This window comes from Ascaphus truei, chromosome 2, assembly GCF_040206685.1.
Source record: "Ascaphus truei isolate aAscTru1 chromosome 2, aAscTru1.hap1, whole genome shotgun sequence".
NCBI lineage: Eukaryota > Metazoa > Chordata > Amphibia > Anura > Ascaphidae > Ascaphus > Ascaphus truei.
In genome coordinates, this window is record NC_134484.1 from 208,908,427 (window position 1) to 209,196,784 (window position 288,358).

The 288,358-nt window shown below is 44.0% G+C and overlaps 1 protein-coding gene across 4 annotated transcripts in view; it reads left to right on the forward strand.

Moving 5' to 3' along the window:
- DROSHA (drosha ribonuclease III) overlaps positions 1–6,546 on the forward strand; it is a 222,659-nt gene extending 216,113 nt beyond the window's left edge. For all 4 annotated transcript variants that reach the window (XM_075585898.1, XM_075585899.1, XM_075585900.1 and 1 more), the window contains 5 exons: positions 2,210–2,292; positions 3,190–3,293; positions 3,873–3,965; positions 5,649–5,695; positions 6,082–6,546. In XM_075585898.1, coding sequence (XP_075442013.1) covers positions 2,210–2,292; positions 3,190–3,293; positions 3,873–3,965; positions 5,649–5,695; positions 6,082–6,200 — 446 coding nt within the window. In that variant the 3' untranslated portion in view covers positions 6,201–6,546. The remainder of the gene's footprint in view (positions 1–2,209; positions 2,293–3,189; positions 3,294–3,872; positions 3,966–5,648; positions 5,696–6,081) is intronic.
- The last annotated feature ends 281,812 nt before the right edge of the window (positions 6,547–288,358 follow it).

Below are 288,358 nucleotides of genomic sequence, written 5' to 3' on the forward strand. Positions count from 1 at the left end.
GAGGGGGGGGGAGAAGAGACGTGAGGGGGGGGGAGAAGAGACGTGAGGGGGGGGAGAAGAGACGTGAGGGGGGGGAGAAGAGACGTGAGGGGGGGGAGAAGAGACGTGAGGGGGGGGGAGAAGAGACGTGAGGGGGAGGGGAGAAGAGACGTGAGGGGGGGAGAAGAGACGTGAGGGGGGGATAGAGATGAGGGGGGAGAAGAGTGGTGAGGGGGCAAGGGAGGAGGAGAGGCAAGGGTGGGGGAGAAGAGATAGGTGAGTGGGGATTGAGGGAGGTGGTGGAGGAGGGGAGAGGTGAGGGGCAGTGAGGTGAGGGGGGGAAGCGAGGTGATGGGGGAGCGAGCGCGAGGAGAGAGGAGGGGGGAGAAAAGCGAGAGGGGAGGGGCAGAGGTGATGGGTAGGGGGAGGTGTTGAGGGGGGAAAGGGATGAGAAGTGGGGGGGAGAAGAGGGGAGGTGTTGAGGGGGTTAAGGGATGAGAAGTGGGGGGGAGAAGAGGGGAGGGGGAGAGGTGGGTGAAGGGGAGAATGGGAAGAGAAGTGGGGGGGGGCAGTGATTTTAACTACAAATTAAAAAAAAATGACCTTAGCAAAAGCTATGCAAGTGGTGGAAGAAATATTACTTTGTTGCAAGTAACAAAGTTACTATTTGGGACCCGCCAGCTTCTGACAGCAATAGCAGAGGAGGGAGGTGGGGGAGAGTCAGAGAGCCTGCATGTGCTGTGTGGGAATGCCTGCATGTGCTGTGAGAGAGCCTGTGTTGCCGTGCTGTGAGAGGAGAGGAACAGAGATGCCGCGCTCCCCCTGCATCTCTGAAAGATGAGTTGGCAGGGTGCCAAAAATTCCGGCCATTACTGATTGAATAATGCCCGGAATTCCAACCAATCAGAGGGCAGGGATTTCAGTAATGCCCAGAATTTTACTGCTTTAGCCTATAATCATTAATATATAGAATTGAATTCGATAATTCAATTATAGAATTACTATAATTGTAAGCTTCATTTGGTAATCGTGTTTAGGTGGACCCAGAAAGCCTTCTATAAGAGCATGGTCATTTACTTACTCTTTGCAACAAGCTTTGGGGCATGCTAAAAAAAAACTATGAAACATATATTGAAATCTAAAACACATTTTAAAAATGATAGACAAGATATCATGATATGTACGCTACTTGATTGCTTCCACGTGATTGGAAATGCCATACAGTATATATGTTTGGTAATGGATCTGGACCTAAAGGAAATGTTACGGGTTTCCTTACAAAGTTTTGAAACGCGAAGTACTGTAGTGGACAAATAACGGACATGTTCTATTTTCAAGTCATCGCTTTTAATTTAACCAAAAAAAGCATGTTTCATCCATCAAACTGTGACAGAACCATGTTTGTGATATAATTAATGATGGAATGGTAAACACGTTGCTTCTTTAAGATAATTTTATACAATGAGCATACGTGTATTTCCTCAGTTCTGTGCACTCTGTCCAATTACAGACTGTGTCCCTGTTTTCTATATCGTATCTTGATAATGCATATGGTTGGTGACATTTTGCAGCCATCTGGTTCATGACACTAGGTACATCTGAGTCTTTGTAATGTTCCTAAATTATTTTGACCAATATGACATAGGATATTGGCTATTCCAGTTGCTGGTAACTGCATGTTAGGCGTTGCCGTGTTAGTGGTCATTGTAGCCAGTTGCACACTGAGGTGCCCGCAGTTAAGTAATCAGAGAGATTAAATTATACATTTACACTTGGCATCAAAAACTTTAGATTCTTCTTTGTCTATTATGTAACTAATTATTATCTATGTGATGAATGTTTGCTAGAGTCTTAATCGGTGCATCTACCCGTCTCCATGTGAAGTGAAAGCAGAGTGTTTAAAAATAAATAGACCGTGTTATGAAATGAGTAGTTGTGTATTTCAGGACAAGTAATGCATTGATGACTTGTATAAATACAATATATAATGTTACAGTGCATCCCAACTTTGGAAAATAAGTGTTCCCATCTCCAGTCGCCAATTTATTCCATACCCTTAACGACCTGGTTATTGCTTTCAGAGGTTATATCTATCTAACCACGCCATTCCTCAACAACTAAATTCCATATAGAAAAAGGTTACTTCTATGTTTTGCTAATTTCTTGTTTTAAGGTTTGTGAGCGAGCTGGAACACCATGTAAAATATTAACCAGTCTGTTTTATTTGTAGCCTTCATTGCTGCACTTTATATTGACAAGGACTTGGAATACGTTTACACATTTATGAATGTGTGCTTCTTTCCACGACTGAAGGTAAATGGTCTTTCTTTTTAGCTTCTACAGGCCTAGCTGTTTCCAATTCCCTCATCTGAAAATGTGGTGGAATTCTTTGTTAATCTTTTCAGTGCTCGTGTCTGCAGCATATTGTTTTTCCCTTTTCCCATCATACACTAAACGGTTATCCACCAGCTTCTGTGTGAACGTCACAGAAATACAATTACTGGTTTATTTTTAAGCCCCTTAGAAATCTTTTGAAATACCCCATAGGTATTAATACTGTAAGTTACTGGCTGGAATCACTATTCAGAGAAAGTAGACCGAGAAATGTTGCTTTAAGCAACCAGGGTGCCGCGGCCCCAAGGAATAAAACTCAGCTGGCTGCTCAGCGGGTGCATCCTGTGCTGTCTGGAAACAGAGGCTGCGTTCCGCCTCACGTCTCAACCGGGAAGATGAGAGAGGGGAGCCTCTTCATTTCCATGCAGCACAGCACTGCACCTGCTGAGCAGCTGACATGTGTGTGTACCAGAGTTTAAGCAAGGAGGGGATGTGTGGTCTGAAGAGCAGGACTGTCTTTTTAGAAAATTCCTTCAGGATGCCCTTGCTCGAGAACGGTTTAGAGCACTGGCTTAAAGGAAAACATGGTGAAGTACCGTTCTTGCGTAGTAGACAGATGGAACAGTCTCTCGACAGGTTGTGATGGGTAGTAAAGGAAATTACTCAAAAGATGCTTCAAAGAGTGTGAATGTCAGGACAAAAGGCAAGGATTAAATGGTATCTAATGTTTAACAGCATCCAGGAAAATGTGCAGACAAGTTTAACCAAGTGAAACATATATATTTTTTTTTTTATCCCATTTTTATATTTCTGTGTTACCTGATACTAAGTTGAAAGTTTCATCTGTATAACAAGCATTTGGTGCATTTAATGTAGGAGTTCATTCTAAATCAAGATTGGAATGATCCCAAATCCCAGCTTCAGCAGTGCTGCCTGACCCTACGAACGGAAGGGAAAGAACCAGATATTCCTCTGTACAAGTAAGACCTAGCCCCAAATGCCGCATATTCGTATTACTGTCTGATGGTTCTTGCCTATGCATTATTGTCTTTAAAGTTGTCGTTGTATGTGACACTTTTCCCCAGCAGTATGTGTCACAATATTGCAGGATAATGTATTTTTTATTTGTATACTGCCAGCAAGTGTACACCACATTTTACATAAATATTATACAAGACCTAGTACAGGGAAGAATAATACAAATAAGGGCGTAATATGAAAAGTATGTATGTATAGCTTTCTTTATATAGCACCATTTATGTACATAGCGCTTCACAGCAGTAATATACGTGTCACTCCTATAAATAAATGATACAAATAACACATGATGGGAAGAAGTGTTTTCAGACATAAAACTGACATTTAAAAAAAGGAGTCCCTGCCTCGAAGAGCTCACAATCTTAATTCATGAAACATTAAGGACAAATAGTCCCTTGCCCAAACAAGTTACAATCTAGCTGGTGTGTTGGGCCACATGCAGAGACAAAAGGCTCATAATATGGAGCGAGGGGAAAGAGTGTCTGATGTGGGAAATCCAAAGCAGCTTGTTTCTGTTTCAGGACTTTACAAACAGTGGGGCCTTCCCATGCAAGAACTTACACAGTCGCAGTCTATTTCAAAGGTGGAAGAATTGGCTGTGGTAAAGGACCAAGGTAACTGAAAGCTGTTTTTCTTTACACTAATTAAAGTTAAGAACGTTTATTTAAAAAAAAAAAAAAAAAAAAGGAGCAAAAACAGTCAATTGGAGTTTTAGCACTCAAAAATATTACCAGAAAAAAAATAAAACATTTTGAACATTTGTATGGACATTGCATTGGCTTTTTTTGCTTATTGCAAAATGGTTTTGCTGATTGCTAATGGGGGAGCTTCCTAGAATGAGTTCCCTAATGAGGCCCTAATATTACATGATGTAATACAATAAAAACAGATTACTCTGGATGAAACTTTGCATGCCGCCTGGTAATCTTTCAATTTGCTAATTTATATAATTTTTTTTAAAGTAGCCATCTCAAACATCAATGAGTTATTTGTGAAAAACACTGGGCTATGATCTTATGTTTAAATCCCCTCCACTTAAGATCCACTAAATGACACAATAGCATTGCTCTTGCTTGCAATCTCAGCAGTAATTTGCAAAATTGCGCACGGATCGTCCATGCCAGGGGGGCGCAAACTTTTTTCCCTGCCGCCGGCCCTCACCTCCGCACCCCCGCTTCGGCGTCATGACGTCACGTTGCTATGGGGACGCGTGTGAGAAGCCACCGGAGCCAAGGTAAGTTAGGTTTACAGAGGCCCTGCAGCTCCTCCGGCACTTGATTTAAGTGCCTTCGGGAAAGCGCCCTTGGTCTCTGTAAACCCCGCGCCCCCCGCATTACTCCATGCCATACATGCATACAAACAAAACCGTATGCATTCCTCAAATAATATACATGAAGGAAAGGTTAATAGACAATCAATGTTACATCCCCTAGGAACTGTCAGTCTGTGCCAGAATTTTTCTCACCATCCTGAAAGAATATTATTAGTAAGGATCCTGCATGTGCTCATTTTTGTGCAGATTAAAGGAGGAGGGGGCGGGGGAGGGGGGCTACCTGTCATGCCAGAATGATGAGCAGGTAATTATGTGGAGATCTCCATTCAGCGGTTTTGTGAACAAAGGTATCTGCAGAGCAGGTTTGTTTGTTTCAAAGATTTTATTCTGCAAGTATTTCATTTGAATGCTGAAACTTGCTTGTTCAATGGAATAAATGCATTTAATCAGACACAAGTAAAATTAGAAAATTATGTGTAGTTGTGCATTAATCTTGTACAAAATTTCAATGATCTATTTAAAAAAAATAAGAATCAGATTTTGAAAAGTTTTAACTGACCACAGTTGAAAGTAGTAAAGATGTCTTAGCAGCGATTGTGCAAGTCTGCACACGCTCTTCTCACAGGACTTTTTTTTCCCACTCATGGTTGTATTTTTGTACAAACTAGGAGTTAATACAGGCCCCCATGTCCTCATCCGTTTGTGTTCGCATTGGCAGGGCCTTCACGGCATAAATTTTGGCCACTTAGTTTTGATTTTTTTATTAGGTACATTCTTACTATTATTTATTTATTTTTTAATATTACTGCATGTTTTTAGGATAAAGAAACTCAGGGCTGCAAAATAAGTTTGGACGTCTGCAGCAATCACGAACCAACGTTTCAATGTGTTTTTTATAAAGACCCTGAAGAAATACTGCGTATCTCATTCTCATTTTCCTGTCTTATTGCCGCTTAAAAGGATTTAAGAGCTCTGTTAAAGCTAATGGTGGTAATTAGGTTAATTGGAGCTTTTTTTCTTGCAGTATTCAGCAAGCTGAAATGGGAGCTGCAATGGATGCTCTGGATAAGTGTAAGATATTTTTTTTGCCCTGTTCTGTATATTTCTTTTTATCTTTTCTCTCTTTTTTTCCTTTTAAACCCTCTCAGTGCTCATTTAAAATGTGCTTCAAGCAGTTTAATCTCTGAAGAGTTATTGACAGGATCTTAGTTTTATAAGATTGAATGCTAACTACTTCTGCAACTATGACATAAGAAAATCTATCCCAGACCTGTAGAGACTGCAAACAAATCATATTTTCTCTGACAAAATATACATACTCCATGATATCTGTATTTTTACGAGGTGAAGCCCGTGCAACAGCTTTTACATTTCTTCAAGTTTTAAACATTTTTCCCTACACAGAGCAGTGTGTAAGAAACAGAACACAAGTAATCTCATTCTTCTTCTTACACCAGATAACTTCCCCCAGATGGCTTATCAGAAGCGCTTTATCGAACGGAAGTACAAGCAAGAGTTGGAAGAAATGAGGTTGGAGAAGGAGCACCAGGATTGCACAGAAGATGTGAGAAAATAAAGCCTGTCATTCTTACACTATCCAACTCCCTAGGGACTGTTCTCATGCAACCTGATCCTGCCTGTACGCATTTACTTATAAACATCCTGCTGTGTCCAGTGATGGCTAATAGAAAATCATGGATCTTTTGTTTTGTTTCTTAAGTATATGCGTCACTTCTTTTCTTTTTTTTTTTTTTCTCTCTCTCTAGTATTTGTCTATTTTAGTGACTTTTATCTTTAGCTTATTTTACTTAAATTATGTTTAAGAACGCGTGTGCTTAAATTATTTTGTTTTTATTGCATTGGTTTTATCAACAACAAAAAACCCTTGTTTCAGTGTATCAATAAAGTGAATATTTCAGATTCTTTTTATAATGGGGAAGAAGCTGTTTTTCTTTGATTTAGATTTTCCTGGTTTTTTTCTCCCTGTGTCATTGTTGTAAATGTCACACAATATGCATTATTATGAACAAATGTCCTTGTTTTTAACCTCTCTCATATTATCTCTTATTTGTATGGCTCTAGCATACATTGTACATAAAGAATACATATAAGTTAAGACAAACTGCGAATAGGAAGGAGGTCTCTGCTTCGAAGAGTTTACAAACTAAAAAAGTTGGAAGACATGATGAGTAACGCATGTGTTGGGGGGGGGGGGTCAACCTGGGTTTAGCTATCGGCTTTGGGCCCCAGAGTATGTCCTACGATGTAAGTAAAAGAGAAGTCAGAGTGTTTGATAAACCTGCTTGAAAAAGTGTGTGTTTGGGGAACTTTTGTATGTATGATGGAGGAGACTCTGATCGTGCGTGGTAGAGAATCTCAAAGTTGGAGTGCAGCACACAAGAAGTCTGAGCCAGGAGGGAGGAAGGAAAGAGGAAGGTGGAGAGATGTAGATCACAAGCCCATTGCATGTGGGCGAGTACTAAGATATGCCGTTAGAAATATGGAGGAGCGGTGCTATGCATCGCTTTTGTAGAGATGGTTAGCCAATGTTATGATTTGCATAGTGGCACAGCATAGGAAGAGCAGGGTGAGTAAGGTAAAAAAAACTGTAGAGGGCAGAGGGGGTGGAGAGAAGCAGGTTGCACTAATCCAGTTATGAGTTAACCTGAATTTTGGTGGCTTGTTTAGTGAAGAAGGGGCATATTTTAGCAATATAGCGGAGGTGAACTTATCCAGATTTGGTGAAGTGCTAGGAAAACACTGTCATGGGAGACCAGGCATTTACACCTTTTATACCAGGATCATAATCACTGAGCAAAACCAAATAGTAAAACGAATTGTCATTTATTCCATTGAAACAGACGTACACACAGTGGATTACAAAATACAAGAGAAAGACATACTTACTGGGGTCTGGGGGAAAACTAGACTTTTCTAACTTCTACAGTCCATAAAACAAAGTTTGTAGTTGACTGGAACTTTGCCCCAAATGTCCTGGAATTCAAATCGGCATGAAGTTCCTGATGCCACCGCGGTATCTGTGCCGGAGACACCGAAATCCATTGACCAGGAGATATCACCAAACGTCCTGGTACTCTTTTTGGCTTGCTATCCCAGCCGCGACCGCTATGTTCTATTCTGAAAACTTGGCCCCGAAAAAAGTGGGACTTGGAACATTTCTCACCTTTAATTTTCGGAAGCCGGCTCGCGTCTATTTTTCCAAGAGCATCTTTTGGTGGTTTCAAATGTGCTGCTGCTGTCTTGGCGTTCGAAATCTTAGAGAATCTCAACATCGAATTGGCTGCTGGGTATCTTATAGTATTTTGGAGTTCATTCCACCATACTACAGCCAATCCCAGCGAGGGAACTTTCCAGCCAGCCAATCAGATGGCCGCCAGTCTTCTGCAGCCGGGTATGCAGAGCTTCTGAATTAAACAAGGGCATGCGCGAGTTTGCCATCTTAGCCACTTGTTTGCAGAAGCCACCCGCGGGGCTTGGTGCCTCCAGGTCTGGGAAGGCAAATGCTAGCTGTTCCGGCTTGCATTGATCCCAGGACGTGGGTACTTCACCTAGCCATCCTGCCCAAATGTTCTCCACACCTCTGGCAGCATCTGTGGCTTTCAAGTCCGGACCTCGAGTAGACACAGTGGCACCACATAATACATTTTAAACATACCTGTTTAATAAAATATACTTTACACTTTTATTCCGTCTGTCATTTGGCTATGAGGGGTAGAATGGTTCTCTTTACTTTTATTCCCACTAGCCATATCCCTCACCCACTGCAAACCTGACTTAGACTTTAAAACCCTCGTAGCCCTATGGGCTATTAAACATTTATGAAACAAAATATTTTTCCCCATAAGTCCCCAAGTAGAATGAAAAGACGCTTAGGTTAATATACAGGGCTCATTCCATTAAGAAAACCAAACTTAGTTAGAACTAAGAAACGCTTAGGTTCATTCCTTTACTGAAAACTGGACTTAGGTTTCATAAAAACCCTTGCAACCTCATATATGGTTTGAGTATCCCCCAGAACCTCTATACTGGTTCTTGGGATCTGGGCATATACTGGGGGACCCTCACTAACTTAGGGACTCCTGACTGTACCCAGGATACACATCCCTATGCCTTCATTTACCTTTATGGTCTGTGCTGAATCAGGGAAACCTGGCGGTGAGTCGCGTAACTGTTTTCAAGGGAAGATTTTGACCGGGGTGACGTGTCTATATGTCCCCGGGAATTTGACCTTTGACCTTATTCCCGGATACATTTGTGGGCGGCCAGCAACTCTGGACCTCGGCTACCTAGACACAATCTGACAACACTTTTACCGCAACCCCTCCCTTGAAACTCATAGCCTCTCTATTACCACTGGTTAGCACTCCTGGAAAGGTAAAACACAAATTCTTTGTCATACAGTCATATGCATTTTATGTACAACAACCAGGTTCAAGAGCTGACACTCTAAAACCCCAAATATGGCTCAGAGGTAACCAGCCGAGCAAAATACCTTTATTTATGGCCTGGTTACCCCCTCGCCGTCACAAACACCCAAGCCTCTGGTCTGGAATATAAAAAGGATAGTTGTCTATTATTGCAAGTGAGAAGTAAAGTAGAGGTGTGAAGTTAGGAGAGAAATTAGATGTTCTGGTATTGACATGTTACGCTTGAGTGACCAGACATCCATGAAAAATAGCAGAAAACGAGTTAGTGAAACATCTCCAGTTTTGTGTGTGCAGAGCCCCGAGTGTGAATGTGTGCAACAACAGAATGCTAACATTTTCATGCAATTTGGGGTTCAAAAATGCTTTTGTTTGATGGAGGTTTTTGTTTTGTGAAGTTTCATTAGTCTAACTCTCATGAGCTGTAAATGCCTTAATCATTACAATGTACTCTGCATAGCAAATACATTCATTTTAATGACTCAGCCACTTTTGTAAATTACTCTTGGGGCTTATAACTTGTGCACCTATGATAGGACAGATATGGAAAACTCAATGAAAACATATTGAGCCCAGCAAAGTGCATCTAATTTGGCAAATGCTGAAAATCGTTGTAATTATCCACACCACCTAATCACATACATGTCTTGTGGTTACAATTTTTGAGACTTAATTTTTTTTAAATATATTTTGTTTTTATAATATGGTCTATAATTACTATTAATTATTCCCCAACTGTAGCACTTCCTAGATATTTGGTTGTAAAGTATGTTCTACCTTCTTTGTGATAAGAAAGGGGGAAGGTAGATTTGGGTATTGGCATACAATGATATGTGAACATCGAATGACTATTAATTTTCCAAAGAAAGAGGTATAAATGGTGAAGATTAGAGGTCTTCGATTAAAGACCCGGAGTACACCAGCTAGAGTGGGAGTGACAAGGAGGATGTGCCAGCAAAGCAGATGCTGAGGGAGGGGTCCGATGTATAAGAAGTAAACCAGTAGAGAGAAGTCTCATGCAGGTTTATGGGATGGAGGCAGTGCAGAAGAAAGGGATGTTCAACACTATCAAAAGTGTCAGACTGGTCCAATATAAAGAGTAAGGAGAACTGCCCTTGTGATTTTCTCTTGATTATTGTGGACAATAGGATTGTGATCCCAAGCGGTGACGCGTCACTTGGTGTGGCAGGGAGCCAATGAGGAGGGGAGGAGCTGTGGGAGGGAGGCGGCTTGGGAGGGAGGTCTGAGTGCTGGGGCTCTGATGTGAAGTGCTCCTCCGTCTTGTATCTGGCGGGGAAGATTGCAAGGAGGACAGTTTGCCAAGTCCCACCCACAACAAAGTGCAATGTTTTTTCGAATAGCATTGATCTTTAAAGTGGTTGGTGAGGTCTTCAGCCACATGGTCTGTAGGGATGCTGATGTTGATCGGTGAAGGAGAGAGTTGAAAGTTAAAAAATTGATGCTGTAGAGTGACGCATGAAGTAAATATTAAAACAAGGATTCTGGAGCACAAAGGTTCACAGGATATAAATAAAATAGAAAATGCAATGTTTCAATAATCACTTGGTGGTAAAGTAAATGAAATTAGTCCCACTCACATGATGGTAGAAAAAATAAAGCGTTTTCTAAGGGGTTAAAACCTCCTTAAACAGGCAATGGGTCTTCGAATTTGCAGGAATAGATGTTACTCACAATTATAGAATGTAGGAGATACATAGTACAATATTGTTTTATAACGTGAATAAGGATAAAAGTAGTTAACTCACAAACTGAACAGTGAAACATTCATTCAGATCACCATGGTCTAAAAATGAAATCCTAGAGTTGTGCTGCAACAGATGCCGACACCCTCCACTCTCAAACCAATGCCATGTTACTTTTGGACAATGATGTCATTAATGGGGACTGGGATGAAACAATTACAGGCGTCCATTGAGGCCAGAGATTCTCAGCGTGATACACCATACAGTACATTTTTCCCTCAAAGCGCTTCCTTGGGAAGTTAGATTGGAAAAAATCTCTTCTTGTTTTGACGGAGCTACATTACATCTAAGGGTTGTATTTTACAGTATATATTTCTGAATGTTTTCATGTCTTCACTTATTTTATCACATTTAAAACATTTGACAAAGTAATTTTTGCACTTGAACGTTCTTTTTCTGGTTTTCATGAGAAATTAAAAGTAGTTGGTTTAGACCAGGGCTGCACAACATACGGCCCGCCGAGGCACCCCGTGCGGCCCGCGACGGACCCCCTTCAACCCCCCCCCTTTCTTCACCCCCCATCCCTGGTAGGGAAAGAAGGACGCGCTCCAGTAGTGTCTTTGTGCGCTCTCCCCTAACCTCCCTCCTCCAGCACGGGGACGCGCTCTAGCAGTGTAGCGCGACCCGGAACTTCCGGGTCTGCTGCTAGAGCGCGCATCCCTCGCGCTTCCCTGCCGCCATCACCAGGTAAGCATGGGGGGGGTAGTTCATTCATGCGGGGGGCTGCTGAAATGGAAAGGGCTGGGGGGCTGCTGAAATGAAGTGGGGGGCTGCTGAAATGGGCTGTGGGGCCCGACTGTTTTCCTTGTGAGGGGGGAGAGTGGTGTGAATTGCAGGGGGGGAGAGTGATGTGAGTTGCAGGGGGGGAGAGTGATGTGAGGTGCAGGGGGGGAGAGTGATGTGAGGTGCAGGAGGGGAGAGTGCTGTAAGTTGCAGGGGGGAGAGTGATGTGAGGTGCAGGGGGGGAGAGTGATGTGAGGTGCGGGGGGGGAGAGTGATGTGAGGTGCAGGGGGGAGAGTGATGTGAGGTGCATGGGGGGTGGGATGTGTGGTGTGCAGGGGGTTATTGTGTGTTTGATGTGGAGGGGCAGTATTATGTGTGTGGGTGAGGGGCAGAGATGGGGGTATGAGAGATAGATGGGGAGTATCGCAAAGGTTGATAGTGAGTGGTTCTGTGGGAGATATGAGGATGATAATGAAGGGTGCTGGTGGAGATATGAGGATGATGATGATGAGGGGTGCTGGGGGAGATATCTGAGGATGATGATGAGAGGTGCTGGAGGAGAGGTGATGATGATAGGTGCTGGAGGAGAGGTGATGATGATTTTACCCGTGTGGCCCAATGTTTTTTCCCTTGGAGCAGTTCGGCCCTTCTCACTTTACGAGTTGTGCAGGCCTGGTTTAGACAGTGATAGGGCAGTATTATAAGAGAATGTGTAGTGTCTATGTGTGTGAGAGGGTTTTTAAAAAGTGGAGTAAGGTATATTTTATGTAAATTCCAATATGTCTGATGTCTGAGAAGAGGTTAATGAGGGCAGGAGCAGTGGCGAACCTAGACATGTGTGGGGCCCCGGGCAATTATTTTTTTAGGGCCCCAATATGAGTGAACATATTCCGTAGATTCAGGAGCTTCCATGCACCCCCCCCCCCCCCGCCGTGTTGGGGGTACATCGAGCCCCCCCTACTTTTACACCTTGCTCTGCTCTATTCACCCTCTCCATGTATTTCTCTCCCCTCTCTTATACCCCCTCCCTCACTACCCCCTTTTTCCTCTCACACTCCCCCCCCCCACCTCGGCTATCACTCAGTAACACCCTCCCTTCCACACTCAATCCAGCTCCCTCAATCCTCCCCTCCACCTACTGGCCACACACATACAATTTCCCCCTCTACAATAACCTCGCCCCCCCCCCCCCCCCTTGCACGAGTGGTTAGAAAAACACTGGAATACCGTATACTGCACAATAACTTCTTTTAATACAGATAACTAGACAATTGTGTAAAGAATGACAAACTATTTTAAAAATGCTCTTAATATTTTTATCACGTTACCTGAATTGCTTGCCCTAAGGTACACACAGCACATTGAGAGACTGAATCACACACAGCACACCGAGACACTGAATCACACACAGCACACTGAGACACTGAATCACACAGCACACAGACAGAGCAAACTGTAACTGACACATTTACACACAAACACACAGCATACTGACACTGAAGCACACTGACAGACTGAAACACAGAAAATTGGCACACACACATCCATACCTTACCACAGCAGCACATAGTAACTTCTCCCCTTGATGTCATAGAGAGCAGGGGCGGGCAGAGCTCTGCAGCTCTCTGCCTCACTTCCGCCCCCAGCATCTGCAGCCTGCTCTCTCTGCAAACCCCCTCTCCTCGCCGCACAAAGCACCCGATCCAGCTTTGATGTTGTGCTCTGAGCACAGGAGTGGGTCTGCCGGCAAGCGGTTGTTAAGGGGACCAGAGGAGGAATGGGGCCCTGACTTCAGTTGTCATTCGCTAGACGGCATAGCCAAATGTCCCGGTTCTCCCCTCTGTCGGCGCCCTCCCCCCCAAGAGCACAGGCTCCTGAGCTATAGCTACGCCCTGTGGTGGGTTACCGAAGTCCCCTTTAGTTTACTTAAAGGTTCCAATTGTTTTGAGTCCCCATATTTGTAGTATGGCAAGCTTTAGACCAAAGTATTTATTAAGACTCGGGACAGCCTTGTATTATTATATTAAAACTGAAATGCTTTTTCCCCAACAGTACATTAATCTATTACCTCCTGATGTGAAAAAATACACCAATGTCACTCTGGCATACTGTAGCAAGGTGTTTTTATTATATTGAACCTTGCTTTTGAGAAAATGGTTATCTTGTCTATCTTATCGGGCTCCCGGGCTATAGTTACGCCCCTGGGCAGGAGGCAAGAAGTAGTGAGGTAGAAGTGAGGTGATTGGGAAAAGAATATGGGGTGTAAGAGAGGAAGCACAGACTAGTGTCCACAAGTTCATGTAAGTAACCATCATGATAGAGACCAAAGGAGGATGTTAGTTATGAGAGGCAGCTGGGGCATTAGGATTACCAATAGGAATATCAAAACCCCAATAGAATAAGAGTGAGGGACTCAGAAGAGAGAAAGTGTGGAAGATAGTCAGCAACTGTCACGGGAGGCCAGGTTTAATAACACCTTTTTATCCTGGGATCATTGATTGAGCAAAACAATGAGGTAAAATAAATTGTAATTTCACGAAAAGACATACACACAACGTAACACAATTCACAAGGTTAACACACTTACTGGGAACGGGGCTAACTAATAAATCCGTTTCTGGAACGAAATTCACCAAGATGACCTTTTTAGGAGCACTTTCCAATGACCGGTAGTTACTCACAAAAGTCCTGGAACTGTTTTTGGCATGTAATGCCAGACGCTACGTTCTCAAAAGCGGGACTTAGAAACTTTTTTGAGTTCAAAATCTTTGAAGCCGGCTCGCATCTATTCAGTCCAGAGCATCTTTGAATTTGTATCTGTTGGTTTGGCGCTTGGAATGTGAGCTCATGATTAGATGCAAGCCCTCTTAATGCTTTCAGGCTCACATTCACCAACAATTACAGCATATCAGAGCGTGGGAATTTCCCTGCCAGCAAATCACCGATTTGCCGCTATTGTAAAGCCGGGAAGGCACCTTTTCTCAGGTTGTAAAGGGGCATGCGCCAACCTGGCACCTCTGCCTCTTTGCGTACCGAGCACACCCGCTGTCCACGCTCCACAGAGTCTGGGGTCCGGCAAATGGTGGCCGGATAACCTTGTGTTGGCCCAGGATGTGGGTACTCAAGCAGAACTGCAGTACCCCTCCTGTCCTAACACCTTGACATCCCTGAGGCTTTGAAGTACGGACTCTTCACATAGGCACCAAGCTTGGTAGCCATCTGGGCTGTCCAGAATTCATGACTTTGAAATCCCCCAGTTCATGTACAGATTATCAATATATATACCTATTAAAAATATAACCATTTAATAACATAAGTATATTGTTTCCTGTCTTCTATGTGCTAAAAGATGTAAGTTCCTATTCTGGTGTCAGGGATGGAGTGAGAGTAAAATTCACCCACTCTCACAAGCCTCATTCTTGGCACACATTAGAAAAATAAGAATGTGTATTAGCTGGAAAACTCAAAAATAAGCGAATAAGTGTGTTAAATAATCACAATACATACAGTTCAGCTACAGGCGCTTCACAACAAGCAAATATGAATGTATATGTGTCCCTGAGTTGGCCCCTAAGAGGTTAAATACAACCTTAGAGTCCAATCTGTTGGCAGAAACAGTCCAAAAGACAAAGTTCCAAGAAGGTGCCGCTTCCTCAGTTGGAAGTGCTAACCCAGCACTTCAATAGAAACTAAATAGGATGAGAAGAACAGAAAGTGCACACTTCTTGGTGCAATAACGTTTTACTAGATAAATGAGACAAACAAACAAATAGTAGTATTACCACTATTTGTTTGTTTGTCTCATTAATTTAGTAAAAACTTTATTGCACCAAAAAGTGTGCGCTTTCTGTTCTTCTCACACATTAGAAAAACAACTTTTAAAACTTACAGTACACACTGCAAACATGCTCAGCTTTATTCCTTAGCTGGAGCATTCCCTGAACCCCTATACCAGATTTGGGGTACCTGGGCATGCATCGTGGTACCTGTGCTATATTGGGGAACCCCTTCTATACTTGGGACTCTTTGTATAGCTGCAGATATAGTTTAAACCCTTCATACCCATTTACCTTGTCTGGAAGATGCTGCAGCAGGAATCCTGGTGGTGAGTCGTAAGAACGTTTTCAGAGTCAGAGTTTGGTGGAGTAATGTGCATGGCTGTATCCGAGAATCTGACTCAATTCCCGGATAAAACTTTTGGGGTATCCCATAACTCTGGAAACCCGATACATATTCACATTCTGTAAAGACTTTCTCCTACAAATGCACCCTGAAACTTACAGCCTAGAAATCTTCCGATCCCAACACCCCAGTAAAGGCAAAAGACAAATAAATCTTTAATGTCTTAAAAGTGGCACACAGTCTCAGCAATGCATTTTCGACATCTGGGTCCCAGTGATGACAGTCTAGGGCCCCCACACACAGGTCAGGGGTAACCAGGTGGGCTTGACCTATATTCATGAGCCCGGTGTGATGGTGAGGCAGTAACAAGGCTTTATAATAAAGGTTAAGCCCACTTGCCCCTGAACTGTGTTTTGGGGGTGTCACGGTGGACCAGAACTTATCAACACTTTTTATATTTTTGGGATTCTCTATTGAACACGACAAGGAGGCAAAATAAATTGTCATTTATTTCCTTGATAGACAAACACACGACAGCTTCAGAATACAACACTTACTGGGATGGGGAAAGAAAACAAAATGTCCTTTGCAAGAAAGCGCAAGAAATGCAGTCTCTGATTTCAAGTCTGCTTGGCTAGATCGCAAGTTGCTGATCTAATATCTCAGTCAAATAAAGAAAGTTCGTATTAGTTCGTAGGAATTCGTTGGGGAGTCACCAGGGCTAACGAATTCTAGAGTTTGGGGTAAATTCTTGGTTGCGTTGTTATTAACCCCTTGTGTCCTGGAACCGCTACCGCTGTACTCTAACAGAATATTGTTTAAAGTTTCGTTACATCATGAATCACACGGGATAGCTCGGTGGGCAGTTTTGTAGGGTTCACCGACCTATCTATAACATGCCTGCCCAATTCCCTCTGTGGGAACACTTAACCCACCAATCTCCGATTTGCCCATAGTTTGCAAAATGGGCAAAAAAGGCTTTCCTGTTTGCACCGTGCTTGTGTTAGCTTGACACCCATGCGACTTAGCATACCTGGGGTACACCCCTTTACTGGCGACCCTTAGTCTGGGGTTTGGCTTCAAGGTGTGAAGGGCTCATGCTGAGTACCGGGATCTGGCACTCAGCAACATCCCGGCCACTTTCACATTTTGGATCTCTGAGGCTTTTCATTCCCGGCACTTCACTAGACTTGCAGTCTCCCACTGAACAGGGGGTCTTTGAAGTCCAGGAAGAAAAATACCCTCAGCTCATTTACCCCTGGCATATTTACATACAGTACCAAATGATTTTTCCCGGGCTCACAGAAAAAACTGTTCCTTCCTGTACATTTTAAACTTACAGTATTATACACTTTATTAAAACAATATGTTCTGAGTGTACCAAAACTGTAATTTTTATATGTGTGTGAGTGGTTTATTTACTTAGACTTGCACACCAAAAATCAGGGTGCTAGCTGTCCCTGTTCACGATTTAGCCCACTTAATAGAAAGGCTTGCTGGTGGGAAGCCAAGTTCACCTACATCTCACGTCAGTTGACCGACTTCCCACGGCAATACACTTTCTTCCTTTCAAGTTACGGGAGCTAACAAGGTACAGATACATTTTATCGGTAAACCACTTCAAGTCTAACCGCAAGCCGCTTATTCAATTGACTTGCGGTTACGGAGTTGAGTGCTTGGAAATGGATAACCATACTTCAAACAGACCTCCCATTCTCTGCCACGCTTCTTCAATCAGCGCTGGCTTCAGCGCTCACCACGCCATCTTGTGCCTGAAAATCTTATAACACAGCTTGCATGTATTTCTATTACAGCAGGCAGGGAATAGTCTGCAAATTGGGGGTAAGAAGGCTGGGGTAGGGGCACATACATCAGGGTCAAGCAGATACGTTTAACCCCTTCACTCCAAATGCGAGTTGGGGTTAATCAGCCGGGTATAATACCTTTATTAAGGCTTGATTAACCCCATGTTCGCCACAGGGGGTCCTACAGTGTCAGCTCTTGGACCTGTGTATTGTGCATGCATTACTGTACCATGTAATAAAAAATGCGACAATTGCAATTTTTCATGTTTTACCCTTTCCAGGAGTGCTAGCAAGTGGAGATGACCAGGCAGTCAGTTTCAGGGTAGGTTTGACGGAGAAACTTCTTTCAGACTGCGTCTATTTAGTGGGGTTCCAAAGTTACTGGAGACCCTAAAAAATGTACCCAGGATTCAGGTTAGATTCCCGGCTACATTGAAGCGCAGTGCTTCTGTCAAAACCCTACCATGAAAAGCATTCTTGTGACTCACCACTAGGAGGTCCTGCTTAAGCATAGACTAGAAAGGGTAAATGTGTTCCTGCAAACTACACTGGGGTGCCCAGTGTTTGCCTAGAGCCCCTAAAAGCTAGTATGAGTTTAGGGTTTACTCTAGCCCAAAAATAAGGGTGTGAGAGTTTTAAAAGTAAAATTAAAATGTTTAAATATCCAGTTTCCTGTGTGTAAGACATAAAGGCTAGTGTAAGGGGAACAGTTTAGGTTACACTCTATTTCATACACCAAAAAACTGTAACACATTTTAGCAGCAGAATGTATAAGAGTATATTTTATTAAGCAGCAGTGTTTTAAAATATGTTTAACTTTATACATTAAACCAGGCAGGGTCGTTCATCCTAGGTCCATAGATCAAAGTGACACTTGTCCTGGAGGTGTGAACCATTTGTTAGCAAGGAGGGCTAAGTGGAGCACCCACATCCTCAGTTCAAAGGGTCCATATGGCCTTGCCCAGACTGACTGGAGCCTCGCATCGTAAGGGGCAAAGAATAATATTTTACCTGCCCCTGGGAACACAGATGTTTAAGAAACCCAGTCTAGTGGTCTCAGATTGGTTGCTAGGGATTTGCTAAGGTTTTTTTGATTGGGGTGCAGGGAATGAATACCAGAGGTTTTAAAAACTCTGACATAGCTCAGATTTGTCAGATTTAATGTGTGTTCCAGATTTTCCAAGTTTTCCAAAGACTAAGTTAGTTCCAACCCCTTCAACATTGTCCAGAAACTGGGAAATCGAGGGGTACAGTAAATGACTGCAACATTGAGAGGAGCATGGGGTACACTTGAAAATAAGAGGTAACGCAATTTATTACTACCTGGTAAAACATGTTATAAATAAATAATATGAATTCTCTGGGATTCAAAGGAGGGAATAACAGAGAAGGGCATGGGGGTATCACTTCGAACGTGTAGAGAGAACAAAAGGCATACATACTCTACAATTTCTGTTTCTTGGTTGAGGTGTATGAGTAAAATAGAGGCCACCATGAAGCATTATCAGGGGGACTCTGTGTGGACTAGTACAGCGCTGCGCAAAGTGGGGAGCGCGGATTCTTTAGAGGTCCATTGACGGACAAGCCCTGCTCCAAACAACTAAAGACAAATATGAAACCAGATCTTCTCACAGTACTCGATCCTCCTCTAAGGATTGTATGTCTTTTTCCACAAGATTTAGCCAGTCGCATAAGTCTATTGTAAATAGACACTGGGGCATTTTGAAGTATGACCCTGTCTTGGGAACACATCTGGAAGAACGACATTATATACAGAAGGGTGGAGTGTCATAAAACCATGTTGGCCCCTACTAAATTACGTTCTCCATCCACCTCTATCCACCTCCGGTTTCATTTCTAATCCATCAGGAAATTTTAAATGCAATAGAGGGAGATGTCTTAGGCTAAGGCCCCACTCCCTCAGTCAGCACGCCCGCACTGCAGACAGGCTGGGCGCTGACAGACACAGACCGCGATATGCGGTCTGTAGGGAGCCGGGAGCCGGAGCGGGAGTGGGAGGGAGGGGGGCGGGATCTGATCGTGGTGCCGTACACACACACACACACACACTTTAACCCGCAGCTCCTTCCCTGCTCCCCGCCCAAGGTGCCTCCCATCTAACTTTTTCCCTCCCCTCCTCCCCATTGGCTGACTCGCGTACCACGTGACGCGTCAGCGCCGAAAATCACTAGGATCTTGCAGCATCGGCCGGCTGACACGTCACAGTAAGTAGTCAGCCCTGCTGGAAGGAGGCAGCGGGGGCAGGGACCATTCGGGCAAGGGTCTGGTGGTCCCTGGCCGCAGCGGGTTCGCAGCCTTACATGCACTTTTTTGGTGACACAAAGAAATTTTACATCTTTCTCTAATGGTGAGACTTTTGCGGTTAAAGGCTTCATTAATTGCCAAACCACTTTTGTTATATATCTCATTAGTTGTGCGTGCGGCCTGCAATATGTGGGCCGCACCACACGTCCCCTTTGCACTAGATTTTTAAAGCACAGGAGGAATGTTTTGAATGGGGTCACCAATCATCACTTGTCAAGGCGTCACCTCTTGTGTCATAATAAATCTACTGGTGGTTGAAGTTTATGGGTCTGGAACACTTTCCATCCTCTGTTATTAGCAGGGGACAGGGTTAAAGTGCTTTTATGTAGGGAGACCTGGATTTTCAAGCATAATTGCTTGATACACGGTGGTCTTAATGAAAATTTGGACACTAGTACCACTGTCTAGTGTCCATGTTTTCTATTTAGGTTTGACTTGTCCATATAACTCCCCTTTTCTTTGTTTCCCCTGCAATTGGATATTATATATTTAAATCATATATATTGTCTTTTTTATTTATACCTTTTTAATTGCGGGGTTTGTTTGTGTGCACATGCGCATATGGAGGTATAGACATGTATCTGTATGTGTGCATGTTCATACGGATTTACACTATGAGATTCATGAATAGTGTGGCTTTCTATTTGTCACACTATGCTTTTTATATTAGTTATTGATCTGGTAACATTTGGTTTAAATTTATAAATTCATTTTATTTTTCATTCGTTATATGTATTTTATTTAATTATTTATCAACCCTTATTCTGTATATACTTTTTATTTTATTAGGAGTGAGGAGTGAAGACTTTTGGAGTGTATGCTGGTTGAATTACCTGGAAGTGTGCAACTTAATTGCAGTTGTGGCCGAGACTGAGAATTTCTTATGTTGAATTGGAGACTTACGTACACATTGGAGTGTTGCATCTTTAAAGCTACTAATTTGCGGCTGGCTGGAGGAAAGCAGGAGACCGACTCTAGTGTTACCTGGATCAGCAATACTGTACATGGTCACCGAGCAGAGTTTTGGCGATGTGCAGCTGACAGAAAGACGCGTGGACCCTTTGGGGTTTGCTGTGTTTACACAATCTGGTAAGATCGTTCCTCTATCCCCAGTCCCTGCTAGTGCTTGTCTCCCATTCTCAACAGGAAAAAATAGGGTAACCCCAATTATCGAGGCCACTACCAGGCACTATGGAGTGTGTTTAGGAAAGAAGGTTTGACGCCGGTATATAGGTGATGCAGGTAATAAGGCAATATATGGGTATCTCCGATACTAACAAGGGGAGTGGGGTACTGGAAAACCGGTTAGAGGTACAAGGGGACACCTCCCAAGGGGGCGCCCCCAAGTAAATCACGGCCCGGCTACCAATATATCCTCACCTGTCTCCCCTGTGTATCGCGTGGAGGTCCCTTGAAAGCCGTTCCTGTTTGCGGCTGCAAGCTTGATCCTGGAGGTCCCTTGAAAGCCGTTCCTGTTTGCGGCTGCAAGCTTGATCCTGGAGGCTCTGTGTGCTGGGATTCTGCTTGCTGGCGTCTGCGTGCCCCAACCGGATATGACGTCACAGATGAAAAAAATAGAGATTGCTTCCGAGGTTCACAGCACCTTCACTCAGCCAGTTGTATGAATATAAAAAAGTTTATTAGTAACCAGCAATGTACAACAGCATGAACACTCTTACGCGTTTCGTCCAAACCAGGACTTTTTCAAAGAGTGCTGTTCATGCACAATGTCCCAGTTCATATAGGGAGAGAGCTAGATCAACAGCCAATCATTCCTAAGGTCAGATAAATTATCACTGCTGAAATCAATTAGGTGATTCGCTATACTATAGGACTGTTTATATCACATCGCTCACTACATGAAGGGACATACAGACATGCAAATATTGCATACATTGTTAACAATATTAAAATGACAGCCTAATGCTGTATAAAATTAAAATCAAAATCATACAAAGCATTATGTTCAAATACTGGTATAAATAAAACATTAATAAATTGTATAATAATTAATCAATTAATTCAATCTGAAAGAAAGTGGATAGGAATTATAGCTTACATAATCATAGAAATAAATGAATAATGTAACATAGAATTAATTCACAAAACTTAATAAATGTTATAATACACAGTGTGGATATTTTATATGAATGATTTTTCTATAATGGGTAATGATACCCAAATAGACATAATTTGGACAGTAAGCACACCCTGAACACCTATCATACTGGGCCATCACCCCACCAAGAAGTGCTTGAGCTCCCAGTCTTGGTTGATTCCGGCCGGATGAAGTGTGTTCAGGGTGTACACCCAGTACATTTCCTGTTTATTCAATACACTTTCCCTATGTCCTCCTCTAGCATGACAAGGTATATGCTCAATAGCAGTATAGGAGAAATTATTTATACCTCCTTTGGGGCATCTAGAGAAGTGTCTAGGGACAGGGTGGGTAGTATCATTCCTTTTAATAAGTCTTACATGCTCTGCTATGCAAGTTTTGACAGGTCTAATTGTGCGTCCTACATACATTTTATTACAGCCACATCTTAAAAGATATATAGTAAAGGACGTATTGCAATTTAGAAACTCCTTAATAAAATGTTTTTTTGTGTTAGATTCTGATTTTACATATTTGGTACTGTGGGCATACCTACACATGGATCAATTTCCACATGCAAAAAAGCCCTTAGGGATCCCTTTTATTTTATTAGAGTTTGACTGAAAATGGCTAGGTGCCAGGTGTGATGCTAAAGTTTTAGCCTTCCTAAATGTGAATCTTGGCCCATTTCTTATATATTCTACAATATCCCTGTCAAGTGACAGAGTATGCCAATGTTTATGTATGATATCACATATTTGTTTGGATTGTCGATTATATGTGGTAACAAAAAATGGACTCAATTCACTTAGCTCAGGAACAGGTTTTGTTTGATCCATAAAACGTTTCTTTTTCTTATATTTTTCCAGGAGTACGGAACGATCCAAAGATCTTGCATGTTCAAATGCCGTTTGGATATCCCTACTGTTATAGCCTCTGGCCTGAAAGCTTTGAAACAATGCTTCTGATTGTGAATAAAAATTCTCATCATTTGAACATATACGTCTTAACCGTATAAATTGAGCTTTAGGGATGCCTTTGAGTAATGATTGGGGGTGGCAACTTTTTGCTGACAGTAATGTATTCCTAGAATTAGGTTTACGGAATATATCAGTTTGGATTTTTTGATCATGGTCGATGTACAGAAGCAGGTCTAGATAATTTATACAATTAATATTATGCTCATAAGTAAATTTAATATTTCTGTCATTAGAATTAAGGAGATTGATAAATGTAAGAAGTGATGATTCATCGCCGTCTCATACTATGATGAGATCGTCGATGAATCTTTTGAAATAAATTATTTGTGAACGATAAATATTGTTGCTGTGATAAATATATTGTGCTTCCCATAAACCCATAAATAAGTTTGCATATGATGGTGCAAAACTCGTGCCCATTGCAGTGCCTAACAACTGTAAATAAAATTGTGAATCAAACATAAAATAATTGTGAGTTAATAAAAATTTAATAGATTCTAAAAGAAAAGTGCAAAGTGACGTGGATAATTGTGATAATTGTAAAAAATGTGCAATTGCTGTCAACCCGTGATCGTGATGTATAATTGAATAAAGAGAAATCACATCAAGTGTGACCCATCTGTATTCTTTCTTCCAGACCAGGTCCTGTACATCGACCATGAGATCCGAAGAATCCTTTATAAAAGATGGCAATGAGCAAACAAGGGGTTGTAAATATGAATCCACAAAGCGTGATAAACCCTCTCCCAAAGATCCAATTCCTGCCACTATAGGACGACCAGGCGGGTTGACCAGTGACTTATGGATCTTTGGGAGATGGTGGAACACCGGAATCACGGGATGTGGGTTACTTAGAAAATCAATTTCCTGTTTATTGAGTGTACATAGAATTTTACCAAATTCAATGAGTTCCTTATACTGCAAAATAAATTCAAAATAAATAAATAAATTCAGCTGTAGGATCTTTTTTCAATAATCTGTCATTTGAATTTGGTAAAATTCTATGTACACTCAATAAACAGGAAATTGATTTTCTAAGTAACCCACATCCCGTGATTCCGGTGTTCCACCATCTCCCAAAGATCCATAAGTCACTGGTCAACCCGCCTGGTCATCCTATAGTGGCAGGAATTGGATCTTTGGGAGATGGTTTATCACGCTTTGTGGATTCATATTTACAACCCCTTGTTTGCTCATTGCCATCTTTTATAAAGGATTCTTCGGATCTCATGGTCGATGTACAGGACCTGGTCTGGAAGAAAGAATACAGATGGGTCACACTTGATGTGATTTCTCTTTATTCAATTATACATCACGATCACGGGTTGACAGCAATTGCACATTTTTTACAATTATCACAATTATCCACGTCACTTTGCACTTTTCTTTTAGAATCTATTAAATTTTTATTAACTCACAATTATTTTATGTTTGATTCACAATTTTATTTACAGTTGTTAGGCACTGCAATGGGCACGAGTTTTGCACCATCATATGCAAACTTATTTATGGGTTTATGGGAAGCACAATATATTTATCACAGCAACAATATTTATCGTTCACAAATAATTTATTTCAAAAGATTCATCGACGATCTCATCATAGTATGGGACGGCGATGAATCATCACTTCTTACATTTATCAATCTCCTTAATTCTAATGACAGAAATATTAAATTTACTTATGAGCATAATATTAATTGTATAAATTATCTAGACCTGCTTCTGTACATCGACCATGATCAAAAAATCCAAACTGATATGTTCCGTAAACCCAATTCTAGGAATACATTACTGTCAGCAAAAAGTTGCCACCCCCAATCATTACTCAAAGGCATCCCTAAAGCTCAATTTATACGGTTAAGACGTATATTTTCAAATGATGAGAATTTTTATTCACAATCAGAAGCATTGTTTCAAAGCTTTCAGGCCAGAGGCTATAACAGTAGGGATATCCAAACGGCATTTGAACATGCAAGATCTTTGGATCGTTCCGTACTCCTGGAAAAATATAAGAAAAAGAAACGTTTTATGGATCAAACAAAACCTGTTCCTGAGCTAAGTGAATTGAGTCCATTTTTTGGTACCACATATAATCGACAATCCAAACAAATATGTGATATCATACATAAACATTGGCATACTCTGTCACTTGACAGGGATATTGTAGAATATATAAGAAATGGGCCAAGATTCACATTTAGGAAGGCTAAAACTTTAGCATCACACCTGGCACCTAGCCATTTTCAGTCAAACTCTAATAAAATAAAAGGGATCCCTAAGGGCTTTTTTGCATGTGGAAATTGTTCTATGTGTAGGTATGCCCACAGTACCAAATATGTAAAATCAGAATCTAACACAAAAAAATCATTTTATTAAGGAGTTTCTAAATTGCAATACGTCCTTTACTATATATCTTTTAAGATGTGGCTGTAATAAAATGTATGTAGGACGCACAATTAGACCTGTCAAAACTCGCATAGCAGAGCATGTAAGACTTATTAAAAGGAATGATACTACCCACCCTGTCCCTAGACACTTCTCTAGATGCCCCAAAGGAGGTATAAATAATTTCTCCTATACTGCTATTGAGCATATACCGTGTCATGCTAGAGGAGGACATAGGGAAGGTGTATTGAATAAACAGGAAATGTACTGGGTGTACACCCTGAACACACTTCATCCGGCCGGAATCAACCAAGACTGGGAGCTCAAGCACTTCTTGGTGGGGTGATGGCCCAGTATGATAGGTGTTCAGGGTGTGCTTACTGTCCAAATTATGTCTATTTGGGTATCATTAACCATTATAGAAAAATCATTCATATAAAATATCCACACTGTGTATTATAACATTTATTAAGTTTTGTGAATTAATTCTATGTTACATTATTCATTTATTTCTATGATTATGTAAGCTATAATTCCTATCCACTTTCTTTCAGATTGAATTAATTGATTAATTATTATACAATTTATTAATGTTTTATTTATACCAGTATTTGAACATAATGCTTTGTATGATTTTGATTTTAATTTTATACAGCATTAGGCTGTCATTTTAATATTGTTAACAATGTATGCAATATTTGCATGTCTGTATGTCCCTTCATGTAGTGAGCGATGTGATATAAACAGTCCTATAGTATAGCGAATCACCTAATTGATTTCAGCAGTGATAATTTATCTGACCTTAGGAATGATTGGCTGTTGATCTAGCTCTCTCCCTATATGAACTGGGACATTGTGCATGAACAGCACTCTTTGAAAAAGTCCTGGTTTGGACGAAACGCGTAAGAGTGTTCATGCTGTTGTACATTGCTGGTTACTAATAAACTTTTTTATATTCATACAACTGGCTGAGTGAAGGTGCTGTGAACCTCGGAAGCAATCTCTATTTTTTTCATCCCACTCTCAACATACTATACTATCATGGATGATATGTTTTGGCTACAATTGGATACACAATAGAAAATGTTATCACCTTCTATCAAGATTTATCTATTCTCACGGATGCACCACATCTTCACATACCAGCCTTTTATAAATCCCTTTTTTACATGGTTATAGGAGCACATTTCCTTCACTCCTTCACAGCAGATCTACTGGACTATTTTTTGATCATATATATTTTTTACTCTCTTTATCCTGTATGTGTGTTTTTTGAATAATACATTGTGTTTGTCACTATCTGTCTATGTCCAGGGACCTGGTTTTTCTTGGTTTTTAATAAATTGCCCAGCTACAGTATTTCTACTGAATTTTGCTACATTGGTTTGCACTTTTTCCCATTTTTTTTGGTTCATATATATACTGTATATATACATACACAAAGAAAACAGACAGAACCAGAGAAGCAAACAGAAATAACAGGAAGGATAGAATAAGTGCAAGTGTAAACAAAAATATACAAAAAGACATAGACAATGCAAAACATCTACTAAGGGTACATGTGATTTAGTCATTCTCTTTCTTTCTTTCATCTTAACCGATAATTATTTTTTATTTAACATCAAATACTACGTACAAATCAGTGGGACTGTGATGGGGGCCAAATGTGCCCCATAGTATGCAAACCTCTTTTTGGGATGGTGGGAAAGAGAGAAAGTCTTTATTGATGAATTGATTCAGTATACCTGTCATATCCCGCACTGGATCAGATACATAGATGATGTCTTCTTCCTTTGAGAGGGGCTCGTCATTGAATGTACCAAATTAATTGAATTATTAAATAGGAATTCATTTAACATACATTTAACCTATGAGATTTCTGATAGCAATGTTTCATTTTTGGATCTTTCCATCATTATTACTCATGCCCTAAGATTAGAGATGGATGTCTTTAGAAAAGAAACAGCGACTAACAGTCTTTTGCACTATACAAGCTGTCATTCAGCTTCGTTGAAGAGAGGGATACCTGTTGAGCAGTTATATCGCTTAAAGCGTAACTGTTCTAATTCGATAGTGTTTAACAATAGGGCACAAGAATTTGAAGTTTATTTCATGAGAGAGGATACAGTAAGAGATCCTTTAAGAGGGCCAAGTATAAAGTTAAACATCAGAATAGAGAGAGCATGTTGATCCCCAAAGTTAAACAATCTACTGTGGGTACACCAGTACCCGTTCGATTCATCTCCACATATAATTCACAGTGGGATGAAATGAGAACTATAATTCAGCGTCATTGGGGGATACTTCAGGGAGAACCCATCTGGCTAATGTAATAGGACCATGAGTCCAGATGACTGCACACAGAGCTACTAATTTGAGAGATCAATTAGTACGCAGCCACTTAGACAACAATATGAGTGGGAATAATCCAACAAGAGGGACATTTCCCTGTGGGAAATGTAAATGCTGTAATTACATCTCGAAAAAGAAAGCCTTTAGTAAAAGGACTGGTACTCAAGTCTTTAAAGTGAAGGACTTTTTAAATTGTATTTCCAAAGGACTCATTTATGCATTATCGTGCCCATGTCACCAACTTTATGTACTGTAGAAATGACTTCAAGGGAACTCAAGGTGAGGGTCCTAGAACACGTTGGTAATATACCTAATGCTGGAAGAGATCTTACTAAGGCCAAAAAACTTACCAATGTGGCAAGGCATTTCTATTTCTAACATGCAGGCTCCACGAGAGGTCTGCTTGACTGGGGGATATAGAAAGTTTGCCTAGGTAATACAGGAGGCAAGCTAGAAGCAGCCTTACTATGCTTAAATCCAGATGAATATTTAATTTGAATTCAGTCTTTCATAAAGGACTCAATGAGGACCTTAGCTTTACACACATATATATATATATAACACAGCGAACAGCAGGCACTTCACTAGAAAATAATGTAAGTGCTAATCCCATAAGGTAATAATAGGAAATACGATACCGTTGTTTAGACGAAATTACACGGGCAGCACTCAATTGTTAGGTCAAAAAAATATATATTGTGAAACAAAGACACAGAACCAATGTTCTGTTCACAATATATATATTGTGGTGCCATCGCTGTCCTCCAGGGTATGAATAGGGCAGCTATAGGACTTTTGCAGCACAGAGAGTTAATCACCCTTGGAATGGCTGTTCAGGTGCTAACTAATGAAGCTAATCAGTCTGCTCTGAATAGTCATGAAGTGCTTTAAAAGGCTGGAAGCTGCAAGGCACAGTGAGACTGTTTTTCCACAGAGAAGGGGTGGGGGTGGTGGGAGAGAGACAGAGGAGCTCCCCAGCTAACGGAAGCTGGTTAAAAGAAGCTGGTAAAGAGTGGGAGACACTGCCGAAAGAGAGCTGTGCTGAAGCAGGGACGTCTGCGCCAACACCTGGACTTACAGATAAGCCAAACCCTTATTTGTTGTTTACAGAGACTTTATATGCTCAGCAATAATACTATCTGTTTGGGGTGGAATGAGCTTAGCTATGCACCCGGGTTAGTAAGGGTTGGAGTTGAATGTGTAGTTAGCTTTCCTAATGGAAATAGGATTTGATTTTATTATTTGTTTTTTCTTAAAGGGACGGTGGGCCCGTTGTTTATTTAATCCCTGTAAATAAACCCCTGCTTAGAAGATACAGTGTTTCCTGCCTTCATTTGGGACAAAAGAGACTGCAACATGGTGTGGGCATCACAATATGGTGGAGTTTAATGCAGGCAGTCTCTAAGGCACCAAGCAGCGGAAATTGTGGGTTTGAAGATAAATTCAGGGATTTAAAATGGCCGCCAACTGGAGTGAAAAGCAAGCAAAGCCTGTCCCACTGTGAGTAACCAGTTGTGCTTAGAGCATGCACAGAGAATGTGTGAAGTGTGGATGCAATAGCACTCAGAGGTCAGAAGATATGTTAAGGTGCTGAACTAAAAAAAAAAAATTCTCTGAAGAAAGTGTAAAGTCTGCCCGTCGGGTATGAAAAGGATTGCTGTGCTGTGTAAAGATAATGCCATAAGCAAGTGCAGAGTGTGATGTCTGCCCCATCTGGTATGAAGAATTGAGGAAATAGCGCCTCCAATAGGTCAAGGTGAAGAATACAGCTGAAGGTAGAAAATGGAGGATACAATGTGTTTTATGTGTAATGTGCCTGGCCACACAAACAATATATTTTCAGGAATGACTATCCCGATGGCTATCCCGGCGTGATCCTGCAAAAGGAACCGCACCAGAAATTTTACGGTGTGAAAAGTTGAACCATACAAAAGACTGCCATTCAGGCTGGATGATGATGACTCTTGCTACGGGGCCCCGCAAAAAGGACATCCACCATTTTCAGCAGAAGCTCCAGAAAAATGTTACCCTGTGTATTCAGGAAGGCGTGGGTCAGAAAAGACCAGAGATGAGCTACAGCCCAGAGCGTTTGGCGCAATAGTCACGGGAACGACAACACGCCTAGAGATGACAGAGGCTGCCGCTACCATCGTGTGCAGAGAGCCGAGCGAATCAGAGAGAACAAGTCCTGACTGGAGACTATGCTATGAGATGTCCCAGAGAGATGTGCAAAACTTCATCACAGACTTAGAAGTTTCTCACCAACAGGCTCGCGTGCTCAAAACAGAGCTGGGACTCTCACGCCATGAGGTCTGTGAATTGAAGGATTCTGAGGAAGAAATCCTGATTCATTTAGAGATGGTAAAAAGAGCAAATACAAGTCTGAAACAGAAAAATTCAGACCTGACTGACCAGATCAGTGAAGGTGATAAGAAGGTTCACCAAGCAGAAAAGGTAAAGAAGCAATTGATCCAGGAAAAGTTAGAAATGCAGGAAGCACTTCAGAATGTAGAGAGGGTGCAACATGTCTCCCTGAAGCAGCACACAGAAGCAGCACACCAATCGCAGAGCCAGCTGCAAGAGCTATGTGCAAGTCTGCAAGTAGGCAAAGAGAAGCAGCAAGTGCTACAGGAACGTTTGAGTACCCAGTATGTCCCCACAGAGCAGCATGAGGAGCTGAAGGCCACACTGCGTGTCACCAGAGCATCGCTGGTGACGGAGCTTAGATGCCAGGTAACTCTGTATGAGAGGGAGAGGGAAAAGGTCCAGAAACTGGAGCAAGAGCTGGAAAGGCAGAGAGGCTGCTTAATCCCCTTGAGTCAGTACGTCAAGGAGAAAGAGGCCTGCAAACGGAAGCAGCGGCAACCTTGATGAGAAAAAACTGCAGAACTCCAGAATATGAAGGAGGCGCTGTTACACACCGAGAGCAAGCCCATGGAAGAGATGAAGGTCCTGAGAAGAGGTTTGCAGGATCAAACTGAAAAACTGCAGTCACAGACTGTTGAGCACAGGATACAGCTCGCCGAGAGGGAGGAGGTGTCCATCCGTCATGTGGCCGACCTGACACTGCGCTATGAAACCGAGATGGCCGATACCCGCAAGCTGCTGGACCACACGGCCAATGAGAGGGCACGACTGCAGCATGAGCTGGACAAGGTCTGGGAGGAGCACCGGCAGCTGCAGGTCAGAAATAGAGGAAAAGAAACAGATTTAAGCTTTGCGCTGAATCAGCTGACAGATGTGGAATCGTGACTGTGGCGGTGAAGGGGTTAACCCAGCTTATAATAAAGGTCAAGCCCACTTGGTTAACCCTGACCCATGTGTTAGGGTTTTAGAGTGTCAACTCTGGGACCCAGATGTCAAAAATGTATTACTGCAACTGTATACTGATTTTGCGACATTAAAGAATTATGTGATTTTTTTTTCCTTTCCGGGGATGCTGGGATCGGGAGATTTCAAGGCTGTAAGTTTCATTGTGGGTTTGGCGGAGAAAGTCTTTGCAGAATGCGTCTATGTAGCAGGGTTCCGGGTTATGGGATACCCCAAAAGTTGTATATGGAGATTGAGTGATATCCTCTGATACAGCTAAGCGCATTAATCCACCAACCTCGTACCCTGAAAACTCTCTTACGACTCACCGCCAGAGTCCCTGCTGCAGCATCTTCCAGACAAGGTAAATGGGTATGAAGGGGTTAAAAGATATCTGCAGTTATACACGTAGTCCTTAGTATAGCAAGGGGCTCCCCAGTATAGCAGAGGTACCCACATACTGTACATGCCCAGGTATCCTGAGCCTAGATTAGGGGTTCAGGAAGGTGTTCACGCTAAGGTTATGAAGCTGAGCAGATTTGCAGTGTTTTAAAAGTTTAAAAGTATTTTTCTAATGTGTACCAAGAAGGAGGCTCATGAATGTGGGGAATATTTACATTCACTCCATGCCTGACACCAGAATAAGAACTTAACTTTTTGCACGCAGCAGACAGGACACCACATCTTTTATTAAACGGGAATAGTTTAATATGTATAGATATTGCTGACCTGTATATGAGCTGAGAGTTCCATAAGAGTTTCATCAGTTCCATCTTGTGTGATTCACCTGAGATTCAGTCCCATTTGAGAAGTTCCAGCTATGAGTAAATCGTCTAAATTTCTCAGAGGATAAGTGACCCGAATTCAAAAGCAAGAGGCTAGAGGAAGGAGAAGTAGCCTGGAATATTGTGCTGTGTGTTTGCAATTAGGAAAGATTAGTTTTGTTATCCCAGTTTCCAAAGTAAGTGTGTCTTTTTACTGTATTTTTGTGTAACATAGTTGTGTACGTTCGTTAGGTGAATAAACGCAATTTATTTTTATCTCTCTGCTTGCTCAATCAATGATCCCGGTAATTAAAAGTCTTAATGAGCTGAGTCCACCGTGACAGGCTTATTTAGTGGTGGCAGCATGTGGGATACATTATGCCTATGTTATAAAATGCTGCAGGGTCTTATAACATAGGGGGAAACTCGAAGATTGCGAGCTCCCAAGGCAAGAGATAAGCGTACACACTTTACACAAATCAGAAAAAAGCGCAGGTTCTCCCTGCCACTTAGCTGAGTGCCGCGGGCGAACATGGACAAGCAATGCATCAGGATTGTTACCCAGTGTTAAAGCTGCAGTTTACCGATGGAATGTCAGTCAGAGACACAGCTGGAGGACTTGGAATCTCACAAAGCAGTTACAGCTTCACAAGAGGAGTGGACACTCACAACTGCAGTGGCAACAGTCTCTCAGCAAACCAGGGAACAGGAGGTTAAGCCAGCCCTGGTGGAGACGGAAAGACATGGGGAGGGAATGGGCACCCCAGGACTTGCCGCACGTTTTGCCTCATGGAGGAGCCCAGTGAAACGTATCCTTCCAAATACCTATTTTTTATCATATCCCTAAATTGCACAAAGACACAGTAAATCCACCAGGAAAGGCCTATAATATCTGGGAGTGGGGGGGTCGATGACGTCGAACGTGTCCCAATATGTTGATTATTTTTTACAATCATATGTCATCAGCCTACGTTCTCACATAAGGGACACATTGCACGTCATTGACTCCACCTCTGGTATTGTTTGGAAGGATACATTTCACTGGGCTACTTCTAATGTATCTTCACTGTACACGTGTATAGATCACACTAAAGGTATCCAGACTATAGATCACTTTCTCAAATTGGATCCCAAATTACACCACTCACAGAGGTTGTTTATTTTAGCATGCATTAAATTCATTTTAACTCACAATTATTTTTTATTTGATAGCACTTTTTATCTACAGATCTGTGGAACGGCCATGGGCACCAGATTTGCCCCCAGTTATGCTAACTTCTACATGGGACTGTGGGAGTGTCCATGTTTGGGGTGATGCTCGGCTGGGGGCGGGTCTGGTGTTCTATGGTCGTTTCATAGATGACATTATTATTATTTGGGATGGTGAGAGGGAACTCCTGGAGAATATTCTGCTATCTTTCAACGATAACCAGATGGGTTTAAAATTTACTCACACTATACACCGAAATACAATAGTATGTTTGGATTTGGAATTGTTTATAGGTGAGGATCAGAAGATTCAAACCAGAACATATTTTAAATCTGTATCTGCCAATAGCTACCTACAATATGGTAGTAATCACAATAAAAAATGGCTGAACAATGTGCCGAAAAGCCAATTCTACAGGATCAGGCGCAACAGCTCAAGGTATACTGACTTTTTGGTGCAGGGTCAAGATCTGTCAAATACATTTTTGGAGAAGGGCTACGACAAGTCCATTATTGACAAGGCATTTTTTGATGCCAGTCAAATGGAACAAAATGTGTTGTTGGAACAGTCCAAGGCAAAATCTGAATCATTGCTTACAAATAGTGATGAAGGAAATATTTTATAAAACAACAAAAAGGGTAGATTGACCCCTAAATTTATTACTCAGTTCAATCAATCTGCATATCAGATTAGGAAGATTTTGAATCGTCACTGGAATATTATACGCAATGATCCAGCAATAGGCCCTTTACTACCTGAACAAGCTCCTATAGTGTTTAGGAAAGCTAGGAGTATCAAAACTATAATAGCCCCAAGTAAACTTAAATCCAGAATTTCCAGAATCCAGGTAGAGAATTCCAATTTATTCAAAAAGTTAGGAATTTTGGCTGCGGGAGAGGCCGTTGTCTTACATGTAGGCATATAAATAAGACCAATAAATGTATATCTTTCTCTAATGGCACTTCATGTGAAGTAATGGACTACATTGACTGCCAAGTGAATATGTGGTATATCTTATATCCTGTGAGTGTGGCCTACAGTATGTAAGCCAAACCTCCAGAGCTCTACTGCTGCGGCACAGTTTATTCGAGCATTTGCCCGTTCTGTGCCGCAGCAGTTGCCTGGCGCGCGCCCGAGTGTGACGGGCGCGCGCCGAAGCAGCGGAAGAGCGCCCTCCGATCGGGGCGCTCTCCCTACCGCTGCCGGGTCCGCCGGGTCCCCCGGAACCCCCTGCCGCTGTCCCGCGATCGCGGGACACCAGGGCTCCCTCGGGGAGCCCCTGGACACGCGTGCAGGGGGCGCACGCTCCCGATGACGCGTGACCGCGCGTCTATGATGCGCGGCACGCCGAGGGGCGGCCACTAGCAAGCCGGGAGATTTCCAGGCTTGCGGTACCGACCACACTTCAATAAAGTGTGTCGGTAGTGTATGTACACGATTTCTAGAGCACCGCAGATATGTGATCCATGGTTGCCAAAATCACAGCCTCTCTCGCCATTTCTCTACTATTGATCAGAAAGATCCCAAATCCCTATCTATTATGGGATTCGAGTCTATCCCATCATCATATATGGGAGGAGACCGGTTCAACAAACTATGTACTAGGGAAACATATTGGATGTACGTTCTGGGAACCACGCACCCTAAGGGACACAATGACCACATTGACATTAGTACCATAGTATAGTCACCCAAGTCATGCTGTACTGCATTTGCTCTGGACTATGGTTCTACGGTTTGGTCATTTGTGTTCCATAATATATATGGCTATATATGCCATAATGTTGTCCACTGTGGGTGTTTTCGGTTGGGATCCACAAACAGAATCATTTAATAATGTTTGCAAGTGTTTGTAGATATTTAAGAGTAAAAATCAGTATATTTAATTAGTTATTAATTAGAATTATGGTGTGCAAAAAAACAGGCGCTTACCTCAGATTAGAAACAAAAGTGTGTTAACAGTAAAGCGGTCAATTCGACAATAGCTCTCTTACAAATACTTAGAGCAAACAGTAGGATCCCTTCAGCTTCAACCCCAGAAAAGGGTTAATCCAGAGCCCTTATAGAAACATGGGTACAAACAAACAATGGGGGAGCATGGGATTAGAAAGAAAGTATGTGGGCCGGACCTCAAGAAGTCTTAGAGTCCGCATACTGGAACACTTGGGCAATATATGAAGGGGCCTGACCACACATCGCGTGCCACTCCACTTTACACAACATCATGGGGGTGACCCCTCAGGACTACTCTACAGAGGATTAGAGGTGGTTCCTGAGAACTGGAGAGGGGGAGATAGATTGAAACATCTCCGACAGAGAGAGACGTTTTGGATATATCGTTTGAAATCTATGTCCCCAGCTGGTCTTAATGTCGACCTTGATATTGCAGCATTCAACTAAAAATATAAAAAGGCAACTGTGATTTTCTAGAGGTATAAGACATTTTCATAAGTGCCACATATATGTCTAACTATTTAAGAAGAGTGTTATACATTATAAAGTATCTAAACAAACTTTTTATTTGCGCTTGTTCTTTTCCTTTTTTTTCAGACTCTTTTTCCGATCATTATGCATTTTTAAATATTTTTATGTATTTATGTAATTATTTATGTTTTAATGTATTAATAAGTAATCATTGAGTGTGTCGAGATTATCAATATATTTTAGAGAGTAATTACCTTGAATTTTTAGATTACACATGAGGTGTATATTATATGAATTTTAATTATTTTTTAGATTTTGAATATGATGTTTATAATGAACATAGCCCTTTGCTAAAATCATTCTTTGCCCAAATTCAATGCCAAATGCTTAGGGGGTATACATGACATTAATGCAAGCTGGTAACCTAATAGGACCATTAATTAATGATGAAAGAGTTAATGGAGAATTTTGTGACAATGGCTATTTAATGATTTTACAGATATTTGTATAAAGATTGTATTGTATTATATATTTATATACTTAAGACATTATAAGTAAACACTGTCTTAAATCCTTACCCCTATCGGGTGATAGTTTATTCCATTGATCCCTACCTTAATGGAGGCTTGATTAATGATTTTAACATGGTTAATAAAACCAATATAGATTTTTAGACTCATATTAGTATGAAAGTGAGCAAGAGGCACATATGTGTGTTAGAATATGTACAGAAAGGATTTTCCATATATATGCAATGCCATGTCATTGAAAACAACACAACCAAGCTGAATTCAATTTGAAACAACAAATCAGCTTTAATCAATCCTTTAATCATCCAGAGGGTCTATAAAAAGCCACCAGACCCCTGCAACGTCATTATTTGAGCCTGAGGAAGTCGATGTGTCGACGAAACGCGTTGCTCTAAACCACCAGAAGATTTTGACCTAAGGAGGCTTCCGCAGTCAGACCGTGGAGCAGTGTTTGCAGCCCAGCAGGATAGTTTTTCTTCCTGCATCCCAGACGCGGGAAGGGCGCACAAAGCTGCTCAAACTCGATCCTGGACTGCGTGAGGAGGCCAGGGGTCCATTCTATATGTATGTGAGTCCCTTTGCTGTTTTAATTAATAAATGCGATTTCTTGTGAATATTTAACTGGAACCGTGCCTCACTCGTTTTTCTCATCACCCAACCCCTCCCCCCCCCCACGCATCATAACACCTGGGGGGAGAGCCTGGCTGACGCCTGGGAGTTAGCACTGATTTTCGTGCTGCCCTGGATACTGGAGAAAACCCCCATTATGTGACGAATAGATGTGGATGGGTTAAATATAACCCCAAAGTAACCAATTTCTACACCAGCTCACACAGGGCCGTGTGAGTATAGCCTTATAGATTATATATCATTTCCCCTAACCCTATCAACATACAGCTATATCTACCTGGGAGAGGCACAGCTCGCCCTCAATGAGGTGATCACTAATTGTGGTTGCTTACACATGGCCGTGTAAGTATTATTATATTTACAACCCGCCCCCCACCTTTGGAACTACTGTCAATATTCATCACTATTATTATTGTATATGTCTTGCTAATCCCATGCTCCCCCATTGTTTGTTTGTTCCCATTAATTAGAATTAATTAGAATTATATTTCACCATGTATCTAAATGTTCACATATAATATTATATATCACTAATTAGATATTCATTGGTTAATATTTACATATTATACACTCATAGTTACATAGAATCACATATTATTATATTATTCATTCACATATATATTTTTTTAATATAGCACATTATTTACGAATATCACATATAATTATTAGTATATAATATTTATTAATCTTAGTTCACATTCACAATTAGTATCTAAACACACATAGATAAATAATAAATAATACATTGGAAGCTGGATGCCCGCCTTTCTTCTGTCCTTGCTTTCATCCTGCAGTTAATTCTGTACTCCTCTGGCTCCCTTTGAAATCTGTTCTACCTATGCCATTCGCGTATACACCCACACCCACACACACACACCCACACCCACACCCACACCCACATTTATTTGTTAAACTGGTCGCCAAGTGAGTTATCAGAATTATACTGGTAACTTCTAGTTAAGCAGGTAGTATAGGATATTCAGCGCTCGTGCTGCAGATGTATGGTAAAGGAAAATCCCCTTGCTGCAAGTGTGTGGAGCATCTCCCTGAACAGCTCCCAAATCAAGGTGATCCCCCTTGAAAAGCAAGAAGAAAAAGTGCACACAATGCGCACCAGGGATTAAAAAAGTGTTGTGACCTCTACGCGTTCCGCACTCCTGACGAAGCACGTAGTGCGAAATGCGTAGAGGTCCCGACAGGTCATCCTGCGCGTGTTTGCTGATGGGCTGAGACGGCGCCTGCAAGAAGCCCATGCGGTGACTCCATCTCTGCGGTGCCGTGATCCGGATCTTCATACGGTCACCGTGGACCCGCACTTGGCTTCAGTGTGAGTTTCCGTCTCCCCCTGCCAGCTCTAGACAGTCCTCAATTTGTTTATTTCTGTCTAATTTTAATTGTTTTTTTATCGTGTGTTATGCCATTCATGGATTTAGATTAAATATATGTATCCTAGGGTTCATGTTTATTGAAACTGTACCAAGTTGTATAACCATTGCAACTGAGGTGGGGTTGGATCCCCTCAGTAATATTTTTATTAATAAATGACACTTTTTTAATCCCTGGTGCGCATTGTGTGCACTTTTTCTTCTAACTTCTAGTTAAGTCAGTGATTACACTGACACCTATCTACAAATAATATATTATATCAAATTGAAATACGTTAGAAACATCCTTATATGTACACATCATCTGGGTTTATGATATTCTATGGGTTTTTGATAATCTATGTTTTTCCAGTCTCCTGAATGCTCAATATCTCTCTGTGTGTATGGAGAATTGTTATATACAGTTCAAAGTCCATATATACATGGAGATTAGCTATGTGCGCTCATATGTGGAGTTGTGTGTATTAATTTACATGTTATTCATGTTGTCTCTAGAATTTTGACCATTTTTGCTATTTATGTATTTTTTGTTTATAATTTTGTTGTTTATTTATATCTACATGGAAATTTGTTATGAACTATAGGGATTGCACTGACTCATAGCTAGTCTCATACTGGGTTCTCATTAAATTAATGTTGATTGTTTTGACCATTTCATATGTGCATGACTAATTAAGGAGTAATTTTTTCCCCTATATATACTGTGGGGATGTACCTAATGGGATACCCCTGATGAAGTCAATTTGATGACGAAACGCGTATGGCGTGGTCTAATTGTGTTTCTGACACACACATAGCGGACGCTATAGAGGCTGTGTATGAGCTCCTGAGGCTCCCCCACGATTCAGATTGAATAGTTCCACATTTGTTTGCACGGACTTTTGAATCACTTGTATCCGGAGGAACATATCTGCCGGGTGCTCAGGAGAGCAGGTTACGCTTCCGTTTCATGTGGAGGAGCGACGCCGGAGAACGCTGGGATCTCGTGGTGTGCTGAGAGGATCGCGTTGTTGGCGATTGAGATCCAATCTCATACACGCTTATTGTAATACACTACCGACACACTTTATTGCAGCACGGCTAGCACCACAAGCCGGGGGATGCCCCGGCGTGCTAGCCGCACTCCCTCAGCGTGCCGCGCATCACCGATGCGCGGTCACGCATCATCGGGTGCCTGCGCCCCCTGCACGCGCGTCCAGGGCTCCCCAAGGGAGCCCTGGTGTCCCGCAATGTGGGGGACGGCGGCAGGTGGTTCCGGGGGACCCGGTGGACCCGGCAGCGGGAGGGAGAGCGCCCAAATCGGAGGGCGCTCTTCCGCTGCTTCGGCGCGCGCCCGGCACCCTCCGGCGCGCGCCAGGTTACTGCTGCGGCCGAGAACGGGCAAATGCTCGAATAAACTCGGCCGCAGCAGTACTACCTTTGTGAGTGGGCATTTGAATGAGATTATGTTCCTTAAAATACATATATTTTATACGTTAATACACTAGGTGTGGGCCTGGTTGTTTTCTCTCTCTCATTTTTTTTTTTTTAATATAATAATTATTATTAGTATGTTGTTTTGTGTGTTGCATTTTATTGCTTTCTGGTTGTAATGCCTCTTTCTTTTCCACATCTAATTATGTTTGGGTACATGCCCTTTGATGTCAGTGATGTTATCTGTTCACCATTTAAAGCCTGCTGACTGGGCACCGTCAGACATGCCCCTGATGAAGCCGTTCCCGGCGAAACACCGCGTTGGGTGTCATCGCTCACCGTCTCCACACCACCTTCATCTCCAAACCTCACCTCGGCTTCTAGATCTGCTTTGCTGTCAGAAGTTAATTGAGCAACTGAGCAAACTTCATGAGGCAGCCAGCATTTGTAACGCCATCCTCTCCATAGGATTCTATGTCTGCAACTTGCTACCTGATTACCCCGACACACAACAGCTTTTGTCACTGACATTACTGCCCTGATCTGCTCCACAAGTATATGCATGTTTACTTTCAACAGGAAGGAGCAGGCACTGTGTTATTACCCAGCTGTGTTATTACCCAGTGGGACTCCGTTGTCACGGTGGACACAAACTTATCAACACTTTTTATATTTTTGGGATTCTTGATTGAACACAACAAGGAGCAAAATAAATTGGGATTTATTTCCTTAGTAGAAAAACACGACAACTTCAGAATACACTTAATACAACACTGTGACGGTTCAGGGGATTCCTTCCCTCCATGTGTCCCTGACGCCCCGGTCTTGCCTACCTCTTCTGTTCCATCCCGGCCTTCCCCTGCTATCTTCCCTTCCCCTGCCCGCAGCTGTCCCTCTGTGGCAGCCTCTGACGTCATCTTGGCGTCAGCGCGCGCTCCCCGCAAGACACGTGCACCTGCTCGGTCTCCCGTTCCCCGCTGCGGTGTTCCCTGCTCACGGCCCCCCTCGGTCCCTGCTCCAGTCCCCTTACCTCCGGTGGCTTCTCCCTCTGCTTACCCCCCATCCTCAGCGGGTGCTCCCGCGGCGCAGCGCTCCGCGCACCTCGTGACGCAGTCTGTGCGCACGCACTCTAACCTTACAGAGGGCGTGCGCACACGCTCCTCTTGTAGGCTCTCTCAGACTCCTGGCTCCTCCTCTCATGCCCTGCAGGCTATCTCCCTCACTGGCTCACCTGTCTCCTCCTCTTCTTCTCCTCACCTATCCCTGCTGTCTCCCACTTCACTCTCTGCTCCTCTTCTCTCTCCTATTAGTGTTCCCTCCTTTATAACCCCTGTTTGTCCTTTCTCTCATTGCTCTGCATAGCTCTTTGTTACCTCTGTGTGTGCAGTCCTATGCTTGGCTCTCCTCTGTTTTCCAGCTTGTTCCTGCTCCTGCTTACCCCTGGATATCCCTGGCTTGACCTCTTCTCAAACTGGATTACTCTGCTCGCTATTGCCCTTGAACCCGGCTAACGGACACGATTTTGCTGACTTCTGTGAACCCTGGACCTTGGCTTATGAACATTACGATTCTGATCTCTATACCCCTGGACTCTGGTGCACGGACACCACTACTCTTACTCTGAACTCCAAAGGTGTTGCAAGTATACTAACTATCTCTCTACAGGCCCGGCAACGCCATACCACACTCCGGGCACGCCCTCACTGCTGTGGGTGCATGGTAATACCCTTCCCACCTCAGTACTGGGGACTGACCAGGTCTGCGGGCATACAGGCGTGACATTATGCAGAGCCCAACAAATGCAGACCCCCTTAGGTGGGTACAGGTGTTTCTCTTGAGCACTTACAATTTGTGAGCAATCAGCTGACCACAGTCTCCCAGCAACTTGCTAACCTCTCCCTTCAGGAGACGCCAATGGTTCCAGCACCCCCTGTTGATATGACTTATGCTAACGCTGGACCCCGTATTCCACCGCCTAATCGCTACAATGGGGACCCTCTCGCCTGCCGCGGATTCCTAAACAAATGCGAGGTGCAATTCGAAATGTCCCCCTCTCAGTTTCCCACCGGCTGTTCTAAGGTGGCTTACATCTACGCATTGCTCACCGGTGACGCCCTCGCTTGGGCTTCTCCCCTCTGGGAACATAAGAGCGAATTAACCAAAGATTATCCTAAATTTAGGCGAGAATTTCAGCAAGTATTTGATACTCCTGCATGGCGCGAGACAGCCGCATTCTCTCTCTTCCACATTTCACAGGCCCGAAGATCTGCTGCCAAGTACGCGATTGAGTTCCGTACCCTCGCCGCGGAGACTCAATGGAATGATGAGGCACTCGCCGCTGCATACTGGCACGGTCTCTCTGACACCTTGAAGGATGATCTTGCTACTCATGCCCGGCCTTCTTCCCTGGAGGACTTGATTACTCTCAGTGTACGTATGGACCAGCGTACCCAGGAACGACGGCACGAGAGACACTGTTCTTGCTCTCTTCCTTCCCTTGTTGTCTCTCACAGGTCGCCCTCTTCACCTCTCCTGGCATTGGACGCCCCGGAGCCGATGCAAATCGGTAGCCAACAACTTCGGTCCGTGGAGAGAATGCGACGCCGTCAGAAGGGACTCTGGTTCTTCGGAACATCGCCTCCAGAACTGTCCCCTGAAGCCAGGAAACGGGAAAACCCAGTAAAGGTAGAGGGGCTTCTACTGGGTACTGTCTCTTCTTGCCCCTCTCTCCCTGAGGATCTCCCAAAAAAAGTTCATGCTTCCTGCTACGCTGGAGGGCCCTGACCTCCTACTGGAGGTAAAAGCTTTCATTGACTCTGGATCTGGCGGTAACTTCCTGGATCAAACCTTCGCCTCTGAGAACCAAATTCCTATGGTTAAAGGAAAGGCACCTATTGGTCTCGAGGCATCGACGGTCGCCCGCTCCAGCCAGCATTTATCATCTGGGAGTCCATTCCTCTCACGCTGACCTTGGCAGACTGTCATAAAGAGGTAATAGTTTTCGATATCTTCCATTCTCCTACTGTTCAACTTATTTTAGGATTGCCTTGGCTCCAACTCCACAATCCGCGCATTGATTGGACCGGCACCATGCCTATCCAGTGGCCTTCTCCCACTGAGTCTGTTCCCATGGCTCCTCCTGTTGCAGTGCTTGCCGACCTGGATTCTGCTCCTTTCGATCTATCGGTTCTGCCATCCGTGTATCATGAGTTCCTGGATGTGTTCAACAAGGTACAAGCTGGGGTTCTGCCTCCCCATCGTCCGTATGATTGTCCTATCGATTTAATTCCAGAGACCATCCTCCCGAAGTCGAAATCTTACCCCTTGTCCGTTCCTGAAACTGAGGCCATGACGTCCTACATCCAAGAAAATTTGGAGAAGGGATTCATCCGCAATTCTACCTCCCCTGCTGGGGCAGGCTTCTTCTTCGTGAAGAAGAAGGATGGATCGCTAAGACCATGTATCGACTTTTGCGGACTCAACAAAATCACGGTAAAGAATCGGTACCCCCTTCCCTTAATCTCTGAACTGTTCGATCATCTTCAGGGGGCCACTATGTTCTCCAAGCTCGATTTAAGTGGGGCCTATAATCTCATTCGCATAAGGGAGGGGGACGAATGGCAAACCGCGTTTAATACGCGATCTGGACATTATGAGTATCTGGTTATGCCCTTTGTTTTATGCAATGTTCCTGCCGTCTTTCAAGAGTTCATGAACGACATCTTTCGGGATGTGTTGGGAACATTTGTCATTGTATACCTGGATGACATTCTCCTTTTTTCTAAAAACTTAGATGAACACATTCACCATACCAAACTAGTGCTGTCTAGGCTCCGTTCTAACCGCCTATACGTCGAGATGGGGAAATGTTTGTTCCACTAGACTTCTACTGCCTTCCTGGGCTACATTATCTCTAAACAAGGTTTCTCTATGGACCCAGAGAAATTAAAGTCTGTTCTCGACTGGCCGCTGCCTAATTCTCTCAAGGCCGTGCAGCGTTTTCTCGGCTTTGCCAATTATTACAGGAAATTCATCAAAAAAAATTCTTCTATTGCTCTTCCCATCACCGCCTTGACCAAAAAAGGCGCCGATCCCACGTCGTGGTCTCCTGAAGCCATTGATGCATTCGAGGTTCTCAAAAAAGCCTTCGTCTCCTCACCCATCCTACGTCACCCGGATACCTCTCTTCCCCCTTCACTTTGGAAGTTGACGCTTCGGATGTGGGAGCTGGTGCAGTTCTCTCTCAGAGATCCTCTCCCCAAGAAAGACTCCATCCCTGTGGTTTTTTTTCTCGGAAATTTACGTCTGCCGAAAGAAATTATGATGTTGGTAATCGTGAACTTTTGGCCATTAAATTGGCTTTTCAAGAGTGGAGGCATCTTCTAGAAGGCACCAAGGAACCTGTTGCCATCCTCACCGACCACAACAATTTGCTGTATATCGAGGGGGCTCAACGGTTGGGATCTCGTCAGGCTCGTTGGTCTCTTTTTTTCTCCCGTTTTAATTATACCATTTCGTACATTCCTGGTACCAAAAATGTCAAAGCGGATGCTCTCTCTCGCCAATTCACCACTGAAAACGAATCTAATGAAGCCACGGAACCAATTCTTCCTGCCAAGTGCATAATCTCTGCCAATAATTTTGATGTGTTGGATGAAATCAACAAGGCCCAGGTTCACATTCCCAGCAGGTTCAGGGTACCAGAGGGACGCTTGTACGCAGCTCCACGGTTTCACCACAAGATTTTACTTTGGGGACATTCTTTCAGATCTGACAGTCATCCAGGCTTCAAGAGGACAGCGGACCTTATTAAACGAACAAAGACATTTTTGATTTCACTAGTGCTTGTCCGGTGTGTGCCCAGAGTAAGACGCTCCATCACAAACCTTCTGGCCTTCTCATGCCTCTCCCCATCCCGGAGCAACCCTGGAAACACATCTCGATGGATTTCATTGTCGAACTTCCCAATTCCAAAGGAATGAATTACATTCTTGTTGTAGTATACAGATTTTCAAAACACTCACACTTTATTCCCCTCAAGGGTCTTCCTAAGTCTGCTACTTTGGCCGATATTTTTTCCAAGGAAATTTTAGATTACGTTCCCATTTCAATTGTCTCTGACAGAGGGTCTCAATTCATCTCTAATTTCTGGCGGGCGTTTTCCCAGAGACTCGGTATTTCCCTTCTTTTATCTTCCGGATACCATCCTCAGACCAAAGGTCAGACTGAAAGGATGAATCAAACCCTAGAGCAATATCTTAGATGTTTTGTATCGGAGTCACAAGACAAATGGGTGGACCTGTTACCATGGGCCAAATTTGCTATCAACTCTCTTAAGAATAAGTCTACTGTACTCAAGAGTCTCCTTTTTTCATTAATTTCGGTTTTCACCCCAGCAGTCTTCCCCTCTCCCCCCCCCCCCTTCTGGCATCCCCGCAGCAGACTCCCATGTTACGACCCTGCAGAATTCTTGGAAAAGGATCCTTATGTCCCTACAATCTGCCGTCTCTAGACAAAAAACTAAAGCAGATCGTCGTCGCCAACCAGGTCCTTCATTTAAGCCTGGTGACAGAGTGTGGTTGTCCTCGAAGAACATTAGACTAAAACTCCATCTCCCAAACTGTCGCCAAGATTCCTGGTCCATTCAAGATTACAGAAAAAATCAACCCAGTCGCCTACCGCCTAGCTCTACCCCCCACCATGAGGATTTCTTCCGTATTTCATGTGTCCCTACTCAAGCCTTTTGTCCAGAGCTCCCACTTTCCGGATCCTTCCCATAAACCCAACCCAGTGTCCACCCTAGGACAACAAGAGTACGAAGTTCAATCTCTTATCGACTCTCGCTGGTCAAAAAACAAGCTCCAGTTCCTCGTCCACTGGAAGGGGTATGGTCCAGAGGAGCGTTCATGGGTTCCGGCACGTCACATCCATGCTCCCAAACTTCTCCAGCAATTTCATCTAACATTTCCCCAGTGGCTGGATCGCTCGGAGATCGATCCTCAAGGGGGGGGGATACTGTGATGGTTCAGGGAATTCCTTCCCCTCCAGGTGTCTCTGATGCCCCGCTCTTGCCTACCTCTTCTGTTCCTTCCCGGCCTTCCCCTGATATCTCCCCTTCCCCTGCCCACAGCTGTCCCTCTGCGGAAGCCTCTGACATCATCCCAGCGTCAGCACGCGCTCCCCGCAAGACACGCGCACCCGCTCGGTCTCCCGTTCCCCGCTGTGGTGTCCCCTGCTCACGGCCCCCCTCGGTCCCTGCTCCAGTCCCCTTACCTCCGGTGGCTTCTCCCTCTGCTTATCCCCCATCCTCAGCGGGTGCTCCTGCGGCACTCCGCATGCCTCGTGATGCAGCCTGTGCGTGTGTACTCTAACCTTACAGAGGGCGCGCGCACACGCTCCGCTTGTAGGCTCTCTCAGACTCCTGGCTCCTCCTCTCATGCCCTGCAGGCTATCTCCCTCACTGGCTCACCTGTCTTCTCCTCTTCTTCTCCTCACCTATCCCTGCTGTCTCCCACTTCACTCTCTGCTCCTCCTCTCTCTCCTATTGGTGTTCTGTCCTTTATAACCCCTGTCTGTCCTTTCTCCCATTGCTCTGCATAGCCCTTTGTTACCTCTGTGTGTGCAGTCCTATGCTTGGCTCTCCTCTGTTTTCCAGCTTGTTCCTGCTCCTGCTTACCCCTGGATATCCCTGGCTTGACCTCTTCTCAAACTGGATTACTCTGCTCGCTATTGCCCTTGAACCCTGCTAACGGACACGACTTTGCTGACTTCTGTGAACCCTGGACCTTGGCTTATGAACATTACGATTCTGATCTCTATACCCCTGGACTCTGGCGCACGGACACCACTACTCTTACTCTGAACTCCAAAGGCGTTGCAAGTATACTAACTATCTCTCTACAGGCCCGGCAATGCCATACCACACTCCGAGCACACCCTCACTGCTGTGGGTGCGTGGTAATACCCTTCCCACCTCAGTACTGGGGATTGGCCAGGTCTGCGGGCATACAGGCGTGACAAACACTTACTTGGATGGGGAAACAAAATAAATTGTTCTTTGCGAGAAAGCACAAGAAATGCAGCATCTGTTAAAAGTCCCGTTGGCTAGATCGCAAGTTGCCGCTCTAATAACTTGGCCAAATCAAAGAATTTCGTTGAAGTTCGTAGGACTTCGTTCGGGAGTCACTAGGGCTAACGAATTCCGAAGTTTGGGATAAATTCTTGGTTTCGATGGTATTAACCCCTTGCGTACGGGAACTGCTACCGCTGTGCTTGAACAAAGTCCTGCGTAAAACGTAGTCACATCATGAATCATATCTGGATCACCCTGGGGATAGTCCGGCGGGCACAGTTATAGGGTGATCCAGTCTATCCTTAACATGTACACCCAATCCCCTCCGTGTGACTATGTAACCCACCAATCTTTGTTTTGCCCGCAGTTTGCAAAACCGGGCAAAAAAGGCTTTCCGGTGTGCAAAGCGCAAGTGTCGGCTTGACCTTTTTTGCAGCGCCCCTTAGTCTGGGGTTTGGTCCCAAGGTGTCAATGGCCCGGGATCTGGCACTTATCAAGATTCCGGCCATGTTGACACTTTGGTGCTCTGAAGTTTTCATCCCTGCCACTTCGCTAGACTGAAGGTCTCCGGCTTAGCGGGACCTCTTTGAAGTGCAGGAAGGAAAATACCATCAGCTCATTCACCCCTAGCATATTTACATGCCAAAGGATTTTTTCCCCGGCTCAAAAAATAAACTGTTCCTGCCTGTATATTTTAAATTCACAGTATTACACACTTTATTAAAATATTCTTGTTCTAGGTGTACCACAACTGTAGTTTTAATATGTATGTTTGTTTTTTTTAAAATTTATACGTGCACACCAAAAATCAGGGTGTTTGGTGCCTCCGTTCGTGAGTTAGCCCCCTTAATTGAAAGGCTAGCTTGTGGGGAGTCAAGTTCACCTACTTCTCATGTCAATTGACATGCTTCCCACGACAATAGATTTTCTGCCTTTCAAGTTACGGAACAGAATGTGAAACTGGGGCGCTCCCTATTGTATATGGCGTGTAGGAATGGAACGCCTAAGGACTCATATAAAACCAAGCAAAAGAAGAAATATATATATACTGGCCCTTGTTGTGTTTGCTGCAGCTGGACCTTGAAGAAGATAAATCCCAGGATCCTTTTGTAGCGGCAATGGAAGTGTGGTAGTGGTCAGCGCAAAGGGTTGAACTAAAAAAAATAGAAGATAATAAAATACACAGGATTAGTGCATGTATAAAATAAACAGGATTAGTGCATGTATAAAATAAACATTAATTGCTCTTGAGGTGAGATGATGATGGAAGGGAGGGGGAAAGGGAGGAGGGGGGAGGGGAATAGGAAACTATGTGAATAAACAGTGGGTGTCAATAAATAAACAATCTATGAAACATAAAGCATAAGTTTCAACGACTCACACGGGCTAATGTGAGACTTTACCCTCAGAGGAGAATGTAGTTGGTAAAATAATTCCTCTATAATGGAGGAATGGTGATGGAAAAGAAAAGAAAAATCTCACACGACCATGTGTGAGCCCCTTCCCTCAGTGGATGTTGTCATCAGTCTCAGATGGATCAGTAATGTCTTAACTTTATTTCCCAATGGGGGTAGTGTATGAGTAGCTCCTCTCCCAGGCGCTCATATGCCAAAAAATGGGCAAAGCCTGGATTAGTCGCAAATAAGAGTTTTATTACAATCATAAAAGAAAAAACTCACACACAGATGAACAAACTGCCCAGCGTCAGCCGTGAGTCTATCCGGCAGACCCTCTTCTTCCGGTTGTACTCCCGCTAGCGCGTCCGACAGCGGGACCGGGAGGGAGGATCTTTTCCGGAAGTCCGGCGGCTGCCTAGCTCCTTCAAACAATGAGCTCCAGCAGGGAACTACGCGTTTCGCAGTGATGCTTCGTCAGGTTCAAGTTACGGGGCTAACAATGTACAGATACATTTTATCGGTAAACCACTTCAAATCTAACCGCAAGCCACTAATTCAATTGACTTGTGGTTACGAGGTCGAATAGCTAGAAATGGATACCCATACTTCAAATAGACCGCTAAACCGCAGCCACACTTCTTCAATCAGCGCTGGATTCGGCGCTCACAACTCCATCTTGTGTTTCAAAAGAATATAGCAGGCATTGCATTTACTTCTATTACAGCAGGCAGAAAATAGCCTGCAAATGGGGGTTAAGAAGGCTGGGACAGGGCAAATACAGCAGTGCAATGCAAATACTTTTAACCCCTTCATTCCCAATGTGAGTTGGGGTTAATCAGCCGGGTAAAATACCTTTATTTAGGCCTGATTAACCCTCTCCTCGTCACATCCGTGCTGTTTCCTTACCTCCCCAGCAAAGATCAGCTAAAGCCGCCTTGCTGGGTGGTTTTAATGGATAATATTGTCACGCTGTGCTCACCACAAACGAGGCGGGACCACGGTGCTGAGGTGGGAAAGGATATAACGCCACCCACAGCCACGAGGGCTCGTCTTGAGTGTAGAATGGTCTGGATGTCCGGGCCAGGGCTGGAGAGGTACGGATAGTCGAAGGTACTGTTAGCCAAGTCCGGGGTTAGAGAGAGGGACGTAATCGTATTACCGTAAGCCAAGGTCGGATTCGGAGAGAGCGGAGTAGTCGTATTGCCATTATCCAAGGTCAAGAGCAGAGAGAGCGGATTAGTCATATTGCCGTAAGCCAAGGTCGGATACCAGAGGTTGGGAGTAGTCGAGGAGGAAGCCGGTTTGGTACACAAGGACAGGACTGCAAAACAAGACAGGACTAGGGAGGCAGAGAGTGATGAGAACAGCAACAGGTTCTATGCTCAGCCAAAGTGCCAGTGGCACAGCTGAGCATAAGTAGGAGATGGCATCCAATGGTAAAACTAAAGCGTGGAGGTGTGTGTGGCCAGTCGAGGTGTCATAGGTGAGTGCAGGAGCAAGGAGTACCAATGAGGGCTCAGGAGGCAGGGTTGGAAGCTGGATTGCGCTCCCGTGCGCGTGAGCACGGCTCTGTGCGTGTGGCCGGGTGCACGCTTGTGCATGCCGAGTGCTGGCTCTATTTAGGTGGTGCATGTGTGCGCACATGCCTTAGTGCGGCAGCGGTCGGGCGGCATGGAGAGAGGCAGATTGAGCGGAGCGGGAGGACCTGCGGCGGTGCCGGTGAGTGGGGAGCACGCCGATGGCAGCGTGACTCCCCAGGTGTTATAATACCCCCCCCTTCAGGGGCGACCTCCAGGCATCCATGAAACGGCTTGGAGAGATTCCTTTGATGGAAAATTTGAACGAGACGGGGGGCGTAGAGTTGCCGGTGGGAAACCCAGGAGCGTTCCTCTGGACCAAACCCCTTCCAGTGAACCAGGTACTGTACTCCTCCTCTGGTGAACCTTGAGTCCAGGATGGACTTTTCTTCATATTCCTGCTGTCCCTGTACAAAAATGGGAGGAGGTGGTGTGGTGAGTTCAGGAAAACGAGGACTCAGAAATGTAGGTTTAAGCAGAGAGACATGGAAGGGACTGAGGGAATTTTCATTGAGGGAGGAAGACGCAGACGGTAGGCCACCGGGGTTGATCTTTTGTACCACGAGATATGGACCAAGGAATCTGGGAGCCAATTTGGGTGTGGCAACTTTGAGGCGTATGTTTTTTGAGGATAGCCATACCCTGTCTCCTGGAGAGAATTCCTGGACCTGGCGTCGATGGCGGTGCTTTTCTCAGGTTCTCCTGGATCCTCTTCCAATAGTTTTGTATAAGAAATAAACTTACAGGTTTATTTTATCGCTGTCTTGCACCAATCAGTTCCCAGAGATTTTGTGTTGATAAGTTCTGTTCCACCGTGACAGATATGATCACAGGTGGATCTATATATCATCTGTAAATATTCTGAAAACTGTATTTTATTTTTAGTTCTAATTTATTTTTAACATACATTTTTTTCATTTTTAAATGCCATCACTTTTAACAATTTTTTTATGCATTGGTTTTCCTATTATTCATATTTGCAGTTTCCCTGTGTATACTGCACAGCACAAGAATTGTAATCTGCGGACATGCTGTGACCTGCAAGATTTAATTAGGAACTCAATGGGAAGAAATTATTGAATCCAATTAAAATTTTTGTGCTCACTAATGAACACAGTGGGCTTGTATATGTTGAATAACATACAGCACGAATATATGCATCTTTCATAGTTTTAATGGGACATAGTTAAAAAAAAAGTCAGGTGCTATCGCGTAGCTGTGTATAAAGTTCCATCACATTTTGTTTATGAGAATATCTAGAGATGTATGTATGTATGTATGTCTTTATTTTTATAGCATCATTAATGTACAAAGCACTTCACAGCAGTAATATATGTGACAATCATATAAATAATATAAATAACACATAAAGGGGAGAAGTGCTTCAGACATAAAAGTAAAATGTAGGAAAAGGAGTCCCTGCTCCGAAGAGCTTACAAATTACACACACAAAGAACATACAGAGACAGTAGGAGAGCGTTCTGGTAAGTGCATCTGCAAGGGACAAAGATTAATGTATGATGTGTTAATTATCAGCCAGGGAGCTACTTATATGCTTCCTTAAGCAAGTGTGTTTTGAGGTGGGTCTTAAATGTGGATAAAGAGGGTGCTAGTTGTGTGTGTGTATGTGTGTACAGAAACCCCATAAGCACTCAAAATGAATCACAATCAACAAAGTAAAAAAGCATGAAAAGTCTGTATCAAAGAACCAATGGATTTTAATAGTACAACACACAAAAAAGAAATACTAACTGTAGCCAGGTCCCCCTCTGCTCTGCGACCCCCCTCCTCATTACCTCCGCTGCCGGGAGTCAAGAGGCAGACCCGCCGGCACTTCTGGAGGGTGGGGGCCATGCAGGGAGCGCTTCAGTGCTCCGGAGGTTCCCGGCGGCTCCCGTGCAGGGCGCCGGCATCTAGCGCGAGTTCGCACATGTACAGTGAGATCCGGCGGCCCTGATGATATGCGCAATGGTAGCCCGCGAAACCCTAGCCTACCAGGGAAGGCTCTTGAACGGGACTACAAGTCCCATGAGCCTCAGGAGCGCCCCATATTACGCCAGGGAGCCAATAATGCTGGAGGAGCTCCCTGCTTGGAGGGTTTTGATACATTTGGTGCGCGCGGGACACAGGCAGTCAGGACCAGGCAGAGCTAGGGGAAGGAGGAGAGTGCAGGGGTCTGTGACCCACTGCATTAGGCCAGCAGCCCCCTAGGCCCCAGTTAGGTCCTGAGACCCTTAGAGCTTGTGGTGCTCCAGGGACAGGCCCTAGGTTAGGGACCTTGCCCCATTAGTACCAGTGTTAGTTAGGGAGACAGCGAACGCTGCACTCCCCGAGAAGAGGCTTGGGCTCAAGCCTACGCCCCAAAGAGACAAGGACTATCTCCAGGGTGGGATCGCCTCTGGCGGACCCTCGTGCAAGGAAGGGCAGGAAATCGCAGATGGGATCACCAAATGGCGGATCCTTTTTGAAGTTGCTTGCAGGCCCAAGTGCAGGTGCACTCGGCAGGTACCTACATAAGTGCACCAACAAATCACCTTATATATTTACACATAGTGGCAGCGCTGACCACGGGACAAAGGGGTTAGACTGTGGACACGGTGTGTGGGTACATGGTGGTGGGTGCAAGGTACACTCCCAGTGGAGTGAATGACATTTGGGACTATGGTATCTGGTGTGGAGTTACCCCCTAGGGGGAGTAGTATTACTGAGTATACGTGGTTGTTGCTGATACAGATGTAAAGTGTTATGATTATTCTGCATATATAGTAAACTGGTTATATACATCTCAGTGTATGCACTTATTGTGTATGTGGGTCCTGTGTAGGCAACCCTCTACATTCCTAGAACCCTACACAGGTGGAGGCGCTGCAAACCAGATCGATCCATAGGACTCACCCCAGGTTCCCAGCAAGCGGAGGCTCAGGCCTCTTGTGAACCTACAGGTATTCGCACCACACCTGGTAACACATAGGTTCCCCCTCACATACACTATATCTGTGATTGGGGTAGGGGAATACCCGTTACATAACAATTTAAAAAACATAAAACGAACCTCCAAGACACAAAATACAAATAAAGAGGACAAAAATTCCAAAACCTATTCTACCTACAGTAAACAAAATGAGCCCCTAACATATGTAAACACAAAGGGAGGAAAAAGAGGAAGAGACTCCTTTATCAACCCGTAGCAAATAAGTAGACTCAGTAAAGTGAACCAAAAAATCCCTAATGAATGCTTATGTTACATAGAATTACCTATAGTCAATTAATCCCTGGATGACTGACCCGCAAAGATACAGCCAAACAAATTTATAGGATAGATGAGTATTCTGCAGGAGGCAGTGTGTCAGGGCACAGCCATAAATGATCAGGATAACAGCTTGTGGTTAAAAGGTTTTCTTTATTCGAACATCATGGTGCAGACAGAAAAATGGAGGGTAGCTCTTACGCGTTTCACGCCTTGTTGGCGCTTCGTCAGAGAGTGAAAATGTCATGCTGGGCCCCCCTTGATATAGTGCTTCTAATTGTGTTTCAAATTAGTCACAGCCGTGGCTCCATTGGCCGGAAGTGACGAAACCGGAAATCAAGAACCGGAAGTGACGCGACGGACTCCATGCAGTGGATGATTGTTTACAAGCCATACTTGTGGTCATGGAGACCGCAGCGTCATCCCTCGATGTCAGTGAAGGAAAAAAAAATTTGTTCACAGGCGGGACCCAGCATTATCACCCCACCATACAGAAAAAATACATGAACAACGGTGGTGGTTTTTAAAAAAGCAATAATTAAGGCATATCAACTATGCATGAACTGAAGGACTCTATAATTGACAGATAAATGTTGCCCATAATGTATGATTGCAATGATGTTTATAAAGCTTTTAAGTGCTTAATGACAATTATTGCTGATGTATAAAGGAGTCATATATTCATGACAAACCTTGAATATTTAATTAAAGTTGTATGTATTATGTAGCAATCATATACAATGGGTTCATATATCAATGAAAAATATTAAGCCAATTTTTTTTTTGCATGGAAATATACATTTAAACCAGTTACACAGATCTACTTAATATTTTCTCAGTGATTTGAGAAACCTAATGGCAATAGTGATTATAGAAACCTAATAGCAATATTCAATCAATGGATTCTGCAAGATAATAAACATTATAATAATTGCTATCGATTGTATTTGAGAATATAAACACAATATATAAGAAGGCACATATGATGTTGAAATTGCAATTTTTTAGTACTGTAATAGTATGTTGCAATTACGTATATTGGTTTATATATACATAGCAAATAATGCAATGATATGGTTCTATTTTAGACATCAAAAGATTAATGACAGAGAGTATAAAGAACATACATTTCACAAAAAGTGCTTGAGCTCCCAGTCAGTATTGATACCCCGGGGTGCCAAAGACCCGAGGGTATAGATCCAGAACATTTCTCTCTGGTTCAGTATGTTCTCTCTATTACCTCCTCTTGTATGTCTCGGAATATGCTCTAGAGCACTGAATGAGAAAGTATCACTAGAGCCTTTTGGACAATTTAAAAAGTGTTTGGACACTGGTAGATTAGGGTCTTTCTTTTTTATAGATCTTAAGTGCTCTGAGAGTTTTAGGGGTCTGATTGTCCTCCCAATATAGGTGCTGCCACAGGCACAATTGAGTTTGTATATAACATAATTAGTTGAACATGTCATAAAGTGCTTTAGTTTGTATTTCTGACTAGTATGTTTATTAGTAACTGAAGACAATGGTGTTGCATATTTACAATATGTACATTTGCCGCATTTGTAAAAACCTTTTGGGAGACTGTCTCGAGATGTTGTTTGTTTTGTCGAAAATAAACTTGGAGATAGATGATATCCTATGGTCTTTGCCTTTTTGTATACAAATTTCGGTAGATTGTTTGTAACTGATTTCAGCCCTCTGTCTAACTGCAATACCCTCCAGTGTTTTTCAATGATGTTGTAAAAATCGATGAATTAAAGTCCCCCTATTTTAACTGTGCCAACATGTTAGGCATATTGTGATTCTCATCTAACATGCCAGAGACAACGGAAACCCTTAATTTGTAAGTACTGTTGTTTAGAAATGTATGGCAGGAAATTCCTGCAAAGGTAACGGCACATATTCAGTCATAGATTTCTAAAGCATCCTGCTGGCTCGATGCCACGATGTCTGTAAAAAGTCCGGAGTTGAAAGGCGCCAACATACTAAGGTGTCAAGTGGGGAGGTGTAACACAAGTATCCACATCTTAGTAAATGTCCGGGCAAATGGGCCAGATGTCCGGCCAGCTCAGACAAAATGTCGCCAGGTAAGGTGGCCAGGTCTGGTATGTTAAGCGGCAAATGTGCGAGGTTGCACATGCCTTTAGCAAACTAAGAAGCTCCTCTGCCAGGCTTTGCAAAGTATTGGCAACTACGGGATAGGTGGCGAATATTATTCTCACAGAGTAGATTGGCTGCACGGGTTAAGTATAGGACTGTTTAGTGTATAAGAAACCCTGCATCCCATCGGGAACCTGAGATTCACCAAGTACCAAGATTCATGCAACTTCGTAACATCGTAACAAGATTTAAGAGTTCGTAAGAACTACAGTAAGGTTTCCAGATCCGATACCACAGCAGCAGAACGAAGGAAGCAGGTCTGGTGGAGTAACAGCGGTTGCAAGAGGCGCCACTGTCCAGGTAAACAGGCTATACAGTATAATAAAGGTCAAGCCTGTTTTGGTTACTCCTGCTCCTTGTATAAGGGTCCAAGTGAGTTAGCTCTTGGGCCCAGTAACATTGTATTATTGCATTGTACTGTCTGTAATAAAACCATTTTTTATGTTTTTCCCTTTCCGGGCATGCGATCAAGCAGGGATTGCTAGTGTATGAGTTTCAAGGGGGGTTTTGCGGGGGAACCGTTGTCTGAATGTGCCTAGGAGGTTGAGCATCCCCAGGGTGACACCAATCCTGAGCCTCCCAATACGAATAACATTCTCCCATTTCCCCTACCTCAAAGGACCGTTCCTTTTTTAGGGGAAACGAGCCATTTAGGCGCGGCCCCAAGAGGAAAACAAGGAGGGGGAAGGGTCGATTACCTCAGAGACAGAGAGAAATGGGCCTATCAGGAACAGAACCAAACACGGGGGAGATCCAGAAAAAACAGGAGATACAGGTGATAAACCTTTCATCTAAAGCCCTGAATGATAACCATCTAAGTCTGCTATCTAAAGGTCTATCATACTGCCCTACTAATCAAATTGACATTTTCGACACGGTTAAAGATCTCAACCTATTTTGCCGTAAACTGAACCTTCATAAGTTCTTTAATAAACGCAGGATATGGCAAAATAGAAACACACCTTTGGAATACATGAGCACACAGGATTGTGTGAATATTGAGAACATGGAAGGTCTCTTAGAGGAAAGCGCTAGACCTCCAGGTGAAGGCCCCTTCACTAATCTCAAAAATAAGTCCCTATTCATACCACCACCTGATACATGTGCAAACGTAGACGTGTTTTGTCAACTAGTCACGAACGAACTTGAATCACTAAGAGTCAGTAAGGGGAAACAAAATCTTACCTTTAATGAAAGACAGGCTCTACAAGATCTAGAATCTGACAACACCATAGTTCTTAAACCCTCTGACAAGGGAGGCAATGTCGTAATATTAAACAAATGTGACTATGTGAGTGAATGCAAACGCATTCTGTCCGATCGCAATTGTTATAAAATATTACAAAATAACCCAACAACTACGTTCATGAAAGAACTCACAAATATACTGACAGACGCCCTGCAGAATAAACTAATCTCTAAACAAGAGCACGATTTCATGCTGGTCAAAAAACCTCAGGTAGCGACTTTCTATAGCCTACCCAAAATACACAAAGGGAAACTTCCCCCTCCAGGTAGACCTATAGTCTCAGGGATAGACAACATCACGTCCAATGTCAGTGTATATCTGGATAACTTTCTACGCCCTTACGTTACATGCCTCCCTTCACACTTGAAGGATACAAAAGATGTCCTACTCAAAATTGAAAACATTATACTAGAACCAGACACCTATCTAGTAGGACTAGATGTTGAGGCACTGTATTCGAGTATTCCCCTTGAGTGTGGTATCTCAGCTGTCGAGCATTTCTTGCGAGCAAGGTGGGAGGATAATGTTCCACATAATAACCTAGTACTCAGCCTTCTCAGATATACTCTGACCCATAACTTCTTTTTATTTGACCATCTCATATACCACCAGGTTCAGGGTACGGCAATGGGGACGACGTGCGCACCCACGTATGCCAACCTGTACCTGGGGTGGTGGGAAGAGACAACTGTCTTCCTTGAGGACTATGAGAGGTACACACAACACATCGAACTATGGGTCAGATATATCGATGATATTCTCCTCATTTGGAATGGAACAGAGGCACTGTTAATAGAGTTCATTGACCATCTGAACAACAATACACTGAACCTAAGACTCACTTATCAGATAAGTAAAACACAATTGGACTTCCTGGACATCACTATCCTAAAAACTGGCACAGGTAACTTAGATACTAATATATTTAGGAAACCCACATCCACAAACACATTGTTAATGGCTACAAGCCACCACCCAAAGCATATTGTAGATAACATACCCATTGGTCAATTCTGAAGACTAAGGCGCAATTGCTCTTCCCTAACGGAATTTAAATCCCAATCAAAAGATATGACATCAAGATTTAGGGAAAGGGGCTACTCCAACAAAGTGATCAAAAAACCTATTACAGAGCACTTACATCAGTGAGAACAGAATTACTTGTACAGAATAAGGCAACACAAGAAGATAACACCATACGCTTTATTGGTAAATACAGCAGCCAATGGCAGGAAGTGAGACGCATCTTGGGTGGGGGAGTTTGAGCTTGCTGGGTATCTGTGTTAACCTGTGTTAACCTATGTCTCTTTGGAGGCTGTGGCACCTCCCCCCAGAGCTCACTCCTCCTCCTTCACCCTTTTAACTTGGAAGGTCATTTCACTTGCTGCAGGAACAAGACCCATTATGGTTTTTTCCCCTCTCACAGAGGTAAAAGGAAAGGTTTCACAGTGTAGTGTAGGACCTGCATTATTTTGGTTATACCTTGACGTTGGTATGCAGGCTTATGACGCCTTTGGCCAAAGGGTTAACTAAATAACCAATTATTATTATTGAAGTATTTTACTTTATATGTTTTGTCAATTGGATGCAGCATTGGGCACCCCCTGTCTCTTGTTATATACAATTGCCACGCTCAGTAGCTCTCTGGTTGACATAAATATATATTCACTTTGTGGTGGGTGGGGGAGTTTGAGCTTGCTGGGTATCTGTGTTAACCTATGTCTCTTTGGAGGCTGTGGCACCTCCCCCCAGAGCTCACTCCTCCTCCTTCACCCTTTTAACTTGGAAGGTCATTTCACTTGCTGCAGGAACAAGACCCATTATGGTTTTTTCCCCTCTCACAGAGGTAAAAGGAAAGGTTTCACAGTGTAGTGTAGGACCTGCATTATTTTGGTTATACCTTGACGTTGGTATGCAGGCTTATGACGCCTTTGGCCAAAGGGTTAACTAAATAACCAATTATTATTATTGAAGTATTTTACTTTATATGTTTTGTCAATTGGATGCAGCATTGGGCACCCCCTGTCTCTTGTTATATACAATTGCCACGCTCAGTAGCTCTCTGGTTGACATAAATATATATTCACTTTGTGGTGGGTGGGGGAGTTTGAGCTTGCTGGGTATCTGTGTTAACCTATGTCTCTTTGGAGGCTGTGGCACCTCCCCCCAGAGCTCACTCCTCCTCCTTCACCCTTTTAACTTGGAAGGTCATTTCACTTGCTGCAGGAACAAGACCCATTATGGTTTTTTCCCCTCTCACAGAGGTAAAAGGAAAGGTTTCACAGTGTAGTGTAGGACCTGCATTATTTTGGTTATACCTTGACGTTGGTATGCAGGCTTATGACGCCTTTGGCCAAAGGGTTAACTAAATAACCAATTATTATTATTGAAGTATTTTACTTTATATGTTTTGTCAATTGGATGCAGCATTGGGCACCCCCTGTCTCTTGTTATATACAATTGCCACGCTCAGTAGCTCTCTGGTTGACATAAATATATATTCACTTTGTGGTGGGTGGGGGAGTTTGAGCTTGCTGGGTATCTGTGTTAACCTATATCTAAAGGTCTATCATACTGCCCTACTAATCAAATTGACATTTTCGACACGGTTAAAGATTTCAACCTATTTTGCCGTAAACTGAACCTTCATAAGTTCTTTAATAAACGCAGGATATGGCAAAATAGAAACACACCTTTGGAATACATGAGCACACAGGATTGTGTGAATATTGAGAACATGGAAGGTCTCTTAGAGGAAAGCGCTAGACCTCCAGGTGAAGGCCCCTTCACTAATCTCAAAAATAAGTCCCTATTCATACCACCACCTGATACATGTGCAAATGTAGACGTGTTTTGTCAACTAGTCACGAACGAACTTGAATCACTAAGAGTCAGTAAGGGGAAACAAAATCTTACCTTTAATGAAAGACAGGCTCTACAAGATCTAGAATCTGACAACACCATAGTTCTTAAACCCTCTGACAAGGGAGGCAATGTCGTAATATTAAACAAATGTGACTATGTGAGTGAATGCAAACGCATTCTGTCCGATCGCAATTGTTATAAAATATTACAAAATAACCCAACAACTACGTTCATGAAAGAACTCACAAATATACTGACAGACGCCCTGCAGAATAAACTAATCTCTAAACAAGAGCACGATTTCATGCTGGTCAAAAAACCTCAGGTAGCGACTTTCTATAGCCTACCCAAAATACACAAAGGGAAACTTCCCCCTCCAGGTAGACCTATAGTCTCAGGGATAGACAACATCACGTCCAATGTCAGTGTATATCTGGATAACTTTCTACGCCCTTACGTTACATGCCTCCCTTCACACTTGAAGGATACAAAAGATGTCCTACTCAAAATTGAAAACATTATACTAGAACCAGACACCTATCTAGTAGGACTAGATGTTGAGGCACTGTATTCGAGTATTCCTCATGAGTATGGTATCTCAGCTGTCGAGCATTTCTTGCGAGCAAGGTGGGAGGATAATGTTCCACATAATAACCTAGTACTCAGCCTTCTCAGATATACTCTGACCCATAACTTCTTTTTATTTGACCATCTCATATACCACCAGGTTCAGGGTACGGCAATGGGGACGACGTGCGCACCCACGTATGCCAACCTGTACCTGGGGTGGTGGGAAGAGACAACTGTCTTCCTTGAGGACTATGAGAGGTACACACAACACATCGAACTATGGGTCAGATATATCGATGATATTCTCCTCATTTGGAATGGAACAGAGGCACTGTTAATAGAGTTCATTGACCATCTGAACAACAATACACTGAACCTAAGACTCACTTATCAGATAAGTAAAACACAATTGGACTTCCTGGACATCACTATCCTAAAAACTGGCACAGGTAACTTAGATACTAATATATTTAGGAAACCCACATCTACAAACACATTGTTAATGGCTACAAGCCACCACCCAAAGCATATTGTAGATAACATACCCATTGGTCAATTTTTAAGACTAAGGCGCAATTGCTCTTCCCTAACGGAATTTAAATCCCAATCAAAAGATATGACATCAAGATTTAGGGAAAGGAGCTACTCCAACAAAGTGATCAAAAAAGCCTATTACAGAGCACTTACATCAGTGAGAACAGAATTACTTGTACAGAATAAGGCAACACAAGAAGATAACACCATACGCTTTATTGGTAAATACAGCAGCCAATGGCAGGAAGTGAGACGCATCTTGAACCAATTTTGGTATATTCTTCTGGAGGATAGCGATCTTGGAAAAATACTTCCTAAAACTCCAAGTATGTGCTGCAGACGCAGCAAAAATGTGAAAGATCGCCTTGTACGCAGTCACTTCCAGTCCGACCCCAAAAAAACCTGGTTAGGAGACAAGCCAAAGGGATTCTTTAAATGCACAAGATGCAAAGCCTGCCCCCATATGCAAAGTATCAAATCATTCACGAACAAAAATGGTACAATCAATTACAAAATAAACGACTTTATGAACTGTCAGACTTGCGGGATTATATACTTGATGACATGTACATGCGGAATGAGGTACGTGGGTAAAACCCACAGACCATTCAAAGTACGTGTCCTGGAACATCTAGGCAATGTGAGAAATCTTGTTGATACACCTATTGCAAGACACATTACTGAATACCATCAGGGCAACCAACAAGTCATGACCTTTTCAGCAATTGAACATGTACCCCCCAGTCCTCGAGTGGGTGACTGGGATAAAATCCTGCTGCAGCGGGAATGTCGGTGGATATATCTCCTCCAGACCCAGTCACCCTCAGGATTGAATGAGGGATTCATGTACTCTGCGTTTTTAAGATAATTTTATCACACGCCAGTACATGAATCTATAGGATATTATGTGTATTTAATTTTCTTAATTTCCTCAATTCTCTATATAGCAACAGCTTCAGATCTGGGGGTAATGGTATACAGTGTTAATAACAAGTCAAGATCCGTATTGACCTTAGGGACGGATCACCATAAGTGGGCAATACACTCCTACATATATACACTCTCTCTATTAATACCATGTGACCATCTTAAGAGTGCCACCTATCCTTAAATACACATAATATCAAGTTAATAATCATGTGATTTCTCGAGTAACCAATTGTGATACAGCTGGTATTGTCTATCAACCCTTAGCCTTATAGTATCAAGCATAATAAATGCATTAAGATACGTATTGACCCTAGGGGCGGATCTCTATACTAAGGTTATGCATTTCTAAACCAATACATATTCCTACGTTCTGGGGTTTGTTCAACGAATAAGAATAACATACATCTCGTCAGTTTTAAGTGCAGAGTTTTGGGAATTTATGTTTTAACATAAGAGGAATATACTATTTCATTAAAAGTTTATTGGTCCAGAAACTATCAGTTTAAAGATCCAAACCCGATCATACAGGGTTAAATCTGCTACTAACAGCATACAGGCAAATGTCATAAGGACTCACGGACCAATGGGAGTCCACATCTCACTATAAATACCAGCTACTGACTAGGAAGGGTAGACTCCTCCCCCTGAAGAAGCGCGTCACACGCGCGAATCACGTGTCGGAAGTTGCTGATGTCACGAGGGTGACGTCACCGGAGGAGCGACTGCGAGGACTGTACTAGACGCTAGAACGGGTCGTATGCTTATCTTTTACTGCTATAGGGCTCTCCGTAGCCCGCTCTCTCTATCTCCCTTTACCCCTCTCTTCCCAGAGTGTCGGAAGCCCTAGCCTTCTGTTTACACATAGCGCTGCTGGCAAATGACACCACGGCCGCCTGACAAGTGCACAGCTGTGCATATTGTGTGCATATGAAGTCAGGCATTACTCTGGGAAGCTGTGAATATCTAGCCACTATTAGAGACAGCCTTATCCATTTAGCCTACAAGCCAGATATCCACATGCATATGAGGGAAGGGTTATGAGTATATCAACTGTTATTATATAACGTTTTGGCAATCAGTTACTAGCATTGACCCTGGTATATAGCATATATACGGAGCAGAACTTACAAATACAACTAACATTGTCTCCTGCCTAGAGATTTGGTGTCCTTTCCTTGAATATGGCTGATTACATAAACGTGCATAAACTGTTTAAAGCCTAACTAATTAACACTCAGTTACAGGCTTATTAATGTGACACCAAGCACATAAGCTAACAGAGCGACTACAGGTATACAGACAGCATTGACCAACGAGTATACACTCCTATATGTGACACTATCACTACCCTGGTGTTTTGACTCTGGTTACCAACTTTGCATAAGAAATGTGTTTAGCTCATGAGCGTCATATGTCCGAATTTATCGCAGGAGTGGAAGGGGTTAATCTCAGACAATAGTCACTGTAGATATCAATAAGGTCTACACTATACCCAATCCTTACTCCAATTGCTCCTCCTAGGGGTTTAGTTCATACCTACATTTTATCCATTTGAGTGTAACTATTATTAGAAAATATGTAATAAAACTTTTTTGTTTTTTGCGCCGCTTTTCCTTTTTAGTTTCTGGTATAGGGGATTCTACCTTATAGCCTAAGGAACATATACGCTTGGTTTAGAGTACATCTTTAGGGGTATCTTTGAACTTCTTCGTTCATCCTTTCTAACAGATGTCCGGCCAGCTCAGACAAAATGTCGCCAGGTAAGGTGGCCAGGTCTGGTATGTTAAGCGGCAGATGTGCGAGGTTGCACATGCCTTTAGCAAACTAAGAAGCTCCTCTGCCAGGCTTTGCAAAGTATTGGCAACTACGGGATAGGTGGCGAATATTATTCTCACAGAGTAGATTGGCTGCACGGGTTAAGTATAGGACTGTTTAGTGTATAAGAAACCCTGCATCCCATCGGGAACCTGAGATTCACCAAGTACCAAGATTCATGCAACTTCGTAACATCGTAACAAGATTTAAGAGTTCGTAAGAACTACAGTAAGGTTTCCAGATCCGATACCACAGCAGCAGAACGAAGGAAGCAGGTCTGGTGGAGTAACAGCGGTTGCAAGAGGCGCCACTGTCCAGGTAAACAGGCTATACAGTATAATAAAGGTCAAGCCTGTTTTGGTTACTCCTGCTCCTTGTATAAGGGTCCAAGTGAGTTAGCTCTTGGGCCCAGTAACATTGTATTATTGCATTGTACTGTCTGTAATAAAACCATTTTTTATGTTTTTCCCTTTCCGGGCATGCGATCAAGCAGGGATTGCTAGTGTATGAGTTTCAAGGGGGGTTTTGCGGGGGAACCGTTGTCTGAATGTGCCTAGGAGGTTGAGCATCCCCAGGGTGACACCAATCCTGAGCCTCCCAATACGAATAACATTCTCCCATTTCCCCTACCTCAAAGGACCGTTCCTTTTTTAGGGGAAACGAGCCATTTAGGCGCGGCCCCAAGAGGAAAACAAGGAGGGGGAAGGGTCGATTACCTCAGAGACAGAGAGAAATGGGCCTATCAGGAACAGAACCAAACACGGGGGAGATCCAGAAAAAACAGGAGATACAGGTGATAAACCTTTCATCTAAAGCCCTGAATGATAACCATCTAAGTCTGCTATCTAAAGGTCTATCATACTGCCCTACTAATCAAATTGACATTTTCGACACGGTTAAAGATCTCAACCTATTTTGCCGTAAACTGAACCTTCATAAGTTCTTTAATAAACGCAGGATATGGCAAAATAGAAACACACCTTTGGAATACATGAGCACACAGGATTGTGTGAATATTGAGAACATGGAAGGTCTCTTAGAGGAAAGCGCTAGACCTCCAGGTGAAGGCCCCTTCACTAATCTCAAAAATAAGTCCCTATTCATACCACCACCTGATACATGTGCAAACGTAGACGTGTTTTGTCAACTAGTCACGAACGAACTTGAATCACTAAGAGTCAGTAAGGGGAAACAAAATCTTACCTTTAATGAAAGACAGGCTCTACAAGATCTAGAATCTGACAACACCATAGTTCTTAAACCCTCTGACAAGGGAGGCAATGTCGTAATATTAAACAAATGTGACTATGTGAGTGAATGCAAACGCATTCTGTCCGATCGCAATTGTTATAAAATATTACAAAATAACCCAACAACTACGTTCATGAAAGAACTCACAAATATACTGACAGACGCCCTGCAGAATAAACTAATCTCTAAACAAGAGCACGATTTCATGCTGGTCAAAAAACCTCAGGTAGCGACTTTCTATAGCCTACCCAAAATACACAAAGGGAAACTTCCCCCTCCAGGTAGACCTATAGTCTCAGGGATAGACAACATCACGTCCAATGTCAGTGTATATCTGGATAACTTTCTACGCCCTTACGTTACATGCCTCCCTTCACACTTGAAGGATACAAAAGATGTCCTACTCAAAATTGAAAACATTATACTAGAACCAGACACCTATCTAGTAGGACTAGATGTTGAGGCACTGTATTCGAGTATTCCCCTTGAGTATGGTATCTCAGCTGTCGAGCATTTCTTGCGAGCAAGGTGGGAGGATAATGTTCCACATAATAACCTAGTACTCAGCCTTCTCAGATATACTCTGACCCATAACTTCTTTTTATTTGACCATCTCATATACCACCAGGTTCAGGGTACGGCAATGGGGACGACGTGCGCACCCACGTATGCCAACCTGTACCTGGGGTGGTGGGAAGAGACAACTGTCTTCCTTGAGGACTATGAGAGGTACACACAACACATCGAACTATGGGTCAGATATATCGATGATATTCTCCTCATTTGGAATGGAACAGAGGCACTGTTAATAGAGTTCATTGACCATCTGAACAACAATACACTGAACCTAAGACTCACTTATCAGATAAGTAAAACACAATTGGACTTCCTGGACATCACTATCCTAAAAACTGGCACAGGTAACTTAGATACTAATATATTTAGGAAACCCACATCCACAAACACATTGTTAATGGCTACAAGCCACCACCCAAAGCATATTGTAGATAACATACCCATTGGTCAATTTTTAAGACTAAGGCGCAATTGCTCTTCCCTAACGGAATTTAAATCCCAATCAAAAGATATGACATCAAGATTTAGGGAAAGGAGCTACTCCAACAAAGTGATCAAAAAAGCCTATTACAGAGCACTTACATCAGTGAGAACAGAATTACTTGTACAGAATAAGGCAACACAAGAAGATAACACCATACGCTTTATTGGTAAATACAGCAGCCAATGGCAGGAAGTGAGACGCATCTTGAACCAATTTTGGTATATTCTTCTGGAGGATAGCGATCTTGGAAAAATACTTCCTAAAACTCCAAGTATGTGCTGCAGACGCAGCAAAAATGTGAAAGATCGCCTTGTACGCAGTCACTTCCAGTCCGACCCCAAAAAAACCTGGTTAGGAGACAAGCCAAAGGGATTCTTTAAATGCACAAGATGCAAAGCCTGCCCCCATATGCAAAGTATCAAATCATTCACGAACAAAAATGGTACAATCAATTACAAAATAAACGAGTTTATGAACTGTCAGACTTGCGGGATTATATACTTGATGACATGTACATGCGGAATGAGGTACGTGGGTAAAACCCACAGACCATTCAAAGTACGTGTCCTGGAACATCTAGGCAATGTGAGAAATCTTGTTGATACACCTATTGCAAGACACATTACTGAATACCATCAGGGCAACCAACAAGTCATGACCTTTTCAGCAATTGAACATGTACCCCCCAGTCCTCGAGTGGGTGACTGGGATAAAATCCTGCTGCAGCGGGAATGTCGGTGGATATATCTCCTCCAGACCCAGTCACCCTCAGGATTGAATGAGGGATTCATGTACTCTGCGTTTTTAAGATAATTTTATCACACGCCAGTACATGAATCTATAGGATATTATGTGTATTTAATTTTCTTAATTTCCTCAATTCTCTATATAGCAACAGCTTCAGATCTGGGGGTAATGGTATACAGTGTTAATAACAAGTCAAGATCCGTATTGACCTTAGGGACGGATCACCATAAGTGGGCAATACACTCCTACATATATACACTCTCTCTATTAATACCATGTGACCATCTTAAGAGTGCCACCTATCCTTAAATACACATAATATCAAGTTAATAATCATGTGATTTCTCGAGTAACCAATTGTGATACAGCTGGTATTGTCTATCAACCCTTAGCCTTATAGTATCAAGCATAATAAATGCATTAAGATACGTATTGACCCTAGGGGCGGATCTCTATACTAAGGTTATGCATTTCTAAACCAATACATATTCCTACGTTCTGGGGTTTGTTCAACGAATAAGAATAACATACATCTCGTCAGTTTTAAGTGCAGAGTTTTGGGAATTTATGTTTTAACATAAGAGGAATATACTATTTCATTAAAAGTTTATTGGTCCAGAAACTATCAGTTTAAAGATCCAAACCCGATCATACAGGGTTAAATCTGCTACTAACAGCATACAGGCAAATGTCATAAGGACTCACGGACCAATGGGAGTCCACATCTCACTATAAATACCAGCTACTGACTAGGAAGGGTAGACTCCTCCCCCTGAAGAAGCGCGTCACACGCGCGAATCACGTGTCGGAAGTTGCTGATGTCACGAGGGTGACGTCACCGGAGGAGCGACTGCGAGGACTGTACTAGACGCTAGAACGGGTCGTATGCTTATCTTTTACTGCTATAGGGCTCTCCGTAGCCCGCTCTCTCTATCTCCCTTTACCCCTCTCTTCCCAGAGTGTCGGAAGCCCTAGCCTTCTGTTTACACATAGCGCTGCTGGCAAATGACACCACGGCCGCCTGACAAGTGCACAGCTGTGCATATTGTGTGCATATGAAGTCAGGCATTACTCTGGGAAGCTGTGAATATCTAGCCACTATTAGAGACAGCCTTATCCATTTAGCCTACAAGCCAGATATCCACATGCATATGAGGGAAGGGTTATGAGTATATCAACTGTTATTATATAACGTTTTGGCAATCAGTTACTAGCATTGACCCTGGTATATAGCATATATACGGAGCAGAACTTACAAATACAACTAACATTGTCTCCTGCCTAGAGATTTGGTGTCCTTTCCTTGAATATGGCTGATTACATAAACGTGCATAAACTGTTTAAAGCCTAACTAATTAACACTCAGTTACAGGCTTATTAATGTGACACCAAGCACATAAGCTAACAGAGCGACTACAGGTATACAGACAGCATTGACCAACGAGTATACACTCCTATATGTGACACTATCACTACCCTGGTGTTTTGACTCTGGTTACCAACTTTGCATAAGAAATGTGTTTAGCTCATGAGCGTCATATGTCCGAATTTATCGCAGGAGTGGAAGGGGTTAATCTCAGACAATAGTCACTGTAGATATCAATAAGGTCTACACTATACCCAATCCTTACTCCAATTGCTCCTCCTAGGGGTTTAGTTCATACCTACATTTTATCCATTTGAGTGTAACTATTATTAGAAAATATGTAATAAAACTTTTTTGTTTTTTGCGCCGCTTTTCCTTTTTAGTTTCTGGTATAGGGGATTCTACCTTATAGCCTAAGGAACATATACGCTTGGTTTAGAGTACATCTTTAGGGGTATCTTTGAACTTCTTCGTTCATCCTTTCTAACAGATGTCCGGCCAGCTCAGACAAAATGTCGCCAGGTAAGGTGGCCAGGTCTGGTATGTTAAGCGGCAGATGTGCGAGGTTGCACATGCCTTTAGCAAACTAAGAAGCTCCTCTGCCAGGCTTTGCAAAGTATTGGCAACTATGGGATAGGTGGCGAATATTATTCTCACAGAGTAGATTGGCTGCACGGGTTAAGTATAGGACTGTTTAGTGTATAAGAAACCCTGCATCCCATCGGGAACCTGAGATTCACCAAGTACCAAGATTCATGCAACTTCGTAACATCGTAACAAGATTTAAGAGTTCATAAGAACTACAGTAAGGTTTCCAGATCCGATACCACAGCAGCAGAACGAAGGAAGCAGGTCTGGTGGAGTAACAGCGGTTGCAAGAGGCGCCACTGTCCAGGTAAACAGGCTATACCGTATAATAAAGGTCAAGCCTGTTTTGGTTACTCCTGCTCCTTGTATAAGGGTCCAAGTGAGTTAGCTCTTGGGCCCAGTAACATTGTATTATTGCATTGTACTGTCTGTAATAAAACCATTTTTTATGTTTTTCCCTTTCCGGGCATGCGATCAAGCAGGGATTGCTAGTGTATGAGTTTCAAGGGGGTTTTTGCGGGGGAACCGTTGTCTGAATGTGCCTAGGAGGTTGGGGTCCAGAGTTACTGGTTCTATAAATGATTCCTGTACACATTTATTATGGCATGTGCACTGTATTTCAATAAAGATGTATGTGTGTGTTTTACTGTTCCTAGGAGTGCCAACCAGCGGAGATAACCAGGACATGAGTTTCAGGGATGATTTTACGGTAAAGTGTTGTCAGGGTGTGTTTGGGTAGAAGGGGGCCAAACTTGCTGGTTACCTCGAAACATGTACCCAGGAATCCTTCCAGATCCATGTAGACATGAAGACACAGACCACCGGACAAAATCCTCCCTAGGAAGCAGTTTGCAGCTCATTGCCAGATCTCCCTGCTATGCACAGACAAGAACAGTAAGACCGGGCAGGGGAAATCACATTCCAGGATCCCTCGGTATTTGCCCAAACACCCAGAACTCAGTGTAGTGGTTCAGTGTCTTTCCCACCAGGTATAAGGTGGCGAGAGTAAAAATGTTTTTAAATTCAGTGCTTGAGGAATAAAAGCGGCTGTGTGCTAACTTTTGTTAGAAAGTTCCTAGCGTGCTGAAACTTGCTGTGCTTGAAGTTCAGGGAGAAACATGGAAAACACCCATAGCATAATTTTTCTAAGTTTTTCTAAAAATTGATGGATGAAAGTCCCCCACAAATAGTGTATTAAACATGTTAGGCACATTTGGGCTTTTATTCAGACCACCGGGGACCGGGAATAACTCATTTATTGTAGCCCCCACTTAGTAAGCATCTAGTGACTGTGGCGGGAGAGGGTTAACCAGGCCAATAATAAAGGTATTATGCCCGGCTGGTTAACCCTAAACACTGTTGGGAGTGAAGGGGTTAAAATGTATTATCCCCATAATACCACGTTTCCCCCTACACTAGCGTTATTGTACCTGTTTTGCAGCTCAGAAGCTAGCTGCAGTTAAAATGAATGAATGAAAAGGTGCCAGTGGGGAATTGTGTCAGCTCTGCAACTCAAATGTGGTATATAACTTTTGGTATAATAAAGATGTATGTGGTTTTACTGTTCCAGGAGTGCTAACCAGCGGGAATGTGCCAGTCATGAGAGTCAGGGATGATTTTACGGTAAACTGTTGTCAGGGTGTGTTTGGGTAGACGGGGGGCCCATGTTGCGTGTTACCCCAAAAAATGCACTCAGGAATCCCCCCAGATTCCTGAGGACATATGGAACACAGACCCCTGGCTAAAATCCTCCCTGGAACGCAGATTGCAGCTCACCGCCAAAACCCCCTGCTTCAGCACAAACCAGGGCAGGGAACTGGGTGACATTCCAGGTCCTGGGATATGCCCGAACCCAGGACCCAGTGAGGGGTTCTGTACCTTTCTCACCAGGGATAAGGTGGAGAGAGTTGTAGGGGTTACATTTTGAGTTAAAGCGTAGTGTCCGCTCCACAGCCAACTGCTGGCTGCAGTCCTGTAAATGTATATAAGAGTGAGGTTTGTTTTATTAAAATAGGGACAAGGGGTTAATAAATACCCACACCTTACACTGGGGTCCCTTGTATAAAACGGACATTACCCAAGTAATGCCCAGTTACACTGAGTCCAGTTTAGGGGTTCAGGGGGGAAATCATATAATGTATTAAATGTATGAATGGTAACAATGTTTTTGAATAAGGCAAAAGTGAATGGGTGTCATGGTAGACCAGTATTTATTAACACTTTTATATTTTTCGGATTCTCGATTGAACACAAAAAGGAGGGCAAAATAAATTGTCATTTATTTCCTTAATAGACAAACACACGACAACCTCAGAATACACTTAATACAACACTTACTGGGATGGGGAAACAAAATAAATTGTCCATTGCACGAAAGCTGCAGAAATAAAGTCTCTGGCTTAAAGTTCTTTTGGCAATGTCGCAAGTTGCCAACCTAATAACTCGGCCAAATGAAGAAAGTTCATAGTAGTTCGTTAGAATTCATTCGGGAGTCTCCAGGGCTAACGAATTCCTGAAGTAGGGGTAAATCCTTAGTTACGATGTTATTAACCCCTTGCGTCCGGGAACTGCTACCGCTGTACTTGAACAGAATCCTGTGCAAAGCTTGGATACGTCATCAATCACACAGGGGAAAGCTCGTGGGCAGGTTTATAGGGTTCACAGACCTACAGCTGCACCAGCCTTTATTCTAAAGCGGCTGAAGCCGAGCCGCTCTGATAACCGCGTCCAGATGCGCTCTGTTTTCCAACCGTTTTGAAATTGACTTTTTTTTTCGATCGGTGTTTCGATATATTTGCGATCGGTATTTTAGCATTGTCTGCAATACCGTCTAGAAACTCAAGTAGGCAATCGCGAGCTGTTGTCTTCAAAGTGTAAAAGCAATTCAACTTACAACCGTACATTTCTGTATACTGTTGTAAACAGTAGTATGTATACAGTAGTATGAGGCTCCTTAGCCATACACATAAAAAATATGAGGACACACAGTACTGTACTGTATACAGGATACAAAAGGGAAAAGAAGTACAGTATTTCAAAAATATAAAGTTTCGTCTTCTTCCAAATATAAAATATTTTTATCCCGGATTATCCCACTCATGCGGATACTGTATGCGTGTCATCACATTTCTATATGTATTATTTATTCATCATTACTTTTGCTAGGCTTGCTCTTCTTTTCATACTGTTTTTATTTTATGCGCATGCGTGTATGTCTCATAGGAACATTGTTGAAACACATAGGCGTGTTACAGTATCACATTTATGCGCATTAAACATTATGATGACCTGTTGTAAATATTTCTTTGAACTGATAATCCAGCATACAGCGCTCTCCCCCTCCCCCCGCACACACACAAGGCTAAAGTATTTCTACTTCTTATCGACACCTCTCCCAAACAATTCATTTGTAATGGGTGGCTTTCTGGCTCAGTTTAGTAATTTAATCTTCCCAAGCGTGTTCTCACATTTCTGCGCATGCGTGTATGTCTCATTGGAACCTTGTTGAAACGCATATTTCTACTTCTTATCGACTAACACACATTCCCAGCTAGCTCAATCTCCCACACACACCACATGATGAATATATATTTATGTCAACCAGAGAGCTACTGAGCGTGGCCATTGCATACAACAGGAGACAGGGGGGCCCAATGCTACATCCCATTGACAAAACATATATGATGAAAAGTATAAAGTAAAATACTTCAATAATAATAATAACATTAAATACTTGGTTATTTGGTTAACCCTTTGGCCAAAGCGTCACAAGCCTGCATACCAACGTCAAGGTATAACCAAATTAATGCAGGTCCTACACTACACTACACTACACTGTGAACCCTTCCCTTTACCTCTGTAAGAAGGGAAGAACCATTATAGGTCTTGTTCCGGCAGCAAATGAAATGACCTCCCAAGTTAAAAAGGCGAAGGAGGAGTGAGCTCTGGGGTGAGGTGCCACAGCCTCCAATTGACTGCTACCAGTCAGACATAGATTAACACACATTCCCAGCTAGCTCAAACTTCCACACCTACCACATGATGAATATATATTTATGTCAACCAGAGACCTGCATTAATTTGTATTTATTTGTATTGGTGAGAATGACTCCTCCATCCACCCCCAATCCCAAAGCCATTAATTAAAATCTTTGAGGCTTTGTTTATGGTAACGCATGCGCATTTGTGATAATCTCTTCTCGAATGACTCATCCACGCACATACTGGTACCAAGAGCATTTCAAGTTTAAGGGTCTTACAACGTGAATAGAAATGTTTATCCACACATTCCGAATTTAATATGTTAATCTGATAAGCACTTCCTTCTTGGCAACTAGTGTAGCCTAACCACTTCACACACAAACCCAACCCCTTCTTGAAGAATCCCCCCCACACATTCAAAGTGAATTTAATTAAAGTTCAAAGAAAAAGAAAGAGACATAATCTGAATCATGTTTTGATACGTTACCAATTTTTGCCATTCTTTCTTTTTCTTTGGGGGGTGTGGGGTTGTTTCAATGATGATCGTGAATGTAAATAAATTTTATTTTTATTTTATCAGGATGAAAAATACAAATAATCATGAATAATACAAATTTTATCTTTCTAATACAAATTCTATCTTTATCTTCTTTGTAACGGTAGCACCAGTCATCACTTCAGCAGCTACCTGACATTGACATCATGAAAATGGATAATCATGAAAAAAGGAAAAATACAAATAATCATGAATAATTAAAATGTATAATAATAAAAACAGTAATACAAATGTTCAGTCTTTATCTTCTTCGTCCTGGCCTCTTTGCATTCTGTAGTTCATTGAGAGAAGGTGGGTTTAGTGTAAATTATGACTGTTGATACACTATACACACAGTTCACTAATTTTACACATGATACCCACCCCCCTCCCCTCGCCCGTCCTTTTTTAGTGCAGCTCTCTCTGAAAAGAAAAAAATAGTGCAGTTATGTGCATATAATGGCATTGTGTACAGTATCACTACTTCATATTGGACTAAGCAGTTACTACTGGCAAACTTCTGTATACTGGAACTCTAAACTACTATACATTATAACTACTGTATAACTACTGTACAGTACTTTGTAATAAGATTTGTAGTGCAGCTCTCTCTGAAAAAAAATGAAAAAATGAGTGCAGTTAAGAGCATATAATGGCATTGTGTACGGTATCACTACTCCATATTGGACTATGCAGTTACTACTGGCAAACTTCTGTATACCGGAACTCTATACTACTGCACATTATAACTTGTATACTGTAAAACAATCTGTGCCATACTTACCTGTATCATACTTGGTGTACCTGTACTTACCATACTACAGTACTGTACTGTACCATACTACCTTCCTGATGCATGCCCATTACGCTCTATCACAATGGGCAACACAGTCGCAATATGATCTATATATTTATTACACCTGTCGACGGTGAGTACATTGTTCCAAAAACTCAGTATGCCATCCGCCAATTCATCCTTTTTTGAGGGTTTCACCACTTTTCGAATATGATCCTTCAGCTGATGCCATAGCATTTCGATAGGATTGAAGTCTGCGATCTGTCATTGGAGGGGGAAAAGAAGGAGAATTAGTTAAAGAGATACACAGCAAACGGTGTAAAAAAGTGAGAAACGATTACCGTACTTACTCCGCTGGCGTCTTAATCAAGTTGATACCGCTGGCAAGCATATGCGCATGTTGATGCGGTGTGTTTGGGATCATTGTCCTGGAAGAACCGGTGACCATTTGAGAATTCACGTATGATGTATTCCACAATCTCGGGCACTATTTTCTCTTGAAAAAATACTTTATTCATGATTCCTTTAACAAGAAAAGAAAATTGCTCAAAATACTGCCACTAGTAAAGTACAGTGCATAAGGTTACAGCATGTGACTTTGTGCATTATTCTACCGCCAAAGATGACGATGCATCCTGATCCACGCCTAGAGATGGCACCCCACACATGCAGCTTCACGGGGTGTTTTGGACACGGCTTCAGAGATATGCGTCCTTTTTTGTGGAATGCAAAGGTGGCAAATCTCTCAAGCGATACAGTTGACTCGTCAGTAAAGATGCAATCCTGAAAAGTCTCGCCACTTTCGATCCATGCCCCTGCCTGACCCACTCTTTTGATCTTGTTGACGTCCCATATCATAGGGTACGCTCTGTAATTACAAGGAATAATTTTATAGGTTATGTACAGTTACTTAAACTACACTTTTACAAACTGTACTGTCCAGTACTAACCTCACACGCCCATATTTCCATCCCATCCTGCGTCTCATTTTCTTGATGTTGATCTCAGATGCGGTTATATTGTGATTTTTCTCTAGAGTATCATTGTGCACTTCTCTCATCATTCTCTTAATTTATTTGGTCAACCAGAAGAGTTGTCTCCCTACAGTGTAAAGGAAAAACACCAATTAGTTACAGCAGGCCTCAAGTAGTACATACTGTACTGTACGGTATTACTGGCAGCTATATTCATCTGTGATGCTCCATCATTTATGCTCAGGCCTAGAGTATGGCGAAATATACAGTATATATAATATAGTTATATAAATACATAGCTATTTAATTTATAATAGATATATTTATATATATATATATATAATATAGTGAGTCAAATATACAGCGATATAAATTATGTGTGTGTGTCATAATAAATTTAAAAAATGTGTGTGTCATACTGTTTATAGTAAACAGTGTACTGTGTACTGCATTGGGGTTGTGAGTGAGTGAGTCATAATGAGTAATAATGAAGTGCGTAATAATTAAGGAAAGAGGTGCAACTCACTTTGAAATAGAATGGGTGTCTTTAAATTAATTGATTATAAGAATGTAAGAATGTAATTATGAAACTTGAGGAAAGAAGTGCCACATACACATTTATATACAGCAATATATAATTTATAATAGAGATACTGTTTTTACTGTACAATATAGTTATATAAATACAGTATACAGCTATATAAATTATAATATATATATATATAAAATATAGTCATATAAATATACAGCGATATAAATTATAATAGATATATATACAGTATATACTGTAACATTATAATATAATATTACTGGTACTTTATGTGTGTGTGTCATACTGTATACAGTAAACAGTATACTGTGTACTGCATTGGGGGTTGTGAGTGAGTCCTAATGAGTAATAATGAAGTGCGTGATAATTAAGGAAAGAGGTGCAACATACAATTTTTTTTATCTCAAATAATTGCTAGGAAAAAGGATCTGTTAAAAACAATAAGCCATTTAACAAGTTAAAGTGCTATTACAGTACTGTACGGTAAAGGAAACCTATTGAAAATACTTTACTTACGCGGTAGTAACAGTTGGTGCCCGCTTGACATTTCTGGCCTTATCGTGGGCATGATAGCTCACAGTGGCTGCTGGTACAACAAGGCCAGAAGTACTTAACCAGCGTTGAATCTGTGAAATTCGGTGTCCTCTCTTGTACATATCCTGTATTCTCATGCTGAGATCCTTAAAAATCTTTTTAACCGGCATCACTGTTTTTAGAAAGAAATATAAGCACAAGAATGTATAGTCAATGTGTAGTCGATGTGTATTCAATGTGGAGTGAATCAACAAAATGGATGGTGTTTTTATACTTTAATGGGTCTCATTACAGTACGCCCACTTTTAACACCTGCACCTCGTGGCCATGCACGCGAAAAAAAGTTGTAGTGCACATTAGAGTACGCCCACTTTTAACATCTGCACCTCAATCACAATAGGGACACAGTGTATAAAAGGTGACTCAAATTGCATAGCATACCACTCGCTGATCTGTATCTGAACTTGCCCTGTCCAGACACTGCATTGTGTTTTATTCCATCTGCATCCATGGATCAACCCCGAATCTACGGACACAAGAACCCACTCTCTTCTGCCTTGCTTGCTGATCCGAAAAAGCGAAAGGCGGGAGCCTTTTCAGAGACAAAGCCAAAACGAAAAGGCCAAGGCTAATAAAGAAAACCTTCTGAATACTCCAAAGGCTAAGAAGCCTGGACCTTATTATGTGAAGAAGAAATTCGCTGATGTAGCAAAAAAGCAAAACAAATGGATGCCACCCATCGACGACGATGCTCTCCAGGGAACCCCCAGGACACCTTCTCTTGCACCCATCGACGATGCTGCTCTCTAGGGAACCCCCAGGACACATTCTCTTGCACCCATCGACGACGCTGCTTTCTAGGGAACCCCAAGGGGACCTTCTCCTGCACCCATCGACAATGCTGCTCTCCAGGGAACCGTCAGGACACCTTCTCTTGCACCCATCGACGACGCTGCTCTCCAGGGAACCCCCAGGACACCTTCTCTTGCACCCATCGACAACGATGCTCTCCAGGGAACCCCCAGGACACCTTCTCTTGCGCCCATCGACGACGCTGCTCTCCAGGGAACCCCCAGGACACCTTCTCTTGCATCCATCGATGACGCTGCTCTCCAGGGAACCCCTATCTCATCCGCTCCAGCACCCTCCACACAGATGTCCACAGCACTCCTAGCACAAGATCCAACTTGTTAGCCCGCATGCTGAATGGGTTCAGTGTCGATATCCCTGAGAAAAAAAGAAGTAAATGATAGCGCACTGCAAAATAAAGGGCTGGAGGCAAAAGTTGAAAAAAAGGATAAACATGCTTTAATGAGAATGCATAATAGCCTAAGCTAAGGGGGAACATTTTCGTTTCTTATTCGTTATATGTCTTTAAGAATGGTCACCATGGTTACTATAGGTTCCGTTTTTCTTTATGTCATACTTTATTTATTTCTAAAGTATTTTTTTATCCATTTCTATGATTAATTTTTTGTTTTTCTTATTTTAATTTTTGTTATTATATTTAGGTAATGATTCATTGATCTTTTCCTTGTATTTCTATGTGTTCATGTCTTACTTACTTCATGTTCCAATGCAGAGGTATTTTTACCCTTTTGGGCTTCCATAGCTCACCATCCAGTCTCATACCATCTGACGTCACGGATGATTTTTGGCGCGAAGGTACTTCCGCATTGGGGCTACTATTTAAGGTAAGCATATTTTAACGGAGGATACCCTTTGATAAAGCGCCACTAAGGCTTGAAACGCGTTAGGGATACCCTTTTCCTTTTTTGTTCCCCCTTAGCTTAGGCTATTATGCATTCTCATTAAAGCATTTTTATCCTTTTTTTCAACTTTTGCCTCCAGCCCTTTATTTTGCAGTGCGCTATCATTTTCTTCTTTTTTTCTATTTTGTTACTTGCTGGATCGACGCACGCCATTTCTGGGACTGTTGGACACCTGCAAGGAGACTATATGTGAGTTCGCTCATTCCCCTTGCCCAGGCTATAGACCCAGGGGTTTCTGACCTGATTTATGGGGTTAGTCTACCTATATGTGGGCTCGCTTCCGTATTTCTGTGTTCAGTAGTTTATACCCTATTCATACTATTAGGTCTATTTTATTAGGCTTTATAGTGAGCAATGATCTCCTCACATACATAATATTTGGAGGTTATGGTTATATGTCCTGCCCATTAGCCATATTGCTGCCATCATCTTTGGATTTTAGAAGCACCCATTTGGAGATTCACTTTTCTTTTTTTGCTGGATATCCCTGAGAACTCTATGGTGGTAAAGATCGATCTTCTTTTAGAGACCATGCTAAATATGGATAGGTGGATGGAGAAGATGGATAAGCGTATGGAGAAGACAGAGATTGACATAGCGGGGATACATAGTTTGCTTGGAGTTCCTGCCCCTGTTTGTTGGACAAAGGAGCAGGAGGGTGGCATGGATGTGACCTTCACCCTTCCATCACCAAGCGCACCCCTTCCGTCTGAAGAATATGTGTACATGTATGCCATTGACGAGGATGACATGACAACCTTGTCAAAACCACGCCAAGAGATGACAACACAGATAAGGCGACTAAAACAGGAGGCAATATTTAATCCAGCAAAATATCCAACGTTTCGAAAAAAGCAGTCTTTGTCAAGGTGAGAGCTGATCAATAAAACACCACAAAGCACTTAAATACCCTCCCCCATTACCTCTCTGAGCTCCTGCAGGTGAGAAACAGCGCGAGAGTCGCGGCTCGCATGACGTCACAGCTTGTGCTCAATACCGCGCATGCGCGGCCAAAACCATAAGAAATACGGCACCGTCAGCATGTAAAGGCGGTTACATTAAGGGCAGCTTGTCAAGCTGTCACAGGCTCTCAAGGCACGTCCCTCCTGTTCCGGCCAAATGAAACTACCCCTAGATGCTGAGAGACCTCACTGGTTGCTTAAACTCATTGGGCAAATTTGCCAATGCTAAGACCGAGGTCTGCGCATTCGTTAATGCGTACTCTCACACAGGAAAGTCCCGCGCATGCGCAATACACTCGGTCCATACAGATGATAAAAGGAGCTCCACAACATAAGAGAATACTGACCAGGGTCTAGGATAACATTCTAAGAGGGAGAATGTGGAACCATGGCACAAAGCATCTGCAGGGACCCAGACAAGGCAGACAACACCCAGTATGAAAAAGTAAACAATAAATAAAGAGCCAAATCCCAGTGCCCCACTATCATAAAAAGTCTAAAAGACCACTATATAAACAAATAACAATAAATAATCAAATGATGTAGTGCTAACCCAAAAATATGATACATATAAAAGAACTCAAACACAAAAATCACATCAAAACATAAACATACAAAGACATCAACAAAACACACATCATGAACTAGAACCAATAAAGCACATATGAAACGTTATATTATATTGACGAATTAAGTGCATAAAAAAGTAACCACAACAGGAGATCCCCTAGACGCAGGTCCATCAAAAAGGGTGCACGGTCACCGCTTGTCAAGGAAACATTTTAGGTTTAATTGCTCGTTGAGATCACCTTTCGTAAATGTCCTAAGGTGAAATATCCAGAATGCCTCCCTTCTAAGGAGTGCAGTATCCCTGTCTAGAGCCCCCTTTCTAGGGGGTACTACCTCAATACCCATGATCCTGAGAGACGCAACAGGATGACTATGCAGCACACAAGGTTGTACCAATGCTGTTGGGTCAGTACCCTTTTTAATGAAGCTTTTGTGCTCGATAAATCTCTGTTTTAGCATCCTGGTTGTCTTTCCCACATAGAGCAATCCACAAGGACTACTCAGGAAATACACCACATGCGTCGTTCGACATGTAATGCGTTGCCTAATTTTAATAGTCTTACCCGTAAAAGGATGATTGAAGCTATCCCCTACATATAGGCTATGACATATTGAGCAATTACAGCTTTGAAAATTGCCTGGTTTACCCATACTCAGAAAGTTGGTATGCTGATAAAAAACGTTATCATCAGATTTGATAAGTGTGTCTGAAATATTTCTCCCCATCTAAAAGCAAGCATGGGGGGTTCACGACATACTTCTGATAAAAATTGATCGTGCTGTAATATATGCCAGTGTTTCATAATGGCGGAACGTAGGAAATTACTTCCTGTGTTGTAAGTCATAGGGAATATAACCCTATTCTGTTTACTCACCTTATGATCGGTAACAGACACATCCCTTTTAAACGCCTCCTCCACCATGGAGGGTGCATAGCCCCTACCCAAAAACCGGTCTTTTAGATCTACAATGGCAGGACCCAATTTATCTGATCTGTCTGTTATCCTTGCAACACGCACCTTGTGTGAAAAGGGGAGTGCTTTAATAAGGGCTGAAGAGTGGTGACTGTCCGCCCTAAGCATCACATTACGGTCAGTGGGTTTCCTGTAGACGTCAGTGTGGATTACCCCTTTATCCAAACTAACCAGGACATCGAGATAAGTAATAGATGTACTGCTCCACGCATTGGTAAACCGTCCCGGTGAGTTAAGAAGACTCAAATACTCAAAAAAGGATACCAGTTGACCCTCAGTACCCTTCCATAGAATGAAAATGTCATCTATATACTGGAAATAGCAGTGCATGTGATGGTAAAAAACTGACTTGTAGATGAAAGTCTGCTCAAAGTGCGCCATATACAAAATTGCATAGGCTGGGGCCACATTACTGCCCATGGCCGTCCCTTTGATCTGTAAATAATGTTGATGTTCAAATCTAAAGTAATTTTTATATAGTATAAAATGTAACTGCAACATGATATATTCCGAAGGGACGACATCCGCATAATGGGAAGTAAGTGCCTCCTTGACCACCTCTAGACCATCATCATGAAGGATGACGGTATAGAGGCTGGTCACGTCCATAGTCACCAGGATTAAGTCCTCTTGTTGTACCGTCATGAGTCTAAGTTTACTTAAAATATCTGAGGTGTCTTTAAGGTATGAGGGAACTTGCTGAACTATTGGCTGCAGAATCCTATCCACAAAAACCGCTAAAGGCTGATTGAGAGAATAGGTGGCTGCAATTATAGGTCTCTCCGGAGGGTTAACCATACATTTATGCACTTTAGGCAACATGTAAAAAACTGGACATTTAGGATGTTCCATATACATAAATTCAGTTCCTTTTCTGTGATCCAACGATTATTTAAATCCATTTCTATAATACCTTTGATTTCATGGGCATATTCAAATGTAGGGTCTCTAGTTAAAGGGATGTAGCTCTCTACATCCATAAGTTGGCGAAGTGCCTCCCCTTTAAAATGAGCATAATCCTGAGCAACTAATGCACCCCCCTTATCTGATCTTTTCACAATGATGTTTTTATTTGCAGTAAGGGTTCTGAGTGCTTGTCTCTCATGGTAACTCAGATTATAATTATTTTTAAGATTATGTCTACTATATTTAGTGTGATCTGCTTTAACTAGTCTCATGTAGGTACTAACAGACTGGTTCTTAATTGGAGGTATGAAGGTGGATCTCAACTTACATCCCCTCGTTGTCTCCTCGATGGATGGTACCGGTGCGATGGAAGTATCCTGCGCCTGCTCCAAAGTCCTAGAGGAGAAAAAAGATTTAATATTAAGGCTCCTTTCAAGCTTGGAGAGGTCTACTTCCATATTAAAATCATTATACATCACTGTAGGTACATAGGATGGTCCCTTGGATAAAACAGTCATTTCCAGTTCCATAAGGTTATGACTGGATAAATTAACCACCAATGAATTCATACTAAATTCTTGATTAGCATTGGCAATTTTGCACAATGAGTTTTAGCAGCCAGTTAGGTCTCTCTGCATCTAGGGGGAGTTTAATTTGACCGGAGCAGGAGGGGTGTGCCTTGAGAGCCTGTGACAGCTTGACAAGCTGCCCTTAATGTAACCGCCTTTACATGCTGACGGCGCCATATTTCTTATTGTTTTGGCCGCGCATGCGTGGAATTGAGCACAAGCTGTGACGTCATGCGAGCCGCGACTCTCGCGCTGTTTCTCAACCTGCAGGAGCTCAGAGAGGTAATGGGGGAGGGTATTTAAGTGCTTTGTGGTGTTTTATTGATCATCTCTCACCTTGACAAAGTCTGCTTTTTACGCAGTCGAAGCGTTGGATATTTTTGCTGGATTAAATATTGCTTTTTGGGCAAAGACCATGTGTCTGGACCTTTTCCTTTCCTATGTGATTCCTTGGGGACTTGGCAGAATGATCCCCCTTGGGCCGTAGGCACCGGCAGGTTATTTCTTGATTGATGTATTGATTGTGTGCCAGATCACCCTTCTCCTATTGACTAAGACAGGAGGAACAGGAGGAAAGCCTCCTCCCAGACCACCTACCCTCGCCCGCAGTCACAAGCTCACCCGCTCCCAGAAGCACACCCGCTCCCAGAATCATACCCACACACGCTTGCATTGAAACAGTGCCCGACATCAGCTTGCGCGACCTGCCCCAGCAAATCCGGGAGAAATATAGGGTTGCAAGTGCTGGTATCGCCCAGAGATATGCCATGTACATCTTCAAACACCACGTAAGTTATGAGGTGAAATGCGGGTGGACTCACAACGTGAATTACGAAGGGAGTCACATCAAAAAGGCTCCTCTTGAAAATTTCAGGAGAACTATGGTGGAGGAATTGCGGCTCTATTTTACAATGACCGATCATTTAATGAGAATCGTGAGAGACTCCATAAATGGCATTTTGAGGCACACAAGGGCTCGTCCCTGGAAGGACAGACTGGTGGGGATCCAATTCGCTGCGTGATTGTTCGTCTGTTCAAAAGTTTTTTTACTTTAAAATGTTTTTACCTACTGTATTTATAACAATCTTCAAAAGTTACTGTATAAATACATGCTTTTACTGTACTCCAAATAAATAGAAAAAATGTTGATTCTTTTAAATTGTTTCATTGTGTCACTGTCAAGAGACAGGGGATTTGGCCCGGGATTAAAGGGGTTACACCCCATTTGGCCACCCCCTACTCTCACCTGGGAAGCAAGGGGTTAACTGGACTGAGGTCCAGTAATGTGTTTTTACCTTGCTTCAGTATCCAAATGTTTATTCCCCTGTATAAATGTAATGTCTCATCCTGGTGTTTGCACTCACACATACACTAGGGTTGATGCGGGAGGGAAGGGGTTAATGCTAATTTAGTGATTATAGCCCTTTGTTCCCTTTTCCCGCCTTTTCAGGCTCCATTTTGCAGCCTTCCATAGGTCGCCATTGAGCCTCCATGCGTTCTAATGGCAGAAGTAGCGGTTTTGGACCTGTTTTCCAGCGACGACCAGCAGGTGGCGTCCACGAGGAGGAGCGGCGGTTTCCCATTGTAAGTCAATGGGCTCATTGACTTCAATGGTGATTCCTCAACGCCGGCTTCGAGGAACAGGTTGGCAGCCATCCAAACCACAGACCACAAAAGCGGATACAATGTCTTTGAAAATAGTTTAATCACTTTGGTCAAGTTCAAAGACAATTGGCATGGGAATCTTAGGTTCTAGGGCCCCTGGGAATAAAGTTCTTTTTGCCCCTAGCTCCTAGGAACCCCCACACACGATCCACACCGGGTCCAGGAATGAGAGACCCCGTAAGGGGACGAGCGGAGAAGGAGGGTTGCGCCATTGACTTCAATGGCGGAGCGGTGGTCCCATTGAATCTAATGGCGGCGTGCGCCATGCATTGTCTATGGCGGCGCCGGCCATTGATTCCAATGGGGAAAAGCCGCGTGGCGTAAAATTACTAAGTGTGAAATGCTGAAAAATGTAAGTCCATATCTCCGGTTCTGAAATGACAGGAGGGATGGGATTTGGGTGGCAATTAGCCAAGGTTCTGGCTTTAATGCATGGCCATTCCCAGCCCCCTCCGATCAACCAGACGGAGTGTGGGCGAAGGTAAAGATTTGTGGTTTTTCCCATAGACTTCAATGGCGGCAGTTATCCCAATTGAAAGCCTATGGCGGGGAACCCCATTGACTGCAACGGCGGAGTTGCTCCATTGAAGCCCATGGTGGCGGAGCCCGTTGTTTTCAATGGTGATCGAGTGAAAAGCAGAGATTAATTTTTTAAAGGGAAGAATCCTGTATTTTAAAAATGTGTTAAAGTGCATTTCTGTATCTCTGGTTCTGGAGGTCGCAGAGAGTTGAAATTTGGCCAATATGTACGGTCACTGTAGGCATTAATAACTGGCAGATTTCAACCCACTGGACCCACCAGAACGGAATCAATTAATATGTGAAGATATTAAAGTGTATATGGGATTTTGAATCTGCTCTGAAAATGCAGACTCCATCTGCTATACTAATAGGGCAGGAAGGGTATCCTGAAGATTTAGCATAGCCCGGTGATCAAAAGTTAACTGCCCTGATTGTTTATACTAGGGCCAGGAACAAAGGAAGTTGAGTGGTTTGTGAGTGTCATACTTCACACTTAAAATCTACTTCAAAGAGATTTTCCTAGCCAACTCGGCGCCTAGGGTTAAGAATAAAGGGCTGAAATGGTATATAAGTGAGATTCACCCCTTACTCAATTGTCTTCATGTATTGTCGGGATGTCCACATCTGAACCTGAATTATGGAAGAAATGGCCCATCCTGTATCCTGATGGCTTTCTTGTCCTAACCTTTAAGTAAGTGCCTATATTTTGTCTGTTATTTGTATAATCTCGTGTGTTCACATTTTTCAAGGAATAAATTATATTTTATCATATGTAAGCCTCGTTCAGTTCAACCCAGTTATATTTTTGGGTGTGTATTATTAATAGCCTGTCACAAAGTTACTGTCACAGTCACCTTTTATAACAATGTTATGTATACTGTATAACAATGTTCTGTACTGTATACTGTAGAATAAATACATACTGTATAGAATAAAAGATTATAATTTCTTATTTTTTGAGTTTCTTATACAATATTTCAAAAAGTATTGTATATGAAAACAGCAGCATACTTTTTAAGGTTTTCTATGAAGCTCACAATTATTCTATCCTAATCAATAAAATGGCACCGTCACTAAATTGTTGCCTCCAGTACTTGGATTTTTACAACGTTACTAAAAGCGATATTATCCATCGAAATCCCTCCATTTGCCGTTCTTCAATTGATAACAAAGTTTCTTTTCTGAGGAAAAATAAAAACAAAGTACTTAAAAATAAAACAAAGTCGAATATTTTTCAGTCCCCTCAGTCAATCCACACAATAATTTTCTTGGGGGCGTCTCTTGTTCACATACACATATAGCTGTCCACCAATTGTTCAGTATCTACTGTAGAAGCTGCTCAGCCAATGATATTGCTGGACTACTGTACTGTACATTTTCTCGAATTGTGACTAAAATAAGAGAAGTAAATATCCATAAATAAATAACCATAAGCAAAGCGATTGATTACAGGAGAACGGACCGATCTGCAGTAACTAATCGTTTGACTGTGCGCATAATGCACTGATATTTTAAAAACAGAATAAAATCCGGCAGCTGTACTGTACCCTCACGATAGACTTTGCCAATTGGTTGGCGCCGAGCCAATGCCACCAGTCCCGTATTTTTGATTATACACGTATTTGACAGGCGACAGTGGGCCTGCTACACCTGTAGTTGAGAGCTGATGAAGATAGAAATCTTTTCGGTACTTGCAAGCTTGCTGGTATCTGTACGTGAAATCTTGCTCAGGCTGCAGGTATCCAGGCGGGGACAGATAGCAAGGGTTGTCGGTCACCAGGTTTTTACTGACAGTCAGACCGTTACTGTAAGCCGGTGCCGGTGCTGATGCTGATGCTGGCGCAGGCGCTGGCGGCGCTGGTGCTGTTCCATTCCTGGCCTGGGACTGACGTTTCTTAATTGGTTTGACAATGACCTTTCACCTTTTGAAGTCGCCATGATCAAAGATACTAGAATAATCTGGCGCAACACACCAATACCCTCCTCCTCTAAATCCGGGTGCAGGAGCAATATGAAAAAAACACGGATCGATACATAACTTTATCCTTATTTCACGCTTCCACACACAAGCATCTGGTGAAAATTTGTAAAAGTCATAATTTTCGATAAAATATTCATTAATTTGACCAACTGTGGCCATCTTATCATCTGCTGCATTAATTGCGGAAAATATTAAATAAGCGTACGTTATGTCAGGCTTTTTGCACATGGATGGTGGTGTACTCATTGCAGAGAGTACAGGGAAAACGGCGGTGCATCTGCTGCTGCTGCTGAAGATTGGAAACCACAAACTGCAAACCACAAAATATCCTAGGTGCAAAAATTTATTTTAGGGCATAGTAACAGCCAAAAAGAACACTCTGACGAGTTTCACGTGGTATCCCACGCTTTATCATTGCAGGACAGGAGAAATCCAGTACAGATTTGTAAAAAAGACACTATGCATTGATTTTTTATTATGAAACGCCTAAATTGATACAGTATTGTAACTTCTTCAGTACCAAGGTCAATTCACAATGGACCACTGTTGTTTTTTTTAAACACCTGCAAGTAGATACATTACTGTAGCACATTAGAATTCATTACAATTCATGAATATCTGCCACCTGGCGGATACGCGAAGAATTGCCCCCAATTAAATCCGAACCATTATAATTAAACAGATCAACCGCGGATCAGATGGGTGCTGGGCAGCGTGACTGCGGCATGAATGCAGGGAAGCGCGTGGAATTTAGAAAATGCAACTGCTACCCCCGAGAAGTTTTAAAATAAAAGCTGCCGCAGCAGTATCTCTAACATGCATGCCCAGTCCCCTCCGTGGGAACATTTAACCCACCAATCCCCGATTTGTCCGTAGTTTGCAAAAACGGGCAAAAAGAGATTTCCGGTTTGCAAAGCGCATGTGTCAGCCTGACAACACTGCGGTTTAGCATTCCAGGCTTCCACCCCCACTTGGCGACTCTCAGTCTAGGGTTTGGTCCCAAGGTGTCAATGGCTCATGCTGATGTGGCACTCAGCTACTTCCTGGCCATTTTCACACTTGGAATCTCTGAGGCTTTTCAACCCTGCACATCACTAGACTCAGAGTCTCCCACTTAGCAGGGGCTCTTTGAAGTGTGGGGAGGAAAATACCCTCAGCTCATTCACCCTTAGCATATTTACATACTAAAGGATTTTTCCCGGGCTTACAGAAAAAACTTTTCCTGCCTGTACATTTTAAAACTCACAGTATTTTACACTTTATTAAAACAGTATGTTCTGGGGGTGTCACTACTGTACATTTTATGTGTGTGGCTGACTTCTTTAATTGGACTCGCACTCCAAACATTAGAGTGCTAGCTGTCTCCGTTCGCAAGTTAGCACGCTTAATTGAAAGGCTCTCTTGTGGGATTCTAAGTTCACCTAGTTCTCACGTTAATTGACCGACTTCCCACGTCAATAGACTTTCCCCCTTTCAAGTTACGCGAGCTAACAAGGCGCGGATACATTCTGTCGAAAAACCACTTCAGATCTTACCGCAAGCCACTTATTCAATTGAACTTGCAGTTACGATGTCTAGGTGTTAGAAATAGATACCCATTATACAAAGCAGACCTCCCATATACAGCAACGCTTCTTCAATCAGCGCTCGGCTCAGCGCTCACAACGCCATCTTGTGCCTAAAAACAAATACCACAGTTTGTATGCATTCTTATTACTGCAGGCAGGGAACAGGCTGTAAAATGGGGACAAGAAGGCAGGGACAGGGGCAAATACATCAGGGTTATGCATATATTTTTAACCCCTTCACTCCCAATGCGAGTTGGGGTTAATCAGCCGGGTATAATACCTTTATTAATGACCTGATTAACCCCTCCATCGCCACAATGGGTTTTAACCATCCCCCAAGCTTGATATGTTTGAAGGAATGTCAGAGGAAGTCATTGAGCATGGCTATACACCTATTTACATAGGAAGTATAGGGGGCTGCTCATCTCAGCTTCAAAGGCCAGGACATAGAGGTGTCAAACCTTTTGTTAGCAGACACATTTGGGATTCACAGTACAGTGAGTCATAATTTAAGTTCAGGACTTCTAAAGCATCATGTGGAGTTTACTCCGGCGTGTCTAGGTAGACATTGTAAGGTGTTACTTGGGGAGGAAGAGAGGTTAGCATTTTGGCCTGACATATGTCTAGTTATGCGAGTGGGGGAAGATGACATTTTGTTGCACATGCTCAGTCACTGTACTGAAGCCAGAGTGCCAGGAGTTATTAACCTGACAACAGTATGTGTGTGTCCAGGGAGAAAATTCCCACACCACAGATTAACTACACATGTTAACACACGGGACAAGGGAAGTTTTTAATAAGTCATGCAGTGAGTCAGAAAGTTAGATTCACCTGATTCACCTAAGATCAACCAAGAAACGTCCATGGTTTAGCGTCAGCGGTTTCGGAGTGTGAGGGGTTAACCTACATCGTAACGAAAATTTGCACCCTTTTCCAGAATTCGCTTGAGCTAAGGATTCCCGAATTAATCCTGTAAGGACATTATGAAATCTTTCCCTTCGGTGAAGATATAGGGGTGGCAAGTTGCGCCCCTAGCCAAAGACTGTCGCACGAATCAAATCGCATACACACTTGCATGCGTGCAGGGGTGTTCAGAGACTTTGTTTCATTCTGTGGACATTTGATTTAGTTTCCCCATCCCAGCAAGTGTTCTATCCAGTGTAATTGTGAATATTGTGTGTTTGTCTTAAAAGGAAATAAATTACAATTTATTTTGCCCATCTTGCGTGCTCAATCCAGAATCCCGATATTAATGTGTTGGTAAGACCTAGTCTACCGTGACAGGCTTTATTTATTGGTGGCAGCAGTTGGACGCTGACTGAGCCTATGGTATAGTCTCCTGCGGGATTTTGTAACGTAGTGGGGAAACTCGTAGATTGCGAGCTCTCCAGACAAGAGGTAACTTACTCACGCCTCACAAGAGCATGATATATTTCACAGTTTCCCTTATCCATACCTCTGTGTTAAACATCCCAACATGCGTAACCACTCAGGAAGGTTCCGGTCCTGGGACAGAGAAAGAATTGTGGAAAGATGTACAGGTTATGGACTGCCGACAAACGGTCGGACAAAAGGGCAGCTGGAGCAGGACTTAGAGGATCATGAAGCCCGAATCGCTCCACCAGAGGGGCATGGCCCCTAAGATGCAGTTGCAGCAGACACCAACCAGCCCGGAGTGCTGGAGGTCAATACAGCTCCGGGGCTGCAAGGACATGGGGAGAGAGCAGGTGACCACCTGGATTTTGGTGGATGGCACCAGCGAGTGTGGAGGAAGTGGTCGTGGCGGCCCTTGGGCTCACAGCTCTAATGACCGCATGGGGAGAGGGGGCTGTCATGGTAGACCAGGTCTTATCTACACATTAATAGCGGGATTCTAGACTGAGCACACAAGTTGAGTAAAATAAATTGTAATTTATTTATTTTCAGACAAACACACAAATCTTCACAATATACACTTAATAAAACACTTACTGGGATGGGGAAACTAAATCAAATGTCCTTGGAACGAAACAAAGTCTCTGTACACCCCTGCACGCATGCAAGTCGGTGCACGAATTGATCCGTGTAACAGTTCCTGGCTAGGGGCACAAGTTTCCACCACTATATCTAGGCCAAAGCGACAAAGTTCGTTCAGGCCTTACAGGGTTTGTTCAGGAACCCTTTGTGACGGGAGCTTTGTGACAGGCTATAATAATACACCAAATAACTGGGTTGAACTGAACGAGGCTTAGATATAATAAAGTATATTTATTCCTTAAATAGGTGAATACAGCAATATAGTACAGTAACAGGCAAGAAGTAACACGTACTTGGGGATGGGGAATGAGAAGTATCAAGTAGCAATTCTCCAGCAATCAGGTAACAATCAAGATGGTATCAGAAGACAATGGATATAGGGTTGACCACAGTTTATATATCTTTGTAACCCTATTTCTAACATTGAGTACAGGCTATTGGATAGCAATTACCTGTAGCCAATCTTTAACGTGGGAACACATTTTAATCCATGCCCCACAGCTAGTTAGCTCATGCGCACTAGGACCCTGAGGGTCTCATTTCTGTAGCCCCACATTTACATTAGGGATGCCAGCCAGTCTAGCACAAGGGATATCTGGCAGGATGCCCCTTGTTCACCGGTGTAAAACATGACACTCACAGACCACTCTAGTTTGAGGCGTCTCCGCCTTCAGGAAAACAGTGAAGGTGGCAAAATCCTTTAAACAGTACTTAAGTCCTAGACATTGGGTCGCCTCTCTGACCATCTGCTTCCCTTTGTGCAAAGGAATTTCCTCTGGTTTTTATCCCTGCCTTGGGATACAGTATTAAAGGTAAAATACAAACATATTAAAATATCCTGTTCCGTTGGATACAGCAGGTCCAAACTACCAAGATCTCAATGCCGGAACTGGGACACCATATGGTCCTAATTTCAGCCTGCTACGACCTTCGGAACCGGAGATACACAAATACAACTTAAACCGTTTCCTTTTATATGCAAAATGCCGTGACCCGGCGCTCCAGGCAACAACAATACCCCAGTCCAATGATCAGTCCATATGGATGAGGAAAAGTTCTTTACAATGTTCCAGCTGATGGAGAGATGATGATCCAATTTCTGGCTGTTGGTTCTGGACTCCTCCTAGTACATATAAGACAACAGAGAAAAGACCATTGCGCAGCTACAAGAACCAATAAATGACTCCACAACAGAATAAAAGTAATAAACTTACAAACATTCTGTGTTGTTGTTCCTTTGAGACAATCTGTGCCTTAAACCTCTTTTTTTTCAGATATCACGAACCCCTCGTGTTGTCTGTCATTCATCCAAGTTTTCTATCTGTTCACAGCATTACCACTTAGACATGGTCCCCAGGTGTTCTCAGAAAGGAGATGACATGAAAGATGATGGTGCAGATTAATAAAAATGTATTACAATAAAAATAAAAACAGCCAAAGGCTTACTCACATAAACCAGGCTGTATAAAAACAGCTCACAACGTGCCGTCCGCAGCTTGATACAATCAGGTATGGCTGGCTTCCGGGATGATGGCGCTCTTACTCTTAGCAAACCCTGAAGTGGCGTCTGACTCTACGCAGTTACTCTACGAGGCTCACCTCTTCTATTGCAGTTGGCTATCTCTTACTCAGCTTGTGGTGGCCAGCATTAAACACTGTGCTCTGTTCTCCCCTCTGAGCGACTGCCGTCAACCCGTGCGCAGCTCAGTGATGTCACACTACGGTGTCTCTCCTGGTCTCTCTGCTCCTGACGGACGTGTCAGTTCTAACTCCTCCCTCTCCAGACGCGTTTCGTGACTCGATATGGTCACTTCATCAGTGGTGAGGGGGAGTTACTACCTACTGATATATATATACCCTGGAGGATGATATATACTAATTATAGATTAGTTGAATAAAAATTCAGATTAACTGAATAAAATTGCACACATACTACTTGCATGATATGTACCACTAGGGAAACATCCCTGGGATTCAGTGGCAATGCCCCAAGCATAATAAAGTGACATTTCTAATACAGAATTACAGATAAAAACAATTAATGCATAATTGATTAATGTGTAAGACGGGGGGAGGGGGGAAATACTTTATTCTATCAAAAAGGAGGCCAGATCGAAATCTATATTTAGACCACTGGGTGACAAGTATAAATCCAGGTCTCCCTTCTGGATAAATGTGTTAATCTGTCACCTCCTCTCCAATTCGCCTTAGGGCATTCTATGCCTCTACAGATCAATCCCTCTGGATTTTTATTATGTTTACTTTTAAAGTGGTTAGACACACTATGTCTTTCTGTAACAGGGGAGTAATCCCTGTTAAAGTAATGTGCCTTTAATCTAGCAGTGTGGTGGTTAACTGCTGGTAGTCAATTAATAAACACCACCTGCCTGATTTAGATTGCTTACAAAAACCTGTCTATTGAGACAGGAAGTGACTCCTTAGCTCACTTGTGAGCTGACCTTTGGAGACAGAGCAGGGGTTCTTGAGTCTCCCAGGAGAGACTGACCAAGAAAACACAGATCTCTGGAGCTTACCATGTCTTGAGCTCTGCCAGAAGACACAGCAGAGCTGATTTCAAGACACAGGGATAACTACTAAACCTGAAGCTGACACACCCTGAGGGAAGGGAGCTGAACCAGGAACTGAGATGATTTTCCTTCCAAGAAACAGATAAGACTTTCATTCTTAAGAGACTTCTTATATCTGCTTATTTCATGCTATGTATTTGGGGCTGTGAGAAATGCTTGACTAAGGGAGATGTGAATTAATTGCATAGTGTTTCACTAGAAATACTCCCAAGTGAATAGAAGCTTTGTTTCCCCCCCCCCCCCGGTGTTTGGGTGGATTTCCTGATGAAAAGGAAAAGGCACAATAAAGCCTTATTATAATTTCACCTTATAAAAGTCTCCAATTGTGTACCATTTGTGAACGTCCGTCTACATATGGTGTCCGAAGTGAGATGAGAGGTGTCTTTGAAGTTAAAAAGGACCGGAGATTTTTATGTGAAAATTTTTTGTTATGCTTTTTTGCATACAAACAAGTCTGAGCAACTTAGAAAAAAAACCCTCATGCAGCAGAGATCAGAGTTAAAGGGATACACACCACTGAAACTTACAGAACCACAGATTCTTTGCCCCAATCCCAAGAGGAGAGAGACTGCTGAAACAGCTAAACCTTATTTGCCTATCACAAAGTGTAATATGGTCATTGAAATAGGGGTTTTGCCTTCCAGCTATAGTCAGGGTTCAAGAAGTGAGTCAGCCCTTAAAAAGGGATAGGTGTTTGTTGTTTTCAAAAGTTTTTCTGAAGCAGTGAATACAGATGGTGACCCATGAGTGGTACTGATTTTGCAAATAAAGGTTGCCACACCGCATAGGGCTACCAGCTGTGAATGGAGTATATGCCGAAAAGTGTGAAAATTGATACAAGACTGTGCTGAAGCAGGGGAATTTTTAGCAAACAAATGCTGAGTGTAAAATTGCCCTATAGGGGAAATAGGTATTTCAAAGCCAATTGCTGAGTGTTGAGTCACCCTGCCGGGAATGAAAGAAATAGTCCACTGCAATGAATGTTTTTTTTTCTGCAAGTAAAAAAAAGTCTGCCTATATATATCTTGGGAGCAAAACCCAAAGTGTGAAGTGTGAATGCCATAATACCCAAAGATGAGACTGAAAATTACTGAACTCAGGCAGAAAACCAAATTCTGTTGCTGAAGCGGAGGGATTGGACCTAGCAAGTAAATGGTGTAAAGCAAACATAAGTTTTTACCTAGCAACTACACATTCAGCATACCTAATGAGAGATTACACCTAGCAAGTAAATGGTGTAAAGCAAATAGACTTTTTTACCTAGCAACTGCACATCTTGTATACCTGATGGGAGAAAATGCATGCACAGTACTGCTGATATTGAAAAAAAAAAATTACCCAAGAAAGAAAAGTCTACAGAGATGCCTGTGAGAGCTACGACCTCTACAAGCAAAATGTGCCCATCTGTAGGACTACCACAACAGCTGCAATAGCGCCTCCTGAGGTCAGGTAGAAAATTACACCTGATAGCCTAAAAATGGAGTACAAGATGCAGCGTTCCTGTAATGAACCCTACCCCACAGAAGAATGGCCCTTCCAGTCCAATAAAGAGGAAGACATCTCTTACGAGGAACCCGAACCGAGTGACACCTACAAAACACTCCAAGAATGGTAGGGGTGCCTGAACTCGGCACGAACAGAAAAGACCGCTCCCTTTGATGACGAATATGATCAGCAGGAGACAGAGCGGGAGCAGTGGATCACCGAATATTTCCATCAGCTATTACAGTTGCAAGAAAAGCCGGGTGGATTCAGTGACGTTGCTAAAATTTCAAATGAAGATGGAGACCCCAATATCCCTGAAGGGACGGTGTCATCCAAATCAAAAAGGTGGAAAAATAAAAATAAAAGCGGTTCTTCACTTACCGTGGAAGGAACAGACATGTCCGCAGATCCTGTGGAGAAAAAGGGGGACCGAGTTGCCCTGCAGCCTAGAGAAAATGGAGAATTCGTCCCGCGGGTAACCGAATATCCAGAGGGCCCAAGGCAGAAGTCGTGTACCCCAAAGAAGTGTCTGTCCGGTGCCAACAGTGAGGAACCCTCAACCAACCATCCCAGGGAAGTGGAGCCGGAACCAGTGAGTGACGATACCTTGACCAACCCTGAAGATGCCCTGAAAAATGCCAGGCATGACTGTGATATGCTCCGTGAACAATTGAAACAAAAGGAAGATGGTTACACAGAGCTACAGAATAATAACGTGAGGCTACAAAAAGATGTGCTCACAATTTACTCTTTAGCCAGGACAGAATAGGACGATCTCAAGACTGAGCTAGATACTGCAAATTCTACTATTTCCACCATGGATGGAAAGCAGAGCCAATCTGATAAAATGGTGGCTACGCTAAAGCGGTAGTATGAGGAGGCACTGTAGCAGATGACAGTCTTCCAGCAAGAGGTTCACACTCTTCGCATAGAGCTGAATGCCTCACAACAGGAGGTCAACAGTGTCCGGATAGAGGTGGACGTATCTCAGAAAGAGATTCAGACACTCTGCAGAGCACTGGATGCCTCACATCATGAGACCAACAGCTGCCGCACAGACCTGGAAGTTTCCAGAAAGGAACTACACAGTCTCACTGAGGAGCTGGACATTGCTAAAGAAACTATTGTCAATCTTGAAACAGATCTCAAAGTCTCTCAGAAGGAGCTTCAGACCTTCAACCTAGAGAAGGATGTCTCACGCCAGGAGACTGTCAGTCTCAAAGCAGATGTGCGTAAATGGAAGGAGGACTGCAAAGAAGCCCTGAATAGTACAGAGACTGAAAAAGGAGAATATTTAAGACTAGCTGAGAGACCCGGCGTTGCCCGGGATGTAATGTTCCCGTTCCCCTCTCTCTCCTCCCCCCTCTCTCTGTTTGTCCCCCATTCACATCAATCCAGTCCCCCCCCTCCCTCCCTCCCTCCTTTACAGCTTCATGTAGCGTGTGTGCGTCAGTCACTGTGTGTTTGCGCGCGCGTCAGTGAGTCTGAAGCAGAAACACAAACACACACAGACTGACTGACGCACACACAGTCAGTGTGTGCCTCAGTCAGTGTGTGCGTGCGTGTGTGCGTCAGTCAGGGTTTGTGTGCGCGTCAATCAGTGTGTGCGTGCGTGCGGCAGTCAGTCAGTGTGTGTGCGCGTGCGGCAGTCAGTGTGTGTGTGTGGGGGTGTGTGCGCGTGCGGCAGTCAGTGTGCGCACGTCAGTCGGTGTGTGTGTGTCAGTCGGTGTGTGTGTGTCAGTCGGTGTGTGTGTGTCAGTCGGTGTGTGTGTGTCAGTCGGTGTGTGTGTCAGTCAGTGTGTGTGTCAGTCAGTGTGTGTGTCAGTCAGTGTGTGTGTCAGTCAGTGTGTGTGTCAGTCAGTTTGTGTGTGTGTGTGTGTGTGTGCGCGCGTCAGTTAGTGTGTGTGTGTGAGCCAGTGTGTGTGTGCGAGTCAGTGTCAGTGTGTCAGTCAGTGTGTGTGTCAGTCAGTGTGTGTGTGTCATCAGTGTGTGTGCGCGCGTCAGTTAGTGTGCGTGTGTGTGTGCGTCAGTCAGCGTGTGTGTGTGTCAGTAAGTTGTGTGTCAGTCAGTGTGTGGGAGGTGATGTGAGTGGAGCGCCGGGGAGGAGAGCACCAGGGAGGGGAGTCAGGGGAGGGGAGGCGTCAAAGGCAGTGAGGGGAGGCGTCAAAGGCAGGGAGGGGAGGCGTCAAAGGCAGGGGGGGGCGTCAAAGGCAGGGGGGGGGCGTCAAAGGCAGGGGGGGGCGTCAAAGGCAGGGGGGGCATCAAAGGAAGGGGGGGGGGGTGTCAAAGGCAGGGGGGAGGGGCGTCAAAGGCAGGGGGGGGGCGTCAAAGGCAGGGGGGGGGGCGTCAAAGGCGGGGGGGGGGCATCAAAGGCAGGGGGGGGGCGTCAAAGGCAGGGGGGGGGTGTCAAAGGGAGGGGGGGCGTCAAAGGGAGGGGGGGGCGTCAAAGGGAGGGGGGGGCCTCAAAGGGAGGGGGGGGCGTCAAAGGGAGGGGGGGCGTCAAAGGGAGGGGGGGGGCGTCAAAGGGAGGGGGGGGGCATCAAAGGAAGGGGGGGGCGTCAAAGGGAGGGGGGGGCGTCAAAGGGAGGGGGGGGGGCGTCAAAGGGAGGGGGGGGCGTCAAAGGGAGGGGAGGGTGGCGTCAAAGGGAGAGGGGAGGGTGGCGTCAAAGGCAGGGCGTCAAAGGCAGGGGGGGCATCAAAGGCAGGGGGGCGTCAAAGGCAGGGGGGGGGCGTCAAAGGCAGGGGGGGGGCGTCAAAGGCAGGGGGGGGGCGTCAAAAGCAGGGGGGTGGGGGCGTCAAAGGCAGGGGGGGCGTCAAAGGCAGGGGGGGGGCGTCAAAGGCAAGGGGGGGGGCGTCAAAGGCAGGGGGGGCGTCAAAGGCAGGGGGGGGCATCAAAGGCAGGGGGGGGCGTCAAAGGCAGGGGGGAGGCGTCAAAGGCAGGGGGGGCGTCAAAGGCAGGGGGGGGGCGTCAAAGGCAGGGGGGGCGTCAAAGGCAGGGGGGGCGTCAAAGGCGGGGGGGGCGTGGACAGGAAGGGGGGGCAGTGGACAGGAGAGGGGGGGGAGGTGGACAGGAGAGGGGGGGGCGGTGGACAGGAGAGGGGGGGGCAGTGGACAGGAGAGGGGGGGCAGTGGACAGGACGGGGGGGCAGTGGACAGGAGAGGGGGGGGCAGTGGACAGGAGAGGGGGGGGCAGTGGACAGGACGGGGGGGGGCAGTGGACAGGAGGGGGGGGCAGTGGACAGGAGGGGGGGGAAGTGGACAGGAGGGGGGGGGGCAGTGGACTGGAGGGGGGGGCAGTGGACAGGAGGGGGGGGCAGTGGACAGGAGGGGGGGGGGCAGTGGACAGGAGGGGGGGGCAGTGGACAGGAGGGGGGGGCAGTGGACAGGACGGGGGGGCAGTGGACAGGAGGGGGGGCAGTGGACAGGGGGGGGGGCAGTGGACAGGAGGGGGGGCAGTGGACAGGAGGGGGGGGCAGTGGACAGTGACACACACACACACACACACACACACACACACACACACACACACACACACACACACACACACACACACACACACACACACACACACACACACACACACACACACACACACACACACACACACACACACACACGTCTCAGTTGATGTGCCCTTTCTCAGTTCCGTTTGGCGCCGGAGGTGGGGGAGCGACACCTACCTGTACTTCCGGGCGCCGCCATCGTCTGACTCGGCGCCGCGAGGGAGGAAGGGGAGCCGCCATCTTACGCGCCGCGTGGCAGCTGCCTGTTCCCCCGCCGGGGGTACGGGAGAGGTGATTTGGAGCAGGGAGAGGTGATTTGGAGCGGGGAGGGGGGAGAGGTGATGCCGCTGGGGAGGGGGTGAGGTGATTTGGAGCGGGGAGAGGTGATTTGGAGCGGGGAGGGGGGAGAGGTGATGCCGCTGGGGAGGGGGAGAGGTGATTTGGAGCGGGGAGGGGGGAGAGGTGATGCCGCTGGGGAGGGGGAGAGGTGATTTGGAGCGGGGAGGGGGGAGAGGTGATTTTGAGCGGGGAGGGGGGAGAGGTGATGCCGCTGGGGAGGGGGAGAGGTGATGCCGCTGGGGAGGGGGAGAGTTGAGTTTGAGCGCCGCTGGGGAGGGGGAGAGGTGATGCCGCTGGGGAGGGGGAGAGGTGATTTGGAGCGGGGAGGGGGAGAGGTGATTTGGAGCGGGGAGGGGGAGAGGTGATGCCGCTGGGGAGGGGGAGAGGTGATTTGGAGCGGGGAGGGGGAGAGGTGATGCCGCTGGGGAGGGGGAGAGGTGATTTGGAGCGGGGCGGGGGAGAGGTGATTTGGAGCGGGGAGGGGGAGAGGTGATTTGGAGCGGGGAGAGGTGATTTGGAGCGGGGAGGGGGAGAGGTAGGTGTGTGTGTGTGTGTGTGTGTGTTTTTTTTTTTGGACCTTTGGCCCGTCACTCCGCCTCAGGCCAATGAGAGGTGTGGGGGGCGGGCCAAGGGGGTGGTGTGTGTGTGTGTGAGGCCAATGAGAGGTGTGCGGGGGCGGGCGGGCCAAGGGACCAATGAGATTGCCCCTAGGGACACCGGACATCCAGGCAGGCAGGCATGCATGCATGCAGGCAGGCATACAGTGCTTTCACTAATATAGTATAAGATTACAAAGAAAAAACGTAAAACTCAAAGAAGAAAATTTTAATTGAACAAACGACGTCAAGGAAAAAAATGAAAAGATGCACGAGCTTAAAGAAATAAATAGACTTTTAGAAGGTGAGAAGTTTGAAGCAGAGCACCAACTGCAGAACCAACTGCAAGGTCTGCGTACGCACCTCGAGAAGGCAGAGGAGAAGCAGCGAACTCTGCAGGATGACAATCTGCAGGCTGTTAAAGAAATTCAAGTGCTGCAGGAACGTCTGATGACCCAGTATGTCCCCGCAAAGCAGCATGAGAAACTGAAGGCTACCCTGAGCATCACCAAAGCAACGCTAAAGGCCAAGCTCAGAACCCAGGTGACGCGGCACAAAAGGGAGCACAAGATGGTCCAGAGACTAAAACAAGTAACTGTGGCCCAAGCAAAGAAGTACATAGTGCTTCACAATGCAATAAAAATGTGGAAGCAAGCTCAGAGAAAGCAAAGCATGCAGATTAATTCCCTGAGAAGAGACTTTCAAGACGCACTCAAAAAACAGGGATCTCTCGCGGATGAGATTACAGTCCTACAAGGACAAGTATTGACCCTGACTAAGCGTCAGTATCCCACAGCCTCAAAAACCCATGAAGGCAAGGGTACAGTGAGAGCTGGGAATACCGCTCATCTGAAAGACAAGGTTGCAAAATTTGAACCACCTAAACAAGCACTAGCAAAACCTTCAGCCACCCAGCAGGCAACAAAAGAAGGTACACGTGCTGAATTAAAACCAGAAGAATCCTTAGCTGATGAAGCTGAAAAGATGGGACATTCTCTGGAAGTGGGTGTGGAATTGCAACTTAATCTCAAAGAGGCTGAACTAGCAACCCCATTGAGTGGGAAAAGGGCAGAGAGACAGCTTCAAGAGCGGAAAACTCAAAGGGCTTTTCTTAAACGCTCTGCAACTGCTGCCATACAGTATGCCTACAATAAGACGAGCACCCGACACGAGGGAAATCTCATGACCGTGTACGTAGAAAAAAGAATATATTTGGAAAAAGTCCTCCTCGAGCGACTGAGGGGTGCTGACCCCAAGCACCTTCAGGAAGAGACTCCAATCCCAGCAGGACTGAGGGTTCTCTTCCTCCATCCACTCTCATTCAAGTCACAGCGATATCTAGAATGAGAGTGGAAGGATGGGCTATGGCCGTGGCAAACCCGAGCTTCCCACAAACAGGGGAGGTATGTAACAGGGGAGTAATCCCTGTTCAAGTAATGTGCCTTTAATCTAGCCGTGTGGTGGTTAACTGCTGGTAGTCAATTAATAAACACCACCTGCCTGATTTAGATTGCTTACAAAAGCTTGTCTGCTGAGACAGGAAGTGACTCCTTAGCTCACTTGTGAGCTGACCTTTGGAGACAGAGCAGGGGTTCTTGAGTCTCCCAGGAGAGACTTCCAGTAGAAAAAAATGAATGGCGCACAGCCAGGGAGCCAGGTGTGGAGTAAAAAAACTTTTCTTTATTGCAGCATGGTGAGAGACAAATTCACCCCCTTGGGGGACACAGACAGGGACCTCCTACGCGTTTCAGACCAACAGGTCCTTTATCAAGGAGTATGGGATATGTTCAGAATGGGCACCTTATATATCTGATGTTTGATGGTTAAATTACAAAAATCTGTGGATAATTGCATCGCGGACCCACCGCGCATGCGCGTGACGTCACACGGAGCGTCGCTCCAACAACCCATGGGATTGTGGGTAAATACCGCCCCCAAATGACGCCCGCGCATGCTCCTAGTGCTCCGTGAAGGCAAGAAGATATTCCCTTACTCTCAGCCTCCTCTCCCGCCCTAAGTGACGTCACGAAGTGATCCGATTGGATGAAGCTCACCGCTGTGCCACCAATGACTGTGTGGGGCAGACGGAACAGCTCCAATCACACGGAGCCCCGCACGACCACACTGTGAGCTGGAAGGGACAGGCAGAGAGGACAATTTTGTGTTAACTGAAGTCACAATAGGAGCAGGCTAAAAAATAAAGTAAACAAAATCCTTTTAAGCTCCTATTGGATCCCACTTAAACAAAGACATACAAGTGAATACATATCAAGGATCTAGGATCCTTATCAGCACAAATGCTGGCAAAATTAACATACAAATATAAAATTGGTTAAAAACAAAATGAATCAGATCAGCAAGACTTAAATATAGTGTCTTGTTTTTCTGAGTCTTCCGAAGGGGAAGAGGAATCAGTTATGCTATTCCTGCGATTACTCAATTATCTACTACAAATCATGACCTAGGATTAATCAATGGCTCTTAAAGGTAATCACTATGACAGCCCTAAACAATATGCTCAGGTATTGATCTGTGGCAATGCCACATCTGTTGTAAGGGCTCAATCCGTATGTCCGGGTCTAGTACAATACACAATATATTAAAGAAACTGACATAAAATATTGTCAAAAACGTAGTGCTAAGTAATGGGATAATTCATGCAATTTTTGTTTTACATTTGCGTGAAGATCTCATTATTATGTCAAAAAATGACAATAGGATAAGTATTAACATTGTAACTTTACAGCATTTACAGATATAGTGAGTTTTTATTTAATTATTTAAGAAAATGACTCAGATTCCACTCTACATTCAGACCGCAGGGGGTTCTAGTCTGAAGCATAAATATCCAATATGCCTCCCTGCGGTCCAGAAGGTTGAGTGAGTCACCTCCCCTTTCATTTCGAAAGATCTGTTCAATACCTTGAACTTTTAGCCCATTTAGGCTCCATTTTGGGCATTGTGAAAAATGTTTTGAGACCGGGTGGAAAGTGTCTCCTTTTCTGATTAACCTAATATGTTCAAGGATTCTGTTCTTTAGCGGTCTAATTGTCCTACCCACGTAGTTTATCCCACACCCACATGTTAAGAGGTATACTACGTTGTTAGTATCACAATTTATAAATGATTTTATACGAAATTCTTGTTTAGAATTTAAACCCCTAAAGCATTGTGAGGGTGTCACAAATTGGCAGATCTTACAGCCTCCACATCTGTATGAGCCCTTGGTTACAAATATTCTGGTAGATAGGGTGGAGACAGAGCAGGGGTTCTTGAGTCTCCCAGGAGAGACTGACCAAGAGAACACAGATCTCTGGAGCTTACCATGTCTTGAGCTCTGCCAGAAGACACAGCAGAGCTGATTTCAAGACACAGGGAAAACTACTAAACCTGAAGCTGACACACCCTGAGGGAAGGGAGCTGAACCAGGAGCTGAGAAGATTTTCCCTCCAAGAAACAGATAAGACTTTCATTCTTAAGAGACTTCTTATATTTGCTTATTTCATGCTATGTGTTTGGGGCTAGGAGAAATGCTTGACTAAGGGAGATGTGAATTAATTGCATAGTGTTTCACTAGAAATACTCCCAAGTGAATAGAAGCTTTGTTCCCCCCCCCCTTGTGTTTGGATGGATTTCCTGATGAAAAGGAAAAGGCACAATAAAGCCTTATTATAATTTTACCTTACAATAGTCTCCAATTGTGTACCTCTGTGAACGTCCGTCTACAGTTTCCAACCCCCTTTTTATATTGTAAACATGCTCTGCCAATCTACTTTGCAGCTTCCTCCCCGTCCTCCCCACGTACTGTAACCCGCAGGGGCATTCTAATAGGTAAACGCAATATTTACTCTTACAGTTTATAAAAGTTTTTACGTCATAACTTTTACATGTCACATTTGACTGAAACTTACTGCCATTAACACTAAAAGAACAACCTATGCATATATTGCATGTAAAGAAACCTTTCAGGTTAGATAGCCATATTGTGTTATTTTGTTTGGGCCCACTAAGGGGACAGCTAGGCGATAGTTTATTTTTCAAATTCTGGGCACGTTTATAAACAATTTGTGGGTATTCTGGCAGGAATGTGTTCAATATTGGATCCCTAAGGAGAATCCCCCAGTGTTTATTTATAATTTTCTTTATTTCTGGGGCCATACTTATGAATTTAGTGATGAAAGGGATAAATTCTCCTTGTACAGTAGGTTTCTTTTTATTAGGGTTAATGAGATTTGACCTATCTATATCTTTGACAGCACGTATAGCTTTATTAACCCTTTCCCTACTATAATCTCTCTCAAGGAATTTGTCTCTGAGGGAGTTTAATTGATTAGTGCAGACATAGGGCCTCATGCAGTAAGCCCCGATACAAAATTTTCAGCACGAATTGCGAAAATGTTTTTTTTGGGCGATTCGCCCTCGCAGTATTCAGTAAGGGCCGAATCCTTCCGATCCCTGCTGAAGCACTGCGAAAGCAAAGCTGCCGATGGGCTGTGGCGATACAGCCTGGCTCCCGATAAGGCTCCCGATAAGCCTTTGGTGCCGATAGATGTTTGCAGCTGAGAGAGACAAGCCGCTCTCTCAGCGCAAACTTCGGCACCAAAAAAAGTATTTAAAAACAACTTTTATTCATAGTGTACATGTGCAGGGGGTCTTCGGAGCTGAACCGCGTTGGTTTGAGGTCCGGGGACCCCCTGCCCCCCGAGATACAGGCCCCTTTATGAGGTGCCGGTATCCCTCGGCGTTTAAAGGTCCCGATCACGTGACCGCGACCTGTAAACAAACCAGAGGGATACCGGCACCCCATAAAGGGGCCTGTATCTCGGGGGGCAGGGGGTCCCCGGACCTCAAACCAACGCTGTTCTGCTCCGGAGACCCTCTGCACATGTACAGTATAAATAAAACACACACACATCAATAAAGACTCGTTCCTTACCTTGGCGGCTATGTGCAACGGTAATGAAGCAGCATGAATGTCTTTTTAATTATACTGTACAGTGAGCAGGGGGTCCCCTGAGCTGAACCGCATTGCTTTGTGGAGCAGGGACCCCCTGCTTCCCGAGTTACAGGCCCCGGTATGTGTCATCGGGTGGCAGTGTCGCCGCCATGTTTATAGCGTCCCCGCAATAAACATGGCGTCCACACTGTAACCGATGGCCCAAACCGGGGCCTGTAACTCGGGAGGCAGGGGGTCTCTGAGCCACAAATAAATGCGCTTCAGCTCAGGGGGCCTCCTGCTTCCGCACAATATTATTAAAATACATTAATGCTGCTTCATTACCATAGCGGATAGCCGCTAAGGCAATGAAGGGGTTAACGCATAGTAGCATGTTTATTGGGGACAAATGCCCCCAATAAACATAGCATCAATACACAACATACAGTATAGTAATGGGCAGAATGACTATTATCCACAAATGGATAATAGTGCAGTTGTCCATTTACAATACATACACAACAATAAAGACTTTAAATACATATAGCACTCACCCATGTCCCACTGCCACGATGAAGGCCATCCTCATCTTCATCCTGCCCATGCCCCATCCGCTTCTGCAAAACAAACACAAGAATTACAACATCCAAATTAATGTCCCCTAACCCCTTAATCACCATAGCGGTTATTAACCGCGACAGTTATTAAGGGGTTAAGCCACCATCACCCACATACCCTCCCCCACAAAGCCCCCCAACCACCCTCACCCAATACCCACAGGGGAGTCCTACCAAATACCCTTGGGCCTAATACCCCCTCCCCCAGCACATACAGTACAATAATGTGCCAAATAACTATTATCCACATAGGGATAATACATTATTTGGCCATTATTAAACACATTCAATAACGTTAAAATGTAAAGAAACTTGTACTAACCTCATCAATAAGAAGTCTCCGTCGCCAGCATCATCCTTGGGGTCCGTTGCCAACATTAGAAATAGCCACAACATTTCAATATCATTAACATAACACTGAACCCCTTAATCACCTTATCGGGTACTAACCTGAAAGGTAATTAAGGGGTGAAGCCATCCTGCAATGCCTACAACAGTTATGCATAACATCCTCAGTGAAATAAAAACCAATTGCCTAACCAAATTCCATTTAATCATTCAATCTGTAGGCTCACATGCCTCATAAAACATTGCATTTACAGTGTATACATGTAGCATAACATGTAAACTGCATGTACACGCTGCAAATCAATGTTAACAATACAATAATGCCACTCAAATCGCCATACATCACAAGAAGTATATTATTTAATACAATAAACTCACCATCAATGAATTACCACACATCAATTACATCCCTAAACAATTAAAATACCATCCATACCAATTACACAATGAACTAAAGCTATCCTAACAGAGAACAACTTCAAAACATAGTCAAAAGTACACCAACAATTACAATATAATAAAGCAAGGCTTTCCATATCCTACTGTACGGCCTGGAAGCCCAAAACTTACATCTGTCTAAAAATAAAATACATTTAGCACACATCAATGCATAGCCACAATGATTAACAATACAGAATTAGAAGCTTTAACAACACTATCATTTCTTACCCTGTATATATATCTGTACACATACATACAGACATACATACAGTGGGAAGAAATGATATGCATTGTAAAAAATGAAAACATGAAAAAGCAACACAAAAAACAGTTACATTAAGTACATTTCTTTATTTAACTTACCATTACTTGCCCCCACCGACTCCCGTTGATCAGCTTACTCACGAACCAATCCACGACACCATCCACGACACCATCCAGGAACAAATCCACGACACAATCCAGGAACAAATCCACGAACCAAACCAGGAACCAATCCAAGAACAAGTGCAGGAACCAATCCAGGAAGCAAGCCACGAAGAAATCCAAGAAACAATCCGCGACACGATCCAGGAACAGGAACCCATAAAAGAAAAAAAAACATAACAAATTAAACATTAAAATAATAAAACATGACAATCAAGGGTTGTACTAGTTTTATTCTTAGTGAATCTGTATTACAATACCTTGTTCCGGGGTCTTCTTGACGTCCGGTGCCACGCCCTGGTCTTCAATCTTCAGGAGGAGGTCCGTCCTCCTCGGCATCTGCCTTCAAAATGAGACGACATAGGCTTTTATAGGCCTATGACGTCACATTTGTCGTCATATGGTTCCCACGGCCCTGATTGGGCCGTGAAAACCATGTGTTTTGACCGATGTAAAAAAATTGATGACGTCACTTAAAGGCAATGCCAGCACAGCCAATCAGAATGGCTTTGCTGCTATTGCCTTTAAGAAAACGTCATGAAATGACACATGGCCGGACTCACATGGTAAGCCAGCCAATCAGAGCGTGGGAACTCCATCCCTACTCTGATTGGTTCAAGTACCATGTGAGTCCGGCCATGTGTCATTTCATGACGTTTTCTTAAAGGCAATAGCAGCAAAGCCATTCTGATTGGCTGTGCTGGCATTGCCTTTAAGTGACGTCATCAATTTTTTTACATCGGCCAAAACACATGGTTTTCACGGCCCAATCAGGGCCGTGGGAACCATATGACGACAAATGTGACGTCATAGGCCTATAAAAGCCTATGTCGTCTCATTTTGAAGGCAGATGCCGAGGAGGACGGACCTCCTCCTGAAGATTGAAGACCAGGGCGTGGCACCGGACGTCAAGAAGACCCCGGAACAAGGTATTGTAATACAGATTCACTAAGAATAAAACTAGTACAACCCTTGATTGTCATGTTTTATTATTTTAATGTTTAATTTGTTATGTTTTTTTTTCTTTTATGGGTTCCTGTTCCTGGATCGTGTCGTGGATTGTTTCTTGGATTTCTTCGTGGCTTGCTTCCTGGATTGGTTCCTGCACTTGTTCTTGGATTGGTTCCTGGTTTGGTTCGTGGATTTGTTCCTGGATTGTGTCGTGGATTTGTTCCTGGATGGTGTCGTGGATGGTGTCGTGGATTGGTTCGTGAGTAAGCTGATCAACGGGAGTCGGTGGGGGCAAGTAATGGTAAGTTAAATAAAGAAATGTACTTAATGTAACTGTTTTTTGTGTTGCTTTTTCATGTTTTCATTTTTTACAATGCATATCATTTCTTCCCACTGTATGTATGTCTGTATGTATGTGTACAGATATATATACAGGGTAAGAAATGATAGTGTTGTTAAAGCTTCTAATTCTGTATTGTTAATCATTGTGGCTATGCATTGATGTGTGCTAAATGTATTTTATTTTTAGACAGATGTAAGTTTTGGGCTTCCAGGCCGTACAGTAGGATATGGAAAGCCTTGCTTTATTATATTGTAATTGTTGGTGTACTTTTGACTATGTTTTGAAGTTGTTCTCTGTTAGGATAGCTTTAGTTCATTGTGTAATTGGTATGGATGGTATTTTAATTGTTTAGGGATGTAATTGATGTGTGGTAATTCATTGATGGTGAGTTTATTGTATTAAATAATATACTTCTTGTGATGTATGGCGATTTGAGTGGCATTATTGTATTGTTAACATTGATTTGCAGCGTGTACATGCAGTTTACATGTTATGCTACATGTATACACTGTAAATGCAATGTTTTATGAGGCATGTGAGCCTACAGATTGAATGATTAAATGGAATTTGGTTAGGCAATTGGTTTTTATTTCACTGAGGATGTTATGCATAACTGTTGTAGGCATTGCAGGATGGCTTCACCCTTTAATTACCTTTCAGGTTAGTACCCGATAAGGTGATTAAGGGGTTCAGTGTTATGTTAATGATATTGAAATGTTGTGGCTATTTCTAATGTTGGCAACGGACCCCAAGGATGATGCTGGCGACGGAGACTTCTTATTGATGAGGTTAGTACAAGTTTCTTTACATTTTAACGTTATTGAATGTGTTTAATAATGGCCAAATAATGTATTATCCCTATGTGGATAATAGTTATTTGGCACATTATTGTACTGTATGTGCTGGGGGAGGGGGTATTAGGCCCAAGGGTATTTGGTAGGACTCCCCTGTGGGTATTGGGTGAGGGTGGTTGGGGGGCTTTGTGGGGGAGGGTATGTGGGTGATGGTGGCTTAACCCCTTAATAACTGTAGCGGTTAATAACCGCTATGGTGATTAAGGGGTTAGGGGACATTAATTTGGATGTTGTAATTCTTGTGTTTGTTTTGCAGAAGCGGATGGGGCATGGGCAGGATGAAGATGAGGATGGCCTTCATCGTGGCAGTGGGACATGGGTGAGTGCTATATGTATTTAAAGTCTTTATTGTTGTGTATGTATTGTAAATGGACAACTGCACTATTATCCATTTGTGGATAATAGTCATTCTGCCCATTACTATACTGTATGTTAGGGGGGTATAGGTGTTGTTGGGTATATATATATATATATATATATATATATATATATATATATATATATATAATTATTTAATTATTTATTTAATTCGTTATTGTGGGGCTGGGTTGTGTTTTTTTTATTATTGTGGGTAGTGGGGGTGTGTGAAGGGGGCATTAGCCCCAACGGTGGTTGTTTAGGGCTTGCGGGTGGGTAGCGGGAGGCCTTAACCCCTTCAGGACCGTAGCAGTATTAACCGCTACGGTCGTGAAGGGGTTAAGTGCCCCCGCATCCCCCCCGCAAGTCCTAAACTCACACCCAGGGCCAAATACCCCCCTCACCCATCCCCGCTACCCACAATAACGCTGGCACGGTGGGTTAACCCCTTCATTGCCTTAGCGGTTAGCCGCTAAGGTAATGAAGTGGCTTTTAAATGCCTTTTTCCTGCCTCGGATGCATGCCGGGGGGCTCCGGTGCGGGTATCAGCTCCGGAGACCCCCGGCATCAATCACAGGCAGGAAAAGGGCTGATTTTTCCTAAGTGTCGCCCTTGCCGATGCTTCTCCTTCAGCAAGTTGCCAACTTTAGTTGGCGGGCTGGATTGGCCATAAAATCTCCAATCTGGCCTGCCGATCAGCACCAAAAAGCTGATCGGGGCTTACTGAATTCAGGCGGGAAAAAAAAGTCCCGATAAGTGGCTTATCGGCAGCCGGGTGGCGAAATTTTTTTTTTCGGAAGAAAAGTTGCCGATAATTCCCACTTATCGGGGCTTACTGAATCAGGAGGGCAAAAAACGGCTATAAAATGCCGAAAAAGCCTTATCGGGGCTTACTGCATGAGGCCCATAATCCTGGGAACAGTTTCTTTTTATTCTTAGGGCTTGTCCATGTGGGATATTTTGTATCCATTTTGGATGGTGGTGGCTTGAATCCAAAAGATACGTATTTGCATCCACCTCCTTATGGTATGTTTTAGTTTGTATCAGATTATTTTCTACATACAGGGTTAAATCTAAGAAATTTATACTTTTACTACTAGAGGGAAACGTAAATTTTATATTGAAGGGATTATTGTTCAAATACAATTTGAACAATTCCAAATCCTCTATTATACCCCTCCAGACACACAGCACATCATCGATAAACCTCTTCCAGAGCACCAGGTTTGCACCATATGGGTTGTTATTCAATATATAGCCACGCTCCCACATATCCATAAATAGGTTAGCATAGCTAGGTGCAAACCGGGTGCCCATCGCGGTGCCGCATGTTTGGAGGAAGTAATCTCCATCGTAGTTAAAATAATTATGGGTTAGGATATGTTGTATCCCACCCAGTATAAAAGATTTTAAATTGTCTCCAACATTTATATCTCCCTCAAGTGTCTGTTGAACAGCCTTTAAACCATCAATATGTTTGATGGAGGTGTATAAAGACACCACGTCACATGTTACCCATATCAATTGCTCATCCCATTTGACATCTTGAATTAATTGTAGAGACAAGAAAGAATTGCCGGCGCCAAATCAGTCCTTTAAATAAATCCGAATAAAGACCAAACCGTCTCTTGCAAAGTCCCAAAAGTGTCCTTGAGCAAACAGGCAGTGAAGGGGTCAACGAACGGCTCACACCAAATGATAGTGCAATATGTAAAAAAGAGAAGAAAACAAACAGATAATGGTGCAGTACGCCAAAAAAGTTGCCATTAAAACATTAAAAACTCACACATGACAAACATAACACACAATGACAAACAGACACTAGCAAGAATATAATCCTAACAAAAAGCTATTTATTAACATAGAAATACTGGGTTCCGGAGGATACAGCACTTAAGTCCAGAGGGGTAAAATTGAAACCCTACTTACAGGACAGTAGATGGTAAAAGCAGTAAAGCTGAAGATCGCTCAGGTGCTCCTCTCTGATGATAACAGGAGCTCCTTTAAGGATTGCCTCGTGTGGGGGATGGATGTTGAGTCGCACGAAAACCGGAACTTCCTGGTGGATGTGACATCACACGCTGCCGTGTTACTGAAATCGCTGCGACCTCTTCCTCTCCTTTCCCCCCACAGCCTACACAACTGCTGCCAATATCCTCCACAACCAAACACACAGCTCTAAAAACAGGATAATCTCCCAACAACGTTTCATGCACATACGTGCACTTCTTCAGGGGTTGTGGCTTGCCCTGACAACCAGCAGTTTATATACACTGCATGGGTGGTTCTAATTGACTAATTAGATGACACAGTGTTAATCCATCAATTGCCATGGTCAAAGCTAGACAACAACAAAGCTTGCTAAACATACATTACACAACATTAAACAGCACATAGAAACATAAAAACATTAAAACATTTAAAATTAGTCTAAAAATAATAAATAATGGGGCTGACAGAAAATGAATAGTATATCATATTATAAAAAGGCTTTTAATTCGAAGTCTATGTTCAGCCCTCTAGGTGATAGTGTTTTTAGTTCGTAAATCCAGTATGCTTCATGCATACTGGCCTGTTTTAATCTACTCCCACCTCTTAGACTGGGCTGAACCACTTCAATGGCCTGGCAGCGCAAACCTTTAGGATTTTTATTATGGCACAAAAGAAAATTATGGGAGACACTATGTTTTACCAATCCTTTCTTGATGTTATAAACATGCTCATAGATGCGTCTCTGGAAGGTTCTCCCAGTTCTGCCAATATACTGCAAGCCACAAGGGCATTGAAGCAAGTATATTACAAAGGTGGAATGGCAATTAATAAATGTCTTAATGGGATAGCTTCCAGAGGTTACATTAGATGTAAAATGTTTAGCATTCATACTGTAGGAGCAAGCCACACATTTTGCACAAGTGAAAAATCCTTTTGGACCCCCTATCTGTTTATGTTGCTTAACTGGACAACTCGGGGCTTATTTAGATTTTTAATTATTAGCCTTAGAGAATATAATTTGGGGGTTTTCTGGGAGAATGTCTACCAATATATTATCTTTTAGCAAGATGGGCCAATATTTGTTTATAATCTGTTTTATTCTAGGGGCCATCTCGTTGTACTGGGTAATAAAAGCAACTTTATTATTACATTTTTCTGTTGTGTCTTTTTTCTTATTATTATATTTGAGTAAAGTATCTCTTTCTATTTTAGTAACCTGTTCAAATGCCTCATCTAAGAGACTTTCTGGATACTTTCCCTCAAGAAATTTACTTTTTAGGTCTTTTGCCTGCATTTTAAAAGTCTCATCCTCAGAGCAGTTGAGCTTAAGGCGCACTAACTGGCCCTTGGGGATATTACGCAGCCATTGTGGGTTGTGCTGACTATCTGCACGTACATAGTTATTCGCTTGTACTGGCTTGAAAAAAGTCCAAGTGTGAAGTGTATTCTGATTAATATAAATGTGTAAATCTAAAAAATCAATGTGCTCAGTGCTGTGATTGCAAGTAAATTTAAGGTTGTGATGATTACAATTTAAATAAGTGCAAAAGGCATCTAGTGAGGCTTGACTGCCTGACCAAACAAAAAACACATCATCAATGTAGCGCCGCCAGAGCACCAGGCCCGCCCCTAGAGGACAGTTGTTCCAAATAAATTCCTCCTCCCAACTGTCCATAAACAGATTGGCATAACTAGGAGCAAACCTCGTGCCCATAGTGGTGCCACATTTCTGAATGTAATAACGTGAATTAAAGGTGAAATAATTGTGAGTCAAAATAAACCAAATACTGTCCACCAAGAAACTCCTTTTAATTGAAGAATAATTATTTCTATTTTCCAATATACGAGACACGGCTTGGCAGCCTAGTTTGTGATCAATCACAGTATACAAAGATGTAACATCAGCCGTAGCCAATATATAACCAGGCTGCCATTCCAGATCTTTCAAAATTTGTAATATATGTGTCGTGTCTCGCAAATAGGATTTGACACCAGTGACTATAGGTTGTAAGTGATGATCAATAAATTGGGAAAGATTAGAAGTGAGTGAAGAAATACTAGAAATAATAGGTCTACCAGGGGGTGAAGTAAGACTTTTGTGAATTTTGGGTATGAAATAAAACAAAGGAGTGCGGGGAAACTGAATAGACAAAAAGTCAAACTCATCCTGACATATAGCCCCACTATTCAAGCCAGTAGTCAGCAGATCCCCCAATTCTGCCTGAAAATGCACCAAAGGGTCACCTGCAAGGGGGAGGTATGTGGTCCTGTCTCCCAATAGTCTCATCGACTCTTGTATATAATAGTCCTTGTCCATGACCACAATGCCTCCACCCTTATCTGCAGACTTGATGACAATAGAAGCATTACTTTCCAAACTCTGAACAGCCTCTTTCTCTTGAATGTTAAAATTATCATGCCTAATTTTATATGTTCGACACGAATTCTCCAGATCCATATTAACCATCTCCACAAAGGAACTTACCAGATGTCCCTGTGAAAATTTAGGGTAAAAAGTTGATGGTTTCCTGAAGTTCCCATGTGGAGGATTTTCTATACTACAAACCTCCCCAGGTGGATCTGTTTGGTTTGATATGGCATCCCTTGCAAAATATTTCTTTAGGGCTAATTTGCGGGCAAATTTGTGGACATCTATGAATAGATTAAAACTGTTAGGCCCGCATACCGGAGCAAATGTTAGACCCTTACTCAATACCTTTTTTTCAATATTTGTCAGTGAATACTGGCTAATATTGAATATATTCGGAAATTCTTTCTTTTTCTTTATTCGATTTCTATTAACACATCCTCTTCTCCCTCTGACCCTGTCTTTCTTTTCTTGTAGTTGGGAGGAGGTCGGGGTTCTAATGGTCGTTTTACTATTTCCACTTCTGGGAATATGTGTTCTCTCTCCTTCCTCCATTCTAAAAAAGAAAAATTGGGTTTAGTAGCCGGTGTGTGGAGTGGAGTGTAGGAAATGCTTTCTGCATCGCTCTCGGACCCTACACTGGCGACACACTTTATTCGAGCTCGGCTAGTCCCACGAATTCGGGTATACCCGGGTGTATTGAGGTTTGTGACTGTTTTCTGCCCGAGTGCATTGAGGTATTTTCCAGGCAGGGATTGAAGCATTTTATTCCCGCTGGCTGCAATACTGCACAGTATATATATATATACTGCATTACAATTCATGAATTTATGCCATCTGGTAGACACGCGAAGCATTGCAGCCTATTAAATCCTAATCATTATAATTTAACAGATCAGCCGCCCGTCAGCCAGGCATGAACCCAGGCTGGGAAGGCAAACGCAACGGGGCTTGTCAGAGGCGAGGAGCGGCGCATTCCAGGTATCTGCCAGGTACATACTGGGTATTTGCTCTAATAAAGTGTGTCGGTGCAGTATGTCAGACAGCAACGTGTATCTGTTGCTGACCGCAATGGGCACCGATTGAGGTATTACCAATGCATCATAGCGTTCCTTTGCTCTCTTTTGTTGTAGATAGAGATTCTTGTCAAGCAAAGGTAATTTGGCAGGTGCTAGTGGTGTAGGAGCCAATATATTGCTATTGGGTTTCTTTGGGCCATTCCTCATTTCTTTATGTATAAATTTGCTCCTAACAGCTCTAGAGTCCTTAATTCCTGCTGGTGGAATTGAATTCTTTAGTTCTGCTGTTTTTGTATTACTTTCTTTAGATTTTTTAGCCCAATCTCTTTGACAGCCCGAGTCATAGTCCTGTTTGTCTCTAAAAAACTTTTGTTGTTTAGTTTGAACTATTTCAAGTTCTGCCTGATCCAACCTTTTTTTAATAGTTGGTTCTAATAAAAGTAGATCGTTGTTATCCTTATACGGATCTAGCTGGATTTTCATCTCTAAAATCTGATCATCCAATTCGGTCAGGGTTTTTCTTCGCTGATGTACCAATAGTTTCATGAGAGCAAATGAGCACTGATCAAGTATCTCACTCCACTCTTTCATGAAAGTATCATTATGTGCATCTGCAGTGGGTTTTTTGCGAACTCTAAGGCCCCTTGGAATGCGGTGGTTCTCCAAATACTTGCTCAGTGTGGTAGCCTCCCACCATTGTTTGCTTTCTAGCATAAGGGTTTTCTCTAACCGAGCAAGTATTGGATGAAAATCCTCTGCCGTATTTTCAACAGATTAGACAGAATTGGGATCATTAAAATTATGGTCAACATTGACATTTCTACGAGATCTCAGATGAAATAAAGAACTCATAGCAAATTAGTATCTTGGCATACAAATAAAAAACAATAATATGTGAAGCAGCTAACACCAAATTGTACAAAACACAAACTTAACGGAAAAAAAAGACGGTGCAAAACAGCGCTAAAAAAATATAAATAATGACAATACTTGAAATAAATATTGCAGACAGCCTGGCAAAAACTGACTGTATAGTCAGAAAATGAACCACAGAGACAAGAAAGAATTTCCAGCGCCAAATCAGTCCTTTAAATAAATCCGAATAAAGACCAAACCGTCTCTTGCAAAGTCCCAAAAGTGTCCTTGAGCAAACAGGCAGTGAAGGGGTCAACGAACGGCTCACACCAAATGATAGTGCAATATGTAAAAAAGAGAAGAAAACAAACAGATAATGGTGCAGTACGCCAAAAATTTTGACATTAAAACATTAAAAACTCACACATGACAAACATAACACACAATGACAAACAGACACTAGCAAGACTATAATCCTAACAAAAAGCTATTTATTAACATAGAAATACTGGGTTCCGGAGGATACAGCACTTAAGTCCAGAGGGGTAAAATTGAAACCCTACTTACAGGACAGTAGATGGTAAAAGCAGTAAAGCTGAAGATAGCTCAAGTGCTCCTCTCTGATGATAATAGGAGCTCCTTTAAGGATTGCCTCGTGTGGGGGATGGATGTTGAGTCACACGAAAACCGGAACTTCCTGGTGGATGTGACATCACACGCTGCAGTGTTACTGAAATCGCTGCTCCTCTTCCTCTCCTTTCTCCCCACAGCCTACACAACTGCTGCCAATATCCTCCACAACCAAACAGACAGCTCTAAAAACAGGATAATCTCCCAACGACGTTTCATGCACATACGTGCACTTCTTCAGGGGTTGTGGCTTGCCCTGACAACCAGCAGTTTATATACACGGCATGGGTGGTTCTAATTGACTAATTAGATGACACAGTGTTAACCCATCAATTGCATTGGTCAGATCTAGACAACAACAAAGCTTGCTAAACATACATTACACAACATTAAACAGCACATGGAAACATAAAAACATTAAAACATTTAAAATTAATCTTAAAATAATAAATAATGGGGCTGACAGAAAATGAATAGTATATCATATTATAAAAAGGCTTTTAATTTGAAGTCTATGTTCAGCCCTCTAGGGGATAGTGTTTTTTGTTCGTAAATCCAGTATGCTTCACGCATACTGGCCTGTTTTAATCTACTCCCACCTCTTAGACTAGGCTAAACCACTTCAATGGCCTGGCAGCGCAAACCTTTAGGATTTTTATTATGGCAAAAAAGAAAATGATGGGAGACACTATGTGTGACCAATCCTTTCTTGATGTTATGAATAGTATATCATATTATAAAAAGGCTTTTAATTCGAAGTCTATGTTCAGCCCTCTAAGGGATAGTGTTGTATACTGTGATTGATCACAAACTAGGCTGCCAAGCCGTGTCTTGTATATTGGAAAATAGAAATAATTATTCTTCAATTAAAAGGAGTTTTTTGGTGGACAGTATTTGGTTTATTTTGACTCACAATTATTTCACCTTTAATTCACGTTATTACATTCAGAAATGTGGCACCACTATGGGCACAAGGTTTACTCCTAGTTATGCCAATCTGTTTATGGACAGTTGGGAGGAGGAATTTATTTGGAACAACTGTCCTCTAGGGGCGGGCCTGGTGCTCTGGCGGCGCTACATTGATGATGTGTTTTTTGTTTGGTCAGGCAGTCAAGCCTCACTAGATGCCTTTTGCACTTATTTAAATTGTAATCATCACAACCTTAAATTTACTTGCAATCACAGCACTGAGCACATTGATTTTTTAGATTTACACATTTATATTAATCAGAATACACTTCACACCATGACTTTTTTCAAGCCAGTAAAAGCGAATAACTATGTAAGTGCAGATAGTCAGCACAACCCAAATTGGCTGCGTAATGATTTTTCACTTGTGCAAAATGTGTGGCTTGCTCCTACAGTATGAATGCTAAACATTTTACATCTAATGTAACCTCTGGAAGCTATCCCATTAAGACATTTATTAATTGCCATTCCACCTTTGTAATATACTTGCTTCAATGCCCTTGTGGCTTGCAGTATATTGGCAGAACTGGGAGAACCTTCCAGAGACGCATCTATGAGCATGTTCATAACATCAAGAAAGGATTGGTCACACATAGCGTCTCCCATCATTTTCTTTTGTGCCATAATAAAAATCCTAAAGGTTTGCGCTGCCAGGCCATTGAAGTGGTTCAGCCCAGTCTAAGAGGTGGGAGTAGATTAAAACAGGCCAGTATGCGTGAAGCATACAGGATTTACGAACTAAAAACACTATCCCCTAGAGGGCTGAACATAGACTTCGAATTAAAAGCCTTTTTATAATATGATATACTATTCATTTTCTGTCAGCCCCATTATTTATTATTTTAAGATTAATTTTAAATGTTTTAATGTTTTTATGTTTCTATGTGCTGTTTAATGTTGTGTAATGTATGTTTAGCAAGCTTTGTTGTTGTCTAGATCTGACCATGGCAATTGATGGGTTAACACCGTGTCATCTAATTAGTCACTTAGAACCACCCATGCAGTGTATATAAACTGCTGGTTGTCAGGGCAAGCCACAACCCCTGAAGAAGTGCACGTATGTGCATGAAACGTCGTTGGGAGATTATCCTGTTTTTAGAGCTGTCTGTTTGGTTGTGGAGGATATTGGCAGCAGTTGTGTAGGCTGTGGGGGGAAAGGAGAGGAAGAGGAGCAGCGATTTCAGTAACACCACAGCGCGTGACGTCACATAAACCAGGAAGTTCCGGATTTATTTAAAGGACTGATTTGGCGTCGGCAATTCTTTCTTGTCTCTGTGGTTCATTTTCTGACTGTACAGTCAGTATTTGCCAGGCTGCCTGCAATATTTATTTTAAGTATTGTCATTATTTATATTTTTTTAGCGCTGTTTTGCACCGTCTTTTTTTTCTTGAATTAATTGTAGTACATGAGAGGTATCTCTTAGATAAGAAGGAGTTTCCTGGACATATTTTTGTAATAAATGATCTAAAAATTTACTCAGACTGGATGTAAGCGAACCGATGCCCGATATTATTGGGCGGCTGGGGGGTCAGGTTGGGTTCTTATGCAGTTTAGGAATGAAGTAGATTATCGGTACTCTAGGATTTTTAACTAATAGATAATCTAATTCTTTTTTAGTTATTACTTCATCTTCAAATCCTTTTTCCATAATGGTAGTTAATTCCCTTTTGAATATCTCCGTGGGGTTACTCAAAAGCCTATCATAGGTTGAATTGCCACCTAAAATTCTACTAGATTCCTCTCTATAAAAACTGGTATCCATAACAACCAGATCCCCCCCTTTGTCCGCTGATTTTATAACAATGTCCTTATTTTCAGTTAAAGACTGAATAGCCTCTTTTTCTTCTTTGGTTAAGTTATACTTTTTACTCTTGAAGTTACTCCCTACTTTTCAAGATCACTAATCACCATGTTGGTAAAAGTGTCAATATGGTTCCCTTTTATGGCTCTAGGGTAAAAGGTACTTTTGTTTTTAAAGGGTGTTAGAGGATTCTCTATTTTTTCTTTTGGGATTTGGTTTCCTGTATTTAAAGCTCTGCTAACAGGGTCCCTTAGGAAATATTTCTTTAGTGTAAGCTTCCTGATAAATTTATGAACATCTACATAAAGTTCAAAGGGGTTTGGGCCACGTACTGGAGCAAAGTTAAGGCCTTTTTCTAAAACTTTAGTTTCAGCCTGTGTAAGTTTATACGAGCTAATATTAAAAATATTACTTTTCTGCTCTACCAGTGTTTTCCTGGATCTTATCTTTTTCTTTCTCTTTCGTGTCCCTCCCCTCTTTCCTCTATATCGTCTGTTCTGGACCGCTTTTTCTCTAGTATACCTTGTTTCAGTGATGGATTTCCTTTTTCCCTCCACTGCTCTTTCACTGTTTCGTGGTCCCGGCGATGCTCTAAAAAATGAGTAGGACCCCTATGGTTCTCTTTGGGTCTCTCATTCGGTCTTAGAATGGGGGATCTTTCTCTATAACCCCTATATGTTTGGTCCCTTTCATTTGATCTATGTATAGGTGATCTCTCTCTATACTCTCTATGATCATAGTCCCTTTCTTCCCCCTTACGCTCAAATCTAGACCACTCCTGATTATGTTTAGAGTTTAATTTTTTACTATTTTTAGTTCCCTGTACTTTTTCAGTCCTAGTACTAGAATCTACATATCCCGGGGTGGTGATATTAATTTTAATTGTGGCCCCTTTCTTTACATTTAAAGTTTCAGACTTGGGAGTGTATTCTGGGTTGGGTTCTATCTTAGAATCAATATTGTCAACAGTTGAGACACTCTTGTCTCTTTTCCAATTCCTCTCTTTCCCCTCATCGTAGTCCCTCTTGTCCCACAGAAATTTTTTCTGTTTTATCATTTTAACTTCTTTGCCCAATTTAGCTATTTTCTGATTGACTTTATCCTCTAGGATTTTATATTCTGTCATGGCCATCAATGGTTCTAGTTGGTCTTTAATGTTATTGACCTCCCCATCTATCTTATCTAAAATAGTACTTCTATGTTTGATAAGTAGTTGCATTAACCCTACAGAGCATGTGTCTAATAAAAAGTTCCACTCAATCATAAAGCTATCATTATCCGTGTCTATAGTGGGTGCTTTAACATTGCGTAACCCCCTAGGGATCCTTTTGTGCTCTAAATATTTCCTCAACGTGAAAATCTCCCATTTTTGCCTAATCTCTTGATTTAATAATTTCTCCAGTTTTGTGAAATGTGTTTCTAGTGTGTCTGGTCTGATTCTATTTCCATGTTATTCGTGGTTTCTTCAAAGAAACCTTGAAAATCATTATCTATAAGTGCTCTATTAGTGAATAGTGCCATACTAAATAATTGCAGCTGGTAGGTGTGAGACAAATAAAGTGATTGAAAATAATAATAATAATAGTAAACCCTATAGCTCAGCGCAAAAAAATATGTGTTATATTATATGTGTTATATATTATCTTATATGTTGCAATGTATGTGATTAGTAATGGTATCAATTATTTGTAAAGATTAGTTTTACATTGTCACATGTGTACGTATAAGTCACACATGTGTGTTGATGTGACCTACATGTAACAAGTGTCAAACTGTTAACACAAAGCAAAATATCTCACAAATTTTTTAGTAATTTTGCATAATTCATTTCACACAATGACAATGTTGTTAATATAGTTGGAATGTCCTTTACGTCAGTTCATCATTATTATGATGATCATTTACAAGTATTCTCAACATATGAACGTCAATCACGTGCACATTTGCATACGTACACTTTTCAAGACAACTGTTTGTGTCTGTATCAATTTGTGTATGATGCATGTATAACACCGTCAAATGATAACATCAGGTTTATTATGGTAGCTTATATCATCATATTCACTTTACTATGTATGTGTTGAACGTTTAATAAACACAGTAAAATATAGTTAGTTTGGTAAATTAAATATACACATAAACTTACATGTTTACATGTTCTGTACCTAATATTCATAACATCATGCATTATAGTTGAGCACTACATCTTGGCATTAAAATTATTTGCCACACTCCAAATTTTTTTTAACAAAATCCCCATGTAACATGAGAATTTTTACATGAAATGGCTACTTGTTTTTAAGTCTCCTTTACATAATTTCTACAGTCATACGTTCCATTATACAATATACTACACTAATGTGTTTGCAGAGTGGCAATGGTTGTTATATATTAAACAGAGCATGGCATATAATGTTATTACAAAATAAAGAACACACATTAAATTTACAAACTGCACTGTTTAGCAACATTATTATGTTAATTAAGTGGTTATGAAATATAGGCATAACCGGATCACATTTTGTATTGTTTGTTAATATGCGCTGCAAGCATTATAAAAATTGTTGCATATGTAGTATATTAGTCGGTCGCTCCTCCTCACAATCATCTCATATAACGTTTGACTCTTCTGAAATCATACATTGATCCCATTGATTCTTCCCCAATATCTCTGAAATACAGCAAACAGATGATGGTCACAGATGGCACCTTTATATATGTGTAGCCGTGACAATGCGTTACACATCTCTATATGATTGTGTATATCCACGCGTTATTCACTTATATGTTAGAAGTGCAAGGTTACAAGTATACATCATTATGTATCCTTTTGTTAATTGCGTAGCAGGCATAACTATGAATATGATCTTTCCGTTGGTAGTATACATAATAATGTGTGCGCACATCTTAATTTGTGCACGCACTTCCCGATTGGGTCGACTAAGTGTTAGCGCATGCGCTAAACAATGTGTACGTTGTGCGTTCAATACATGTTGTTACTAGCATTAAGCATATAATATTTCTTTCAAATCCAATGAACGCGAAACTACATTCGTTCTAAACACGTACTTCTATAATCTTTTTAAACGGACGTGTGTGGACGGAAACAACGGGCGATCACCCAATGAGCGAATACAATACGTGTGACATCATGTTAAGGCAGCGTGAAGTGCACGCAAACACTCCTCCCACTGAATTAACATTGGGCTACCGCACTGTGAACGCCCACAAACACAGACGCGCGCGCATGACACAGTACAGTGACCGTAACAATAACAAACGGACACAGCCAATACGCTTTGACGCGTGCACGTCAGTTGGGGGCGGGGCTTACATCCGTAATCCTTTTTAAGGACGCCTTGGCACATGACAAGTGTCGCACGTCATATGTGGCCGACCCTCTTTTGTAAGATGTTGCATGAAAAAAAAAATAGGTGTGTGTTAAAGTTATGGTAATATGTTGCAATGATATTTTTTAAGAGATAGGAAACTAGGTATATTTATTCCGTTACCAATGTGTACTAATGTTTCTGGTTGTAGTATATTTTAATAGGAAACAATGTGTTTGGGAACGCTACATGTTATGCTGTCTGCAATGTTACGCTGTATCCACGCATTTAGCGTAAAAATGGTGAATAGAAAATTTTTTAAACTTTTAACGGTGAGTCAACGCATAACAATTATTATATTTACCATTCTTGTAGAAGTAACACTTCGTTAGGCTACAACTGGTCGCTCCAGAAAGACAATGCATTTTCATCCATGGTTGAGGCAACCATTGAATCCTGTAGGACACACATCTCCATGAGGCGCTCATAGGAATCGCCACTGCCTTCTTCAAACAATACGTCCGGAGGTACGTACAGTTCTTGGTTTTGCCATTCTAATGTGTTTTGACCAAAAAGGTTTGGAAAAACATCATTGTAGTTATGTTCATCTTGCATCTGTGCTTCAGGAATGGAGGGTGCAGATATTGCAGCAGGTATCGATTCAGACGGAACAGTAGTAGCGGATCCATTGCTATTGGTATTAGGAATAAATATGCTACTTATCAGAAGATATGTGCCATGTTCCATGGTAATTTTAAATTGTGGTGGAATCTGCCAAAATCCATACCTTTCATGTAGGTTATCCTGGACACGTTCAAAACATTCATTTGTTGATAAAGTGAATCGTACAGATGATTTAAAATTTCCAGCGCGGCACGGGTCTTGGTAATATGGATATTTACTTCTGATCAAGTCATAGATCTGCCCCACGTTGGCTTTGTGTTGTTCAGTTGATATGATGGTCTCTGCAATCATTATTTTATAAGATTTATGCGGATGGCTGTTCAATGTTGTATTCTCTGCGATTGCTGCGTCTCTGTGTGTGAAACTTGAGTTGTAGGTTTTTTCTTCTGAAAGGGAAACTATTTAAATGTTATCTTCTGTGGGTTTTTTGTCAAGGTCAGACTTCAAGTTCCATGTTTCACTCCTTTTTTGAACCACCAATTTGAATGTGTAGAAATAATTGGCACACATTTTTTGGTTAAGATTGCCTTTTCACTGTGAATGTTACATTGTTTTTAACGTAATCTACATTCTCAAAACAAGTTTAGGATTTTAATTAAAAAACAATGTGGGTGAGAAATTCTACAGTGTTGGCATTATGAAAAAACTGCCTACAGTGACATATAATGAGATATACACACACACACCTGCTAATGTTTTTTTCTGTCTTTTTTTCAACATTTCACTGTGTGTATCTTTCTGTCTGGTTAACTCCCTGTCTGTCTCACACAGTTTGACTATGTGTGTATATCTAGATATATATATATATATATATATATATATATATATATATATATATATATATATATATCTCATAAACACATATACATATGTATATTTTAAAATAGATATATATGTCTCAAAAACCAACAATGAAATAAATATGTGTGTGTGTGTGTGTGTGTGTGTGTGTGTGTGTGTGTGTGTGTGTGTGTGTGTGTGTGTGTGTGTGTGTGTGTGTGTGTGTGTGTGTGTGTGTGTTAAGGTATTTAAGGCCTTATATGTAAACAGGATTGTTATATTGGTCAGACTTATTTAAAGGTTTAAAAATTACAGGGTAAGTATGTTTGAGGGCCTATTAGAGTCAGCTGTGTCCAATTTGGAGTTAACATCAAACAAGGCCTTTTGTGAGTTTACAAGGCCTGTAGTGTTACAACCTATAATATATCTATTTAATCCAGTTCTACACTGAACATATTGATGGCAGTAAGTAGGCCTTGTATGAAACCTATTTAAATGGTGATCAAGGTGAGTGAATTATGTGCTTCATAATAATAGGCCCATATTGTTAAAGGGTCAGATCATGTATATTTCACTAACATAAGGCCTGTTTTCTTTCAATACTGTGTTTTCACAAGGAAGCATCATATATATGTTTTGATAAAAAACCTCTAGACAAATTTACATGTTTAAAACATTAATATATATATATATATATATATATATATATATATATATATTTTAGTTATACACTGTGTGTGTACATATATCCGTAGATACTACATATATATTACTACACATTCACAGATATGTTATTGAAACCAGTACTCATACATGATCAAAGGCCAACATTAAGAAGCTTCAAGGAAGGTGAAGGTAAGTAATATTTGACAGTTCATCCTGCACAAAACTGAAATGTAGAATGCTAGCAGTTAAATATATATTTATTTTAACTTGCATGTGAATACTATTAACATGCAATGATTACCTAAATTACCTACCAAACACACCCAAATACAATCTTTTGCAGCTAAGTGAATGTCAGCTTCTCAAAACATTGCAAGTGTGTAATGTTGGACCATTACTGAACAGATGATTAATACATAAATATTAATTACATTATGCATTCATTCGGACTGTGAACATTTCCAAACCTTCACGTGTACAAGGGCATACTTGAATGTTTGGAAACAACAGGTCTTGATCATACATACAATATTCATTAGATAATCTCAAGTCAACAAAACAAGGCCAAATACAGATTTACTTAATTAGAACATTTATTCTTTTTTTTTCCTTTTGAGACCGAGTCATAGGCCTGCTTGTTGTCTGTTGGTTTTTTTTTCCGTTTGGCTACAACTTTAAGCAAAACAGAGCCAGTTTGACTGGCCTGTGGCACTTCACGGGCAGGGCTTGTGGCCTGTGACACTTCACGGGCAGGGCTTGTGGCCTGTGACACTTCACAGGCAGGGCTTGTGGCCTGTGACACTTCACTGGCAGGGCTTGTGGCCTGTGACACTTCACGGGCAGGACTTGTGGCCTGTGACACTTCACGGGCAGGGCTTGTGGCCTGTGACACTTGTGAACAAGTTGGTACACAGTGCACAACTGATGCTTGCTCCGTTTCATGTTTGTGTTTTTTAGTTTGTTTCCAAAAACTGGTCAGTAGTAACTGCTTGTGCATTTTTCTTTTTGGTGCCTCCTTTGTAGGTGTCAGCTCCAGATTTTCTACAGATGGCAGCGGTTGGATGTTGAGAGGAACATGCACAGAACTTTCAGCTACTGTACCGGTAACATCCCGACCTGGGGAATAAAGATCAGATGCATGGGGTGAAAAAGTAGCAGCATCTAAAGATCCTTCCTCTGATGGGTTAAAGTTGAAATGATGTGCTGTTGTAGTCATTCTCAAGTGATTAGCTTGGGTTAGCTGAACAACTACTGCTTCTAATGTCGTGTTTAATTTTTGTATCTGTTTAGGAACTTCAATGAAGACTCTGTGGAGATGTGACAATTGTGATATCGTTTCTTCCTGCAGTGATATCATCCTTTCGTGCACTGACATCAGATCTGAATGGCGACGATTTTCTGCTTCAACAATTTTTTCTTCAGAAGCTGCTATTGCTGCGTATGTGTTACTTGCTGGAGGAATGGCCTGTGTTACTCTTTGAATAGGAACCTCTTCATGGTCACTTGATTGCATTTCTGTGTCTTTGGCATCATCATGTTCTAAAAATAAATGAACACATGATGAAATGGCATGCTAATGTCTGCTGTTTTACTATGTAATTATACACTGTGATAACAAGTAACACCTAACATGTTTCCATACGTTTTATGACGTCACATTAAAATGTACCTTGACTTAAGAATTATGTTTCGACTCAGTGTGAAATAAGAATGAATGAAAGGTTGTTCAAACCTCACAACTCCTACATGATACTTTACATCACAAACACAATACATGTTCTCTTAAAAAACTTAATTTTCAATGACACTAAGTGATCCAATTTAAATAACATGTCAAAAACAATTAATTAACATGACAACATAACATATATAAATGAACATATTATATGTCCTACACCTCATACACTCCACTTCCAGGTGCGATGAGCTGCATGACCCCGGTGAAGACACTTGTTCAGTCTCAGGTGACACATGTCCTCCAGGAGCAACTATATAGAAGAATAACATTAGTTGTTAATGGACATGTGTACATAATGAACATTGAGTTAGTGTATCTTGAGTATTTATGGCTAACTAACAGCATCACTTCATGAACTGAAAATGTGTGTGGCAAACTGAACATTATTCGTTTTAATAACAATGTACATGCCAGTGTACTTTGGACTTTTTAGTTCACTAACATACAACATACAATGTTTATGCAGTAATGCGTTAGCAAAATATTATGAATATTGGACATACCCTGCATATGTTGTGCAGTAATATCACAATAATAATGTACATCACTATCATGAGATCAACGTTGACAATGCTTATCATTAAGTAGGTAATATTGGAAAAGTTATTGTTTTTGTTACAGGATATGTGTGCTTCATTAATAGAAGCTATTGCAGGCCTGAATGTGGCTGCCACTCAACAACACAACACATGCTGTGTGTCGCTCACAGATGCTACTGGTGTCATAATGTGGTGTTGATATAAGTTGAACAATAGATCTGAGTGAACGAATGTGTAACGTACGGTTTGATACATAATGGTTTGGTGGGTGAATTTGTACATAGAGTTACCATTTCAAATGACTGTGATTAACTTCTGTTTAGCTTGTCAGGTTTTAAGAACTGTAGTCCCTCCCCAAAAAACTAAAATCACCCTGACCTTTCAATTAATTCAAGCAGCAGAAAATGGTGTCAACAAAGTTGACTGTAACATGACCCTGTTATTTGGCTGTGTGCACAACCCCACCCCCTGAGTTCACGTGTATGCTGTGATGACATATTAATTGCAGCTGCTTGAACACAATGGTAGATGAGCTAAATAGTAGTCTGAAGTGTGCTACCTATGAACACACTTACATAACATATGCAACGTGTGCATCTTTATGCTCTCTGCATATGAGATGAAGCAAAAAAGGACCTTTTTCTAAACAAAAGCAAATGTGTTAGTACAAGTGATGTTTGTTGGCCGTTGCATGCAATATCTTCGATGCATGATTTGAAGAGGCAGTAATGTCGTGTTTGTAGGTGTTAAATAAATTAAATATAAATTACTATTATATATATGTATGTACTGCAACAGAACATATTAATGTTTGCTCATTTGCATGTCTTAGACATGTGTGCAACCCTGTTGTTCCCCATAGTCGGCCAGCATAAATTGCTTCCACTGCAGCAAAGGATTGTGGGAGATGACATGCAAATGAGCACGCAGTGCCACGTTATATGTTATTTAGTGATTGTAGTAGGACAACGAAATATAAATATATATTGATAGATATATATATATATATAGAGAGAGACATATATACATATATAGATGTAGGTATGCTTCTATTGGGAAGAAAGTATAAATAGCATCGGAAATATAGAAAATAACTGTAACCTACGACACGCCTAGTACAGTAACATTTCTCACCTGGTGGAAATTCTGACGAATAAATTCCAAAATCTCTGTCACCGGCCAAACCCTCAACGACGACGGGAAGTAATTTTTCCCGAAGCTGCTCCTCCAATGGAGTTAAGATGAGACGTTGTGCTAGCGGGCCACCTCCAGTGCCAGAAGCATGCAAGCGTTGTTGTTGTATTTTTCTTTTTAATTTTGCCCTAATATCGTCTAATCTCTTGCGACAATTATTCCGGTCCCTGACACGATTCCCACACGCATTCACACCAAGTAGTATTTGTTTCCACTTTTCTGTTTTGGATGCTGAACTTGTCCGCTCTTGAAATACATAAAAAATATATGACGTTAATTCTTACTAATACAACGAACCATTTCCTACAATGCTAGCTGTTCCAAGAGATACCAAACATGCTTGTTTAGGTGTAATATGTGTAGCCCATGAGCATTCACTTGTAAACATAGACATGTAATGAAGCTTGCATTAATATTGTATGAAGTTTGCACAAATTGAACAACTGAGTGTTCTTGTCGTTGTAAAGCATGATTAAAATATGTTTTTACAACAAAAGTTAAATTGCTAGATATTATGGACCCATATTTGCATATTATGACACCTCACATGACATACGATAACATGTATTTGCATAATGAATGCAAAGGTAGACGTACATACTAAATGGCCAAACAGACTGTCGTAGTGCTCCAGAATCCCAGTGACAAGAGCTGTGTTTTCGTTGTCATTGAAGCGAGGATTACGTGGCTGCTCCACACGTTTCTTCCGAGCACGTTTAGACTCAGAGCTTGGCTGGTGCTGACTGGACTCTCCTTCTTCCAATGGAAGAGACTCCAAAAGCTGCCCACCAGCAAGCACGCCACCACCAGACACCCCATCAGCAACTGAGCCACCAGCAGCACTCACACTCACATCAACAGCACTCGCACTCCCAGCAACAGCACTCGCACTCCCAGCAACAGCACTCGCACTCCCAGCAACATCACTCCCCTGAACTGTACGTTCACTCCGACGCGTACTAGCACGTCTAGCAGTACCACTCACACCAGCATCACTCTTCCCACACCTTGCGGCCATACCTCTAGCACTCACAAAGAACAGAAAACAAATGTAAAGCCAATCACACTAAACACTTACACATACAAAACAAGACAAAGATGTAAACAAAACAACAAAGGACAAAGCTCTCACAATACACAACAACTCTCTCAGTTAATATGCAAATATTAAATCGCCCAGCTCTGTGCGTCTCTCTCTCTCTCACTCCCAACAACACAGAGAATGATTAACAGTATACGTTGCCTTTAAATATGCCGCGCTATCCAATACATGCTTGCTTCGCCTGATTCAGCAAGAAGTTTGATTGGCGAACCTAACAGCACCCCGCCATGCACGCCGATACACCTGTGTGTGATCGGCAAATCATCGTGAGAGTGGGCGGAAATGTTTTCGACTTGATTTTGAAGGGATTCGGCACTTACTGCATACGGAGAGGGAAAATCGCCAACATCATGCCAAATCGGTAAGCTTGGCCATTGCACTTTTTCGGCGCTTACTGCATAGAGCCCTTAGTCATTTTCTTGAGCTGCTTCTGCCGCCGCCATTGGAACCTACGGCGCGACCCGCTTTCTGCAGCTCAACCCTTTCCGGGGGTCCTGGATTTGGGGACCCGGTGGTGGTCGAGTGGGGGGAGGTCTAGGAACTAGGGACAAAAAGAATTTTTTTTCTGGGTGCCCTAGAACCGAAGATTCCCACGCCACTTGACGTTGAACTTGACTAATCAGTGATCATAGCTCTTTTTCAGACAAAGTATCCGCTTTGCGGTTTTGCTGTTTGGACGGCAGCCAACTCGATCCTGGAAAGCGCCGTCGAGGAATCTCCACTGAAGTCAATGAGCCCATTGACTTACAATGGGAAACCGCCGCTCCTCCTCTCGGACGCCACCTGCTGGTCTTCGAGGGAAATAGGTCCAAAACAGCGAGATCCGCCATTGAAATGCATGGAGCTCTAATGGCGGCCTATGGGACTCTGCAAAATGGTGCCTGAAAAGGTGGGAAAATTACACAAAGGGCTATAAGCACTAAAGAACTATTAACCCTTGCCCTCCCGGATGGATCCCAGTGTGTGTGTGATGCAGACACTGATATAACAATAAAACATGGGAACAGGGGAATATACATTTTCATGCTATAACAAGGGTTAAACCACATTCCTGGACCGCAGCCCCGTTAACCCCTTGTATCCCTGGTGAGGTCAGGGGATGGCCAAATGGGGTGCAACCCCTTTAATACCGGGCCACCCCCTTTTTCCCTCTACACCTCCCCTTCTTAATGGGTGACCTGGGGCCCACTGGCCCTAACGGGGAGTGGGGCACTGATGGCAACATTAATGAATTCAGTCTCAGAGGGATAGTCCTGGCGTGAAAGTCCATCAGCATTGCTGTTTTCACTGCCCTTTTTGTGCTGAATGGTAAATTCAAGTTCTTGTAAAGCTAAGCTCCATCTCAAATGAAATGTAAATGAACTCATATTCCGATTTTTTCAATATGCCCTGGTCAAGGGCCTCATCAAGTAGTACCTTAAGTGATAGGAGGAACTCTCCTGTGGGATCCTTTTTCAATTTTTTATATGATTTGGGATCCGACAGGAGTCTCTCCGCTTCTATGCAGTAGTCTTTTTTGTCCTGTATGACAACTCCCCCTCCCTTGTCTGCTTCGCGTACTACAATATCAGTATTAGTACTCTAATTTTTGATGGATAGGGTTTCGCTCGGTGTCATATTAGAACAACTACGCTTTTTGGTTGAGGCCAAATTGCAGATTTGTCTGAACTCTTGTTCTAGTAATTTGCCAAACAACTCGACATATTGACCTCTAGAATAGTAAGGATAGAATATCGATTTAGGCTTATACCCAGAATGGAAAATCCTCGTGTCCTCAACAGTTTGACTATCTGTATGATTTTGACGGAACAAACTATCCAGATCCCTATATGTTTGTTGTTCTATGGGGTCGCTATATAAGTTAGTGGCTACTGGTAAAAGCTCAATAACGTTGTTTTCCATTTCCTTACAATTGGCAAAATGCCTATGCAATGTCAATTTCCTCAGATATTTCTGAAGGTCTACAAATATTTCAAACTCCGAAGGGTTTGCTGTCGGAGCAAATGTTAGACCCTTGGACAGGACATTGCATAGTTGTAAGTCAATTTTAAGGGAAGAGAGATTAAAGATACCTTTTGATCTTAATGTCTCCGGACTTGGGTATCTCTCCTGTGTTGGGGGCTTCTTCCCCCTCCTTTTTCCCCTTCTATATGCGGTCTTTTTTGGGTGGTCGACCTTGTTTGAGGTCTCGACGGGGGGTTGTCTGGTTTCTGGTCTAATCTTCTCTGATGGTGTTTTTCTCTCCCTTGAAAAAAATGGATAGATTTATCAGCATCATTAGCAATTTGTAAATCCCCCAACTGTTGAAATCTATTTGATAACTCAAAAGAATGTGGATTGGTATCTTCTCTTTCCCGGTTTGGGTAATTTTCTGTATTATTAGCCCGGGGTTTGTAGTTAACCGTTCTCCAATTATCATTGGCCCTATTCGTTTTGTTATCTTTGGGTTGGGGCTGATTTTTTCTCCTAGCCCCCATATGTGGCGTACTAGGCCTACTGACATTAGGTGAAGATAGTGACGCCTTATGTTTGTCACTTATTCCCAATCTGGGACTACATGTCTGATTGATGGGGGCATCCCCACAGATAACTTTGGGGGAAGAGGGACTATCAATAACCACATTTAGGGATTTGGATAGTTGTTGATTACCTTGATTGGCTTTTATTTTATCTTTATCATTCCAATTTTTTTGTCTGTTTAACAGATAATCATTTTTATCTCTCAAAATGTTGTTGTTTTTGGAGACCATAATTCCATTCTCATATTTTCTCATTTTGGTATAAACCTCCTCTATCAATTGAGGTAGTTTTTCCAACTCTGAGGATTTCAAGATCTCATGTTTTATTTTAGTTATTTTGAGATCAAGTTCAGAAAGTTGATACTCTATCGTGAGTATTGTCATTAATCTGCGTGAGCAGTCTTCCAGGATGTCATCCCATAATTTAAGGAATTTAGCATTGTTAAATCCATAAGTAGGATTTTTAGAAAGTCTTAGGCCCCTAGAGGTTCTTTTTGTTTTTAAATACTCCTCCAATGTTCTCATATCCCAGAAAGCTCGTGTTTCTTGTTCAAGCAATCTGGTTAGTATTTCTAATTGGGAGGGTAAATCAACATTCTCAACTTCGGGGATACTGTCATCTGTGTACATGTAACCCACCACTTTGTGTCTATTGTTTCTAATATCTAAACCATGTAAAAATATATGTGTGTATATATATGATTTTATCTAAAATGGTTATGATGGTATATGTTTGGAAGGGGTTATTATATCTGAGGGCAATAGGTCAACTAAGAGTTAAGCTTGGGACCCTTCCACCGTTATTCCAATTTAGAATGTGTTTTTAATCAGTTAACCATTTATACATGCTGCATGAGACTCCATTTTCAATTGGTTGAAACTACATGTGCTCCCACTTTCCCTAATTACGCTAGTTCCATTGGCTGCAGCTCTGCATTTAGACTCCAGGGACAGCGCTATCACGTGACTTCCTTACGAAGCACTACGTGCGAAACGCGTAGAGGTCACGTGGCGGCAGTTCCTGTGGAGTTTTTGCAGCCGGTGGGAGCGGGTCTCCACGCTTCTAGCAGGGTAAGTACTCAGACTGGTCCGGACCCTTTCTGTAGTACATAGCTAGATCCAGTGGGCACCCGGTGCTCCTTACCTATCTTACTGGTGTAATTTCCAGCCTTTTAAATGTTATTTGTTCATATTGCTTATTTACTGTTTTAATCTGCATCAGTGGATGCTTTGCCCAATGTCCTATATCATTATCATTAAAGTGTTCATACCCCTTAGTGCGCCTGTCTGTCAATTGTTTTTCCTCCCTGGGGAGTAGTTTGCGACTGAGATACACCACAGGATGCTCTCTGCCATCGTCTCCCATCTGGCTCAATACAGCTCCAATACCAAAGTCTGAGGCATCAGTCTGAATGAGAAAATGCTTGGTATAGTCTGGGGCAGCCAGTATGGGGGCTCCAGCAAGCGCAATTTTCAGTGCCTGGAAAGCAGTTTCACCGGCAGGAGTCCCGGTAATAAGCACAGGCAGTTGCTTCTTAGTCAGATCAGTCAGTGGTTTGGCCACGGCGCTGTTCTGTGGGACAAATTTCCTATAGTACCCTGCGGTGCCCAAAAATGCCATGACCTGTTTCTGGTTTTTGGCAGGCCACTGAACTATGGCTTCTACCTTGGCTGGCTCTGGTTTGAGATGCCCTCCACCCACCCTGTGCCCTAAGTACAGGACCTCTGCCATCCCTACCATACACTTAGTGGGTTTCAAGGTAAGCCCAGCCTCCCTGATCCTCTCCAGCACCACAGCTACATGTCCTAAGTGGGATTCCCAGGAACTACTAAAGACAGCAATGTCATCTAAGTAAGCCCTGGCATAGCTCTGCATCCCTTCCAGTAACCTATTGACCAGGCATTGGAAGGTAGCCGGGGCATTCTTCATCCCAAATGGCATCACTAAAAACTCATAGAGGCCACTTGGAGTGATGAATGCTGACTTCTCCTTAGCCTCCAGGGTCAGTGGGATTTTCCAATAGCCTTTGCTCAAATCCATGGTGGTCAGATACTTTGCCCCCGCGAGTTCATCCAGTAACTCATCCATGCGGGGCATGGGATAGGCATCTGACACCGTCCCAGCATTGAGCAACCGGTAGTCCACACAAAACCAGGTGGTCTTGTCCTTCTTAGGGACTAGGACTACCGGACTTGCCCAAGGGCTCTGGGACGGAGTAATTACCCCTAGGGTCAGCATCTCCTCTCTCTCTCTCTCCATACTTGTCTTGACCTCTGCTGACACTCTATAAGCGTGCTTATGCAGAGGCTGCAGGTCCCCTGTGTGTACTGGGTGTTTGGTGAGATGTGTGGTCCCTGGCATGTCAGTGAAGAGGGCGCTAAACTTAGCTAGCATGTCCCTGGCTTCTCCCTTCTGCCTAGCACTCAACTGTGCTCCTATCTCTACCTGCTCCACAGTGTTTCCCTGCCTAGCCTCCCCTAGGAGATCAGGCAGAGCATTGCTCACCGGATCATCCAGCAAGTGGGCTACAAATGGCCATTACTGCTCCCATACTCGGTGCTTTGTACTCTTTCAACATGTTAATGTGATATGTTTTGTGCCTCTCAGGCTCTACCTTTACAACGTAGTTGCACTCATTCACCTTTTGGATGACCGGATACGGCCCCGACCAGGCAGCCATCAGTTTTTTCTCCCGAGTGGGTTTGAGAACAAGCACCTGCTGTCCTGGGATGAATTCTCTGCTACGGGCATGCCGGTCATACCATTGCTTCTGCTTGGTCTGAGCGGCCCTGAGGTGGTCCTGGGCCACCCCCATGAGCATCTCTAACCGGTCTCGGAGATCTACTACATACTGGATCACAGAAGCATCTGCAGTAGCAGTAGCCTCCCCTTCCCATCCTTCACGGAATAGGTCCAGAGGTCCACGTACCCTGCGGCCATACAGTAGCTCGAAGGGGGAGAAGCCTGTAGATTCCTGCTGTACCGCTCGGTAGGCAAACAGCAAGTGCTGTAAATGAATCTCCCAGTCTTTCCCCTCCGCCTCTATATAGGTCCGAAGCATCTGCTTCAGGGTGCCGTTAAACCTCTCACATAATCCGCTTGTCTGGGGGTGGTAAGGGGTAGTGCGCCGGTGCTGTACACCGCATGCATCCCAGAGACAATGTAGCAGTTCACTCATGAACTGCAACCCCTGATCGATTAGGATCTCACTAGGGAAACCTACCCTAGAAAAAATGTTCAGCAAAGCTGCTGCCACTGTCTTGGCATCTATGGTGCCAAGCGCTACTGCCTCAGGGTACCGGGTGGAAAAATCCACCACTGTGAGGATGTAGTGCTTCACTGACCTGCTAGTAATCATAAGGGGTCCTATAAGGTCCATCGCTACCTTCTGGAAGGTTTCCCCTATTATCGGTAGGGGTCTCAGAGGTGCCTTCACACGGTCGCCCGCCTTACCCACTCACTGGCAGGCATCACAAGAGCGGCAGAAATCGCCCGCATCTCGTGATGCCCCCGGCCAGTAGTAACACTGTAATAACCGGGCTCACATTCTGTTGACCCCCTGATGTCCCGCTAACGGAATAGAGTGGGCTACCCGTAACAGTTGCTGTCGGTACCCCTGGGGCACTACTAGCTGTCGCTTACCGGTCACCCCCTCCTCTATCCCTGAGCTCCCTTCTTCTCTATACAGGAGTCCCTTATGCAATAGGCAGTGCTCAGTGCCTTCCCCTGCATGAGATTCGGACGCCCGAAGTCTCACGCCGGCCAGAGTAGGAGCTGTCTTCACTGCCTCCCTAAACTGGGCTCCTAATTCTGGCCACCCCCCCAGTCATGTCATTGTCCAGGGAATGGGGAAGGGTGAGGGGGAACAGTAAGTCAGTCTGTGGTTGCAACTGATCCTGGCTTACCTCCCCGGGCTCCTCTGCGCCCTCCGCTAACGTTGGTCCCAAAGGCAGGGGGACTGGCGCCGCCGCTATTGCCGCGGTCTGGCTCCAGGTAACCGCCGCCATTGCAGCGTGCTTGGGCACCCGGTTGTAGGTGCAGGTCATCAGTCCCAGATCGTTGCCAAGAAGAATTTCAGCATCCAAACTGGGTAAAACCCCCACCTCCTGCACACCCTGGCCCTCCCCCCAATCCAAAAATATTCTGGCCTCTTGCAAGAAACGTGGCTCTCTGTCGGTCACAGTGATCTGCATCCCAGGGCCTGGGAGCAATTCCTCTGGCCGGACCATATCAGGTCAGACCAGGGTCACTGCAGCTCCTGAATCCAGCAAGCCGACTGCTTGCCGGTCACCGACTGTGACCGGGGTGATATGTCTGCTCCGGCCGTCCATCTGCTGCAGGGCTGCGCTGATCTGTCCTCCGCTCCTGGCTGTAGGCACCGATGAAACCGGGACAGGGGTGGCATGGGACGTCTCGCTGGGAAATGTTTCCATGACCGGTCCTGTCTCATTGGTGGAAGCCACCGGCACGCGGGCTACCGGCTTCGCAGCTGGGGTGCGTTGCCCCTGATGGGGTCCGCTGGAATGCAGGGGTTCCGGGCAATCTGGTCTGATGTGACCAGTGCGGTTGCAGTTGTAGCACCGGCGCTCATGCCGGAGCTCCCCCGCCTTCTGTGGACTGCTGCCCGCAGGCGGCCTCTGAGTCCATTGGGGGGTATTAGCAGACTTCTTGGCCGGCACCGGCGCTGCCGCCGCCGCCTTGGCTGTTACCTTGGTGGGCATCAGGGCTCGGCTGGCCACATAGTCATCTGTTAGCCTCGCTGCCTCCGTGTAAGTCTTGGGCTTTTTGTCGTACACCCAAGCCCTCATCGCCAGCGGGCACTGCTGCATGAGCTGCTCCTGAAAGATGAGGTCTAGCAGGTGTTGGTAAGTCCTGGCCTCATAGCCCTCCACCCAGTGTATCCCGTACAAAGCCATGCGGGTCACATAGGTGACATAGGACTCCAGGGGCTGCCTCTCTTCCAGCCGGAATTTTCCCCGGTAGGCTTCAGGGGTAAAACCGTACTGAAATAGCAACAGTTCTTTCAGGTGATCATAATCATCAGTATACTCCTCTGGAAGACCTATCATCGTCTGCTTAGCCAAGCCAGACAGTAAGGGGTCCAAACGTGCAACCCTATGCTGGGAAAGCACTTTGTACCGCCGGCACTGCGTTTCAAAGTTCTTTAAGAAACTGTCAATCTAATCAGTGCCTTCTGCGAACTTGGTGAGACTGTGCTGGTCCAGTTTGAGTTCATACGTGCTGGGTTGGACAGGGGGGGCAATAAGCGGGTCTGTTCACTGCCATAGAGATGAACTGCAGCCGCTCCTCCGGTGTCCCTCTGTCACTCCATGCAGCAATCAGTGCCAACATTTCAGTGGGGAACGTACTGGTAGCCGCAGCCACCAGTGCCCCTCCTGTTGCACTGGTCCCGGGAGGTGTATTCGTTCCCTCCTCGGGATTCTGCCGCCCCGGCACTGGGTTCCTTCCCTGATCTCCAGGCGGCTGTACAAGGGAAAGCTGAGCTGTATCCTGAGGCTCTGCAAGCCAGGCTTCATAGTCACAGATTGCTGCTATCATGTCTGCGACCGCCTGGTTCTCATGGGCCAGTCCATATTCACGGCACTTGTCTTTCAGCTGAGTTCTAGTCCTCAGGTTGAATGAGCCTTCCGCTTCACTCATGGTTCTGGGTCGCAGCAGGGAGGTGGTGTTACAACTTGTGTTAACTGTTGCACTACCGTGTGTTCAATATCTTTAGTCCCAAGAACTCGCAATTACCATCGAGTTCCCACTATATTACAGTATCCCTCAGTACACTGTAATACAGGTCCAGTTCAATCCCGCCGCTGCCACCAGTTTTATTAATAGCCTGTGACGAGAGCTTTGTGACAGGCTATAATAATACATACAATAACTGGGTTGAACTGAACGAGGCTTAGATATAATAAAGTATATTTATTCCTTAAATAGGTGAACACAGCAATATAGTACAGTAACAGGCAAGAAGTAACACTTACTTGGGGATGGGGAATGAGAAATATCAAGTAGCAATTCTCCAGCAATCAGGTAACAATCAAGATGGTATCAGAAGACAATGGATATAGGGTTGACCACCGTTTATATATCTTTGTAACCCTATTCCTAACATTGAGTACAGGCTATTGGATAGCAATTACCTGTAGCCAATCTTTAACGTGGGAACACATTTTAATCCATGCCCCCGAGCTAGTTAGCTCATGCGCACTAGGACCCCGAGGGTCTCATTTCTGTAGCCCCACATTTACATCTGGGATGCCAGCCAGTCTAGCAAAAGGAATATCTGGCAGGATGCCCCTTGTTTACAGGTGTAATACATGACACTCACAGACCACTCTAGTTTGAGACGTCTCCGCCTTCAGGAAAACAGTGAAGGTGGCAAAATCCTTTAAACAGTACTTAAGTCCTAGACATTGGGTCGCCTCTCTGACCATCTGCTTCCCTTTGTGCAAAGGAATTTCCTCTGGTTTTTATCCCTGCCTTGGGATACAGTATTAAAGGTAAAATACAAACATATTACAATATCCGGTTCTGTTGGATCCAGCGGGTCCAAACTACCCAGATCTCAATGCCGGAACTGGGACACAATATGGTCCACGCTTCAGCCTGCTACGACCTTCGGAACCAGAGATACACAAATACTACTTAAACCGTTTCCTATTTTAATACAAAAACCTCCGCTGTAAATTAAATCACGATTTTTCACTAAATCCCCATTGAAAACAACGGGCTCCGCCGCCATAGACTTTTAATTGCAAATCGCCGCCGTTGGCGGCTATGGGAATCCGCCACCATAGACTTTCAACGGGGCATCGCCGCCGTTGAAGCCTATGGGGTTTCTCCGCCATAGCCGGTCAATGGAAATTGGCCGCCATTGGAGTCTATGGGAAAATCCCAAACCTTCAAGGGGGTCCATACTCCGTCGGGTTGGTCCGAGAGGGTCAAGGATGGTTCTGCAGCCATGCCGGAACAGTGCCTACAGATACCGCAAACCCTGGTCCTCGGGACCCTCCGGAACCGGAGATATGGGTTCATAATTTGTAGCTTTTCTGACTTTGTCATTTTCTTGAGCTGCTTCTGCCGCCGCCATTGGAACCTATGGCGCGACCCGCTCTCTGCAGCTCGACCCTTTCCGGGGGTCCTGGATTCGGGGACCCGGTGGTGGTCGAGTGGGGGGAGGTCTAGGAACTAGGGGCAAAAAGAATTTTATTTCTGGGTGCCCTAGAACCGAAGATTCCCACGCCACTTGACGTTGAACTTGACTAATCAGTGATCAAAGCTCTTTTTCAGACAAAGTATCCGCTTTGCGGTTTTGCGGTTTGGACGGCAGCCAACTCGTTCCTGGAAAGCGCCGTTGAGGAATCTCCACTGAAGTCAATGAGCCCATTGACTTACAATGGGAAACCGCCGCTCCTCCTCTCGGACGTCACCTGCTGGTCTTCGAGGGAAACAGGTCCAAAACAGCGAGATCTGCCATTGAAATGCATGGAGCTCTAATGGCGGCCTATGGGACTCTGCAAAATGGTGCCTGAAAAGGCGGGAAAATTACACAAAGGGCTATAATCACTAAAGAACTATTAACCCTTGCCCTCCCGGATGGATCCCAGTGTGTGTTTGTGATGCAGACACTGATATAACAATAAAACATGGGAACAGGGGAATATACATTTTCATGCTATAACAAAGGGTAAACCACATTCCTGGACCGCAGCCCAGTTAACCCCTTGTATCCCTGGTGAGGTCAGGTGATTCTCCCTCTACACCCTTATCTCTAACGAATTCCAGAAGAGGGTGCAAATCTTTTTTATGATGTTGGTTAACCCCTCACACTCTGGAACCGCTGATGCTGGAACTTGGCAAAATCTTAGATGAATCTGCTAAGGACTGGCAAGCAGGCATTTTTATAGGGTTGAGGGTCCTATACCTAACATGCATAACCAATCCCGCCCGTGGGAACATTTCTCCCACCTATCCCCGACTTGCCAATACTTTGAAAAAAGGGCAGGAGTTGCTTCCGGTTTACACGGAGCAGGCGCGAACCTCATACCTGAGCTCCTTAGCATACCGGGACCAACCCCTTACCTGGCGACACTAAGTCTGGGGTTTGGCCACCAAGTGCGAAGTACCCATACTTTACTCCAGTATAAGGTACTTACAATATCCTGGCCATCCTAAAACCTAGGATCTCTTCTACTAGACATCGAGGCACCACCTCTACAGGGTGCCTTGGAAGTACGGAGATGAAAAATCCCTCAGCTCATTCACCCTTAACATATTTGCATGCTAAAGGATTTATTCCCGGGCTGCCAGAAAAAGTTTCCTGCCTGCACATTTAAACACACCAGTATAATACAGTTTATTAATAAAAGTATGTTCTGCTTATGCAACTATTATAAACCTTATATGTATGTGTATAGTTTCTTTTAACCTAGCTGCACTCCAAAAATTCGATTGCTAGCTCTTTCCTAACGCGAGTTAGCCATTTAATTGGACGGGCTGTGATGTGGTCTGCGGTTTAACCTTGTTCTCATGCCAATATACTTTCCCCCATCAAGTTAAGGGGCTAACAAGACGGCTGATACATTTTGACAGAAAAGCACTTCAGCTAAACCGCAAACCACTTATCCAATTGACCTTGTGGTTTATAGGTCTAGGGCTTAGAAAGTGATTCCTATACTTCAATGCGGCCACCCATACATAGGCACGCTTCTTCAATCAGCGCTTGGTTTAGCGCTAGCAACTCCCCATTGTGTCGCAAATACAATTGGCACATTTTACATACATTTCTATCACTGCAGCTATGGACTGACGTGCAAAATGGGCACAATAAAGATGGTGTAGGGGAAAACATGTCAGTCTAGTGAACATACAGTTAACCCCTTCCGTCCCAACATGATTTAGGGTTAAGCAGCCGGGTATAATGCCTTTATTAGTGGCCTGGTTAACCCCTATCGTCACAGGGGCTATGGCAGCAGAGCGTATCCAGATGCTGGCCGTAGAGCTGGGAAAAGTCCCCAACTCTCACCTTGTCAACAGGTAACAGGATAGTCCCAAGGTGGACCACCACAGCTTCAGCAAGTTTGTAGATGGCACGGATGAAATAGACGCTTTTCTCAATGACTTTGAAACCCAGTGTGACTCCTACAAGGTCCCACGAAGAAGCATGGTCATGAAATGATGTCCCTTGTTGTCCAGCAGGGCCAAACAAATTGGGCAGGGCATTCCATGCATTGATGCAAACAACTGTGGGCATGTGAAAAACTTGTTGCTCGCCCAGTACGCCCTCACCCCTGAAGCTTACCAGGGCACGTTCCGGGCAGGGGAAAGATACCCCCAGGAGTCCTGCATTAACTATGGAGCCCTCCTGGCACTGTATGCCAATCATTAGGTGGAGGATATTGGGGTTAATCAGCTCCATAACTTACTGACTTAGTCATGCAGGAGCAACTATTGCCGCAGCTTCCCTCAGATGAGAAGGCGTGGGTCTTTGACCAGAAACCTAAAACCCATGGAGAAGCTGCTATGATGGCAGATGAGTTTGAGACAAGCAGGGCTTTAATGAGCAAAAAACAAAGCTCCCAAAGAGGTGGCCAGCCCGGCCAAGGGAGCCAAGTCCACCCCTCAGTGGGTCCACAAGCCTGCAGTGGACGACAAAGCACCCAAAGCTGCAGAGTTTAGACACGAGAGGCAGTGTTTTTCCAGCAGTAAGGTCAATCATCTCAGACCAGACTGCCCGGACCGGGACCAGTCCGGGGGACCCCATGAACAACAATCACCAGCTGCGAGGCCGGTCACCTGTGTGCAGCTGGCACACACAGAGGAGCCAAGCACAGCTGTGGAACCAACCTACAGAGGGACGTTCACAGGAGAACCTGCACTTGCCACCTCTGAACCGGAGCGGAGATCGGAGGACATAAGGTTGCGTCAGTGAGGATGCAGCCCAGTGATGTCCGGCAGAAGCACCTGTGGAGGGTGACCATCAGGGATCAGCAAGCGGATGGCTTGCTGGACTCCAGTGCCACCATTACCCTGGTACGCCCTGATATGGTGCGGCCAGAGGATTTGCTCCCGGTCACCGGGATGCAAGTGACCATGCCAGATTGATGAACGTGGTCGCTCCAGGTTGCCCGGGTATTTTTGGATTGGGGTGCCGGTCGTGGTATGAGGGAGGTGGGGGTATTGCCTGGGTTAGATGCCGCAGTTTTGCTCGGGGGCATGTTTTACTTTGGGCATGTTACCTGTGTGTTCACATCAAAGCTGGCTCCTGTTGCAGCAATTCCTAGGAGCGAGTCATCAGGGAAAACCTCAGAATTAACCCCTGTCCCCCTGCATTTGGGACCAACGGTTCAAGCGGTCTCTGCGGATACCAGCCAGGTAATCCAGACTACTGAGTCGCAACCAGTGACTGACTTACTGTTCCCTTTGCCTGTCCCTGTTTCCCCGAACTTAGAGACTAAGGGTGGGTGGTTAGTGTTAGAGACAGATTTTAGGAATGCGGTGAAAGCTGACCTCAGCTTAGAAGGCATGAGACTGCGGGCGTTCGAGTCTTGGGAAAGCAGGGGGTCAGTGTTACGGATGTGCTCCCACGCACAAGCCAAGAGAAAGGAAGGGACCCGATAGCGAGGTGGGGAAGCCACAGGAGACATGAAAAAGGAGTAAGTTGCCATGCAGCTGGGGTGCGATTCACGTAGTCACGTGAAAGCTCCACGCGCAGGAGAATGCGCGCTCCCCCAGACACTACCGCGGGGTGGTGTGTTTGCCACTAGTGAGGAGCAGGGGAGGAAAGAGTCATGAGCACAAGGTCACAATAAAATTGCTTCCTGGAGGACGTCCAGCCTCCTTAAAGGCATAGTGCCAGTAACAGAAAAGTGCAGCAATACTAAATTCAAAGTAAGGGTTCTTTAGTTGAATGTTTTGGCCAAAGTATTGTATGCCTGCTACTGTACCATGTCAAGGTAAACCCTAATCAGCAGGTCCTACACTACCGGCACGGTAAACTAACCTCAGAAGTAGAATGAGTGACTGTCCCAGTCATCCAGGAATCCAAAGGAGGTAAGAAAAAGTCCCAAGGATGTCCAGGCAGGAACAGCATGTGATGGTAGTACTAGCAGGAACCAGGGCAGGTAGCAACTGACTTATTTAAAAGGCATCGGCAGTTGATAGCAATGAGAACCAGAGTGAGGCTTACTTCCTGTCAGGAGGAAGAGGGCAGGATTTGCCAGAAAGCAAGATGGCGTCGCTTAATTCAGAATACTAGAAGAGACAGCAGAGAAACATGATTCGCAGCTAGAGGGCGGCGCCCGCCACACAGAGAGTCTTGACTCGCAGCTAGAGGGTGGCGCACGCCATCACATGTACAGCAGCGGCAGCTTTTATTCGAAGTAATCACCGGCTTGTACCTGGCATGTTCCTGGAATGCCACACTGTTCACCCGGAGCATGCCGGGCTCCCAGCCAGGCGCATTCCCGGCTGACGCGCGGTTGATGTGTTAATTGATAATGGTTCAGGATTAACTAGGCTGCAATGCTTCGCGTGTCTGCCAGATGGCATAAATTCATGAATTGTAATGCAGTATATATATATATACAGTATATATATATATATAGAGAGAAGAAATGACCTAGGCGCAAATAAGCCAGGAAAGAAACAAAGAGAAAAATATCATAGGGCAGTATGTCTGTTACTTTCAGAGTTAAGGTGGTAAGATATACACTTACACTTAATCAGCCAAATATAAGCCTTTAATCCACCACTGGGATTCAGGAACACTGCTGCTGGGATTTCTTTGCTGTTTGCATGGATCTCAGACTCTCCACGTCTGCTGCTTGCTTCAGGGGTCACCTTTTCATCTGCAGCTGCGTGTCTCCTTAACATGGGATATAGCTCACCAGGGAGGGGGGGGGGGGAAGGGGAAGAGGGACAATGGAACAAAAATAGTATAAAATCTTTTATTGTAAAAACTATCTAAAAAATAACAAACAGTATCTCACTCACATGGTGTGAAATAATTTCAAGCAGTTGAGAGTTTGAATTTTGAGTCTCTCACACTCGTAGAGTAAGCTGTCCGGTCCACTGCACTGCTGCTAGCCTGGTTTACTTCCGCGTCACGTGCTCCGGCTCCAATTCTCGCGAGACTTCGACCTCCAATGACGTCACAGCGCTATCTCCACTCCGTTCTGCAGCGCGTCTCACTCTGCTCGGTTTGCAATGCCTGCAATGACTGCAGGGTCTGCCCTACGCGTTTCTCCTCTAGGGCTTCCTCAGGTGCATAATATATATACTGTATAACAACAACCCCTATAACCCCTAACATACAGTACTGTACACATACAGTACTGTATATGCACATCAATGATACTATAGGCCGGCGGGGGCGAGATGTGTTTGCAGCAGAGAGAGAACCGCTACTCTCTCGGCGCAAACATCGGCACATTAAAAATTATTTAAAATACATTTTTATTCATAGTGTAGATGTGCAGGGGGTCTCCGGAGCTGAACCGCGTTGGTTTCAGGTTCGGGGACCCCCTGCTCCCCGAGATACAGCCCCCTTTATGAGGTTCCGGTATCCCTCTGCATTTTAAGGTCCCGATCACGTGACCGCGGCATGTAAAACAAGCAGAGGGATACCGGCACCCCCTAAAGGGGCCTGTATCTCGGGAAGCAGGGTGTCCCCAGACCTAAAACCAAAGCGGTTCAGCTCCGGAGACCCCCTGCACATCTACACTATGAATAAAAATGTATTTTAAATGTATTTATTTCTATTCATTTATTTATTTATTTATTTAGATTTATTTATTAATTGTGCTGCTGCTGTGTGTGAATTTTTTTATTGTGGGTAGTGGGGGTATATATATATATATATATATATATATATATATATATATATATATATATATATATATATATATATATATATATATATATATATATACACAGTATATACACACACATGATGAACCAATATACAAAAAATTTTGTAGAAGGGTTATCAAAACCATACTGTCCTACAAATAACACTTTTCCATACAGACACACTACATTACAATGAATTTCCTTTAATAATCCTACCTGATCTTACAATCTAAATCATCAAATGACAAAGAAAAAACTCACATTCCAATCCATACATTGCATTTACATTGTATTTATGATGCATAAAATCTATGCACCATATACATTCTGCAAATGAATGTGAACAATATCATTGCAAGCAAAATACAGATAACTCCAAACAAGTCAACTATTTTAACCAACCAAGTAAACAAAAATCAATATATAAGTACCAACCAGAAAACACAATTTAAATCCAAAGCTAACCCTTACAATACCAAGGATTACATCTATCTAATTGTAAAAAACATTATACTGTACACACATTGAAGCATTGCAATAAACAACATACAGTACAGTACATCCCCTGTATCTCCCTGCCTTGAGTGTAATCTGTTTAAAGCCCCCTCCCCCCTAATGTTTCTGTTAAATCTCTCTGCCTTGAGTGTAATCTGTTTAAAGCCCCCTCCCCCCTAATGTTTCTGTTAAATCTCTCTGCCTGTGTTGCTGTGAGTGCAGTTTATGTAAATGTGGGGAGGGGGAGTGGGTTATAACCCCACCTCCTTGACTGTGATCTGTATAAAGCCCCATCCCCCTAATGTTTCTGTTAAATCTCCCTGCCTGTATTGCTGTGAGTGCAGTGTATGTAAATGTGGGGAGGGGGGGGGGACCTGATGTGCATACTGTGAGGTCTAACCACCCTCACCCCCTACCCACATACCGTTACCCCCCCCATCCTGGCCATGGCCCCTCCGCTTCTGCAAAACAGACACAAAAATTAAAACATCCATAGTTATGTCCCCTAACCCCTTAATCACCATAGCGGTTATTAACCGCTACAGTCATTAAGGGGTTAACCCACCCTCACCCACCACTCGGGATGCCTACATACCCTCCCACACTAACCCCCCCGTGAGGCCTAACCACCCTCACCCAGTACCCACAAGGGAGGCCTACCCACATACCGTTGGGGAAACACCCCCCCACCCCCAGTACCCACAATAAAAACAACAGTGACCCACAATAAACATCATTCTATTTATTAAATATATTACCCACCCCCTGTGCCCCCCCCATAAATACATGATTTATTATTTTACAAACAGGGTTCATAACGCAGCCCCACGCGAGTCCCCGGTGGGCTGGCGGGGCAACTGGACAGACCTACAGGGTACCAGCAGCCCTTTTCAAACAGGTTCTGGAGGCCTGCTGGTGGATCCCGCCAGCACCATGGCCCCCAGGTGGTCTCCTTGAGCACCGTGGGCCACAATTGGGTCCCCACAGTAGGCCCAAGGATGTCTGGGAGCCCGGGGTCAGACCCACAGGTGTCTGTGGGGCCTCGGGTGGTTCCCATGGGGGTCTGGGGAACTCACGGGTGCTCACTACGGGTCCGCGGTGCCCCCACAGAAGTGGGACCACAAATCATCATCCCCGCACCTACGGGTCGGCGGTGCCCCCACAGAATTGGGACCACACAGCTTCATCCCCGCAGACTACGGGTCGGCGGTGCCCCCACAGAAGTGGGACCACACAGCTTCATCCCCGCATGTGTCACCCGTGGAACCACCAGCCTGGTACCCGTGAGATACCCGAGGAAATCACAGGTGGTCTCCAGAGGTCCCACGCGGAACCACGGAACAAACCCTGAATGTAAAAAAAATAAACTTGGCCTATACATTCAATACATACACCCCCCCAACACCTACAGTACAATAATGTGCAAATTAACTATTATCCAGATATGGATAATAGATTAATTGCCCATCGTTAAAAACATTAACTAGCATATTCAAATAAATAAAGTGCTACTGACCTCATCAATACGAAGGGTCTGTCGCCAGCAACATCCTTGTCTTGTCCACAAAATACATTGCCAAAACAAAGCCAATACATTGCAATTACATTCAGATATCAATTAACCCCTTAAACACCTTAGCGGATAATAACCGCAAAGGTAATTAAGGGGTTAATCCACACTGGCCCGATACCCACCCTTCACCCATGAATTTGTACAGTGGCTTCATCATGCAACTACAGTATATATACAGTATATATATATATATATATATAGTATATACACACACATGATGAACCAATATACAAATAAATGTAGAAGGGTTATCAAAACCATACTGTCCTACAAATAACACTTCTCCATACAGACACACTACATTACAATGAATTTCCTTTAATAATCCTAACTGATCTTACTATCTAAATCATCAAATGACAAAGAAAAACCTCACATTCCAATCCATACATTGCATTTACATTGTATTTATGATGCATAAAATCTATGCACCATATACATTCTGCAAATGAATGTGAACAATATCATTGCAAGCAAAATACAAACACTTCCAAACAAGTCAACTATTTTAACCAATCAAGTAAACAAAAATCAATTAGCAATCATTATTTACATCCCTAAACAATTGACAGTCCATCCCGAACAATGAAACAATTAACTAATTCACGCCTCGAGCAGAACAATTCAGCATGTGAAAAAATATACAAAGAGCCAACCGGAATACAAACTTTAAAACCAAGGCTAGCCCTGACCTCCCTCAAACACACAATACAATATCTACAATGGCATCTATCTAATTTTAAAATACTTTAAACACACATTTAAGCATAGCTGCATAGTCAAATTAATTTAAAACACATCAAATCAAGCTTTTAAAACAACATCATTTCTTACCTTGTATGTATATATCTCTCTAGACATATATACATACATACATACATACAGTGGCAAAAAATGATATACCACAAAAAAAAATACACATATTAAAAAAGCTTTAAAAAAAATTAACACGTTAAATAAAATACATTTCTTTAGTTCACTTACCAATACTTGCCCCCACCGACTCCCGTTGCGCAGCTTACTCATGAACCAATCCACGAACAGGAACCCATAAAATAAAAAACCATAAAATAATAAAAATTAAATTAAAAATCCAAATCAATCCACGGATCTTCTATTTGTAATCCATCTTTATCTTCATCTGTATTCTTATTTCTTCTATCTTCTTCCGGGCGGGGCGGGGTCTTCTTTCCATTTGCGGCCACGCTCTGGTCTTCTTTCTTGTCCGGAGGTCCTTCCTCCGCGGCGTCTGGCTTCAAAATGAGACGATATAGGCTTTTAAAGGCCTATGACGTCACATTTTCGTCATATGGTTCCCACGGCCCTGATTGGGCCGTGAAAACCATGTATTTTGGCCGATAAAAATAAAAATGATGACGTGACTTAAATGCAATGACAGCACAGCCAATCAGAATGGCTTTGCTTCAATTGCCTTTAAGATGACGTCATGAAAAGACACATGGCCGCCCTCACATGGTATGGTAGCCAATCAGAGCGTGGGAACTCCATCCCTACTCTGATTGGCTCTAGTATACCATGTGACAGAGGCTTGGGGGGAAAAAGGATGTGACATAATTGAAAGCTTGTCACATGGTACTAGAGCCAATCAGAGCGTGGGAACTCCATCCCTACTCTGATTGGCTGTAGTACGTCACATCCTTTTCCCCCCCAAGCCTCTGTCACATGGTATACTAGAGCCAATATATCTCACGGTATATCTCACAGTATCTCACGGGTACCAGGCTGGTGGTTCCACGGGTGACACATGTGGGGATGAAGCTGTGTGGTCCCACTTCTGTGGGGGCACCGCCGACCCGTAGTCTGCGGGGATGAAGCTGTGTGGTCCCACTTCTGTGGGGGCACCGCCGACCCGTAGGTGCGGGGATGATGATGTGTGGTGCCACTTCTGTGGGGGCACCGCGGACCCGTAGTGAGCACCAGTGAGTTCCCCAGATCCCCGTGGGAACCACCCGAGGCCCCACAGACACCTGTGGGTCTGACCCGGGGCTCCCAGACATCCTTGGGCCTACCGTGGGGACCCAATTGTGGCCCACAGTGGCCCAAGGAGACCACCTGGGGGCCATGGTGCTGGCGGGATCCACCAGCAGGCCTCCAGAACCCGTTTGAAAAGGGCTGCTGGTACCCTGTAGGTCTGTCCAGGTGCCCCGCCAGCCCACCGGGGACTCGCGTGGGGCTGCGTTATGAACCCTGTTTGTAAAATAATAAATCATGTATTTATGGGGGGGCACAGGGGGTGGGTAATGTATTTAATAAATAGAATGATGTTTATTGTGGGTCACTGTTGTTTTTATTGTGGGTACTGGGGGTGGGTAGGCCTCCCTTGTGAGTACTGGGTGAGGGTGGTTAGGCCTCACGGGGGGGTTAGTGTGGGAGGGTATGTAGGCATCCCGAGTGGTGGGTGAGGGTGGGTTAACCCTTAATGACTGTAGCGGTTAATAACCGCTATGGTGATTAAGGGGTTAGGGGACATTACTATGGATGTTTTAATTTTTGTGTCTGTTTTGCAGAAGCGGAGGGGCCATGGCCAGGATGGGGGGGGTAACGGTATGTGGGTAGGGGGTGAGGGTGGTTAGACCTCACAGTATGCACATCGGGTCCCCCCCCTCCCCACATTTACATACACTGCACTCACAGCAATACAGGCAAGGAGATTTAACAGAAACATTAGGGGGAGGGGGCTTTATACAGATCACAGTCAAGGAGGTGGGGTTATATCCAACTCCCCCTCCCCACATTTACATAAACTGCACTCACAGCAACACAGGCAGAGAGATTTAACAGAAACATTAGGGGGGGAGGGGGCTTTAAACAGATTACACTCAAGGCAGAGAGATTTAACAGAAACATTAGGGGGGAGGGGGCTTTAAACAGATTACACTCAAGGCAGGGAGATACAGGGGATGTACTGTACTGTATGTTGTTTATTGTAATGCTTCAATGTGTGTACAGTATAATGTTTTTTTACAATTAGATAGATGTAATCCTTGGTATTGTAAGGGTTAGCTTTGGTTTTAAATTGTGTTTTCTGGTTGGTACTTATATATTGATTTTTGTTTACTTGATTGGTTAAAATAGTTGATTTGTTTGGAGTTATCTGTATTTTGCTTGCAATGATATTGTTCACATTCATTTGCAGAATGTATATGGTGCATAGATTTTATGCATCATAAATACAATGTAAATGCAATGTATGGATTGGAATGTGAGGTTTTTCTTTGTCATTTGATGATTTAGATTGTAAGATCAGTTAGGATTATTAAAGGAAATTTATTGTAATGTAGTGTGTCTGTATGGAGAAGTGTTATTTGTAGGACAGTATGGTTTTGATAACCCTTCTACATTTATTTGTATATTGGTTCATCATGTGTGTGTATATTCTGTGTATATATATATATATATATATATATATATATATATATATATATATATATATATATATATATATATATATATATATATATATATGTATAGGGATTGTTATTATATATATACTGTATATATATATATATATATATATATATATATATATATTATATATATATATATATATATATACTGTATATATATACATATATATTTATTTATCTTCATATATTTATTTATTTATTTAGATTTATTTATTAATTGTGGGGCTGTTGTGCGTGATTTTTTTTTATTCTGGGTAGCGGGGGTGGGTGAATGGGGTGTTTGGCCCTTGGTGTGAGTTTAGGACTTGCGGGGGAGGGTTGCGGGTGCACTTAACCCCTTCACGACCGTAGCAGTTAATACCACTACGGTCGTGAAGGGGTTAAGTGCACCCGCTACCCCCCCGCAAGCCATAAACAACCACCGATGGGGCTAATACCCCCTTCACCCACCCCCACTACCCACAATAAAACAAATTCACACACAGCAGCAGCATAATTAATAAATAAATCTACATAAATAAATTAATAGAAATATATATTTAAAATACATTTTTATTCATAGTGTAGATGTGCAGGCGGTCTCCGGAGCTGAACTGTTTTGGTTTTAGGTCCGGGGGACCCCCTGCTCCCCGAAATACAGGCCCCTTTAGGGGGTTCCGGTATCCCTCTGCTTGGTTTACAGGCCGCGGTCACGTGATCGGGACCTTTAAATGCAGAGGGATACCGGCACCTCATAAAGGGGCCTGTATTTCGGGGAGCAGGGGGTCCCCGGACCTGAAACCAACACGGTTCAGCTCCGGAGACCCCCTGCACATCTACACTATGAATAAAAATGTATTTTAAATGTATTTATTTATATTCATTTATTTATTTAGATTTATTTATTTATTTTTTGTGCTGCTGCTGTGTGTGATTTTTTTTTATTGTGGGTAGTGGGAAGTGGGTGTGGGTGTGGTTATTTACATGGGATCCCCCTCCCCACATTTACATACAGTACACTGCACTCAGAAACACAGGCAGGGAGATTTAACCGACACAATAGGGGGAGGGGGGCTTACACAGATTAGTCAAAGCAGGGAAGTTTAGCAGACACCATAGGGGGAGTTTTTTTTTACATAGATTATAGTCAAGGCAGGGAAGTTTAACACACACAATAGGGGGAGGTTTTTTTACATAGATTATTCAAAGGCAGGGAAGTTTAACACACACAATAGGGGGAGGGGGTCTTACACAGGTTACAGTCAAGGCAGGGAGGTTTAACACACACATTAAAAATATGTATTTAATGTATTTATTGTTTATTCTGCTTTAACCCTTCATTGCCTTAGCGGCTATCAGCTATGGTAATGAAGCAGCATTTCTGTATTTTTAATAATATTGTGCAGGAGCAGGGGGTCCCCTGAGCATTAATTTCTGGCTCAGGGAACCCCCTGCTCACTGTACAATATTATTAAAAATACAGAAATGCTGCTTCATTACAATAGCACATAGCCGCAAAGGTAAAGAACGATTCTTTATTGATGTGTGTGTTTTATTTATACTGTAGATGGGCAGAATGTATCCGGAGCTGAACCGCTGTGGTTTTAGGTCCAGGGACCCTCTGCTCCCCGAGATACAGACCCCTTTAGGGGGTGCCGGTATCCCTCTGCTTGGTTTACAGGCCGCGGTCACGTGATCGGGACCTTTAAATGCAGAGGGATACCGGCACCTCATAAAGGGGCCTGTATCTCGGGGAGCAGGGGGTCCCCGGACCTGAAACCAACGCGGTTCAGCTCCGGAGACCCCCTGCACATCTACACTATGAATAAAAATGTATTTTAAATGTATTTATTTATATTCATTTATTTATTTAGATTTATTTATTTATTTTTTGTGCTGCTGCTGTGTGTGAGTTTTTTTTATTGTGGGTAGCGGGGGTGGGTGAAGGGGGTATTAGCCCCAATGGTGGTTGTTTAGGGCTTGCGGGGGGTTAGCGGTAGGGGTTAACCCCTTCATGACTGTAGCGGTATTAACTGCTACGGTCGTGAAGGGGTTAAGTGCACCCACAACCCCCCGCAAGTCCTAAACTTACACCAAGGGCCAAATACCCCCTTCACCCACCCCTGCTACCCACAATAAAGCGGGCACGATGGGTTAACCACTTCATTGCCTTAGCGGCTATCAACTATGGTAATGAAGCAGCATTTCTGTGTTTTATTAATATTGTGCAGGAGCAGGGGGTCCCCTGAGCATTAATTTCTGGCTCAGGGAACCCCCTGCTCACTGTACAATATTATTAAAAATACAGAAATGCTGCTTCGTTACCATAGCACATAGCCGCTAAGGTAAGGAACGAGTGTTTATTTATATATGTGTTTTATTTATACTGTACATGTGCAGAGGGTCTCCGGAGCAGAAACGTTTTGGATTTAGGTCTGGGGACCCCCTGCTTCCCGAGATACAGGCCCCTTTAGGGGGTGCCGGTATCCCTCTGCTTTGTTTACATGTCGCGGTCACGTGATCAGAGGGATACCGGGAACCTCATAAAGGGGGCCGTATCTCGGGGAGCAGGGGGTCCCTGGACCTGAAACCAACGCGGTTCAGCTCCGGAGACCCCCTGCACATGTACACTATGAATAAAAATGTATTATGTATTATGTTTGCGCAGAGAGAGCAGCGGTTCTCTCTCTGCTGCAAACACATCTCGCCAGGGGACGGCCTATAGTATCATTGATGTGCATATACAGTACTGTATGTGTATGTTAGGGGTTATAGGGGTTGTTGTTATACAGTATATATACTGTATATATACAGTATATACTGCATTACAATTTATGAATTTCTCGGCTTCAAAGACAACAGCTCGCAAATGCACCCATGCGTTTTTACACGGCATTGCAGTATTGCAGCCAGCGGGAATAAAATGCTTAAATCACGGGCGCGATATAACGCAATACACCCCGGGAGAAAACGTTACTAAACCGCACATCACCAGGATATTCCGAAATTCGCGGAACTAGCCAACTTCGAATAAAGTTGGTCACCACTGTACGCACGTGAGAGAATGCATGATGCGACCGGGGTTGGCTCCGTGGTACAATGTAGAAGAACCGCAGGTGCATGCATGCTCTTCATGGAGAGCGGGAACTGAGATGCGGCAGGTAAGGAGGGAACACGCCACAGGGGGCGAGTTCCCTGATTCCTTACAGTCAGGCCACTTGCTGTGGCACTGAGGACTCTGGGGTAGGGAGCCGGGACCTACCAGGGAAGCCCACTCGACTCCACTAGTAGGGCATCAGGGGATCACTCAGATGAGAACACAGCTGTTGCAGCCTTATTCCTGGCTGGAATCATCAGGGGCAGGGGCTGAGTTCTGCCACCCCGGTGATGCCTGCCAGCCAGAGGGTAACGTGGGTGATTGTGTGCGGATGCTCCTGAACCTGTTCCCAGGAATGGGGAAACTGTTTCAGGGGGTAGCTAAGGCAATGCTGGGATCTTTGCTAGGGCAGGTTAGCCTAGATGGGGGCTAGTGGAGTTAGGGTGCCGGGTGAATAGGTAGCCAGGAGCAGTAGCCAGGGCTAAGTCAGGAAAGCATAGGGTTCTGTTCCCAGATCAGCCGGGCAGGACACTTATTGCAGGGATGGCAAAGGTGTTGTATCTGTGGCACAGGGTGTGGGGAGGGCAGCTGGGCTACGGTGGAAAGGTTATCCCACAGCCCAGTGCCGTGACTGAACCCCTGACTGACTTGACCCAAAAGCGAAGGTCTGTTCTTGTTGTCTGGTGTTCCTACCTGTGAAGTTGCCTTCGAGGCACTGAGGACTGCACTGGCCAGTGCCCCTATCCCAGGTGCACCAAACTACTTCAAAAAGTTTTTTGTGTAGACTGGTCCCTCGGACTAAGGCATCGGCACTGTACTCAGCCAAGTGGCTAGTTATGCGAGTGTCAAGTGGGGGAAGATGACATTTTGTTGCACATGCATAGTAACTGTTCTGAAGCCAGAGAGCCAGGAGTTACCCACCTGGCAAAAGTATGTAAGTGGCCAGGGAGGAAATTCCCACGCCACAGATTGGCTACACATGTTAACAGATGGGAAAAGGGAAGTTTTTAAAAAGTCATTGTAACGATGGGGTTGCTAGCCCGGTAATAAAGGGATTACACCCCAGCTGGCAATCCCTACCATCATGCAGGAGACAAGGGGTTAATGTAATTATGTGTGATGATCTGTATACATTCCCCTGCTTCAGCACAATATGTGTTTCCCCTTGTTTCATATGTTCCCGCCTATTCAGTGTTTTCACCAAGCACATACATGGGGATCAGGTCGGGAGGGCAAGGGTTAACTGTGTCTGAGTGTTTATGGCCCTTTGTTCCCTTCCCCGCCTCATGGCCACCATTTGCCATGAGTTACAGGCAACCGCCACAGAGCCCATGTATGCCTATGTAAAGTTTAAAGGGCTGCTGCAACGGCGGAAAAATGATGTGGGTTGCAAAACTGATTAAAACCGATGTCTCTATCTCCGGTTCGGTGGGGCGAGGAGAGCTGGAATTTGGCCACCGTGCAGTCACCCCTCCGGCATGATTGCATGGCAATTTTCAGCCCTCTCGGACTAACCGAACGGTGGGGAGTTTAAGTGTATAAGTTACGGTCACCGCCATTTGCCGCCATGGAGGGAAAAAAGGTGCTCGTTTTAAATTTTTTTTTAAAACCTGATATTCCTATCTCCGGTTCGGTGATAGCTGGAAGGCTGTAATTTGGCCACCGGGTAGTCAGGGCTCCAGCATGATTGAATGGCAGTTTCCAGCCCTCTCAGACTAACCGAATGGAGGGTATTTCATATGTATAGTTACGGTCGCTGCTATTGGCTGCCATGAAGGAAAATATGTTGCCGGTTTTAAATATTGTATAAAACCTGAAATCATTATCTGTGGTTCGGTGAGGGCTAGAGGACTGAGATTTGGCCACCAGGTAGTCACACCTCCGGCATGGTTGCATGGTCATTCCCAGCCCTCTCAGGCTAACTGAACGGAGTATGGTTAACTGTATAAAGTGTGGTTGCCGCCATTGACTCCAATGGCGGGGAAATGGGGTTTGTGTACCATGAGGTTCTAAAACACAATATTGCTATCTCCAGTTCGGTGATATCTAGAAGATTAACCGAACGGAATATTTTTATATGTATAAATTGTTATAGGCTTACTGTATTTCTTTGCCTACTGTAAAGCCCGCAAACGTTACTGGCCCATAAGGTATGCTAATGGCCAGAGGGCACCTGCCTGTCTGAGGAGCAAGCTCCGAACAAAGTCTCACTACCGCAGATTAAGTATGCAGGGCGGAAAAAGAGCAAGACATGGATTTTTAATAATAGTGTGCAGGAGCAGGGGATCCCTTGAGCTGAACCGCATTAATTTCTGCCTCAGAGACCCCCTGCTTCCCGAGTTACAGGCTCCGGTATGGGGCATCAGGTGACAGTGTCACCGCCATCTTTATAGCGTCCAAGACGCGACGTTGGCTCTATAAAGATGGCATCCACACTGGCACCGATGCCCCAAACCGGGGCCTGTAACTCGGGAAGCAGGGGGTCTCTGAGGCAGAAATCAATGGGGTTCAGCTCAGGGGACCCCCTGCTCCCGCACACTATTATTAAAATTTACATTAATGCAGCTTCATTACCTTGACAAAAACGAGAAAACTAAACATATACTCAGTGCTCAACCTATTTACATAAATAAAATATAATAAAATAAAATCAAGTGCAATTATTACAAATGAATAGGATAAACAATTGTGACCTGAATGTATCCAAACTAAAGGACACATCAAGGAGTGCAAGAAAACTCACAAACAGCTATAAATGAATGAGGGAGTGGCTTCCTAAGGGTGTAAAACAAGCCTATCCATAAGGCTAGTACAAGGTAAAACAAAAGGAAAGAACAATCCTTGGCGCACTATCAAGTGCGTAAACCTGACAAAAAAGTCCCGATCCTTTGAATATAGGAGCAGTTCGTAAGTCCCGAAACAGATCTTTCAGAGTCTCTTGGCTGGTAGATTTGTATCTGCAAATAAACAAAACAAAAAGACCATTGCGCAGTACCCTCTGTATTTTCAGTTGCACCCACACAGATGCTAGCTACTTACTTAAAAGTAGATAGTCAAGGACCTTGAAAGGTATCTTTAACTTGGGCTCCAATGTGTGAATGGATATCAGTGAATTTTCATGCGGTGTCAACCCCCTCCACTTGGATCACTCACAGTCGTGATTGCATATAAAAAGATAATAGAAGAACCAATGGTATGATACCATAACAAAATTTAATAAAATAATAGGGACCAACAGCAATAGACTCACATGCTACACGGCCCTATGGACAAGATACAAGGTGCCGTCCACTGGCTTGAGAAGATACAGTGCGGTGCATGTAGAGGTAAGGTCCCACGTTTGCCTCCTCCACATGGCCGCGACTCGGAGCGCTAGGTCCACCTCTGATGACGTCACTGCTAACCGCCGCTTCTCCAATCCGCCTGCTCGCGCACGCCGTATCACGTCCTATTGGACTTCAGCCTACGTGCGTTTCGTGACTCCTGACGTCCCTTCTTCAGGGGTAACGGAGTCATGATGGAAGTATGCGCTATTTAAGCGCATAGGGAGCTAACAGCAAGGCCCCTATTGGAAAGCTATGTCTTAAAGGGACCGGCTGACTATACAGCATTAAAATACAACATGAATATAAATGGAGATTTGAACATATATCACGGTCCAAACCCCCCACACAGAATACTTATAAAACAATCACACTTAGTGCTTTTACCTAAAAAATAAAAAACAAATACAGACATGTAAAATTGTACATTTTGGCAACTACATTGGAGCGATCTACACCTACCCATTAAACACTGACCTGGGAGGAATATATTCTAATGACTATATGTGAACAGAGGATTCAGAGGAAATGAAATGGACTAGTGGAGCAGATAACATATACCTCAAAAAATACGGAATAGACCTAGCACGCCTTTAGAAAGGAGGCTAAATCAAATTCTATATTTAGACCTCTTGGGGCCAATGTTTTTAAAGTATAGATCGTTCACGCCTGGATATTAGGTTAATCTTATCTCCCCCTCTCCAATTTTGTTTGGGGCATTCGATGCCTTTACAAAACAGTTCTTCTAGGTTTTGGTTGTGTTTAATTTTAAAGTGGTTTGAGACACTGTGTGTCTCTAGACCTCTTTTTATATTATATATATGCTCTGCAAAGCGTCGCTTCAATGGTCTACCTGTTCGCCCTACATATTGTAGCCCACAGGGGCATTCTAACAGGTAGACAGTGAATGGACTCCTGCAGTTAATGAAGGATTTTATTGGAAATGTTACTCCTGTGTTGTTAGATTTAAACTCTCTACATTTGAAACTAAATCTACACCCAATACACCTATTGAATGTGAAAAAAACATTCATTTCTTTTAACCAGGTGGTATTCTGTTCTTTGGCTATGTTAAATGGACAGCTAGGGAATAACTTTAATTTTAAATTATCTGCCTTTTTAAACACTATTTTTGGACACTTTGGTAATATCGTACTAAGTAGTGTGTCGCCTTGTAGGATCCCCCAATGTTTTTTAATTATTTGTGTAATTTTAGTGGCCATTCCATTATATTTAGTGATGAATGGCATAAACTCAACCCCTTCTGATTTCAATTTATTTTTATTCTCTTTATTATTCATGAGGATCAGATCTTCTCTATTTGTATTTTTAGCTGTTTCTAATGCCCTCGTCACCTTAGTATAACCATATTCTCTATCTAAGTTTTTTCCCTTAGATCATCGGCTTGTGCATTAAAAACTTCCAATTGTGAACAATTACGTTTCGTTCTTAGAAACTGGCCTTTTGGTATATTATTAATCCATCTAGGATTATGATGGCTTGATGCTAAAAGGTAGGTATTGGCGTCTACCTTTTTATAGAAGGTTTTGGTTTCAATTGATCCCTTCTCTATGAACAAAGTTAAATCTAGAAAATCTATGGTTGATGGACTAGTTTTAAATGTAAATTTTAGATTTAGGTTTATTAGTGTTCAGGTATTGCTGAAATTTACCTAGATCCTCCTCACTCCCCTCCTCAGATACACAGCACATCATCAATATAACGTTTCCATAGCACCAGGTCCGCCCCAAATGGGTTGCGGGACAGTATATAGTCCTCCTCCAACATACCCATAAATATGTTGGCATAACTAGGGGTGAACCTGGTGCCCATGGCGGTGCCGCATATCTGGATGTAGAAGTTGTTATCATAATTAAAGAAATTGTGGGTGAGAATGTATCTTATTCCTTCCATTATGAAATTTTTAAATCCCAATTCTATACTGTCATCATGGTCTAATACCCTCCTTATTGCCTCGATACCTAACTCATGGTTGATCACAGTATACAGTGAGGTCACGTCACACGTGACCCATGTATAGTGATTCTCCCATTTGAGATCATTCACAATATTAAGAACATGAGATATGAGGGTATCTGAGCAACATATTTTTGCAATGTGGAATCTATAAACTGGGATAAATCCGACGATAACGACTTAATCCCAGATATGATTGGGCGGCCCGAGGGATTCCAAAGATCCTTATGAATCTTTGGAATGAAATAGAAAATTGGAATCCTTGGTTGTTGCACATCCAAGAACTCCAATTCTCCTTTGGAAATAATTCCATCATTAAATCCTTGTTGTAGGAATTTGTTAAGTGTATTTTTAAAACTAACGGATGGATTACATGTCAATTTCTGATATGTTTCAGAATCACTTAGGATTCTTAAGGATTCATTCCTATAATAGGCCAAATCCATGATGACAATCCCCCCCCCCCCTTGTCTGCAGACTTAATTACAATTTCGGTGTTGCTCTCCAGACTCCTAATGGCTTCCTTCTCTAATTTACTTAGATTATGATTGCGGATTTTAAACTCATTGGTGTTCTGTATGCTTTTTCCCTATCCTGAATTACTAATTCGGTGAATGTGTCCAAAAAATTGCCCTTTACATGTTTAGGATCAAAGACTGAAGGTCTTTAAATTGGGTTTTCTTTGGGGTGGGGTCAGTGCTATTTTTAGTATTAACCTCCTGGATTATTTCCCGTTTACTGCATCTTTCATGAAGTACTTTTATAAGGTTAGACGTCTCACAAATTTGTGAGTGTCTATATAGAGATCGAACATATGGGGTCCCTCTGATGGGGCGACTGTGAGTGATCCAAGTGGAGGGGGTTGACGCCGCATGATAATTAACTGATATCCATTCACACGTTGGAGCCCAAGTTAAAGATACCTTTCAAGGTCCTTGACTATCTACTTTTAAGTAAGTAGCTAGCATCTGTGTGGGTGCAACTGAAAATACAGAGGGTACTGCGCAATGGTCTTTTTGTTTTGTTTATTTGCAGATACAAATCTACCAGCCAAGAGACTCTGAAAGATCTGTTTTGAGACTTACGAACTGCTCCTATATTCAAAGGATCAGGACTTTTTTGTCAGGTTTACGCACTTGATAGTGCGCCAAGGATTGTTCTTTCCTTTAGCTTCATTACCTTAGCGGATAGCCGCTAAGGCAATGAAGGGGTTAAGGCATTAGCAAGTTTATAGGGGACAATTGCCCCCAATAAACAACACCCCCACCCCCCCCGCCCCTAACACATACAGTACTGTAATGGGCAAAATTACTATTATCCACAAATGGATAATAATGCATTTGCCCATTTTAAATACATATAAATTTCAATAAATACAGTCAATATATATTACACTTACCTTTTACAGGCACCCACGATGAAGGCCATCTTCATCCTCATCTTCATTCTGCCCATGCCCCCTCCGATGCTGCAAGACATACACAAGAATAAAAACATCCAATGTAATGTCCCCTTGAATTAAAGCTGAAAGTCTGCACTTCTATTGCATCTCGGTAGTTTCATTTCAAAAGGGTAGGGAGTTGACTTCTTCTGGCATAGAACACAAACCTCCTACCTTCTGGGGCAGCCCGGTACAGGTCTTGGCACATAGAGCACTCCACTGGATGGGCTCCTGGTTAGTCCAGTCGAGGTGAGGATTATGGAGTTGAAGCCAGGGAAGGCCGAACATCAGCTCGACTGAAGGAGTGTGAATCACATCAAAGGTAATCGTCTCCGTATGACCCCCGGTAGATAGTAGTTGAAGTGGGACTGCCTGCAGCGTGATGAAGGCTGGCTGTAATGGTCGACCATCAATGGCCTCCAGGCCCACTGGGATCCTCTTGCAAGTAAGTGGAATTTTACTCCGTTCGGCGAAGGCTTGATCAACAAAGTTGCCTGTGGAGCCGGAATCCACGAATGCCAGTTTTTGAGTATGAAACCCCTCTCCAGACAGCGTCACTGGCAGCAGGATCCTGGTGGTAAGGGCATCCTTGATGATGAGGGAGAGGGTCAGTGTTCCCAACGAGACTCCCTGGGATCTCAGTGGGATTTGGTGTTTCCCGACTTGTGGGGACACTGGAGTAACAAGTGACCGGAATTGCAGCAGTACATACAGAGGCCTGCACTGCGCCGGCATTGTTTCTCGGCAGGGGACAGCTTAGTCCCTCCTAATTGCATTGGTTCAGGGGTGTCCAAAGATGGAGGTGCTGAGGCAACGAACAGTGGAACCTTGAAACCCGTAGACGGTGACGAGAACGCTCTGTCTTCCGTTCCTGCAGACGCTGGTCCACCCGGATACATAGGGTGATCAGATCCTCTAGGTCTTTAGGATGCTCCTGAGCCGCCAGCTCATCCTTCAGGGGCTCCGACAGGCCCTGCCAAAATGCCAAAGATAGTGCTTCGTTGTTCCACCCCGTCTTAGCCGCTATGGTGCGGAACTCCACAGCGTACCTGGTGACTGAACGATCTGCCTTGGTTATGTGGAAGAGGGAGGAAGCTGCCGTCAACTTCCGTCCAGGCATATCAGAGACCCTTCGGAGCTCTCGGGCGAAGAGGTTGATGTCCTGTGTGATGGGAGACTGCTGTTCCCAAATGGGTGAGGCCCAGGCCAGCGCCTCGTAGGTGAGAGGAGCAACGATATAAGCAACCTTGGACCTTGAGGAGACAAAACGAGAGGGTGAGAGTTCAAATTGGATAAAACACTGATTAAGGAAGTCCCTACATCCTTGGGGGTCCCCAGCGCAGCGGTTGGTGGTCGGAATTCAGGGTTCCATTATAGACAGAGGGGATGTGAAGACAGCGGCAGAGGGGTCTGGGGCCGTTGGAGAAGGTTCAGAAGTGGAAGCCTGGGCTTGGACGGTAAGGGAATGAAGGCTCTGCTGAAGCAAATCCATCTGCCTATCATTTTGCTCCAGATAATTTTCAAGCCTGGAGAAGAGATTGGTGTGCGAGGTCAAAGTACACTCCACCTCAGCGGGGTCCATGTTTGTTGGGCTGAGCATAATGTCAGGGAGTGCTCACCACAAACGAGGTGGGACCACGGTGCTGAGGTGGGAAAGGATATAACGCCACCCACTGCCACGAGGGCACGTCTTGAGAGTAGAATAGTCTGGGTGTCTGGGCCAGGGCAGTAGAGGTACGGATTGTATTGGGTACTGTTAGCCAAGTCCGGGGTTAGAGAGAGTGACGTAGTCGTTTTACCGTAAACAGGGAGCGGAGAGAGCGGAGGAGTCATATTGCCGTATGCCAGGGTCGGGATGCCAGAGGTGCGGAGAAGTCGATTGCCATATGCCAAGGTCGGGAAGCCAGAGGTGCGGAGAGGTCGAAGAGGAAGCCGGTTCGGTACACAAGAATGAGACTGCAAGACAAGACAAGACTAGGGAGGCAGAGAGTGATGAGAACAACTGGTTCTATGCTCAGCCGACGAGTCAATGATACCGCAGTGTATATATAGGAGAGAGGATCCAATGGCATAGTAGCAAGTTGGGGGTGTGTGGATGGGCCAGGTTGCGGCAGGGATAGGTCCAGAAGGGATCCCTGGGGAGGAGCTAGAGAGCTCTGTAATAAGACTGCATTTGATTGCAGCATTATGTTGAGGTAGGGTGCCTTTAAGAGGCTGGAGCGCCGCCTCCATGTGGCCACGCCTCCGTGCGGCCATGCCTGCGAGCGCGTGACCATGTGCGCCCCCCATGCCGGTGCCATATGAGGAACGCCGGCGTGCGCGCGCCTTGTAGTGGCGGCGATCGGCGTCTTGCAGGGAGGCTGGTCGCGCGGCGCGGGGAGACCCAGCAACGTTACCAGTGAGTGGGGAGCACGCCGAGAACGGTGTGACTCCCTGGTTGTTAAAATCCGTACCTTGTTAGCACCCATTACTTGAAAGGCAGAAAGTCTATTGCTTTGGGAAGTCGGTCAATTGACGTGAGAAGTAGGTGAACTTGGCTTCCCACCAGCAAGCCTTTCAATTGGGCTAACTCGCGAATGGAGACAGCTAGCACCCTGATTTTTGGTGTTCAAGTCTAAATAAATAAACCACTCACACACATAGAAAAATTTGAGCTGTGGTACACCCATTACTTATTGTTTTAATAAAGTGTATCATACTGTAAGTTTAAAATGTATAGGCAGGAACAGTTTTTGCTGTGAGCCCGGGAAAAATCATTTGGCATGTAAATATGCCAGGGGTAAATGATCTGGGGTATTTTCCTTCCTGCACTTTAAAGACCTCCTGTTCAGTGGGAGACTGTAAGTGAAGTGCCGAAATGAAAAGCCTCAGAGATCCAAAGTGTGAAAGTGGCCGGGATGTTGCTGAGTGCCAGATCCCAGTTCTCAGCATGAGCCCTTCACACCTTGGAGCCAAACCCCAGACTGTCAAGCAAAAACATGCGCGGTGCAAACAGGAAAGCCTTTTTGCCCAGTTTTTGAAACAACGGGCAAATCGTAGATTGGTGGGTTAAGTGTTCCCACGGAGGGGATTGGGCAGGCATGTTGTAGATTGGTCGGTGAAACCTATAAAACTGGCCACAGAGCTATCCCCTGGGTGATTCAGATGTGATTCATGACGTAACCAAGCTTTGCACAGGATTCTGTTTGCGTACAGCGGTAGCGGTTGCAGGACGCAAGGGGTTAATAACAACGCAACCAAGGATTTATCCCAAACTTCAGAATTCGTTAGCCCTGGTGACTCCCATACGAATTCCTACGAACTAATACAAACTTTCTTTATTTGGCTGAGATATTAGATCGGCAACTTGCGATCTAGCCAAACGGACTTGAAATCAGAGACTGCATTTCTTGCGCTTTCTTGCAAAGGACAATTTATTTCGTTTCCTCATCCCAGTAAGTGTTGTATTAAGTGTATTCTGAATCTGTCGTGTGTTTGTCTAGCAAGGAAATAAATGACAATTTATTTTGCCTCCTTTTCATGTTCAATCGAGAATCCCAAAAATATAAAAAGTGTTGATAAGTTCTTGTCCACCGTGACAATACCGTTCTCACGTGAACTTGTGTTAATTCATTCGAAAATGTGCATTCCAATTCACGAGAGCAGAATCCTATGATTAGAATAATGAAATGTGACGCACATCACGAGATGAGTATAGATTATCTGATGTGTAAATGAAAATCTTACATGAGAAATCATTTCCGATTACAGTAGGGTGGGTCTCCACCCCACTGGCTGTATGCTCCCTAACCCCTGCAGGAGACACGGGAGGATCCTTCTCTAGATCCTCCTGAATGTTGCCTTCAAGATTGTGATGTAGTGCAATGTTGTGCAGAATGCAACAAGAAATCACAATGTCAGCAACCGAATACTATAGGGACCCACCAGATCAGTCAAGACATCTGAATCGACTTTTCAACAGTCCAAATGTCCTCTCAATCACCGAGCGGGTGGAGATGTGGGCCGCATTATAACGTTCCTCTGCAGGGGTTTGAGTATTACCCAGTGGGGTCAGGATCCAGGTCCGGCTTCCATATCCCGAGTCGCCTATAAGACAGTTAAAACACAAATGTGGATACAATACATAATACATTTCCCAAACTTTGTCTATTGACTTGTCATAGTACCTGAAAGTGATTGAAGAATGTTCCACACATGACATTAAATACAATATTAATAATTTTTTAGCTTTGACATAGTGTCACGAGGACATCTCTTGAACATTCTAAACATGACACCTCTGGTGGCTATAGTATGAATGCTGCAATATGAAAGCAATTACTGTTTTGACCACCAATTCACTATTCTTGTGTGATTAATAATTTTTGAAAATTTCAAGCTGCCTAACATTAAATATTTTTGGTATTTTAAAAACAACCATCTATAATTCTCAAATGATTCTGTTACATTATATATTATCAAAACAGGATGAAACATTAACCTGTACATGAACTTTAGATATAAGTGCAGTTTGTATTACATTGGCTGACCCAATAGCCAACCATCCTCGAATTCCCCGTTTCAAATGCACGGAAGACTAAAGAGTTCTGCAGGATATTAGAATCATGGCAGGCACCTGGGAATAGGGCTACCACACTCAGCATTTTCATGTTGTGTCACATACAACTTGCACATTCAGCATGTGGTAATGATTCCTGTTACAGAAACTGCTCTCAATTGCATGTAGCGGGGTAAACGCAATATGTGTGCAATCTATAGCACCCATCACATCGGGTAGCCCTGCTACATTATAGAATGCAATCTTCAGTGCCTGTCACTCTGCTCACTAGGAAAATTTATATAATTCCTAGCGCTTCTAGTTTGTGCACATAGAAACTGGCTAAGGACCCACGAGAATGTTGTCTGTGAGACCCAGCCTACTATTCCCACAGTTGTCTGAAAAGACGCAGAAGCAAGAAAATGTAATGAGCTCAGCAATTTAGCTCTAAATATTCTCTTAACTCTCCATAGAGTTCCAATATAGCTGCTGACCTCAAGCGATAGCGGCTGATCACCTCGGCACACTTAACACCTCTAGGGAGCATCTTGTTATGAAGTTACGTGGGTATGCCTTACATTGCCTCTCTTGCCTCTCCCTCCCCTCCTTTGGGGGAAAAGAATCATCAAAAGAATCTCTCTCCTCCACCTCAATACGAACTCCATCACAGCATAATTGCCTATGAACTCCATTTCACCCTCCAAGGTAAGTCTTCCATGTATCCTTTAAATAGGCAGACAAAGCAACCACATTAGTGTTAACGAGACCACATGTGTTGTATAGTATCTATAACATGTGTATTGTATTAATCTAAGCTGTCATTATAGTTTGAATGAGATGTGTTCCACACAATATAAAATGATGAAATCATAAAATAAAAACCATTCATTAATACACAGTGAAAGAGATGATTGTCATTGTAGAACAGGGCTTATCAACACATTAATACCGGGATTCTGGATTGAGCACAACAAGGAGGGCAAAATAAATTGTAATTTATTTCCTTTTCAGACAAACAAACAATTCTTCCAAATTACACTTAATAAATACTTACTGGGATGGGGAAACGAAATCAAATGTACACGGACTGAATTACTTGAAAACAAAATTTCTGGGCACCCCTGCACGCATGCAAGTGGGTGTGTGATTTGAGACTTGCGACAATTCACGGCTAGGGGCACAAGTTGCCACACCTGTATCTCCGCCGGAGGAAAGATGTTCGTTTACTCCTTACGGGATTCGTTCGGGAATCCTTAGCTCAAACGAATTCTGGAAGAAGGGTGGAAATCTTCGTTACGATGTAGTTAACCCCTCACACTCCGGAACCGCTGACGCTTTATCTTGGACGGATCTTAGCTGAATCAGATTAAACAAACTAGGACTGGGCTGCAGGCATTTTTATAGGGTTAATGGTCCTAACGCTAACATACCCAGCCAATCCTCCTGTGGGAACAACTTTTCCCACCTATTCCAGACTTGCCAGTAGCTCACAAAGAGGGCAGAAGTTGCTTCCTGGTCTGCTAAGAGCATGCGCTAAGGTGACACCTAAGCTGCTTAGCTTACCAGGCCCAATCCCTTACCTGGCGACAGTAAGTCTGGGGTTTGGCTACCAAGTATTAATAGCCCATACTTCACACCGGCATCTGGTACTTGACAATATCCCGGCCACCCTAACACCAAGGTCTCTGAGGCTTTTCAACTCCGGACTTCTCTAGACACAGGGGCACCAACTTAGCAGGGTGCCCTTTGAAGTATGGAGATGAAAAATTCCTCAGCTCATCCACCCGTATCATATTGACATGTTAATGTATTCCTTGCCGGCTGACAGGAAAGGGTTCCTGTCTTTACATTTTAAAACAAACTGAAACACATTTTATTTTTATTTGTACTTTCTGTATATGTGGGTGATGTAAAAACCATATGTATGTGCATGTTACATTCTCTACTAACTGTATTCCAAAAATTAGAGTGCTAGCTCCTTCCTAACCAAAGTTAGTTACTTAATTGAATAAGCTCTGTGATGTAGTTTGATTGTTGGCATACAATTTATCACTGCTTGCCAGGCTTGGTAACCGCAGAAGCACTCCATCAATTGACCTTAATTGGTTAACGAGACCGCTGGATACATTGTAGCATTTCGGGCACTTCAGCTAGACCACAGACCACTTATCCACTTAACTTCGTGGTTAAGACTTTCCCTGAAGAGTCTGCGGTTTAGGAAGTACTTCAGAACTTCAATGTAACCGCTGACCACAGACACACTAATTCAATTGACGCTTGGTTTAGAGCTAGAAGCTCCCCCTTGTGTTGCGAAAACAATTTGCACATTCTACATTCATTCATAGGACTGCAGCTAGTTTCTGAGCTGAAAAACAGGGACAATACAGTTAATGTATAGAGGGACACGGCATTATGGTGACCAACAATTAACCCCTTCATCCCCTGTACAACGTTGTTGCACTCGTTCATCTTTCGGAGTACCGGATACTGCCCCGACCAGGAAGCCATTTATTTGTTCTCCAAAGAAGGTTTGAGAAGAAGAAGTAGCAGGACTGTGATCAGCCCAGAATTCCGGAGCTCATATGAACTACATAAGAATGTAGCTAGAGACTGTGGGGGCTATGCACTAAGCAGTGATAAGTCGTTTTATGAACGCAAGTGCTCTTAGAACGTGAAGTTCCGCCGAGCGCTATTCACTAAGTCGCACAAACAGGCACTTTGCGCTCTAAAACGGACTTTTTCTGGAAAGTCCAACTTTGCTCGTACGATGAGCTGTTTGTGCTAAATCCTGCCCTTCTGTGGGATTCACTAAGCAATGTAAACTTATCGTACGTGAAAGTTGCACTGAATAAAGCTCACCAGCTAAAGGCAGGTGATAAAAAAAGCTGGATTTAGAAAAAATTCTTTGTTTACCTTTTTGCAGACGCAACACCAATACAACAGGCCAGCGGGTGTCACTGGCTAAGCCCGTCTGTGTCTCTGGCTGACCCCGCGGGGTCCCCTACAGAGGCCGGGTGTCCCGCAGGTGTCCGGGGGTCCCATGAGTATTCGGTTGTCCCCGCTGGCATGCGGTAGCAATCGTATGCCACCCCCAAAATGAACTATCCTTAAAAATTCATACAACCTCATAACACATACAGTACAGTATTGTGCAAAATTACTATTCTCCACATATGGATAATATTGCATTTCACTTTTTAACATATATTAAGTTGTCAAAAGAAAGTACATTTAATTAGCACTCAGAGGGATCCAGGGGTTTTCCTCGCTGCTGTCTGGGTGTCCACGGCTGTTGGCGTGAATATATTTGTGTCAATATTTGTAATTGAAGGAGAACACATGATTGAATTACAATCAATATCATTGCGTGAATGGCCCTAACTTTATAGTGTACCAGCAAACGTTAGCAGGAGGTTAATTTAAAGGGCAATACTTCCGACAACACAAAACAACCATCCTGACAAGAATCCAAACTTCAGACACACCTTTACAGAAACATACGATTACCTCTTGTGATGTAACACCTTCATGACTGAACATGTTACATACAAATGTCATGATTGAGTCATTGTTTTCGAGCAATTACTCATATTGTGTCGCTGCGTGGCTTTCACTGTGGATTCAGGAATGTTGTATATTTGATGATTACATCACATTTCATAATGTGTGTAACACATCTGAATTAAAATTGAATGAATTGTTGAATTACTACAATTCATATGTTCACTATACTATAAAACACACATGTCATCATTTACAATCATGTGACTAATTAGTCTGCCTATTTAAACGATAGAAGGAGCGACTTACCTTACAGGGTGAAATGGATGTGGCACCAGATTACGCTTTTGTGTTGTTTTTTGCAGGGAGGAGGAGGGACATTATGTTGAAGAGGAGAGAGAGGCGACAGAGGAGAGAGAGGAGAGAGGAGAGAGAGGAGAGAGAGAGGAGAGAGAGGAGAGAGAGAGGAGAGAGAGGGAGATCCGTGTTGTCAGACATATAGCCCCCCTCAATTTTAGGCAAATAAACTCCCTAGAGGGCTTGAGTGAGGCAGGATTATCTCCCACTATCGATTGAGCACAGCGGCTATCTTCGAACTGTATGAAGTGTTAAGTGAATATTTATAGCCAACAACAGACAGGAGTCATGCAGTGCCTGGCCTGATAAAAATGCTGAGCTCCTTACATTGTCTTGCTTCTGGGTTATTTCAAACAACTGTGGGCATAGTAGGCGGGGTATCGCAGTCTGCATTCTCGCGGGCCTTTAGCCAGTTTCTATGTGCACTGACTCAATGCCCTAGTGATTATATACATTTTCCTACCGAGCAGACAGAGTGGCAGGCACTGAAGACTGCAATTTATAATGTAGCTGGGCTAACCAATGTGATGGGTGCTACAGATTGCACACATGTTGCGCTGACCCCGCTACGTGAAAGGAGAGGGATTTCAGAAATAGGAAACATTACCACCCGCTCAATGTGCAGGTCGTATGTGACGCATACATGAAAACTCTGAGTGTGGTAGCCCAATTCCAAGGTGCCTGCCACGATTCCCATATTCTGAGGAGCTCATTAGTGTTCCGTAAATTTGAAGCAGGGGGAATTCGAGGACGGTTGGCTATTGGGCCAATGAATGTTACAGAAAGTGCACTTCCTAGTACATTAAATTTATAGTTAAATGTTTCATTATGTGCTGGTAATATTGTAAGTAACCACAAATCCTTAACATTTGTGAAGTTGTATATCTAATCCATGTCATGCAGCGTCATCTTAGATAATGATGATTTTATTGTTAGGGCATGTGTTGTATATTCTTCACTCTCATGTACTAGGAAATGCCAATAGCCAATGTTTGGAATCTTGATATATATTATATTAACATTCATGTGATTTGACTGTGTTATAGGCGACTCAGAATATGGAAGCCGGCCTTGGCTTCTGACCTGAATACGCAGGAGTGGAGTGTTGAAAAGTCGTTTTAGATGTCTTGATAGATCTGGTGGGGCGCTACAGTATTCGCTAGCGAAGGTTGGCGACATAGTGATTGCTTGTTGCATTCTGCACAACATTGCCTTTCGTCACAATCTTCAAGGCAACATCCATGAGGATTTAGAGGAGGATCCTCCTGTGCCTCCTGCAGGGGTTAGGGAGCATACAGCCAGTGGGGTGGAGATTCGACGGACGTCAATAGCTAATTTTTTCACATGTAAGATTTAATTTGACATATAATATAATCTATACTCATCTCGTGATGTGTGTCACATTGCATTGTGTATCTAATCATAGATCCGTCTCTCTCTAATGTACTGCACATATTGTAGTGAATGATCCTAAGTTCGTCTGCCAACGGTATGTCAATCTTTAACCCATTTGTTCTTGTATAAATCATGTTTCTCCCACCTGTACAATATGTGCATCCTTAAATGCAGAATGTTGTGCATGAAGTGAAGAGATAGTGCTGTATTTCTGAATATGCATAGTGTTATATTATAACTTAACTACTCTACTACATGATTATATATCATTTTTCTAACAACTTTACTAATTATTATTTACTTAAAATCCATTATTTAATAATTGTCTTCTGAAATACTTTGACAAAAGTTATGGTTCCGTTTCCTTAAATATTATTATTGCCACTTATGTAACTATTACTACATACTGTACATAATTGGAATGTCTGCAGGAGTATGAGAAGATGACATGGTGATATATTCGATCACTAACCTGGCATGTATCCCTAACATAATTAATAATTGTATGTTTACAACACACATTTCTAAATTATTTTTTCATATCAATGCGTGGTGCTATTAGTCAGGTAGAAATTTAAGCTATACATTACAGTTCCAGTATCAATAAATGTTTATTTCTTCACACGACATATGAAAAAAATGTATTAGAGTCATGTCAAAGTGTCATCACATGACATTGACAAAAATGTTGCACTAACACAAGATGTTATTGAAAATGTTATTGTAATGTTTACACACATTTCAAAGTAATGAAAAATTCCCACAAATCTATATTATTTCACCTAATCTAATATCATCTAAGATTAGATATGATCTAGATAACTTTGCATGTTCACTTTCATGTGTGTCATAGCATGAGTGCCCATGTGATGTATTTGGCCAGTAAGTAAAAGGTCGCAGTTGGTTGGTGTTTGGATACATCCATTCACATTATCTTCTGTCTGGAATGGAGATGTTAACATCTGTTAAAGAAGTAGATATGTAATATTAATTAAAGCAATGTACAGGTTAAATACAAAATTTATGATGCATCTAAACACGTGTTTTTCTACTGTAACTGTACTACACGTGAAGCATGCCGTTCTATATTACACTACATCTTCAAAAGAACTACTTACTAACTTACTTATCAAACAAATGTTTTTAGGTTATATATATATATATATTATGGATGCGGGGTCATCTCTTTTTCCTCGCAATATATATATATATATTGCGAGGAAAAAGAGATGACCCCGCATCCATAAGACAAGTTATGGCAACTACAAAACCGACAAGGTAAATTTGGATGTAATCATCTGTCGGTGGTGCTATAAGGGCATATGATATTGCAAAGGAGAAAAAAGAGCCCCAATAAAAGCACTCTAGTTTGCCTGATGGTACAAAATCACAAAATGTTTATTGAAAATTGTCACAGAACATAAAATTAAAATCAAAGCACAGAAAATTAAAACAAGGCATGGATCCCCTGTATAATGCAAACTTGATATATCCTCTAACCAGGGGGTTACCCTAGGAGACAATACAAAAGTCTAGATAGACAAAATAAATGCTCAGAAGTACCTGACAAGGTGGAAACAGTAAGGCTGATAACAGACAAAACACGGTGGCTAGGTAACGTGGCTAATACAATGAACAGCAAAATACTTCAATCTCCCTAAGACCTGGGATGAATATAAAGTAATGCAATGTCAGTGGGACTCACTGTAAAAGACACATGATACAATCAAGAAAGCACACCTTAGTCTGTAACAGCAAATAAGCAATTCATCACCTCAAGTCAGGTACTCAGCAAAGTCTGGGGAGGAAACAAGGAGCAAAGCTCATTGCACGTAAACATGTCCTAGAGAGGGGACAAAACAGGGGATCCTGCCTACTGGACCTGCTCCTATGCATTTCGGCCTTAGCCTTCTACTGGGAGTGGTACTGTAGGCAGTGTGACATGCATCTTAAAAAGGGATCTAATTAGGCCAGTGATTGTGAGCACCTGTTGTGTTTAATTAGTAACATGTGAAGTAGAGGGTATACAAATGCATAAGCAGACAGTGTCAAAGAGGCGTCATAGCCCAAGGGCCAATGGTAGGGGTGTATCTAGTCAACTCCTACCCTAGTAAGAAAGGGCAGTACTGGCAGTTTAGTATCACAAATGGGCAGTGAGCATGCGCATGATGTCATAAACATGCGTCTATGCCATGGCTGTCGCCTGCAATGCTCTGTCTGAAAACTGCACATATGGGGAAGTATTAAAGACTCTCCTTGCCAGCACCTAAGATACTAAGGGCAAAACGGACATCACGGATGCAGATGCGCATATCCGTGACGTCATACGTTGCCGTCCGTGGCGCCCCTCGCTGAGTCATTACAGAAATGGTAAGCGTTTATATTTGGCACACTTCGAAGCACCTCACTGCGCATGCTTGCCCTCAGATGGTAAAAATATCACAGACTCTATAATGAGTCTGTTGCCAAGATGTATCATGCGCATGCGCTGTGTGTAAACTTCACTGTTCTGTTAAAAAAGGATTTGTATTAAAGAGGTATTACAAGTTGTATAGGGATAACATGAGAAAGCTGCTCTTCAAGCATGTGTGGTCACAGAAGGAGAATAGAACTATCAGACAAACATTAAATGTGTTCCAATTATTAACATGGCAGTTTTTGCAGATGATAGACATTGACTAAATAGTACATGAAAATATGTTTATAGGCTAAACAGTAACTGGAATGGAATCACAGATTTGACCACAAAGTATATCATACCTGCCATTGCCTATATTTTGAGCACATAAGGTGACCAAATATCACATCATTTGATCAGAGATAGATTTGCTAAGATAAATGTTATTCATCAGGAAATGCGTAACTTCAGCATCACGTATAAACATATGGTGGATTTAGCATTATAATAGTGCATTATTCTAAGGAAATCTATATAGAACTGTCTCAAATCGTAATGAGATACACGTGGTTTAGCCCAGTCACTTCTCACAAAAATCCTCATAAGAGATTGTGAGTCTATGGGCTGTGGTATGTATTATAGACTCTATACATACTCTACCCGTATATATGACAATAAAGATGATGACATAATATTGTCAAAAAGGGGAGTGTAAATATAATCCTTAGTTGTTTGTAATCTCTTAAGAGAAAATATGTGGAATAGTTACTCTCCTGAATATAATATCAGTTCGTAGTCTTTCCATTGTCGTCCAGTCTTGAATGGAATGTAGCTCAGTTCAAAAATTCTTGATGATCCTATTTGTTACAGAAACCCTGGACTCTGATTTGTCCATATTTGGATGCATTGTAGATCAAGTCCCGAGTTCTCGATGATCCTATGCGGTGCAAACTCAAGATCAAGAAAGTATATGGAGTGGTTATTCTCCTGAATATGATGTCAGTTCGTAGTCTTTCCATTGTCGTCCAGTCTTGAATGGAATATGGCTCAGTTCAGAAATTCTTGATGATCCTATTTGTTAAAAAACCCCAGGACTCTTTTTTGTCCGGATTTGGATGCATTGTAGATCAAGTCCCAAGTTCTCGCTGATCCTATGCGGTGCAAACCCAGGACTCTGTGGTTGAATGCGGGCAGAGGAAGAAAGGGAAAAAGGAGAGAGAGGGAAGTGCATGAGATTCTTATCACGTACAATTTGAACACAAACAGATGTAGGGAAATGTGCATCAAAAGAGGAACTAGAATTGGTGCCTAAAGGAACATCGCGAAGCCCAGGTAGTCGTTCAGGCCCCGTGGCATCATCGAATCCATTTGAACGATCCACCTGGACTCCCTACGTAAGAGTGCCCTTTCCAAATCGCCACCCCTCAATCCAAGGCTCACTTTCTCTATTGCGAATGCCTGTAACAGTGTGAAATCTGATGCATGTGTCAGACAGAAGTGCCGTGCTACTGATGTTATTTTTTTGAAAGCCAGAAGGTCTTTGGAGGCATTTTTAATATTCCTCACATGTTCGAGGATTCTGAATCTTAGTTCGCGTGTGGTCATCCCAATATAAGGAAGACCACAGGGACACATAATACAATAAATCACTCCTTTTGATTTACAACCAAGACAATCTTTGATTTTAATTTTTTTTGTCTTGTTGAAATCTGTAAACACATCTGTCTGACACATGTATCGACAAGCAGAGCAGTTCTTACATTTGAAGAAACCTTTTCTTTTAACTGTGGAGAGGAATGTTTCGTTGGTAGTGGGAACAAAATGACTTGCCACAAGTTTGTCTCTAAGATTAGGAGACTTGCGACTCGTCATTGTTATTTTGTCACCCAGTATCCTTTTAAGGTCAGGGTCAGTCATCAAGATTTTCCAGTGACTTTGCAGTGTCTGACGCAGCTGATGCCACTGTTTATTGTACGTTCCAATAAAACGAATTTGATGGTCTGAGTTGGTTTTTGTTTTAGGACACAGCAAAGGCCTATATACCTATATATATATATATATATATATATATATATATATATATATACCTACCTATATATATACTCTGACTACCAGAGGGGAGTACAACTGGCAATAGACAAATGATATCTACACCATCATAGGGAGTGTGCAACCTCTATCTCCACAATATGCAGTTTGACAAAAAACACTGATCAGTCATAATATATGCAAGAAGGTTTTTTGGAGTTCCTATCTATGACAGATAGTTGACTGAACTACCATTAACCCCATAAGCCACCTCTGAAGGGGTATTTTTATAGTTTTTGAATGATGTGTATATACACTGGCGACACACTTTATTCGAGCTCGGCTAGTCCCACGAATTCGGGTATACCCGGGTGTATTGAGGTTTGTGACTGTTTTCTGCCCGAGTGCATTGGGTTATTTTCCAGGCAGGGATTGAAGCATTTTATTCCCGCTGGCTGCAATACTGCACAGTATATATATATATACTGCATTACAATTCATGAATTTATGCCATCTGGTAGACACGCGAAGCATTGCAGCCTATTAAATCCTAATCATTATCATTTAACAGATCAGCTGCCCGTCAGCCAGGCATGAACCCAGGCTGGGAAGGCAAACACAACGGGGCATGTCAGAGGTGAGGAGCGGCGCATTCCAGGTATCTGCCAGGTACATACTGGGTATTTGCTCGAATAAAGTGTGTCGGTGCAGTATGTGTTTTTAATTAGTATTTAGACAAATAAAACTTTGTTATTTTCACTGGACTTCTTGGTACAAGGGTTATTAATCCCCTATACATTTGTTGAAATAGGTAATTGTGCCTACTGGACTACTGATGTCTAGAGTAATTATTTACAGCATTGAGTGCCGGGTGCTATGGGGTTACTTTTCTGATCTCTCTGATCAACACTGTTAAAACAACAATAATATTAATTAATAATATATAATATATAATAATACATATAGTAATATAATTTTTCCCGTCTTTATCTTCTTCCTCATTCTGTGTACAGTACAGTAGTTCATTGAGAGAGGAGAGGTTTTGTGTGCATCATGACTGCAGTTTAGATGCTGTACACTTAACTGTACAAACAGTTCACAGACTTTACACGATACCCCCTCTGCCCCAGTCCATCCTTTTTTTCTGAAAAGACAAGAAAACAAAAAAATTAGTGCAGTTATGTGCATAATGTATTATGGCATTGTGTGCTGTGTAGTACTGTCAAACTAGTCTATACTGGAACTACTGTATACTGTGACTACTGTTAAATAGTTTGGAATCAAGTGGCTAGTGCTGCTCTCTCTGGAAATAAATAAATTGAGCAGTTAGGTGCATACTGTATTATTGCATTGTGTACTGTATTCTATAGCTACTCCATATTGGACTACAGTACGCAGTTAGTACTGTCAAACTAGTCTATACTGGAACTACTGTATACTGTGACTACTGTTAAAAACTTTGTAACCAGATGGCTGGTGCTGCTCTCTCTGGAAAGAAAAAAATTGAGCAGTAACTGTAGGTGCATAGTGTATTATGGCATTGTGTACTGTATAGCTACTCCATATTGGACTACAGTATGCAGTTAGTACTGTCAAACTAGTCTATACTGGAACTACTGTATACTCTGACTACTAGAAAAGAAAAAATCTGTGCCATACTTACCTGTATCATACTGTACTTACAATACTACAGTACAGTACTATACCATACTACCTTCCTGATGCTTGCCCATTACGCGCAATCACAATGGGCAACACAGACACAATATGGTCAATATATTTATTGCATCGTTCCACGGTGAGTACATCGTTCCAAAAACTCAGTATACCTTGCGCCAACTCATCCTTTTTGGAGGGTTTCACGACTTTTCGGATATGGTCCTTCAGCTGATGCCAGACCATTTCTATAGGATTGAAGTCTTGCGATCTGTCATTGGAGGGGGAAAAAAGGACAATTAGTTTAAGAGATACAGTACACAGTAAAAACAGTGGGAAAAAATGAGACATGGTTACCGCACTTACTCCGCTGGCGTCTTCACCCAGTTGATACCGTGCTCAAGAATATGCGCTGTTGATTCGGTGTGCTTCGGATCGTTGTCCTGGTAGAAACGGTGACCATCCGGGAACTCACGTGTGATGTATTCCCCAATCTCATTCACAATTTTCTCTTGGAAGAAAGCTTTATTCATGATTCCTATAACAAGAAAAGAAAAGTGCTCAAAAAACTCCACACTAGTACAGTACAGTGCGTAAGGCACAAGCGTGTGACATACATTTTACTGTACCTTCAAAGATGACGATGCATCCTGTTCCACGCCTAGAGATGGCACCCCACACATGCATCTTCATTGGGTGTTTTGGACGCGACTTCATAGATATGCGACTTTTTTGTGGAATACAAAGGAGGCAAATCGCTCCAGCGAAACAGTAGACTCTTCAGGGAAGATGCAATCCGAGGAAGTTTCTACACTGTCGATCCATGCCTGGGCCTGGAACACTCTCTTGATTTTGTTAACGTACCTTATCATAGGGTATGCTCTGTAATGACAAGGAATAAATAATTTTATAGGTACAGTACAGTTTCTTAAACAATACTTTTACCTCCTGTACTGTCCAGTACTAACCTCACACATCCATATTTCCATCCAATTCTGCGTCTCATCTTCTTTATGCTGGTCTCGGATACAGTGAGATTATGATTTTGCTGCAGAGTGTATTTGACCCTTAATGCAATCTTCTCATCATTCTCTTCACTTATTTTGTCGACCAGAAGAGTTGTCTCCCTACAATGTACAGAAAAAAAACAATCCGGTAAGTTACAGTGCAGAAGGCCACAAGCACAGCACATCCTTTGCAGTAAAAATAGTATACAATGAGATAGATCTACACAATATATTGTTCTATTAATATGCAGAGTAAAAAACAAAAAACCACGCGCTTACCCCAAGTCATGAACAGAGATGAAAAACAAATATAAAATAAGATGAAATCGAAAAGATAATATAGCCAATTGGTAATCTCCAGAATACCGAGAGACAGCCTTCAATCCCCTCTGCTTCGACCCAATATAGGGATCATCCAAATCCCTTAGAGAAACATAGAAAACAAAAAAGATAGGGGAGCAAGGGGTTAACACTATCCAGACAGAAACTTGCAGATAATAAGAGAACCACAACAGGGCTGATCCCCCCTAATAAGGGACCGATAAAACTGATGTGATGGTGATATCATTAATAAACTTACACAGCCTTGTGTAAGCGTAGGTATATAATGGTATCTGTGGTGTATCCTCCAAACTGTTCCAGGAGGAAGGGTAGGGGTATTAATAATATAATAACAGAATACTTACACGGCCCAGTGTAAGTAAGGGTGTAGTATAATGGTCTGTTGGTTTCAGCTTAACCCTTCCAGGTTAGACCAAAGTAAAGGCACCAGCATATGTTCTTAAATAAGAACTGCAATCGGGACTCCCCTCTTTGGTGCCTGGGATCAGGCAATCTTATTCGCTCTCCCCGGTTCAGCAGTCAAGGAGTAAGTGAGGCACGGTTTCAATATGAAGTTTTTTAACAAGACATTTTGTCAAGGATTGGACTTCGGCTAAAGTGGATCCCAGTGGCAGAACAGCAGGGAGCGAAGTAGGGGTCACAAGCAGAGATCAGAGGCAGGCAGCAGGCAGCGAAGTCAGGAAACAAGCAGGGGTCCGAGGCAGGCGGCAGGTAGCGAAGTCAGGAAACAAGCAGAGGTCTGCAATGAGGAAACTGGAACAGGATGATAGCAATAGCTAGCACAGTAGTAAACACAGGAACCTTGCAGAAGCTAAGGTACCAGTATAAACAGGCAAGGAGGAACAGGAAAGGGAGGTTTATATAGGCAGGCTGAGAGGTGGAGCACAGGTGCAGAGGTGTCAGGTATCAGGTTCTGGAATGTTCCTTAGTTTAGCAGCAGCAATCCCGGTGGACAAGTATAGGTACTGCAGGCTAGAACAAGACATTGAGAGTGGCAGCAGTCCCGGTGGCCAAGCATGGTAACAGCAGACTGGAGAATATGACATTACTCCACCCTCCCAAGAGCGTTCTCCGGACGATCCTTGCTAGGCTTGTCTGATATCGTCGGTGGAAAGCTTTGACTAGTCGCGGAGCATGTACAAAATCTTTGGGTTCCCAAGACCTCTCCTCTGGGCCATACCCCCCCCCCCCCCAGTGAACCAGGTACTGTAGTTTCCCTCGGTGTAACCTGGAATCCAAAATTCTTTCCACAATGAATCCATTATCCACGTTATCCATTATCCATTATCCATTATCCAATGAACGTTATCCACGAGGACGGGTTCAGGGGGAGGAAGTCTCCGTCCAGGAAACGGGTTCTCACGGAAAGGTTTCAGCAGAGAAGAATGAAACACAGGGTGTATTTTGATGGTCTCAGGAAGCTCTAATCTGAAGGACACTGGATTTATTAGTGCTGAGATGTGAAATGGCCCGATGTATTTTTGGCCCAATTTAATGGTTGGAACCTTTAGACGTAGATTTTTTGTAGAAAGCCAGACTTTATTCCCGACTTGGAATTCTGGGTAGGGTCTGCGGTGTTGGTCTGCTACTCTTTTGTACCTTACTTGAGTCTCACGAAGTGTCTCTTTGAGGGTCTCCTGGATGTCTCACAGAGTCTCCAGTTTCTCTGTAACTGCCGGAATGGGGCCCGAAGATGGAAAACGAGGAATAAAGGTTGGATGAAATCCATAATTTGAGAAAAAGGGGCTCTTCTGAGTCGATGAATGATGTGAGTTGTTGTATGAAAACTCAGCTAATGGTAGGAAATCAATCCAGTCATCCTGGAGATGACAAACAAAACATCGTAAGTATTATTCCAAAGTCTGATTGGTCCTTTCTGTCTGGCCATTGGATTGTGGATGATAGCCAGACGATAAATTTAAACGAATTCCTAGAGAGGAACAGAAGGTCCTCCAAAATTTTGAAGTGAATTGTACCCCTCTATCGGATATGATCTCATCAGGAGCCCCGTGAAGCCGAAACACCTCTTTCACAATCAACTTGGCTGTCTGGTCTGCAGAAGGAAGATTCTGTGCTGCAATGAAGTGAGCCATCTCTGTAAGTCGATCCACCAATACCAGGATGGTATTATGTCCATTTGATCGGGGCAGGTCAACAATAAAATCCATTGATATGGACCCCCAAGGACGAGTTGGAACCGGAAGAGGCTGCAGTAAACCCACAGGTGATGCTCGAGGGGTCTTGGTCCTAGCACAAGTCTCATAGGAGAGGACATAGGGCCTCATGCAGTAAGCCCCGATACAAAATTTTCGGCACGAATTGCGAAAATGTTTTTTTTGGGCGATTTGCCCTCGCAGTATTCAGTAAGGGCCGAATCCTTCCGATCCCTGCTGAAGCACTGCGAAAGCAAAGCTGCCGATGAGCTGTGGCGATACAGCCTGGCTCCCGATAATGCTCACGATCGGCACCAAAAAAAGTATTTAAAAACAACTTTTATTCATAGTGTACATGTGCAGGGGGTCTTCGGAGCTGAACCGCGTTGGTTTGAGGTCCGGGGACCCCCTGCCCCCCGAGATACAGGCCCCTTTATGAGGTGCCGGTATCCCTCGGCGTTTAAAGGTCCCGATCACGTGACCGCGACCTGTAAACAAACCAGAGGGATACCGGCACCCCATAAAGGGGCCTGTATCTCGGGGGGCAGGGGGTCCCCGGACCTCAAACCAACGCTGTTCTGCTCCGGAGACCCTCTGCACATGTACAGTATAAATAAAACACACACACATCAATAAAGACTCGTTCCTTACCTTGGCGGCTATGTGCAACGGTAATGAAGCAGCATGAATGTCTTTTTAATTATACTGTACAGTGAGCAGGGGGTCCCCTGAGCTGAACCGCATTGCTTTGTGGAGCAGGGACCCCCTGCTTCCCGAGTTACAGGCCCCGGTATGTGTCATCGGGTGGCAGTGTCGCCGCCATGTTTATAGCGTCCCCGCAATAAACATGGCGTCCACACTGTAACCGATGGCCCAAACCGGGGCCTGTAACTCGGGAGGCAGGGGGTCTCTGAGCCACAAATAAATGCGCTTCAGCTCAGGGGGCCTCCTGCTTCCGCACAATATTATTAAAATACATTAATGCTGCTTCATTACCATAGCGGATAGCCGCTAAGGCAATGAAGGGGTTAACGCATAGTAGCATGTTTATTGGGGACAAATGCCCCCAATAAACATAGCATCAATACACAACATACAGTATAGTAATGGGCAGAATGACTATTATCCACAAATGGATAATAGTGCAGTTGTCCATTTACAATACATACACAACAATAAAGACTTTAAATACATATAGCACTCACCCATGTCCCACTGCCACGATGAAGGCCATCCTCATCTTCATCCTGCCCATGCCCCATCCGCTTCTGCAAAACAAACACAAGAATTACAACATCCAAATTAATGTCCCCTAACCCCTTAATCACCATAGCGGTTATTAACCGCTACAGTTATTAAGGGGTTAAGCCACCATCACCCACATACCCTCCCCCACAAAGCCCCCCAACCACCCTCACCCAATACCCACAGGGGAGTCCTACCAAATACCCTTGGGCCTAATACCCCCTCCCCCAGCACATACAGTACAAAAATGTGCCAAATAACTATTATCCACATAGGGATAATACATTATTTGGCCATTATTAAACACATTCAATAACGTTAAAATGTAAAGAAACTTGTACTAACCTCATCAATAAGAAGTCTCCGTCGCCAGCATCATCCTTGGGGTCCGTTGCCAACATTAAAAATAGCCACAACATTTCAATATCATTAACATAACACTGAACCCCTTAATCACCTTATCGGGTACTAACCTGAAAGGTAATTAAGGGGTGAAGCCATCCTGCAATGCCTACAACAGTTATGCATAACATCCTCAGTGAAATAAAAACCAATTGCCTAACCAAATTCCATTTAATCATTCAATCTGTAGGCTCACATGCCTCATAAAACATTGCATTTACAGTGTATACATGTAGCATAACATGTAAACTGCATGTACACGCTGCAAATCAATGTTAACAATACAATAATGCCACTCAAATCGCCATACATCACAAGAAGTATATTATTTAATACAATAAACTCACCATCAATGAATTACCACACATCAATTACATCCCTAAACAATTAAAATACCATCCATACCAATTACACAATGAACTAAAGCTATCCTAACAGAGAACAACTTCAAAACATAGTCAAAAGTACACCAACAATTACAATATAATAAAGCAAGGCTTTCCATATCCTACTGTACGGCCTGGAAGCCCAAAACTTACATCTGTCTAAAAATAAAATACATTTAGCACACATCAATGCATAGCCACAATGATTAACAATACAGAATTAGAAGCTTTAACAACACTATCATTTCTTACCCTGTATATATATCTGTACACATACATACAGACATACATACAGTGGGAAGAAATGATATGCATTGTAAAAAATGAAAACATGAAAAAGCAACACAAAAAACAGTTACATTAAGTACATTTCTTTATTTAACTTACCATTACTTGCCCCCACCGACTCCCGTTGATCAGCTTACTCACGAACCAATCCACGACACCATCCACGACACCATCCAGGAACAAATCCACGACACAATCCAGGAACAAATCCACCTTGCCTTCAAAATGAGACGACATAGGCTTTTATAGGCCTATGACGTCACATTTGTCGTCATATGGTTCCCACGGCCCTGATTGGGCCGTGAAAACCATGTGTTTTGGCCGATGTAAAAAAATTGATGACGTCACTTAAAGGCAATGCCAGCACAGCCAATCAGAATGGCTTTGCTGCTATTGCCTTTAAGAAAACGTCATGAAATGACACATGGCCGGACTCACATGGTGGTTGAACCAATCAGAGTAGGGATGGAGTTCCCACGCTCTGATTGGCTGGCTTACCATGTGAGTCCGGCCATGTGTCATTTCATGGCCGTGGGAACCATCCCTACTCTGTGGGAACCATATGACGACAAATGTGACGTCATAGGCCTATAAAAGCCTATGTCGTCTCATTTTGAAGGCAGATGCCGAGGAGGACGGACCTCCTCCTGAAGATTGAAGACCAGGGCGTGGCACCGGACGTCAAGAAGACCCCGGAACAAGGTATTGTAATACAGATTCACTAAGAATAAAACTAGTACAACCCTTGATTGTCATGTTTTATTATTTTAATGTTTAATTTGTTATGTTTTTTTTCTTTTATGGGTTCCTGTTCCTGGATCGTGTCGTGGATTGTTTCTTGGATTTCTTCGTGGCTTGCTTCCTGGATTGGTTCCTGCACTTGTTCTTGGATTGGTTCCTGGTTTGGTTCGTGGATTTGTTCCTGGATTGTGTCGTGGATGGTGTCGTGGATTGGTTCGTGAGTAAGCTGATCAACGGGAGTCGGTGGGGGCAAGTAATGGTAAGTTAAATAAAGAAATGTACTTAATGTAACTGTTTTTTGTGTTGCTTTTTCATGTTTTCATTTTTTACAATGCATATCATTTCTTCCCACTGTATGTATGTCTGTATGTATGTGTACAGATATATATACAGGGTAAGAAATGATAGTGTTGTTAAAGCTTCTAATTCTGTATTGTTAATCATTGTGGCTATGCATTGATGTGTGCTAAATGTATTTTATTTTTAGACAGATGTAAGTTTTGGGCTTCCAGGCCGTACAGTAGGATATGGAAAGCCTTGCTTTATTATATTGTAATTGTTGGTGTACTTTTGACTATGTTTTGAAGTTGTTCTCTGTTAGGATAGCTTTAGTTCATTGTGTAATTGGTATGGATGGTATTTTAATTGTTTAGGGATGTAATTGATGTGTGGTAATTCATTGATGGTGAGTTTATTGTATTAAATAATATACTTCTTGTGATGTATGGCGATTTGAGTGGCATTATTGTATTGTTAACATTGATTTGCAGCGTGTACATGCAGTTTACATGTTATGCTACATGTATACACTGTAAATGCAATGTTTTATGAGGCATGTGAGCCTACAGATTGAATGATTAAATGGAATTTGGTTAGGCAATTGGTTTTTATTTCACTGAGGATGTTATGCATAACTGTTGTAGGCATTGCAGGATGGCTTCACCCCTTAATTACCTTTCAGGTTAGTACCCGATAAGGTGATTAAGGGGTTCAGTGTTATGTTAATGATATTGAAATGTTGTGGCTATTTCTAATGTTGGCAACGGACCCCAAGGATGATGCTGGCGACGGAGACTTCTTATTGATGAGGTTAGTACAAGTTTCTTTACATTTTAACGTTATTGAATGTGTTTAATAATGGCCAAATAATGTATTATCCCTATGTGGATAATAGTTATTTGGCACATTTTTGTACTGTATGTGCTGGGGGAGGGGGTATTAGGCCCAAGGGTATTTGGTAGGACTCCCCTGTGGGTATTGGGTGAGGGTGGTTGGGGGGCTTTGTGGGGGAGGGTATGTGGGTGATGGTGGCTTAACCCCTTAATAACTGTAGCGGTTAATAACCGCTATGGTGATTAAGGGGTTAGGGGACATTAATTTGGATGTTGTAATTCTTGTGTTTGTTTTGCAGAAGCGGATGGGGCATGGGCAGGATGAAGATGAGGATGGCCTTCATCGTGGCAGTGGGACATGGGTGAGTGCTATATGTATTTAAAGTCTTTATTGTTGTGTATGTATTGTAAATGGACAACTGCACTATTATCCATTTGTGGATAATAGTCATTCTGCCCATTACTATACTGTATGTTAGGGGGGTATAGGTGTTGTTGGGTATATATATATATATATATATATATATATATATATATATATATATATATATATATATATATATAATTATTTAATTATTTATTTAATTCGTTATTGTGGGGCTGGGTTGTGTTTTTTTTATTATTGTGGGTAGTGGGGGTGTGTGAAGGGGGCATTAGCCCCAACGGTGGTTGTTTAGGGCTTGCGGGTGGGTAGCGGGAGGCCTTAACCCCTTCAGGACCGTAGCGGTATTAACCGCTACGGTCGTGAAGGGGTTAAGTGCCCCCGCATCCCCCCCGCAAGTCCTAAACTCACACCCAGGGCCAAATACCCCCCTCACCCATCCCCGCTACCCACAATAACGCTGGCACGGTGGGTTAACCCCTTCATTGCCTTAGCGGTTAGCCGCTAAGGTAATGAAGTGGCTTTTAAATGCCCTTTTCCTGCCTCGGATGCATGCCGGGGGGCTCCGGTGCGGGTATCAGCTCCGGAGACCCCCGGCATCAATCACAGGCAGGAAAAAGGGCTGATTTTTCCTAAGTGTCGCCCTTGCCGATGCTTCTCCTTCAGCAAGTTGCCAACTTTAGTTGGCGGGCTGGATTGGCCATAAAATCTCCAATCTGGCCTGCCGATCAGCACCAAAAAGCTGATCGGGGCTTACTGAATTCAGGCGGGAAAAAAAAGTCCCGATAAGTGGCTTATCGGCAGCCGGGTGGCGAAAATTTTTTTTTCGGAAGAAAAGTTGCCGATAATTCCCACTTATCGGGGCTTACTGAATCAGGAGGGCAAAAAACGGCTATAAAATGCCGAAAAAGCCTTATCGGGGCTTACTGCATGAGGCCCATAGTCTTTAACATCTTGTGATAATTTAGGCCACCAAAAAGAGCGAGACAACAGTACCTGTGTCTTGAGGACACCTGGGTGACCAGCGGGTCGGGAGTCGTGCATTAATTGGAGCACCTCTAATCTTACCTCCTTAGGGACGAACAGACGATCGTTACAGTTCCAGAGACCATCACATAGAAATAGTTCTGCTTCCGGAGGAGGGTTTTTAAGAAAAGTGTCATTTGAGTAGGCTCCCTTTATTCGTGTGAGGAGATCGGCAGAGAATGTGACGCCCAAAAAATTTCTTTTTGGAAGAATAGTTTCTTCTAGCTCTTTGTCTGAACTAGGATTAGGAAAGGACCGTGACAAGGCGTCGGCTTTCCCATTCTTGGAGCCAGGGCGGTATGAGATATGGAACTGAAATCTTGCAAAGAAGAGAGCCCATCTGGCTTGTCGCGCAGACAGTCTCTTTGCGGATCGAATGAATTCTAAGTTCCTGTGATCCGTAAAGACCGTAATTGGATGATTGGCCCCCTCCAGTAGGTGTCTCCACTCAGAGAATGCAACTTTTATAGCCAAAAGTTCCTTGTTTCCGATGTCATAATTTCGTTCAGCTGTTGGCATTTGGTATGAATAAAAGGCACATGGATGAAGGAGCATCTTGGGTCCAATTCTTTGTGACAGAATGGCACCAACAGCAGAGTCGGATGCATCCACTTCCAAGATGAATGGTAATTCTGGATTTGGATGGATGAGGATAGGTAGAAAGGATAGAGAAGAACCCGGTGTAGCACTCGAGTTCACCCTCTGGTGATTAGTGTATGATTTAAAATAAACTTTATTAATTCAACACATATATAAAATAATGGGTATTAAAATGACGTACTAGAGGTGGTGGGATCAAAATACTGACAGCCATAGGGCTCGCAATCAATATAGTAGGTGTCTCCTGTTGTGTATTGATATCACACAGGAAACACAATCCTTATAAAAGACCTCAGTGAGGGTAAGGTAGGGTTAATTCGACAATGTACTGTATCATCAGATCACAATAGGCGGTGTGCATAAACCATAGGTGGTAATGGTGTGACTGGTGATAACTGGTGTACTGAAACAAATATATTGTGCACCAGTAGGTATCAATATGCAGTCTGGTAGACCTTCCTACATGTGTTATATATGTACACGCAGTGTTGTGTGGAGGTGATCATAGGTAACCCCCAGGGGTTCACGGTATAGGCGTATGGTACCCTATGGTGACCTCTGCAACATGTCACCATTGATACTGATAGGTAATGTGCATAGAGTGAATTGGTGGGCACTCTGATATGACCAGCTATACACACTGATGATCACTGCATGTGGGGAGGTGGAGGCTGTATACAGTGGTGATATAGCTTATTAGCAGTTTATAACAGCACATATCTTAACCAGACTGCAAAAGTACTGAGTAGAGCAATAACCCTAATCCTGTAGCATAATAGGAGGCTTCAGGTGTCCATCGGGGCACCAATAGCCTGTGTAACAGCGCGGGCAGGACACCGCATTAACCCGCGATCAGAGGCATACATGCGGAAGTAATTACAGCCCTGCGCGTGCACGTGTGGAACCAGAGCCTATCACTGGATGAGGATAGGGGCAGATGTGAAGAGTGACTTCAATTGTTCGAATGCCGCATCCGCTTTAGGAGACCATTTGAAGGGGAATTCTTTCCGTGTGAGTTGGGTGATTGGGGCAATAATGCCAGAGAAATTTTTAATAAAACGTCTATAGAAATTGGCAAAACCCATAAATCTCTGAATGTCCTTTTCATTTCAAGGGATTGGCCATTCCACCACGGCTTGAATTTTGCCTGGGTCCATACTCAAACCCTCGGGAGAGATGATGTAACCGAGAAATTGCATGCTGGTCTTTTCAAATTCACATTTTTGTAACTTGATGTACAATTTGTACTTCCGGAGACGCTCAAGGACAATTCGGACATGTCTCTGATGATCCATGATGTTATCTGAGAAGACAAGGATGTCATCCAGGTATGCCACTACGAATTGGTCCAATAACTCTCGGAGGACATCATTAATTAAATGCTGGAAGGTAGCAGGGGCATTACAGAGTCCAAAAGGCATCACCAGATATTCATAGTGCCCATAACGGGTTCGGAAGGCTGTTTTCCATTCATCACCAGGTCGAATGCGGACCAAATTATACGCTCCTCTGAGATCTAATTTGGTAAAGATTTTGGCTGACCGAATTCTTTCCAATAGTTCAGGAATCAGAGGTAATGGGTACCTGTTCTTCACCGTAATCTTATTTAGTTCCCGATAGTCAATGCAGGGGCGTAGAGAACCGTCTTTCTTTCCCACGAAGAAGAGCGCAGCGCCTGCTGGAGAAGTAGAGGGTCGGATAAAACCCTTTGATAGGTTCTCCTGTAGGTAGTCATTGAGGACCTTCAATTCCGGTTCTGAGAGGAAATAGATTCTTCCAAACGGAATGGCAGCACCCGGTAATAATTCAATGGGACAGTCATAAGAGCGATGTGGGGGAAGCGTATCTGTGTTCTTCTTGTCACACACATCTAAAAACTCAGAGAAAGGAGCCGGCAGAAGATTTTCTTGAGACGAGGAAATCTTATGGATTCCCACACACTCTGGTATAGGAGTTTTAGGTAGACAGGCTAGCTGACAGTGCTCCGAGGGAAACGTGAGGGTCTTTGTCTTCCAGTCAATTAGTGGGTTATGGATCATGAGCCATGGAATTCCCAGAATCACTGGAAACAAAGGTGATGGAATGAGACCAAATGAAATCTTCTCCTGGTGATTGGGCTCCATGATTAGTGTTAAGTTACTGGTTTCATGGGTAACAGGTCCAGAGCTCAAGGGAGAACCGTCAACGACTTCCATCCTTTCTGGCGATTCCTTGGCTACAAATGATACCGACTTGTTCTTGGCGAATTCTATGTCCATAAAATTCCCTGCCGCCCCTGAGTCGACCATTACTGTGGTTGAAAAACGATGTGTTCCTTCCTCGATTATAATAGGAACCAGGAGGTGAGGGTGTATCGAAGGAGGGTTATCTTTCCCTTGAGAAGCAGAGAAAACAGTCTTTGAAATAGCGTGCAGCTGATTTCTCCTAGGACTCTGGAAAGAAGACCGCCTGGACTTGTTTGGGCAATCAGCGAGATAGTGCCCATCATTTCCGCAATATAAACAGAGATCTTCTGTTCGGCGTCTATTCCTTTCCCCGGTTGAGATGGGTCCCCGCAGTGTATTTACTTGCATCGGCTCCTCCTCAGTCTCCCTGGAACGTCTTGGGGTACTGACATCTCTAAACCCGGGGTTGCTTGGCATGAACCCCTGTCTCTCCAATCGTCTTTCCGAAAGCCTGCGATCAATTTGGATGCATAAACGGACAAAGTCCTGAAATCTCTCTGGGGGCTCCACCCGGGCTAGTTCGTCTTTAACTTGCTCCGAGAGACCCTGCCGAAAATGATATTTCTGCGCGGCCTCATTCCAATCAGTATCGTTAACCCATCTGCGGAATTCAGCGGCGTATTCAGCTGCCGAGCGTCTTCCTTGACGAAGATTGTTCAGAGTTACCTCAGCGGTTGCACTACGATTTGGGTCATCAAAAATAAGACTCATGGCTTCGATGAACTCCTCCAGGTCCCTTAGTAGTGGGCTATCTTGTTCTAACATAGGGGAGACCCAAGCAAGGGCCTCATCCTTGAGCAGGGTTATGATCAGTCCAACCTGGTCTTCTTAGGTATGATAAATGATGGGCTGAAGCTTGAACACAAGTCTGCATTGATTAAGGAAATTCCGGAAAGATTGTTTTTTCCCCCCAAATTTTTCCGGAAGGGATATATACGGGGTGCGGTTTGCACAGGCACAGTGTTTTGACCAGACAAGGTGATTAAGGCTAAACGTAGTTCACGATTCTCAGCTTCTGCAGTGGTGGCTTGTTCTTCCAAGCGGCCAAGACGATTAAACATGTGTCTTTGTTGTTCCTGGTAACCAACCATGATATGTTGTAAGTCATGGAGTGTCTGAGCCTGAGCCGGGTCTGTTCCAGCGGAATCCATGGTAGGTCCTGTTTATTCTGTCAAGGATTGGACTTCGGCTGAAGTGGATCCCAGTGGCAGGAACAGCAGGGAGCAAAGTAGGGGTCACAAGCAGAGATCAGAGGCAGGCAGCAGGCAGCGAAGTCAGGAAACAAGCAGGGGTCCGAGGCAGACGGCAGGTAGCGAAGTCAGGAAACAAGCAGAGGTCGGCAACGAGGAAACTGGAACAGGATGATAGCAATAGCTAGCACAGCAGTAAACACAGGAACCTTGCAGAAGCTAAGGAACCAGTATAAACAGGCAAGAAGGAACAGGAAAGGGAGGTTTATATAGGCAGGCTGAGAGGTGGAGCACAGGTGCAGAGGTGTCAGGTATAAGGTTCTGGAATGTTCCTTAGTTTAGCAGCAGCAATCCCGGTGGACAAGTATAGGTACTGCAGGCTAGAACAAGACATTGAGAGTGACAGCAGTCCCGGTGGCCAAGCATGGTAACAGCAGACTAGAGAATATGACACATTTATTAGTTTAAAACATCTGCATACCGTAACATACAGATAGCACTCACATAGAACGACACTCAGGCTCGTTGCCGTGTAACAGTGTAACCTTCTAGCCGCAAGAGCTGCTCTGCCTCCGCGTCCGGAGTGCAGGGTGATGATGCGCCTCTGCTCGGGAGCAAGCTGCGACTGTCAATGTGTCCACTGGCTACGGAAGCCTCGGTTGGACAAAAACAGGAAAGGTTGGAGCAACGCGTTTCGCCATAACACACGGCTTCCTCAGGCTCATAGGATGTAGTCGGAGGGGTCCCGTTGGTATATATAGACCCTCAAAATTGTCTAATTATGTAATTAAAAGAGGCTGTTCCCACAAATGGATCCTCAAAACTGAAAGTGGATTCAACCACTCTTAATGTCCTAATGTCTATAACCAATATGGCTGGTTGTGACTCCATTCAATAAACATACCTAAAAACCTCTATATTTAACACTTGTAGTTATTAAAAACAAATTAAAATAACACAAAGTTCTTTATTCCTATGTACTTTTTAATGTTGTTCTTTAACCACTTGGAGTTAATATAAGCTTTTCACGGTAGACCAGGTCTTACCAACACATTAATACCGGGATTCTGGATTGAGCACACAATATGGGCAAAATAAATAGTAATTTATTTCCTTTTAAGACAAACACACAATATTCACAATTACAGTCAATAAAACACTTACTGGGATGGGGAAATAAAATCAAATGTCCACAGAACTAATCAAAGTCTCTGGCCACCCCTGCACGCATGCAAGTGGGTGCGCGGTTTGAGTCCTGTGACAGTCCTTGGCTAGGGGCACAACTTGCTAGCCCTATATCTCCGCCAAAAGGAAATCTTTCTTAATGTCCTTACAGGATTCGTTCGGGAATACTTAGCTCAAACGAATTCTGGAAGAGGGGTGCAATTCTTCGTTATGGTGTAGTTGACCCCTCACACTCCGAAACCGCTGATGCTGTACTTTGGCGCTTCTTGGTAAAATCTGAGATGAATCTGATTTGGACTGGGTTGCAGGCATTTTTTATAGGGTTAAGGGTCCTATACCTAACATATACACCCAATCCTCTCGTGGGAAGAATTTTCCCCACCTATCCCAGACTTGCCAGTACCTTACAAAGAGGGCAGAAGTTGCTTCCCAGTTTGAGCAGAGCATGTGCTAACCTCACACCTGAGCTACTTAGCATACCGGGCCCAACCTCTTACCTGGCGACAGTAAGTCTGGGGTTTGGCTACCAAGTGTGAAGTGCCCATACTTCCCACCAGTATCTGGTACTTAACATTATCCCAGCCACCCTAACACCTAGGGTCTCTGAGGTTTTTCAACTCTGGACTTCTCTTAGACACTGGGGCACCACCTTAGCAAGGTGCCCTTTGAAGTCCGGAGATGAAAAATCCCTCAGCTCTTTCATCATAACATATGGGCATGTTAATGGATTCGTTGCTTGACCGGCAGATAGGGTTTGCTGCCTTTGCATTTAAAACACAATTGAAATACAGTATATTTATAAATGTATGTTCTGCATGTGTAACCAATATAAAATTCATATGTATGTTCATGGTACATGTGTACTGTAACTGACTGCACTCCAAAAATTAGAGTGCTAGCTCTTTCCTAGCGCAAGTTATCCACTTAATTGAATGAGCTCTGTGACGTAGTTTGCGGTTTGACCTATAATTGGTCTGGGTTAAAAGCCGGCATACAATGTATCTGTGCTCGCTTTTGATCGGTAACCGCTGACACGCCAACAATTCAGCTGAAGTGGATAACAAGACCGCTGGATACATTTTGACAAGGCTGCACTTCAGCTAGACCGCAAACCACTTATCCAATTGACTTTGCGGTTTAGAAGTCTATGGCTTAGGAAGTGATACCTATCTTCAAAGCAGCCACTTATTCACAGGCATGCTTCTTCACTTAGCGCTTGGTTTAGCGCTAGAAGCTCCCCCTTGTGTCACAAATACAGTTAGCACATTTTCATTCATTCAGTGTAACTGCAGCTTGCTTCTTAGCTGCAAAATAGGGACAAAAAGATAGTGATGGGGAAAACCTAGGCTGATGGTTGCAATACATTTTAACCCCTTCTGTCCCAACACGGTTTAGGGTTAACCAGTCGGGCATAATACCTTTAGTATTGGCCTTGTTAACCTCTCACCGCCACAACGGGATTTGTTTGGGAATCCTTAGCTCAAGCGAATTCTGGAAGAGGGATGTGAATCTTCGTTACAATGTAGTTAACCCCTCACACTCCGAAACCACTGATGCTGTAACTTGGACGGATCTTAGCTGAATCAGATGAATCTAACTAAGACTGGGCTGCTGGCATTTTTATAGTGTTAACGGTCCTATCTCTAAAATACCCAGCCAATCCTCCTGTGGGAGCAACTTTTCTTACCAGCCCAGACTTGCCAGTAGCTCACAAAGAGGGCAGAATTTGCTTGACCAGTGAGGCGTGAGTATCCTCCCCTACTCTTTCCCTACTTTTCTGGTACTGACCGAAAGACGAGAAGGACAACGTTTTGGAGGTATAAAGGCCGCGGCTTTGTTTATTTACAACAACATGGAGATAGTTACTATCCCGGTCCCCAACTGCCGCCACCGACGGGCCTATTTAAACCCCTTAAATAAGGCCCGTGCCGCCATACCCCGATAACCTCTTCCAAACCCTCCTGCAGGTTGTTGTTCATCATGTCTGCCCCTATGTCAGACAGATGTACCCCATCCTCCCTGAACCAGCCCTCTACCTTGAAGCTAAACTGTGGGTGATTTATTACCCACCCCCCGCATTGCTTCACGAATTTCCCCAACTTTTTGTTCAACCTTTTTCGTGTCTTGTTTACCCGCCCTGGGTTCCGTGCCCCTTTACAAACATGCCTGCAAATGATGTCCGACCATACTACCTGAACCCCTGGCCAAAGAGCCATGATCCGTGCTATGTCCTGCTTTATCTGTTGGGCTAAGACCGTGGACCGCACTGCTGCCAAGTCATTGCCCCCTGCGTGGATGACGATGATGTCAGGTGCCCTCCTGTCCCTGGCCCGGGAAATAAGCAGCGGGAACAGCTGACCCCATCGCATCCCTCTCACCCCCCACCATTTTACCTCCACCTGCTCTGTGCCCAACCCCAGATTTCCCCCATACGGTCGTGAAAATGCCCTCTTTCTGGCCCAGTGCACCAGCGAATCTCCCACCATCCAGATCTCCGCCGCACCTGGGGAAGAACAGAGAGGAGAGGGAAAACCCAGTTGGTGAAGTTCTATGCTACCGTGTCCTGGCGCCCTGCTAGCTCCGGTCTAATGTACAGCAAAGGATGAGAAGTGAATCTCTTGATGGTGCTTCTAAATCCAGGATTGTGCAATGTTGGCCACAATGCCTGGGAGGCCGGGGTATGTTAATTGTATATAAAATGTGTGAATGTGTGACAGGGTATATGGCTCACCATATGAAGCCTAACATGGACAGAGCAAAAATAACCACTCTTAAAAGCGAAACCACATGGAAGCCCTTATATAAAGAGACTCCCAGTGCAATCACTATGTGGATAAAAACATATCCTGTATCATAGGCTGGAGCCCTGCACATACCATATAGTCACAATAACCATAAACATAGTAGGCCACTCACTTATTAACCCCTTCTGCTCCATGACAGCGTGCATCCGTTCCGTTTTGTAGATAGAGTATGTGTAGAAAGATGGTGGAGCACTGCAAAGAAATAGGGCTGGAGGCAGATCCGTGAAAAATAAAAATGCTTTAATCCAAATGCATGGTAGCAACAGCTACATTAAAAGGGTCCTCTAACGCGTTTCGCGCTTTGATAGCATTAACTCCAGATGGATTGAATTCAGATATAGAAATCAGTGTTTTTATATAAATAACATGCGCTCTTATACACAGATCATATTTTAAAAAACATTTAAAAAAACATTTTTTAATATAAATACAATGAGTTATGAATTTTAAGATATAAATTTTATATTTGGTTGTTTTTTACAATTGGTTACTTTTGGATATTCAAAATAGCTTTAAAACATCATTGAAGATCTATGCAAATCTGTCATTTATATTTATTTATATGTATATTTTTATATGTTTACGTATTTATATTTGATGCACTAATTTGTGTTTTTCTACTTTTGTCTCCCACACCACTATATTCAATTTAAATGCATACCATTGCTGAGTGGTATATATGCATTACAAGCACACAATGTAAGGAATAAACCCTTTGGTGAAATAGTCACTCAATCACCCATCCCTTCATAATAGAGTTAGTTCTTCTATGTATTAGTTAGTTTTTCTATCTATTAGTTAGTTTTTTAGTTAGAGCAGCAGTTATAATGTGTATTAGGATTTTAAGATATTTGTATTAAATAAAACGATGTCATTTTATATGTATTTCATTTTATATGTATTTTAATGTGATATACATGGATATTAGTATGCACGGTTAGTCCCGCCCACTAGCCAATCACAGAGCACTTTTTCAGCCAATGGGAAGTGGAGAATTAAGCATCCATCCAATCAGAGCCAAGTAGGGGCATATATACATGGCCCAAGAAGCTTACACTTCAGATCGGACTCCTGATGAAGCTGCCACGCCAGCGAAACGCGTTGAGTGAACCTGCAGTAGTTCAGAAGTGTGCCAGACTAGCCCCAGAACCCGTGAGGATCCATTCTGCGTTCGCCGACGAAATCGGAAGTGACGCGACGGGCCGAACCGGAAGGGATGCGACGCGACCTCGGGAGGGGGGTGGATGGAGTACACCTATGCTGCGCATCAATTGTTATGTGTCTAAGCACATGTTGATCATGTAAGTGCAATACTTATTGCCTTTTCAATATATCCATAGTGAACATACAGTGTTGCACTAGAATTGTCTTTATTTCCATTTCCATTGAGGGTTCGTCCTGCTATCATCTGGGAGTGTGTACAAGCAAGACCCCCCTGCACATTGCTGAATCTACCCACCACATCTATTGCCAAATACATGCTGTAATACCACTGGGATAATGTGAGTTCCCATTCATGATTCCTGCTCAGATTGCTGTATTCATTTAGACATATTGCACTATTTTGATACTCTTTCCCATGTTTATGGTGATACCTGCGCTCCCCACAAGTTTCTCCACACCATTCTAAATAGGAGAAAACTGGATCTTCTCCTAAGAGGGTTGAGCAGCAAAGTTTGCCATTTTTCTTAATATTTGAGCACTCTAGTAAATTATCACAATATCTGAGATTCATATATATATTTTCACCTTCACAAGTAGCGCCTCACAATTTTTGTTTATTAGATGTTGAATCAGCCTGAACTCCCCTTCCTCTTTCTTGGGAACTAACCCCAATGGTGACACCCTCAGGTTGCTAAGGGGAGGCGACCCGAAAGGGCCTGCCATCCTGCCCAACTCAATCTCCTTTCTGATTTTCTCCCCTGCTACCGCCCCATTCAGCCTGACTGATTTTAAGTTCTTCTCTCCGGTCCCTTTATCCCTTAAACCCGCCTGCTTATCGAAAGGGACCCGGAAACCGACTCTGAACCCCTCCCGCAATAACCCGGCTGCCTCCTTATTGGGATATCTTTCCAGCCACGGCGCCATTGCCTCGGCTGAAATTGGTGTACGCGCTATCCTGGCCACCCTGCTGTCCTGCTCCCCTAAACCCCTTATTGTCTCTTTTGAAGCATTTGACCTTGGAATGCTGGCCCCCACACCCAGCACAGATATGTTGGAATCGACAATTGTCGAATCTGCACTTTGCGTCGTTAAAGCCCCAACACACCTGCTTATTGGAAGCCCGACCCCTACCAGCTGCGCGAGCCTGAAAACCCCCGCGCCAGGAGCCCTTGGGGCTGTAAGTCCCATGAAAGGACGACCCCTCTCCCCCTGCCATGTGCTCCAAATATAGATCGACGTCTTTGCAATTCCAGGTTACCACTCCCTTATTGGCCGCCATACTCCGTCTAAAATCCTCGTCGTAACCCCACCAGCGCATACCCCCATGCTTTTAAAACGCTCTCCTGATTGTGTCCTGGTACTTAAATAATGCGGAGCATAACTGCGGCTCCTTCTCGCCCGCTACGCCCGCCAATATCCCGAAAGCCTGTGACCAATTGGTGAAAGTGCGCGGGAACAACCGTTTTTCGACGTCCTCTTTCTTCGCCTCCCCTTTCTTGTCTGATTTAGCTACTGCCTCGTTATACCCCGGAAGTAGCGACAATATATCCACGTAATCTCCTGCCCAAATAGCTGCTTTTACCTCTGATGATAAATGTGACCCCAGTGATCGCGAAACTGCGGTGTACGAGTCTCCATACGCCGCGTCCGGCAACCGTTTAGCTGTTGCCCCGGTCCCAGCCTGAGTGGTTTCGGCCCCACTCCCCCCGTGCCCGACAATATGTTTGTGGCGGAACCTGCTCCTACTACTCCAACCGCCGCCACCTGGCCCTTCCCTTGCTCTTGCGCGGGCCCTGCTGTGGTTACCGCCGCTTCCTGGCTGACTGGCGGTGCGGTGCTATCTACGCCACCCTTGGGGCCTTCGCTCCCTCCAGCCACCAGCACCGGGCCCTGAGTTGCTGCTACTGACGTTGCCCCGGCCCCACTGATACTCCCTTGCGCTTCACTTGCCTTGCCTAAGCCTGCTGCCAATAACGCCACCTGGACACCCTTTACTACTGCGTTTACCAATCTCGCCTCGGCATCGTTCGACCCCCCCGCGTCCGACAATGGCGGCGCTGGAGAACTGGCGATGCCTGGCGAGGTACCGACTTCCCTGTTTTTATCTGCCTCTTTGGGCTTACCCTGCGACGCCCTTGCCCCCGGCGGTGATGTGAACCGCCTGTCGGGACCCGCCCCCGGACGCGCTCTCTTCTTCCCTTCCTTTGACAATCTGATGGGACGGCTGGCACGCTTATGGGTCGAGGACAACGTACCAGCGCCGTGAGGCGAGGTCGATCGTGTCCCGACAGCTCTTGCTTTTCCTGTAAAAGAAGAAGAGATTCCCCTCCGAAGGTTTGTCAATTATTATTATTATTAGTAACCTCGCCTCCCTCCCCTAATTCCTTGAGACAACCCCAGCTCTGGCGGGTAACTAACTGGAGCCTGCCCCCCCGTTGGTTGGTGCCGCCCACCACCCCGGCTCGCCTGCTGTTCAGACTGCAGCCGGACCATTTTTTTTTTTTTTTTTTAATACGTGTGGCCGCCCACACCCAAGCAGTCCCTGCCAACAGGCTGCACCCCCCTTTTTCCGCAGGTTCCCCCCCCGCCAGGCTGGCTTCCGTTATGGACACTGACGTACCCTTCTGTAACGTTGCTGCGTGTCGTGCTCCACCGGTAGCACCTCCTTCGTCACTTGAGGATGGCCAAGCCTCGGCACACGTGGCCTCGGGGCCACCTTGCGTGCTCTCACGCCCGCTAGCCCCTGCTTCCCGTACCAGTGCTTCCAGCTGCCATTGAAACCATCCCTTCTCGTGTTTATGTGCCTCCGCGAGAAGCTGCATGGTACTGGTCTCTAGCTCCATCCTTGCTACTTTTGTATGTGTGTTATTAGCGTAGTGTATCACCTGGCCCTAATGCACTACCTTGTTAAATGCTCTCTGTTTCTGGCCCTAATGCTACCTCTCGCCCCCAATCTATCCGATATACCCGGAGGCCTTTGACTTGTTGCCTGACCGCTTCCACAACTGCAATAAGATAAAATGCAAGTTAATGAATGTTTTTTTTTGTTTTTTTTTGCATGCCTTCCTTTGCATGCCCATCCGCACCAGTGACTGTTAGGGGGGGGGGGGAGTGAGGTGGGGCCAAACCTGAAACAAAGCATCTGACCCCAACCAATCTTTATTACTGTTCATTAAATGAGAGGGGGAAGGGGAGCTGCGTGCTCGCCCCCCCTCCCCCAAGGTATCAGCCTTCCCCCAATGTCGCGCTGTACATTTCTTGTGCCCCTCGCTGGGCCCATTGGACCACCATGTTTCCCCGCGCGACTAAAGGTTGATTGCTGCCCCGAGGGACAGCTGCCTGAACTCTCGCGGGAACACCACGTGGTCCCTGGCCTGTGAAACCCCCCCCTTCGCCGCCATTTCAAGCAGCGCGGCCCTCGTGAGGCCAGCGCATGCTACTGGCCGACTACGCCTAAATGGTGATTGCTGCCCATGGGGACAGCTGCCCGAACTCTCGCGGGAGCGCCGCGTGAGCCCCGAGGGAGAGGATGCCTCGCCCCCTCCCCCTTCGCCGCCATTTTACCCAACACGGCCCTCGTGGAGCCAACGCATGCTACCTGAAGTGAGTCCCAGGGACCGAGGTGGCCCATGGCATCGCCGACGGCCGCCCACCAGGCACGCGAACCGCGCCCTCCAACTCACCAGGGCCCCACGTGCCGCACACACCCCCGACGCTGCGCCCGATCCGGGAACCCTCCCTAGCCCTGTTGCGGCCTACTACTTCCACCTAAGGTGGAGCCGCGCGGAGAAGCTGGGATCCCCCCTCGCCCTGCACCCCGGGCGCCATGCACCTCCCCCTCATGGATCGCTCCGTGCTCTACTGAGTCCCTCTCCTCCCTGCCTCCCCCCTCCTCGCCGATTCCAAACGCGGCTATGCGGGAGGGGGGGATTGGGAATTGCGGCCTGGCCTTGTACACCCCCGACGCTGCGCCCGTTCCGGGATCCCTCCCTAGCCCCGCTGCGGCCTACTACTTCCACCTAAGGTGGAGCCGCGCGGGGAAGCTGGGATCCCCCCTCGCCCTGCGCCACGGGCGCCATGCACCTCCCTTGCATGGATCGCTCCGTGCGCTACGGAGTCCCTCTCCTCCCTGCCTCCCCCCTCCTCGCCGATTCCAAACGCGGCTATGCGGGAGGGGGGAGTGGGAATTGTGCGGCCTTGCCTTACCTTACAAGCAGGAGAGGAGAGGGACGTCCGATTATGTTGCGAGCCAGGAGCAAGTGACCGAAGCTCGCTCCTGGCCGCAGGTACACCCCCCCTCCTGGCCGCCCCTCCCCCTGGCCACTCCTGTGGCCCGCTTGGATCGTGGAGGCCGTGCCCCCCGGTCACTGGCTGTGCCGCCCAAATGGGCTGGCCCGCTTTATTCCGGTCTGCTAAGAGCATGCGCTAAGGTGATACCTAAGCTGCTTAGAGTACCGGGTCCAACCCCTTACCTGGTGACAGTAAGTCTGGGGTTTGGCTACCAAGTATTAATAGCCCATACTTCGCACCGGCATCTGGTACTTGACAATATCCCAGCTACCCTAACACCAGGGTCTCTGAGGCTTTTCAACCCCGGACTTTTCTAGACACTGGGGCACCAATTTAGCAGGGTGCCCTTTGAAGTACGGAGATGAAAAATTCCTCAGCTCATCCACCCTTAACACATTGACATGTTAATGAATTCATTCAAAGGGTTCCTGCCTTTACATTTTAAAACAAACTGAAACACATTTTATTTTTATATGTACTTTCTGTATATGTGTAAGGAATCCGCTCCGCAGTTTACTGGTTGCCTTACCTTGCAGATGTGCAGTCCTGGAGCACCTCTCCTGATGTTTGCTGCAGCCTGGATTCACTCACCAAAGCAAAATACACTCCCTCTGGTATCTATTGCAGCTTTGCAGCCTATCACTGCAACCTAGACTTGCATTCACTCATTGGAGCAGTACCTTCACACCCCCCTCCGGGGATTGGCCCGCTGGCCTTTAAGTACTGTCTTCCCATAAAGCTCCCGGCCGAGCATAGTCCTTTCCGGATGTCTTTCTGTTCTGCCACAAGCTCCCGCTTGTTTTCCTGTGCTGAAGCGGAGGTTCCGCCCTGCGTCCTTCAGCTTCCTTCAAGCTCCCGCTTGTTCTCCTGTGCTGAAGCGGAGGTTCTGCCCTGCGTCCTTCAGCTTCCTTCAAGCTCCCGCTTGTTCTCCTGTGCTGAAGCGGAGGTTCCGTCCTGCGTCCTTCAGCTTCCTTTCTCCTGTGCTGAAGCAAAGGTATCCCCTATGTCTTCAGCTTCCTGCTTTCCTGCACTGAGGCAAAGGTATCCCCTGCGCCCTTCAGTCTCCTGATTCCTGCACTGAAGCGGAGGTTTCCCTGTGGATCTTCAGCTTTCTGGTTCCTGGGGCCTACTCTTTCCCTAATCTAGAGAGGCCGTGTCCTGGTTCCTGCGCTGTTACAGAGGATTCCCCAGCCGCTCAGGACTCTTGCGCTGTAGCACTGGTGCACCCGTGCAGCAAAGCGGTGTGCTACTCTGGTCTGCCTACCATCTCCTGTGACCAGTACCATGGGCCATGGTCGTCGCTCGCGCAGAGGCCAACCCCGCGCTCCTAAGCTGAAGCGGGGCTCTCCTGACTACCTGTTACCGAACTCTTGCCTGAACAATGTTTATCCTGATGTCTCCTGTCCTGACCCTGGCTTGTACAACGACGACGCTGTCTTCTCCTTTCCTGATCCTGCTACGTATGACAACGAACTGCGCAATCCGTATCAGCCTGCGTGGTCTCAGGTCGGTGCTTTTACAACCCTACCTCAGCCACGCGGTCCGACCCTGGTTTGTGGCGAGCAGAACCCTGACAGTATGCTTGGCCCCACAAACTCGGACCCCGCTGAGGTAAGGGTTGGTACATTTTTTTCTGAAATCCTGTCCCGACCTATGGACCAGTCCCAGTATCAAGACTGGTATCTGTGCGATATCCTACCCCTAATGGAGGATCCATGTATGTTTGATGGTTTAACTCCTTTGCAAAAGAAATGCCGTAATGATCTCATTAGTAAGGCTTCCTGCCTCAGAGACTTAAAACAGTATTTTGCCACTTGTATCCTCTCCCCTGATTCCCCTTCTCCCTGGGATAAGGTGAATTCTGTGAAACGGGCCAACGCCTGTAGGACTCTCAATGCCCTGGCTTTGTCATTGGACATTCACGTAGTACTCCCGGACCCTTTCGTCATGGTGGCTCTCACTCAGGATACGCTGCAGTTACTTTCCTTGGCATTGGACATTCGCCTGTTAAAACAGGATCGCCTCCTGGCCGCCTACGCCGCCATTTGGCAGTTCCCCTCTACTGCCAGTCCTGTCGCTAAACCAGGGGACGTATCTCCCTCTCCGGGAGATGACCAAACGGACCCATTAGTAATTTCTCCTAACGTTGTAACTGCCACGGTCCCTAGCCCTGATTGTATGCCTGGGTTCCTTGACTCCAATGATACATCTACATTAACCCCTGCCAATCAGGTCTGTGAAGTTCCTCTGGAGTATACATGTGTTTCGCTAACCAACACTAAGGTCCCAGTGTCAGAGAATAAGTCCCTTAGTTCTCCTATTTCTAGCTCTGAATCCCTCTCTCTAGGTCTTGAGGGTTTTCCAGCTTTAACCTCTGCTAGGCAGTCCTGTGCGCTTTCCCCATCAGAGAAAGAATCCCTAAGTTCTGTTCCCAGGGTCATTTCTGTATTAACCCCTGAGGGGCAGCTCTCTGAGTCTCCTTTGACAATTCCCTGTTCTCTGCCAGCCACGGTCACGCCCCTAGCTCCAGAGGAGAGATCCCTTGTCTCTCCTAATACAGAGAAAATATTTCCTGTGTTTTACTCTCAGGCACTGTCTGCATTAACCCCTGTAAATTCTTGCTGCCTCCAAGTTAATGCCTTCGTTTTAGCCTCAGAGAATGAATCCACAAGTCAGACAGCAGAGGTTGCATTGAGGGATTCCCATAACCGTACGGAGTCCTTAGATTTTCTTTGCTATAAATCCCCTGCTTCAGCTCAAGTTTCCGCAGTTTCGCCTCCGGAGACTTCGGCTAAAGTTCTGGTTCCTGATAAATGTAGTCAGGAGTCAGGTTTTTCCCTAAGCTTGGTCGCAGAGTTCCTTCTCCCGGGTATTTCACTGAACCAGCCTGTCGCCCACATAGCGGTGATCCCTGCTTCAGCGCATAGTTCCCACATTATGGAGTCTGCAGTAATTTCTGGATTCCCAGACATTCCTTACCAAATACCTACTTCAGAGACCAGTACACTTATGATTAACCCCCGTGTACTGTCTGAGTTCTTCTCCTCTTTAAGCTTAGGGTTAAAAGCATACAGTAGTCTGTATGTCCCTCCTGGGGTTCATATTGTGTTCCCAGGAATGTTTGCTGACGCACGGTTTTCTCCCAAAAGTGACGCTTTTTCATATAGATTAGTAAAAAGCCTGCACACTGTTTCCCTTTTCGCTGAATTGTGTCTTACTAGTTTTGAGACTCTGAGAGGTAATGAGTCTCCTTCTGATTCTGAAGCTCTTCCTTCAATGATTATCCTGACTGGGGGTCCCCCTGATTTCTCTGTCCAGGCTAATTCCCCAGAGATCAGCATATCTGTGGTCACTCCCTTAGTACTGTCTGAGGTCACCATGCCTATATTCCAAGTCCTGGGGTTTAAATCTAAGCTATTTAGCTGTCCTGCCTTTGCTGAAACCCAGTTCCTCAGTACTGTGTCTAAATATGCCCCAGCAAACATGGGGTTACTCTGGGAAGAAATTAAAGCTCCTGTCTTAAAGGGTATTTTTTCTCACATGTCCAGCAAATCTAGAACCTCAGTAATTGTTTCTAAGTCACTTATCAATACAGCTGATTTTTTCTCTAATCAAACCCAGACACCCTCACTATCGGTTAGGAGTCCTGTGATCAGAGATTTTGCACTAGAAAACACACCTACACAGGCGGCACACTTTATTCGAGTGCGGCTCATTCATGAGCCGCACTCCCTCAGCGTGCCGCGCATCACCGATGCGCGGTCACGCATCATCGGGTGCCTGTGCCGCCTGTACGCGTGCCCAGGGCTCCCCGAGGGAGCCCTGGTGTCGCGTGGATGTGCTGACGGCGGCGGGACGTTCCGGGGGACCCGGCGGACCCGGTAAGGAGAGGGGGATGCCCCGATCGGCGGGCCTCTCCTCCGAGGCTTCGGCGCGCGCCCGGCACCCTCCGGCGCGCGCCAGGTTACTGCTGCGGCCGAGAATGGGCAAATGCTCAAATAAACTCGGCCGCAGCAGTATTCATGTTTTTGTCAGGTTAGGTACCCCTGTGGTTAGGACCATTGCAGTTTCGGAAAAGACTCCTTGTACTCCTAAGGTGTCCATTAAGAGTTTTTATAGTTCATTCTTGCTGCTTGTTGATTCTCAGGTCCCTGTCACTGAGGTACAGACTTCAGCTTCTGATGTTAGCTTCCCTCCCGCCACTACCCTGGCTCTGCCTTTTTCTCAAGATACTGATAGGAAAATCCCAAGGTCTATTCCTGATTCACTGACAATACTATCTTCCAATGAAGATTTCCCAGTATTGGAGAGCTCTACTGTTGTTTGCTTCTCTGCTCCTGCCAAACCATGGTTTTGTCCCTCGGAATTTTCGGTTGCCCCGGTTATTTCCTCTCAGTTGGAAATACTCTGTACGTATCCCAAGATTTCGGTCCCTATGCCTGGTTTACTGCTTGCCTTGTCACCTTCCATACCAATACCGGGAGATGCTTCCAACCAGCCTATACCCTTACTAACCATTACCTGGGAGCCTTCTAGAGGAAAAATTCCTCGCAAATTCCAACATGCAGTGGTCAGCCAAGACTTTTTCTGTTACAAAGTTCCTCCTGGTGTATTCGATCAACTATCAGGGCCGCTGATCCTAGATTCCGGTTCATTTATTAAAGACTGGGCTTCCTGTAGGGGTTCTTCTGCCGTTTCTGTTCTGGAACCCTCTGGTTCTTCACAACCCTGGATTTCCAAGTCTTTTTGCGGGGCGAGCCATGTACCAAGGATGTTTCTTCTACCACTCTCATTTCCTAGAACTGTACTCACCAAGGAACTGCTCGTTTGCGGATCTCCTTTCCACCTAAAGAACTTTAGGAACAACTCGATGTCTCCGAGACCCATGGATGGTCCTGTCTGGCTGCAGTTTTCACCGTGGGGTGGGGGTACACTAAGGAGTAACCACGAGTCTCTGGACCACGACTCTACCCCCAATCCTAGACGGTTCAGCAACAATTCCCGGTCCCCCAATTCTATGTGTGCTCATGTTCGCCCGGAGGTCTCGCGTGAAGGGGGGGGGGGTACTGTAAGGAATCCGCTCCGCAGTTTACTGGTTGCCTTACCTTGCAGATGTGCAGTCCTGGAGCACCTCTCCTGATGTTTGCTGCAGCCTGGATTCACTCACCAAAGCAAAATACACTCCCTCTGGTATCTATTGCAGCTGTGCAGCCTATCACTGCAACCTAGACTTGCATTCACTCATTGGAGCAGTACCTTCACACCCCCCTCCGGGGATTGGCCCGCTGGCCTTTAAGTACTGTCTTCCCATAATGCTCCCGGCCAAGCATAGTCCTTTCCGGATGTCTTTCTGTTCTGCCACAAGCTCCCGCTTGTTTTCCTGTGCTGAAGCGGAGGTTCCGCCCTGCGTCCTTCAGCTTCCTTCAAGCTCCCACTTGTTCTCCTGTGCTGAAGCGGAGGTTCTGCCCTGCGTCCTTCAGCTTCCTTCAAGCTCCCACTTGTTCTCCTGTGCTGAAGCGGAGGTTCCGTCCTGCGTCCTTCAGCTTCCTTTCTCCTGTGCTGAAGCAAAGGTATCCCCTATGTCTTCAGCTTCCTGCTTTCCTGCACTGAGGCAAAGGTATCCCCTGCGCCCTTCAGTCTCCTGATTCCTGCACTGAAGCGGAGGTTTCCCTGTGGATCTTCAGCTTTCTGGTTCCTGGGGCCTACTCTTTCCCTAATCTAGAGAGGCCGTGTCCTGGTTCCTGCGCTGTTACAGAGGATTCCCCAGCCGCTCAGGACTCTTGCGCTGTAGCACTGGTGCACCCGTGCAGCAAAGCGGTGTGCTACTCTGGTCTGCCTACCATCTCCTGTGACCAGTACCATGGGCCATGGTCGTCGCTCGCGCAGAGGCCAACCTCGCACTCCTAAGCTGAAGCGGGGCTCTCCTGACTACCTGTTACCGAACTCTTGCCTGAACAATGTTTATCCTGATGTCTCCTGTCCTGACCCTGGCTTGTACAATGACGACGCTGTCTTCTCCTTTCCTGATCCTGCTACGTATGACAACGAACTGCGCAATCCGGATCAGCCTGCGCGGTCTCAGGTCGGTGCTTTTACAACCCTACCTCAGCCACGCGGTCCGACCCTGGTTTGTGGCGAGCAGAACCCTGACAATATGTGGGTGATGTAAAAACCATATGTATGTGCATGTTACATTCTCTACTAACTATTCCAAAAATTAGAGTGCTAGCGCCTTCCTAACCAAAGTTACTGCATCGACACACTTTATTCGAGCAAATACCCAGTATGTACCTGGCAGATACCTGGAATGCGCCGCTCCTCACCTCTGACAAGCCCTGTTGCGTTTGCCTTCCCAGCCTGGGTTCATGCCTGGCTGACGGGCGGCTGATCTGTTAAATGATGATGATTAGGATTTAATAGGCTGCAATGCTTCGCGTGTCTACCAGATGGCATAAATTCATGAATTGTAATGCAGTATATATATATATATACTGTGCAGTATTGCAGCCAGCGGGAATAAAATGCTTCAATCCCTGCCTGGAAAATAACCCAATGCACTCGGGCAGAAAACAGTCACAAACCTCAATACACCCGGGTATACCCGAATTCGTGGGACTAGCCGAGCTCGAATAAAGTGTGTCGCCAGTGTAGTTACTTAATTGAATAAGCTCTGTAATGTGGTTTGCAGTTTGACTCTTGGCATACAATGTATCACTGCTTGCCAGGCTCGGTAACCGCACAAGCACTCCATCAATTGACCTTAATTGGTTAACGAGACCGCAGGATACATTGTTGTATTCCGGGCACTTCAGCTATACCACAGACCATTTATCCACTTAACTTTGTGGTTAAGACTTTCCCTGAAGAGTCTGCGGTTTAGGAAGTACTTCAGAACTTCAATGTAACCACTGACCAAGACACACTTATTCAATAGACGCTTGGTTCAGCGCTAGAAGTTCCCCCTTGTGTTGCGAATACAATTTGCACATTCTACATTAATTCATACAGTAGGACTGCAGCTAGTTTCTGAGCTGCAAAACGGGGACAATACAGTTAATGTATAGGGGAACATGGCATTGTGGTGACCAAGAATTAACCCCTTTATCCCCAACAAGGTTTAGGGGTAACCAGACGGGCCTGAGACCTTTATTATTGGCCTGGTTAACCCCTTCACCACCACAATGATGCGAGCCAATATTACTAATTGTTGTTACAAATCACACAATCATGACACTTGGATGTAACATGTTCAGTCATGAAGATGTTAAATCACAAGAATATTTTTTTTATTTCTAGAGAGGTGTGGCAGAAGCCTTGGTTATTGTCAGGTTGTTTTATGATCACGGGAGTATAGCCCTTTATATTAACCCCCTCCTAACGTTTGTGGTTAGATTAGAAATTATGAAGATGAATGTCAATACAATTGTACATAATTGTGACTCAATAACGGGTTCTCCTTCGATTAAATTAATGTGAATGATCTCCATGTACCCCGGGGGACACAGAAATATACACGACAACACACTGTGACCTCCAGACATTCGCGAGGGCCCACAGAAACTTGTGGAGACCCCCGTTGTGTGTTTTGTTTTTATTGTGGGTAGCGGGGGAGGGTGGGTTAACCCCTTAAGTACTCTAGCGGTTACTAACCGCTAAAGTGATTAAGGGATTAGGGGACTTTAGATTGTATTTTTTTATTCTTCTGTATTGTTTGTAGCAATGGAGGAGATGGACGGGAAGAGGATAAGGAGGGCCTTCACCATGGCAGCCTGGCAGGGGTGAATGCAAGATTTCTTTAATTTATGCTGATTATTGTTGTATTTAAAATTGTCAAATGCACTATTTATATATCTGGATAATAGTAATTTTGCCCATTATTGTACTATATGTCTTCGGGGAGGGGGTGTGATGGTAGGACGTATTCGGCCTTTATTAATAAAGGTGGAGCCCGGCTAGCTGCCTCTGAAACTGTATGGCAAGGGCTGAGAGTGTCAGCTCTTGATTCTAATATTGTACCTTACTGTGTTGCCCTGTGATACTGTCCCCCTAGGGTTATAGGCTAGGAACTGGGTGTGTGGAGTTAACTATGTAAAGGCCAGTGGGCTAAATAATACATGCTGGAAAATAAAATGACCCTATTTTTTCCTATTTCATGTTCCCTTAGCCCTAGAACTGTGAAATTTCTTGTGTGTCAGTTTTTGGGGGGATATTTGGGTGTAAATACAATTATTTTGTTTGCAGGAGTTTGGGGGCCAAAGTTGCCGGTATTCATTTAATTCTCCCCAGCGAGCAGGCAGGATTTGCCGGTATGCAGGGTGAATTACACCGGGGCTTCCCTGTGTCCCCCAGACTCCTGGATTTCGAGCCCAAATATCCCCAAGTTATTTACCTTATAAGTATGAGGTGCCCCAAAGTATATTCTGTAATACAGTGTACTTTAAATTGTGTTTTGCATTTAACATAAGGCTCTATACTGACAGCCTGGGCATGTGTTTAAGATGCCATCTCATCTGCATAGCATCCATAGCTCAAGGAGGTAATTAGCATTTCAAAGCAAATGGCTCAAGTAATTGGATTCCCTTGTGCACAGGAGCCTTGACAGCAGGGGTTTTTGGACTAGCTAAAAACGGCCCTGTATGTCAAAACTCATAAGCACGTTTTCCATTGGCAAGTTTTGAATTTATACCTCCTATCAGTGAATGCGTAATCTCAATCTCTGCTGTAATTGGCTATCAGACTCCTCAATGATTTAGATAGGAATCAAGCCTATATAAGAGCGGGCAGTAAAGCAGCTCTCTCTCTTTTTCACCTGCCTGCTTTCCTGATGTGAAGATACGCTGCTGCTGCTGCTGCTGCTGGGCCTCTCACCAGTGCTTCTGAGTGAAAGAGCTATTCACACAGAGAAGCATGGGGGAGGAAAGGCATAGCCAGCAGGCTGGATTTCGGTCCAGGAGCCCAGGACAGGGTCCTTTCAAGGTAAGCCATTGCTGAAGCAAGTACCTTGCAACTAGGAAAGGCTAGATTTCATTCCCCCAGACGCCCATAAGTGTGCATATTCTCTGTATCTTGTATTTCTGTGTGTTTCCGAGGTCTTATCCGAATAAACCGCAATTTATTTTACTGCCTGTTTAGCCTTGTGACTGATCTCTTAATATAAAGGTGTATTTGGCCTGGTCTCCCGTGACTGGCTGGTGTATTCATACCGCAGGCCCGCAGGGCCCCCGGACACCCGTGGGGACACCCAGACTCCCGCGAGGATCACCTGGACTTCCGCGGGGATCATCTGGGAACCCACGCCGGCCTGTTGTATGATGGTGTGCCTGCGAAAAGGTAAACAAAGAATTTTTTTAAGTCCAGCTCCTTTTACGCCTGTCTTTAGCTGACGTGTTTTTCCCAGTGAGTTTTTAAAGCACCATTGATTTAGCGCTGTTTAGATAATCCTGTGGACTGGCAGAAATTGGCATGTTTGCCTTTTTTTGCCTGATCTGGCAAGTTTTGCAAAGGCCAGAAAAAATGCCTTTTAAGGCGATAAAGTGCAGTTATCGTGCAGCAGCCTGTATCGGCTTTAAAAGGCACTTTGTGCTCTTAGAATGACTTATCGGAGCTTAGTGCATAGCCCCCATTGTGTGCTCATTTGCATGTCATTTCCTAGAATTCCTTGTTGCAGTGGAAGCACTGTATGCTACGTGATAATGATGAAAGTCAAGGTTGCAGACCTATCTAAGACATTTGCACGTGCTCACAAGAGATATTCTTTATTTGCTATATGCTAATGGTGGCGTGTTTTTGTTGCCTTTTTCACCCACCATAACTTAAAATGTGTATGATATATATACAGCTGAACCCCAATATAACGCGGTGCTCGGGGTCCACCCGATGCGACCACGTTATACTGTAACTGGGATTGCAAAAAACAAAATGGCCGCTGCGATCAAGGGTTCCGCATGTGACTGTGTCTGTGTCTCTGTCTCTGGAGCCAGGGAGGAGGGAGGCGCCAGCAGAACAGTCAGTTGGTTTGGCTAGCATAGTCTAATTAGTGGCGTTACACATAGACCTCCAGTGTTTCTGGTGGCAAAAGCAATGTGTGTAGCACCCACTAAAAAACAGCAGTCTCACATCTGTGAATAAAAGGGGGAGAGATTCCCATCACTCAAAATATATGACAGTACAACAACGGGTTTTTGCCAAAGAATACAAATATATTGTATATAAAAAAGAGAGAGATGCCTTACAGCTTGTGCATTGCAAACAATACTAGAGAATGTGTATATGCAAAGTAACACAATGGTTAGCAGTGAGAGGGATGGGGTAGGGAAGGGAGCACACAAGGTGGGGGAGGGAAAGAGGGTCAGGAAAGGACAATGGACTCACTGGGTAGTTTAAGACAACAGAAAGAACAAGTAATCTGTGGGGATAAGGGGGCAACATTTCGTGGTCTCCCGGGTGTTCAGAGATCAGCCCCCACTATTGCCTGCTTCTTCTCTCCTGCCCAGGGACTGACACATAGACAGGAGTATGATGAACAAGGGTCTTTATTGGCAATCACTGCAGATCTTTATCATACAGCGGTGCAGGTTCTCAGAGGCTCCAGGCCTCTGGATGATGCTTACCCCAGATATTATAGGGCATCTTGTTGGTTTAATAAGATGTTCCCCCAGCCCCAGGGGCTGGAGGTGGGCACGTTCATCCCGCGATGGGGAGGCTCATAGCCCTACTGCTCTCTTTCTCATCCAGAGCAGGACTGACTAAATTTGGCACTGCCCCTAATCAGGAAGCAGAAGGGGCGGGCTCATGTCTATACTATCACTGATAGGCTTACACAGACCATGAGTCCCCACCTTACTTCTGTCCATCAAAGAGGAGCATGAAGGGGGGTCACAAGCCCACAGAATTAACCCCGTACAGCTTGCAGCTAGCAGGACTTACATAACAGGGAGGGGAAAGACAAGCAGAAACGACATACCCTTCTATATATATATATAAAAAATAAATGAATAAATAAATAATTATGTACCTTGTTCAGCTGATTGCTGAAACTCATCTCGGGTGTGTATGACATGCGGCGGTTCTCTTGAACGTCATGGTGCTCCAAGCAGGGCAGAGGAGGGACAATTAGGGAATACAAGTACAGGTTACTGTTTATGCAGCAAATGGGTCATAGGACGTAGGTGACTAGAAGAGGCTTTATAGCATAGCGGTTCTATAGCTGGGAAGCAACACAGCACTTGAGTTAAAGGGGATAGAGACATCCCTTCTGTGAACAATATAAACAGTAGCCATTGAACAAACACACGACAAGAGCCACAGGGAACATAATTACTTGTCAGCGTGTTGTGTTTCAAAGGCATTCACTGTATATACTGAATCAATGATAAAATATTGATTTGCTACAAATTCACGCAATATACTCAGACTAAAGACCTCCTTTTCTCTGTGATAGAAATTTCAATAATAGAGGTAAAACTCACAAATAAGGGAAAGAAAAAGAACAGTTTTTTGCAAATGCATGTAACTTTGACACTTGAACTAGTCTTTTTATTCTGTCTGTCCTCCCCGTGGTATAGCCTGATTACGCACTGTGTTCATCATTATAATTGTTAGATAACACACATGCACAGTTCACATGGAATAATAAAGGATCCACTTGTCTGGTGTAGCACATGCACTCTCAATAATTATCACTGATTCTTTATCATTGCAGAAATGTATTATTATATTTCCCGACAGACAGACTCATGAGTATTGGGATTTTATTTTTCATGCTCTATGATGGACCGATTGAGTCTATGATCTGGGAGCAGTTTATAAGGATCAACAGTGGGCAGTGCATCTTTTTATATCATTGATGTCTCTCTGATATATATATGTAAATATACAGTGCTCGACAAATCCGATCGTCCGGTATCCATGGGTGATCGTATTTGGGCCGCTGGCGATTCGTCATGGCTGCCCAAGAAGCGCATACGGTTCTCTTCCAATTTTCCCCTGAACGCGTCAAAAAAAAGGAAAAAATCCCTATCTGATTGGCTTTATGCGAGTTGGCCTGCTGCCAAGACTTTTTTTTTGGCGCACTGCCAGGCTCTATATGAGCAGGAGGAGTGAAGTCATTCCTTTGCAATGCTGTTTATAGAGAAAGTAAGTACTCTCCCTTGTCTCCCCCCTTGTCTCATGCATTACAATCCCGAAAGTCCCCCCCTTGTGTCCGACAGATGCTGGGTGTGTGTGTTTGTGCAATGCTGGGTCTGTGTGTGTGACATGCTGGGTGTGTGTGAGATGCTGTGTGTGTGTGTGTGTGAGATGCTGTGTGTTTATGTATGCGAGATGCTGTGTGTTTATGTATGCAAGGTGCTGCGTGTGTGTATGAGATTCTGGGTATGAGTGTAGGTGTGTTAGATGCTGTGTGTTTATGTATGCATGGTGCTGTGTGTGTGTGTGTGTGTGTATGAGATTCTGGGTATGCGTGCATGTGTATGATTCTGGGAATCTGTATGTGTGCGATGCCATGTGCCAGCATGGGATGGGAGAGCTGAGTTGAGCACCTGGAGTAGGGTCATCATACTCTAGGAGCAGCCACCCCCCCTTGTGTCCGATACCCCCTTGTGAATGACTAATCCCCTTGTGTCTGACAGCCCCCACTTGTGTCCGATGCCCCCCCTTGTTTCCAAGCCCCCCCCTTGTTTCTGATGGCCACCCCTTTTGTTTGACCACCCCCTTGGTCTTCCATGACCCCCTTGTCTTGTCTCCAGTCAGTCACCTAACCCCCACCCAGTCAATCACCTATCCCCCTACCCATTCAGTCACCTACCCCCACCTAGTCAGTCTCCTAGTCACCAACCCAGTCAGTCCTAGTCACCCACCCATCCAGTCACCTACCCCCACCCAGTCAGTCACCCACACCCCATCAAGTCAGTCTACTAGTCACCCACCCAATCAGTCCTAGTCACCCACCCTCTCCCACCCAGTCACAGGTCACCCACCCTGGCTCACCCTCTCACCCACCCTGTCTCCACCTGTCACCCACTCTGTCACCCACCCTCGCTCTCTCTCTCTCTCTTTGTTACCTTCTCTCTCTCTGTGTTACCTCCCCTCTTGCTCTCTGTCACCCACTCCCTCTCTCTGTCCCTCTCACTCTGTACCCCTCTCTCTCTCTGTTGCCCACTCTCTCTCTCTCTGTCGCCCACTCTCTCTCTCTCTGTCAGTCACCCACTCTCTCTTTCACCCAGTCTCTCTTTTTCACCCACTCTCTCTCTCTGTCACCCACTTTCTCTGTCACCCACTCTCTCTGTCACCCACTCTCTCTATGTCACCCCTCTCTCTCTCTCTCTCTCTCTCTCTCTGTCACCCACTCTGTTTCTCTCTGCCACCCACTCTTTCTCTCTCTGTCACCTTTCTCTCTCTCTCTCTCTCTTTCTGTATCGGTCACTCTCTCTCTGTCAACCTCTCTCTCTGTCACCCTCTCTATCTGTCACCCTCTCTCTGTCACTCTCTATCTTTCACCCTTTCCCTCTCTGTCACCCTCTTTCTCTGTCACCCTCTCTCTCTCTGTCACCCTCTCTCTCTCTCTTTTTAACCCTCTCTCCATCTCTCTCTCTATCACCCACTCTCTCTGTCACCCACTCTCTCTGTCACCCTCTCTCTCTCTCTGTCACTCACTCTCCCTCTCTGTCTGTCACCCACTCTTTCTCTCTCTCTGTCACTGTCACGGGAGACCAATGCTTTTAACACCAAAATACCCAGATCCTTTGATTGAGCAAAGCAAGACATAAAATACATTGTAATTTATTTACAGAATGAACATACACAGCTTAGTTTACAAAAAACACTTGAAATACACTTACTTGGATGGGGCACAACGAAATCTTCTATTTCCAAAACGAAATATTTAGAAATAGATTCTTTACGCACAATTTCCCAGGAGCGGGAGTTGTGCGCAAACAAAGCCGAAAACAGTCTTTGGATAGGGACGCCTCTCGCAACCCCTGTTTCTTCTCCACAGCTGCTTACTTCGTTCTACCGCAGTAGAATTGGTTCTGGATTCCTTATTACTTACGAACTCTTGACTTGGGTTACGATATTGCAAAGTTTAAAATACAGGTTAGATGAATCTGACTCCCGATCGGCTGCAAGGATTCTTATACAGTAAGAATTCCTCTGTAACCACTGCTACAATCTCGTTCGTGGGAATAATATTCCCACCTATCCCAGAGTTGCCCACACTTGGAAAACCTGGCAGAGGGGCTTCTTAGTTTGCTAAGGGCATGTGCGAACTTCGCACCTTTGCCGCTTAGCATACCATACCAAGCGCCTTTACCTGGTGACATTTTGTCTGAGCTGGCCGGACATCTGGACCAAGTGCCCGGACATTTGTAAAACATACAGGACACCTACAAGCTCATATTGAACCCCCAAAATAACCACAACATATATATAAGCGTATAAGTGTCAAAGAGGAGTGCTACTGAGCATGGCAATATACATTTAAAACCAGAGATGAACATGAAACACAGACAGAGCTCAATGCACATCCAAGGAAACTTTATACACGGTACAGTGCCTAAATATACATGTATTGATATCTAATAAATAAAATGGTCTTTTAGTTTAACATTTTGGCCACATTGTTGTAAGCCCCTGAGCCACTGCACGGCAGACCAAATCTCAAGGGTCCCTACACTAATATAAATTCTTAATATCCCGTGCATTGCCAGGAAGAATGATTTATAATAAATCTGTCAAAATTAGTTGCAAAGTTCTAAGTCTGATTGAAGCTTTTATTAACCTGTACGTTGCCAGGAAAAGCACTCTGTATTAGATTTGTCACAATCACACTGCAAGCAGGCAAGTTCCCACTGTACCGTGTATAAAGTTTTGCTGGATGTGCATTGAGCTCTGTCTGTGTTTTATGTTCATCTCTGGTTTTAAATGTATATTGCCATGCTCAGTAGCACTCCTCTGTGACACTTATACGCTTATATATATGTTGTGGCTATTTTGGGGTTTCAATATGAGCTTGTGGGTGTTCTATATGTCTTACAATTCTTGTTCAGCTGGTCTTAGCTGATTGGAGGGTGATAACCTCCTACCTAATTTAAGCTCACCCCCTCCCACTTTTAAATGGTTAAAAGCTCACTCCATAGAATCTCCCACTCTCAGGGGAACTTGCCTGCTTGCAGTGTGACTGTGACAAATCTAATACAGAGTGCTTTTCCTGGTAATGTACAGGTTAATAAAAGCTTCAATCAGACTTAGAACTTTGCAACTAATTTTGACAGATTTATTATAAATCATTCTTCCTGGCAATGCACAGGTTATTAAGAATTTATATTAGTGTAGGGACCCTTGAGATTTGGTCTGCCGTGCAGTGACTCAGGGGCTTACAACAATTTGGCCAAAATGTTAAACTAAAAGACAATTTTATTTAATAGATATCAATACATGTATATTTAGGCACTGTACCGTGTATAAAATTTCGCTGGATGTGCATTGAGCTCTGTCTGTGTTTCATGTTTGTCTCTGGTTTTAAATGTATATTGCCATGCTCAGTAGCACTCCTCTGTCACATTTATATGCTTATATATATGTTGTGGCTATTTTGGGGGTTCAATATGAGCTTGTGGGTGTTCTATATGTCTATTAATATGAAGCAATATAAAAAAAATATATATACTGTAGTTATATAAATATACCGAAATAACTATAAAATTAGATAGATCTACACAATATATAGTTCTATTAATATGCAGCAACATAACCAATATATATACTGTAGTTATATAAATATACCGAAATAACTATAAGATTAAATAGATCTACACAATATATAGTTCTATTAATATGCAGCAATATACAGAATAGATATACTGTAGTTATATAAAAATACTGAAATAACTATAAAATTAGATAGATCTACACAATATATAGTTCTATTAATATGCAGCAATATAAACAATAATAGATATACTGTATTATATAGTAATATAAATATATTACGCGTTAGTTACCATTGGTGTCCTCGTGCGTTGTCTGGTTTTTCCGTGTGCATGATAGCACACGGTGGTTGATGGCACAAAGAGGCCAGAAGCAGCTAACCAGCGTTGGATATCTGCAACTCAGTGTCCGCTCGTGTACATCTCCTTAATTCTCATGCTGAGATCCTTTGAAATATTTTTAACAGGCATTTCTGCGAGTAGAAAGAAATACAAACACAAGAATGTATATTCGATGTTTCGTCGATGTGTATTCAATGTGCAGTGAATCCACTAAATGGATGGTGTATTTATACGTTAATGACTTACATTGGAGTAAGCCCACTTTCAACACCTGTACCTCGTCACCATGCATATAAGGTTACACACTTTGCATAGCCCACCACTCGATGATCTTTATCTGAACTTGCCCTTGTCCAGATACTGCATTGTGCCATCTGCTTCCATGGATCAACCCCGATTCTACAGACGCAGGAAGCCACTCACCACTGCCGTGCCTGTCACACAGAAAAAGCGAAAGGCGGCAGCTGTTTCCAAGCCAAAGCCAAAGCGACAAGCTAAGGCTAATAAAGAAAACCTTCTGCTGACCCCAAAGGCTAAGGGTTTTAATACACGTAAGCCTTATTATGTCAAGAAGAAATACGGTGGTGTACACTCAACGCAAAACAAATGGCAGCCAACCCATCCAACCCGCAGGCCACTTCCTCGTTTATGCTTCGACGACTCTGCCGCCGCTCTCCCGGAAATCTACAGCCCATCTTCTCCACTACTCGTCCATGACGCTGCCGCCACTCTCCCGGAAACCCACAGGCCATCTTCGCCACTGCTCTTCGACTACGCTGCCGCTGGTGCCCCTGAAATCCACGGGTCACTTTCTCCATTACGCTTAGACGACTCTGCCGCTTCTCGCCCGGAAATCCACAGGTCACTTTCTCCATTCCTCTTCGACGACGCTGCCGCTTCTCCTCTCCCGGAAATCCACAGGTCACCTCCTCCATCCTTCTTCGACGACGCTGCTGCTGCTTCTCTCCATGGAACCCCCATCTCATCCTCCGTAGCACTTATCCACCCAGATGTCCACAGCACGCCATGCACAAGAACCAGATCGTTAGACCGCATGCTGAATGGGTTAAGTGTGGATATCCCCGGGAACTCTACTGTGCTGGTAAAGATAGATCTGCTTCTGGAGACCATGCTAAATATGGATCAATGGATGCAGAAGATGGAACGATGGATGGAGAAGATAGAGACTGATATAGCGGGGATACATAATTTGCTCGGTGTTCATGCCCCTGTATCCCTGACGCCGGAGCAGGAGGGTGGCATGGATGTGATGAATGGGACTTTCGACCGCCTTCCAACACCAAGCGCACCCCCTCCACCAGAAGAATTTGTGTACATGTATGCCGTTCATGAGGAGGATAACATGACAACCCCGTCAAGACCACACCAGGAGACAACACGGCGACCAAGACAGGAGGAAAGCTTCCTCCAGACAACCTACCCTCGCCCGCCGTCACAAGCACACCTGCTCACAGAAGAACACCCACTCACCGAACCCAACCTACATACCCTTGTATCTATACGGTGACCGACATCATCCTGCGCTAGCTGCAACCAGCACTCAGAGAGAAGTATAGGGTGATGAGAGCTGGTTTACCCCAGAAGTATGCCATGTTAATTTTTAAGCACCACGAGTACTACTTGGTGTACTGCGGGTGGCCTACAAAGTGAACTGCAAAGGAAATCGCGAAAAAAGGGCACTTCCTGAAAATTTAAGAAGGACTATTGTGGAGGAATTGCGGCGCTATTTTTCAATTACAGATTCTTTAATGAAAATCGTTCGGGACTCCATTAATGGCATTTTGCGCCATACAAGGCATCGGCCCTGGAAGGACAGTCTGGTGGGGATCGAATTTGCGTGACTGTTCAACTGTTGTTTATTTTTTGTAAATGTTTCTGTAAATGTTTCTACTTGCTGTACTTTAATAAAGGAGATGTTGCGTTTTGTATATTTTATGAATAAAGATTTTTTTTAATAACACCATACTGTTGTACTGTACATGTTTTGACTTTATGTACTTTAATAAAGGAGATGTTGCGTGTTTTAACTTGTATTAATAAAGAAATGTTTTTACTTACTGTACACACAGGACCTGCACAATTCCAGTCCCCGAGGGCCGCTAACAGGCCCCGTTTTCAAGGTTATCCTGAAAACTGGGCCTGTTTGCGGCCCTCGAGGACTGGAGTTGTGCAGGCCTGACTGGCTGTTCTGTACACCATCCTACTGTAAATGTTTTGACTTGCTGTACTTTAATAAAGGAGATTTTGCGTTTTGTATATTTTATGAATAAAGAAGTATTTTTAATAACACCATGTGACTGTAAACCATACTGACTGACTGTAAATGTTTTGACTTTCTGTACATAAATGTTTTCAGTAGCAGTAAACCATACACCTGTTGATGTTTTGAATTGCTGTACACTTAAAATGTTTATACATTGTACAGTATTTGTAAAAAAACGTGCAGAAATAAGACAATGTGTGTGTGCAATGCTAGTATAAAGTGAGGTCACATCTAGTGTGACCCATAAGTATTGAGGTGCCCAAGTGAAATCTGAAAATATAGAGAGTACATGAGATGTATCGAGAAGATACGAGGGGAGGGCAGAAACCAAAGGCTGTAAGTAATGGTCAACATAGATTGAAAGGTTCTCACCTAGAGACCCTATGCTTGACACAATGGGTCTTCCGGGTGGAGCCAAGAGAGACTTATGTATTTTAGGTAGATGATGAAAAATTGGGATAACGGGGCATTTACACCTCAGAAATTCAAACTCAGTGACTGACAAAACTTGAAATATTCTTCCTAGATCCAAAAGTTCATCAAGCTCACGTGTAAAGGCAAGTGTGGGGTCAGATTTTAATAATACATATGAATCCACATCACCTAGCTGGCGTAGGGCCTCTTTAATGTAATAGTCATAGTCGACCACCACTACCGCACCTCCCTTGTCAGCTTTTTTAATAATAATGGTGTTGTTATTTTGAATGCTTCTTAATGCATCACGCTGGGCAAGGGTAAGATTGGCAGTGGTTTGTCTACTAGTACACATTGTGGAGATGCCTTGTGACAAGAGTCTCAGATCTCTCTGAACTGATGCTTGAAACACATCTATAGCATGGCCTCTGAGGAAATTGGGACAGAATGTAGACTGTCTTTTCAGACCAGAGTCTTTTCTTCCTAGAAAGTTCTGAATAGAATCTTCACAGATAGGTTCTTGTTCCCTTAGTAACTCTGAGAGGTCCTGTAGGTGACACTGTTCTTTGAATGACAATTGAGCATTAATGTCAAAGATAGGCATTGTTACGGACTGATTACTATCAGAAATGATTGGATTGAAAGGTCCCCTTAGATCAGCTTGGCTTTCTTTTTGTCTGAAAAATCTTTTTAAAGATAATTTTCTCGTGAACTTGTATAGGTCCACAATTGTAGAGAACAGGTCAAAGTTCTTAGTGGGTGCGAATGTTAGTCCCAAATCAAGAATTTCTATTTCTGATTTACTAAGTGTGTATTGAGAGATGTTAATCACATTAGTTTCTTCTAATTCTGGTACCTCATTTTCTTTGACGGAGCTGACCACCAGTTGATGTCTGGATCTTCTCCGTCTCCTTCTTCGTTTTTTGACGGTTGTTTCGTGATCTTTGGTTGAGGTACAGGATTACTTTTTTCATCAGCTGAAGAAGCTGCAGACCCGTTCTCTGAAAAGGAAACACTAGGACCCACAAAATCATTATCAGACAAATCAGACTCAAAGCTCTTGCCTAATTGGTAACCAGTCTGTGAAGATTTTCTAAGGATAGACTTCATAGGTTTATTGGACTTATTCCCTTGTTCCTGTTTTTTATTATTTGTAGTGTTATTGCCTTTGTTAGATGGTTTAGGCCTCTTTGGTCTCTGCCACATGTATATTTGATTTTTAAGATAGTCCGCCTTATCACGTTCATATTTGTTTTGTTTGGCCAGCATGATGCCATTCTCTATGGTGTTGACACGTTGTGCTAATTTTGCATCCATTTCATTAAATTTATCAATATCTGTAAATGCAAGAAGTTTCTTTTGAAGTTCTTTAACTTGCTTCTCTGCAATGGACTTTTCTTTAAGTTTACGTTGTATTATAAGTTCAATGAGTTTGAAGGAACAGTGGTCCAGGATTTTAATCCACTGTGCCTCAAATTCCCTGTCATCAAAACCAAAAGAGGGTGCTTTTTTAATTCGTAAGCCATGTGGTATCCTCTTATCTTTTACGTAATTTTCTAGAGAAATTAAGTCCCACCAGAGTCTTATATCTTGCGTGATGTAATTTTCTAGTCTGAAAAAATGAGGTTTCAAATCCTCTGTTGCTTCACAAACAAGAGCACAGTCCTTGTCAAACACTGAGCCTGCCTTTTTTGACCTTGCAGTGTGGTCTGAATAATTGAAAGCAAAGTGTGTGGGCATGGTTGTAACAGGACAGGAATACGGCATTTGAACTTCCATTGGATCAATAATGTTGCCAGGTATGAGGTAAGGTGAAAAAATAGATTGAAAAAGAAAAAGAAAACTGTGTATTAGGTTGAAAAAATGTAGGAAAAATAAAAGGTGATGAAAAAATAAACCTAAAAGACCTTAAACAAGGTCTAATGCTGGTGAGTTCAAAAAATAAATAATGAAGCACTATACTCTGAGCAGACAACGGTTAAGAGTCTGAAATAGGAGATGCAACCGTGTATGAGCTCCAAGAGCATAGACAGTGGGTGCCAAGCAGGGCAAAGTCAGTATTAAATCTAGTGAAATGGAGTTGACACCGGGTATATGTATAACGGGTAAGACTGTGGTAATGGAGCAAAAAGGTTATTAACGGGTGACGCAAGAGAGGGCTAATAACGGGGAAATACGAGGTACTCACTCAGTCCCTAGCCCTGGCGATTCTGCCCGGTGTGGAGTCCACGCGACTCACAAGGAATCACCGCTCTGCTCTCCTCCTTCCAGCTCCAGTCCTGTGTAGAAGCGTCTCCCTCTATGTCTGCGGCTGCTTCCGCTTCTGGTGGTGAACGCTGATCCTCGCAACAGTAGCAGAGAAGGGAAAGGATCCGTGGTCCATCCGCTCCAGGAAAAAAAGGTAAGAACTCACCAGCAAGAGGGGTTAAAAACTAATTTAATGGGCTACATAAAAACAAAAACAAAAACAAACAGTAACAAACTCTCCCACGCGTTTCACGCCCACTATGGCGCTTTCTCAAGGAGTACAGGGTAAGGGGAGGTCCTGGGTATTTATCACACTCCCCGTCATGCAAAACAGCTGAAATAAATAACCAATTGACTTTGTTTTGCAGAGAGAAAATGAAACGACCAGAACAGAAGAAAGACAGAATAAGGAAAAAACGGGATGAATGTAAATAATGTAAAAAGATAATAAAAAATAATAATAATAATAAAGAATGAAAATAAATAAATGGAATAGAATACGTAATGGACAAGGATAATTCCTGATGTTATGTCCCAATTAAATGATACCACATCTTATCATGCCTCATATGTAATAATTAACTAACCAATGACTATAACCTATCAAAGTAGATAGGTAAATAATTAACCCATTGGTGCAGGAATAAAGTTAAACATACAAAGCTTCACAGGATATTGCAATAGAAATAATATTGCAATAGACATAATTGGTAAAGGGACATACACTGAGAATAAACTATCTGAATCACTAACATAGTTAAACGAAACCAAAAAGCGTCAAATAATACATCAACCTGGCAACCAATAAATATTAAAGAATGACACTGGAGTCTGTATAGATGCACAACAAGAGGAGGGATATAGAAGAGAAGGGAAATGAGAAGAAGCACTAATACAATAACATTTATTAAAGCAGGGTACATGTACATATTCTTCAAGAGGCCTATCATAGTGCAAAAATGGAGCCAAGAGAGAACCTTATAGGAAAACGGGGAACAGTCTCCTCTACTAAACTCAAAAAGAGTACATCTCTTACTAAGGAGAATGACAATCTCCCACCTTTTTTCATTACCAGGTTTAGCAACCAATCATATGACATTAAAAAGATTATCAAAAAATACTGGCCCGTACTAGCCACTGACCCTCTTCTTAAAGATATGGTGACCCACGATCCTCGTGTGGTCTTTCAAAGATCTCAAACAATGGGTAATTTGATATCTCCTAGTGTGGCTAGATTAATCTCTAAACCTAAGGAATTTTTTCCTAATTTAGTTGGTTGCTATCCCTGTCACCACTGTAAGATGTGTAAATATCTTTTGAAGACTAAAACGTTTTCAGGGTCTGAGAATACTAGAGTGTTCAAAATATTGTCATGCATTACTTGTAATACTGATCATGTGATCTATATGCTCATGTGTGGTTGCAATAAACGGTATGTGGGATTAACCACGAGACCACTAAAGCAACGCATACTTGAGCATATGAGATTAATTCTTAAAAGAGATCAATTGCACCCGGTTTCTAACCATTTTGACATTTGTCAAAAAGGAAGTTTGTTGAACTTCAGATGTGTTGCACTGGAGTCTGTTAAAATGCACTACAGTACAGAGGTGGAGATAGAGCCAACTTGCTTCACAGACATGAGGCATTTTGGATATTTACACTCAACACCTTAGTACCCAATGGGTTAAATATCGATTGGGATTTGAAGAGTTTTCTTTAGCGTTATACTTCAGCATTACACTTAGCTTAATTGGTACATGTACCGTGCTTTAATAAATGTTATTGTATTAGTGCTTCTTCTCATTTCCCTTCTCTTCTATAGCCCTCCTCTTGTTGTGCATCTATACAGACTCCAGTGTCATTCCTTAATATTTATTGGTTGCCAGGTTGATGTATTATTTGACGCTTTTTGGTTTCGTTTAACTATGTTAGTGATTCAGATAGTTTATTCTCAGTGTATGTCCCTTTACCAATTATGTCTATTGCAATATTATTTCTATTGCAATATCCTGCGAAGCTTTGTATGTTTAACTTTATTCCTGCACCAATGGGTTAATTATTTACCTATCTACTTTGATAGGTTATAGTCATTGGTTAGTTAATTATTACATATGAGGCATGATAAGATGTGGTATCATTTAATTGGGACATAACATCAGGAATTATCTTTGTCCATTATGTATTCTGTTCCATTTATTTATTTTCATTCTTTATTATTATTATTATTTTTTATTATCTTTTTACATTATTTACATTCATCCCGTTTTATCCTTATTCTGTCTTTCTTCTGTTCTGGTCGTTTCCTTTTCTCTCTGCAAAACAAAATCAATTGGTTATTTATTTCAGCTGTTTTGCATGACGGGGAGTGTGATAAATACCCAGGACCTCCCCTTACCCTGTACTCCTTGAGAAAGCGCCATAGTGGGCGTGAAACGCGTGGGAGAGTTTGTTACTGTTTGTTTTTTTTTTGTTTTTATGTAGCCCATTAAATTAGTTTTTAACCCCTCTTGCTGGTGAGTTCTTACCTTTTTTTCCTGGAGCGGATGGACCACGGATCCTTTCCCTTCTCTGCTACTGTTGCGAGGATCAGCGTTCACCACCGGAAGCGGAAGCAGCCACAGACATAGAGGGAGACGCTTCTACACAGGACTGGAGCTGGAAGGAGGAGAGCAGAGCGGTGATTCCTTGTGAGTCGCGTGGACTCCACACCGGGCAGAATCGCCAGGGCTAGGGACTGAGTGAGTACCTCGTATTTCCCCGTTATTAGCCCTCTCTTGCGTCACCCGTTAATAACCTTTTTGCTCCATTACCACAGTCTTACCCGTTATACATATACCCGGTATCAACTCCATTTCACTAGATTTAATACTGACTTTGCCCTGCTTGGCACCCACTGTCTATGCTCTTGGAGCTCATACACGGTTGCATCTCCTACTACTACACCTGTAGTCAGCTGATGAGGCTGGAAATCGCTTAGGTACATGCAAGCTTGCTCGAAACTGTACGCGAAATCTGGCTCAGGCTGCAGGTATCCGGGTGGGGACAGACAGCAAGGGTTGCCAGTCACCAGGTTTTCACTGACGGTCGGACCATTATTGTCGCTGTCGCATTGCTTGCCAGCGACTGACGTTTCTTAGTTGGTTTTAACATGACCTTTCGCCTTTTGCCGTCTCCATGATCATAGATACGGGAAAAACCCGGTGATACACACCAATACCCTCCAATAAATTCGGGATCAATACGAAAAAAACATGGATCGCACATAACCTTTTCCTTATTGCACGCTTCCACACATGAGCATCTGGCGAAAATTTGTAAAAGTCATAGTTTTCGATAAAATACTGATAAATTTGAACAACTGTTGCCATCTTATCATCTGTTGCATTAAAGAAGAAGCAGAGGTCCTAAAATGGGGCCGGCGCGCCCATAATGGCCCGTGCCTCCAGGGTATACTTAAAGTGCCTTCCTTTCCTTCCCCCCACCACGAGGCTTGGTAGATTTGCGCGCAAATCAACAAGGGGAGGGGCTAATGGGGCAGGCTATTTAAACCCTGCGCTTGCAAGAGCTAATCACTGATTCTGTTTTCTTTCTCCCTGCAGGTACCTGTGAGCGTGTTCCCCGACCGACCGCAGCATGGATCCCATCAGCACGAGGCCGAGCAGCAGCAGCCAGGCTTCTGCACGCGATCGCAGGACATTTCTCCCGGCAGCCCCACGGAGGCAGTGGCCCGAGCAGGGAGCACAGCAGCAGCCGCAGCCCTCTCCCAGCCGGGGAAGGAAGCAGGCTGCCCGGCAGGCTGGCTCTGCCCCCCAGCCTCACTCCCAGCCCTCTCACAGCTCCTCTCTCAGCCGGGGAAGGAAGCAGGCTGCCAGGCAGTCCAGCTCCACCCCCCAGCCTCACTCCCAGCGCCCTACCAGATCCTCTCCCAGCCGGAGAGGAAGGGAAGCAGCCCGGCAGGCTGGCTCCACCCCCCAGCCTCACTCCGGTGCCTGCTCGCAGCAGAGCAGGGAGGGGAGGGCTGCTCTCCCCCCCTCATGGGAGAGCACATAAACCATCACCCTGCCGCTCCGGTCACCTCTCCCCAGGCTGGCCCGGTCACCTCTCCCAAGGCTGGCCTGGTCACCTCTCCCGAGGCTGGCCCGGTCACCTCTCCCCAGGCTGGCCCGGTCACCTCTTCCCAGGCTGGCCCGGTCACCTCTCCCCAGGCTAGCCTGGTCACCCCTCCCCAGGCTGGCCTGGTCACCCCTCCCCATGCTGCCCTGGTCACCCATCCCCATGCTGCCTTGATACACTCTCCCCATGCTGCACTGATCCCCCCTCCCCTTGCTGCCCCGGTCACCTCTCCCCATGCTGCCCTGTTCACCCCTCCCGCTACACAGTACATCCCCCCCCATGCTACCCACACCATCCCCACTCCTGCTGACCAGACCACCCCCCCCATGGCTGGGCCGAGCCAACCCACCGCCGCCGCATTCATGGCACCTTACCCCCACGCGCCTTACCCCCATGCGCCTTACCCCCACACGCCTTACCCTCACGCACCCTACGCCCACATGCCTTACCCCCACACGCCTTACCCCCACGCGCCTTACGCCCACGCGTCCCAAGCCCCCCCGTACACACCGTCACATTACACGCACTATGCCCCTGCACCGTAAGCACCTGCCCCCTATGCACCATACCCACCGGCGCCGCTAGCACAGGCACCCGCAAAACATGCCCCCGCGCCTTATGCACCGGCACCAGCCTTGGATCCAGCAGTGGCAGGCCCACTGCCCGTGGCTGCGGGGTGCCCCCCAGTGTCCCGGGCCCCTCCCCCGGTGGATGCACCTGCGCTTGGAAGCATTGCCGATCCGGGTAGAAGCAACAGATGTCATGCAGCGGCCAAAAGACCCAGGACCGGTCACCCAGGTGCGCAAGTCGCAGGAACAGGTGAGCATGAAAATAATGATGTCGATGGTGATGTTAGTGATGGGGGGTCGGTTAGGTCAGGGTCTGACTGTGAGTCCCATGGGTCAGACAGCGAAGATAGTGAGAGCGCAAGAGCGAGCAGTGAGTCAGACGCAAGCAGAAGCGCAGACAGCGATGAGACCCCAGGGGTAAAGCGCATAAGAAACAGGTAGAGGCGTTGAGCAAGGCGGTAAAGTGCGGTAGGACAGATAGGGGAAAACGCAAAGCGCGCAAAGACAAAGGGGCGACTTCCACCCACAGCGGGGAGGATTCGTTTGCAGTCGAGACTAGCTCTCTGTACACACACCTGCCCAGGAGAACACAGAGAGACATAGGTAGCAGGAAGTATGTGGATATTTTTAAGCTGTCTGTAAAGGGGCGAGCAGAGAGGCAACGCGCGCGAGAGGCGGGCGAGAAAGGGCAGGTTGTGAGGAGTAATGCAAACTGGGTTATGGGTTTCATTGTGTTCGGGGACTGTTTCCTTTCAAAGCATCCCAAGGAATTGCATAATGTGATGAGATACATGAGTGTGATACAGAACATACATGACGAACACGGGGGGTCAGCGTGGCGGGATTATGACGAGCAGTTCAGGCATAGGTGGCAGGGGGATACACGGTTGAGTTTGGGGAAGATGGACATGGAATTGTGGATGAAGTTAGTGGGACGGGGGAAGCAGGGTGGCGACACCCCCTTTCCCAAGGGTCCAGGCGATCGGCCCGGAAGTGATTCAACAAGCAGGGGCAATAAAAGGGAGTGTTGGGCGTTTAATGATAAACACTGCAAGCTGGGGGCAGGTTGCAAGTTTAGACATGTGTGTAGCTGGTGTGGTGGTAGCCACCCCATCAAGAAGTGCTTCAAAGGCCCTGGGCAACCACAGCCAGGAGATAGTGAGGGCGCTAACACTGATCAGCCTTAGCGGTGCGGGCCGTTGGCTAGAGGGGTACCCCGACCGGGAGAAGGTGGGTTATTCTTGGAGGAGGGTTTAGAAGGGTTTTTTTTCACATACTGCACCGACACACTTTATTCGAGCAAATACCCAGTATGTACCTGGCAGATACCTGGAATGCGCCGCTCCTCACCTCTGACAAGCCCCGTTGTGTTTGCCTTCCCAGCCTGGGTTCATGCCTGGCTGACGGGCGGCTGATCTGTTAAATGATAATGATTAGGATTTAATAGGCTGCAATGCTTCGCGTGTCTACCAGATGACATAAATTCATGAATTTTAATGCAGTATATATATATATATATACTGTGCAGTATTGCAGCCAGCGGGAATAAAATGCTTCAATCCCTGCCTGGAAAATACCTCAATGCACTCGGGCAGAAAACAGTCACAAACCTCAATACACCCGGGTATACCCGAATTCGTGGGACTAGCCTAGCTCGAATAAAGTGTGTCGCCAGTGTACCAGTGGGGGGGGGGGGGTGAGTTAAAGGAGATAAAATTGGAACGTAGGGTGGGCCCATTCACATCCCCCCCTATTGCTCAGTTAATTATTTCCCCGGGTGGAAAAAGAAAAAAAAATGCTTAAAAGGGGTACATTAGGGCCCGGCAGGCGAGTAATTAGACAATCTACTAACATGTTCTCTGTCTTCACAGCGGGGGCCCCTCGATATTTTATTAATAACAGGCGTAGGCCTTTGCAAGCGATCAGCAGTCAGGGTTTAGGGTCACAGCTTAGGGTGTGGGGTGAGTCCCCAGTAAGTGGCCTTACTGGGTCCTCCGGGTGGCGGAACTGTCAGGCCAGTCATCGTAGGGACACCGTGAATACCCAAAATGGGGCTCCATCCGCTGCGGATGGGCCGCCAGGTAACGGTCCCCCTGAAAAGATTGTGCGGGCTGGAGGCGCTGACGCAGGCGGTCAGGCGCTGTACCCCTGGCACCAATCTTAGGCAGCTGGGTGCTATCCTATGCGGGTAGGCCCAGGCGGCTCTGATAAGGGGGACCTAGGGGCCGTGGAGAGTGTCTCTCGCGGTGGAGAGTGTCGCTCCCAGGGAACGGTAGACGGGGGCCATGGAGAGTGTCTCTCGCGGCGGAGAGTGTCTCTCCTGGTGGACGGTAGATTAGGGCGGGTGGAGGAGGGCTCCCCCCTGCCGGAAGATACCAAGAATAGGGATGACAAAGGACTAAGATTATGGCTGACAGTTATTTGCAGGTATTGTTAAAACAATAAAGCTGTGACCATTTTTACTTCCACAAAACTGTGTCGTCTCAGTTTGTTAGGGGGGCGTAAGTAAACCACGCAGTAGGCACACTAAGCCGTTAAGAAGAAGCAGAGGTCCCAAAATGGGGCCGGCGCGCCCATAATGGCCCGTGCCTCCAGGGGGTACTTAAAGTGCCTTCCTTTCCTTCCCCACACCACAAGGCTTGGTAGATTTGCGCGCGAATCATCAAGGGGAGGGGCTAATGGGGCGGGCTATTTAAACCCTGCGCTTGCAAGAGCTACTCACTGATTCTGTTTTCCCACCCACCCATCCCATTGAGAATGCAATGTTGTGTTGTGTATAACCATATCTTATGAATCTGTTAGCAGATCCATCGTTACAGCTTTGGCGGAACGCGGAACTGTCAGGCCAGTCATCGTAGGGACACCGTGAATACCCGAAATGGGGCTCCATCCGATGCGGATGGGCCGCCAGGTAACGGTCCCCCTGAAAAGATTGTGCGGGCTGGAGGCGCTGACGCAGGCGGTCAAGCGCTGTACCCCTGGCACCAATCTTAGGCAGCTGGGCGCTATCCTATGCGGGTAGGCCCAGGCGGCTCTGATAAGGGGGACCAGGGGGCTGTGGACAGTGTCTCTCGCGGTGGAGAGTGTCTCTCCCAGGGAACAGTAGACGGGGGCCGTGGAGAGTGTCTCTCGTGGCGGAGAGTGTCTCTCCTGGTGGACGGTAGATTAGGGCGGGTGGAGGAGGGCTCCCCCCGCCGGAAGATACCAATAATAGGGATGACAAAGGACTAAGATTATGGCTGACAGTTATTTGCAGGTATTGTTAAAACAATAAAGCTGTGACCATTTTTACTTCCACAAAACTGTGTCGTCTCAGTTTGTTAGGGGGGCGTAAGTAAACCACGTAGTAGGCACACTAAGCCGTTATTGCGGCACTCATGTCGGGACTCTCAGGACAATAAAACAAGACCAGACACTGCATGTATTTTTAATATGAAAAGCCTAAATTGATACATTATTGTAACTTCTTCAGTCCCAAGGCCAATTTACAATAGACCACTGTGGTATTTTTTTAAACACCTGCAAGTCGACACATTACTGAAGCGCATGCGCATTACAATTCATGAATATCTGCCATCTGGCGGATACGCAAAGAATTGCAACCAATTAAATCCGAACCATTATCAAAAAACACATCAACCGCGGGTGTGAATGCAACATGAATGCGGTATAAATGCGGTCAGAATGAGGCATGAACGTGGTGAAGTGCGGTGAAGTGCATGGCATTCAGAAAAAAATCCCGGAAAAATTCGGAGATGTTGGAGAATAAAAGGGGCCGCGGCTATATGAGGCTGCAAGAGCAAATTATGGCTCGCGTCTAACTGTCAGGGCAGGCACTGGAGCACACTCTCACTTGACAACACTCACCTTTATATATGAGCCCTATTACGTCACGCAGTAACAAACATTTTAATTGAGACGGATATCGTGGTATCATTTTGGGCACTCGAGCGGTTTTGTCCATGATGATGTACGTATGCCACACATTACCACATTATGTACTTTGGGAATAGCTCTTTGGAGCTATGGTGTGCTATTGTTAATGAGATCATACATGGTATAAAGGTAAACATGGTGTACACCTAGCTTATGAGCTGGGGACCAGATATCACTTTATAAACACTGTGCTATGCATAAGGGCTCTATTATATAATCACCTAGCAACATAGTGGTGGTCCATCTATAAGTCGCACTCTGGACACTGATATATCCATCTATACCTTCACAGATGGTTGAACGGGCGTCATACTAGGAGATGGGAATAAATATTGTTATATCCCAAATATCTGTGGTCCGAAGCTGGTGTTCTCATCTTACAACGGAGGATAAAAAGATTGATCACTATACATTTCTTACGAGATTACAGGACTAGCAATTACATTTGTGTTATAAACAGGTATATAGAGTGTGCAGGACATATTCACCAAGATTTAGAGATTACTCTAAAAACTCATTAGAGAATCACTAAGGGGTTATGCCCATTCAATACCTGCACTATATATGATATACTAGTATCTTTTGATGTGACCTACCCTACTCACTACTTAGATTAACATTTATTACACTTTTAGATGTTATTGAAGTATTTTAAATTCACCTCAGAAATATTAATTAAGATTATTTTACTAGTTACTGAATAACCCTGGTAAGACCAATAATTATACTACAAACATTTGGTTTGTGGTGCGCCTTAGAAAGGGATTCTCTGTGTGGATTGTGACCCTTTGACACGATCTATTTGCTTTAGTGTTTACTTCAAAGCATGGCTGCACACAGCAAAGGCTGTACATATATATACATATATATATATATATATATATACATATATATATATATATATATATATATATATATATATATATATGTATGTATGTATGTATATATATATATATATATATATATATATATATATATATATATTGTTGTTGTTTTTGTTTGTATAGGATAATATATCATTGCTGATTGATGTTATATGGACAATGCTGTGAACGTCTCCATTTCAACAACAGATGCATGCTAATGTACATTTCAGACTGAGTTCCAATATGGAGCGTTAGACGGAAGTGAGATTTAGTTTAGTTTCTTTTTTTATGTCATCACTAGCTGATATACCCGGCGTTGCCCGGGATTTACCCCCCTTTACAGCTGGGTTCTCCCCCCCCCCCCCCCCGTTCACACCCCCATCCCCCCCCCTGTTCACAGCTCCGTTCCCCCCCCCTCCTTCACAGCTGCAGTCTCCCCTCCCTGCACCCCACATCACTCTCCACCCTCTCTGCACCCCACAATGCATAGCGTGCAGAGACGTGAGGGTGCAAGTGAGCGACGTTATGGTGGCGATTGGTGGAAGTCATGTGTATTTGATTTTGAAAGGGGCGTAGCATGACCGTTGCATCGCTGTGTCGATAACTATAAGCGTAGGCTAATCTGTAGTACAATATATTGCAGAGGAACTTGGTGTCTGTTAGTTGTTTTTTGTGTGTGTTGGTTAAAACTGATGGTATGAGAGTATGAAACAGTGAAGGTGACCGACGCAGCATGAGTTGTGTGTGGTGGCGAGTAGTGCAGGGGTGGTGGTGAAGATATTGAGCATAGTAACATAGCATGATCGTGATGTGTACAGTGCGTAGTCAGTGCATGTTGTAATGTGACAATACATTGTTGTGACTTCAGCCTAATATGTGTGAGTGGTAAAGTGAATGGTTGCAGGCGTGGCCTAAAAGACACAGCGTAGGTACATGTGTATAGCCATAATGAAGTGAGCACAGTGAATGTTACAAACATGGCGAGACAGTGCATCTTATCAGTTGTCAAGACATAATTGTGGCTCCCAGGTCAGGCAACATCATATCATACAGAGTGAATATGAGACATAGTGAATGAGTAAGCAGTAGTACAATATATTGCAGAAGTATTTGTGTGTGATAGTGGTAGTTGTTGTGTGTGTGGGTGTGTGTGTATGTAACGTTTTTTCTGAACCGGCCTGACCCACCCAATCTTATATTGGCCCATGTGGTCTAACCAGTCCCCATTACAGTGTGATTGTGTCTGGTGGTGCACCTGTTGGCTACAGGACTCATGAGTCTCCCGCATGATGGTGTATGGGGATGACCCGTCCAGACAGGCAGCTGAGGTAGTGTGCTGAGTACTACCTATATCCAGTGCAGCGCCTCCACCTTATCAGGATCCCTGCGTCCGCATGGGGATGGTCCTGGTGAGGAACTCCTCTGTGGTGCCCCTCTCTGTGCAATAACTCCACACTTGCACACGAGAGTATTGATAATCAGGAACATCTTTATTGTACGGTGGGCCATGCTGCCCTCCACAATGGAGTGTAATCAGCCCTCCATCGTTCACCGCACTTCCCTTTGAAAGGTAATGTCCTCCTAAATTAGGGATTCCCTATCCCCGCAGGGATATCTTATTCTGTGCCAGGTCCCTGGACACAGTCTCCTTATTCAGCTACTATAACATAACACTTGAACTGCTCCTTCTCTTACTCCTCCTCCTACAGAGTACTATGGAAAGAGACCTCGCTCAAACCCCTAGATGGAATAGCGTGCTGCCAAGGGAGTGTTGTGATGGAGATGGGGGAGTGTACCTGAGACAGGTACAAAAGGTCCCTTATATTGGCGCACAGCAGACCCTTATAATATACTATGGTCAGGGGTGAATGAAATGTACAAAGCACAAGATAAAATAAAAAAAGTTTATTAAATATTTTACAATGTTGTGTGGTGTAATTCACTTAGATAAAAATAGACTGGATAAGTCTATACTACTACTGGGTATCCCTAGTCGGTGCCAGTGTGGGATAGTGATCTCATGCCAAATGGCTCAAAATAGGAAGTGTTTGAGGCAGTGTGTGAAAGATCAATGCATACAAATGTTTACTGATACTCAGCCAAATCTTAATAATGTGTGTAGCAAGTCTAGGTTGTATGGTAGCTGCCTGCACTGATGTAATGTGCTGATATGCAAAGGTTAAAGTCCAAAACTAAACAGAAGAATTGGCATTGAAAAACGGGACAGGTTTTTTCCTATTGATTTGGCATTGAAAAACGGGACAGGTTTTTTCCTATTGTAATTGTAGAGTCACCCTGTATATCAGATGGAAGGTCCAGCTGGTGTATGTATCATGATTCTATTAGCTCAAATCCCGTTTTTCAATGCCAAATCAATAGGAAAAAACCTGTCCCGTTTTTCAATGCCAATTCTTCTGTTTAGTTTTGGACTTTAACCTTTGCATATCAGCACATTACATCAGTGCAGGCAGCTACCATACAACCTAGACTTGCTACACACATTATTAAGATTTGGCTGAGTATCAGTAAACATTTGTATGCATTGATCTTTCACACACTGCCTCAAACACTTCCTATTTTGAGCCATTTGGCATGAGATCACTATCCCACACTGGCACCGACTAGGGATACCCAGTAGTAGTATAGACTTATCCAGTCTATTTTTATCTAAGTGAATTACACCACACAACATTGTAAAATATTTAATAAACTTTTTTTATTTTATCTTGTGCTTTGTACATTTCATTCACCCCTGACCATAGTATATTATAAGGGTCTGCTGTGCGCCAATATAAGGGACCTTTTGTACCTGTCTCAGGTACACTCCCCCATCTCCATCACAACACTCCCTTGGCAGCACGCTACTCCATCTAGGGGTTTGAGCGAGGTCTCTTTCCATAGTACTCCGACTTACCTGCAGGATTCCCTATCCTGTTTTTCTACCTCTGCTCCTCCTTTTCACTCATTTAGTGCAACAGCCATCTATTCAGAATGGCAGGTTTCCTGTCCAGGACTATGGACTTTAATGATTGGGAAGCTGACTCAGAAAATATTTTTTCTGCTACACATACTCCTCAAGAAGAACCTACTGTTAGCAATATAAAACTATATTTCCAAAATATGGAGAGACTATATAAAAAACAGTCACGTCTGTGGTGGGAAGTATGTAGCCTACAAAAGTATGAGAAAAACAAGATGATACCGAGAGGTTTGAGAGTCAATCTCTCACCATCATATCACAACCAACAGGATACATTTATCAAAAAATGGGATGATATAATAAGCAAATGCTCTCATGACCTCATGACTTTACTTATTGATAATGAACTTATAGAGCTCAAAAAAGTCAACTTTGAGGTGGAGAAAAATAAAAAAGAAGCAGTTCAATGGAAGGAATCCCCCAATTTTGAAAAATTTGAAAACATCCTTCAGAAAACAACTGATCAGTATGTAAAGGGCATTAAAGAAAGGAAACACACTAAGTACCTCAGAGACAGTGGTGATTTCGCTAGTGGTAAGATCTACAGACATCACTTCCAAGCGGAAAGGACCAAAATGCAAGAGCATAGCGATTCATCCACTGACTGGGATATGTCCGAGACTGACGAAAGCTCTAGCTATCAAAATAGAGTTATGACAAGGTCTAAAACTAACAAAGATAAAACCAACACACAGGCAGAAACTCATTTTTTAGATCAGGCCCAGAACGAAACAGACTATGGACCCGAAAGACACGGAGAGGAGGGATATTGGAGAGGCAGAGGAAGAGGCAGGTGGACCAATTACAGAAGACAAAGGAGAAGGAGACGCTAATCCATAACAAAACATCAGATCACAAGGGAAAAGTTATTAATCTTTCCGAAGTGATATTGACTGATGCACAAACTAGCCTTTTGGAAAAAGGCCTCTCCTATGTCCCCACCAATAGATTTGATCTTTTCGAAGCAGTAAAGGACGTTAATCTCTTTGCACGCAAAATGCTGCTGCATAAACATTTTAAACAGAAAGAGCGTAATATGCCACCTAATGAGTTCAAAGAACTCTTACAAACTCAAGATCAGGAACTCCTTACTGATTTGATCGATCTCCTTGACTAGGGGGAAAAAAATCCAGGTGATGGACCACACACTACCCTTAAACCACAAAGCCGCTTCACTCCTCACCAAGACACCTGTGCCAATGTCACAACCTTCCTCAACCTAGTTACTGAAGATCTTGAAGTTCTAAAACAGACAAAAAATCACAATAATCTGAGTCAATCGGAACTCATTGCCCTAAAAGAACTTAAAGATATGTCTGAAATAACGATCAAACCAGCAGACAAAGGAGGCAATTTGGTAATACTGAGAACTGAGGACTATGTCTCTGAGAACCGTAGACTGCTAAGGGACAAACAATGCTACAGAACTCTCCTCAAAGATCCCACTGAGACATTCCAAAAAGCACTGGATGAGATACTGGAAAAAGGCATAACAACTAAGGTGATAACCACTAGAGAACGTGAGTTCATGACATCTAAACAACCCACCATCGCCACCTTTTACAGCATCCCCAAAATCCATAAGAGTATCACTAAACCTCCTGGTAGACCGATAGTCTCTGGAATAGGCTCCCTGACAGAGAACTCCAGCATCTATATTGACAAAGTACTTAGGAAATTTGTAACTGCTTTGCCGTCCTTTGTACAGGACACAAAAGATGTCCTGAATAGACTGGAAGGGATACAAGTCACGCCAGACACACTACTAGTAAGTTTCGATGTCGAATCCCTTTACACCAGCATAAGACACGAAATCGGTGTTTTGGCAGTCAAACATTTTCTCTCGTCCCGCAGCCGCCTCTTCTCTGATCACAACCAATTTGTTGTAGAGCTTTTGGAATTTGTTTTAAAACACAACTACTTTTTGTTTGACTCTAAGTATTACCTCCAAATACAAGGTACTGCAATGGGGACTACGTGTGCCCCTACGTACGCCAACCTGTACTTAGGCTGGTGGGAGGAGATCAGTGTCTTCTCCGAAGGTATGTCACTATACACTAATCACATAGACCTATGGATTCGCTATATAGATGACATCCTACTACTTTGGAGAGGCTCCAGAAAGGAGCTAGAAACTTTTCTAAATTTACTCAATTCCAACGAGCATAATTTGAAGCTCACATCAGAGATAAGTGCAACAGACATTACGTTCTTGGACCTACGTATAACTGTAAACGAAGAAGGTTACCTAACCACAAGTAATTTTAAGAAAAAAACTGCCACTAACAGTTATTTGAGAGCTGACAGTTTTCACCCTCAACCTCTCAAAAGAGGCATCCCCACAGGCCAATACCTACGCTTAAGAAGGAATTGTTCAGATACACAAACCTTCAAAATGCAAAGTATTGAAATGAGAGACAATTTCCTTGCCAGGGGATACTCTAAAAGACAACTAAAGACAGCATACCACAGGGCTATCAATACCCCACGCCATGATCTCCTGAAAACTAAGACAAAAGAGAAAACTAACATGAAGGAAATTAGGTGCATTACAACATACCACAATCAGTGGAGAGACATTAATAAAATCCTCACAAAACATTGGCACATACTTACGAACGACAATGACCTCAAATTGGTCCTTAGAAATCGCCCCTCGATCGTATGGAGATGAACAGCAAATATCAGGGATCATTTGGTGCACAGCCATTTCTCCACAAAAAACAAAAAAAGCCAAACATGGCTTAGCATAAAAGGATTTTACAAATGTCATGGCTGTAAAGCGTGTAGCTACATGAATGAGAGTAAACACTTTACCAACATTGGTGACACAAAGACCTTCAACATCAAACATTTCATAAACTGCAAAAGCTCAGGAATTATCTATCTTGTCACTTGCATATGTGGCAAGAAATATGTGGGAAAAACCAAACGGGAACTGAGACGTAGGGTGCTTGAACACATTGGAACCATCAGAAACTCACTGGACACCCCGGTCTCCCGTCATGTAAGGGAATTCCATGCAGGGAATACCAATTCCCTGACATTCCAAGGAATAGACCACATACCACCCAATATCCGAAAAGGGAATTGGGACAAGAAGCTATTGCAGTGTGAAGCCAGATGGATATATCTTTTGAACACCCATTATCCATCTGGCATGAATGAGGGTTTTGTCTTCACATCTTTTCTTTAAAAATCAGTTGTAATCGACCTAACAGATAGGATATCTTCTTGTTATACACTCATTGACAGTGAACACTGTCTAAACTACACCAGAATGGTCAGAATGATTTTAAAACCATCTTTCTTTCATAGATGCAGTACCTCTGCACCACCACTAAAATCTCGGCAAACAAGCGTCCTATGGCTACCATGGTAACCACCGGGTATAAAGGGGCCGCAAGGGACGCAGACACGCCCACCCCGGAAGAAGTCGCAAGCAGCGACGAAACATGCTGCATGTCGGGTCTTTGCCGACACACCACTACTGTTGTATTACCTAACAGTACTGCTGAAATGTTTAGTGCTTCTCATGGCATCTTCACTTGATATCTAGATCGTGCACTCCTTGATACACCCACTTAAAGAGGTGTCCAGCACTGCTACAACTTTGACAGTACTCCCTGTGCTCACCCACAAACTATATATAACATATGCGAGCTGGCAATGATTCCCTCAGTTACAAAGGGTTAGAACTGTAGCTGAGACAGGGTGCACGTATACCTGTATAATACCACATCTCTATATGGTGATTTGAGCTAATAGAATCATGATACATACACCAGCTGGACCTTCCATCTGATATACAGGGTGACTCTACAATTACAATAGGAAAAAACCTGTCCCGTTTTTCAATGCCAAATCAATAGGAAAAAACCTGTCCCGTTTTTCAATGCCAATTCTTCTGTTTAGTTTTGGACTTTAACCTTTGCATATCAGCACATTACATCAGTGCAGGCAGCTACCATACAACCTAGACTTGCTACACACATTATTAAGATTTGGCTGAGTATCAGTAAACATTTGTATGCATTGATCTTTCACACACTGCCTCAAACACTTCCTATTTTGAGCCATTTGGCATGAGATCACTATCCCACACTGGCACCGACTAGGGATACCCAGTAGTAGTATAGACTTATCCAGTCTATTTTTATCTAAGTGAATTACACCACACAACATTGTAAAATATTTAATAAACTTTTTTTATTTTATCTTGTGCTTTGTACATTTCATTCACCCCTGACCATAGTATATTATAAGGGTCTGCTGTGCGCCAATATAAGGGACCTTTTGTACCTGTCTCAGGTACACTCCCCCATCTCCTCCTCCTACAGAACCTAACCTTTTGACACAGTGCTGTGCCTTATGTATCCTTTGGGGGCTGGCACAACTCTGACATCACTAATCATGGAGTCAGAACCTGTGACCACTCCCATCCATACATAGGGCACCTCACCAGGGTGTGAGGGCAAACCTCCATGATTACTGCTGGCATGCCCATTACTTACCAGGCCTTACTGTCAGCAGGAGAGATGACTGCAACCATTTTACATCATGGTTACATTCTCTCCCTGGTGAATCCCACCGGCCCCGGCTGGGACCTAAATTTGAAGTACCTTTCTCCAGGAAGCACTGTAAAATGGGAACACACACATCATCAGTGAATACAACATTATTCAACATATCATTGCGCCAAACCCGCCCCGTCCAGCAGCCGAGAGCTCACATAACAATATATATATCCTGTACCTCCTAAAAGTAGTGACTAGGGTCAGGCTTTTTGACCTCCCGACCACCCATGTCTAGAACGGTAACATGATAGTGGCGTGGCAATCCCCTCTCAGGTCTATAGGTCACCCTGTGTTTATGAATATTCCGCCCAATACTCCAAACCCTCATCAGGTGTCTATCCGGTCCTCAGCCTTTTTCCCAGTGATTGCACCCCCTTTATTTATCATGTACATTTCTATCGTTTCTCTTAACCACCTATCCCTATTCTCCTCAATCTCCTCCATGAGGGGTTCTGGGACATATGGGTACTCCAACCCGTGGGACGCCTTGTACTTGGCGACAATGGCCCTCTCAGCCCTGCTTATTCTGGTCAGCTCTGCATTCCCTGCTCGTCCAGGCAGCACCCATGATAGGGGTTCATCAGGGTCTACGGGGTCTGAGATGATATCAGGTCCCATTGGCTCTATTTCCCTGCGCTCGATCTTAAACCACCTCTCTTGTAGTTCCCTATCCCTCTGCACAGGTGTGAATTCCCCTATGCTCCACCAGTAATCCACCACGTCCTCCCTTCGGAGGAGGAATCGTGTACGATCCATCCAAGCCACATAGCCCTCAAATAAGGGAGCCCACCACCGGGTTTCTTTGAATCTGTCCAAGTCCACAGAGTCACCTTCCTCCGCATCCCCCCATGAAAATACCCCCGATGTCCTTTCAGACCGCGGTTTGGACCACCGAGATGATCCCGGGGCCTTCCCTTCTGATTTCTCGGGTACATGGGGCACCCACCGGTCCACCGCTGCTTTACACAATTGCCCTCCACCCCTGGAAATACCCTCCGAAGCGCAACTGCTTAGTCTCTCCCCAGTCCGTTCCTCATCCACCCCCAAAGACACCTCCACCAGCTCCAAACTAGGCGGGGACCCCCGGGGACAAGTGATCGGGGCAGGGGCTTTATCTAGGGCGTGGGGTTGGGTGTAGGGGCAAGCGATAGGCCGCCACGGGATTACGACCCGTTCCCGGCTGTCAGTTGACTGTTCAAGGGACGAGACCTCACCCTCCGCAGTCTGCTGCTCAGCTGGCCAGCTCCTGGTACCTTGTGGTGATCGGGAACATCCACCCGATCGCCGAAGCGTTGCTTCTCCCCTTCCGACCGCTCCGCTGTATCTGCCGGACGTGACGTCCTTACCGGATCCGGATGTGCCGCCATCTTGGGTGGGACCCCCATGCGGGATCTCTTCCTCCACGATGACACCCGGAAGCTCTTCCGCCGCCTCCGCACGTGCTGTCCGGGCCTGGCACGGCCTCTCCTCCGTTACGCCTGCGACCGGAGCTAGGTAAGTACAAGGGCTGTTCTTACCACTCCGCAGGGGGTTGGGCGTGTCTCGCCCGTTGCCGCCGGATCCGCCGGTCCCTGGGACGGAAGGGCTTCGCCTCTCGACCCGCTGATCTGCGGCTGACGCCCGACTCTCCCTACCACTACTCACGGCGAGGGGTGTCGTTCTCCCTTTCTCCTTACCGGAGGCCGCCTTGATCTCCGATAGTTCGCGGAGGTCCTCGTCGGAGGAGTCTCCTTTCCCCGGCTTAGGGGTCACCGATCGGGGCGATCATCTTCTACCTTCTCGGTCGGTATTCTGACCGGCCGGTTCGTTCACTCCAGACCCAGCCGATTTGATCGGCTCCGATCCCCGTTCTCCGGGACCTGCACTGTTAAGCCACAGTGCACTAGGGGACTCGGCGGACAGCCTAGCCGTATCCCCCGGGGGGTCATTAAATTGTATAGGCACGAACGTAGGCATCGGCCAAAGGTATTGCGTACCACATTGTGGACAGCGCGCTGCCGTGTTCACAGTACCTCAGGGCAGCCTGCATTGTAGGCAGAGCCCCACCACAGTCTCTGTGTTGGCCACCCTGACCACCAGTACCCCGCCGGGCACCATGTAGGGCTGTGTGGACACCATGGTGGTCACAGTCGAGGAACAGGCCATGCTTTTAGTGGGAACCACTCGTTGCACAGGTCTGTCCTGGAAGCTGGTTCCTCGCGACTGACTAGTAGAAGTTGCAGGGCCAGCCACTCCCTGGTTCGGCTCCTCCTTGCTCTGACACAGTTGAAACCCGCCCCCAATGGTAGTAATTATGGGTGGGTCCCACAAGGGAATAGGATGCCCCTTAATTAAGGCCACGCCCTTCTCAGTCCTAGCGGGCGCGGTCAGAGTTTTCGCGCCCTTGTCCCCAACAGGGAGGGGTTCTTCTTTTGCCGCCAATTCCAGCCTTTTCCTTGCAGCTGCCTTGCATGCAAAATATCCCTCCTTTTTGCACGCTACCTCCGCGGCCGGAACTACTTCAGGTAGTTGCGCCGTCCGTACATCAGTCCCTGGGCCCAACGGATGCATACCCACTGGCCATAGTTGAAAGCCACTCCCCCTGGTGGAAATCAGGGGAGGGTCCCACAGACTAATCGGTTGGTTCAGCACTGGGGCTGAGGGAGTCACTGTCCATGAAGGCGCGGCCACAGCTTTCGCGCCATACCCCCCATCAGGGCGGGGCTCTCCTGTTCGCGCTGCTCCCGGCCAACTCTCTGTAAGTCCTGAACTAGCTGAATTTTTTGCAACTGTCCCACGCGGTCTCCCAGGGAAGCGGGAGCCGCCATTTTGGGTAGCACTGTCAGTCCGATCTATGAATGAGGTAGCGTTCATCTGTTTGCAAGTCAACTGACATTCACTCTCACTGTGTTCTTCCCCGGTTACCACAATGTCTTCAGCACATTCCTCCAGTGGGGCACCTCGGCAAAACGGAGCGGCCACAGTTTTCGCTCCACTCCAGAGCAGGCTTGTAAGGGACATTTCAGCAACAGTTTGCTCTTCAGTGGGGCGCACGCCACATGTGCTTTCCCCATCAGCCTCCGGTCGCCATTTTGGACTATCCGCACCGCGCGGATCCTCCATTCTTGGGGTCGACATCCTCTCATAACAGTTATCGTACATAGGGCTCCATTCTGCGGGGCAGCCACCACACCAGTACAATAAAGATTGCCCTGATGCACCACCACATGTGTACCTAATGTAGGCTGGACTCATGTTGCACTACCTCAGGCTAGGCTCACTCTCTCAGTGTCTGCTTTGACTCCTTCCTCCCAGTCTGTGCTCCCTACGGTAAGTAATCTGGAATGGGCTAGAGTACTCTGGCTCTTCCATGCAGTACTTGGGCGTCTACCTGTCTTGGTTAGCCTAGCACAGGCCCTCTCCTAGATTCCTGACCATGTTAACAGGCTATCCCTTCTGGCATATAGAGAAAAAGAGGGGGAGCACAGGTTGAAGACTTTGGGGTATATATGGTATCTTGTTAGATATTTGTGGGTGTGCTTGAAAAGATATATAAAATCACTTACACGGCCTTGTGTAAATGCTCTCACAGCAAGGTTTACTTTTCTTTGTGTTCCCTTGGTTGATTTCCTTCTTCTTTTCAGGGCTTGGTTTTCTTCCTGGATTTCTTCAACAGTCTTCGGCTTGCAGTGAGGATGTCTCCCTCGGAGTGAACAGATTGAAAGACAGTTGTTTAGAGGGGGATACAGCCAGTATTTAAATAATCCAAAACTTTTTACTCTAAACAAATATAAATATATATAAAGGCAGTAAATACTGCCAGCACTCACACGGGCAAGTGTGAGTACAATCCTAGGGGAAGGTATCTTTATATCCGAACTGATCTTCACAAGTGGTAATCTGTAGGTGTGATTTGGGTCTTGTGTGTAATAATAGATGTGAATCAAATGGTACTCACACGGCCTTGTGTGAGTAGGTACACAACAAGGTATCTTAAACTTGAATTTTTTCTTTCTTTTATTCAGGTTCCTGATCTTCTTCCTGGTCTTCTTCTATGGTGTTCAACTCCCAGTTTAGGAAATCCCCCTCGGTGTGAACAAATTTAAAAACAAATGTTAGTAGGAAAATATCAACATATTTCTGTGGTGACCCACTAGCAAACCCAAGCAGATATATAAAAGCAGATATGTAAAAGCAGATATATAAAAGCAGCAAATGCTGCAAGCACTCACACGGGCAAGTGTGAGTGCAATCCTAGGGGAAGGTATCTTTTTTTCTTTTTTTCTCTCTGCAGGTGTGTTTACACCTGCTGCCTTGTAGGGGTAATGGTGGTCTAATTTATAGGGATCTATAGAAATCTATAGAACTAAAAATAATACTCACACGGCCTTGTGTGAGTGAATGCACATCATGGTGTCTTTAAATCCTTTGCAGTACTGTTAAGGTTAAGTTCCAAGTGGACAAGTGTATATAGATGATCCCTCCTTGGTGTGGATATAAAATGGAGCAATGTCACGATTCTAATGGGCTACAATAAATTTTATTTTCAAAAGCTCTAAAAACAACACATGTATAAAAACAATGGAAAAAATGCATAAAAAGAAGAAGCAGCCCGTCAGTAGGAAATTGCTCGTGGATCTCGTGGAGCGCAGCTAACTTGCTCCGCGTCCGGATATAGTGCTGCCCCCTCTCTGATCCACTCCTTGACGGTGGCTGTGCTGGATTAAAATTGCTTAATGATGAGAGCTCTCATATTTTTAGTTCTATAGATTTCTATAGATCCCTATAAATTAGACCACCATTACCCCTACAAGGCAGCAGGTGTAAACACACCTGCAGAGAGAAAAAAAGAAAAAAAGAAAAAAAGATACCTTCCCCTAGGATTGCACTCACACTTGCCCGTGTGAGTGCTTGCAGCATTTGCTGCTTTTATATATCTGCTTTTACATATCTGCTTTTATATATCTGCTTGGGTTTGCTAGTGGGTCACCACAGAAATATGTTGATATTTTCCTACTAACATTTGTTTTTAAATTTGTTCACACCGAGGGGGATTTCCTAAACTGGGAGTTGAACACCATAGAATAAGACCAGGAAAAAGATCAGGAACCTGAATAAAAGAAAGAAAAAATTCAAGTTTAAGATACCTTGTTGTGTACCTACTCACACAAGGCCGTGTGAGTACCATTTGATTCACATCTATTATTACACACAAGACCCAAATCACACCTACAGATTACCACTTGTGAAGATCAGTTCGGATATAAAGATACCTTCCCCTAGGATTGTACTCACACTTGCCCGTGTGAGTGCTGGCAGTATTTACTGCCTTTATATATATTTATATTTGTTTAGAGTAAAAAGTTTTGGATTATTTAAATACTGGCTGTATCCCCCTCTAAACAACTGTCTTTCAATCTGTTCACTACGAGGGAGACATCCTCACTGCAAGCCGAAGACTGTTGAAGAAATCCAGGAAGAAAACCAAGCCCTGAAAAGAAGAAGGAAATCAACCAAGGGAACACAAAGAAAAGTAAACCTTGCTGTGAGAGCATTTACACAAGGCCGTGTAAGTGATTTTATATATCTTTTCAAGCACACCCACAAATATCTAACAAGATACCATATATACCCCAAAGTCTTCAACCTGTGCTCCCCCTCTTTTTCTCTATATCCCTGTACAAACAAGGATCCTGGATAAGGATCCTATTGGGGTCAGAGCCATAGGACACGAAGACGAACCAGAGGGAACCTTTGTTTATAAGGTTGTAACATCCATTGACATATTTCCCCTGTTCTAGAACTACATCAGGGAGTGCCCGGGTTTTTCCTGTTCCATTATCCATTCTGGCATCCTACCAACTAGCACAACCTCAAGGTGACTCGGTCAGCTAAAGCCCGGCTCCAAACCCCTCACTCCTTTCCAGCCCCTAGGTCGTCCCTGTGAACTGACAAACACCATCAGCCCCCTGACTACCCCTAGGCACCATCCCAACGCAGCACAAAGTGGCAGCAGACACTTCTCCCTGTTTCCAAGTGACCTAGCTAAAAGCCTGTCCTGTTGACAGGTCTGGAATCTCAGCAGCGCCTCCAAATGTAACGGTTTTTCTGAACCGGCCTGACCCACCCAATCTCATATTGGCCCCTGTGGTCTAACCAGTCCCCATTACAGTGTGATTGTGTCTGGTGGTGCACCTGTTGGCTACAGGACTCATGAGTCTCCCGCATGATGGTGTATGGGGATGACCCGTCCAGACAGGCAGCTGAGGTAGTGTGCTGAGTCCTACCTATATCCAGTGCAGCGCCTCCACCTCATCAGGATCCCTGCGTCCGCATGGGGATGGTCCTGGTGAGGAACTCCTCTATGGTGCCCCTCTCTGTGCAATAACTCCACACTTGCACACGAGAGTGTTGATAATCAGGAACATCTTTATTGTACGGTGGGCCATGCTGCCCTCCACAATGGAGTGTAATCAGCCCTCCATCGTTCACCGCACTTCCCTTTGAAAGGTAATGTCCTCCTAAATTAGGGATTCCCTATCCCCGCAGGGATATCTTATTCTGTGCCAGGTCCCTGGACACAGTCTCCTTATTTAGCTACTATAACATAACACTTGAACTGCTCCTTCTCTTACTCCTCCTCCTACAGAACCTAACCTTTTGACACAGTGCTGTGCCTTATGTATCCTTTGGGGGCTGGCACAACTCTGACATCACTAATCATGGAGTCAGAACCTGTGACCACTCCCATCCATACATAGGGCACCTCACCAGGGTGTGAGAGCAAACCTCCATGATTACTGCTGGCATGCCCATTACTTACCAGGCCTTACTGTCAGCAGGAGAGATGACTGCAACCATTTTACATCATGGTTACATTTATATGAGTGTGTAGGCGAAAGTTGATTCGGTCAGAGTGAAGGTCCGCAGCATGACATACATAAGTGCATAAAGTTGTAAGTGTACCAGGTCAGAAAATGTAATGGCAGCATAGTTCCATGCATATTCTTACCTGGTAGTCCCACTGATGTCAAAATTTCATGTGTGAGGCTGTGTGCGTGGCGGCACCGAGGAGCGAGGGTAGCGGTGCAAGTGACGCCGATGCCTGTGGGTAGCGGCGGTGCCGGGGAGATTTGCTAGCGGTCTCACCGGAAGGGGGGGGGTGGGTGGGGGGAGAGAGTGAGGTGAGGCGGTGCGTGCGGCGGCGACGAGGAGCATTGGTAACGGTGCCCGCGGCTCCGGGGAGCCTTGCTAGCGGTGTGACCGAGGGGGGGGGGGGGTTAGTGGGGGGGAGAGAGAGAGGTGAGGTGGTGTGCACGGCTGCGGCGCAGAGGACTGTGGTTAGCGGTGTGATGGGGAGGAGAGAGGTTGAGGAGCGGGGGAGAGAGAGTGAGGGAGCAGGTGGAAGGGTGAGATCAGCGGCGGTGTGGCAAGGAGCGTGGATAGCGTTGTGAAAGGAGTAGCAAAGTTGTCAGTGTATGTGGTCCTGCCAAGTGAGCTGGCAAACTCCAAGTGAGGCCACAAGGAGCACGCGGTGGGAGGAGGTAAGCCCTGCTGTGACGTCAGCCCACCGTCAGGCCGCCAATAAGCTGTGGCCGTCCGTGGGCCAATCACAGGGGGGCCAATCGCAGGGGGAACAAATAAACACACAAACATTATTTCAGTCATATATATAGATAGATTATGTGGTAATTGGTGCAACACAAAATAAGCTCACAAATGCATAAGTCTATTCAGAGTGAATCCAGTATCCAGAATAACTGTATACAGTAATTACAGAGGTAATCACCCCAGGGAGAAGTGGGGACCTAGTGGTGCCCACACAGCTACCACATATAACAGTCCCTAGTGAAACATCACCAACCCATGGTGTATGATACATGAACAATCCAACACTAGAGAGGTAATAGCAGAGGGGCTAATGCCTTTTACCTGACGGTTTGTTCCAGATAGGATAGATTCTCCAGTGTGCAGTCCTCAGGAATACATGCTTTTATATACAGTTAGGTACGGAAATAATTGGACACTGACACAATTTTCATAATTTTGGCTCTGTACGCCACCACAATGGATTTGAAATGAAACAACTGAGATGCAATAGAAGTGCAGACTTTCAGCTTTAATTCAAGGGGTTGAACAAAAAACATCGTATGAAATGTTTAGGAATTGCAACCATTTTCATACACAGTCCCCTTACATCAGGGGCTAAAATGTAATTGGACAAATTAACACAATCATAAATAAAATGTTAATTTTTAATACTTTGTCGAGAATCCTTTGCAGGCAATGACTGCTTGAAGTCTGGAACGCATGGACATCACCAAACGCTGGGTTTCCTCCTTTGTAATGCTTTGCCAGGCATTTACTGCAGCTATCTTCAGTTGTTGTTTGTTCGTGGGTCTTTCTGCCTTAAGTTTTGTCTTCAGCAAGTGAAATGCATGCTCGATCGGGTTGAGATCAGGTGATTGACTCGGCCATTGCAGAATATTCCACTTATTTGCCTTAAAAAACTCCAGGGTTGCTTTCGCAGTATGTTTTGGGTCATTGTCCATCTGTAAAGTGAAGCGCTGTCCAATCAACTTCGCTGAATTTGGCTGAATCTGAGCAGACAATATATCCCTATACACTTCAGAATGTATCCGGCTGCTTCTGTCTTCTTTCACATCATCAATAAACACTAGTGACCCAGTGCCATTGTAAGCCATGCATGCCCATGCCATCACACTGCCTCCACCATGTTTGACAGATGATGTGGTATGCTTCAGATCATGAGCCGTTTCAAGCCTTCTCCATACTTTTTTCTTCCCATCATTCTGGTACAGGTTGATCTTAGTTTCATCTGTCCAAAGAATGCTGTTCCAGAACTGGGCTGGCTTTTTTAGATATTGTTTGGCAAAGTCTAATCTGGCCTTTCTATTCTTGAGGCTTATGAATGGTTTGCACCTTGTGGTAAACCCTCTGCATTTGCTCTCATGAAGGTTTCTCTTTATGGTAGATTTGGATAATTATATGCCTACCTCCTGAAGAGTGTTTTTACTTGGCTGGATGTTGTGAAGGGTTTTTATTTACCATAGAAAGGATCCTATGATCATCCATCACTGTTGTCTTCCATGGACATCCAGGCCTTTTTGTGTTGCAGAGCTCACCAGCGCGTTCTTTTTTTCTCAGAATGTACCAAACTATTGATTTGGCCACTCCTAAAGATCCTGATATCTCTCTGATGGATTTTCTTTGTTTTTGCAGCCTAAGAATGCCCTGTTTCACTTGCATTGAGAGCTCCTTTGACCGCATGTTGTGGGTTGACAGCAACAGCTTCTAAATGCGAATGCCACACCTGGAATCAACTCCAGACCTTTTACCTGCTTAATTGATGATGAAATAAGGAAGGAATCGTGCACACCAGTCCATGAAACAGCTTTTGAGTCAATTGTCCAATTACTTTTGGTCCTTTGAAAAAAAGGGGGCTACATATTATGGAGATGCAATTCCTAAACCCTTCCTCCAATTTGGATGTGAATACCCTCAAATTAAAGCTGATAGACTGCACTTTAAACCCATACTCATTAATTAACTGTAACTTGATTTTATTTTTGGTACACAGCCGAAATAACAAAACTTGTATCAGTGTCCAATTATTTCTGGACCTAACTGTATATAGATGTAAGGGTCTGCACATCTGCCATTGCCAGGGATGACATGCAGGAACTTGCCCTACATAAGGGGTCAAGTGTCTCCACTAATGTTATCCTGACAAGGAGACCCAGGCACCAGAAATTTTGCTGGTTGTATTAACAGTATGGAAGATTTGCGTAAGCTATAAACTACTCAAAACTAAATGAAAGGTCGTTTTGAATAGCAGAAAAAACATGTGAGTTCCTTTTCTTGCTACTCCACTGGACTTTGTTTGTTAGAAAATGATGTACCTGAATGGTGAAGGTGCAGGAGACCTACAGTATGATTACTACTTGTTTCTGAAACAGTTTTGATTGGCAGTTCTATTTTGTTGCTTACAGTATGCCTGTTACTGCTTTCATGTGAAGTTTTCCCTATGTTTAAGTCCAAGCCTGCATCTATCATTGCTGCCTGCATCTATCTCTGCTGCCTGCACTAGCATCAAAGCATGTATCTTTAATTAAGTCAAAAATCTATGAGGGTAATTTATTATTCTTCAAATCAGCCAAATTAATGAGGATTGCAACTTTGGAGTATATTAAATAACCTCCTAAGACTCTGATAAATCTATGATTGTACATTACAACATGAAAAGAAAATATCACTTTTAACAGCACGAACAGTTTTGTCATATGGCTACATCCACAACCAAATGTGAAATTCATATGGTAAGACCTTTAACCTACTTTATATGGGGGGTTGCACCGTAATAGAGTTTTGCTCACAGCTGACTGGCTTTGATATAACCATCCTGTCCCACATTTACAGCTTGTCAGTCCTATTTCTAACATTTCTGAGTGGCCTGGGCCGCTGCCGGTTATAAACAGCTAGGGAAAGGAAGGTAAGGAAGGAATGGCACCATAAGCAGAAACTTCCTGCAGACGGAAGATTCCGTCCCATAACATGAGTCCCTATGCAAAAGCCCACACACCACCAACTTTTAAAGTCCCTAGCAGAAAGGTTCTAACAATTAAGGTTAAGGAATTATTACCAGTGAAAAATATCAAATATATTTTGCAGGCCAGTTTCAGGGAGTAATTCTGACAAGTAGGGAGAGCTTGTGCTGAGGCACCACAAAAAAGAAGAGGAGGCAAATTCAGGAAACGTATGTGAGGACACAGCACAACCCAGTCACTGTGTATACCACGTGGCATCCCTGAAGAAACTAAGCAGAGCAGGACTGCCTCACTGGGTGTCCATAAGGTGAGAGGCCGTCTCCGTGTGACCATCTCCTTATAAGGTCTGGTCTGGGAGCATTCTCCAAATAGAACATAGCACTTAGCTTTCTATGTGCACGCGACTGCGGCAATTAATTTGTTTTGACGCGACGTCGCATCGATGTTGCCGTCGCTGGCGCATTGCTGATTCGTATAAAGAATATAATTTTTTTTAAATACCAATAGCACCTTGTTTCACAAATGAACGCTAAACACAATGACATATTTTCCTTTAAAAGCAATAAATGGCCCAGCCAGAACACATTTTATAGTTGTTTTTAATTTAAACAGAGAACCTGCTAATGTCTTTGTTTAAACTAACAAATTTGAATTGTCTCCCTGTTGCACATCTTTGACATAGATAATAACTGCACTCTTGCTAAGAAAATAGACGAAATGGCATCAGTTTCAATTTATGTTTGAAAGCATTTTAATTAAACAAAATCAATATGGAAATACATTTATTTTAGGGGTTTACAGTGGCAGATTACAACAGGAGAATGTCTGATTCATTTAGCTGGTGGAGTTTTAATAGCACATACCATTTATTGTAACACTGTTTTTTCAAACATTCTTTAGAAAGCAATTAAAAAACTGACACAATAAACACTTGCTTGGTTTTAAAGAGCTGCATCTTTACAAGCACTCATAAATTAGATTTTTTTTGTTACAATAATACTATAATCCTTTATGTGAGCTACATTTGGTAACAACTCTTAAATAATATTTTAGGGATATGTATTTTTTGTTTGTGTATTGAAATAAATAGCTTAGTGTTTATACTCTATTTATATAATATCTACTGTAAGACTTAAACTGGTACTGTATCACATAAATAAATGGCATAACACCTCAATAGGGGGACCTTTATGCATGCTTTACTTATTTCAATAAAAGCTACTTTAAAGGAGATTTGGATTGAAAATTAGTTTTTGTCTCTTCAACTTCAATTGATGTGCTTTGACACAAGGGAACCTTTATTAGGGAGAAAGAAAATGTGTATAAAATAAAGCATAGGCAGGCAGGGTCAGCAGCAGCAAAAATTAAAATTAGCTAATTTTTTTAATTTTTGCTGCTGCTGACCCTGCCTGCCTATGCTTTATTTTGGACTATCATAATGTCCTACACGTATGGACTTTATAGTGGACTGTGCTGTGCTGACCTAGGATTGCAGTACAATTGTACCAAGGAGCTGAGTATCATTTTTTATCCCTTTTCCCTTTTTCCCATTTGCTTTCATTTATGTATTTGGGTCACTAAATGAACTCATTTATAGGTCTCCCTTGCTATAGTATTATCTGTGTGGCAATAATTTTATATTTTGTAATTTACATTCATACTGCCACTAGTACAGCACTTATGTTGTTTTTTGTGCATTTTTGCATGTTTATTTTTGTAGACCTTTGATATCTTTAAGCCTATTATACATATGGTGACCGGCCGGTCTGTTTTGCTTCATTGCGGGAATTTTGGTTCCCTCAGTGAGCTAGTATTTTGAGGATATCATCTTCCATATTTTTGGGTCTATTATATTGTGTCTTAGTATATTTCTTTGTTTTTTTGTCCACTTATTTTTCTTATTTTTAGTCAGGCAGGCTCTTCAGTTAGTTGTTTGTATGTCTGTTATTTTTTTGATTTAATTAAAGTACCTTTTCTATTTTTGCAAACATTTGTCTGAGTGCTCCTTTAGAGGTTTTCTTTTTTTGTGTTTCCATATTCATTTTTTCCTCTAGCACCACCTACAGTTTTTATTTTTTCTGTTACAACTTTATCAGATATATTTTTCTGATTTAGGTAGGTTTTGACATTGCAATATTTATTGGTAGTGTATGCGGTATTCGTTTTCTGTGTATGATATATATATATATATATATATATTAATATATATATATATATATATATATATATATATATATATTAATATATATATATATATATATATATATATATATATATATATATATATATATAAACAATGTGAATTGATTGGGGCACACACTTAAATAGTATAGACAAGACTACTGGATAGGGTGCTATGAAAAACGTGAATAAAGAAAACACATCTGAGGATTATGACAGAATAACAAATGAGTTTATTTTGCGTACATGTGCACACATAGAAGAAAGTTTCAAAATAAAACTTCCCTGTCAAAATGTGGCCTACAAGCCATATTTATACCAAAATACTAAGCCCACGCCCCCTATGTGAGGTGGCGTGTGCATCATTATATAAGCGTATAAGATAAACAAAATATGAATATGAGAACATTGAGTTAATAACATAACTCTATGATTCATACTAAAATGTATTATACAAGCCAGTGACCTTTTCTCTATATACGTGATTTCTGGGAAAGGCTGTATTTGACCATGAGAACCTCCCCATGAATGTGAGATGTGCCTGTTATCTATGTTTTATTTTCATAAAAGTTCTCCCATCTCCAAGGTGCTGTGGTTAGCTGAAAGGCTTATTATCACTAAAACTTAGGAACAGAAGAAAGAAGAAAAAAAAATGTGTCTTTTAAACCTAACTTTTCATACCAACACTCATGCAGACAATAGACAAAACGGATGACAATATCAGGCACCTAAGATGGATGCTGACTAAAAATGGCTGCTCAGATCCTAATGCTGTTTACGTCAGACCCCCCCCCCCCTTCCTTGCATTATATTCTCAACTTTCTCAGTGCTGATATCAGAGTATATATATATATAAGGTACAGTACAAAAATAACCAAGGAATAGGCACACCAAAAAAACTGCTGTGGCTCATTTTATTCTAACACATACACGTTTTTTCCCTGGCTTTTTCCTGGAATGCGACGCACTTCACCGGGAGCATGCCACATTCATTTTGCGTTCTCAGCCACGGGTCATGCGCGGGTCATGCGCGGTTGACGCGCGGTTGACGCGTTTATTGAGAATGGTTCAGATTTAATAGGTTACAATTCTTCGTGTGTCCGCCAGGTGGCAGATATTCATGAATTGTAATGCGCATGCGCTTCAGTAAAGTGTCGACTTGCAGGTGTTTCGTTTAAAAAAGATACCACAGTGTGCTATTTTAAATTGGCCTTGAGAATGAAGGAAGAGGTTGCAAAAATGGATCAATTTAGGCTTTTCATATTAAAGAAAGACAAAGACCAGTTTCTGTTACAGTATTCTCCAGAGAGCCGTCGCCATGAGTGTTCAAGTGCAGCCTGTTTTCCAAAAACCCGACAGAAGTTACGCGTATTTGATATGGGCTGCGATTAATGCAACAGATGATAAGATGGCAACAGTTGTTCAAATTTATCAGTATTTTATTGAAAACTATGACTTTTACAAATTTTCGCCAGCTAAACATACGTGGAAGCGTGCAATAAGGAAAAGGTTATGTAGCGATCCCTGTTTTTATTGTATTGAGCTACAATTTGTTGGAGGGTATTGGTGTAATCACCGGCTTTTTCCTGTATCTATGATCGTGCAGACGGCAAAAGGCAAAAGGTCGTGTTAAAACCAACTAAGAAACGACAGTTGCTGCCAAGCAATGCAACAGCACTGGCTTCCAATAACGGTCCCACGGTCAGTGACAACCCTTGCTGTCTGTCCAGAAAGCCTGAGCCGGATTTCGCGTGCAGTTTCGATCAAGCATGCATGTACCTAAGCAATTTCCAGCCTCATCAGCTGACTACAGGTGGACTAGTCCCGCTGCAAACTATCGACATGGATGATCAAGAACACTGGACTGGCAGTGGTCCAGCGCCGGCGCCAGCTGAATGGGAAATTCTATGGTGAGTATTGTTGCCGTATTATTTTATGTGTTTTTTTTATTTTGACAATACAGTATCACTATCGGTGCGATTCAAAAGTCAAGCGATTCTCCTGTTAGCAATATTATTGGCTGAGCGGCTTCTCCAGTACTGTGCTGCAGAAACTGAACAATTGGTGGAACGCTAGGCACATGCACATTGGAACCTTCTTGAAACGCATATGCGTGTCATTACATGAAAAAATGTTTTTTTAAATAAATAATCCCACTCCCTGATTGGTCTGACGTGAGGAAGAGGGCTGGCTGGCAGCTCTGGGTCAGCCTCTCTCTCCCCCCCCCTCTGCCAGCTCTGGGTCAGCCTCTCTCTCCCTCCCCCCCTCTGCCCTCTGCCCTCTGCTTGCTGCAAGGCCGGGAGGGGCAAGGGAAGCGCTTCCCCTCTGTCCCACGCTCCTATGGCACCCGCGTGGGCAGGGTAATGGGAGCGGTGAAGCAGGCTGGCTGCTCTGACTTCCGTCCCCATGGATGCATCCGGGTGGGGGAGGGGGTGCGCGCACGCACGCGCAAGCAAAGTTGGCTGCTGGATCCAGCGCGTCACCGTCCAGCCACGTTTCCCATCGGGGAGTTGGTGTGGCCGTGCGGATGTCCACCGCATGCCCCCACATACTCAATTTCCCTCGCAGGCCCCACGATGTCCCCCGCAGGCCCCCACATACACCCGATTTATCCCGCAGGCCCCCCAATGTTGCCCGATGTCCCCCACAGGCTCCCACATACACCCAATTTCCCCCGCAAGCCCCCCAATGTCGCCCGATGTCCCCCTCAGGCCTCCCAATGTCACCCGCAGACCTCGATGTTGCCCACAGGTCCCAGATACCCACATACCTCTGGTGAGTGGGACTCCCGGCTCCATTTCTTGTAGAGAGTGTGTGTGTGTGTGTGTGTGTGTGTGTGTGTGTGTGTGTGTGTGTGTGTGTGTGTGTGTGTGTGTGTGTGTGTGTGTGTGTGTGTGTGTGTGTGTGTGTGTGTGTGTGTGTGTGTGTGTGAGATGGTGTGTGTGTTTGAGAGGGTGTGTGTGTGTGTGAGTGAGAGTGTGTGTGAGAGTGAGAGTGTGTGAGAGTGTGTGAGAGTGTGTGAGAGTGAGAGTGTGTGAGAGTGTGTGAGAGTATGTGTTAGTGAGAGTGTGTGTGAGTGAGAGTGTGTGTGAATGTGAGTGTGTGTGTGTGTGTCAGTGTGTGTGTGTGTGTGTGTGTGTGTGTGTGTGTGTGTGTGTGTGTGTGTGTGTGTGTGTTTGTCACAGTGTGTGTGTGTCACAGTGTGTGTGTCAGAGTGTGTGTGTTTCAGTGTGTGTGTCAGTCTGTGTGTGTGTGTGTGTGTGTTTGTGTCAGAGTGTGTGTGTGTGTGTGTGTGTGTGTGTGTGTGTGTGTGTGTGTGTGTGTGTGTGTGTGTGTGTGTGTGTGTGTGTGTGTGTGTGTGTGTGTGTGTGTGTGTGTGTGTGTGTGTGTGTGTGTGAGGGTGTGTGTGAGTGAGAGGGTATGTGTGAGTGAGAGGGTATGTGTGAGTGAGAGGGTGTGTGTGAGTGAGAGGGTGTGTGTGTGAGTGAGAGGTTGTGTGTGTGTGTGTGTGTGTGTGTCAGAGTGTGTGTGTGTGTGTGTGTGTGTGTTTGTGTGTGTGTGTGTGTGTGTGTATGTGTGTGTGTGTGTGTGTGTGTGTGTGTGTGTGTGTGTGTGTGTGTGTCTGTGTGTGTGTGTGTGTGTGTGTGTGTGTGTGTGTGTGTGTGTGTGTGTGTGTTTGTGAGGGTGTGTGTGTGAGTGAGAGGGTGTGTGTGGGAGTGAGAGGGTGTGTGTGGGAGTGAGAGGGTGTGTGAGAGTGAGAGTGTGTATGAGTGTATGAGTGTGTGAGTGTTTGAGTGTGTGAGTGTGTGAGTGTGTGAGTGTGTGAGTGTGTGAGTGTGTGAGTGTGTGAGTGTGTGAGTGTGTGTGTCTGTCAGTGTGTGTGTGTCAGTGTGTGTGAGAGAGAGAGAGAGAGGGAGAGAGAGAGAGAGAGAGAGAGAGAGATGGAGATGACATGTGTGACGTCATAGAGCCACCAATTTGATTGGCCAGAGGCTGAGGACCAATCAGATTCACCGCAGCTAGTACCAACCTTTCGATTTTATATATTAAGATATATATAGCCATGCATAATAATGGTATACTACTTTCCTCTCTGTTGGCAGTAAGTCCTGATAAGTACGGGTATGCCAGCAGTAGTTATGGAGGTTTTCCCTCTCACCCTGGTGAGGTGCCCTATGTATGGAGGGAAGTGGCTGTATGCTCTGAGTCCCTGGATAGTGACATCAGAGATGCGCCTGCCTCCTGAAGTATATAAGGCACAACACTGTCAGTTAGTGTGTTGGTTCCAGCAGTTATGTGAAGTAGCTGGTAAATTGTATTTTCCTGCATAAGGGATTGTAGTAACACTTTGTGACCCTAGTGCAGTAACTAGCGGTGCAAGTTGACCAATCAAGTCTGTCATAAGCCACTCTGTGACCAGGGACCTGGCACAGGGGTGATCTCTCAAAGAGAAGAGGGAATCCCACTTCAATACGGGAGGGCGTACCTGGCAAAGGGACAGCACGAGGAGATGTGCGGCTAGAGCCGGCAGCTGCATGGGGCAGTCTGCTACATCCCAAGCTACAATAAAGATGATCTTGTTAATGAAACCCCCACTGTGTGAGTGTGATATTACTCAGCATTGGCAGTCACCACCAAGAAGGAGTTCCTCACCAGGACCATCTCCCTGCGGAAGCACAGATCCTGATGAGGTGGAGGCGCTGCACATGATGTAAGTTGAACTCGCACCCACTACCTCAGCTACCTGTCCTGATGACATCCCCTAATACCATCAAGCGGGAGACTCAGGAGTCCTGTCGCCTACAGGTGCACCACCAAACACGAACACGTAATGAGGAATGGTTAGACCACCCGGGCCAATGTGAGTTTGGGGGGGAAAACCCGTTACAATTGAAGGCGCTGCTGAGATAGACCTGTTAACAGGACAGGCTTTTGCTAGGCACACGCTAGGAAACAGGGAATGTGTATGCTGCCACTTTGTGCTGTGTTGGGATGGAACCGCAGGGACGACCTGGGAACCTGAGAGGTGTTAGTGGGTCTGGAGAGGGGCTATAGCTGTCCGAGTCACCTTGAGGTAGCGCTAGGGGTAGGATGCCTGAAAGGATAGCCTGTTAACAAGGTCAGGAATTCTGGAGAGGATCTGCACTAGGCTAGCCAACAGTAGGTAGACGCCCAAGTACTGCATGGAAGAAATAGAGTACTCTAGTCCATTCCAGATCACTTACCGAAGGGAGCACAGACTGGGAGGAAGGAGATACAGCAGACACAGAAAGAGTGAGCCTAGCCTGAGGTAGTGCAAACACCAGTCAGATCTACGTTAGGTACACGAGGTGGTGCACAAGGCATGTTTATTGTACTGATGTGGTAGCTGCCCCGCAGAGCGGAGCTCCATGTACAATAATCCAGTATACAGTGATCGAGAAACAACCGTCAGAAGGGAGGATCTGCAAAGAGCAGAAGGTCCAGGATGCCGGGCTGAGGAAGAAGAACAAGCTACAGAAGAGACTTTTGTGAGCTTGTTATGGAATGGCGTGAAAGCCGTGGCTGCACCGTGTTTGTCCTGTCTATGTTCTTGGAAAAGTCCCCGCGAGACTAGTGAGGACGACAGTCTTGCGAGATGGGAGGAACGAAATGGACTTTGTTATACACCAATACACAAACAGCCAGATGCTACCTCAAATATGAAGAAAGACAGTACTAACCAAAATGGCGGTTCCCGCGTTCCTGGGACACCGCGTGGGCCAGCTGCAGAAAGTCTTGCAACTTTGCAGTTTGCTAATTGTTGGCCAGGATTGGCGGCAACGAGAAAACCTCACCCTGCTGGGGAGTTTGGCGCGAAAGCTGGAGCAACGCCCTCATGTACTATGACTCACTCTGCACCTGTGCTGGGTCAGCCTACAAGTCTACGAGACATCCCCTTAGTTTCAACCAGGGGGAGTGGTTTGCAGTTCCGCCGGATGCCGATGGAGAAAGTAGGAGGAGGGGTTGTCCAACCAGCCCCTGCCCTTCAGTTGCGAAGAGCCATTGATCGATACAGACCTCTAAGACGAGTGCCTCCGTTGGTGACTATGGCTGAACATTCTGAGAAAGTGGAACAGAGTCCCTTGATCTCTACCCATCCCTATTCGGTTCCAGGAGGCTTCCTGATTATCCGTGTAGAGGGTGTGGGGACAGTGGTCTGTCTCTGCCTGCAGTGCAGACTGCCGGGTGGAGCTGTGGGCAGCGAGGCTCGATGCCCTCACTGTGAACTGCAGTATATGTGGCCCATGACGACGTTTGTGCCCATACAAGCAATGGGATTGAAAGATCCTACTCCGATGTCGGCAGCGGAGCTTCCGGGTGCACTATGGAGTGAGAGTGCAGGTCCCGCGGAGCAGGAATCAGGCCGGGTTCTCAAGTCAGAGAAAACCAGCCATCGGAGAGGTGACCGAAAAGGAGCCCATCGGCGGACCCCTACTGGAATGCCCCGCCCGAACTGTAAGTTGGAGTCCTCGGACGAGGAGTGTGCCAGACTGGCTGATACCCAGGACTTGTTAACAGAGTACCATACCAGTGGTACACCTTGGCGAGATGCTATTCCACGTGGTGTGGAGACACGGAGTCGAGTGTCTCCAGTACCGCGACAACCCGATCGCCGTAGTCCCACTGCCGTGGTGACTAGCGGGTCGGAAGGAGGTCGATCCACCCCGATGCTGCGAAGTAGTAGGCTAGCACCGTGCTCGTCGCAGACCCAGGGAGTGGAGGTGAAAGAAAAGCGGATCCAGGGCCAGGCTGGACCACGTAGCAGACGGGCGTTGCCGGATGTCCTCGTGGAAGAAGAGGTCTCGATTGGGGACCCAACCCAAGATGGCGTCGAAACACGTGTGTGCCCAGAAGAAGTTCTGGACGGACAGAGCGGCATCGAGTGGGAGATGATCGCGCCTCTGCGGTCGAGCAGCGGAAGTCGATCCCCTACTGACAGACGAAATGGGCGCTCGAGCCGGAGAGCAAGAAGCCCAGCTGCCGGAGAAAAGAACGGACTTTGTGGCTGAAGCAAGTCAGGTATTGCTGAGGAGCAGGTCGTAACCCTGCCAATACCTACCATCCGGCCCCGTCCCCCAACCCCGTCCACTCCCAAAGTTAGCCCCAAGGCCCTAGTTAAATCCCCTGTCCCTGTCACTTGTTCATTTGGGTCTACATCTAGCCTGGGGATGTTAGGGGATTCCCGGGGTCCTACCGAGGATCGGACTGAAAGCCTGGACTGGGGAACTTCGGATGATGGATCGGAGGGTGGAGGGAGGATTTCCCGACAAGGGCGGTACCTAGTGATTGTACTAGTGTGTTGAGTATCACGTTGTGGAAACAGATCACAGCCTCGGGGAAAGGTTACGCCATCTGAGGGTACTTCAGGGGTATCAACGGGCGGGCCTGAAGAGGAAGAGCTACTAGAATCCAACTCAGAGGAGGAACGGGAAACTAGATGGTGGGCACCACTACATGAGGGTTATGTCGCATGGATAGACCGCACCCGTTTCATTTTAGAAAGGGATGGGATAGTGGACCATTGGTGGGCTCCCGGGGAGTTCAGTGATCAGCAGAGGGTTTCCCAACTGATGAGGGTTTGGAAAATCGGGCGCAGTATTTACACAAAGCGGTGTACTGTAATGAGCGAGGTCTGCCTCGAGAGTATAGTGTGACAGTCACCGATGCAGCAGGACGGGAGGTGAAGAAACCAGACCCTCGACACTATTATTAGGTCCCGGACAAGAGTGGTCTGATCTTTTCTTTAACGCCCCTGCTGGTCAGTGAGCGTGATGTTCTGACATTATTATGTAAATGTGGTAAAGTTTGATGCTTAATTTGTGTGTTCTTTTACAGTGTTTCCTGGCGCAAGGTACACCAAATTTAGGCCCCAGCCGGGACGGTGGGGATTCGCCAGGGGGAGTATATAGCCATGCATAATAATGGTATACTACTTTCCTCTTGGTTGGCAGTAAGTCCTGATAAGTACGGGTATGCCAGCAGTAGTTATGGAGGTTTTCCCTCTCACCCTGGTGAGGTGCCCTATGCATGGAGGGGAGTGGCTGTATGCTCTGAGTCCCTGGATAGTGACATCAGAGATGCGCCTGCCTCCTGAAGTATATAAGGCACAACACTGTCAGTTAGTGTGTTGGTTCCAGCAGTTATGTGAAGTAGCTGGTAAATTGTATTTTCCTGCATAAGGGATTGTAGGAACACTTTGTGACCCTAGTGCAGTAACTAGTGGTGCAAGTTGACCAATCAAGTCTGTCATAAGCCACTCTGTGACCAGGGACCTGGCACAGGGGTGATCTCTCAAAGAGAATAGGGAATCCCACTTCAATACGGGAGGGCGTACCTGGCAAAGGGACAGCACGAGGAGATGTGCGGCAAGAGCCGGCAGCTGCATGGGGCAGTCTGCTACATCCCAAGCTACAATAAAGATGACCTTGTTAATGAAACCCCCACTGTGTGAATGTGAGATTACTCAGCAGTGGCAGTCACCACCACGAAGGAGTTCCTCACCAGGACCATCTCCCTGCGGAAGCACAGATCCTGATGAGGTGGAGGCGCTGCACATGATGTAAGTTGAACTCGCACCCACTACCTCAGCTACCTGTCATGATGACATCCCCTAAATACCATCAAGCAGGAGACTCAGGAGTCCTGTCGCCTACAGGTGCACCACCAAACACGAACACGTAATGGGGAATGGTTAGACCACCCGGGCCAATGTGAGATTGGGGGGGGGGGGGGAAACCTGTTACATATACAAGAATCCACAATCCTAGTAAAGATAATAATAAGGCCTGGTATTTCCCTTAAAAATAAATAGAAAGAATATACGTTACCATATGAGGACTGATAAAGTAGAGACAGCACAGAGTAGGAAGATGACAAAAGGTTATATTAGCTTAAACAGCATCACAGATAACCTGACGTTTCAACCCCACAGAGAGGTCTTTTTCAAGGGGATGTGTATACAGTGCTACCAACAAGTGAATTAATATATATCTGAAAACACAGTGACTCCACCTCATACACAATCAGAGTAACCAACTAATATGTATACAAACCAGGTGTTTCCCCTGAGATCCCAAAATCACAAATGAGCGGCCATTTTGGAGTGAATTACTCAGGTATACAGGAGGCTTCCAGTGTTAAAGTCAGCTGATCGCTCCCAGCCACTCAAGATCTGCGTGTCTGGTGATCATGGCAACCCGCATAGCACTTGCGTAATGCTATAGGCAATGTCCCATCCAAGAAAGTACTAAAGGCCACTATGGGGTACTGTCTGCCTATTAAGCAGAGCGGGCTGCCGAAATGGGGTATGCTCTCCCTGTGGTGGATCGCATTAGTGCCCTCTCCACCTGGCAATGCTAGGCGTCCACTGTTGCGCATGTGCACAGAGTACAGAAGATGGCGGGCGGCCATCTTGGAGGGGGATAGTGAGCTGCCGGCAAAGCTGAGCGTCGCTAGGTCGCTTAGCAACCAGCCCTGCGCCTGTACATTGCAGCCAGCATAGTGTGAATTGGGGAAACCATGGGAAGATACATTCAAATTTCAGGGAGGCCATATACTGTAGGAAGGGAAAGTGAGACAGTGGGGGAGACATACAGTAAAATGAATATAGAAGAGTGGACAAGTCAGCTCAAAATACTAGTATACAAACTATATAACAGTAGTAAGCATCTTCAGCAGCAGGACATAACCACATTCACAGAGTGTTTAATCAGCTAGAGTTACAGCTACTCTACATAAATGTGACAAGTTCTGACTAGGCTACACAGGAGAACAGTAGTATGAAAAGGCCAGGAGGCAACTACAAACAAGATCTCAAAAACAGGCAACCGGTAATAAGCTTAAAATGAAGTCAGGCTGCTGGAGCAGACTAGTAGGTCAAAGAGAAATCAGTAGGGGCACAGGGAAGCCAGTATAGGGCAAATAATAACCCCCAGATAAGTCAATGACAAAATACATACTGTATTAGTAAATCATGGATAGTGCTGCCACTGAATAGCCAATCACAAAGGCTGTACTTCTAAGCCGCACGGCCTAAAACGCCGAAAATCATATTAACAGTGCAATCTGATACACAATATTCCCATTGCAACATGTTCACAGAAAGCAGCCAAGATTCAGGTCCTCATTTAGCCCTTTAGGCGACATAGTGTTCAGTCTGTGTATCATTTTGGTCTCTAGTTGTAAGAGGAGTTTGTTCCTATTGCCCCACCCCCCACCCCCTTGATGGGGACATGAGACTGGGCAATAGGCATACAGCGAAACGTTGCAAGGCTGTGCTGTTTTTCTTTAGAATGCCTTGCAACAGGTAGATAGTTCAAATCCTCAATAAAAGGGGAAGGGGGTAGGGAGTGATCACAAAATCATACTAATTGATTAAATAATGAACTAAATTTAAATTGGTAATCGTGAAGTGGGTGCAAACAGTGAGCTGAAAGTGAATCAGAAAAAAAGGGGAGTACAAAATGATTGGACCCCTGAAAGAAATCACTTAAGTGCACACCACTAATTAAAATGTATCTTTAATAGAATTACTTTAAACATATATTACCAAATGATTGTGTAACAAAGATAACAATAAATTAAATCATAAATAACCTGCACCTGAGTCACCAATGTATATTGATGGAAAACCACAACTACAATTAATAATAGTAGGGTATATGGGAATGATGGTGCATATAGTCAAAGTTCTGGATCTGTAGCAAACCAAATAATAAATAAGTGATAACAGCAATGAGGAAAGGGATGTGATCAAACAAATGAACTATAATATACAATCCACCTAATATTAGTATGTGATATTCAGAACCCCCCAAAAGTATTGCAGGGAGTGAACATCATGTGTGCAGCCACCATTGACTAGCACCTATGGTGCAACTAAAATGAAATAAATCCACAGCACATAGGCTATAATAAGCACACAAACTACTAGGTAGATAGTAGATATCCTCATTAACTGAATGTCACTAAAACAAATGAAGTAGTGACATTAGGTACTGCCAACAGAAACAGATGACTACAGACACTGTATTAAAACAGCTCCAAGTAGGAGACTGACAACATTGCGCGTCCTACGCGCGTTTCCCTCCAGCTATGGAACTTCGTCAGGGACAAAATTTGCAGGAAGGGGGAAGCGGAGCGTATATATACCTACTCGTCTCCACAGTAACGATTAGTGCAAGACCGCCATTGCGCATGCGCTGACCTAGTGCCCGCAAATACCGAATAAAACATCCAGATGTAATAATAGTAAGCGCCCATATAGTTCACAGTAAGGGTAGCCAGGGAAGCTGTCAGAAAGAACAAGCTGATCAATAGGCATTACCTGAATGCAGTAGAACGATCCATGTCAGATTCAAAGAGCTATTGCGCATGCGTGAGGTAATAGAAAATTTCAGTGCATACCCAACAAGAAATACAACTGCGCATGCGTGGGGAAATAGAAAATAAATTAATATATTCCCCTTTAGAGTCACTATTGTGCATGCGTGAGGAGATAGAAAATAAACGGATACAGACCCCACTGCATAGGCATTATATGCGCTTGCACACAGTGAAAAAGAAACGTCCACTACACAATTATAGACTGTTTAGTCAAGAATAACTTGGCAAAATGCAATATGATCATTTGGGGCTCTACTGGCAGCTAAATTCATGGCTCCAGCCTAATAAAGGAATGGGCATCAACACACTATATGCATAAAATTAAATGCAATGCACAGATTATACAATGAATGTAAATATTAGGTACCCCCAGTAAAAAATGCAATGTGGCACTTTGATACAGTAAAAAATAAAAATTAAATTAAATAGAAAGTGTGTATACATACAAGATCATTGTCATATCATAAGAACAAAATGTTACCATAGATAGTATGCATATTTTTGTTACACACAAAATAAACCCAAACAGGCTTACGACATTAGTAATATAGTCACTAGTTCAAGTAAATATAAATTATAATCACGGATTAGTATAAATCAATACCAGGGATTCGTACCTCACCCAGCGGACAGTGGAATGAACAAAACTGGTCAAGATTACTTAAATGAGATGAAATATGGTCCGGGTACAGTCAGTTCCTTACATCAGACAACAGAATATATTGAAAATTAAACGACAGAGAAAAACTCAAATGAATGGAGTGTAGGTGAAACCCTCATTGAGCCCATTAGGACTCCTTGTTTTTAACTTATAGATCCATTCAGCTTCAATGCGAAGAAACAGTTGGTCAGTATTACCACCCTGTGCAGGGCATTTAATTTGGTATATACCCATAAATTTAATGCTATTAATATCACCATTGTGAAACTGTGTGACATGTCTTGCAACTGGGGTTTCAGTAGAGTGCTTGACTGAGTTAATATGGTCAAGGATACGTCTACGAAATTGCCTAGTTGTCTTGCCGACGTATCTCTTCCCACACTTACAAGTGATGAGATAGACAACGTTGGTGGTCCTACAGTTGATAAAACTATCCTCAGAATATTTATGAGTATTGTCATGATTGATAAATATTTTAGCTACCGTAACGTGTTTTTAGGCCTTGCAGCCCTGGCAACGGTACATCCCTTGGATGGGACTCAGCCAGGTCTCTGTCCTTGCCCGCTGGAAATCGCTGTTCACAAGAGGGTCCCGCAAGTTTTTGGACCTCCTACTGGTAATGGTTGGTCTTGGGCCTAGAACCTTTGCTAGGTCCTCATCAGCCACTAAGAGATGCCAGTATCGGGCAAAAATCCTTTTAATTGCCCACCACCTTTTGTTAAAGGTGCCAATACATCTGATGGTGTGATCCTTAGTTTTCGCGATATTCGAGGACAAAAGTGAGTCCCTGTCACTGTGCAGTGCCAGATGATAGGCTTTGTTGAGTGTTCTAATATTGTATCCACAACTAAGGAACCTAGAACGCAGTTCCTTAGATTGTGTAATGAACACCTGTATTGTGGAGCAATTCCTCCTCAATCGGAGGTATTGCCCAGTGGGGATACCTGAAATGAGGCTAGTTGGATGCTGACTCTGTGCCAGTAATAGGCTGTTAGTAGCCATACTCTTCCTAAAGACCTTGGTTTGGAGTGGAGGTGAGTTTGTTTAATTTGTGTGTTCTTTTACAGTGTTTCCTGGCGCAAGGTACACCAAATTTAGGCCCCAGCCGGGACGGTGGGTATTCGCCAGGGGGAGTATATAGCCATGCATAATAATGGTATACTACTTTCCTCTCTGTTGGCAGTAAGTCCTGATAAGTACGGGTATGCCAGCAGTAGTTATGGAGGTTTTCCCTCTCACCCTGGTGAGGTGCCCTATGTATGGAGGGGAGTGGCTGTATGCTCTGAGTCCCTGGATAGTGACATCAGAGATGCGCCTGCCTCCTGAAGTATATAAGGCACAACACTGTCAGTTAGTGTGTTGGTTCCAGCAGTTATGTGAAGTAGCTGGTAAATTGTATTTTCCTGCATAAGGGATTGTAGGAACACTTTGTGACCCTAGTGCAGTAACTAGTGGTGCAAGTTGACCAATCAAGTCTGTCATAAGCCACTCTGTGACCAGGGACCTGGCACAGGGGTGATCTCTCAAAGAGAATAGGGAATCCCACTTCAATACGGGAGGGCATACCTGGCAAAGGGACAGCACGAGGAGATGTGCGGCTAGAGCCGGCAGCTGCATGGGGCAGTCTGCTACATCCCAAGCTACAATAAAGATGACCTTGTTAATGAAACCCCCACTGTGTGAATGTGAGATTACTCAGCAGTGGCAGTCACCACCACGAAGGAGTTCCTCACCAGGACCATCTCCCTGCGGAAGCACAGATCCTGATGAGGTGGAGGCGCTGCACATGATGTAAGTTGAACTCGCACCCACTACCTCAGCTACCTGTCATGATGACATCCCCTAAATACCATCAAGCAGGAGACTCAGGAGTCCTGTCGCCTACAGGTGCACCACCAAACACGAACACGTAATGGGGAATGGTTAGACCACCCGGGCCAATGTGAGATTGGGGGGGGGGGGGAAACCCGTTACATATACAAGAATCCACAATCCTAGTAAAGATAATAATAAGGCCTGGTATTTCCCTTAAAAATAAATAGAAAGAATATACGTTACCATATGAGGACTGATAAAGTAGAGACAGCACAAGATGACAAAAGGTTATATTAGCTTAAACAGCATCACAGATAACCTGACGTTTCAACCCCACAGAGAGGTCTTTTTCAAGGGGATGTGTATACAGTGCTACCAACAAGTGAATGAATATATATCTGAAAACACAGTGACTCCACCTCATACACAATCAGAGTAACCAACCAACATGTATACAAACCAGGTGTTTCCCCTGAGATCCCAAAATCACAAATGAGCGGCCATCTTGGAGTGAATTACTCAGGTATACAGGAGGCTTCCAGTGTTAAAGTCAGCTGATTGCTCCCAGCCACTCAAGATCTGCGTGTCTGGTGATCATGGCAACCCGCATAGCACTTGCGTAATGCTATAGGCAATGTCCATCCAAGAAAGTACTAAAGGCCACTATGGGGTACTGTCTGCCTATAAAGCAGAGCGGCTGCCGAAATGGGGTATGCTCTCCCTGTGGTGGATCGCATTAGTGCCCTCTCCACCTGGCAATGCTAGGCGTCCACTGTTGCGCATGTGCACAGAGTACAGAAGATGGCGGGCGGCTATCTTGGAGGGGGATAGTGAGCTGCCGGCAAAGCTGAGCGTTGCTAGGTCGCTTAGCAACCAGCCCTGCGCCTGTACATTGCAGCCAGCATAGTGTGAATTGGGGAAACCATGGGAAGATACATTCAAATTTCAGGGAGGCCATATACTGTAGGAAGGGAAAGTGAGACAGTGGGGGAGACATATAGTGAAATGAATATAGAAGAGTGGACAAGTCAGCTCAAAATACTAGTATACAAACTATATAACAGTAGTAAGCATCTTCAGCAGCAGGACATAACCACATTCACAGAGTGTTTAATCAGCTAGAGTCACAGCTACTCTACATAAATGTGACAAGTTCTGACTAGGCTACACAGGAGAACAGTAGTATGAAAAGGCCAGGAGGCAACTACAAACAAGATCTCAAAAACAGGCAACCGGTAATAAGCTTAAAATGAAGTCAGGCTGCTGGAGCAGACTAGTAGGTTAAAGAGAAATCAGTAGGGGCACAGGGAAGCCAGTATAGGGCAAATAATAACCCCCAGATAAGTCAATGACAAAATACATATTAGTAAATCATGGATAGTGCTGCCACTGAATAGCCAATCACAAAGGCTGTACTTCTAAGCCGCACGGCCTAAAACGCCGAAAATCATATTAACAGTGCAATCTGATACACAATATTCCCATTGCAACATGTTCACAGAAAGCAGCCAAGATTCAGGTCCTCATTTAGCCCTTTAGGCAACATAGTGTTCAGTCTGTGTATCATTTTGGTCTCTAGTTGTAAGAGGAGTTTGTTCCTATTGCCCCCCCCCCCACCCCCTTGATGGGGACATGAGACTGGGCAATAGGCATACAGCGAAACGTTGCAAGGCTGTGCTGTTTTTCTTTAGAATGCCTTGCAACAGGTAGATAGTTCAAATCCTCAATAAAAGGGGAAGGGGGTAGGGAGTGATCACAAAATCATACTAATTGATTAAATAATGAACTAAATTTAAATTGGTAATCGTGAAGTGGGTGCAAACAGTGAGCTGAAAGTGAATCAGAAAAAAAGGGGAGTACAAAATGATTGGACCCCTGAAAGAAATCACTTAAGTGCACACCACTAATTAAAATGTATCTTTAATAGAACTACTTTAAACATATATTACCAAATGATTGTGTAACAAAGATAACAATAAATTAAATCATAAATAACCTGCACCTGAGTCACCAATGTATATTGATGGAAAACCACAACTACAATTAATAATAGTAGGGTATATGGGAATGATGGTGCATATAGTCAAAGTTCTGGATCTGTAGCAAACCAAATAATAAATAAGTGATAACAGCAATGAGGAAAGGGATGTGATCAAACAAATGAACTATAATATACAATCCACCTAATATTAGTATGTGATATTCAGAACCCCCTAAAAGTATTGCAGGGAGTGAACATCATGTGTGCAGCCACCATTGACTAGCACCTATGGTGCAACTAAAATGAAATAAATCCACAGCACATAGGCTATAATAAGCACACAAACTACTAGGTAGATAGTAGATATCCTCATTAACTGAATGTCACTAAAACAAATGAAGTAGTGACATTAGGTACTGCCAACAGAAACAGATGACTACAGACACTGTATTAAAACAGCTCCAAGTAGGAGACTGACAACATTGCGCGTCCTACGCGCGTTTCCCTCCAGCTATGGAACTTCGTCAGGGACAAAATTTGCAGGAAGGGGGAAGCGGAGCGTATATATACCTACTCGTCTCCACAGTAACGATTAGTGCAAGACCGCCATTGCGCATGCGCTGACCTAGTGCCCGCAAATACCGAATAAAACATCCAGATGTAATAATAGTAAGCGCCCATATAGTTCACAGTAAGGGTAGCCAGGGAAGCTGTCAGAAAGAACAAGCTGATCAATAGGCATTACCTGAATGCAGTAGAACGATCCATGTCAGATTCAAAGAGCTATTGCGCATGCGTGAGGTGATAGAAAATTTCAGTGCATACCCAACAAGAATGACAACTGCGCATGCGTGGGGAAATAGAAAATAAATTAATATATTCCCCTTTAGAGTCACTATTGTGCATGCGTGAGGAGATAGAAAATAAACGGATACAGACCCCACTGCATAGGCATTATATGCGCATGCGCACAGTGAAAAAGAAACGTCCACTACACAATTATAGACTGTTTAGTCAAGAATAACTTGGCAAAATGCAATATGATCATTTGGGGCTCTACTGGCAGCTAAATTCATGGCTCCAGCCTAATAAAGGAATGGGCATCAACACACTATATGCATAAAATTAAATGCAATGCACAGATTATACAATGAATGTAAATATTAGGTACCCCCAGTAAAAAATGCAATGTGGCACTTTGATACAGTAAAAAATAAAAATTAAATTAAATAGAAAGTGTGTATACATACAAGATCATTGTCATATCATAAGAACAAAATGTTACCATAGATAGTATGCATATTTTTGTTACACACAAAATAAACCCAAACAGGCTTACGACATTAGTAATATAGTCACTAGTTCAAGTAAATATAAATTATAATCACGGATTAGTATAAATCAATACCAGGGATTCGTACCTCACCCAGCGGACAGTGGAATGAACAAAACTGGTCAAGATTACTTAAATGAGATGAAATATGGTCCGGGTACAGTCAGTTCCTTACATCAGACAACAGAATATATTGAAAATTAAACGACAGAGAAAAACTCAAATGAATGGAGTGTAGGTAAAACCCTCATTGAGCCCATTAGGACTCCTTGTTTTTAATTTATAGATCCATTCAGCTTCAATGCGAAGAAACAGTTGGTCAGTATTACCACCCTGTGCAGGGCATTTAAGTTGGTATATACCCATAAATTTAATGCTATTAATATCGCCATTGTGAAACTGTGTGACATGTCTTGCAACTGGGGTTTCAGTAGAGTGCTTGACTGAGTTAATATGGTCAAGGATACGTCTACGAAATTGCCTAGTTGTCTTGCCGACGTATCTCTTCCCACACTTACAAGTGATGAGATAGACAACGTTGGTGGTCCTACAGTTGATAAAACTGTCCTCAGAATATTTATGAGTATTGTCATGATTGATAAATATTTTAGCTACCGTAACGTGTTTTTAGGCCTTGCAGCCCTGGCAACGGTACATCCCTTGGATGGGACTCAGCCAGGTCTCTGTCCTTGCCCGCTGGAAATCGCTGTTCACAAGAGGGTCCCGCAAGTTTTTGAACCTACTACTGTAATGGTTGGTCTTGGGCCTAGAACCTTTGCTAGGTCCTCATCAGCCACTAAGAGATGCCAGTATCGGGCAAAAATCCTTTTAATTGCCCACCACCTTTTGTTAAAGGTGCCAATACATCTGATGGTGTGATCCTTAGTTTTCGCGATATTCGAGGACAAAAGTGAGTCCCTGTCACTGTGCAGTGCCAGATGATAGGCTTTGTTGAGTGTTCTAATATTGTATCCACGACTAAGGAACCTAGAACGCAGTTCCTTAGATTGTGTAATGAACGCCTGTATTGTGGAGCAATTCCTCCTCAATCGGAGGTATTGCCCAGTGGGGATACCTGAAATGAGGCTAGTTGGATGCTGACTCTGTGCCAGTAATAGGCTGTTAGTAGCCATACTCTTCCTAAAGACCTTGGTTTGGATGTTCTGGTCATTATCGACGTATATATTCAGATCTAGGAAGGTAATAGATGTTGTACTAAGTACAGTAGTTAGCCTCAAGTTCAGTGTGTTATTATTAAGATGCTCCACAAATTCAAAAAGGAGTTGCTGAGGACCCTCCCATAATAGAAGGATGTGATCTATGTACCTGATACACATAGAAATGTGGTCAGTGTACATAGATAATGCCTCATTAAAGACATGGACACATTCCCACCAGCCCAGGTACAAATTAGCATATGTAGGCGCGCACGCCGTGCCCATAGCTTTTCCCTGGGTCTGGTGGTAATAAGTTCCGTCAAAGACAAAATAATTACTAGTAAGTACATAATTAAGTAGGTCTAATACAAAAGAGTTGCCAGTAGAGCCCCAAATGATCATATTGCATTTTGCCAAGTTATTCTTGACTAAACAGTCTATAATTGTGTAGTGGATGTTTCTTTTTCACTGTGCGCATGCGCATATAATGCCTATGCAGTTGGGTCTGTATCCGTTTATTTTCTATCTCCTCACGCATGCGCAATAGTGACTCTAAAGGGGAATATATTAATTTATTTTCTATTTCCCCACGCATGCGCAGTTGTCATTCTTGTTGGGTATGCACGGAAATTTTCTATCTCCTCACGCATGCGCAATAGCTCTTTGAATCCGACATGGATCGTTCTACTGCATTCAGGTAATGCCTATTGATCGGCTTGTTCTTTCTGACAGCGTCCCTGGATACCCTTACTGTGAACTATATGGGCGCTTACTATTATTACATCTGGATGTTTTATTCGGTATTTGCGGGCACTTGGTCAGCGCATGCGCAATGGCGGTCTTGCACTAATCGTTACTATGGAGATGAGTAGGTATATATACGCTCCGCTTCCCCCTTCCTGCAAATTTTGTCCCTGACGAAGCTCCATAGCTGGAGGGAAATGCGCGTAGGACGCGCAATGTTGTCACTCTCCTACTTGGAGCTGTTTTAATACAATGTCTGTAGTCATCTGTTTCTGTTGGCAGTACCTAATGTCACTACTTCATTTGTTTTAGTGACATTCAGTTAATGAGGATATCTACTATCTACCTAGTAGTTTGTGTGCTTATTATAGCCTATGTGCTGTGGATTTATTTCACATTAGTTGCACCATAGGTGCTAGTCAATGGTGGCTGCACACACGATGTTCACTCCCTGCAATACTTTTGGGGGGTTCTGAATATCACATACTAATATTAGGTGGATTGTATATTATAGTTCATTTGTTTGATCACATCCCTTTCCTCATTGCTGTTATCACTTATTTATTATTTGGTTTGCTACAGATCCAGAACTTTGACTATATGCACCATCAGTCCCATATACCCTACTATTATTAATTGTAGTTGTGGTTTTCCATCAATATACATTGGTGACTCAGGTGCAGGTTATTTATGATTTAATTTATTTTTATCTTTGTTACACAATCATTTGGTAATATATGTTTTAAGTAATTCTATTAAAGATACATTTTAATTAGTGGTGTGCACTTAAGTGATTTCTTTCAGGGGTCCAATCATTTTGTACTCCCCTTTTTTTCTAGTTCAAATCCTCGCCTGAATCAGAACTCAGTAGGGCCTTCCTTATTGTTGATCGATGCATTGCTATGCATTCTTTAAGCATTCTGGACGTTTTGCCCACAAATTTTGACCCCCAATTAAGGAAATCACGTATCTTAATTGGATTTCCATTATGCAGATGATTAAATGTGTTGCCCAATATCATAAATTGGCAATTAACGCAGCCATGGCATTTGTACACTCATATTGGTCTTGTCAACCAGGAGTGTGGTCCAGAGTACTTTTCTACTGGGTCTGCTTGTGTCAGCCGGTCCCCTATGCTTGGTCCTTTTCTAAAGCAAAACATTGGGGGTTTCTCAAAGTGTTTACCTATTTTCTTGTCATTTTGCAAGATGTGCCAATTCTTGCGTACTGCATTGCAAATATGCTTAGAGGCAGTGCTGAAAGTCGTGACAATGTTGAACTTATCATCCTGTTTCAGCCTTGATTTCTGTATAAGGAGATCCTCTCAAGGCATTCTTCTAACTTTATCCAGCGCAAGAGTTATTTCTCTTTCATCATAGCCCCTGTCCCGGAAGCGGTCTGCCATTTTGGATAGTGCTGGTTCTATTTCCAAAGGTTCACTCTAATTCTACGTACCCTTAGCATTTGGGAATATGGCAATCCCTTCTTCAATGGCAGCGGATGGTGACTCCTGGCATACAATAGGGTGTTTTTGTCAGTGGGTTTACTGAAAATCCCAGTGCCCAAAGTGCCATCTTTTATGAAAACCACCGTATCCAGGTATGTGATTTCTTCACGGCTATGACATGAAGTAAACCGAATGGTTGATGGTATGAAATTGAGGAGCACCACGAATTCCGAATGTTCATCTTCCTCTCCTTTCCATATCATAAAGATATCATATATATAGCGAATGTAACGTGCAATACAATGTGCATAGGGTGCATCCGTCAGGATGTGAGTCTGTTCATTGACATCCATGAACAGGTTTGTGTAGGACGGGGCCATATTTGACCCCATTGCTGTCCCCATGATTTGTAAGTAGCAAGCCTGTTCGAACCTAAAAAAGTTTTTATGCAATATTACCTCAATCAGCAATAGGATTAATTCTGGAGGAGGTCCCGTATAGCTGGACGAAAGACTGAACTGATGCCTAATGGCCTCCATACCCTCCGCATGTGGGATATTAGTGTATAAACTGGAGACATCAAGTGTAACCAGTATAACATTGTCAAGTATCACAGTATACATTTGTCAAGTTTGTTTATAAAGTCTGTGGTGTCTTGGACATAAGATGTCATGTTTCTCACTAGGAGCTATAGATAAAAGTCCACAAATTGGGAAAGTGGCTGGCATAGAGAGCCCCTCGCCGATATAATAGGTCTTCCTGGCGGTCTAGTTAGGGATTTATGAATCTTTGGTAACGTGTACATAAAAGAAACTAAAAATTGTGCGCGCGGTCCCAAAAATCTTGTAATGTCCCAAAAGTGTGAATACAATTCTCTCTGCAGCTCCTCACTCTCCCGTGATCAGCGGGGCAAACAACCGAAGCAATAGAACCATATACACTGGCGACACAGTTTATTACACTGCGGCCAGATCCGCAAGCCGGGAGATTTCCCGGCTTGCTAGTGGCCGCCCCTCGGCGTGCCGCGCGTCATAGACGCGCGGTCACGCGTCTTCGGGAGCGTGCGCCCCCTGCACGCGCGTCCAGGGGCTCCCCGAGGGAGCCCTGGTGTCCCGCGATCGCGGGACAGCGGCAGGGGGTTCCGGGGGACCCGGCGGACCCGGCAGCGGTAGGGAGAGCGCCCCGATCGGAGGGCGCTCTTCCGCTGCTTCGGCGCGCGCCCGTCACTCTCGGGCGCGCGCCAGGCTACTGCTGCGGCACAGAACGGGCAAATGCTCGAATAAACTGTGCCGCAGCAGTAGCAGGGCGCAAAAGAAGAAAAAAATACACTATTAATATAAACTTAAAAATGATTAATATTTATAATAAGCATAGGATAAAAATAATACACTCACATAATAAAACAGGATCACAATAAATCCAATCATTGAATTGGCTCCATTCCTTAAGTAATTTATGTTATTTGAGTTTCATTTTCATTATTATGTGTACTGTAAAAAGATTTTTATCTTATTTTTACCCTATGCTGCAGATGCTTATGTTGTCTATTGAACATTATTCATTTTTCACCTATGACTTTAATGTTTTATGTCCCATCCTTATGATGGCTATGTAATATGTGTGTATATATGGAATTAGTTATGTGTCATTTGATTAGATATTACCCCATATTTTTTGTCTTTGTCATTATAATTTCCAGATATTTTTCAGCAGTATTATACCCCTAGTATTTTAAGTTACTTTTTTCAATAAAACCCACTTCTGATTGGCTCAAGTACAGTACCATGTGAGGGCAGCCATCTTTCTTTTGATGACGTCGTCTTAAAGGCAATTGCAGCACAGCCATTCTGATTGGCTGGCATCATTGCCTTTAAATGATGTCATCATTTTTTTATTAATTTTTTTTATCACATGGTTTTCACGGCCCAATCAGGGCCGTGGGAACCATATGACGAAAATGTGCCGTTATGGGCCTTTAAAAGCCTAAGTCATCTCATTTTAGTGCCAGACGGCGTGGAGGGAGGACCTCCCCTCCAAGAAGAAGGCTGGGGCGTGGCCGAGGAACAGAAGAAGAGCGGAAAAAGAATACAGATGAAGACTCCACAGACGGAATGGATTACAAATAGAAGACACAGACCCCTGGATTGTTATGGATTATTATTTTATGGTTTATTATTTTATGGTTTATTATTTTATGGGTTCCTGTGCGTGGATTGGTTCGAGAGTAAGCAGTATCAATGGGAGTCGGTGAGTGGGACAAGTAATGGTAAGTTTACAAAAGAAATGTATTTTATTTAGCTTGCAATAATAGGGAGTGGGGGGAGAGAGGGGGATGGGCTCAAGCTACTGTCTGTGAGATGGTGCCAGGGGTAAAGAGGTCATGCGACAACAACTTTACTTGCCTAGGCAAGAAAAAGGACCCCTATAAACAAGCACTCATATAGTGGTAAATACAAGTAGTTAAAAGTAACCTTTATTGGTGTATATGGGTAAAATAAGTGAAGGGATGGACACACAACACAATTAAAAATATTAAACAGAATACCACCCAGTCATATTAGTGAACTGGTAGTGGTAATAATTGAAGGAACTTCAAGGTGACTGGCACCTAAAGGATGTAATCAAAATGAGAGCGTAGCTGGTGCCTCAGTGTGGTATATATATTTGGAAAGATCTAGTGTCTGTCAATGATGTACTAGACAGTCACATGTCTTTCAAACCACACCTGATTAAGTTGTCACTCAATGGGAGTACATGAGTTAGCTGTTAGTAGATAGTTGGTAAGTTATACCCCAAGCTACCATACTAGGTATATCTTAATGTAGTAGGTGTTAAGGTAAGTAGTACTCAAGACTCTAGAGTAGACATAAATTAGAAAAGCCCTTTAAAGCAACGCAGGGTAAAAAAAAATACATATATTTAACAATAAAGCTACTGTGTAGCTGGGGAAATGCGGCTATAGAGTGGGAGCCTTGGACACATTGTTAAACTAATTTACACACAAGGACTCCCTCTGGGCAAGCTGACAGTACTTAATAAACACTTCAGAATGCCTGAGCCTATATGAGAGCAGAGAAAGGAATAAATAATGAATAAATAAACAATAAACTGCTACTCGGATCCTCTATGAGGACAGCATGTGTGGTTCACAAAGGCTATCTGATCCCTGAATACGTAGCTGATATATCTGAAGATGTTTAAGATTCAGTAGATGGTATACAGATGCCTGTGAACAAGTCGTTTGATATCCGCGACTTGTATATGAGGTGTGGGTGCAGTGATAGTAAGACACAGCTGGTCAGTGAAGTGAAATCGTTTAAAAAGATACCTCACTATCAGCCCTGTATATTAACATTGATGCACAGCTCCACACCTAATATATAGGAGCTATATACAGGTCGCTAGGTATATACGGTCTGTATGTGCGGTATGGGGTTAGTGGCTAATGTCCCACAGCCACTCGGTAATGTAACAGTTTAAAATGAAGTGATACCTGAGTGGCTGTAGTCTAGGGACATTCAATCGCTGCTCCGATCTAATTGCGCCTGCAGAGCTCCACCCAGCGTGGTGTATTCATGAACACCACAGAACGTTAGCTAGCCGGGTGGGGTAAAGATCTAACTCATGCAGCAACGGAACTCAATACTGATCAGCCCACTGAAGGCTGCCTTGGAGCTACGCTAGACGCCGCCGCACCAACACATGTGCTGACGTCACAAAGGGGGCGCCCACCACCGACGATCATTTCGCGTCATGCTGATGCTTTCTCAAGGTGGCCCCGCCTCTATGGTAGCCCGAGGTTTAAGTAGCCAGGCATTGCCATGACAGCGATGGCGCTGGGGTAAGTATATCAGTCTATTGTATTAAAGATATGTGTTGTGTTGATAATTATTGATGTTAGATATATAATGGCTGGCTCAGTGACGACTCATCAATCAAATAAATCAAATGAAGACCATTCAAATGCAGGTAAGTTGTGAGAACACATGAATTGATTAGATGAACAGGGAGAGTTAATACAGTATGATGATCAGGGTATGGGCAGCGCTCCAATAGAGTTGAAACAATATTTGCGCAAGCACATACTACAGAATCAAGGAACGGTGGGTGGATACAGTTGAAATACCATTCCATTCTATTGAGATATAAGGTATAGAATGATGACCGATAGCAGACACCTATACTAACCAATAAAGGGGGCAAACATAAAGCCCTCGTTCAGACCCTGAGGATAAAGGGTCCCCAGGGTATAAATCCATTTGGCTTCCTTTTTAAGAAGCTCTCTGTCCCAATCACCCTTTCTAATAGTTTCGGGAAGTTGATATATACCCTTAAAACGTAGGTTCAAGACAATCACCTCCATGGGCACCATTTACATGTTTGGCAAGTGGGGTGTCAGATTTATTTCGGATATTTATTCCCTACATGTTCTTTTTATTTAGCTTGTACAGGTTTTAATTTTTTTTTTTAATGTGATTGATTTTTTTTAATGTCCATTTATTGCCTCTGTATTTATGTATGTCCCTATGGATATAGGAAAAAACAAAAGAACAAGTAGCGCTAACCAATTTACAACAAATATAATAATATAATATAACACCAAGTGTGGATGATATCCACATATAAGGGGCTGCCTACGATACAACAAACTGACCCCCTGGTCAGAACATACACATGGAAAGGGAATATGTATCTAGAGGTGCCAAGGTGAATAATAAATGAACAAAAAGGATATAAAAACCAAGCCTGTTGGACGATCAGGAAATGGCTCCTCTGGGTGAGCTTAAAAGAAAAAAAGCACAACACATAGCATAATACTGTATGGTAAAAGGACAAACAACACTTAAGACAAACAACATATAACAGATATGGATCAGCTGAGAGATCAGAGAGGTGTAAAATGTAAGATAAAAACATTTAATAACACAATTCATATAACATACAGAGACATATAAAAGGAATATGGACAATAAAAAATTGGTATAAGCACACTGCAGCAACGGTGGAATCAGATGTAATGCCCACTCACCAGATGGATGATATAGGCAAGCGGTGGATATATTTGAGAGTATCCCCTCTCTGTGATGGTAACTGCTAACTGCTCCTGGGCGTCTCAGTGAAGGTGTGCACGCCAGCCGGCGCGTGGGCAGATGGTCTCACTCAGCACACTGGAGAAAACGTACAGCTATTCCAGATCGGCAGCAACAGATTCGACTCAATGTCGCAAACGACCAGCTAGTTGACTGTCAGCAAACGCTGATTCGTCTTGTTGTCGTGGAGGGGAAATCACCAACAAAATGATGCAGAAGTGCTTAATTCGCCACCCTACGCGTTTCGAAAGCTAACCGCTTTCTTCCTCAGGGGTATGTAATAATAAAGTCCATGAAAGTCCTTTAAATAGAGCGTCCATAATTAATTAAATAATTTCCACCTGCAGACTTGTGCACATGCGCATATGGGCAGACTGGACAGTTCGTGATCATGCTGTGTGTTCAAACACATGCGCATTAAATAGTCCATGCCAATGTTAGTCGTGCTGCTGGGGTCTGATAGCTCAGCTGTTTTACAAACTAGACACACAAAGAACTAATACACAAAATCCTTATTAAAACAACAATGATAATAATGTGAAAGTGTGATTACTTAAGTGTTAGTATATGGCCTTATATATATATGACCACAAAGAAGTGTGATATAAACTACTGATGTGTGTATATACTATAATATTAAACAAGTGTGTAGTGCATACAAACCATAAAATTACATAAATATACTATATGTTTGAAATAATATATAAACTATTGTGAAATAAATACTGAAATACTTTATGTGATAATATGAAGTGATATGTGTGAAATTAATTATATTAATAAAGTGAATGTGATTAATGTTATAAACATATAATAAGCATACATGTCATAACAAAAATTATTATCAAAAGATAAATATAAACTGTATTAGGCATGAGTTTATATATATACCAAAGGGTTGCCAAATTTAACAAATATTCAATAACAGTATGTTCCCAAACAGACATATGGACAAATTGCAAAAATAGATACAATGTGAGTGTAATATGTGGATACAGTGCAGGTTTAGCCAACCAAGAAAGCCTTCAGATCAAAGTCCACGTTTAGGTCTAGTGGGGATAGAGTGCGCAATTCGTAAATCCAAAAGGATTCTCTCCTCCCCAGTAGGCTCACAACGTTTCCTCCTCTCCAATGTGGAGTGATACCTTCTATTGCAATACATTTTAGACCTTTGGGGTTCTGACCGTGCACTTGAAAAAAATGATTCGACACACTATGTGTAACTAAACCAGTTTTAATATTATATATGTGTTCGTATAGACGTATTTTGACTGATCTGGTAGTCATACCCACATACTGCAGACCATATGGACATTCAAGCAAATAAATAACAAAAGAACTATTGCACGTAATATGTTGTTTTATTTTATAATTTTTTAAGGTGTTATTGGATGTAAATTCTGACTTTTTTGTGCTGTATTTGCAAGCGGTACATCTATTACAGATGAAGTATCCCTTGCAAGGGGTAATCTTCCGATGAATAGGTTGCAGCGATGGACAGCTTGGTGTCAATTTTTGTCCTATATTAGGTGCTTTGGTGAATATCATTTGTGGATGTTCAGGTAATATGCCTTCAAATTCCTTATCTTTTTTTAATATCGGCCAGTATTTTTTGAAAATCTTACGTATATTAGGTGCCATTTGATTGAACTGGGTTATAAAAGCCAAATTGGCTGTTCTGTTAGTATTTTTCTTTTTATATTTCAAAAGATTGGTTCTGTCCATCGCTGCAACTTCAGTGATTACATTATCTAAATCTTGTGGGGAATACTTCCTTTCTATGAATTTGTTTTTAAGATCCTCTGCTTGAATGTTGAACGTATCTATGTGTGAGCTATTTCTTTTTAATCTAATAAATTGACCCTTTGGTATATTTTTAACCCATGAAGGGTTATGGTGATTTTGTGCATGAAGATAATTATTTGATTGTACAGGTTTGAAATATGTACTAGTTTGAATACAATTAATTATAACTGATATTTCCAAATCTAGGTATTCTATTTTAGTGGGGCTAGTGACAAATGTAAATGTAAGATTATTGTTGTTATTATTCATATATGTTTTAAATTCTTGTAACTGTAATAATGTGCCAGACCAAATAAAAATAATATCGTCGATGTAGCGCCGCCAGAGCACCAAACTTGCACCATATGGACAGCCGGACCATATATGTTGTTGTTCCCAGCTGCCCATAAATAAATTAGCATAGCTAGGTGCAAATTTGGTGCCCATGGCGGTGCCACACACCTGTAAATAATATAATGTATAGAAATAAAAAAAATTATGAGAAAGTATAAATTTAATACCTAAAATGAGAAAATCTTTATGTTCCATAGAAATAGATGGATCATTGTTTAATGTTTTCAAAATAGCTTCTCATCCTTGTTCATGATTTATGATTGTATATAAAGAATTAACATCTGCTGTTACAAAATAATAATGAGGCTGCCATTGAATGTCCTGTAGGGTCTGCAGTATGTGGGTAGTGTCCCTTAGATATGAAGGTAATTGAATAACATACTGTTGTAACTGTCTGTCAATGTACTGGGATAAGTGAGATGTTAAGGACTGAATGCCAGAAATGATAGGGCGACCAGGGGGAAATTGTATATTTTTATGTATTTTGGGTATTATATAAAAAAGAGGTAATTTGGGGTAAATATTGTAAAGAAAATCAAATTCCTGTTTGGTAATGATATGTTGATCTATACCTAGTGTTAAATAGTTAAAGAGTTGTTGTTGGTACTGTGTGGTAGGGTCAGAGGGGAGGAGTTGGTAAGTGGACCTATCTCCCAAGATTCTGAGTGACTCTTGGATATAATAGGATTTATCCATGATTACCAACCCCCCCCCCCTTATCAGCCGGTTTTATAATGATGGTATCATTTTCTTCAAGTGCACGTAATGTGAGTTTTTCATCAATACTTAAATTATCTGCTTTGATTTTAAAATTGCGGCTCTGGGTCTCTAAATCCTCAATTACCATTTGTGCAAATGTATCTATGAAGGGGCCACTTACAAATTTGGGGAAGAAGGTAGACGGATTCTTGAAAACAGTATTAGTAGGAGTGGTGGTTGTAATAGGTAAATTAGTATTAGAATCAATTTTGGACAAAGCATCTCTAAGAAAATATTTCTTAAGACATAGTTTACGTATATAGCGTTGAACGTCTATGTATAATTTGAAACTGTCAGGTCCTGTGACTGGTGCAAAGGATAATCCTTTGGATAATAATTTGCTTTCTTTGACAGAAATCGGGTATTGGCTAATATTAAAAATGTTATTGTGTGCAGATTTATTATTTAATGTTTTTGTACCTTGCCCAATTTTTCTCACTCCTCTCGTTCCTCTAAAGTGTTTTTTCTTTTTCTGTTGTCCTTTGTGGAGTTCTCTTGTCCTAATAGGTCCCTTATTGCTTCCCTTGCATGTTTGGCATCCCTGGATTGTCTCCAGTCTAAAAAAGAGAATGTGGCTTTCTCTTCTTCACGGCTGTGACTGGGGAGGTGTTGTTCCCTGTCTAAATCAATGAGAGGTTGATACTTGTTATGATAATGATATTGATCAAATATATTGTCAATATCATTCTCTGGTAAGTTCACTAATGGAGTAGGTGGAACAGGGGGGGGGGCAGAAGTTTTGGATTTAGTAGTATTACTACCCAATTTCGTATTAGATGTTATATGTGATCTTTTGGACATCCTGGGGGATATGAACTGCACTGGATCTGAAGATATTTCTTTAGTACTTACAATATTTTTTCTGTAGTTGGATGGTATTATATGAGAATAATCTTTTGAATACTTTTCTTTATTAGATTTGTATTTTTCAATTTCATGTTTAGGTTTTTTCCAATTCCTGTAACATCCAGTTACATAATCAAATTTATCCCTTTGGAATTTTGTTTGTTTAGAAATAATAGTATATTTTTGCAATTTATCCATTCTGTTCTTAATTCTGGTTTCCAACATAGGTAGTTCACTATTGTCTTTGTATTTAGCAAAATATCCCTTCATATCATTAATTTATTTGTCTAATGTTTGAAGGCAAATTTTGCGCTTAGGTATTAGTAAACGCATTAATTCAAATGAACAGTTGTCGAGTATGCGATTCCATTCGAGAATAAATGTTTCATTCTGGAAGTCAGTTGTTGGCTTTTTAAATAGCCTAAGACCCCGAGGGATTCGTTTTTGTTCTATATACTTCTCGATTGTAATCGCATCCCACAGTTGCTTGTTTTCATTCACAAGTAATTTTTCTAATTTGCCAGCCATTTCTTGCATGTCATTTGAAACATTATCAACCACAATAGGGATTTCTTCATCTGAAAATATACTATTAATATCTATGTTTCTGCTGACTCTTTGGGCAAACAATTGAGACCTAATTAGCCTAGGAAGCTGCTAACCTGAAAGGGGGAAATCACATAGGAAAAAACAAAAGAACAGGTACAGTAGCGCTAACCAATTTACAACAAATATAATAATATAATATAACACCTTAAGTGTGGATGATATCCACATATAAGGGGCTGCCTACGATACAACAAACTGACCCCCTGGTCAGAACATACACATGGAAAGGGAATATGTATCTAGAGGCGCCAAGGTGAATAATAAATGAACAAAAAGGATATAAAAACCAAGCCTGTTGGACGATCCGGAAATGGCTCCTCTGGGTGAGCTTAAAAGAAAAAAAGCACAACACATAGCATAATACTGTATGGTAAGAGGACAAACAACACTTAAGACAAACAACATATAACAGATATGGATGAGCTGAGAGATCAGATAGGTGTAAAATTTAAGATAAAAACATTTAATAACACAATTCATATAACATACAGAGACATATAAAATGAATATGGACAATAAAAAATTGGTATAAGCACACTGCAGCACCGGTGGAATCAGATGTAATGCCCACTCACCAGATGGATGATATAGGCAAGCGGTGAATATATTTGAGAGTATCCCCTCTCTGTGATGGTAACTGCTAACTGCTCCTGGGCGTCTCAGTGAAGGTGTGCACGCCAGCCGGCGTGTGGGCAGATGGTCTCACTCAGCACACTGGAGAAAACGTACAGCTATTCCAAATCAGCAGCAGCAGATTCGACTCAATGTCGCAAACGACCAGCTAGTTGACTGTCAGCAAACGCTGATTCGTCTTGTTGTCGTGGAGGGGAAATCACCAACCAAATGATGCAGAAGTGCTTAATTCGCCACCCTACGCGTTTCGAAAGCTAACCGCTTTCTTCCTCAGGGCTTCCCTTGCATGTTTGGGATCCCTGGATTGTCTCCAGTCTAAAAAAGAGAATGTGGCTTTCTCTTCCTCACGGCTGTGACTGGGGAGGTGTTGTTCCCTGTCTAAATCAATGAGAGGTTGATACTTGTTATGATGATGATATTGATCAAATATATTGTCAATATCATTCTCTGGTAAGTTCACTACTGGAGTAATTTTTGTTATGACATGTATACTTATTGTATGTTTATAACATTAATCACATTCACTTTATTAATATAATTCATTTCACACATATCACTTCATATTATCACATAAAGTTTTTCAGTATTTATTTCACAATAGTTTATATATTATTTCAAACATATAGTATATTTATGTAATTTTATGGTTTGTATGCACTACACACTTGTTTAATATTATAGTATATACACACATCAGTAGTTTATATCACACTTTTTTGTGGTCATATATATATAAGACCATATACTAACACTTAAGTAATCACACTTTCACTTTATTATCATTGTTGTTTTAATAAGGTTTTTGTGTATTAGTTCTTTGTATGTCTAGTTTGTAAAACAGCTGAGCTATCAGACCCCAGCAGCACGACTAACATTGGCATGGACTATTTAATGTGCATGCGTTTGCGACATTGAGTCGAATCTGCTGCTGCCGATCTGGAATAGCTGTAAGTTTTCTCCAATGTGCTGATTGAGACCATCTGCCCACACGCCGGCTGGCGTGCACACCTTCACGGAGACGCCCTGGAGCAGTTAGCAGTTACCATCACAGAAAGGGGATACTCTCAAATATATCCACCGCTTGCCTATATCATCCATCTGGTGAGTGGGCATTACATCTGATTCCACCATTGCTGCAGTGTGCTTATACCAATTTTTTATTGTCCATATTCATTTTATATGTCTCTGTATGTTATATGAATTGTGTTATTAAATGTTTTTATCTTAAATTTTACACCTATCTGATCTCTCAGCTGATCCATATCTGTTATATGTTGTTTGTCTTAAGTGTTGTTTGTCCTCTTACCATACAGTATTATGCTATGTGTTGTGCTTTTTTCTTTTAAGCTCACCCAGAGGAGCCATTTCCTGATCGTCCAACAGGCTTGGTTTTTATATCCTTTTTGTTCATTTATTATTCACCTTGGTGCCTCTAGATACATATTCCCTTTCCATCCCTATGGATATACATAAAACAGAGCAAATAAAAGCTTGTATTGCTCATGTTTGCTTTTTTTATGGTTACCTGGTTCCTGTTGTTGGATTATTTCTTGGAGACATCCGATTCAATGGGATTCGGTGAGTGGTTCATATAATGGTAAGTAAACAAAAAAATGTATTTTATTCTACATTTAAAGGTTTTTTTGAATTTTTTTCATCTCATCCATTTTTTTTATGTCTATTTATTGCCTCTGTATTTATGTATGTCCCTATGGATATACATAAATACAGAGCAAATAAAAGCTTGTATTGCTCATGTTTGCTTGCTTTTTTTTAATGCATGTTTAACTGTATTTTGCAGCTTGGTGTGCAAATGTGTTTGCTATGGTTTATTTCAGGGGGGGCTTGCTTTTTAATAGTGGCTTATGTTGGTTAGATTTAGTTGGTTGATGGTAATTTATTTCTGATTCCTTGTTTTGTTTCTAGGATTTGAATAGTGAATTGTGTACAGTAATTGATTTGGATTGTATTGTAATTGATTTGAGAATGGATTGATTTATGGTAATTTATTTATTTTATTCTATTTAGAGCATTGCCTGGCATACAGTACTGTAGTGTAGTATGTTTCAGAATGTACTGTATTGCGGTGGTAGTAAGTACAGTAGAACTGTATTTATTTTATTATGCTACTGTAGTTAATGTGTTTAATAATGGGCCAAATAATCTATTATCCATATCTGGATAATAGTTATTTGGACCATTAATGTAATGTACTGTATGTGTGTTTGGTGGTACGGGGGGGGGGGTGATTTATTTAAATGTACTGTACTGTGTTGGCCATATTTTAGTTTTTTACACACAGGGTTGGCACCTGTGCCCTTCATTGCCTTAGCGGGCATTGCTAAGGTAATGAAGCTGCTTACATTTTTAATTTTTATATATTGTGTGCGTGAGCAGGGAGTCTCCTGAAATGAACAAAGTTGATTTCAGGTCCGGAGACCCCCTAGTTCCCAAGTTACAGGCCCAGTTATGGGGTCTCCAAGGCTGAAATAAACTTTATTCAGCTCAGGAGACCCCCTGCTCACGCACACTATGAATAAAAATAAAATGTAAGCAGCTTCATTACCTTAGCAGCTACCCGCTAAGGTAATGATTTTTTATTTGGAGGGGGGAGGGGAGTTTGATACTAGTGTGGGGGAGCAGGGGGTCTTCCGAGCTAAACAAAGTTTATTTCAGCCTTGGAGACCCCCTACTTCCCGAGATACAGGCCCTGTTATGGGGTGCCGGTATCCCTCTGCATTTTTTTGATTCGATCCCACAGGATTTTAACATAGAGGGTGTACTGGCACCCCATAACGGGGCCTGTAACTCAGGACGTAGGGGGTCCCCGGACCTGAAATCAACTTTGTTCAGCTCAGGAGACCCCTTGCTACAAAACTGTAATTTTAGAATTTTTATAAAATCCCTGCGATCGCCTGTGAGAGGCACACAGTTAGAGGGACTGATTCAGACTCTCTTTCTGCGCGTCTATTACACAAAGGCAGACGCTGGTAGCATTCACACAGCAGGGATCCCTGCTTTGGGAAGCTATTGCACTGCGGTCATTTCAAAAATAATAACGCGCCAAAACCGAGGACAATTAGGGGATTATATCGTTTTCCAATTCTTGATCCGTTCGAATAACGGCCGCTGCATCAGTATTCAGTATGCTAAGTCGCATGGGTATCAAACTAACACATGTGCGGTACAAACCGGAAAGCCTTTTTTGCCCGTTTGGCAAACTACGGGCAAATCGGAGATTGGTTGGTTAAATGTTCCCACGGAGGAGATTGGGCATGCATGTTACAGACAGGTCTGTGAACCCTATAAAACTGCCCACTGAGCTATCCCCAGTGTGATTCATGACGTAACCAAACTTTGCACAAGATTCTGTTCGAGTACAGCGGTAGCGGTTCCAGGACGCAAGGGGTTAATAACATCGCAAACAAGGATTCATCCCAAACTCCAGAATTCATTAGCCCTGGTGACTCCCGAACGAACTTTTACAAACTATTACGAACTTTCCTCATTTGGCGGAGATATTAGATCGGCAACTTGCAATCTAGCTGTAACGCTCGGCCTTCCCCCAAACCAGGCTAGACCCCGGGACTGAGGTGGAAAGGACAAATTCCACACACCTAACATTAAACGGGGGCACGGCCGGAGTGTGGAAGTAGCGTAGCTGATCCGGGGAACAAAAATAGAAGTAGTTCGGTACTTGCCAAATCCGACATAGAAGGGTTGGTACGTAAGCCAATGGTCCTGGAGTAGAGAAGGGAGCGTGGTAGAGTGTCCGTAAGCCTGGGTCGAGGATAGGAGAGAGCTGCATCGTTGAGGGTCCGTTTGCTGAGTCCAAGGGGTATAGAAGACAGCGTGGTAGAGTGTCCAATAGCCAAGTCCGAGGGGTCCAGAAAGCAGCGTTGTCAAAGTCCAAAGCCAAGGTCGAAATCCACTGAGATCAGCAGAGACTCCAGGGACAGGAACAGGGACTGAAAAACAAGAGAGCCAAGCAGAAGCAGACAGCACCAAGGTACAGTAGCTATGCAGACCACTGAGAGAATGGGGATACCAGACTAAATAGTGGGCTGGGACCTATCTGGGGAAAGGGAGGAGCGGAGGTGCAGTCCAGGGGTTAACCCGATAGGAGAGAGAAGCCTTGGGGCGGACCTGGTCGAGCTGGGGCTCGGGAGCGCGCCAGTGCGCATGCCTGCAAGGAGGAGGCGGGACCAGGCTCAGGATGCCAGGTAAGAGAGGCTTGGGTCCGCGTGCGCCTGTAAGGATGACGCGCGCGACCCGGAAGAGAGAGAGCAGCCGTGGGGGTGACGCCGACGGCAGGGGAACGCCGACGGGGATGCGGGGCAGCGGAAGAGCAAAGTAAGGGGACGCCGGGAGCGGGAGTCCCCGCAGTGCGGGACCTTACAGTACCCCCCCTTGAGACTTGGACTCCAGACAATCCATCCAAGGTCTGTGGGGAAATTTTTGGTGGAATCATTTGAGTAGGAACGGAGCGTGGAGATCAGCGTGCGAGACCCAAGAACGATCAAGTGGACCAAAAACTGGAGCTTGCCCCTGGAGATGCGAGAGTCAATGATGGACTGGATTTTGAATTCCTATTGTCCTGGTACAATGGCGGGAGGAGGTCGAAGAGAAGGATGAGCAAATCGTGTGCCTTGGATGAAATGTTTTAAGAGCGAGACATGGAAGACGGGTGAAATCTTCATGGAGGGGGGTAACAGAAGTTTATTGGCCACAGGGTTGATTTGTCTCAGGATGGAGAAGGGACCCAGGAACCTGGGAGACAATTTAGGGGTTGAGGCCTTCAGTTTGATATTTTTAGAGAGCCAGACCTTCTTTCCGGGTACAAACTTATGAGACTCCCGATGAAGGCGATCTGCCTGTCTCTTCTGTCTCAGGACAGATTCCTGTAAAGCTGTTTGAGTCTTCCTCCATGACTCCTGTAACGTGGTCACCCTAAAATCTGCTGCAGGCACTCCCGACATGGATGAATGCATAGGTAGGCGGGTAGGAGGAAACCCATAGTTTACAAAAAATGTTGATTCTTTAGTGGACTCATTCTTGAGAGAGTTAATGGCAAATTCAGCCCAAGGCAGAAATTCTGCCCAATTATCCTGAGAGTCGGAAAAATACAATGCAAATACTGTTCGAGGGACTGGTTCATGCGCTCAGTCTGCCCATTAGTTTGGGGGTGATAGTCTGAGGAAAAAAGGAGAGTAATGCCCAGCCTCTGGGAAAATGCGCGCCAGAACTTTGAAACAAATTGAGTACCACGGTCCGAGACAATGGACAGTGGAACGCCACGAATACGGAAAATCTATTTTACAAAGATATCAGCCAGAGTACTAGAATTGGGTAAACCCTTGAGGGGAACAAAATGAGCTTGCTTGGAGAATCTGTCTATGACCACTAGGATAGTAGTCATACCGTTAGAAGGGGGAAGATACACGATGAAGTCCATGGCAATGTGACTCCAAGGACGGTCCGGGACCGGGAGAGATTTGAGTAGACCAGAAGGCTTTTGACGGACTGATTTATTTTGGGCACAGACTGGGCAAGAGGAGGTGAAACTTCGAATGTCCTTTACCATATTGGGCCACCAAAAAGTTTGCCGGATCAGATCCGTAGTTTTCTTAAAGCCGGGATGGCCGGCAGATCTGGAGTGACCCCACTCGAGAATTTTAAGATGCAAACGTGGGGGTGCATAAAGACATCCATCAGGAACCTCTAGTCCTTCGGAGACCTGTGATTGAGACTCAAAAATTGTATCCAAAATGTCAAAGGAAGCGGCAGAGATAAACAATCGGGGGGAAAGGATACTCTCTGTTACGTCCTGCAACTTCTCCTCAGTGTTAAGCTGACGAGGCAATGCATCAGCTTTGATATTCTTTGTCCCAGGAATATAAGAGATGAACAAGTTAATCCTTTAGAAGAACAACGCCAAACGGGCCTGACAGGGAACAAGGCGACAGGCACCCTCAATGTAAGAAAGATTTTTGTAGTCCGTGAGGATCAGAATGTGTTCCTTGGTTCCTTCAAGAAGGTGTTTCCATTCTTTTAATGCCATCTTGATGGCCAACAACTCCCTATTCCCCACGTCATAATTTCTTTCTGATGAAGAGAATTTCTTGGAGAAAAACCCGCAGGGGTGGAGTTTATCTTCGGGGGTGGTTCTTTGCGAGAGAACCGCACCGGTTCCCACGTCAGAAGCGTCGACTTCTAGGATAAAGGGGAGGGTGGGGACAGGATGTTGTAAAATGGAGGCCGAAACAAAGGTTCTTTTGAGAGACTCAAAACTATGACTAGCCTCCGACGGCCAAGAGGAAGGATCGGCCCCTTTTTTGGTAAGGGCCGTTATGGGTGCTTCCAAGGTAGAAAAACCAGCAATGAATTTCCTATAATAATTAGCGAAGTCCAGGAAACATTGAATCGCCTTCAGAGTTGGGTTGTGGCCAATCGAGCATAGATTTGAGCTTTTCCGGATCCATGTTGAACCCCTGGTCCGAGACAATGTATCCCAGGAAAGTGGTTGAGGATTGATGGAAGACACACTTCTCAATCTTGGCATAGAGCCTGTTGGCCCGTAGACGAGATAGCACCATTTTGGTATGGAGAATGTGTTCTTCGAGGGTTTTGGAAAAGATGAGGATATCATCCAAGTACAGTAGATAATCACAAATAAGTTCAATAGATCACGTAAAACTTCATTCATAAAGTCTTGGAAGACTGCAGGTGCATTGCACAACCCAAAAGGCATCACCATGTACTCATAGTGACCACTGCGCGTGTTGAACGCGGTCTTCCACTCGTCGCCACTGCGGATGCGAATAAGGTTATAGGCCCCCCGTAAATCAAGTTTAGAAAAGATCGTGGAGCCTTGCAACCTATCGAAGAGCTCGGGAATTAGGGGCAATGGGTAGCGATTCTTGATGGTAATCTTATTTAGCCCGCGGAAATCGATGCACGGGCGAAGTGTTCCATCTTTTTTTTCACAAAAAAAAATCCTGCTCCGGCGGGGGAGGTGGATTTCCGGATAAAGCCTTTCTGAAGGTTCTCCGTGATATACTCAGCCATGGCTTCCATCTCGGGCAAAGATAGGGGATACGACCTGGCTTTGGGGAAAGGGGCTCCCGGAATCAAGTCAATCGGGCAGTCGAAAGGGCAATGCGGAGGAAGCTCCTTGGATATAGTCTTACTGAAGACATCCAAGAACTCCGAATAATCCTCCAGTAGGGTGGCCTCTTGCGGGGGGGAGGTCTCCAAGACGGCCAATACCGTGGGGGAAGGAGGAAGCAACTCCACATGGGAAGATCTCCATCGGATGGGGGACTTAGCAGTCCAATCGATAATGGGGTTGTGGAGTTGTAACCACGGTAGGCCTAGAATGAGTTGAACCGAAGGGGAATGGATGACATCAAAAGTAATGAATTCCAAGTGTCCATCCTTCATAGAACGTTCGATGGGAAGTGTCTCCAAGGAAATAAAGGCTGGCTGAAGAGGTCGACCATCAATAGCCTCCAACCAGACCGGAATGGCTTTCTCCTGGAGAGGGATGTTGTTCTGAATTGCAAAAGCATGGTTCATGAAATTCCCTCCGGATCCGGAATCGAGGAAGGCCAGAGCAGGGATTTGGAGGCTGATGTACTTAAGGAGGACAGGGAGTAAGATGCGCTTGGGAAACTCCTGTGCGGGAGAGGGGAAGGAAGAGATTGTACCCAGTGAAATCCCCTCAGACCTCACTGGGTGCTGGCGTTTCCTGGCCTCAAGGGACAAGGCGGCAAGATGTGCCCAGGAGATCCGCAATAAAAGCACAGGCCCTCATTTCTCAGACGAAGTCGTTCCGTAGACGAAAGTTGATGGCTGCCCAGTTGCATGGATTCCGGAGCATCCAATGCCGGTAAGACAGGAGCAGGATATCTGGAAGCAGAAGGCATAAAGACAGCAGTACGAGGACGTTGACGTTTGGCCCGCCTTTCCAGAAGTCGTTGATCCACCCTGATGCATAAAGCGATTAGGGCCTCCAATGAAGATGGCCTCTCACGAGCCGCCAGTTCGTCCTTTAAGGACTCAGATAGCCCTTGCCAGAAGGTCGCGGAGAGTGCACCATCGTTCCAATCAGTCTCAGCCGCGATTGTCCGGAATTCTAGAGCATATCGTGCCACAGATTTCTGACCCTGTGAAACGTGGAACAAGGAGGAAGCAGCCATATCAATACGTCCAGGGGTATCAAAAACTAAACAAAACTCTCTCTTAAAGTTGGGAAAGCTGTAAGTGAGTTCAGGTCTTAGCTCCCAGATTGGTGAAGCCCAGGCCAAAGCGTCCCCGGTGAGGAGGGAGAAGATGTAAGCTACCTTGGTTCAATCCGTGGGGAAGCGAGAAGGTGACAGTTTGAATTGAATCTCACACTGGTTTAAAAACCCACAGCATGCAAGCGGGTCTCCGGCATATTTACTAGGCGTAGGAATCCGCAACTCTGAAGTGCCTGCTCCCTCTCGGAAAACAGTGGGAGGAATAGCGGACCTAGAGGCGTTATCCTGGGGCATTTGAGAAGTTAAAGTAGCAACCTGTTGGTTAAGTGCGGTAAACTGATTGTCCAGAAAGGTGAAATGTTTGGAGATAGTGGTCAGGGTATCTTCCACCTCTGGGGGGCCTGGGTCTGATGGGCTCTGCATAATGTAACGCTCGGCCTGCCCACAAACCAGACGAGACCCGGGACTGAGGTGAAAAGGACAAATACCACACACCTAACAGTAAACGGGGGCGCGAACGGAATGTGGAAGAAGCGTAGCTGATCCGGGGAACAACAATAGAAGTAGTTCAGTACTTGCCAAATCCGACGTAGAATGGTTGGGTACATAAGCCAATGGCCTGGAGTAGAGAAGGGAGCGTGGTAGAGTGTCCGTAAGCCTGGGTCGAGGAGAAGAGAGAGCTGCGTCATTGAGGGTCCATTTGCCGAGTCCAAGGGTTATAGAAGACAGCGTGGTAGAGTATCCAATAGCCAAGTCCAAGGGGTCCAGAAAGCAACATGGTCAAAGTCCAAAGCCAAGGTCGAAATCCATGGAGGTCAGCAGAGAAACTGACTGACTGAAAAGGGACTGAAAAACAAGAGAGCCAAGCAGAAGCAGACAGCACCAAGGTACAGTAGCTATGCAGACCACTGAGAGAATGGGGAGACAAGACTAAATAGTGGGCTGGGACCTATCTGGGGAAAGGGAGGAGCGGAGGTGCAGTCCAGGGGTTAACCCTGATAGGAGAGAGAAGCCTGGGGGTGGACCTGGTCGAGCAGGGGCTGGGGAGTGCGCCAGTGCGCATGCCTGCAAGGAGGAGGCGGGACCAGGCTCAGGAAGCCAGGTAAGAGAGGCTTGGGTCCGCGTGCGTCATACTTACAGGAGGAAGAGAGAGAGCAGCTGTGTGGGTGACGCTGATGGCAGGGGAACGCCGCCGGGGATTCGGGGCAGCGGAAGAGCAAGGTAAGGGGATGCCGGGAGCGGGAGTTCCCGCAGCGAGGGACCTTACACTAGCCAACCAAACTTTAAATTAGAGACTGCATTTCTTGCGCTTTCTTGCAAAGGACATTTTCTTTCGTTTCCCTATCCCAGTAAGTGTTGTATTAAGTGTATTCAGAAGCTGTCATGTGTTTGCCTATCAAGGAAATAAATGACAATTTATTTTGCCTCCTTGTCGTGTACAATCGACAATCCCAAAAATATAAAAAGTGTTAATAAGTTCTGGTCCACCGTGACAATGGGATACCCCAGGAATTGGACCCAGGAATCCAGGGAGATTCTCAGATACAGCCAAGCACATTGCTCCAGGCAAACTCTGACTCTGAAAACGCTATTTCGACTCACCGCTAGGATGTCTGCTGCAGCATAATGCAGACAGGGTAACCGGGCATGAAGGGTTTAATGTATACATGCAATCACCCACGGGGTCCCTAGTAGACAGAGGGGTCCCTAGTATAAAGAGTGGTACCCAGATACATGCCCAGAAACCCTGCACCCAGTATAGGGGTTCAGGGGGGCACTCCAGCTTGGTGATTAAGCCGAGAGTGGTTTGTGTGTGTAATAGTTTTGAAAGTTATTTCTCTAAAGTGTGCCAAGTATGAGGCTAGTGAGTGTAGGTACTATATACACTCACTCCAATCCCAGACACCAGTACGGGGACTTATATATTTTACCACACATAAGACAGGACACAGTATATTTGATTAAATAATTATATTTAATAGGTATATTTACTGGTAACCTGTAAATGGACTGTGGGATTTCCAAGTGATGTATTCCGGGCAGACCAGATGGCTACCAAGCTTGGTGCTTGTGCTCCTCTGTGAGGAGTCCAGACTTGAAAGCCTCAGGCATGCCAAGGTGTTAGAACAGGAGGGGTACTGCAGTTCTGCTTAAGTACCCACATCCTGGGCTAACATAGGGCTATCGGCAACCATTGGCGAGAAATCAGACTCTGTGGAGCCTGGACAGCGAGTGGACTCGGTATGCAAAGAGGCAGAGGTGCCAGGTTGGCGCACGCTCTTTTTCTAACCTCAGAAAAGTCCTGATTTTGAGGAATTAGCGTTGTGGTTGGCATTGCATGCCGAAATCAGTTCAAGGACTTTCGTGAGTACCTACCAGTCAAGGAAAGGGCTCCTACAGAGGTAATTTTTGGGAATTATTTTAGAGGATAGATTTATTCGTTAGCCCCTGTCACAGTGTGACAAGACTTATCTACAAATTAATACCGGGATTCTGGACTGAGCACACAAGTTGAGAAAAATAAATTGTCATTTATTTATTTTCAGACAAACACACAAATCATCACACTGTACACTTAATAAAACACTTACTGGGATGGGGAAACGAAATCAATTGTCCTTGAAATGAAACAACGTCTCTGGGCATACCTGCTCGCATGCCAGTGGTTGTGCACAATGATCTGAGTAGCAGTTCCTGGATAGGGATGCAACTTGCCAGCCCTCTATTTCCGCCAACAGGTAAAAGTTAATTCAGTTCTTACAGAGTTCGTTCGGGAACCCATAGCTCTAACGAATTCCAGAAGAGGGGAATGATCCTTGGTTACGATATTATTAACCTTTCACACTCAGGAACCGCTGACGCTGGAACTTGGTCAAATCTTTGTTACAATCAGGTGAATTTGACTGGGACTGGGCTGCAGGCATTTTTATATTGTTCAGGGTCCTATACTTAACATATGCACCCAATCCTGCCCGTGGGAATATTTTCCCCACCTATCCCCAACTTGCCACTACTTTGCAGAAAGGGCAGGGGCTGCCTCCCGGTTTGCATGGAGCATGTGCCAACTTCACACCTGAGCTCCTTAGCATACCAGGGTCAGCCCATTACGTGGAGACACAGAGTCTACGGTTTGGCCAGACAGTGTGAAGTACGCATACTTTACACCAGTATCTGGCACTCACAATATCCCGGCCATCCTAACACCTAGGATTGCTGAGGCTTTCAACTCCGTACTTCTCATAGACATTGAGGCACCCTCTCTGCAGGGGCTCTTTGAAGTACGGAATTGAAAAAACCCTCAGTTCATTCACCCTTAGCATATTTGCAAGCTAAAGGATTTTTCCTGGGCATACAGAAAAAGTTTTCCTGTCTTCACATTTAAACCCAACAGTATAACACAGTTTATTAATTACGTATGCTCTGCTATAAATTTTATACGTGCGTGTGTGGTTTCTTTATTCCTGGCTGCACTCCGAAAATTAGAGTGCTAGCTTATTCCGTTCACGAGTTAGCTTATTTAATTGAATGGGCTATGATGTGGTTTTGCGTTTAATCCAATTCTCACGTCAATTGA